This window comes from Antedon mediterranea, chromosome 4, assembly GCF_964355755.1.
Source record: "Antedon mediterranea chromosome 4, ecAntMedi1.1, whole genome shotgun sequence".
NCBI lineage: Eukaryota > Metazoa > Echinodermata > Crinoidea > Comatulida > Antedonidae > Antedon > Antedon mediterranea.
The window spans coordinates 26,675,648-26,946,119 of record NC_092673.1 but is presented as its reverse complement, the minus strand read 5'-3'; the positions used below and the strand labels follow the sequence as shown (position 1 = coordinate 26,946,119).

Below are 270,472 nucleotides of genomic sequence, written 5' to 3'. Positions count from 1 at the left end.
TCCTCCTACCACGTCTTACGCCTAGCCTGGTAGGGCCAACTCGTAGTGGTAGTAGGCCTCTATAGATAGACTATCGTTTCCCACTCCAAACAGAATAAAAAATAACATCGCAAAAATGGCATCTTCTTCCATAGTGTATAGATGAAACAATGAAACCCTTAAAATAACTTTTATTAATTTAAATGAACCGAGAACAAAATAAACAACAATGCAAACGTGAACGAATACAATAATGAAAATGGTAAAAACCGCGCGAATACATCGGACAGCGAGGAGGCGACGATGATTTGTTGACAACAACCCAGCCAACAATTCAATTCAAGCGATCAACGATTTGACCTTTTATCCTAGCATGCACTGCGTGTTGATGAAACTTCCGGTACAACACGGTATCGTGATTTCTAGTATAACAGCAAACGTTAAGGTGGGTTGACCTCGGTCCGAACAACACGCTAAAAATTTAAGCCGTGTTCAAATTTAGGGTGTTGTATAAACACGACCTATTTTTAATCTATTTTAAAATAACCGGTTAAATTGCGTTATGCAGCAGAAACAGACCCATAGCAAATAAATCAGTTCAAAAGCAAATAAGGCTCAAACAAACCCAAAAGTACTAGCTATGGCAAATAAATCAGTTGAAAAAGCAAATAAAGCTCAAATAAAAATACAAAGAGCCAGCAAAGAAAGCAGTTAAAGCAAATGAAGCTCAAGAAAAGTCACAAAGTAGACAGCAAAGAAAGCAGTTAAAGTAAACGAGGCTCAAGTAAAGTCACAAAGTAGCCATCATATAGAAATCAGTTTAAAAGCAAAAAGTAATAGAGTAGAAGAAAAGTCACAAAGTATAGCCAGCAAAAAAAGCAGTTAAAGCAAATGAGGCTAAGTAAAGTCACAAAGTAGCCAGCAAAGAAAGCAGTTAAAGTAAATGAGGCTAAGTAAAGTCACAAAGTAGCCAGCAAAGAAAGCAGTTAAAGTAAATGAGGCTAAGTAAAGTCACAAAGTAGCCAGCAAAGAAAGCAGTTAAAGTAAATGAGGCTCAAGTAAAGTCACAAAGTAGCCAGCAAAGAAAGCAGTTAAAGTAAATGAGGCTAAGTAAAGTCACAAAGTAGCCAGCAAAGAAAGCAGTTAAAGTAAATGAGGCTAAGTAAAGTCACAAAGTAGCCAGCACAGAAAGCAGTTAAAGTAAATGAGGCTCAAGTAAAGTCACAAAGTAGCCAGCAAAGAAAGCAGTTAAAGCAAATGAAGCTCAAGAAAAGTCACAAAGTAGACAGCAAAGAAAGCAGTTAAAGTAAACGAGGCTCAAGTAAAGTCACAAAGTAGCCATCATATAGAAATCAGTTTAAAAGCAAAAAGTAATAGAGTAGAAGAAAAGTCACAAAGTATAGCCAGCAAAAAAAGCAGTTAAAGCAAATGAGGCTAAGTAAAGTCACAAAGTAGCCAGCAAAGAAAGCAGTTAAAGTAAATGAGGCTAAGTAAAGTCACAAAGTAGCCAGCAAAGAAAGCAGTTAAAGTAAATGAGGCTAAGTAAAGTCACAAAGTAGCCAGCAAAGAAAGCAGTTAAAGTAAATGAGGCTCAAGTAAAGTCACAAAGTAGCCAGCAAAGAAAGCAGTTAAAGTAAATGAGGCTAAGTAAAGTCACAAAGTAGCCAGCAAAGAAAGCAGTTAAAGTAAATGAGGCTAAGTAAAGTCACAAAGTAGCCAGCACAGAAAGCAGTTAAAGTAAATGAGGCTCAAGTAAAGTCACAAAGTAGCCAGCAAAGAAAGCAGTTAAAGTAAATGAGGCTAAGAAAAGTCACAAAGTAGCCAGCAAAGAAAGCAGTTAAAGTAAATGAGGCTAAGTAAAGTCACAAAGTAGCCAGCAAAGAAAGCAGTTAAAGTAAATGAGGCTCAAGTAAAGTCACAAAGTAACCAGCAAAGAAAGCAGTTAAAGTAAATGAGGCTCAAGTAAAGTCACAAAGTAGCCAGCAAAGAAAGCAGTTAAAGTAAATGAGGCTCAAGTAAAGTCACAAAGTAGCCAGCAAAGAAAGCAGTTAAAGTAAATGAGGCTGAGTAAAGTCACAAAGTAGCCAGCAAAGAAAGCAGTTAAAGTAAATGAGGCTAAGTAAAGTCACAAAGTAGCCAGCAAAGAAAGCAGTTAAAGTAAATGAGGCTCAAGTAAAGCCACAAAGTAGCCAGCAAAGAAAGCAGTTAAAGTAAATGAGGCTCAAGTAAAGTCACAAAGTAACCAGCAAAGAAAACAGTTAAAGTAAATGAGGCTGAGTAAAGTAACAAAGAAGATAGCAAAGAAAGCAGTTAAAGTAAATGAGGCTCAAGTAAAGTCACAAAGTAGCCATCGTATAGAAATCAGTTTAAACGCAAAAAGTAATAATAATAATAACGACTGGGAAATTGGAATTTTTTTTACAGGAATGTCGGGGTATGTAGAGGCATTATGGAGTAACGCCTCTACCCCAGTGTGTACAGTATACTATAGTTAACAACAATGTTACGTCATAAAGTCGAGCGGCGTTTTTTGTAAGAAATATATCTTGTTTATACAAATATATTTCTGCTTGTCAGTGTATTAGCTAAACATAAGAATAGTGTGTTGGGAGAACAATTCAGAGAGACTTGCAAAATATTTTCTTTGGAATTTAGCCTATATGCTACATGAGTGATTTAACAGGCGACTTACTCTTGAACAAACCAATGATTTAAACGAATCTATATACATTGGACAATGCAAGGTGCTTTGGTCAAAAGTATAGTACAGCAATATCATTATATCTATATACGGGGCACCGCTTAGGACATTGCTAATTTAGAACATGAACATATTGTAGTCCGAATAGAATGATTTTCTGTGTCATGAATGGCTCCCCGTACATAAACACATACAAATACATGAACAAATACTATGGATATATTGTTTCCCTGGATAGAAGTGTCCTAAGGTTATATACTGTATTACTATTAGGGCCTATACTATTAACTATAAAACACTAGTTTAAAGCAAAAAGTAATAGAGTAAAAGAAAAGTCACAAAGTATAGCCAGCAAAGAAAGCAGTTAAAGTAAATGAGGCTAAGTAAAGTCACAAAATAGCCATCATAAAGAAATCAGTTTCAAAGCAAAAAGTAATAGAGTAAAAGAAAAGTCACAAAGTATAGCCAGCAAAGAAAGCAGTTAAAGTAAATGAGGCTAAGTAAAGTCACAAAGTACCAATCATAAAGAAATCAGTTAAAGTAAATGAGGCTAAGTGAAGTCACAAAATAGCCATCATAAAGAAATCAGTTTCAAAGCAAAAAGTAATAGAGTAAAAGAAAAGTCACAAAGTAAAGCCAGCAAAGAAAGCAGTTAAAGTAAATGAATCTAAGGGAAGTCACAAAGTAGCCAGCAAAGAAAGCAGTTAAAGTAAATGAGGCTAAGTGAAGTCACAAAGTAGACAGCAAAGAAAGCAGTTAAAGTAAATGAATCTAAGGGAAGTCACAAAGTAGCCAGCAAAGAAAGCAGTTAAAGTAAATGAATCTAAGGGAAGTCACAAAGTAGCCATCATAAAGAAAGCAGTTAAAGTAAATGAATCTAAGGGAAGTCACAAAGTAGCCAGCAAAGAAAGCAGTTAAAGTAAATGAATCTAAGGGAAGTCACAAAGTAGCCAGCAAAGAAAGCAGTTAAAGTAAATGAATCTAAGGGAAGTCACAAAGTAGCCATCATAAAGAAAGCAGTTAAAGTAAATGAATCTAAGGGAAGTCACAAAGTAGCCAGCAAAGAAAGCAGTTAAAGTAAATGAATCTAAGGGAAGTCACAAAGTAGCCAGCAAAGAAAGCAGTTAAAGTAAATGAATCTAAGGGAAGTCACAAAGTAGCCAGCAAAGAAAGCAGTTAAAGTAAATGAGGCTCAAGTAAAGTCACAAAGTAACCAGCAAAGAAAGCAGTTAAAGTAAATGAGGCTCAAGTAAAGTCACAAAGTAGCCAGCAAAGAAAGCAGTTAAAGTAAATGAGGCTCAAGTAAAGTCACAAAGTAGCCAGCAAAGAAAGCAGTTAAAGTAAATGAGGCTGAGTAAAGTCACAAAGTAGCCAGCAAAGAAAGCAGTTAAAGTAAATGAGGCTAAGTAAAGTCACAAAGTAGCCAGCAAAGAAAGCAGTTAAAGTAAATGAGGCTCAAGTAAAGTCACAAAGTAGCCAGCAAAGAAAGCAGTTAAAGTAAATGAGGCTCAAGTAAAGTCACAAAGTAACCAGCAAAGAAAACAGTTAAAGTAAATGAGGCTGAGTAAAGTAACAAAGAAGATAGCAAAGAAAGCAGTTAAAGTAAATGAGGCTCAAGTAAAGTCACAAAGTAGCCATCGTATAGAAATCAGTTTAAACGCAAAAAGTAATAATAATAATAACGACTAGGAAATTGGAATTTTTTTTTACAGGAATGTCGGGGTATGTAGAGGCATTATGGAGTAACGCCTCTACCCCAGTGTGTACAGTATACTATAGTTAACAACAATGTTACGTCATAAAGTCGAGCGGCGTTTTTTGTAAGAAATATATCTTGTTTATACAAATATATTTCTGCTTGTCAGTGTATTAGCTAAACATAAGAATAGTGTGTTGGGAGAACAATTCAGAGAGACTTGCAAAATATTTTCTTTGGAATTTAGCCTATATGCTACATGAGTGATTTAACAGGCGACTTACTCTTGAACAAACCAATGATTTAAACGAATCTATATACATTGGACAATGCAAGGTGCTTTGGTCAAAAGTATAGTACAGCAATATCATTATATCTATATACGGGGCACCGCTTAGGACATTGCTAATTTAGAACATGAACATATTGTAGTCCGAATAGAATGATTTTCTGTGTCATGAATGGCTCCCCGTACATAAACACATACAAATACATGAACAAATACTATGGATATATTGTTTCCCTGGATAGAAGTGTCCTAAGGTTATATACTGTATTACTATTAGGGCCTATACTATTAACTATAAAACACTAGTTTAAAGCAAAAAGTAATAGAGTAAAAGAAAAGTCACAAAGTATAGCCAGCAAAGAAAGCAGTTAAAGTAAATGAGGCTAAGTAAAGTCACAAAATAGCCATCATAAAGAAATCAGTTTCAAAGCAAAAAGTAATAGAGTAAAAGAAAAGTCACAAAGTATAGCCAGCAAAGAAAGCAGTTAAAGTAAATGAGGCTAAGTAAAGTCACAAAGTACCAATCATAAAGAAATCAGTTAAAGTAAATGAGGCTAAGTGAAGTCACAAAATAGCCATCATAAAGAAATCAGTTTCAAAGCAAAAAGTAATAGAGTAAAAGAAAAGTCACAAAGTAAAGCCAGCAAAGAAAGCAGTTAAAGTAAATGAATCTAAGGGAAGTCACAAAGTAGCCAGCAAAGAAAGCAGTTAAAGTAAATGAGGCTAAGTGAAGTCACAAAGTAGACAGCAAAGAAAGCAGTTAAAGTAAATGAATCTAAGGGAAGTCACAAAGTAGCCAGCAAAGAAAGCAGTTAAAGTAAATGAATCTAAGGGAAGTCACAAAGTAGCCATCATAAAGAAAGCAGTTAAAGTAAATGAATCTAAGGGAAGTCACAAAGTAGCCAGCAAAGAAAGCAGTTAAAGTAAATGAATCTAAGGGAAGTCACAAAGTAGCCAGCAAAGAAAGCAGTTAAAGTAAATGAATCTAAGGGAAGTCACAAAGTAGCCATCATAAAGAAAGCAGTTAAAGTAAATGAATCTAAGGGAAGTCACAAAGTAGCCAGCAAAGAAAGCAGTTAAAGTAAATGAATCTAAGGGAAGTCACAAAGTAGCCAGCAAAGAAAGCAGTTAAAGTAAATGAATCTAAGGGAAGTCACAAAGTAGCCAGCAAAGAAATTAAATCAAAAGAAACGTTTTCATTTCGAATAGCACATAGACTATTGCCTCATTGATTTGTGTAACAATATTCCCAATTCTGTTCTCGAGTCACCTTCCTTCAATAGAAGTTTTATCCATTTTAAAAAGACACCTTTACTTCTTTGTAATCCAGTCGGATATATCTACTTTTTGTATTTCTAAACGTTTGGCACAATCTTCTGATTGTTAGAAGTGCTATAAATCAAAATTAACACTGTTTTATCGACCAATGTGTTGATATCTTCTGATATTTTACTTTACGGTTAATCTTTAATATAACGACAGCGTGTGTCATATTGTTTTATTTTTTAAATATTATGTGACCCGATGATAATTCTATAGACAACTGGTACTTCAATCAGAGCCCGCCCAGGGATTTAACTAATGTAGGACACTTTAAAAAAATGAATGTAAAATAATATGCAATTACGCTTATACAAGTGTCGAATTAAAAAAAAAATATAGCGATAATCTGTTAATTTAATCTTTAAACTGTCATAAAATCTACATTATCAACACATCCATCCGATGTGACATCCAGAATGATGCCCATCACAACTCCTTTGGGGATAATATGTGGACATGTCGTGCGAAAGAAAGTCGTATGTTTACACTTTTAACATCCCTGGAAAATGTTGTAAAAACTGTATGAAAAATAATGTTCATCTTAAACATTGACAATCATGCCATTATATTTCCATATTTGCATTGTCGTAAAATACTGACGTTTATTTTTTAATCTATTTCCCTCATTGGCACTCACTACGCACGAAGCGGTATTAATGTTACGCGCACAGTATCTGCGCGAACGTACCGACCAATTTGCGTTGGAAGAGATTTATTAACATGCTTAGTAAACATTATAGGCCTGTTATTGTGTTTTAAGCCAATGATTTGGCTTAAGTGAGTTTTCTAAATTACGGTAACTAAGCAAAGTTTAACGTATTGTTTTTCTAAGTATTATAACAAAGTCAGATTATATACAAATTTGATAACAAAGTCTAAAGTTAATTGTATTTTTTTATTTAAGCACTTAACTCAACCAAAGCTTCAACACGTTTTGTGAGCATTATGCATGACAAAAATGTCCGTAATGCTTGGTTCCCATTAGATACGTATGTGATTTGACCAATCACAAGTGATTGATTATTCGAATTATTGGTTGTCATTGGTCAATTCGCTTGCGTTGCTTCTCTCAACAAAGAGATTAACGTAATCAAAGTTTATTGAAAACAGAAGAAAAACAGTGTTAAGTGATAATGGGCAGTTTGTACTAAAATGTCAAGGAAATTAAATTATGACATTAACTTCCATTGACCCAAAACAAATAAAACTGACACTAACAATATCAACATGTTAGTTGACAAAATTACAACAAAATGTGACGTCAACAACATGTTTTTCTGAATTTGTTATATTAAAGTCGTCACCAGTTGCTAAATTACGTTGAGCAACATCCATTTAAATTGCTGTCTACACTATCAAACTTTATATGACAACAAAATATATAAATAGAAATGATGATGTCATATCACTACCATATTTGGGCATATCAATAATTTTTTGTCAATCTAGTTTGATAGTGTAGAAAGAGCTTTTACACTCGAGCGAAAACTTCAGAACCAAAATGTAAATTTTCCAAAAATATATTTCTAACACAAGTTGACAATGAAAACAATTTTAACGATATGCAAACATTTACATTTGATCTTATTTCTTCATTCAATTTTTTAACTTTAATTTTTAAATTCATTTTCAAGAATCTTTGAAAGAAAACATTGAATTGACTTTCCAAAATTTCCAAACCATGTACAAAGCATGCCTGGCTTGATATGCTATGCTATGCTGCATTTAAGATTTCCTTAAAATTTGAAATTGGGGTATTCGCAGAAGCTATCACGACGAAGATGTATATGTTAATGTGAATTTTAAATTAAATAATACTACAATATTACATTAAATGCAAAGTAAAAATAAACATTTTAACTAATAAAGACAATCATACAAGTGGGTCGAACCTAAAAAAAAAGGAATAGTGCTTGAAAGTCGCGTAAAACAATTAAAAATAATTTCGATTTGTGACGACGCAAATAGCATGTGACGAACTAACATGCAAAGTTATAATATAAATAGTCATTTGATAATAGAAATTAACAAAAGTTTCACTTGACACCTGAACAGAAATACAATGAATCATAATACACAAGTTGACATAAAATGAAAGCTGTTCCAGTTCAAAGTTTTTCCAGACTTGATTTTCTAATATTTAGATTAATCTACTATAATACTACCTGGGAAAGTATCAACATTTGGCAGCATTTCAAAACATTTAAATTCGAAACAACTTTCCTTTTAATTGGTCAGATGTTTTGCCCTACTCTCTGAAGTAAATTGTACTTTATACTAAGTACAAGTGAGATGATCACTATATAGGCCTAAGCCTGTCGTGCATATCTAGTCCATTGAGTTTGCGCTGATGAAAGGTTACATTTGAGACCACAGAACTATCTTCATTTATTTATTTATTTTCAACCATACCCGGAGCTACCATTGTTAACAGGCTTTGGGTAGCTTACTAAATTTAATTTATAAACGACTAGAATTTCACGAACAACACCAAATAAACAAACAAAAAATAGGAACCATAAAATGTTTCTTTAAATGTTTACTGCATTAGGCCGTGTTTCTGTTCTGTTCAATTTCTTTAATTCTCAAGAGAACATAAAATAATAATAATTTTTAAAAAAATAAAATAAAACAGCAATTTATGTCACTTTTACGTCCTGGCGTTGTGACCAAGTGGGAGCCAAGCTCAAGGACTAAACGAATTCATAACCAATGGGGAATTCTTACATCAAAATGTGTTGGTAAAAGATAGAAAACTTGTGAAAGATTTAACTTACAATTTTATTAACGTGAATTATCTGGAGGGAATGAGATATCAAAACAATGTGTCATGGATGCTCATCTCTACAAATCGCAAAATCAGTTCATAACTACCAGAAAACATCCTATTCGTTTACGCTAAATTGTTTAATTAAAAGTTCTAATTTAATCTCACCTGCCTTATCATTTTTTTTAGTCACATGACATTTTAAACTATATTTAAACTACATTTATATTAAACTTATTTGCTATCTTTATTTTATAGAATAAAAATCTATTTTACTTTTCAGTAAAAGAACAGTTTAATAAGTTTTATATTTCCGAGCTGTGTTAACGATCGATATCTGGACTTTTAAATTATATACTTCTTTCTTATCAGCAAACAACAAATAGTAAACATTTTAAAATGTGTGTTTGCCTAACCATACACGGATGTGGGTTCAAATCACATAGGCCCGTTACAGTAAGAGATTTTTTTTCATGACTATAAGTATCATGATAGACAACTGGTGCAGAAAGAAAGTTTCCAGAAAACGTCAGTTTAGTACGCATGCGTATTCATGCTTCCATTTTCCAAATCACAAATATGCGTATTAGCTGGCGCTTTCGATTCGGGAAAAAAAATCGCCTAGTTGGAAAATCGGCTTTACATTATACAGAAAACAGGAAAATTAGTATAAACAAGTATTAATGTTAAACTTCGTAATTATATCTGTCAAGGTCGTAAAGATCGGAAACAATTACTAATTAGCAGAACATCCTATCACATAATTATGTATAATTATTATAAATTAAAGCAAAGAGGGACGGGTCGAAGAGGAGCGCTAACTAGCTTGACAGCTAAAATGAAATATGAATATCCGACAGAAAACAAAATCTGGATCCGCCTCTGAGTAAACGCCAACAATTTATGACCATGAAATAATAATGCGGATTTTTATTGTTTAAACATCAAAGACAGACACTGTAATTCTCACGTTTTCATAGACATCATAGTAAAAAGAAATTCTTCACAGGTTCTTGAAAGACATAATATGTATTAATATTGAACTGTTGACATTTACGACAGAAGAACTCGAGACTATACCGCAATATAACCTCGTATCATATACCAGTACACAAGTTGTAAAAGCTAAAGAGTGACAAATTCTTTACACGAATTTAAAAGAAACGGAAATCCTAACCTAGACACCACGATTCTTACATCAAATTATATTGATTTTCTGCCTTACCGAAGAATAAAAGTTCGTTTAAAATTCAGGCTGCAAAAACCGATTAAACGCGAGAAACAGAGGGCGCTTTCGATTTTATAATTGTTCATGATCAATCACATAACTGTCGCGTCATCTCAGGCAACCCACATTACCAGACTCTACAGAGTTGGTCGGTTGGTCGGTAGGTCAGTTGATCGGTAAACACTAACGCGACTGTAGCCATGTATATGACCTTGTTTACAACAAATCTGAGCGTCATCGTCAACACGTACCTTATGACGAGTTGACATGCAATAAGCATAATTATAATATAATATTTAATCTACGGTTTAAACGATAATTTTGTTGAGTAGCCATGTACAACTATACATATACATATAATTTGATTATAAGTAACCGGTTTTCAACGAAAATCTTCTTTAACAACGTTTAAAAGACGATAGATTATCAGTGACGGAAAACCCACCGAAATAGGTCACAATATTACACGTTTCATGTAATAAAATAATATGCAATGAAGCAGAAAGGGATTTTAGTAATGCACTTCTCGCGTGCATTTTTATGTCAAATTCGTTGCTTGTTAAACTATAAAATCAAAATTATTCCGGATTCTCCTAAAATTAATTAACTTAATTTTTACAAGTCAGGTGCCTACACTCGATTCCGTCATGCAAGGTGGTCTAGTCTACACTAGCACACTTTAGCGAATATTTCCAAACTCTAAGAGACTGTTTGGGGAAGAACGTTGGTGTTCTAGAGACGTCTATTTTATTTATTTTATTTATTCATCCCGATGAGAACTTGAGCAAACTCTTTGACAAGAAAAGTATTTGTATTCGTAGAAGTATAAGCCTTGGGGTTTGTCGTTGAAAAAAAAGATTGCTGGTGTTGACCAGTTGACAAAAATCGGCATTATAACAGAAACAAGTTTGCATAAGTCTTAGCTCTGTCTACACTATCAAACTGTATGTGAGAATGTGCCCATTTGTGCCCATATATGGACATGATGATGCCATATCACTACCATGTTTGGGCACATAAAACTTTGTTGTCACATAAAGTTTGATAGTGTAGACATAGCTTTACACTGGCCAACTCAGACTCAGAGTTAGCAAACACGGTTTGGTTAATAGGCTCACATCTTGTATGGAGATTTTTTTTTTTAATTATGCTATACTGCAAAACCATTTTTACATACAAATAAATAAATAACCTGATGAGTAATGGAAAACTAAATGTTTAAACGCCCACATACACCCATAAATCTAACCGACATAACAATGCCTGTAGGGGAAAATCGATATGTGTTTTGGTCATGAGAAACGGTGACCCGAAAAATTAGCCAATACTTAGCACCACGTTCAAGTGTACTATGAATCAATCCAACTGTAAAATGATTCGATTCAAATTAAAGATGTCTTCATCCACCACCACCAGGCATGAATGTCAGATACAATATTTGGTCAAATTACCATAAAACAGAACAGAAATCACCGTAAAAACGTGAATATCTGTTAAAATGGTCAGATGCTATTATAGGTCAATGCTTGGTTTTGACGCGGCTACGCGCATATCTTGTGGAATTAAATTTGCAAATTTCCGAATTAAAGCACATAATACACATTTAGCAGAATCATTTACTGTAGGCCTATACTATAGTAGACCTGTTAAGTCTTCGTAACATTTTTTACAAGGAAAACTGTAGATATACACAGGATGTTCACAAGGAGGAAGAAATAGAGAGAACTATATAGAGAAACTCCCGGAGGAGGATGTACTATACAGTAGGTCAATGTGACCTCAATGTATCTTGATTCAGATTCAGAAATCTTACGACGTTTCTTCAAAGTTCATATACGGTACGGTACTACACATTGAAAGCACGTAGGTTTACTCTTGAGAGCATTGAAATCAAATTAAATAGTTCCACAAAAACATAACATTAAATAATTCATGGTCACAATTAGTATGATGTCGTAAGATGCAAACTGTCATTACTAAATGGAAAAGATCATCAATCAAATCAGACATAATTCCAATTATGATACAAATGAAAGAATGAATAAAAGGTCAATGACATATCAGATTTGTAAATTTTAAATAAACAAAACGATTAAAATTAAATAAGCATCTGAAAATAATCAACAAATTATGAAATCAGTGTGCATAAATGTTTTTTTGGGCTGAATGCATTATCACGCAACAACCTTATTTAATTGTATTATGATAGTTACGCAATACTTCCGATTCTGGCTAAAGTGTGGATTTTCTATATTGCTTGCTGTTTATATAAAATAGGGTATTACGATAGGTGCATGAGTACAATAATAACCAAGAGAAATGTTCAATGATTCAAGAAAGTTCGCTATCGATGTAGCAGGTACTAAATTAAGATCAAATCCAGCGTGAAGTAACTATATATGCTTAAAAAAGCCAGAGAGATTTTTAGAGATAATGGCGCAGCCTGTTTACTACTAGCAAACAACTGTATTAGGAATATGAATCTTGAAAGCCGCAATAAGACGCAGCGTGATGACGTAAACACAACAAATTTGACCAATCACGATTGATCCAAAATGTTGCTTGTATTGCGTTGCGTTTCGCCTCTCTAGAGGAACCAAGCTTTACCAATTTACGCGCGCAAAGACAATTATTGGAAGGGCATTTTGTAACGTTGCGTTACGTTGTCAGTGGGAACCACGCTTAACCTCTGACGCAACGTGTGAAATTACTCTTCTATCAATTTAACATCCCTCTAGCCTACATTATAATCGACTCATTTGCTGAATTTGTTGGTTTGGCTTTTCCACGATCGCCATTAGATCACGATGTTGCATTTTCAGTTATGTCGATAATGTGCCGTAACATTGACACCTGCTAATCTCGGTAAGTGTACAGGGTCCCGCAATTTGCCTAATTGAATAAACATAATGTCACGAATGTTTCTTATCGAAATGGATGTTTGTGGAGTAGCATATTGAGAAGACATCAATTGCCTTAAAACCAGCGTTGGTTCCTTGGTAAAAGGAATATATCAACATGACACTAAACTAACGTGACACATGTACATTAAAAACATGTTTTTAAAGCTAAGAGACACGAGATTAAAGGAGGTTAATTAATCAGTCACATACATTTATCCATTGATTTAATTAACTTTCTATATAGTGCTGTAATTGGTTGGTATCCGACTGGGTGTGTCTATCGGTTATATAATTAAGGATCTAATGACATATGAAACTCGCAATTCCTTCATTTCCTAAGAACGACAAGTTAAACAACGAAATATCATGCGTGCTTTCAATTTATCATTCGATAAGCCAAAGTAACATAGCAGTTGTCCTACATTAATGTTGCTACCATGCTACTTGCTTGGTATGTGATCATGCCTGCAAAAATGACATAATTAGATTATTTTGAAATGAGTGATGCATGTGAAACACCGCGACAATAACAATGTTTTCAAGAGGTATAATGTTGATTGCTAAGCCTACATTATTTGGCTGGTTCTGTCTGAGATAACATGAATTAATTATTATTAATGTACGGTACTTTACATAAAGTACTGAATGATACTGCAATTAATGACTTACGGTAGTGGCGAAAATTGACGGAAAATAATCACCTGGTGTACGGTTACCAATCGAAAAGTTGCTTTGCATTTGAATAACGTTTACAATACAATAAACGTTGTTGAGAGTTTTTAAATGATTTCATTCGATCTAGTATATGTTTTAGTAGACCGAAATTACTAAAAAGTATATATTGGCACATATGGCGTTTCATACGTATAATACATCAGCCCGTATTTTCAGATAATAAAAACGCAAACTGGTGGACTAAAACAAAAAAGACAATAATACAGACTTGCGGCGAGTTTACTGCTATTCTGGTATGTGATCAGTTTGTGTAACCGGCCTCCTACTGCAAAAATGTTTAACATAACATTCGATTGTATAGTGGCCTATTTCGAAATGAGTGATGGTAACACCAGGGAGTTGTAAAATAATTATTTACAACTCCCTGGTAACACGTCGGTCATAAGATTAGAAAGTAGGCCTTAGGCTGGCCTAAATCCACTGTAAATCATTTAATAATATGCAACCCTTGTTGCGTGTTCATATAATACGCTTATAATTCATAGCCTTATAATTTCAGATGAGGTCAAGTTCAAATAATTTTACATACTTTCCCCCAAGGTCATGTTCATTATACAGATATATTTTCATATTAATATAATATTGTGATAACAACTCATACTATAGAGGTTATTATCCAGTAACCTTTTGTTATGGTACCATGTGGCCTAGATAAAAGCCCCAGACAAAGTTAACGGTAATTTTGTCTCAATTTTTGAAAAAGGCTAATTTATCAAACTACTTGGAACTACTTGGACTGGAAGAAACTAGTAAAAGAGATTTACGGAGCAGCCCAAGCGGAAATGTCGGCAGACTTTTCAGCGGAAAGGCAGTAATAATAATATATATACTTGGAATATTGTTGGCCAATCAGAAGCCAGGGTGGGTTTTTTAAATAGTTAAAGATATATTTAAAGAAATATGCTTTTACTTTAACTTTACTGCATTTTTGATGTTCATCTTTGTCTGATAACTTTATATATTAAACCGCTCGGACGTTTCTCCAATCTGACTACATAATTAAACCGCTCGGACTCATGCGAAGCCCAACAAATATAATTGCCCAAACGCCTGTGTCTAAAATGCAAAATGAAACATCGGTTTATTTCATGAAATTTGATACAGTGTGTACAGAATGTGTATATTTCGAAGGAAGTTCAAGTATTCCGATATAACGTTGTTATATCGGAATATGTATATTTCGAAGAAAGCACAAGTATTCCGATATTACAACGTTATATCGGAATATGTTTATTTCGAAGGAAGTTCAAGTATTCCGTTATTGATTTTTAAAGTTTGTTTATATAATCAAAATAAGCATATAACTTTACATTCAGCACGTCGTCGCAATTATAGCCGTGATAGAGATTATAAGATAAGATATTTATTACTCTAACATGTACTATGATTAACATTCATAAGGATTTCCTGCCGCGGGTGATGAAAGACGAACACCATATTTAAAACAAGAAATATTTCTTACAAAAAACGCCGCGTAACTTTTTGACTGGACAGTTGTAAGAACAGTCTTCATTAATCTAATATAATAGGTCGGCCAATCAAAACGCAAGTGAACAATTGGGACTTTACTTGTGATTTATGTCATTGGCCTGTCAGCACAGTCGTTTCTTTCTAGAATTAAACGCACGAACTTGTATTGGGAATAATTTATGTTTATGTGGTTATTACTATCGCATTTAGGTATTGATAATAATAATAATATGGTATTTGAATATATAATTACTGTCTGTAGAATAACATTTATACATTTTCGGTTCGCGATGAAAAGTTATATGAATGGATTTGTAATATGTATTTATAATAATAGTATATGGGTTGTATTATTGCTAAGCTATTACCAAATCGCGTTATACCATTATTTCTCAGGGTTTTTTGCACCATTGATCAATACCAAACGCTTATCGGTATTATAGTTTTTAATTAATCATTACATTAATAAAAATACCCAATTAAATCAATCGCGTCAGTCCAATTCCGACTTATGTTTCAATCACATAGTTCTGTGTCTACACTGTCCCAACTAGTTTAACAAAAAAAGTGTGATGTGCCCAAATATGGTAGTGATATGCCCGAATATCGTAGTGGACATCGTCATGTCTATATAATATGGGCACATCATATTTAGTTTGATAGTATATAGACAGAGCTTAAGGATTATATTTAAAAAATTTTTTCTTACATTTTAAAAAAAAGTATTTATTTGTTTATAAGCCCAATTTTCCAGTCTTAATTTTACATTTTGAAAAAAAAAAAGTATTTTTTTTGTTGATAAGCCCAATTGTGCAGTCTTATTTTACATTTTGAACGAAAGTATTTATTTGTTGATAAGCCCAATTTTGCAGTCTTATTTTACATTTTAAACGAAAGTATTTATTTGTTGATAAGCCGAATTTCCAGTTTAATAATAATGACCCCTTCCACAGTGCTTATACCATATAAATTTTACATGATATTGACCGTGGGTTCTTTACGCCTCTGATGCATTTGTTTTTATTGTACCTTTTTAATAAATTATTATATGTTTAGGCCTAATCACACCCAATTTAATGAAACGGTCAGATTCCGATTTCAATTGAACGAAAGTAGTACTGTATTTATTATTCATTGATAAGCCAAGGGTCCCATGGCGTTAGCCGATATCTTGAGCATTTGACTCATGTGTCAACCTGTAACACAAATCATTCTTCAAAATCTAAAGAAAGAACCTCACACGTCTTTTTTGTGAGTGATACACTATGGATATGCCCACGGAAATAATATGTGAACATTGCAAACAATCATAGGCCTACAGTAACAAACATAACATGGCTAATAAGCATAACATTCAGACTTGTTTGTTTTCTAGTGGACTACTACTACTTTAGCATGTAGAATAAAACTAGTAACAGTGGCTATATTAATAATTATACTGATTATCCTTGATGTTATCGCGTCTAATAATAAAATATTTTGTTGTTGATAAGCCCAATTTTTCCGCCTTGATTTTACATTTTGAACGAAAGTATTTATTTGTTGATAAGCCCAATTTTGCAGTCTTAATAATGACCCTTCCACAGTGCATTTTACATGATATTGACCGAGGGTTTTTACGCCTCTATAGCCACTGATCAATACCACAATTAATGTACTTTTTTAAATGAATATTGAAATGTTTCAACATACCCAATTAAAAAAAAACGGTCCGTTTTCGAGTTCAATCTTTTGATTAGAGAGGTTGGAGTTTCATTTTGAACGAAAGTATTTATTTGATTGATAAGCCAAATTTCTAGTCCTAATGATTTGAGATTCAACGGGTTTTGCTTTCAATTGTATAATAATATAATTATATATATATAAATATAATATTAAGTATAATTATGAATTCACCAACACTTTCAGGCCCAATAACAATGATCCCGGGCCCGAGTTTTTGTAGACCGGACTTCCATGCACAGCCACATGTTAAGGAATATGAATCTCTTTATGATTTTAATATGGTTCGAAATGATATTACATAACAACGATTAGACAGCAACTGTGCAAGAGTCCAACTAATAAAATCGGAATGATCAATTAATTGAACATTTACAACATAAGGCCCATACACTAGGACGATAACGATCGACGATAAATAGACAAATGTGCATTTTTAATACATAAACCAAAAGAAATATAAACAATTCCTTTGATGAAAATTATATTTTCACACGTCCAATCAAATGACGTCATGATTAGTAAGACCAATAATATCGTGACAATACAGCGATTTTATTGTTTTTATTTATCATGACATCATTTGATTGGAATTTGAAAAACATTATTTTTATCAAAGACAGCATAAATGATTATCCTATAGGTCTAGAACGAAAACCTTTCTAATTTCTTTTGGTTTATGTAAAAAAAATGCATGCTATATATTTATCGTCCGTCGTTATCGTCATAGTGTAATTGGGCCTTTATACAAAAAAAAAATTGATTACGAAGTTACATGTCATTTTCACCTATCACCAAAAAACTAACCTTTTCAACACTAATTAATTGTTACGAAGCCAATTTATATTATATATTTCATTAAAACTGAACTTTACGGTAAATGAAGAGTAAGTATCAGTTAATTTGAATAATATAACTAGTAGGTCTATGAACTTGCGTCCAGACACAGAACTGTGACATTACTATCATAAATGTTGAAACCACTTATAAAACCTTTTTTTAAAGAAAATATAATTGTGTTAGCCTTAGGAGAAGGCTAATAAACAAATAGATAATGTACAAACCTTTTTCTGGATTAATTAATGGAGCAGGCGTTCCTAATAATCTGCTGCTGCTACCTAGACTGATTGTTCACCTTCTGACGATAATTGATTGGGCCCCCCACGGCATCTGATAACCAAAACAAAATTTACCATGGACTGTTTCAATGATTTAATATCTGACGGCGTATTATTATAACATTGGCCTAGATTGAAAGTCAAAAGAAAGTCATTGTAAATACCTCCCTTTATGTTGACAGAGCCAAAATAAAGTTTTGACCATTATCGAATGATTGTTTGACAGTGACTTATTATAATACCGTCTACATCTCAATAATACTGTATTATCAGCAAAGGCTTTCATATAGACTCTCTTCTCCCAGACGTTTTTTGGGTCCAGCAGCTACCTATAAATTATAGTTGAGTTTCCAAATTCACAAAACTGTCAGCCTTAGATACTAAAGCTATCGCTTTGAAACAGCTTATTAATGAATGTGTCCTCCTGGGACATAGCTGGCTAGAGCCGCGGCGCGAAAAAACACTACATGAAACCAGACAAATTAAATTTTCAGATACCTCTTAAGAGTGCTTGTCACCAAAAATCAGACATATTCGTAATTTAGCGGCAAGGGTCAAAATTTCGAATTGGCTCATATTTTGCACATTGGTAGACCTTGATGTAAGTAAACCTGATGTGTAGTTTGTTTGGTAAAATATCGCTTAGTTTTCGAGAAAATCGAAAAATAACGATTTCGGCCAATTTTGTTAATTTTTGGTGTATAATTTACATTAAGTTTAACAGCCTCTGGAAGCCAAATTTTGCAACCTAGCGTTTTAATATTTTACACTTACGTTAACTAGCATCTTGACAATAATTTAGTAAAGTTTCAAAAAATTTAATGAAATTCTAATATTTTTACTAATTAATTACTAATTAGCATATATAAAACTCTTAAAAAGTAGGGTAAAAACAAACGCGTTTTTTTTTCATGTGCGACGAATTTTTTTTTAATAAAAAAATCGTCAATCTACTGTTAAGATACTAATATTTATGAATCAAGTAAAAACAATTTGGGGAAACTATTTTCCGCTCCGCGCCAGAGCCACAAAGTTGTAAGAAATTCAAAGATTTTATCTGTCGGCAAGATCAATCAGATGTACCTATTGTTCTCTATTTACAGATTTAAGGTAAATTTTACTACGAGAAACAAACTTTAAAGGTAAACTGAAAGGTCCTGAATAATTTGGAATTACGTTTTAATATAAAAACATCTAAAAATAAATTTCTAGTCAAATTTAAACGACTGACCCATGGAATTAAGCAATTACTACAGTATCTGAGCTCAATATTATAACTCGCTTAGCTTCATCCCCTGTTATATTTTCCACTAGGTGAATTTATTCTTATTATTATTATAATATAATAATAATAATAATATTATTATTTTTTGCACTATACGCGCGCATGCGCAGTTTATTTTTTATCAACAAAGTGTTCCCTTTGACGTGCGCGTATACGCGAAAATGTTTGATTTGCGCGAATAATTTTGCCTAGTGGAAAACAGGCTATATAACATAATGTTTTTATCTTCTCATATAGGGAGTATTCGCACAAGCACGTTAACGCTATTTTCCAAGCTCCGCCCACTTTGTAAACAACTTGCTGTGCGTGCGCAAGCATTACGAAAAACTTTAGTTACGTGCGTCGAGAACCTTATCTTTTAAAAATAGCGTAAATGAAAACGTTAGCCAAAACATGATTAAACATGCCTGGCTAGGCTTAGTCTCTATAAACCCAAGGTATTCCATGATTTGTTTTAATACGTGTGGCGTATGTTGCGTGCGCTACACATGCGTTGCGTTCTACACTTCCCGTCGAAGCGCGAAATCAAAACGAGCAAGTACGTTAACGCAAATGTTCACTGAACTCTGTTGTTATGCAAATGAGTAGAATGGTGACATCCGATAACGTTCATGTGCTCGTGCGAAATTTCATAATAATTCGTAGCCTAAACAATAAATTGTTTGTAAACTTGTAAACCATTTTTTCATCCCTTCGCTTTATTAACAATTTACAGAATCGTCCCACATATTAAATTGTTATTTTAAAGAATTCTTAGACATAGTTTTACCTTCATTGCTACCTTAATCACTCGAGCAACTGCACATGGAAACCATCTTTCCCAGCAAATCAATGTATGGCTTCTTGCGCTTTATGGTTATATCTGTGGTATCAAGTTCAAGAGAAGTACACATTTCTTGCAACATTGGCAAAGAGAATCTGGAGAGTTTTCCTTGAGCTTTCAGTTCACAAATATTATGCATTCAAACATTATTGGATGCTGCAAGCCTATTGTGTCCAGTACGGTTTGCGACAAAAGTTGAATTTTTCCTTTTCCGTTTTTGAATCGTCTCCATTTTCTTCAACTTCGTCACCATCTTCATTACTATCGTAATCATCATCTTCGTCATCATCATCATCATGAACGGCTGCATCTGTCCTCCTTTTTTAGCCAAGTGTGAGAAAAAACTTGCAATCTGCTGTTAAAAATTCAGTCTTGCTACTAAATAGATGTGAACCATCGCTGTGCCTGGCCGATCTCATCTCTCGTGAGACATCACATGGATCAGCTTCCTATCCCGTCTGCTCTCCAGCGTCAAAAACATCAATAAGGTAGGTTTTCTGTGGTACAGAAAATCGGGGTTTTTTTGCAGAGGACTTTAACGCCCAGCCCATTTGCAGTTTGGGGCCAATGTCAAACCGTAGCAAATCGTTGGTTCTTGTTGGTTCTGGATTTTTAGAAGTACCCTCTTCTAGTTGTGTTGATTAATTGCATTGCCCTGTCATAAAGTGTTTCATGTTCTAGTGCGTTCTTGTGATTTTCATAATCTAAGTGTTTCTCTAGGGAAGAGTACCTGATATGACCTAATGCAACCTTGTTCGCGACAAAAGAACAGTTTGCTGAGGGTGCCAGGACTTTCTTCTCTTTCTATTTGTTCTTCGTCATTTATATCAGCTTGTTCTTCATGAGATGTCTTGGCTTGTATTCTTGCTTTTACTGCAATAGATGATTTGATTTATTTTAATCAGACGTTGTATCTTGGCTATGAATTAAATTGGGTAGCTTCGAAGGCACACAGAATTTACTCAAAAGTAGATTTTGTCCTGCACCAACGCCATACGCCATCCACACCTTCATGGACCTGCTTCCATACTCTATGTTGTTGATGTGACTCGCGCCTTTTATTTCCATTTCCCTGCTGCACAAATAGTACCACTCACTATCGATGCCCGTAAATGTATCTGTGTGCAGCGATTTCCTTCTGGCATGCTTGTAAAGGTAGGACTTCAGTGCTCTGTTTGCGGTCTTTTCTATCGCATCCACAAGCTCCGCCGACAACCGATTTAAAAGAACATGAAATCTCCATTTTGTTTGAACTTAAAGCCATCAGACAATAATTATATATAAGAATTATTTTCAACACGTCTTTACATTGTAAAACATAAACTAAAATGGATAACAAATCTGTTCCGTTGTCAACGTCAATGAAGATATCGTTATCTATCGAATATACGCAGTAAAGTGTTTTGACTACTGTGGTTAATGTTTTGAAACATTCTCGTTGAGTAAGTTCGACCAGGTTCGACAAACAGGAAAACGATAACAAGTTAAAACAAATTTGTTTTTCAGTTTTATCCTATAAACTATGGGCCTGTTTCTGCTGCAACTGCTCAAAATACGGTATAAAAATACGGTATAAAATACGGTATTTTTTATACCGTATTTTTTAGTACCCCGTTTCTGCTAACAATACTTCTTGGGTGGTCGTGTTAAATTTCATCTTTTTTACCCAAATTGCCATTCATTTATTTGATCGATAATTAAAAGTCGCAATAAAGGAAGTTTTACGTCTCACTTTCAACAGCCTAGCCCTAGTGATAGAGATGTTGAGAGCACAGAAAACATCGTAATGGGGACAATTAATTCGTTCCCTCCCCGAGTTATTGTATTTTGCAATGTTGTACTGCTTTCGCAGGCTCTTCAGCTTTGAGTTTACTTGCTTTGGAGACAAGTTTATTCCATACTCCTGCTTTATTTTTTTAGAAATGTCTTTATAAATGTGGTTGTCCCTTTTATTACCTTTTAGTTGGTCAGACATTTTAGCTTCCCCACACACATTTATTTAGTAAAACTGTGACGTATTCGCTCCACATTTTCGCCGAATATATCTATACATGTGTGTAAAGCAGCTAACAGCGACAGAAAATAAAAACACGAATGGTGACCTTTTGTCATGTAAAAAAAAAATACGGTATTTTTTATTGGCAGCAGAAACGGGTACAAAAAATACGGTATAAATTTGTAAATACCGTATTTTATCCACAAATTTTGTGGGGAAAATACGGTATACAAAATACGGTATATTTTTTATGAGCGCAGTTTCTGCTGCCAAAAATATACCGTATATATACGGTATTAAAAAAATACCGTATAATATACGGTATTTAGTTGGCAGCAGAAACAGGGCCTATGAGAGGATGGAATAATTTATAATAATGTGGTTTGACAAAGAATAAGCGAGTGATTTTTAGTTAATTGCTTAATTTCGTATATTGGTTAGTAATTGAAATTTTACCAGAAACGTATTTTTACTTTGTGTTTAAATTGCAACTTAATTCAAAATTTATCTTTCAAGTTGGTTTCTCGTAATAAAAGTTTGGCTTAATTCGACTTAGATTGCTAAATAGAGAACAATAGGTACATCTGATTGATCTTGCCGACAGATAAAATCTTTGAATTTCTTACAACTTTGTGGCTCTGGCGCGGAGCGCAAAATAGTTTCCCCAAATTTGTTTTACTTGATTCATAAATATTAGTGTCTAAACTTTAGATTGATGACTTTTTTATTTTACAAAAATTCGTCGCACATGAAAAAAAAAACGTTTGTTTTTACCCTACTTTTTAAGAGTTTTATATATGCTAATTAGTAATTAATTAGTCAAAATCTTAAAATTTCATCAAATTTTTTGAAACTTTACTAACTTATTGTCAAGATGCTAGTTAACGTAATTGTAAAATATTAAAACGCTAGGTTGCTACGTTTGGCTTCCAGAGGCTGTTAAACTTAATGTAAATTATATACCAAAAAGTAACAAAATTGGCCGAAAATCGTTATTTTTCGATTTTCTCGAAAACTAAGCAATATTTTACCAAACAATCTACACATCAGGTTTACTTACATCAAGGTCTACCAATGTGCAAAATATGAGCCAATTCGAAATTTTGACCCTTGCCACCTAATGTTTGATTTTTAGTGACTGGCTCTCTTAAACTCTTGGCAAACTTGAATGTTGTTGTTGCTAACTGTGTCTTGGCTACTTAGTTTTGGTCATCCATCTTGATCACAAAAATGACATTTTTCCTTTAGATATGAAAAGAAGTATAGTTTTGATTATCTTTCCGTTGTAATAACGGTAGCGTCTCTGGGGCGTTTCGTCCCACCAAACATGCCGGGCCGAATCGTCAAGGGCCGAATCGTCAACGAACCGAATCGTCACCTGTCCGAATCATCACCAGGCCACATCGTCGGAATGACGTAAACCCATTAGTATTTACCTTTATGCTTGGTTCCCGCTTGAAACGCAAGACAAGGACGTAACGCAACGTAAGTGAGTTGACCAATCACAAGCGATGGATTATTGGAACGGTCATTGGTCAACACGTTTGCGTCTTTGCGTTACGTCCTAGTGAGAACCAGGCTTTTAAAAATAAGTTATACTATAATAAAATATATTGAATAAAAAAAATATTAATATTGAGATTTTCTAGACACAAAAACGGCACTAATTACGAAATAAGGATGATCTCATAGATGATCTCATTGTAAACGGAAATCGAATGTGCCTGCACTAGGCCTACATAAAACACATGTCTATGGGCATTGAGTGTTGGCGTGATAACTATTAAATGAGATTGTACAGTATCAGTATTCATTGCAATTAATGTATATAACAACTATTTAAATACAAGTACAAACAAAGAGTGGCAAAAGCCAACAGCCAATTGGGCGCGTCACCCGAGCAAAAACAAAACATACAGCATATGTTTATACAGTTCTTTAGACCTAAGATAAGATAAGATAAGATAATTTTTGTTTAATATCTTTAATTATCCGACTGATTTGTTTTATTTAAGTAATAAGACAGCTCATGGAAAATAAAACAAATTAGATCATCCACGGTGAATTGAATAAATGGTGCTATTTATACGCTCGATTTGTAGCCCCCTCTACACTTATAAAGAAACAACACAGCAGAATTGAGTAAATTTACTCAAAACATAGTTTGCTTAGAATTACATGCAGAAATATTCAACTCTCTTTTCCCTTCTATCTTAAACTTGTGTGTTACCCTTTTAACTTTAGAACCAAAAGTTTGGATAACACTGATCACAAATCAAGGACGCGCTGTACAATATGTGTTTAACCAGTCAATTCATTAAAAAAAATAACTAGCCCCTTTTATCCCCCTACTTTGAAAACCCCTCCTTGATAGAACACCCCCTCCTTTTGAAAACTCTTTCTGTAGAACACCCCTCTTTGGGAAATTTCTTCTGTAAACACCCCTCATTTTGGAAACTCCTTCTGTAGAACACCTCTCCTTTTGCAAACTCCTTCTGAACACCTCCTCCTTTTGCAAACTCCTTCTGTAGAACACCTCTTCTTTTGTAAACTCCTTCTGTAGAACACCCTCCTTTTGTAGAACACCGATCTTTTGCAAACTCCTTCTGTAGAACACCGCTCCTTGTGCAAACTCCTTCTCTAGAACACCTCTCCTTTTGCAAACTCCTTCTCTAGAACACCTCTCCTTTTGCAAACTCCTTCTGTAGAACACCCTCTCCTTTTGCAAACTCCTTCTGTAGAACACCTCTTCTTTTGCAAACTCCTTCTCTAGAACACCTCTTCTTTTGCAAACTCCTTCTGTAGAACACCTTTTCTTTTGCAAACTCCTTCTGTAGAACACCTCTTCTTTTGCAAACTCCTTCTGTAGAACACCTCTTCTTTTGCAAACTCCTTCTGTAGAACACCTCTTCTTTTGCAAACTCCTTCTGTAGAACACACCTCCTGTGGGAATCCCTCCTTTAGCGCATTAGTTAATGAATTGAATATGTTTTCAGTATTGCAATGTAGGCCTTCATTGGTGTAAATGATCATTACAGAACATCCGATTTAAATCTAATAAACTTCATATATAATTAAATTTACAAAGCAAGTTTGACAAATATTGAATAATATTAATACCGTACAAGTATATAAATTATTGGATGGATAATTCATGCCGTTGGTGTCAGTGGAATGACCGGCGAACCATAGCTAAATGACAGGCTTAACACATCCTAAAAGCAGCTGCAGGCTGGCAGGATTTAATATTTGTTAAAATAAGAATCACATACGTGCAGTATGTCTTCATTAACAGATGTGAGTCACTTACATACCACATGCTTGCGGCTTCCGCGTTTCTTGGCCAAGTCCACGCTATACACTGTACTCTATTCATTGACAAAATGGCGATACGTCTTTTACGTTACGTAATAGAATATAAACGTAGTACCGCCACCACGCATCTATGACGTCAATAAACATTCTATTCGTGATGACGTATCAAACTATTTCAAATCAGTGGTTGATTACCGGTACCTAAAAGACAGATCGAAATCTTTCGAATGTGACCATGTTACGGGCTTCGCATGAGTCCGAGCGGTTTGCTTATATAGTCATATAGGAGAAACGTCCGAGCGGTTTAATATTTAAAGTTATCAGACAAGGATGAACATCAAAAATGCAGTAAAGTTAAAGTTAAAGTAAAAGTATATTTCTTTAATGAACAGGCGCTCTTGCTGGCCTGTGTCTGTTCACCTTCATACCAAAACTAAAACTAAACTTAAAACATATCATCTTAACTATTTAAAAAACCCACTCTGACTTCTGATTGGCCAACAATATTCCAAGTAGTTTGATAAGTTAGCCTTTTTCAAAAATTTAGACAAAATTACCGTTAACTTTGTCTGGGGCTTTTTTTCTAGGCCACATGGTACCCTATGATATGTGTAACTGTAAGAGGAGTAACTAAAGGTTACTGGATAATAACCTCTTTAGCATGAGTTATTATCACACCCCCCTACTGAATAAAAGAGTGTGTCACTCTTCTAAAAATAGTATGTCTTTAACTACAGTACTGCGATGTACCGTATGTTCCCTGAATTACTAACATCGACGTGACAAACTGTCAGCATTGGTGTTTGTTATACCTTTGCGGTATTGTATATCAAAAGTAAATTGTTGTAGAGTCATTGACCATCTCATTAGTCTATTATTTGAATGGCGGGTATTGTCAAGCCATTTCAACGCCTTGTGGTCAGTTATAACTGTAAATTTGTGCCCTTGTAAGTAATATCGTAACTTGTTAATTGACCATACTATGCTAAACATTCTTGTTCAGCAACTGAATAATTTAACTCATTGGGCAACATCCTTCTACTAAGGTAAACAATAGGATGTTCATTACAATCAGTATCTAACTGGCTTAAAACAGCTCCAATTCCTGCTTTCGATGCATCAGTTTGTAGTAAAAATGGTTTATCAAAGTTTGGTGCTCTTAAAATGGGGTGGGCAATAAGCTGAGATTTTAAATCTCTGAAATGCTTTATCACACTCAGGCGTCCAATTTACTCTCTTAGGTTCGGCTTTTTTAGTCAAGTTTATCAAGGGTCTTGCTATGTCATCATAGTGTAGAATAAACTTCCTATAATACCCTGTCAATCCCAAAAATTACATTACATTTTTCTTAGTTTGAGGGGTAGGGAATTTCTCTACCGACTCTATGTTATCTAACATATGCTTTATTTGGCCATCCCCTATGGTATGTCCAAGGTAGTTTACAGTGCTGTTAGCAAATTTAGATTTAGATGGCTTAATAGTAAGACCAGCTTCTGAAATTTTACTTAATACAATGTCTAAGTGATTTAAATGATCTTGCCACGTATTAGAGAAAATCGCAATATCGTCAATATATTGTCTGCAAAATGCGGAACATCCTATCAACACAGTATCAACTAGCTTTTGAAATGTCGCACTAGAATTCATCATACCGAACGGCATGACCCTATATGCAAACTGCCCCCGAAACTGCCCAAAAGGTGTCACAAATGCTGATTTTGCTTTAGCTTGCGGATCTAGAGGTACCTGATAAAATCCCTTAGTCAAATCTAGGGTTGAGATATATTTAGCTTTAGCTACTTCATCAAGTATCTGATCTATCCTAGGAATAGGATAAGGATCAAATTCAGTTATCTTGTTCAATGCACGGTAATCAGTGCACACGCGAATATCACCGTTAGGTTTTGGTACAACGACAATAGGAGATGCATATGCACTAGTTGACCTCTCAATGACCCCTAGACTCAACATACTGTCCACCTCTTCTTTGACTTTTGTCATCATTGAATGTGGTGTCCTGTAAGCACGTTGTCTGATTGGTGTTTCATGAGTAGTTTTTACTGTATGTGTAAGTACATTAGTTTTTCCAGGCACATCAGAAAATGCCTTAGTATGTTTCTTAAGTGTATTGGTTAGTTCCCGTTTTTGTTTTGTAGAAATGGAGTCTGCAATTTTTACATCTTTCCATGTTTGTGTTTGTTTATAGGATGGACCTATACTGTCATCAAGAAATTGTGTTTCGAGATCATAATCAACAGGCTGAACAAGTGACTCATTGCCTATTTCTTGAATTACCCCAGTTACACAGTAACATTGAGATATTTGCCGAGCGTCTTCTTGTGTGTACCATTTTTTGATTAAGTTAGCATGTATAATTCTATGAGATTTACGTTTATCAGGCATATGTATTTCATAATCCACCTCACCAACCTTTTTAGTGATTTTATATGGACCTTGCCATTTCGAATCCAACTTTCCCGCGCCTTCTGGGAGGAAAATTAAGACCTCTTCACCGACTTTATAGTGTATATCTTTTGCAGATCTGTCGTAATAAGATTTCATTTTCTGTTGCTTTTTCTGTTTAGTGTGATTTGCACTAGCCATCCATTTAGTTAAGTTGTGAGCTATCCCTAACAAGTGTGAAGGTATGTCTGTTTGAGTGTTCTCGCCAAGAAATCCTTGCTTAAATAAGCTTAAGGGACCCCTTATTTCTCTACCATATAGTAAGTGAAATGGTGAATATCCTGTGAATTCACACGGTACTTCTCTATAAGAGAATAACAGCAATGGAATATACCTATCCCAGTTTTCTCGTTGGACATGAGACAGCGAATTTATCATAAGTTTCAGTGTACCTATAAAACGCTCCGTAAGTCCGTTAGTCTGTTGGTGATAAGGCGTAGTAGGAATTTTCTCAATTCCCAATTTTTTGCATAGTTCTACGATAATTTGAGACATGAAGTTGGTACCTTGGTCATGAATAATTTGACTAGGTAAACCCACTCTCGAAAATACAGTGATTAAACTCTGTGCTACAGTTACCGCGGTTTGATCGGGTATTGCAATGGCTTCTGGATATCTAGTTGCATAGTCGCACAATACTAAAAGATATCTATTTCCATCTTCTGTAACACAAAATGGACCTGCAATATCTATTCCAATTCTTTTAAACGGAATATCAATGATTGGTAATGGTCGCAATAGTTGTTTTTGTTTCTTTGTTTTTGTCAAATACTGACATTGAGGACATGTTTTACAATGTTCTCTAACTTGATAGTTTATTCCAGGCCAATAAAAATGTTGGGTTATCCTATCCTGTGTCTTTTGGACACCTAGATGTCCAGTTTTATCATGAGCTATATTTATAATGTGTTCTCTGTACTCCTGTGGTACAACTATTTGGTCATCGATTTGTTTGCGGAAACGTGTCTGTGGTTGGCATTTTCTCATTATAATCCCATTTTCTTTATAAAAACAGACATCTTGATCTTTTGTGCATGATTTATCTTTTACCTCACTTCGAATGAATTTCAATGTTTCATCTTTTTCTTGCAGTTTTATCAAGTCTTTAATGTCGCTGTGCAACAAGGATTTTGCCTCTGGTGTGTTTGGCAAATTGTAATCAAGTGATTCTTTGAAATTAAGTGCCACATTTTCTGATGTTGTTTGATTTTGTTCAAGATATTGTCTAATACAATCCTGAGCTTTTATTTCGGGCAATACACGAGTTTGTGCTCTAGTAACTACTAGTACATCTTTTGGTTTGTCCCATTTATGTTCTGGGTCTAGATCATTGCCCAATAGACCATCACTACCAAGGCCTTCTATTACACCAACGATAAATTTGGTAGTAGGTATTTTTTCTGTGGTAATATGTACCTCAGTGGTAGGAATTTCTATGTTAGTGCGGCCTATGCCTCGGACTAAGGTATACGAACCTGTGAGACTCTTTTGGGGATCGAATAAACTGTTTATCAATCAATGTAATTGACGATCCTGTGTCTCTCAAAAATGTTATGGCTTTACCCTCAAGTATACCATTAATTAAGAAAGCTTTGTTCAAAGGCTCAGTCTTTGATGAGCCACTATGCACCGTGATGCACTTTAAGGAATCGTGCGGTCGTTGATTTTTTTGTCTTTGATTTTGATTTTGCCGACCTTGTGTGTTGCTAAATCGGGGAGGTTGTTGAGGAATAAATGGCCTGTTTAATGAATTCAGATCTTGCTGATAGCTAGCATTAAAGTTTGGTCTGAATTGATGCTGACTTTGTGGATTTGTAGCCGGCCTGTTAAATGCACTGTGATTTGGTGCAGAAGGAGGCGGGTTAAACCTTGGCCTGTTGTAAGTCGGTCTGTCAAACCTTGGTGGTTTGCTATTGTAGGGCTGCGGTCTGTAATGACTATTTGTGCCTATTTGCTTATTATTTAGCTTATGGCGTTGCCAATAATTAGGTATTATGCTGGCAAACTCCTCCGCCTCTCTGGCAAAGTCAGCTGTATTTAATACTTTCTTTTGAAGTAAATGCTGGCGCATATCATTGGGAATGTTCTCTAAAACCTGTTCGCGTATTATTAATTGCGAAATACCTGCCGCATCATCAGCCGCAATGCCAGAGTATCTCACCCAACAATCAAAATTATGCCCAACCTTTGTAATGTAGGAACGTATGCTTTCATTGTCATTTCGCTTTAAGTTTCTAAATTTTTGTCTGTAATGTTCTGGGGTCAGTTGAAACACTTCCAGTATCGTACATTTTAGGGTTTCGTAATCAAAATTTACGTCCATGATGGTATTCATGGCGTCTCGAGCCTTTCCCTCAATGCATTGGGAGATGCGTCGAACCCAAGTGGATTCCTCCCATTGTTCCCTTTTAGCATAACTTTCGAATGCCGTAAAATAAGCGTCAGCATCGATATTATTAGTTAGTTTTTGTTTATATCGATCTATTTTTGTGGAGGCATATGAACTTGTGGTGCTATGACCATCATTACTCTCTCATTGTATTTGAGCTCTTATAGTTTCAACATTTTCGTCTCGTGCTAATGTCTTATTTGCAATCTCTCTATCATATTCAATCTTTTTCCGTTCTAATTCTAACTTTTCTTTTTCCATTTCGATTTTTTGATAGGCCAACCAATCATGCATGTGCATCAAAATCATTTGACCCCCAATTTCTACAGAAATTTTATCAAGTACCATATCCGGAATGTCGGTCTCGTTACCAGTATTTTGAGTGGTTTCGGGTATATCTGGTACAACAGTACTATTTTGAGAAGCAGTCTGAGAAGTTTGTGCTTCATCGGTATTCATTATGGAACTTTGTTGAGATCTTAAGATCCTACTTGACCTATGTTTAGGCATTAATGTACTTATACAATATATAATGACTATGACTTAAGACGTAGTAAGATATATATAACAAAACTTAAACTATAGGGCATCACAAACTTTTACCACAAAATGAAAAATGTACCTTTAACTTGGAACTCATTGATGATATTGACAGAAAGTTTTCCTTCCCTTTGTGTTTCTGGCATGAAAACAATGTCATCCACAATGTTGGTAAAGTCTTGTTTCAGATCAAAATTCAAGTCAAACAATCCATCAAAAAAAATTGTGAAGTGGTCCACCACAGCACAGTTCGTCTAATGTTAATAGTAACGGGTTAAAAACGTTTCCAGCACCGCTGCCACCATGTTACGGGCTTCGCATGAGTCCGAGCGGTTTGCTTATATAGTCATATAGGAGAAACGTCCGAGCGGTTTAATATTTAAAGTTATCAGACAAGGATGAACATCAAAAATGCAGTAAAGTTAAAGTAAAAGTAAAAGTATATTTCTTTAATGAACAGGCGCTCTTGCTGGCCTGTGTCTGTTCACCTTCATACCAAAACTAAACTTAAAACATATCATCTTAACTATTTAAAAAACCCACTCTGACTTCTGATTGGCCAACAATATTCCAAGTAGTTTGATAAGTTAGCCTTTTTCAAAAATTGAGACAAAATTACCGTTAACTTTGTCTGGGGCTTTTTTCTAGGCCACATGGTACCATATGATATGTGTAACTGTAAGAGGAGTAACTAAAGGTTACTGGATAATAACCTCTTTAGCATGAGTTATTATCACAGACCAGTTGCTGCCGATTTGTCGAAAAGGGCATGGGCACATTTTCACCAATGTAACGTATAAATGCTAACATGGCCTAAACAACCCTATTCGTTCATAGAATGGTTGCAAAATGCTGTAGGCCTACATAACTGATCCCTACACTCAGATTTTCAACTGTAGGCTAATATTATTATTATTATTACTTTTCTTCAATTAACTTTAATGCCAATGTAAATGTTGTCGTTGTTGATGTTTTTGTAACATATTGTAAGTCACAGTATTAAATTGTGAAAACGCAGTGCAATTAATAGTGAAAACATTTTCTTCTGGCTTCTATTAGTATATTGATATGATATCACTTTTATTTTACCTTACGTTTCAAGACGTCATAACGCATAGTAACTGAAGAAGTCACAGCTAGACGGAACTGTCTTGAAACGTCGTAAGGTAAAATAAAAGTATTGGTTTACACTAAATGAACCATCATATCAATCAGTGCAGTTAATATAAAATGTTCAATTAACCTGAACCATCCAGCCTATTCTCGCAATGTAACTCTCAAATAGTAACCCTCTAAATAATCTCTGAATATGAAAAAAAAAAACGAACACGCTTTGATTCGACGGGCTCTGCATTGATAGACCTAGGAGACGCTTAGCATGTCATACAGGATGAAGATTGCTGTCGGGGAAGACGCGATACTGAATTGATGTCCATGACCGCTTGTGTATAGTAAAGCATCTTGAGTTTTTCGTTTCGTTTTGATATGTTGCCGATGCTTCTGTGTATATTCTAGTATCATTTCTTGTAAAGGCTCTTGTGGCCAGTGTTTGATGTTAGCAGTGGCTTCCTGCTCCCAGGCCTCACTTGTCCAAACGGGACAGGTGGTGCTTGAGAAAATTATGAATCACACTTATATAAGGCCTACACATAGGCCTACATCAATGATAAAATAACAGTTGATATTTAAATTTATCCTCTGAGTTAATTTCGACATATAGTACATCAATCATAACAGTTGATATTTAGATTTTGCCTCTAAGTAAGTTAATTTGATTCATAAATGTAATTTTTTTCTACGGCTGCTCATGTTTCCTTTATTTTCTTTGGCTAAAATGTGTGTTCAGCTCTGTTTCATAAACTTGGCAGTAATACACCCTTAACCTTAAACGATAACAGGTTCGTGGCCCTTTAATTCGGTTTATTAATCCACGTATGGCACGCTGGCACACGCTACAGCATGACAAAATACGATGTGATGATTGATAGTGAGCCCGACACGATCATGTCCATTAAAAAAAATCATTGTGATCCGTTCGTTTTACACTCACGACGCGTCACGCTTTAGAGTCGAAAAGTTATTCTAAGCAACTATTAGACACAGTCGTCTAAAAACGAAAGGGCACTAATAATACGAAATAAAAACCAATTTAAACTAGACTAAAGCGTCTGTCAAAGTCCGACCTGGTCCGGCGGTAGTTGTGAAAGGCCCGTATGTTTATTACTTAATTCACGTATAAAGAACAACGAGAGAAATTGAGAAGTTGAATAAACAAAGTTTTCAAAAATCCATATTCAATAAAAACAGGGATATTGAAAAACATACAACAATATCAACATAGGTGGGATGTGGGATTCCCATAGATTTGCCCGTGCATACTATCGTAGTACGTGATTCGAGACACAACTCAAAACACAGGCCTAACTAAACAGGTATACAAAATGTGCGTGGAAATCTAAAGTGGCAAACCACGTGATCGGCCGACACATATTCCGTTTAAATGTGGCCAAATCTAAATACACATCTATTAGGCGCAATTTATACGGACCAAAAGTTCTACTGGCAAATTAAGAGAAATTGCATGCTACCATCAAAGTGGAAAAATAGTGTAATTTGACTCTTTCCTGATGCTACTGTGCGTAACATAACTCGCATATTAATATAATTATTATGAAATAAACTGGATGTATAGGGGCTGACAGTTTAGAAAGAGCATGCCATATTGAATTTCAATCAAAGACAATTATAAGAATTATGGTTTACTTTACTTACATTTACTATTCAATTTGGTTCCATTATAGTGAAATACAATTGAATAGAAAAGCAACTCTACAAAAGTGTTTCAATTTTTCACATAATCATGATCTAATACTGTAGTTATTTGCATCAAATTGTGCTACAATCAATTATAGAAAACTTAAACTTTAAGAAAAAAACAATTTATTTAATTTATTATATATAGTCAATAAATAATATTAATAGTATTAAGTTTTTAATAACTATACATACAACAAATGCAGATGAATATTATGACCCTTAGAACTGACAGGTCATTTGGTTCGAATCCATTTACTTCAATTATAATAATCATCAAGTATTAATATAATGATGATGAGAAATAATTTTTACAATGTTCTTTTATTCCATTTTTCAACCATAACCAGTGATGTGCGCATATATGGACACAATGACACATCCCACTTTTGTTGTCAAACTAGTTTGATAGTGTAAACAGAGCTTTACCTCTCATAAAATAACATCAATATGCTATATTGATTATATTTTATTTCTTTCTTTCTTTCATTTATTTGGCATCTCAATACATAACATTAAAAATACATCAATAATATATATTATAATCACCTTAAATATTAAAATACATCAAAAAAGCGAATAAAAATGGCGGGATTATTATTATAACTATAACGAATAACAATTTGATATCAGGTGTAGTGATTATTTTAGTTGGTTCCGAGCTTTCTCAGGCGTATATATATAACTCCACGCGACGTACACTGTCACTGAATGATAACTCATACAAAAATATATTTAACTCAACTAGAACTTTTATTCCTTGTAATTCGATTAATACATCTTTCTACCACTACCAGTCAAGCCTTAATATTTTCTTTATCATCTTTCCGTTTATCTACTCTGATCTTATTCTCTCTTCTTTTTAATATCTATTACATTCCACTTTTATACTGGACATGCGCAAATTTTAGGCTTCAGAGGAGGATAACATTTTCCCTCCAAAAATTATACGATTTTGATTGGCTAATAATATAAGGCGGACCTGGTCTAAAGCATCCTTCTCTAAACACAGAGAATCTCAACATAAATAATATGACATTCCCCTTTTTGGGAAAAAGATTGTGTCAATCTTTCCAAAAATTTAACATTTAAAACCATTTTACTATAAACTATCTACAAATAACACCTCTATAATATTATTATGCACGGCTTAATCCATCTGCATTTCCATTTAATGATCCTTTCTTGTAAATAACTTTAAATTTATATCCTTGTAAAAACAGAGCCCATCTCATAAGTCTAACATTGGCACCCTTCATTGAGTCCATCCATCTCAATGCCTGGTGGTCAGTATGAACTTGAAATTCACAACCATACAGATAATACTTAAATTTATTGATAGCCCAAACAATAGAGAGGCACTCTTTTTCTGGCACAGAATATCTCTGCTCATGTACAGATAACTTTCTACTTAAGTACACAATGGGATAATCATTACCCTCACCATCTATTTGGCTCAGCACTGCACCTATGCCATAATTTGAGGCATCGGTTTGCAATAAAAACATCTTATCAAAATTTGGGGCTTTTAATACATTATCATCAGTAAGTCGTTTCTTTAAAGTTACAAAGGCATTTTCACATTGTTCATTCCACTTAACGGTATTACTTTTACTCTTTAAAGTTAAATCAATCAATGGCTTAGCAATATCGGCATAGTTCTGTACAAATTTTCTGTAATAGCCCGTTAATCCGAGAAATGATCGGACTTGTTTCTTAGACAAAGGTCTGGGGAACTTTTCCACAGCCTCAACCTTATCAATCATGGGTCTAATTTCTCCATTACCAATCTTATGCCCCAGAAATTCTACCTGTGCATAGGCAATTTTACATTTCAAAGGCTTTGCTGTCAATCCAGCACTACTTAATCTTTCTAATACATCATTCAAATGAAAAATATGATCTTTCCAAGTTTGACTATAAATACATATGTCATCTATATATGCCTTAGCATATCCCTCAGTACCTTGTAATACCTTATCCATTAATCTTTGGAAAGTACTAGAGCTATTTTGCATACCAAATGGAAGTACATTGTAACAATACTGTCCAAATTGTGTAATAAATGCTGATTTGTCTTTGGTCTTAGGATCCAGAGGCACCTGGTAAAATCCTTTAGTTAGATCTAACGTAGTTATGTATATTGCGGATGATACCTCATCCAACATTTCGTCTATGCGAGGCATAACATAAGGGTCAAATTGTGTAGTCTTATTTAGTGATCTAAAATCTGTCACCATTCTAATTTGATTCTGGCCTTTCTTCAGGGCAATAATAGGTGCAGCATAGGCACTAACTGTAGGTTCTATTATACCCATAGCCAACATACTATCTAATTCCTCTTTCAATTTACCCTTTAATGCTTGGGGCGTTCTATATGCCCTATGCCTTATAGGCATTTCACCATTAGTCTTAATTTCATGTGTCACTAAGTGAGTTCTACCTGGTACATCCGAGAATACATTCTGTTGGTACTTTAACAATTCTGTTAATTGTTTAGTTTGTTTATCATTTAAATTACTACTAACGTTAACATCTCTCCATGTTTGTGATTGATGATAAGACAATCCTATGTCTATTTCACTATCTAACTCATTGTCATGGACTGTTTCATTTAAGTCTACTTCTTCTATCGACTGAACATTTGTTACTACATAATAACCATCTTTACTTATTTCTACTTTATCATACCATCTCTTTAACATATTAACATGTAGAATTTGTTTTTCTTTTCTTCTACCTCCTATGTATATTTCATAATTTACATCATTGACCTTTTTTGTAACAGTGAAGGGGCCTTGCCATTTACTGTCTAACTTACTATTTCCTACTGGAAGGAATATCAACACTTTGTCCCCTTCTACAAATTCTCTATCAATAGCATTCTTGTTATAATTGTGGGACATAATTTCTTGTTGTTCAAGTTTGTTTACATTAGCATCTTTCATTAATTTCTCCATTTTTTCTTTTATGTCTAACATGTATTTAATAACATCAGTAGATGTTTCTTCATCTTCTACACAATTACTTTTGAGTAAACTCAAGGGTCCCCTCACCTCTCTACCACAAAGCAATTTAAAAGGTGAATGGCCCGTCGCTTTACTAGGAACTTCTCTGTATGCAAACAGAAAGGGGGGTATGTAGTTATCCCAATTTTTTCTTTGCTTAACTGTAAGTGTCCTTATCATATTTTTCAATGTACCGTGAAATCTTTCAACAAGCCCATTGCTTTGGGGGTGGTACACTGTAGTCCTTAATTGATTAATCCCCAACATACTACATATAGATTGCATAATTGAAGACATGAAATTAGTTCCTTGATCATGTACAATCTCTTCGGGTAATCCTACTCTAGTAAAGACTTCTATAAGAGCCCTGGCTACTGTTTCAGCTCTAACATTGGGTAACGGGATAGCATCCGGATATCTCGTAGCATAGTCAATTATAGTAAGCATATATTTGTTATTACGGCTTGTTCTAGATAAGGGTCCAACAATGTCTATCGCTATACGTTTAAATGGTGTACTTATAATCGGTAATGGTATCAAAGTATGTTTTCTTTTACTTTTACCCTTATCTACTTTTTGGCATTCCTTACAGACTTTACAATAGACTACCACATCTTTAAATATACCTGGCCAATAGAATTGGTTCAGGACCCTACTTTTAGTTTTCTCAACACCCATGTGACCTGCAAATGGCACATTATGACCTAAGTGTAATACACCCTGTCTACACTGAGTGGGTAATACAATCTGTTTCACTTGGTTATTCTTATCTTTAATAATACTACTCCAATTTCTCATCAATATACCTTGTCTCATAAAGAAACATACCCTATGCTGACCTATTTCTTCTATAGGGACTACCCTGTCAAACACTCCTTTGAGTGAGTCATCCTTAGTTTGCAATTTGATCAGTTCTTGTTTAGTTAGGTTCAGCTTGTGCTGTTGTTCATAAGTTTTACGTTTGACTGTTTTATCTTTAGCTTTATCCTCATTTTCGTCAAACAAATTATTCATTTCTGTTCCATTATCATCTAAACACTTAATTTTATTTACTTTGCTGTCATTTACTACTGTTTTCAACAATTGTACATTAGTTTCTTTAGGCGGCTCTTCTATCGGCTTAAAGTTACTATCTTTCCCTAACAATATCATTTCGTCTTGTATTCTAACATCATTTTCTATTCTGGCTTGCTCCCTAGTTAGGACGAACATTTCTTTAGCCATTGTTTCCTCACAATTCTGGTCCAAATCATGACCCAATAACATGTCCCTCTGTAATCCTTCGATTACGGCTACAAGAACTTTTCCTGTCACTATCTTACTTTCTATAGCTACCTCAGCTAAGGGGACGGTAATATCGCCTCCTATACCTCTTAACGTAACCCATTTTCCTGGCAAGTAACATTTGTTAGGCACTAGACTTTCCTTAACAGCTAACTGGGTACATCCCGAGTCTCTAAGCATAGTTATATCCTGTCCTTCTAATTTTCCTGGTATTGTACACTTCTCCATTTTATTTTCTACACTATCCATAACTACTTGGGGTCTATCTGATTTTATTTCTTCACATCTTAAGCCATCTTTCACATTCGGGCCCTTCTTAGTGTCACTAGTCTTTCCTTTTGCTACCATCTTAGGACAATCCCCTATTTTATGTCCCTTCTCCTTACAATTAAAGCATAGGCCATTATTCCATTCATTTGAAGGTTCTCTCTGTTGGAAATTTCTACCATAGTTATGGAATTTGCCTCCCCTTCCGCGATACCTATTGTATCCTTGCTGCCTAGCTCCAGGGTTATTCTGAGTCGTACTATTCTTAGGTTTACTATTTTCTTGGCCCTTATAATACGTAGGCTTATTTTCAGAATTTACGGCATTCCAATAGCCACGGCCACCTCTATTAGCTATATAATCATCGGCTATCATAGCCATATCATAGGTCTTATTTACTTGTTTATCTCTAAGATAAAGCCTCAGATCTTCAGGCATTTTATCAAGTGCCTGTTCCATTATAATCATTTCAATAATGCCTGCAGCATCATCTTCTTTTACATTAGCACATTTCATCCAACATTTTAAATAATGGGAGAGCTCATTCAGCCATTCCCTGATGGACATATCTTTAACTCTGTTTGAATTTCTAAATTTAAATCTGTAAGTCTCTGCGGACACATCATACTTTTCTAAGATTGCCTTCTTTAAGGTATCATAATCTACACATTCTTTTACGGTTAAGGATGCATATGCTGTCCTAGCTTTACCAGACAGTTCAGGTGCTAACCCAGCGGACCACGTATTCTTATAACAACCTGTGGCTTCTGCCAAGTGTTCAAATGTTCTAAAATATATATCAATATCATCTGATTCCTTCAAAGTAGGAACCTTTACCTTCATTTCATCTACTATATTCCTAGCATTATTGTAGCTAGACCTATTTTCTAATTCCATCATTTTCACTCTTTCTTGTGATTCAATTTTTCTTTGCTCTATATCTGCTTCTAATCTTAACTTATTGTTTTCGGCCTCGAACTTCATTCGAAAATATTCGAGCATCATATCTTTAGGCATACCGCCGGGTATTTCGGGCAAATCAATATCCCTATCCATTTTATCATATATTTCATTGACTTGGTCAACCTCTTCTTGGTCAACCATATCTTCCCTAGTATCTTTGTCTGACATAGTCTTATCTATATTTTTACCCGATCTTAAAGTTGTCATGCTAATAACAATTTTACTAATGAAATATGTAAACTTATGTATACAAAATATGTTATAAAAGTATTTGTATTACCTTGATTCCATTCAGATATGTAAAAATATGAAATCCACATAAATTTTTAAATGCAATACAATATAAGACATTAATTTACTTCAAAGTCACAAACAAAGTTCCAAGTTCGCTCCGTACAAAAATTTACTTTCGAAATAAAAAATAGTTTACAAAGTCAGCTTTGCAAATCTTCTCAAAATTTACTGGGCTTCCTTCTGTTACTTCAGACTTCAGTTTTCTTCTTTCAGATCTCGGTGAATATATATCTCCGATGAATATCCAGCAGCCTTGAGCTCAACAGTACTTCTTCTTCGTTGTAATATCCAAACAACGCACGGTATAAAAACTGTCAGGAATCCAGATCTTCGTAACCATTTAACTTTTTGGTTACTGATTTAACAGGCCCGTAGAGTAGGCACTGTCACTTCTTCTTCTTCTTCTTGATACTTAAATCATGTATCTTAAACAAAAATTTTCACCGCTGCCACCATGTAGTGAATATATTTTAGTTGGTTCCGAGCTTTCTCAGGCGTATATATTTCCACGCGACGTACACAGCTGTCACTGAATGATAACTCATACAAAAAGTATATTTAACTCAACTAGAACTTTTATTCCTTGTAATTCGATTAATACATCTTTCTACCACAACCAGTCAAGCCTTAATATTTTCTTTATCATCTTTCCGTTTATCTACTCTGATCTTATTCTCTCTTCTTTTTAATATCTATTACATTCCACTTTTATACTGGACATGCGCAAATTTTAGGCTTCAGAGGAGGATAACATTTTCCCTCCAAAAATTATACGATTTTGATTGGCTAATAATATAAGGCGGACCTGGTCTAAAGCATCCTTCTCTAAACACAGAGAATCTCAACATAAATAATATGACATCAGGCTATAGTAAAAATAAAATAGATTTAAGTTGTACAATTGTTATCGATAAAGTCACTATGTTTTGGTGGTCAATATAATTGTATTCGATTGGACATCCGGGGCATTATATATTACTCACGTGCAACTGCATGTTCCAGTGCACACTATTAATTGAAGATTATCACAAATACCTAGACATAGGTCCTTAGCGAGTCAACCATAAAATCGGCACAGATTAGGTTCTAATACTATTTACGGGTGCAGAAACTTCTTCTCGGATTATGGACTTTATACGGTTCCCTCCTTAGTGACCCTATGGAAGAAGATGATGAGTGATATTGGTAGACTCATTGGGGGGGGGAGAGGGTTAAGGTGGCGTTGAGGGTTAAGGTGGCGTTATGTAAGCGGCGTACATATTTTTGTGTCTGAACCAGGCAGCGGATTAGCGTTAGGGCGCTGTTACGTCACGCTAGTGGCGTTAATAACCCTAGCAGGAGAGGGATAACGCTAATCCACGATTAATTTAGCAGACAGCAACTACAGGCCCGTAGCCAGGGGGGGTTTTTATGGTTCGGGCGAACCCCCCCTTTACAGCGAACCCCCCTTAACCAACTGCGAACCCCCATCCCCGACATGCCCAATACCTCACCCTCATCTCTAAAAATCCTCCAAATACGTGCCCCACAGTACAAAAAGTTGTTTGTAAATTGAAAAATTCGTAAACTTGTTCGTGAACCTTCTTCTCTATATGAGCGTCAACTAGTGATACGTGTCTGTAAATTTCTAAAAGCTGCAAATGAATTGCCGATTTTAACCTGAAAAATAAATGTTTGGTCCCTGCATGTAACATGATATTGACGCGTCTCATAGCGAGCTGGCGTACGAACGATTCGTACAAAGGACACCGCCAGACAACTGCGTACCTATAATTGTTTAGATCACTGGCAGTCAGGCAGCATGCATAAAGTATATGGGTGTCACGAAACCTAAGACCACGAAAGCTAAGACCCCCTGAGACCTAAGATCACGAAAGCTAAGACCCAACACTAAGATTACAAATATTTATCTTTCGCACCTGCCTTGTATTTTAACTCCAAACATTTATTCTGAATACCACACCTTAGAATTGGCACTTTCATGAAAAAGAATCACATAAAAAGTAACAAATACATTTTTAAATTGATGATTTTACAGACGTTTTTCTCGCACACAAAATGACTAGCCTACCTTACAGGGTGGACCCAGTACAGTAGGCCTACCCCATGTTCAATGTTTTTGTTTCTATGGAACGTCAAAAGAGCAAACATTATATAGAGGGCTGAAAACTCTGTGGAGTCCATCTACAGTGTGGATGGAACAATGTAAAATTAAAATTGTAATGATAATAGTATAATCATGCAAGTACGAAGAAATAAATACTGGCAAATAAATTTTAATTTAAAAATCATGATAAGTTTTTTTGTTTTGTTTTCTTTCTGTTTTTATACTTGTACTATTATTGTTGCTCTTTTGGCGTTCCATAGAAACAAAAACATTGAGCATGGAGCTCGAGGAGTTACATTACAGTATACAAAGAAACACATCTGTAAAATCATCAATTTAAAGGATTTATTTATTTGTTATTATGTGTTTCTCCTTCTGAAAGTACTTATAAGTCCTAATTTTAAAGTGTGGTGTTCAGGATAAAGTTAGTCAACAAATTTGGAGTCAAAATACAAGAAAGGCAGGTGCGTAAGAAAAACATCCTCTGAACCAACACAATGGAGTAAATATATACCAACAAACAACCCGTCAAGTTTGTTTGTTGTAAAGAAAAAATATACATTTACTCAACGGGCGAAAATAATGTGAGTTTATCTATGTTTTGCGGTAGTATTAAATTATATTTATGGTAATAAATTAAACCTACTGTGTTTAAAATTATGTATGGATAAACAAGTATTATTTTTAAGCTGTAGTATATCTTAGTATTTGTAATCGATCTCAGGTGTTGGGTCTTAGCTTTCGTGATCTTAGGTCTTAGGGGGTCTGAGCTTTCGTGTTCTTAGGTTTCGTGACACCCTAAAGTATATAGCCTTCGACGTACATCAGTATTTATGTGTGACTATGAAGTATAATGTATCATAGAGGATTATAGTGAATATTAATATTTTACACTATAATATCTATGGTATCAAGTACTGACGTAGTTCACATTATGGCATCCGATTATTTTTTTCTAGACCACCAGCCGATACGTACTAAAATGTATCAATATCACCTATTTACATATTTATATTCCTCAACAAATTGCTGTAAATAAATATTATAGATAGAGCTAGCAAATAGCATTTGCCTTCACCCAGTGTGCTTTTTTCGGGGCTGCTCCTAGATATACGTTCGCATTGAACTTGAACGCAAAACAAAATACGGAGTAAATGATCAAACAATCGGCGGTTCCGCACAGAGCACGCGCATCTAACATACGGCAACAAATAGTTATCGTCATTTAAATTATCGACGTGTTTGAGGAGGAGGAAAAAAGTATGATCTTTTTGCTCATTGGTTATATAGCATGCTGCACGAGAGTGTCTTTTCCGGCCATCTAGGGTGTCATTTAAGAAAATTCGCTTCGCATCAGGCTGGGTGAGGGGGGGGGGGGGGGGGTTGACCCAAAAAAACTCCCCCTTGACAGATCCTGGCTACGGCCCTGAACTACATACCTGTATACCCTAGTATACGACAGTGAAATAGCTATGTCAAATGTATTTTCAGGTTTTCAATTTTAAAGAACAGTAAAGTAATCCGCTGTGCTTTGAGACGACCATTTTATGTATATAGATATTTATAGTTAAGTTTAGTTGATATGTTGTCATTTCAATAGGGCCACGGGAAATCAACTGGCCCGCGGGTTCAGATGGAATGGTTACCCTCTCTTTAAAATATAGTTATATAATAATGGAAAATAAATAATAAAATAAAAATTGAATTAAAAATAATTGAAGTTGTTGGCGTCAACAAAATTAACCGATGTGCCAAACTTATCCATGATCACTCATTTCCAAGGCAGGATGGCGGGTTGACAAAATATTGCAATATTATTATGATTGGCATACTTACGTGGAAGTGGCATTGGTTCACTGTACTGTAGCCTTCTTCATAGTAAGACGATCACAGGAAGCATCACGGATAATACAGATTATATGGTTTTTTTAAACGGTCAATTACTATAAATAAATCGCTTCTCACGATATGGTCTCTGTCCCCAACCACTAACCAGGGAGTTGTAAAATAATTTATATTACAACTCCCTGCACTAACCATGCATGCCTACACAGAAATTGCAATGTTCTTCTGTAAGTAACGCTTCAGTGCACTTGAAACGGCTATTTGGAAGAAGCCATGGGTGATTAATATCAGTACTTATGATAATACAAAATTATAATAATAATAATCCTTATTTATTCTGGTATGGTTTTAAAACATAACAAATTCAGAACATACAATTCATATGACTGAAATTATTAGTAAAAACGGTAATATACAAACGCATATATAGGCCTACAAACACCAAAATTCAATTTTAATTTCTTATAAATAATTGTATTTTAAAGACTTTTAAACACTTATTTTTAATTGTCACAAATGTACTTACAGTATATGTATATAATATATTCACCAATGAGAATTTAAATAAACGTGAGATGCACTCACACAAGACAAAAAAAAATGTATTTTCTGTTGGCACTTTCAGCACAAGCTTTGCTTTTTGAATTATGTGCCTCCTTCATATTTTATATTAATGTTTGTTATGAATGAAGGAAATAAATTATTATTGATTGATTGAGTGATTGATTCGTATCATGTATAAGAAAATAAATTATATAATTTAAAAATTATATTTACATAGGCCTACATCATTTATTATGTAAACACATTAATGTGAGTCTAGAATCTATAATAAACATCACATCTTATCTTCAAGAGTACATTTCCTGCAACTTAAGAGGCCTCGCCTAGAGATCGGTATTTGACGAAAACGACAGCCTTCGTCCTGTCCTGTCCTATTTTATTTGTACTTTTTTGAGTTTCCTTCTGTCAGTCACATACTCACGACTCATCAAATGTATATAATGATCACCACACACTGTTTACTATTAGTAGAGCAGTTAAGGCCATAAAAATAGCCAAGTTGTGCACTTTATTACCAAAGCACGAAACTTGCCACAAAGTTTCTTTGATGTATATAGATTCAAAATATCGGGGGGTGCCAAGTGTCCAACGTCCGGTATGGCGGCCATCTTGATTTCAAAATGGCCACCATAAAACAAAAAGTGTTCATATCTTGGCAACTATAAACAGTAGAGACTTGATTCTGGTGTTAAATTGTTCACAAACCATATATTTCTATTTGCTCTAATGAAAAGTTTCGTCAAAAAATGACCGGAAATGACGTTTCTTCCAGTTTTACCTTTGACCTCTTATCTGTATATCTCAGTAACTACTGATCATTTTCAATCGATTTTGGTGTCATTTTGTTCAGAATAGAGACATTTATATTTGTAGTAATGAAACATTTTCACATAAAATGACTGGAAATACAATTTATAACCTTTGACATATATAATTATGTGAACATACTGTATGTGGTTTACATTGGTATACATGCACCTAATTTGTTTTACCGAAATAAATGACACTTAATGCAAAAATGACCAGGAATTTATTATTCTGAATTTTTGACTTTTGATGTGATAGGATAGGCGTAAAGTATGACAGATCACTGAGAAACAGCAATCACTGAGCTCATGCCGACTTGTTTGCTAAACTGTGATGTGTCAATCGTTATATAAAAGTTTTGGTCCTCTCTCCTTCATCTTTTCTTTTTTTTTTGTAATGTATTATACCATATGGACAATTGTCTGAAATAAAAGTTGAATTGAATTGTTAGATGCCATTTGGAAATATTTTTGATGTAAAGTAGCATTCTTTCGTTCGGAAAGTTCTCATTTTCATGAGTTAACTAACTACTAGAGGCCGCGGTTAGAGACAGTGTCCCAGTGGTGATACGCAAGAAATCCAAGAACAAACCATGGATTACGATCGACATCTTACGGCTAGCCAACAAGAAACGAGCTATGTTTAGAAAGTTTGTGAAGACTCAATCAATGGACATTTGGACTAAATATAAACAAATTAGAAATGATTTAAAATACAAGACCAAAAGAGCGTATTATAATTATGTAAATAAGTTGTTTTCATCTCCTGACAACAAACGTAGATTCTGGGGACATGTCAGAATGAAACGTAAATCTTCTTGTGCTAGTGTTTTCATGCTTGATGGAACACAAATTAAAAAGCCGGAAGATATCGCTCAGTGCTTTCAAAATGTCTTTTCGTCCGTTTTTAATTATTCTGAGAATATTCCAGATACTCCTTTACCTTGTTTATATCCACTACCAACCTTATCTAATGTTTATTTTTCTGTTTCACAAATCACTAGCATGTTGCAGAAACTTAAAACAAACAAGGCTGCAGGCCCAGACAACTTGTCTCCCAAGCTTCTCCAGCTCTGTGCCCCGACATTTGCCCCAGTTCTTTACGAGTTGTTTAAAATTTCTATTTCATCAGGTTGTGTGCCAGAAGGTTGGAAGAGGGCATATGTCACCCCTATCTTTAAGAAAGGAGTGACTGCCGATTTTAACAACTACCGCCCGGTGGCTTTAACATCTGTTGTCGGTAAATTGCTGGAGAGGCTTGTGGTGCAAGCACTTCTAAAACATGCTACTGAAAATTGCTTGTTTATCGAAAACCAACATGGGTTTTTACCTAATAAATCATGTGCCACGCAACTTGCAACTATTATCCATGACTGGTCCCAGGGCCGTAGCCAGGATCTGTCAAAGGGGGGTTCGCACACTAAGGGCCTGAGGCGAAGCAAATTTTGTTAAATTACACCCCTAGATGGCCGGAAAAGACACTCTCATGCAGCATGCTACCAATGAGCAAAACGATCGTACTTGGACTTGTGGACTATTTAAACGATAACATTTGTTGCCGTATGTTAGATGCGCGTGCTCTGTGCGGAACCGCCGATTGTTTGATCATTTACTCGATATTTTGTTTTGCGTTCAAGTTCAATGCGAACGTACGTCTAGGAGGAGAAGCCTCGAAAAAAGCACACTGGGTGAAGGCAAATGCAATTCTTATTATAGCTCTATCTATAATATTTATTTACAGCAATTTGTTGAGGAAATTAAATATGTCAATGTAAATAGGTGATATTGATACATTTGAGTACGTATCGGCTGGTGGTCTAGAAAAAAATAATCGGATGCCATAATGTGAACTACAGTACATGATACCATAGATATTATAGTGTAAAATATTAATATTCACTATAATCCTCTATGATACATTATACTTCATAGCCACACATAAATACTGATGTATGTCGGAAGGCTATATACTTTATGCATGCTGCCTGACTGCAAGTGATCTAAACAATTGGTACGCAGTTGTCTGGCGGTGTCCTTTGTACGAATCGTTCGTCCCCTAGCTCGCTGTGAGACGCGTCAATATCATGTTACATGCAGGGACCAAACATTTATTTTTCAGGTTAAAATCGGCAATTCATTTGCAACTCTTTACAGACTATATATCGCTCGAAGTACGCTCATACAGGGAAGAAGGTACTGTATGAGTTATTCCGAACGAGTTTACGAATTTTTAAATTTACGAACAACTTTTTGTACTGTGGGGCACGTATTTGGACGATTTTCGGAGATGAGGGTGAGGTATTGGGCATGTCGGTGATGGGGGTTCGCAGTCGGCTTTGAAACCTTTGTCTCTTGCGCTTTATAAATGTTATTTATTATTATTATTATTAAAGGGGGGGTTCGCTCAAACCATAACCCCCCCCCCCCCCTGGCTACGGGCCTGGGTCCTCTATTTTAGATAAAAGATCTCCACCCCATATTGATGCCATTTTTTTAGATATCTCGAAGGCCTTTGACCGGATGCCTCATGACATTCTCCTCAATAAGCTTTGCCAGCAATTTAACATTACTGGTGATATATGGTACTGGTTAAAGTCTTTTTTAATTGAAAGATACCAAAAGGTTCAATTTAAAGGGTCTTCATCTAACTGGGTGGAGGTAACCAGTGGGGTACCTCAAGTTAGTGTACTTGGTCCCATTCTTTTTAACTTTTTTATTAACGATATTATTTGTTCACTTAAATGTAAAACTGCTATTTTTGCTGACGATACTCTTATTTATAATGCAATTAACTCTCCTCAGGATTCTCTAAACCTTCAAGCTGATCTTGACCGACTTGGTCTGTGGAGCCAAGCAAATCGCATGCCTTTCAATGTTATGAAGACGAATATCCTGCATGTCACACGTTCGCGTAACAGACAGTTGTCTAAATACCTTTTGTTTGGCTCTCATATTAGTCCGGTGACATCTTTTAAATATCTTGGTGTTACTTTTAACTCAAAATTGACCTGGGATGACCATGTGCATGTCATTGTTTCCAAAGCTAAACGTATGTTGGGCTTTGTTTGGAGTGTGACTGGACATGCTTCGACCAGTGCATTTTTGTCTTTGTACAAAAGTCTTGTTTTGCCCGGTCTAGAGTATGCGCAACCTGCTTGGTTTCCATGGACGAAGTCTTTGTCAGATCAGCTTGAGGGGGTCCATAGGAGAGCAACTCGTCTTGCTCTCAAACAGCATCGTGGACAGATGTGCTATGAGGAGAGGTTAAATTTGCTTTCAGTTTCATCTTTGTCTGTTAGAAGAGATAAATTTCTTATTATATTTGTTTTAAGGTTCTGGTGGGGTTTCTGGACTGCAGCACAGTTCATGACTGTATTTTAATAAATACTCGCCACAATGATCGCTTGTGCTTCAGACATCAAGCATCAAGGACACAGGCTTTTTTTTTTCATTCTATAGCAATCAGGTTACCCCGTGTCTGGGACCAGCTTCCCAGACCGTTGACAGATGCTGCAGTCCTAGAAAGCCCTTCATTAGAAAAGTTTATATTCATTTTGATTCGCTGTAACTGTTTTTTGTCTTTGTGTCTTTTATGTGTAAACTGACTTTGGGGTTGGGTCAACCGGCTCAGCTACAGTGATTAAGTTCACTTAGGTTGACCCTGGTCTCCCCAATTTCAGTTTTTTTTGTTTTGTATATAGTTAAATAGACCAAATAAATAATGAAATGAAATGAAATGAAAGTTAAGAGAACACCGTCTTTCAAAGTACTTACTACAGTAGACCTACTTTCATTAGTCAGAAACTCAGATAATTCTTGATCATTTTCGTTGCATCTAAACAAATGTACTCAATTTTTATGGTAATGAGCCTTTGCGTGAAACCATCTGAATCCTTTTCCTCGATTTTCTCTAGTCATTGATTTTTTAGCAAAATCCGAACCAATTCAATTCGTAAAAGACATCTCAATATAATTATTCAAGTAATCCTCAAATTAGTGACATGGACCTACAATATACTGTTCTGTACAAGACCTTTTTAGGCATCCACCTGTGGATTTTCACTTTGAAAGTCTTGGTCTCTTAATCATACAAGAAACAATGTCTGATTTAATCAATCAAAGTAGTGGGTCCAGACCATCCACAGACAAAGAAGGGGGTATAAGACCATCCACAGACAAAGAAGGGGGTATAAGACCATCCACAGACAAAGAAGGGGGTTAAAGACCATCCACAGACAAAGAAGGGGGTGTAAGACCATCCACACACAAAGAATGGGGTATAAGACCATCCACAGACAAAGAAAGGGGAAGGCCATCTACAGACAAAGAAGGGGGTGTAGGACCATCCACAGACAAAGAAGGGGGTGTAAGACCATCCACAGACAAAGAAGGGGGTGTAAGACCATCCACAGACAAAGAAGGGGGCGTAGGACCCTCCACAGACAAAGAAGGGGGTGTAAGACCATCCACTGACAAAGAAGGGGGTATAGGACCACTTACAGACAAAGAAGGGGGTATAAGACCATCCACAGACAAAGAAGGGGGTATAAGACCATCCACAGACAAAGAAGAAGGTATAAGACCATCCACAGACAAAGAAGGGGGTGTAAGACCATCCACACACAAAGAAGGGGGTATAAGACCATCCACAGACAAAGAAAGGGGAAGGCCATCTACAGACAAAGAAGGGGGTGTAGGACCATCCACAGACAAAAAAGGGGGTGTAAGACCATCCACAGACAAAGAAGGGGGTGTAAGAACATCCACAGACAAAGAAGGGGGCGTAGGACCCTCCACAGACAAAGAAGGGGGTGTAAGACCATCCACTGACAAAGAAGGGGGTATAGGACCACTTACAGACAAAGAAGGGGGTATAAGACCATCCACAGACAAAGAAGGGGTGTTAAGACCATCCACAGACAAAGGGGGTGTAAGACCATCCACACACAAAGAAGGGGGTATAAGACCATCCACAGACAAAGAAAGGGGTGTAAGGCCATCTACAGACAAAGAAGGGGGTGTAGGACCCTCCACAGACAAAGAAGGGAGTGTAAGACCATCCACTGACAAAGAAGGGGGTATAGGACCACTTACAGACAAAGAAGGGGGTATAAGACCATCCACAGACAAAGAAGGGGGTGTAAGACCATCCACAGACAAAAAAGGGGGTGTAAGACCATCCACACACAAAGAAGGGGGTATAAGACCATCCACAGACAAAGAAGGGGTGTAAGACCATCCACAGACAAAGAAGGGGGAGTAGGACCCTCCACAGACAAAGAAGGGGGTGTAAGACCATTCACTGACAAAGAAGGGGGTATAGAACCACTTACAGACAAAGAAGGGGGCGTAGGACCCTCCACAGACAAAGAAGGGGTATAAGACCATCCACAGACAAAGAAGGTGGTGTAGGACCATCCACAGACAGTCTTACCCCTTCTTTGTCTGTAAGTGGTCCTATACCCCTTTCTTTGTCAGTGGTGGATGGTCTTACACCCCCTTCTTTGTCTGTGGACGGTTCTACACCCCCTTCTTTGTCTGCGAATGGTCTTACACCCCTTTATTTTTCTGTGGACGGTCTTATACCCCCTTCTGTGCCTGTGGGTGATCTTATACCCCCTTCTTTTTCTGTTGATGGTATTATACCCCTTTCTTTGTCCGTTGATGGTATTACACCCCTTTTTTGTATGTGGATGGTCTTATACACCCCCTTTCTTTGTGTATGGATGGTCTTGCACTCCTTTAATTTGTCTGTGGATGGTCTTACACCCCTTCTTTGTCTGTGGATGGTCTTATACCCCCTTCTTTGTCTGTGGATGGTCTTATATCCCCTTCTTTGTCTGTGGATTGTCTTCTCCCCTTCTTTGTCTGTGGATGGTCCTACACCCCCTTCTTTGTCTGTGGATGGTCCTACACCCCTTATTTGTCTGTGGATGGTTTTATACCCTCTTCTTTGTCTGTAAGTGGTCCTATACCCCTTTCTTTGTCAGTGGATGGTCTTGCATCCCCTTCTTTGTCTGTGGACGGTCCTACGCCCCTTCTTTGTCTGTGGATGGTCCTATACCCCTTTTTTTTTCAGTGGATGGTCTTATACCCCCTTCTTTGTCTGTGGACGGTCCTACATCCCCTTCTTTGTCTGTAGATGGCCTTACACCCCTTTCTTTGTCTGTGGATAGTCTTATACCTCCTTCTTTGTGTGTGGATGGTCTTACACCCCCTTCTTTGTCTGTGGATGGTCTTACACCCCTTCTTTGTCTGTGGGCGGTCTTATACCCTCTTCTTTGTCTGTGGATGGTCTTATATCCCCTTCTTTGTCTGTGGATTGTCTTCTCCCCTTCTTTGTCTGTGGATGGTCCTACACCCCCTTCTTTGTCTGTGGATGGTCCTACTACCCCTTATTTGTCTGTGGATGGTTTTATACCCTCTTCTTTGTCTGTAAGTGGTCCTATACCCCTTTCTTTGTCAGTGGATGATCTTGCACCCCCTCCTTTGTCTGTGGACGGTCCTACGCCCCCTTCTTTGTCTGTGGATGGTCCTATACCCCTTTTTTTGTCAGTGGATGGTCTTATACCCCCTTCTTTGTCTGTGGACGGTCCTACATCCCCTTCTTTGTCTGTAGATGGCCTTACACCCCTTTCTTTGTCTGTGGATGGTCTTATACCTCCTTCTTTGTGTGTGGATGGTCTTACACCCCCTTCTTTGTCTGTGGATGGTCTTACACCCCCTTTTTTGTCTGTGGGTGGTCTTATACCCTCTTCTTTGTATGTGGATGGTCTTATAACCCCTTCTTTGTCTGTGGATGGTCTTACGCCCCCTTCTTTGTCTGGACCCACTACTTTGATTGATTAAATTAGACATTGTTTCTTGTATGATTAGGAAACCAAGACCTTTAAAGTGAAAGTCCACAGGTGGATGCCTAAACAGGTCTTGTACAGAACAGTATATTGTAGGTCCATGTCACTAATTTGAGGATTACTTGAATAATTATATTGAGATGTCTTTTACGAATTGATTTAGTTCGGATTTTGTTAAAAAATCAATGACTAGAGAAAATCGAGGAAAAGGATTCAGATGAAAGGTTTACAGCAATAATTACCATAAAAATGGAGTACATTTTTTTAGATGCAACGAAAAACCGATTGACACATCACAGTTTAGCAAACATATCGGCATAGATGAGCTCAGTGATCTGTCATACTTTATGCCTATCCTATCACATCAAAAGTTAAAAATTCAGAATAACAATTCCGTGTCATTTATTTCGGTAAAAAAAGTAGGTGCATTTATACCAATTAAACCACATACAGTATGTTCACATAATTATATATGTCAAAGGTTATAAATTGTATTTCCAGTAATTTTATGTGAAAATGTTTCATTACTACAAATATAAATGTCTCTATTCTGAACAAAATGACACCAAAATCAATTGAAAATGATCAGTAGTTACTGAGATATACAGATAAGAGGTCAAAGGTCAAACTGGAAGAAACGTCATTTCCGGTCATTTTTGGACGAAACTTTCATTAGAGCAAATAGAAATATGTGGTTTGTGAACAATTTAACACCAGAATCAAGTCTCTACTGTTTATAGTTGCCAAGATATGAACACTTTTTGTTTTTATGAAATCAAGATGGCCGCCATACCGGACGTTGGACACTTGGCACCCCCCGATATTTTGAATCTATATACATCAAAGAAACTTTGTGGAAAGTTTCGTGCTTTGGTAATAAAGTGCACAACTTGGCTATTTTTATGGCGTTAACTGCTCTACTATAAGACCATCTACAGACAAAAGAAGGAGGGTTAGGACCATATTAACCGAGGAAGCATACAAAAATAAGATGCAATCAAAATAGGCCTACCACTTGGAAAACAATGAATTGTAGAATAACTGTGGCTTAATTGTTGAAATAGAAAGGGTTCTTTGTAAGGTCATTAATAATATATTGATATAAACACGATCATCATACTATTCATTTGACAATCAAATACAGTCTGTCTCGAAAAGAAGCTCATGCTATCACCTTTTCGAGGTTTTACGGTATTCAATAACATGTATGTTATCCTCTGTCAAACTATTAAAACTTTTAGCGAATCAGAAGGTGACAACATCATTGAACTAATGGTACCACCAAGCACAATGTTTACCAATTTTATGTACTATATACAATTTAAGTCCATTAATCATTTAATATAATTACGCCTATCAGGTTAAAGTTCAAAATTAGGTGCACTTTAGACCAACAAAAACCACCTACAGTATATTCACATAATTAAAAATCAATAAATTAATGTCAAAGGTCATAAATTGTATTTCCGGTCATTTTATGTGAAAATGTTTCATTACTACAAATATAAATGTATTTATTCTGAACAAAATGACACAAAAATCGATTGAAAATGACCAGTAGTTACAGAGATATACAAATACAAGGTCAAAGGTCAAACTGTAAGAAACGTCATTTCCAGTCATTTTTGGACGAAACTTTTCATTAGAGTAAATAGAAATATATAGTTTGTGAACAATTTGAGACCAGAATTAAGTCTCTAATGTGAATAGTTGCCAAGATATGAACATTTTTTGTTTTTATGGTGGCCATTTTGAAATCAAGATGGCCGCCATACCGGACTTTGGACACTTGGCACCCCCCGATATTTTGAATCTATATACATCAAAGAAACTTTGTGCCAAGTTTCATGCTTTGGTAATAAAATGCACAGCTTATGTCATTAACTGCTCTACTATTGGTATGATCTTCTCATCTTACCGTCCACTATGCCATCGCGATGTTTTTTCTAAGTCCAGCGCGCGGCGGCGGGAGAACATCTTTCACATCCGGGGCATCTTTGTGATTTGTGATTGGCTGGAACTTTTTTTATGACAAAAGAACTGTAACCTTCGGCTTCTTACAAAGTGCAATTCGATCTCGTAAGTATCGGTAATTTGGTTTTGACAGTTTCAATTAATGTTGTCTCAATGTGACTATGACTAGTAGGCCTACGTTGTTAATATACATTCCGATATGTTTTATTATCCTTCTCTAAGCTACTATTATTAGTATTACACCGTTGGTCAGTTTTTATGGGCACATGTCAAGTGTGAATGAAACTTTATATATCGGCGGATGGCATTTTTTCAACATTGTTAACAAAAACACAATTTAACCAGCAGATTATAATGGGTACTTAGACTTACATCTCCCACCGAGAGGTCAACTGAAAACAGTGAGAGAATAATTGTAAAGTATGTCAATAACAAGCTAGGTACATAAAATCATGTTCACTCTGGTCAAGTGCCTTAGTGCCCTATATTTATATTAAGTACATTTGAGAATACTTGTGAAAATAAATTGCAAGAAGTCACCGATAATTCTAGGGTGGTACTCGAACCCGACTACACCATCAAACTAGTTTGATAAACAAAAAAAAGTGTGATGTGCCCAAATATGGTAGTGATGTAATGTCGTCGTGTCCATATTTTATGGTCACATCACATTTTTTTCACATAAAGTTTGATAGTGTGGACAGAGCTTTAGGATTCAGAGCTCCTGGCGTTCATACCGAATCTAAGCTATGACTAGGGTTAGTTTTACCCGTGGACTTTACGTCGGGGAGCTAAGTGAGAGAAAACAAACAAACAACTGGCCATAACTCGCCAAACAATAATTAGGCCTACTGTAATTTGCATCTGTCCATTATTATTATAAGACCCTATATTTATAATTAAATATAAAGCAGGCATCATCATTTTGTGAATAATTGAATTTGATTGATTGATCTTAAATTGAATTAAATTATACCAGTATACATATAGGTTATGTGAACTAAACACAGCATAAATTCAGTATCAAACATAAAATGCACTGGTTTCTATCCTGTTGAAAGATAGCTAACCACCGCTAATTCCGATTTAATATTTAACTCATTAAAATGATAACATTATGTTGTAGAAAACGCCTGACAAAGGTGCCATTATGCTGTTATTGGCGGAATTCGTTTGCACGCTTGATGAACATGTTAATTAGATAAAGCTTGGCAAATTTGTGTATGCAAACTCTGGGTTTGTGTGTAGACCAATTATTGACAAACTTAGGCAAACTGCAGAAAACAAGTTTGAAGAAGTCTACATATAACATGTTTAGTAGACTTGCATCAATCAACACCAACACAATTGGACACACTTAATTAAATAATATTAATAATGATAAATAAATGTTCAATTTAGACGAATTCACTTAATTTACCAAACCAAGAGTAAGCTATTATATACCTGAACGATTCTAACTTTGACTTTGAACATTGTCTTACTCCTGAGGACGATCAAAGCATATTGATCGAAACGTCGTCGAGAAACTCAACAGTTCTTTTCAGAACTAATACAGGCCTACGTGGTGTACCGCAAACTTTATATCACGATTCTAAACTACCAAGGAATATCATCGTATCAACACATAATCTTTTAAAATCGAACATTAGGCCTACTGAATGTTCTGCAGCACTGTATTTCTCCGATGATAATAGCCTCGCTGAACATTAGTTCATTGTAGGCCTAATCTTGTAAACATATAAATAAAAAATTAAATAAAATATTGCCATTAATGTGCAATATTAAATCATTAATAATAAGTCATTATCTTTTATCAGACTAATGTGTTGTTTCTGTGTTGTTAGCATGCTATTCTGTGTTGATTTTGTGACAATTTTTTTGTGTATTTTTACTGTTTTATTTATATTTTTAAATGATTATATGCCAGTTTTTCAAAGCAAATTTCTGTTCATTTCAGTTTTAATGAACAAGTGATTATGACTACAAAATGCAATATAAAGGTATATAGAAATATGTTTAACTGTATCAGGAGAGCACTGACTGACTACCACTCTTTATATCCGAAAACAAAATAATTCCAAAATATATGATTATAGTTGCAACGAAAACGATTTAATTTCAACCACATGGGAAGGTAAAATTTAATTCGGAAAATTTGATAAATTGAAACAAAATAATTTGAATTCTATATCAAAATGTTCAGTTTGCCGACTTACAATTCTCAATCTCTCCCTACATTACCATCCGCTCAAAGTTAACGAAATCAGATTTAAAATGGAAAATAATGTGGTTTGTTTTGTTCGAGTATCAAAGTAGATACAGGGTTCATGTTAATTGATGCTACTCTGTACCGGTACTTTGTCAGCCGGAAAATATTCTGATTGGTTTTTTTTTGTACGCATAAAGCATGAAATAGACTAATCTATAACTATCGGTTATCGGATGGCTTGTCTCATTGTGTAACAACTTGTTTTCAAAGTTTTCCCAGCTAAAATTGTTTCTATTTAAAAAAAAATGTACAATTAATTTAAATTCTCATTTTATGGTGTTATGTTTTCTATTGGCAACGAATAAAATGCAAGGAATTGAACTCAGAACAGCGCCAACGTAAAAAACATTATAATAATAACGCGGTCCTTTTTTAAAGCAAACTTTTGTATTTCTGGGAGAACAACTTTAGCGCGTGGGAACAACGAATCACACTTGAACACATAAAAATAGCAATGGTGATAAAAACTGAATTAATACTATTCTTCATATTAACTTTTATTACTTTTTGTGAAAACTGTTTTATTCAAATTGTTCATACTTTCCCACCAGGCGAATTTTCGCGGAAATCAAAATATCTGAATGCGCATGCGTCATATTTGTGACGCCAAAAGCGCAATTATCTTCGATTCATACGATACAATTCACTGTGAAAAACAGTTTCAACAGTATGACGAAACAAATAAAATAAAAAATACTCTTAAGCCCCGTCTTAAGCTGTAAAATCTGTTTTTATGAATCTAAAATATTAACACTAAAACTGTCTACACTATATCAAACTATGTGAAAAAACGCCAATGTGCCCATATATGGACATTATGGCGTCATGTCACTACCATATTTGGGTACATCAACATCATATTTGGGCACATCACACTTTTTTTGTCAAACTTGATTGATAGTATCGTTTCGTCTATTTTCCACTCTCCAAATGAATTTAAACAGTTTTAACACACAAGCATACAGTGTAGATAAGGCTTTACGGCACGCAAATTTCACAACTACAATTCATAAATAATAATGAAATATAACCATCCTTTTGAAGTTTAAACAACATATTTTATTATAAAACTAGCAATTTTCGGTTACATGACTGTTCAGCGGCTGCAAATATTATAACCTAGAACGATGTGTTGAAGTGTAGGCTATTATATCTGATCACTTTTGTTCAAGTTCCAGGGGTGGGAAAATCCCTGGATATGCTAATGACTAATACTGAAAATGTAAAAAAAAACATTTCTATAAAATAAACCACATATTACTATATACTATATGTCACCCATTTATATACAATTCAAAATGTATTAATTTTCAAAATATATGTACACGAGATTTTAGTAAAATTACAAGGCGAACTTGTCAAAAATATATCTATAATATTAAATCCCGTACTGTATTAAAATCCACGTCGTAACGCCTTCAATAGACTTTTGGATTGAGATCGATTTTTGCCGAATTCAATTTATAGGTTTTATGACGATGTTATGTTTGAATTAAGAATTCAAAGATACTTGAACAAACAACTTGTCATCTTGAAAACTGACACCGTCATCAACGTACCACATTATCATATCGTTCCTATTACACAATACAAGTTCAAGGTGAATACAATTTTCGAATGAGAAAATCGATCCTATAAAGATTAGAACCCAGTCTTACTGCTTACGCCTTGCCATTGTACCATCACTGGTACGTTTTAATCCTATTGGATAGCAACTATGATAATAGTAAACTGAGATTTACACTTGTGCTAAAAACCGGGTTATTGTTATATAACCAAAACCAAGCAATGTTATAAATAGTATTTTTTTCTTCTTCTCTAGTCATTTTTTCGAGGTTAAATTTGTCAAGGCCTTTTATAAAATTTGACATATTATTTCTAAAAATTGTTAAATATTTTGGCAAGGTGGTCGATATTTTGGAATGTATCTTTTCATGTTTAATTATTTTATCGAACAGACTTAATAGAATAATTTGATGCATCATTATTTATGGAGAAATTTGACATTCTCAAGCTTCACTTTCAAAGTCCAATTCCATAGGGGAATCAAACTGAGGGGTGCGAGCTGATCTTTTTGATCGTTTTCCTGGCCATCTGCTTGTCTTTTCTTTTTTAGGAGGCTGTTGTTTTGATGGTGGTCTTTGCACCATGGGAGATGCATCGTAACCCATGTTAACTTGTTCTACTGAGCTTTGTCGCGATGAGACTGAAATGTTACGTGGCATGTAATCCAAGTTTACGTGATCTCGAGAACCGTTGAGGGAAGGATTTGCTGAACTGCGTACTGACGGGTAATTTTGGTTTAGAATGTCGCGAGAACCATGGCGCGACGGAGGTTTTGATCCTCTCTGTGAGGGGTAGTCCTGATTGAGAATATCACGCGAGCCACGGAGAGATGGATTGTTAGAGCCGTTACGAGATCCAGCGTACCCCTCATTGAGTACATCACGGGAGCCACGTAAAGATGGAACATTGGAACTACGCGGATAGACAGGTATTTCGTCATCATCATTTAACATATCACGTGACCCATGGTACGAAACAGGAGGTGGCGGGTAGGACGATTGTGGTTCCTCATTTAAAACATCTTTCGATCCGTGTCGAGAAGGTGGGCTGGTTCGACGCGGTGGTGGATACGCTGCAGGTGGATCCTTTGGAATGTAGTCCCTAGATCCATGGAATGGTGCGGAATTTAGAGGACGTCTGTGCGGCACAGAGTAGATGGCATTATTGTCTAAAGATCCTTGAATAGAGGGAGTTCTAGATCCACCATGGGTTGATGGATAATACGAGTCATCTAATACCTCTTTGGATCCATGAACTGATGATGACCTAGGACTCTGCCACGACCTCTCCTCATCGAATGATGGCGCACTGACCTCTGACCTTACCGGTTGAGCAACACGCAAATCAAGATCTTCCCTAGAGCCATCCAACACATCTTGAGATGCGTTGAAACGTTGAGGTTGGTACACCAAGTTAACAGATCCTTCTGTGTTACCGCCCCCATCGGTATTTGAGTATGTGTGATCATCGTCATCGTCGAACTGGATGTTGTTGAGACTTCCGTTTAATGCTGGATTGTCAGCAAGGGTATTCTTTCCTGTAGTGAATCTTGCGACCCACCCAGAGGCATCGGCGTACATCGGTCTGCCTTCAACAGAAAGGACTCCACCCATTGTTGTGCGGTGATTTTTGTGGACTTCCCAAGCCTCATCTCGGTGTTTTTGTAGAGCAGGACCCCAGTTAGGTCTTGGAGTTGACATTTGATGTAGTCGCTGTAAGATACAATACATGGCCATGAAATTAACATCTGTGTGTGGTTCCATGGAGATCATAAATGACTAAAGCAGCTAGATGTTGTAACACTGCAAAGTTATTTATTATTTGCAGTCACAATTACATAAAACGTTTGATTAAGCAATAATAAAACCAAAATGATTGATTGATAAAAGTTTCGCTTCTCAAAAAGTAGAAACTGTCCAAGCTACTATTTTCACTGACGTAAAAAAAAATCAATGAATTGGACTTTGTCAAAGAAAGAGAATTAGAAGATGAAAATAAACATATTTGTATAATACATATTCCTATAAGCGGTCACATTTGATTTGCGTGAACAAAATCACCTAGTGGAAACAGGGATAATGTGGCACCATACCTCTAATGCGCTTCCACTGCCACGGAAGAACTCATACACCCAGATGATAGGAATCCACATGATGGAGCTGATGATCATGCACCATCCAATACCGTTAGCCCAACGTGGGTATGGACCGTTGTATGTGGGCTCTGTCCAGCTCATCCAGTTGAAAAAGATGATAAACTATAATACAAAATACAATTTCAAAGGAATGTCTACTATTAGACAATAAATTATGAATGTTTCTTAAAGATGTATTGTTCCCCACAAACATGAACAATTAAGATTAATATAAAAAAGACTTTGAATAGACCATTTCACAGTTTTAATCAAGTTAATCATAGAAAAAAAAATGTTTTTAATTATAACAAGACAAAATAAACTGTTAAATTCAACCAAAAACCATTGACTTGATTGATTCATTGTAATTTAAATTTTTTAAATCGCATGCAACTCTTTAGATACTAGTTGGTGAATTTTTTTTAAATTCTCAATTTAAGCCTAACCATAGCTGCATTAGCTATAATATAGAAAATGAAACCCACAAACCTAATTTCTCAACAAAGTTCCACTTACCACTAAAAGAGCGGGTGTAATTGTGCACCAATTGATCCCCCACCAAATAAACAAGGGATGATCCACTATCCTGTCTCCAACCATCGTGCGTATATCATTCATAAACCGTCTCAAACCGTAAACCCAGCTGATGGCTATTGTCTCGAACACAGCGTATAAAAGAAGAGCAAAGCTAGCACCATACGAATCCATCATGGACACCCAGTAGGGTCCAGCCTACAAACAAATAACAACAATATTATTATAATTAATTATTATGAAAATTAATTTCTGAAATCAAGTTGATCAAATCAAATTATGACAATGTAATCCATGTAATGTAATTCAAAAACATTTGTAATATGCTTTACACAAGGGTATCGCCTCAACAGGTATATCTAAATCAGAAAATACTGTATTTCACCAAAAATAACAAAGTGAAAAAAACTGTTACTCTATAAACGAAAAGATCAAAGAAAAATCAGCTTCCAAAACAAATATGTCCACATATTTCATGGAACACATTTTAAAAGGAGAACACAATGAATATTTAGTTTTGGTTCTAGATGGTGATTAAACATAATAAAAAAAATAAATAAAAAACTTAGATAGTTAATAAGTTTGCTCCTATGGAATTTATATCTTACTTTTCCTTTCTACTGATATTCAACTAAAATCTGTTTGGCATTCTTTTGTTTTTTTTAAGAAAGCAATTATACGTTACCATGCACAATGTACTGTAATGTCTTTTGGAATCTCAGCCTTAAAGCCCTTTTTTGGCTTATTTGAGATTCCGCACATAAACAAAGATTTAACCAGGTTTTTTTGTCTTGATATTTTATTTATTTTATGTGGAACAATAAAATGAAATATTGGTAAAAATATTTCATACAAATAATACTTGAATAAAAATCAAAACGTCTACTGGGTGTGCTCGTAAAGGAATACTAACACCATAAAAAGAACTAGAGAATTCGGGCAATATATGTGTTACATAAACAATGTTAGCACATTTTAACGGTGAATGAAACAACATTTTACAGGTCAGTGTGTCAAAACTCCCTTGTCAATCTAAAAGGATTTTATTTTTTATTGGACTACTGAAAGTATTTTGATATTTAAATTAGTATAACTCTAAAGATTATGATGTCAATTGATATTGATGGCAAGGGACTCATTTTTGATCCAGAAAAAGAACATATACGTGATTTGGTTTTAGATGTTTGATATACTGTACTGTACTGTTAAGATAACATTATGAATGGTTTGTAATAGTAACAGTATATAGGCCTAGTAGCCAATCAATTATATGAAATACGTTTTGTATTGTCTAAAAAATCTATACACTCGCTGTATATTATATATATTTTCGCGCCGCGGCTCTAGCCAGCTATGTCCCAGGAGGACACATTCATTAATAAGCTGTTTCATAGCGGTAGCTTTAGTATCTAAGGCTGACAGTTTTGTGAATTTGGAAACTCGACTATAATTTATAGGTAGCTGCTGGACCCAAAAAACGTCTGGGAGAAGAGAGTCTATATGAAAGCCTTTGCTGATAATACAGTATTATTGAGATGTAGACGGAAATCTGTAAAATCTTGATCAATAAATAATAACTTCGTTTTTGCTGTCAACCAGGGCGGTATTATAATAAGTCACTGTCAAATAATTATTCGATAATGGTCAAAACTTTATTTTGGCTCTGTCAACATAAAGGGAGGTATTTACAATGACTTTCTTTGACTTTCAATCTAGGCCAATGTTATAATAATACGCCGTCAGATATTAAATCATTGAAACAGTCCTCGTAAATTTTTTGTTGGTTATCAGATGCCGTGGGGGGTCCAATCAATTATCGTCAGAAGGTGAACAATCAGTCTACAGAAGATTATTAGGAACGCCTGCTCCATTAATTAATCCAGAAAAAGGTTTGAACATTATCTATTTGTTGAAAGAATTTCATTTAGCTTCGATTTTGTATAGATGACAAATTTCGTTTTTGTAAAAGCACAAGTTAACGGAGTACTTACTCGAACGTTTCGATCTCTATCAGAGATCCTTCTCAACTGACTGCGGAGTGTTAATGCAGCTTGGTCATTCTTGACGTCATCTGTTGATGACGTTGTACGCCTCCGGTTGTAGGTTGGAGGTTGTGCGGGGCTCGGCCAGGTGATGTGTCTATCAAATCATTGTACAAATGCGAGAGTTCGTGGGCTCCAGTGTCCCGGTTCATGGTCTTCTCTTTATTTCTCCTTATATGTAATGATTCTCTAATCTGTCTGTCTTTGCGTTTAGGCTCTTTGGTTAAGATGGTAGCCTCCCAGTTCGGTACATGATTGTGTTTTATGACATGTTCTGTAATGGCAGATTTGTGTATGATCGAAGATGTGGATGTTCTGGAGGCCCTAGTCATTACTCCCCCCGTGTTTGTTGTAACATCTTTTTTGTGATCATTAATTCGTGTTTGTAATGCCCTCCCTGTTTCCCCAATGTAAACTTGTGGACAGTTGCGGCAGGTGACTTCGTAGATTACTCCACATGTATCCATCTTCTCGATTTTATCTTTTGGGTGGACGAGGCTATTCTTGATTTTATTTTGGGGTAGGAAATAGGTTCCGACATTGTGATAGGAGAGAGTGCGTCGTATTCTTTCTGCCATTCCTTTTACATAGGGGATTCCTATGCTACCTCGCATCTTGATCTTTTCCTTCTGTGGTTCGTGTCCTTTGTTCTTTTTCCTTTTTCGGTTTTCCATAACTCTCTGGAAGGACCACTCTGGATACTGGCAGTTGTGTAACGCTTTCTTGATGTTATCCATCTCAACTTTCCTCAAATCCATATCTCCCACTACCTTCTCAGCTCTGTCCACAAGCGTGTTTATAAGCCCCAGTTTGTGTTTGAGTGGATGATGTGAGTTGAAATGTAAATATTGGTCTGTGTGAGTGGGCTTCCGATAGACTGAGGTGGTAACTGTTCCATTGTCATTGAGTGTGATGAGCATGTCCAGGAAAGGTATTGTGTTGTTTGTCATCGATTCTGTGGTGAACTTGATATTGTCAGTTATATCGATGTTATTAAGATGTGTGTTAAATGTATGTACTGTACCTATGGGGATGATAGCTAATACATCATCAACGTATCGTTTCCAATACACAGGCTTGATGTTAGTGGGTGCCGTGTTTATGGCTTGATGTTCGAGCCACTCTAGATACACTGGACACTGGAGCCCACGAACTCTCGCATTTGTACAATGATTTGATAGACACATCACCTGGCCGAGCCCCGCACAACCTCCAACCTACAACCGGAGGCGTACAACGTCATCAACAGATGACGTCAAGAATGACCAAGCTGCATTAACACTCCGCAGTCAGTTGAGAAGGATCTCTGATAGAGATCGAAACGTTCGAGTAAGTACTCCGTTAACTTGTGCTTTTACAAAAACGAAATTTGTCATCTATTATCTATTTGTTTATTAGTCTTCTCCTAACACAATTATATTTTCTTTAAAAAAAAGGTTTTATAAGTGGTTTCAACATTTATGATAGTAATGTCACAGTTCTGTGTCTGGACGCAAGTTCATAGACCTACTAGTTATATTATTCATATTAACTGATACTTACTCTTCATTTACCGTAAAGTTCAGTTTTAATGAAATATATAATATAAATTGGCTTCGTAACAATTAATTAGTTTTGAAAAGGTTAGTTTTTTGGTGATAGGTGAAAATGACATGTAACTTCGTAATCAATTTATTTTTTTTGTATAAAGGCCCAATTACACTATGACGATAACGACAGACGATAAATATATAGCATGCATTTTTTTTACATAAACCAACAGAAATTAGAAAGGTTTTCGTTCTAGACCTATAGGATAATCATTTATGCTGTCTTTGATAAAAATAATGTTTTTCAAATTCCAATCAAATGACGTCATGATAAATAAAAACAATAAAATCGCTGTATTGTCACGATATTATTGGTCTTACTAATCATGACGTCATTTGATTGGACGTGTGAAAATATAATTTTCATCAAAGGAATTGTTTATATTTCTTTTGGTTTATGTATTAAAAATGCACATTTGTCTATTTATCGTCGATAGTTATCGTCCTAGTGTATGGGCCTTATGCTGTAAATGTTCAATTAATTGATCATTCCGATTTTATTAGTTTGACTCTTGCACAGTTGCTGTCTAATCGTTGTTGTGTAATATCATTTCGAACCATATTAAAATCATAAAGAGATTCATATTCCTTAACATGTGGCTGTGCATGGAAGTCTGGTCTACAACTCGGCCCCGGGCCTGAAAGTGTTGGTGAATTCATAATTATACTTAATATTATATATATAAACACAACAGGCATAGAAATAAATTCCAAACCGCCCGGTGATACACTGAAAATTATTTAATTAATTTTTGAAACGATAAAGATGAGGAAATCTGGGAGTGTTGAAACATTTCAATATTCATTTAAAAAAGTACATTAATTATGGTATTGATCAGTGCCTATAGAGGCGTAAAAACCCTCGGTCAATATCATGTAAAATGCACTGTGGAAGGGTCATTATTAAGACTGCAAAATTGGGCTTATCAACAAATAAATACTTTCGTTCAAAATGTAAAATCAAGGCTGAAAAATTGGGCTTATCAACAACAAAATATTTTATTATTAGACGCGATAACATCAAGGATAATCAGTATAATTATTAATATAGCCACTGTTACTAGTTTTATTCTACATGCTAAAGTAAATAAAAATCCACTAGAAAACAAGCAAGTCTGAATGTTATGCTTATTAGCCATGTTATGTTTGTTACTGTAGGCCTATGATTGTTTGCAATGTCCACATATTATTTCCGTGGGCATATCCATAGTGTATCACTCACAAAAAAGACGTGTGAGGTTCTTTCTTTAGATTTTGAAGAATGATTTGTGTTACAAGAGTCAAATGCTCAAGATATCGGCTAACGCCATGGGACCCTTGGCTTATCAATGAATAATAAATACAGTACTACTTTCGTTCAATTGAAATCGGAATCTGACCGTTTCATTAAATTGGGTGTGATTAGGCCTAAACATATAATAATTTATTAAAAAGGTACAATAAAAACAAATGCATCAGAGGCGTAAAGAACCCACGGTCAATATCATGTAAAATGTATATGGTATAAGCACTGTGGAAGGGGTCATTATTATTAAACTGGAAAATTCGGCTTATCAACAAATAAATACTTTCGTTTAAAATGTAAAATAAGACTTCAAAATTGGGCTTATCAACAAATAAATACTTTCGTTCAAAATGTAAAATAAGACTGCACAGTTGGGCTTATCAACAAATAAAATACTTTTTTTTCAAAATGTAAAATTAAGACTGGAAAATTGGGCTTATAAACAAATAAATACTTTTTTTCAAAATGTAAAATTAAGACTGGAAAATTGGGCTTATAAACAAATAAATACTTCCGTTCAAAATGTAAGAAAACATTTTTTTAATATAATCCTTAAGCTCTGTCTATACTATCAAACTAAATAAAATATGATGTGCCCATATTATATAGACATGACGATGTCATATCACTACGATAATCGGGCATATCACTACCATATTTGGGCACATCACACTTTTTTTGTTAAACTAGTTGGGACAGTGTAGACACAGAACTATGTGATCGAAACATAAGTCGGAATTGGACTGACGCGATTGATTTAATTGGGTATTTTTATTAATGTAATGATTCATTAAAAACTATAATACCGATACGCGTTTGGTATTGATCAATGGTGCAAAAAACCCTGAGAAATAATGTTATAACGCGATTTGGTGATAGCTTAGCAATAATACAACCCATATACTATTATTATAAATACCTATTACAAATCCATTCATATAACTTTTCATCGCGAACCGAAAATGTATAAATGTTATTCTACAGACAGTAATTATATATTCAAAAGCCATATTATTATTATTATCAATACCTAAATGCGATAGTAATAACCACATACATTATTCCCAATACAAATTTGTGCGTTTAATTCTAGAAAGAAACGACTGTGCTGACAGGCCAATGACATAAATCACAAGTAAAGTCCCAATTGTTCACTTGCGTTTTGATTGGCCGACCTATTATATTAGATTAATGAAGACTGTTCTTACAACTGTCCAGTCAAAAAGTTACGCGGCGTTTTTTGTAAGAAATATTTCTTGTTATCTGTATCTCTGTCTGACTGACAACCTCCTCCTCTAGGCGTGACCATCCTACTCTAATAGGCCTACCCCTTTCACACTGCAAAAATTGTTAACATGTTTTGCTCTCAAAATTGATTACACGTTTTCTTTAATATAAAAACCGTACAAAATTGTGAAAGAAAGTATTGTTGTTGTGAAGTTGGGGGCGCTATTTGATTATTAGTGTAATGAACCATGATTAAACAGTCAGGTAATACCATACACAGCTGGTCCTAAACTACTTGGAACATTTCTGAAGAAGAAACAAGCCTCTCGCTGGTCCCCTGTGAAATCTCAGATCAGATTTTCCACATTTCTTTCACACTACGCAAAACCGAATTACAAGTTGTTACTGGTTGCAAAAGTATAATTGTTCCAAGTAATATACCAACCATGGCTTAAAAGTATTCACCTGGTGTGATCATAATTGTCATAGTTTCAAATAAGTACATATGAATGAGGATTTCCATGCACCTGGTGGGACCACCCCACTCCATTAATTCCCTATGCATGCCTAAACACTGGATAAACAACAATCCTAATGATACACATACCCAAAATTATAAAAATTATAAATTAAATAAATTTTCTAAAGTGCTAGGACTAATTTACTTACCTCTGTTATACACGAAAATCCAAGGATATAGCCCACGATACAAGCTGTTCCCAACACCCAAGTCTTCTTCTTATGGAGGTGTGGTATCTCATCACAGATAGCTGTTACTATGGTTTCCATAATAGCAAACTGGTAAGATGGAAGGAACCGTAATGAATATATTTGAAACATTTTAATATTATTTGGTTTTATTCTAATTTTAATTTTAGTCTATGGAAGCAGCTATGAGGTTTTTTGATATGTTTGAGTAAGTTTAAATTGTATATACATATACATTATATGAAATTCAAATATGACTAATGTTGATTCTACAATTTATATAAACAGCCGCCAAATTCGACTGGACTATTTTGAGCAAATAATTATCAGGTATAGCTCTTCAAACTCTGTTTATGCGAGGAGTGGATCACTGCGAGAGTGACCTGTCAAATACGCCTATCAAAAACTTTCTACCAATATGAGTTAGGTGATCTAACATAAGATAAATGTTAAAGCATTAGTTAATGGATACTTATTATTATTATTTAATTATAATATGTGGCACATGCAAGCAAAATCAGACATAAGTTATACATTTTTTTATAATGACAGTTGAAACAGTGGTTTTTAATACAAATTTTGCATAATAATAGAACAATAGTTAATGAACGAAGGTACACAGTTTCATTGAAATACAACAATTAGAATACCCTTTTTCTAAGGCATAAACTTAAACGCCCTGTTTATTTTTTCGTAAGTCTGAACATAAACTTAATGTACATTCTTACCTGACTATCAAGTCCAAGTGTCAACAACATAAAAAAGAAAAGGATTGCCCAAAAAGGGGCGCCTGGAAGACTTGCCACGGCTTCTGGGTAAGCTATGAACGCTAGACCAAATCCTACAAAACATGTTTGTAACAAGATTACCTAACATGAATAATGGATGGCAATTAAAGCTCCCTTAACTATAAAACTATATGTGACACTAAAATGTGATCTGCCCATATATGGACATGATAATGTCATAGCACTATTTAGGAATATCACTACCATATTTGGGCACATCACACTTTTTTTGTCAAACTAGTTTGATAATGTAGACAGAGCTTAAGAAAAAAATATTTAGTTGGGCCTTGTTGTAATCTGTAATTTTCCAAATTTCCTGAACAACATGCATATCGCCAATTACATGATGGATACACATATTAAACAGTTCATTTCACAGGAGAAATAAGATCTTAGATAATAATAGAATAGATAATTTTTAATACTGGTACATAAGATTCCCAACCTTGATCAATGACCTCTTCGACAGGCTTTCCTAGTTGGTGGGCCATGTAACCAATGATAGAGAAGATGACAAAACCAGCAAATATACTTGTACAACAATTGGCTATTGCCACAAACATAGAATCACTGTTAATTTGGAAAAAAAAACACAGGGTTGTTAAAAATAGTTTTTGAAGAGTATCTAAATAAAATAAAATTTCTCCATTTTCCCTTCTGAAACAAGCTTCCAAGCTGAACATTTGTTCATTTTTAGGGCTGGCATTTACTAATATTTTTTCTTAAGTAAAGATTGTTTAGAACTTGAAGTGCTAAAGTGAAAAAGTATTTTTTTATCAAACCAAATCTTTTTATCTCATGTAATGGACTTTTTCAAGATTTGAGAACCATAAATCTGATCCAGTATAAATAAAAAAGTGTTATAACTTACAAAAAACAATTATTATGGAACTTATTGTAGGAGGCTAACGTAAGTAGACCTCCCCAAGCAGCACTCAATGAGTAGAATATCTGGACAGCAGCATCTAACCACACCTATTTAAAAAAACATAACTTAATAAGAGTTCAAAGTTTAAGTTACAGTAGCACGGGCCTTTTGATTTGACTTATATTAATTTATTGTGCACATGTGTTTTCATAAATCTCTACACTATCAAACTAGTTTGACAAAAAAACTGTGATGTGACCAAATATGGTAGTGATATGACATCATCATGTCTGTATATGGGCACATTTTTTTTGTCACATAAAGTTTGACAGTGTAGACAGAGCTTTAGATTTGTCAATTTTTGCCATTGTTTTACCTGTGGGTCACTCAGACGGTCAAATTTAGGAACTATAAAAAACTTGATGCCCTCTTGATGGCCAGGTAGAGTTACTCCTCTGATGAGTAGGATAAACAACACCACATATGGGAACGTGGCAGTGAAGTACACAACCTGAAAAACAAATTAAAACTACATGATTGGTTCATTCAAACAACTACATGATTATGATTGGTTCATTCAAATCAACAACTGTACATGATTGGTTCATTCAAACAACTACATGATTATGATTGGTTCATTCAAATCAACAACTGTACATGATTAGTTTATTCAAACAACTACATGATTATGATTGGTTCATTCAAACCAACAACTGTACATGATTGGTTCATTCAAACAACCACATGATTATGATTGGTTCATTCAAACCAGCAACTGTACATGATTGGTTCATTCAAACTAATTTGACTGGAACCATCCAGTTTGTTTTTAAATAGTAAATGTTGGGCTGTTTCTGTGTCTTAGTGTTTTTGGAAAGTTACAAAAACATTAAAATTTGAATACTAATGTTAAAAACATTTTTACGCTATTTATATTGTATCATTACTATATTTCATTCTGTACTTTTACAACTGTTAGATGAAAAGTTTGAAATAAAAAAAAAAAAAGGAATTGAAGTCAAGCCAAGATGATGTATGATTTAATTGGTTGTGTTGGCAAACATAACTTTTTAGCAATTTCGTCGGAATATGATAAGCCCAAATTTTGTTTAGCATATAGTAATGATAAATAAATAATGTTAACATTAAGGTTTCCAATATTGTTTTAATAAATTGATTATCAAATTTAATTTTATCAGTACACAAATGAAAGTTGAGAACTTGAGAGAAATTGATTTTATCTGAAAGTTTCAAGCAATCATTCCCAAAAGGGAAACGTTTATTTAGGAAATTATAAGAATTACAATTACCTTCCCAGATGATTTGATACCGCGGACAAGGCAGAAGAAAACAATAAGCCACGCTAGGAGTAAACAAAGAGCGAGTTCCCATACGACACGGCCTGGTTCGTTCATGCTGTCCGCCTCACTCAACACTCTTTCCCTATGGAACAAAATACAATGTGTTTTTAATTCAATATGTTAATCATATAGCTCTTTTCATTTTTATAATCAATATAATATTACATTAATCATTTCCGATAAAAAAAAAAAAACTGTAAAAAAATATGTGATCTACTGCATGCACTCTATCATAATTTCACACTGATTAGAATCTAAGGGTAAATAAAAGGTATGATTGGCTAAATGATCAATCTGTGATAATCAATTCCACACAAATGTAATTCTGCACTTATTAAACCATATATTTTGTGATAACAGAAGGGATTTGTTAAATACATAATATGACTCACAGTCAACTTCAAGAACTGGACTGAACAACTTGTACTCCAATGTCCTATTCACAGTGACACATAAAGGATTACCTTGGTACGAATGTATCCAAGTGTCAATGTAAATCGTGAAGGAAACTTACTGAGAGATCCATACAATGTGCTGTATGTGTAAATCAATTTGATAAAGCTATTTGTCCACAACTCATTGACATTGCAAATGCATTCTGTATACCAACCAATTTGGTGTTCAGAATTAGTAAAGTTAAGTATTAAGCTCTGTCTACACTATCAAACTCGTTTGAAAAAAAAAGTATGATGTGCCCAAATATAGTCGTCATATGCACAAATATGGTATTGATATGACATCATCATGTCCAAATATATACACATCACATTTTTTGTCATAAAGTTTGATAGTGTAGACAGCGCTTTTAGAAAATAATTTTCGCAATCAAAGACTTACTTCCAAAATTCCTCAGTCGGGCGTTTCCTCATTCCCGCAAATGGATCAGTGTAACGACTTAGATCATACGTTTCAAACGTCGGCGTAACGTTATAGAACGCTAATTCTGAATCGGTCATACTATCAAGCAGACCGCAGCTTGCATTTACAAGAATTATACCTTTCTCGTTTATACAATCCGTGTATTTCTCGCTACAATAGTCTGTGTTCCATGAATGATCACAACCAATCCACGGAAGGGTTTTGCGGAATGACGAGAACATAAAGAAGATGGCGTACATTATGATGACATTGTAGTATATTGCCACATATGCGGACACAACCATCATTCCATAACCAATACCTACATAAATTAAATATAAAGTTAATTTGGCAACTTCACAAAAAAAATGGAAAAAGGTGATGTACAGTACTGTGTGCAAGTATTAATCTGGACAATTTTATAGTCTTTTTTTTTAACAAATTAATATATATAATAAAATGTGTTTTGTGATGGTTTTTTGCAGTTGTTTTTGGAAATCATTTTTGAAAATAAAAAAAAAGGATAAAATATATATATTTTATTTAAAACTTTTTCACATGCATGCATTTTCCATTGTTTTGCTTTGCATTTCTATCTAGCCACAGCTATCTCAGTATACTGTTACGTACCCCTAAATGCAGGACACGCCCTCCAAGCTGTGATTGGCCCTTGGCTGCAGTACTGACCAAAACTGACCTCCAAGAAGAACAATGGAAGCCCAGCAAACGCTAACATGATTATGTAAGGTATAAGAAACGCTCCTGTGAAATAAGAAGGAAGATACAGATTTAATGAAGTGTCAACAATACATAACTTTTTTTTAATACCTCAATAAACTAATGTACTATAAAACAGAAAGAGTACCTAAATGATTATCAGATGACAATGCTGTTGATTGGGTTGGAATTTGATGATATAAATATATGGATGCATCTACACTAATACTTCAGGGGATAGATGAGCAAGAGTAAAATATAGTGTCATTTATAGGTATTTATTTATTTTATTATTAATTATAATGGGTAGCCTCTTCAGTCAAAGACTGGTCTCCTAGAGGGCCCAGTGTTATAATCAGTGGCTGTGAGTAACCACCTACTGTACTCGTCTCAAAACATGTACTAGGTTCTTTAAAGTGCACATGGGTTACACTGGACCTATGGTTTATAGTCCTTATCTGAGAAGACTCGTTCGTGACCACCAGAACCATAAAGCAAGTGAACATTGAACTCTTGCCGATGTTGGCTACGTAATTACGGTTCTACTGTCTTAACAGCTCTGACATTCACTCGCTCATTTAGTGGAGATAAATCGTCTCCCAGTGACTGTCATTTCCTCAGTAACTCCCCTGCGCTTCAGTATGTATACTTACCCCCACCATTTCTATAACATAGATAAGGAAACCTCCATACATTTCCCAAGCCAACTGCATATCCTAGACAAGACAGAAGAAAGTCCATCTTGTTGGACCAGTTCCCACGTTGGAGGTTTTCATCCCCGGACACGAGTTCTGCTTTCTAAATAAAGACAATATAAAACCAATTATAATTTTTCAGTCACTGTATCTATCTTTGTCCTAAAGTATTTACAGATCCATTCTGAATTTGGTCAAATTTTAAACTTCTTCCAATCTAACAAGTTTGCCTTGTTTTGATAGAGCTTCTTTGGGTACTGTAAAGGACATATGCAGAGTTGCACTACCATATTCTTTTTATAATTAACAGTCTAATTTGAGGTAAATGAATTTAATGTTAATAACAAAACCATCAATCTAGGCTTCAATTAAGTAGTCATTGACTTTATACTAGTTTGGCATGGAGAAAAGGGGTGTTTGTGTGTGTGTGAGGGGGGGGGGGGGGTTGGGTTGTGATTGAGGGTACCATTACCTGGCAAATAAAGGTTAAAAAATAACCACCAGAGTCAATGCTCAGTAAAAGTGTATCTTTGACCTTTTCTGCTTATTGTTATGGAATACAATGAAAGAATACAGGTCTAGATTTAATAATCAATGCATCAGTGATTAAGAATAGGAAAAGAAAGAAAACCTAAGAATTGAATTCTACAGTATGGTACAGTTAGTCTAATAATGTGAGGTATACAGTTACTAAGATCTTTATGTGACATTGTGGGCTATATATCATTTTATTCATTATCATAGACTATATCCACATAGTACCTTACAAAAATTAGGTTAATTTTTTGTTAGGTTCGTAGCGTTGGGGGAGATACATATAGAATTCTATAATAATATTTTTTGTCTGTGACGTGAGATCATATCATCTATTAAAAACTCATTAAATTATGTGCAATCACATTAATGTATACAATCAATCATTGCCAACATTAACATCATAAGGAAACAACACTAATAATACTAAAAGGATACATGGATATTAAATCACTCTTTTTTTGTTGTCAATGCGGGATACAGCAAATTAATATAAAATTGCATATGTTTTTAAAGCAATACATCAGTAGTCTACTAAAGATTATATAACATATAAATTACTATCTTGTACAAATACACTCTCACAGATTTCCTCATGTTTACTATTATTAGTAAATATTATGATTTACTTTATAATTTTATTATTCAGTAATTATTCTTCTACTTTGATTTGATAGTATGTAGTAATAGAAGCCGTATTTTACGTGTTTGCTTTTGCCCGATTGAAAATCAATAATGGCTGTTAAAACCAACCATACTGTAGCATGACTTCTTTTAATATTAATTTCTCATCATATTTAAGCTTATTAATGGTGTTTTGAATTACCATGGCAACAGAAAAATTAATGCATTTTATCAATAAAAATATCACTCTGTGTTGACGTGATTGTGGTCTTAAAATATTTATTTTTTGTAATGAACGCCAAGGTAATCTCTGCTTTCTACTCTCCTAATTATTTTTGATAAACCAGATCCCAATAAAATCTACAAAATGAATATGCAACCTCTATACTAAAACATTCTCAACCTCTGTGGGGGTGGGGGGTTTCTATGGGAAGGAAGAGGTTTTATTTATAAAAAAAATAGATTCACGGATAGATGGATGCATAAAAGATGTGGTGAAATGAATGATGAGCCTATGAAGGATCATGGCTTGGTCCAATCCTGTTTGTTGCCTTCATTGATGACCTCCAGGTCGATCTGCCGCTTATGAAATATATGGACGATACCACCTTTTACCAAAGATATAATAAGAACTCCGAGTGCAAAATTCAAGATAGTATGATCAGTATATTTAAATGGTGCGAAGAAAATGATATGAAACTGAATGAGAAAAAAATCGGTTGAACTGCGCATTACATGTAAGAGAACACCAACTGAGTTTGACCCAATCACTGTGAATGGATCTGAAGTCAAGTGTGTTGAGCATGCAAAGTTACTAGGTGTCAATCTTGACCGTAAATTGTCGTGGCAGACGCATGTTGACTGTTTAACCAAGCGTGTTGTACCAAGGTTGTTTTTTCTTAAGCAACTCAAGAGGTCTGGCCTAGATAGACTGGAACTGCTCCGATACTATCAAGCAGTGATACGACCAGTTCTCGAATATGCCTGTGCTGTTTGGTCCCCGAGTTTATCCAAAGCACAATCTGACCAAATCGAACATGTCCAAAGAAGAGCGTGTAACATAATATGCCCCGATGGTACCTCGTATGCTGATACCCGCAGATACCTTAACATCATCACTCTATCTGAACGCCGCGAGAAGTTGTCAAGAAAATTCTTTGATAAAATGAAAAAAGAAGATCATATATTACACTCTCTCTTACCTAAACCTCCCACACACAACCATTAGCTCCGACGCGTTAGATCGTTCACCCTCCCCAAAGTCCGGACACAACGTACAAAAAACTTCATTACTTTCCACGGAGTTTTCAATGATTGGTGAATGATCAGTAACTGAGTTATGATAAGCAAATTGTGAACCTCTATTGGTTTGTGTTACTGGATGTACTATGATGGCCATTGAAAGACTGATTTGTGGACTATGATATATTTTAGTATTACTTGTTTGGACTGTGTTATACTATGTGTTTACATATTTACTATTATATTTATGTCAACTTCATCACTGCTTACTTGATGCAATAAAGGAAATAAATAAATAATAAATGAAGGGAAGGCATACTCAGAAATGGATAAAATCTATAATAACTACTCTTAGTATAATAAAATTCATAAATACAAAATATCTTTCATTTACAGTATAAAAAACCTGGTTACAGACTGGTTGACACATATATCATTAAACTCGATTGATCCATTGACGTATACGATTATACCCCCATGACTGATCAGTCGGGTATTTCACACTTTTAATCAATTTTGAAATTATTCACAATTATTCATAAATAAAATATAACAAAAGAATAAATCCGAGAATGACATGGATTATCAAAGATCACAATAATTAAAATTTACATTATTTTACGTCAAATAATTATTATGCAAGGTGTCAATGATACATCAATCTATCAATCTTAGGCCTAAGGAATGAGCAATAATATATGCAAGCACCATCTTGCAGTGCGGCTCTCGGGGGAGTAAGTGACTGGTGGTAGGTAGCAGTGCACTTATTCACTAAACATGAAAACACTACTTACCGCAGACGACATTCTCTAACCGTTTCTCCTCTATTTTTCCTAACTATCGCAAAATGAAAATTACACAGTCATTAATAAACTATAATTCTAGCATTTGCTGGCTTTTATTAGACAAGAAACCCAGTTAAATAAATTAATTTTAGCCTGTGGCACGCGTTTGACGGAAGAGCAATGAAAAGAGACGCTACCGTTTGAAATGCACAATCGTCTGTTGTTATGCAGATGAGCTCGTTCGATTGTATAATTTTGTATTGTTGGATAAAAGCTGACTCACTTTTCTATATTTATGTATGGTATAATATATTAGTTGAGCATGCAGAAATTAGTTTGAAAATAATTCCTTCGTAAATTTAGATAACATTCATTGCCATCGATAGATATATATTTTTAATGTAGAGGCATATACTATAGCCTACCCTATTAAAATGGAGCAATCGTTTTCGTATCGTGTTTTGGGGATAAATAATTGTTGATGTACTGTACTAGTATTTGTTTAGACGAATGGTTGACGAAGTAAATTAGCTTATCATGGCTAATTACGGTATTTCTTATATCACTCTATTAACATACAATATTAATATAACAATTAAGTGTAGATAATTTAAAACGAAAGGCATGATGAAGGACGTTCAGCTCCACGAGGACCGGACCGGCGCGTACTATATTAATAACTTTCGGCCAATCAGGTCCTCCCAATCGTATGGCTTACTAAAGTTTCCTTACGCGTGTAATGTAAAACAGTATGTTATTATGTAGATCCCGAATTAAAGTTCTACATTATTTAATGTTAATTACACTTGGCAATAGATTATTTCTGACTCTGTCTACTGGGAAATCTTTTTCCCCTGCAAATTAATATCTTTATTATATTTGATATTTATTATCATAAATTGTTCCTTTATTATGATAAAAGTGAAACTTTGTCAATATCGTATTTCATCCAATTACACTAAAAATCATCAAAACAAACACATGATTGGTTATCGTTCTTACACACTTAAGAGCCCGTCAACATAATTTAATATAATGTGTCTGTTCAGTTTCATCAGAGGATCAAATCATTTCATCTGGGAACAGGTTTGGGACTGACTGTCACAACATCTGATCATCGTGAAAAGTTCACGATGATCAGATGTTGGTTTATATTAATGATAAATGAATCATGTATAATTTAAAAAACGATGTAGTAAATATCTGTTTGTAACTTTAGACATTAGACTACTTCTCAACGTAATATAAACTTACTATACATAATAACGAACAAACTGTGTGTGGTATTTTTAGCGCGCCACCAACGTCCAGAAGTTCAATCCGACACGTAACGAGCCGCGTAATTCCAGAAGCTACTCAGACTTCCGTCCAATCAGGTCATTCGATCGTTTCTAAGGGTACAACGTTATCAAATTTCATTCTATAAAATTGAATTTGCTTGGAATGTAACGTATAATTAAACTATTGATAAAAATGTCTATATTAATAAATTATAAATAAATATAAACTAACGAAAATATTTCATAAGAAATTTAAAGTGTCAAGTTCCCAAACATGCATGGTTGCCTCTGAACATGCTGCTGATTTTTGCTTTGTGGCGTAATGCAGAGGCCCCTGGTGTAGGGATGATGCTAAGTGGACCTCAAACGCTGCGCTGGGGAGTCCTTGTGCATTTTTAGTCCTTTTTTGACTTGTTTTAATGCTTTTTTATTCCTCTCCAAGCCCTGCCTTGGGGCCCCTGGGTTTAGCCAGTGAGCACTCATAGCCATTCGCCACTGTGCTTGGGATTCTTCTCAGATAGACTTAATAATATTAAATATATTAGTATTAGATTATTATTAATTATAGCTATTGAGGGTTATTTTTCTGAATACCAGCCAAGTTAATTTTTTTTAAATGCACAAAGTAATATTCACCATGTTAATTAGTCTGGGTTCCAGACGGAGTTTTGATATTATTAGTGAAAAGATAAATATTTTGGCACATATTGAGCTTCTTCAGACAAAATAAAAAAAAAAGATGAAGAAAAAGAAATAATAATATTAATAATATATACGTAATTTGTAAAGCGCCAATTCCAGCAACAATTAGTGATCAAAGGCACTGTGGACTTAGATTTTACATCTTTTCAACAAAGAAATAAAGGTCACATTGTGTCATCGGCAGCCAACTACGGCGCCATTACGTCTGTCCACGACAGTGTGTATGTATGAACTAGTACACAGGGGTAACCTACTACTCGTTTCGAAAGATGTACTAGGTTCTTTAAAGTGCACATAAGCCAGATGTACACTGGACCTACGGTTTATAGTCCTTATCCGAGAAGACTTGTTCTACGCTCAGAACCATGGAGCGAGTGAGCCTCGAACCCTTGCCGATGTTATGGCCATGGATTACGGTTCCACTGTCTTAACCGCTCGGCCACACTCACTTGGGGCAAGTGTACAGATTAATGAACTGGGTTACTATACTGTTGACAGAAAAAAAAATTATCATTGGCACATCATGTCTAGCTATAAATCGTTTAATAATTAACACACATTCCTAAATATAGCAACATTTTGGGGCAGTGTGACTCATAATAGCAAACTGACCTAAAAAAAACACATAAAGTTCAAATGCATGCAATGTTCAATTTGGTTTCAATGTGGAGCAAAGCAAAAAATAGGCTGTACTCTACACAAATGTGGTTATACTGCTTTACTATTTATTAAATAATCCAGTATCACTGGAATAAATTAACATTGTTTGTGCTTAACATATGTAAAAGTGATCTTAAAATAATCATTTTGTACAGGTTTTGACTATTACTTCTAGGCATAAGTATTAACAGTTCTTACTTAAAGATATATTGTCCCTCTGAAAAAAAATTATTTATAATTTTTTTGGTTGAATATGCCATTTTAAAAATTTGCGGTAATTTAAAGCAATAAAATTGTCAAATTGGGATTTTGGTTAAACCTTTTATTTTGTCTTTAATGAAGTGAAATTTGTTGGTTTTTTTTCTACAGAAGTGAATAAATTATTATAACTGCAAAATGGTTTTGATTTTATTTATCTTCATTTTTCAGAGGGACAATATTCCTTTAAGATTTTTGATAATTTTACAACTGCAATTATTCTTTCACCATTTACTCTGAGTGCAATGATAAGGTATGCCAATAATCATTACTATTTATTGAACAAGAGCCAAATATAACAACTAAAAATTCCCAATATATCACAGATGTAAAATGTCTCATCTAAAAGCACAAAAATCTGTCATTTGTTGAATTCTATTATCCCGTATTAAATTGAAAAATTGCAAAGCAGGCGTCAGTTTGCCCGCCTTGGGTGCTTCTTTTAAAATGCTTTTTTTTTTACCAGTACTAAACAAAGTTGCTAAAAACATAATAGCTATGTTTACTTACAAAGACTACATTCATATTTTAAGTCGGATAAAAACCGATTATGAGCGATTCCTGATTTATTATTCATCTTTAGGATAAGGAATGTATAATGTATAATGATGTATTCTATGTCCTGTGGTTTGTTTTATCTATCATGTCTAAATTAAATACCTGAATATCCAAGTACTTTTGTAAATGCATACAGAATATAAATAACAAATTATTTAAAATTGGTTTTGATTAAAACTATTACCAAATTTTTTAAATCAAATATTTGATTGTATTGTGAAGAAAAAACTTAAAATATACAAAATTACTAGAAAAACAAAATTTAATTTACATAATATACAGTTATAAAGAAATCGAGTTCAACCTCTTAACCATCTATTCTTCGGTATAAAGTTAAACAGATGGAACAGCTTACCCATCATCCCCCTCCCTCCCCTACTCCACACTAACCACTCCTTTCTCTACAGAAAACAACAATACACATTGATCATTCTTTCCCCCACTCAACCTACTCTTTTCTGTAAGAAGTTTAAAGACAAAATCTGTCCCCTTGCCCCAACCCCTTTCTGTACAACACAGTTACCCGAAGAACCTCATTTCCCTAAACACCACTTTCTATACAAAACAACCCCGGCCTAGGTTTACCACAAGTTTTTGTAACATAGAGGTCTAAGGCCCCTGGATTTGAACAGTAAGTGGCCCTTCAACGCTGGAGCCTTATATATATAAACTTTATTTAGACACGAGACTGATGTGCAGTACAACTCGTTCAATCAATATTGATTGTTTTTACACAAGTTCGTGATACTGTATTACAAAAAAAAATAAACACCATATAAATATGACAGAAACGAAAAAATTGAAATTGAAAAGAAACAAAATTACAGCAGAATCCCCTTCATCAGACACCTCTATTTAGGGTACACCATACCGGTACTTCCCGTGTAAACGGAAACCCTTATCGAAGTGTATAATTTATGGGGATTCTACTGTAATACATAATAAATCTTTTTGATTTCATTTACCTTAAAATAAATTAGTGATAAAACATACATTTTATATAGTATTAGCCATTTTAAAAGTTGGATGTACACCATCGTAGATTACCATACCATTATGTTTTACAATGCATTTTTCAGATACGCTTTAAACAACTTAACTGAATTTGGAAGGGTATCAACATTGAGACTATTCCATATAATTGTTCCACGATAAGACAGACTTCGTTTTTTAAAATCGGTTTTTGGCTTCGGGATGAATAGATGTGTATCACTGTGCCTTAGATTATAATTTATATCATTGTATGTAAATACTTGGGCATTTTTAGCTTTTTTTCGAGGGCTTATAGCCGTTACGCCACTGTCACAAATATTGTGTTTAATCTTACTTTCAATATTGCAAAATAAATATTAAAGAGAAATGTTTTCGATTTATTTCTGATATACTGTTGTTTAAGATCAGCTTACTTACAGTACAAACCAACTACAATGTTTAATATTTCACTATCTACAATAGCTTAACTGGCAAGTATGACACAAGTACTGATACATATTGATACACTGAATGTTTGTTCACTAAAGCTATTATATAACATCATGATACGCAGCATTTGTACTATCATATAATATATAAATGTACCAGTAAGTCTCAGGAATAAGCCCACTCAACTTATATTTGGGGTACGGGTGTAGGTTACACCTATGTACTAAAATGTAGTGGGACAGAAAACTAAAGTATACAGTATCATGGAGGGAATATTATATATAGAGTATATTTTTTTTCTCCCTGAGTATATGAGGGTCAGGTTATACTCCAGGGTGGGCATGTATGTGTAGGTTATGTGTTTACTTTAGCAGGGAATAAGTCACACGATAGAACTACAATCCTTAATTTACACATTATATAGTAATTAAATATAAAGTATAAATATGCTTTCTTTACATATTAAAATCTGAATACAATTGCATTGTCACTATCTAATAACAGTTGAGAGATGAGCAGCATTTGTATTATGATAAACCATACCCTGAAACAGCCAGACATTGCATACTTATTTTAATAAACACCAATTTGATCAAATCCAGATTAACCTACAGTATCTTGTAAACAGGCCATTTGTTTGTACCCTCTCACTATTCCATATTTTATTTGACCTTTTAGGTGTATTTGGAGTTGTACAGGTAATACAGTTTGCCCTCACAAAACCAGACTTGAGGTCCAAGCCAGACACATTAGGCCAGTCTTTCTAGTATTGGGATAGTTGACTGTACATTCAATGAAGCTATAATCTTTCCAACATTACTGAACCTAATTTTAGTACAGTATGAATAAAACCACTAACTCCACAGACAGGTTGAATAGTGTGTGAATGTATATTAACTTTATCAGATTTATCAAGTCTCTCTAAAGCTCTGTCTACACTATCAACCTATATGACAAAAAAAATGTACCAATATATGGACATATACCATATTTAAACATATCACTACCATATTCGGGCACACCACACTTTTTTTGTCGAACTAGTTTGATAGTGTGACAGAGCTTTAGTTTTAGTTTTGTTATAGCTTCCAATAAATTCACACAGACTCCGATTTTGGTTGTCGATTTGGATGCAGTGCGAACACACCTTTACTTATGCATCCTGAAGTGGAACCTTCTGTTCTTCAGTGACCACAAAGTCGTCGTTGATAGCGTGACGTTGAGTTATGATGCCACCCATGCTGGTGCCACGATTTCTGTGAACCTCATCCGCTTCCAATCTGTGTTTATGCAAAGCTGGTCCCCATTTAGGTGCTGGTTGTAGCATTTGTAATACTCGCTAAAAGATATAATATAATCAAAAGAATGGCAATTAGTGTATTTGATTATAATATAAAATATTTCAACACACTAATACATTAAATGGACAGGGAATATGTTGATTGTTGTTTTTCTTGCCACTTACCTCCTGAAATGTTCCTTTTGATGTCGCAATTTCAAAAATCCAGATAGCTGGAACCCAAAGAATAATGCTACTAACGATAAGCCAACCAATAGCCACGCCCCAAGCTGGGAACGGCATTTCACTGTAAGTAGGCTCTTTCCAGTTGATCCAATTAAATAAAAGAACAAACTAAAAACACAACAATATTAGTGGTAACAAAAATAGAGCATTACTGCAGTAAAAATATGACAAATATTTTTGTAACATGGAATATTTTGCATTATTTGTTTACTTGATTCCCAGGCAAACTGAATCAGTATTCCCTGGTATATAGGCCAAGCTTCTAGCTAATAGGCCCTTAATGAATTGAATGTTGATTTAAAGCCACATTTAGATGTAACAAAAACTATGCTTAAGCTCTGTCTACACTATCAAACTAGTATTGATGTGGCCAAATATGGTAGTGGTATGTTTAAAATATGGTAGTGATACGACATCATCATGTCCATGGGTAATCACATTTGTTTATCACATAAAGTTTGATAGTGTAAACAGAGTATTAGTGAACAGAAGAATTTTAAATACTTTGACTGAACAATAAAACAAATAAATTAAAAAATTCAGAACTTAAACTTCTAAAATATGAATGTTTTAAAGTGACTAATTTTTTATAAATCTCGGTCAAACTTTCCTTATAGCAGTAACATCCTTTTAAACTATTTCAACAAATTTTACTGGCCCGCCCACAAAAAAAGAAATGCGGACAGTAGGTCAACATTTGTCTGTTGTGTTTTTGTCAGAACTTTAAAATCATGTGTTCAAAGTTTTACATTTTTAATTGAGCTTGAAAGAAGCAGTTTATAGTAAAGAAGTCTTTTAAAAGTCAGGAAATAAGGTCTGCATGGTTGAGCTTAAGTACATCGTCTCAACTAGCTTGAGGTGAATCACCAACAGTTAGTACATTTAACTGGTAAAGCATGTTCACACTCACGCACATAACATTTAACCTTGCAATGAGCAATCAATACCAAATATGTTTTCTTAATCTCTGTCTACACTATAAAACTTTATGCGACAACAAAATGTGATGTGCTCGTATATGGACCTGATGGTGTCATAGCACTACCATATTTGGGCACACCACACTTTTTTGTCAAACTAGTTTGATACTGGAGCTTAAATCACTTATTAATCACATTTACAACCAAAAAATTAAATATGTAATAATAGATTTGAGGAGGAGAAAGAGGAGTAGTTTTTAGGCGGAAAAAAATAATCAAACAAACTAAAAACACAACAATATTAAAGTGGTAACAAAAATAGAGCATTACTGCAGTAAAAATATGACAAATATTTTTGTAACATGGAATATTTTGCATTATTTGTTTACTTGATTCCCAGGCAAACTGAATCAGTATTCCCTGGTATATAGGCCAAGCTTCTAGCTAATAGGCCCTTAATGAATTGAATGTTGATTTAAAGTCACATTTAGATGTAACAAAAACTATGCTTAATTCAAACTAGTGCTAAACTAGTACAAAAACTATGCTAATTCAAACTAGTATTGATGTGGCCAAATATGGTAGTGGTATGTTTAAATATGGTAGTGATACGACATCATCATGTCCATGGGTAATCACATTTGTTTATCACATAAAGTTTGATAGTGTAAACAGAGTATTAGTGAACAGAAGAATTTTAAATACTTTGACCGAACAATAAAACAAATAAATTAAAAAATTCCGAACTTAAACTTCTAAAATATGAATGTTTTAAAGTGACTAATTTTTTATAAATCTCGGTCAAACTTTTCTTATAGCAGTAACATCATTTTAAACTATTTCAACAAATTTTACTGGCCCGCCCACAAAAAAAGAAATGCGGACAGTAGGTCAACATTTGTCTGTTGTGTTTTTGTCAGAACTTTAAAATCATGTGTTCAATTCAAAGTTTTACATTTTTAATTGAGATTGAAAGAAGCAGTTTATAGTAAAGAAGTGTTTTAAAAGTCAGGAAATAAGGTCTGCATGGTTGAGCTTTAAAGTACATCGTCTCAGCTAGCTTGAGGTGAATCACCAACAGTTAGTACATTTAACCGGTAAAGCATGTTCACACTCACGCACATAACATTTAACCTTGCAATGAGCAATCAATACCAAATATGTTTTCTTAATCTCTGTCTACACTATAAAACTTTATGCGACAACAAAATGTGATGTGCTCGTATATGGACCTGATGGTGTCATAGCACTACCATATTTGGGCACATCACACTTTTTTGTCAAACTAGTTTGATACTGGAGATAGAGCTTAAATCACTTATTAATCACATTTACAACCAAAAATTTAATATGTAATAATAGATTTGAGGAGGAGAAAGAGGAGTAGTTTTTAGGCGGAAAAAAATAATCAAGCAAGCAATAGTGTAGACAGGGCTTAAGAATTCAACAGAGAAGAATGTTTAGCAGATTAATCATGATAAACATGATTAATTTGTATTCATGTTCTCAATCAGTCATAGAAGTCTGAGGTGACGATAGGATGGATGTGAGATAAGATATTGGGCTATGGTCAACTAGCATTCATGTTATCAACCAGTCATAGAAGTACATATAAAGAAAGTCTGTCTGGGGTGACAATAGGATGGATGTGAGATAAGATATTGGGCTATGGTCAACTAGCATTCATGTTATCAACCAGTCATAGAGGTACATATAAAGAAAGTCTGTCTGGGGTGACAATAGGATGGATGTGAGATAAGATATTGGACTATGGTCAACTAGCATTCATGTTATCAACCAGTCATAGAGGTACAGATAAAGAAAGTCTGTCTGAAGTGACAATAGGATGGATGTGAGATCAGATATTGGGCTATGGTCAACTAGCATTCATACTGACATACAGTCATCCAATTTATAGATGGAGAAAGCAGCAACATTATGAAAGTATGTTTCCATGTTTCAGCCAAAATGATTGGGTTAATAATGTAAAGCCATTAGAGGCTTTGAGCTTATAAGAGCTATATAAGAACAACATTATTATTAAAAATAGAAAACACACTTTACACTTACAGCCAACATAAAAGGAGTTATGATAACCCAGAAAAGGTGCCACACTTTAAATATATTCGTATCAACATGTTTGTCACCAATCATGGTTGCTATGTCACTTGTGAATCTCTTAAATCCATAGATCCATCCAATAGCAACACATTCCAAAAGACCAAATATAACGAGTACAAATCCAGCGCCATAGCTGTCCAGGAGTGACACCCACCACGGTCCAGCCTTAAAAAGAAAATAAGTGTCTGTCATATCTGTAAATGCTTATTAAAAATCCATTTTTATGTGCATGTACTTACCATGTTTTTTCGAATAAACGCCTGCTTTGAATGAACGCCCCCATGGCCTTTATTTATTTCCTCAAATAAACCGCCCGCCACATGCATACACACAACATATTGTATTACTACACTTTTCTATTTGTAGTAGAATTCATTGATTGACATGATTTACAATTTTCCAATAATTTTGATACAATAACAATACTGTATTTATCACTTTTATTTTTTCATATCTAATATTTATTTGATTATACATGTTACCATATTACACCCAAAAAAACATCTCCCTCGAATAAACGCAAGATTGGTGGTCTAGAAGTATGGTGGAAGTTATAGGTTTAAGTCATACCCAAGAATTATTATTACCAATAACTGTATGCTTGTTGATTTTTCTTGGAGTGACTGTTTCAAATAAATGAATAAATGTCAATGAATGAATGAATTACTTGTACATTATTTTTGCAAAGGGTTCTCAATGCACTAATTACATCAGAGTAGGAAAAAAACTTGTAGTACAGTAGTTTTAATTATATAACAATAATGTAGGTATTCACTGCACAATGTCAAAAAGGAAAGAAGAAATGAAATGTCCTCGAGTCGGATACAAGATAACTTAAATTACTTATTATTCGTCATAACAATTTGTTGCCAGCCAATTGATGTCCTCGAAAACATTGTGGAAAGTGTAGCTATTTTGGACTCTCACAGTTATATTTGTCAATTCAAATTTACAGTCATTTGTTTGTTATTTTCAACAGCCGCGTGATGTCAAAACCTTTATAAAATCAATGTCGGCAACAAAGTGACTTAAATACTTACTTCCGTTATACAAGTCAGTCCAAGCAAGAAGCCACAAATTGACGTGGCAAGCATCACATATGTCTTTCGATCTCTCAGTTGTTTGGGAAAGTGATCGCTGAGGGCAGTACAGATTGTTTCTAATATCGTAAACTAAAAAAAAAAATTTAATAACTCTGTCAGTAGACATCACTATCAATATTAGTGAAATCTGTTGCTAACTCCCTCTCTTCCTCTATCTTGTGTAAACGTTTATTTCATTGATTTAAAAAAAAGCATGCTATAGTATAAAAAATGTTTTATTTCAGCTAGATAGAAATAAGAGGTAATCCTTAAGGCTCTGTCTACACTATCACATTTTATGTGTCAAAAAAATGTGTGTCCATATATGGATATTATGATGTCATATCACTGCCATATTTAGGAATATCACTACCATATTTAGGCACACTTTTTACGTCAAACCAGTTCGATAGTGTAGATTGAGCTTAAGCTATTTTAAACTGCCCTATTGTGTCAGTAGATATGTTTTTTTACTGATCCAAATTCATCAATATTGATAGATTGAAGATGGCATCTCATGACATCAGCTGAACTTAAGAGTTTTACATGCCTGTCATGGTTTTTACTGGCCACTGCAGACCTGTACTAATTTGAACGCTGAAAATACAAAAAAAACTTACTTGTGTGTCTAACCCCAAAGTTAGCAACATGACAAAGAATAGAATGGACCACGCAGGGGCACCTGGCAGGCTAGCCACTACCTCGGGGTAAGCTATAAATGCCAAACCAAAGCCTGCAAAAAAGAAATCAGTAAAATATACAAGGAGGCATTTGACTACATGATCAATTTATCTATATAAATTATCTATATAAATAATTTACTATATCTGTTTTATCTGTGCAGTGTGAATGGAGTTTAAAGCTTCACAGTGTGAATGGAGTTTAAAGCTGCACAGTGTGAATGGAGCTTAAAACTGCTATACCTTGATCTGCCACATCTTCTACTTTTCTGTTAGACTCATGAGCCATGAAACCCAAGATGGAAAAGATAACAAATCCAGCAAAGATACTTGTACTGCAGTTGATAATAGGTATCAAGATGGCGTCACTGAAAAACAGTAAAATACTGATTGTTAGCTTGCGATATTATAGCAACGAAATGGTCTAGGCAAGTTAAAGTAAAGCTCTGTATACAATATCAAACTAGTTTGATAAAAAAAAAGTGTGATGTGCCCAAATACGATAGTGATATGACATCATCATGTTTATATATAGGCACATCACATGTCACATAAACTTTGATAGTGTAGACAGAGCTTAAGAAATATTATGAATCTCAATCCCTTTCTAATAAATACAGAGACCATAGATAACTTGTATGAAAAAGTCCCTGTACAGCATGTCAGTTATTATATCATATTCATTTTTATTTCAAATTTTATACGCATCCAACAGTGACCACAAACTCGTCAATTACAGGATGGATAAACTATTTCATAATTTATTTGGGGCTTAGGAATTGGAGTTGAAAGAGTTAAAACCCTGGAACTATGTTGAACCATGGACCTAAAAATTGGAAGGAAAGCATATTAACCACCAAGCTACAGCTCCACTAATAACTTATTATTTTTTAAACTGCTTACAAGTAACAGTTGTTATGAAACCGATTGTATGATGAAAGTGTGATAAGTCCACCCCATGCAACACTTAATGAGAAGAATATCTGAGATGCTGCATCCAGCCAAACCTATGGAATATAAAAACATTAAAGATGATTAAAAGAGACTACATTATGTGATAATGTTATGGCGTCGGGGACTATGCATCCAACCAAAAATATAGTAAAAAAACATTAAAGATGATTAAAAGAGACTATTTAATGTTTTAATGTTATGGCATCAGAGATTATGCATCCAACCAAAAATATAGTAAAAAACATTAAAGATGATTAAAAGAGACTACATTATGTGATAATGTTATGGCGTCGGAGAGTATGCATCCAACCAAACCTATAACAACAAAAAAAACATTAAAGATGATTAAAAGAGACTATTTAATGTGATAATGTTATGGCATCAGAGATTATGCATCCAACCAAAAATATAGTAAAAAACATTAAAGATGATTAAAAGAGACTACATTATGTGATAATGTTATGGCGTCGGAGAGTATGCATCCAACCAAACCTATAACAACAAAAAAAACATTAAAGATGATTAAAAGAGACTATTTAATGTGATAACATTATGGCATCAGAGATTATGCATCCAACCAAAAATATAGTAAAAAACATTAAAGATGATTAAAAGAGACTACATTATGTGATAATGTTATGGCGTTGGAGAGTATGCATCCAACCAAACCTATAACAACAAAAAAAACATTAAAGATGATTAAAAGAGACTATTTAATGTGATAATGTTATGGCATCAGAGATTATGCATCCAACCAAAAATATAGTAAAAAACATTAAAGATGATTAAAAGAGACTACATTATGTGATAATATTATGGCGTCGGGGATTATGCATCCAATAAAATAGATATCAAAACAAGATTTGAAAGAAACAATACTATTAAGACTATAACTATAACCTAAGGCTCCAAGAGAAGAGAAAAAACCACAAACATAAGGACACAATTAGACACTCAAAACCAATGATTTAGTAACTTACTGTCGGGTCTGCCAGCTTCTCCCATCTTGGCGTGATGAAAAATAAAATGCCGTCTGTCGATCCCGGTAGTGTGAGACCACGAATGAGCAAGATAAAAAGTACAAGGTACGGGAAAGTTGCTGTGAAGTAAACAACCTGAAACAAACAAAAATTTCAAGATATATTTGTAGTTTTGATGTTTTGTTTATTTATTTTTATTCCTTAAAAAAAAAAGATTCTTTGGAACACTTTGGAAGGTCAAAGGTCAAAGGTAGAAAAACCACTATCACCAAGAAATGTTTGACCCTCGAACCAGGCGACTTTAATAAGTAGTAACCCAATTTAGATTTCATATATTAATGTTTGTTTGCAAAAATGATTAACAATCACCACTTTGCAAAAAAAAAATGTTTTTTTGGTGAATCTATCAATAGATTGAACCTGAGCAAACTAGACACATAAAGACATTAACAGAGACTGAAAATAAAAAATTCTCCTTCATCCTGTAATGATCAAAATATATTGATACTGTACCTTTCCTGATGACTTGACGCCCCGTATAAGACAGAAGAATACAATAGTCCAGGCCAGCATCAAACACAACGCCAGACGCCAATCTATAGAGCCAAAGTCACCAAGGCTCTCAGACTCGCGTAAAACATGAAATCTGAAATTAAATTGTAAAAAGTAAAAAATAAATATCAGTAGAAGGTACACAGTGTACTACTTTTTAAAGTGAGATACTTGGTGAAAACACAGCTGTAATTGGTTGTGAGTGTGACTTGAAAACGCAGACTGCTGAGAGGGATGGTGCCTAGGTAATTTTATGTTTAAATATGATTATGGAGTATTTATCAAATGAAAAATGTGCGGAGAGAGAGAGAGAGAGAGTTTAGTGTATGGTATGAAAATGGTTACTAATTACAGAAGAGGTTATTTGAACACAACAAACAACACAAAAGATGGTAGAATGTCAATTTATGAAGCACAGATGAAAGTACAAGTCCACAACAACAAACAAAATATTAATATATTGAACACATATAATCTTTATATTCATAGGGAACTGATTGTTATGAAGTTCACCCCAAACTCTCTTAACCCCTCCCTGACCCCCCATCATTTTTATTATTTTCATCCAAAGGTTTCCCCTGTCCCTTACGATGGCATGAATAGTCTCTTTTATCGCAGATTTTCATACCTGTCAACTTTAAGAGGAATACCAGATATAGAGGGCTCACTTCTGTTTTATTCTGGTTTGAAATATGGCATAATTTGTAACTGTGATCAACACCATTAAACTAATAATTGTCAGCTTTAGCCCTTAATAGTTGACAGGCATGCAGATACTCAAGATGATTACCCTGTTATTACAAGGATTAGAATTTCACCAGTGTGAATGGGGTTTACCAACTTCAGATCTGTCATGTTAGCTGCCTTTCAGACAGGTGTTTGTCCGCCTACTGACGATAGAAAATATTCTGCAGAAAAGACAAACATTTTTAAAGTTCACAAGAAAGAGCTACGTCCAACCTTCAAGATGTTCTTTTGAATTTTACTTTTTCCAAACTAAAATGTTTAGACCAACAAATTGTCAAAAAATCAAACTTTTTATTAAATTTAGCAATTTTTTCCAGAACATCAAGAAATATTGGACGAAACTCAGAAATACTAAATCATGAACTTTTTAAATTGATTTGTCCAAATAATTTTTCTTTGAAAATGTTTTCCAGAATAAAAAAAATTTATTAAATTTATTTGCAATATTAATGCGGAGATAATTCCTTCTTTACCATAACTTTCCTGAATAAAAAGAATTGTTTTCAAAATCTTCTTTTCTTTGGTACGTCAATATACAAAATATAACTGCTTGTTTTGTTGGAAGATATGTAATATCAATCTATATATTTGAAAATATTGAATAAATTAAATTTGTTTGTAATATTATTATGGAGATAATTAATTGTTTACCATAATTTTCCTGAATTAAAATAATATTTTTTTCAACTTTTTATTTTGTTTGGTATGTCAATATACAAAATATAACTACTTGTTTGAACATAATGACGTTTGTAATATTGTAATATGTGATTGAGTAAATTAAAATAAATTCTCCTATACATTTTGATACATTGTTTTCTGATGATTTAACTTTAAATTCATGCAAAATTGTTAATTATCATGTCACACAAAAAACAGAAGCATATCATTATCATTAATTCAAGATAGTTCATTTTATAAATGAAAACAACAAATTATCACTGATGGATTTGAGATTTCATGGAAATACTAAGAACCTGTACAGTGTTTACAAAACAATGTATTGTCTCTTGTGTAACTACACCAATTTTAAAAAATGACGTAGATGGGGAACCAAGGCAAGTAATGGTTTTAAACAACGTACAATGTTTATGCTTTCATATTTCATAGATATTGGTATAATTTCTCAGGAAAAAAGGTTTTAATAGAAATATATGACAAATTAGAAAAAAAAAATCTAAAATTCATTTATAAGAATAACGATTACACATTATCAATCTATTAATAAAAAATAGTTATTCTATAAAAATCAGGTATTATATTATCATTGTTAATGTTAAATGTTATTTCAGATCTATTGAAGCCTTGTGTTCTATTCTTTAAAGTGCATTCTGAGGTCTAGACTGGCTGGAAGTCCAATATTGTGGGTAACCACAATATAGTTTTGGGATATTGGGTGAATTAATTTAAACTGACTCACAGAAATTCTGTTAAAATATATAAAATCATGCAGAATACAAAAACTTACTTCCAATATTCTTCGCTCGCACGTCTACGAGATTCGGCAAACGGATCGGAGTAATTACTGATATCGAAAACACCATTTTCTTCAGTAATGTTGTACAAGTCCAAGTCTAGGTCGCTGAGAGAGGTCAAGTTAACGCATGCGTTGGAAAAATTCATAATGCCCTGGCTGCTGATGCATTCGTCAAAGACCTCGTTGCAGTAGTCCGTGTTCCACTCGTGCCGACAACCTGCCCATGGCAGTACTTTGGTGAAAGACGCGAAGATGTAGTAGATTGCGTACATGATGATCACGTTGTAGTACACGCCAACGTAAATTGACACCATCACCATACCGTATCCTATGCCTAAAAAGATATTTAATGCTTACTTTTTACATTCAGTATTATCACCTCGGGTAAGGCTCAGTTCCCACCAGGACACACCACAAGATATTTAATGTTTACTTTTTACATTCAGTATTATCACCTCGGGTAAGGCTCAGTTCCCACCAGGACACAATGCAAGATATTTAATGTTTACTTTTTACAATCAGTATTATCCCCTCTGCTAAGGCTCGGTTTCCACCAGGACACACCGCAACAATGTAGGCACAACGGAATTGAGTTGACCAATCACATGATTAGTCAAATTACTTATGGGTGGTGGGATCCCTCTATTTATCAACAAGAGACCAGGGAGGTAAGGAGCAGTATAGAGTGGTGACTATGTGAGGGGAATCCCCTTTCCGTTCAAGTCTAAAATACGGCAGTCTCCCAGCCAGAACGATATCAATGGAAATACAAACAAAACAAGAAAAAAGCTATAATCAATACAATAAATGAAACAGTCAGAAATAAAGTGCCAAGCATTAACAATTACAACTTACACATTTTATCTCTAAATATTTCTTTATGTTCTTTTGGTTCAAGGAAACTTTACTGCAGTAGTAACAATAAAATAAATTTCCATAATTAAAAAGTAGACATAGGCGACCTTTAACTGGGATTTCTTTATTGCTATGGTACTTGACCTAAGGGTGTGAAAGGTCAACGTTAATACAGAGGCCCAGTTACCAACACCTTTCACTGTCTGGGAAAAAGGAAATAAACAAGGTCTCTTGAATTATATATTCTCATAAACAACTGTTTTACTCATTTGTATAAAATAGCATTGGGTTTACAATAACTTGATATTAGAGGACATCTAGAGCTGTAGCTTGGTGGTTAATAATGCTTGCCTTGCAATCCCATGGTCCAGGGTTCAATCTTGACCTAGTGCCAGGGTTACAACTCACGACTCTTTTAACCCCAGTCCCTAGCCTCAAATGAGACTTAATTTTAAATTATAAAACAATTTCCATCCTGTAGTTGGAAAGTTACTGTTGGATTTTTAGTCCAAAAATGATTCCAAATAATAATTCACAGAAGGTTTCATTTTTTGTTTACATTACAATTGCTGTCTCTCCATATATGGCATTATTAGCTGATCAACCTTTTAATATTGTTCTCATTTGATCCAGCCATCCAAGGCTTTCCTAAATCGCCATCCCATCCTACAGTATTTCAAAATCCTCGATTGGTCACTGGATTATGTTTTAGGCATCTGCTTTATCGTTTCAAAATACTTTTTATAATGTATTAGTAGAAACATTATAACTTGATTCAACATAGGTAAGTACGCATTACAATGATATAATATCCTTCTTATAAACTTGGGATAACGATAAATTACACTTACCTCTGAGAAGGGGTACTGACCGCCAGCATGTGATTGGTCCTTGGCTACTGTATTGACCGATTGACACTTCCAAGAAAAAGATTGGTAGACCAGTAAAGGCTAACATAATGAGATATGGTATAAGGAATGCACCTAAAAAAAAATTGTTAAAAATCTTTAAACTTACTGGTGATTATTAATTATATTACCATTACACCCTTAGTCTTAATTAAAAACACAAACGCATATAATTCTGCATTAATATCAAGTTCAGATAAGGGAGTGGCAATGAATTAGCAGGTACATCCGTGGCCAAAATCAATTTCACTCATTTCACACAATTTATACATCTACTATTAATAGTATATTAGCAGCATGGTTGGAATCCCTTTTATCGTATTAGTTTATGTACAGCGCTTAGAGGCTTCACAACATTAGGCGCTATATAAATCCAGGATATATTAATATTATTGTAAGCCTAAAATGAGTATAATTTTAACAGTTTTATATAATGTCGGTTAATTAAGTTAGTCCCCAGCTTCTTATTCAAATTCATTTATATCAGGGACAGTTGCAACCTTTTTTTTAAATATAACAAAATATATATCTAATGCAATGTTAGTCAAAAACTATGCAGGTATTAGCTGAACGCATTTTGACCTTGACCTACTGTACTGATTTGCTTGTATGTCATCTATACTAAACTCTATGCAATGTTCATAGAATATCTATCAGCTGATCTTAACAATATTTAATAACTTGGGTATTTTATTGAGAACACTATTGAATACCCTTCTGATTTGAATAGTAATGTCCCACCCATGCATGGATGTAATGTAGTTTTGTTTTTCTAGTTGTTCTGAATGTATTCTAATATCATAGTGTGAGAGAACCATGCTCTGACATCACAGCATGCCTCGGGATAGGTCATCTTTACCTCATAGAAATCTGACGAGACGGGACGAGATGGGTAGGTAGTCGTTGAAACTAACCCCAGCAGGTGGGTTATTTCAGTATACGATACAGGCAACTAATTATGTAATTACGTCACTATGAACAACTACTTTCTCGGCTATTTTGTAGGTATGTATTTGATCACAGTACAGCAGTGAAAAAATGTAGGGCTGTGCCATGACATAGCCTATAAACTATAACATTCATCTGATGGACTTAATTCATTGTGTTGCACTGAAATTGATGATCAGTGTGGATCCAGGATTTTGAAATCAAGAGGGCTGGGGGCATAAAAAATGCTGAACTGAATGTTCTTTCTTTTACATTTCAATATTCAAAATTTAGATGGGAAGGTGTGTATGCCGAGCTAGTCCTTGGATCCCCATCATGATGATAAAAAGCTATATTTTATTTTAAAATAGCTACACTTATTACTGTAATATTAAGGCTGCAGACACAGTTCATGACCTCAAAATTAAAAACAGTAGCCTAGTCAGGAATTTACAAAAAAAAGATTTATTTTATATAATAAAAGTTGACATTTCTCATTCTGTAGGATGATGCAACAGCTGTTCAGTCAACAGAGGGATGTGTTCATTTAATACAACAGCCAATTTACTATTACTTAAACAAACTATACCTGAACAAACAAAATATACAAACACTTTATTAATAGTATAATAATAAAGACAATTTAAATGACACTGTGACAGAATAACTGGTTGATTAATGTGAATAATATAGAAAGAAAATGCATTGAATTTGAAATAAAGGAGAAGAAATTATGAACGAAAATAAAGATCTGAGATTTAAGATTAAATAAATGGATGAATATGAGAAAATAAAGAAATGAAAATTAGGAAAATACAGTATAACCTCTGGTGGTTTGGGATACCTCAATTCAGGGGACATCCATATTATGGTGACACTTTCTTGTGAACTAAATAAGGGGAACACTACAACCAACCCCAGCCCAACACTTTGTTGGGTCCTGAAAGTGTCCCATTAATAGGAATAAATAAGAGCGTCGAAATATACTGTACCTCCTCCATTTTTGTAGCAGAGATATGGAAAGCGCCAAACATTTCCAAGGCCTACAGCATAGCCAGTGCATGAGAGTATAAAGTCTAGTTTATTGGACCAGTTTCCCCTCTCCTGGTTCTCATCCCCTGTCTCATTTAGAAAGTCCTCTGCTTCTCCTGGGGACATCTTCTTCTGTAAAAAAAAAACCACACAAATATTATTATCATTTTATTAAAATAATCCAGAACACTGGTATTTGTGATTGATAATAATTACCATACCCCTTTACGCTACAGTATGGGTTGTATGCAGCATTTAGTAAAAGAATTCTCTATACACAAATCCCTTACTTTCAGCAGACACTCTGAGTGCATTTCCATTGGTTTGTAAGCTATATAAAGAATCTTGCAACAACAATTTTCTTAATTTCTTTCAAAAAAATAAAATTCTTTACTTCTCAGAAGATTCTGGGATAACACATCAAATTGTCCTACTACACAGTAGAAGAACACCTATTATTATTACACCTTTGGTTCTAATGAATCTGGGGTTGGTCAGAATGTTACAATCATTGCTTCTTCCTCACTTCATTTCAAAATAGAAAAGTGTCCCTTTTAATTGGGGTTCAATGAGGGATTTTACTGTACAGAAACTGTGAGTTTGATACTGTACAGTGAGTAGGCCAATTGTTGTAGTAGTTACTTACAGCAAAATTGGATGCGATATTGTTGCCAACTAGTGTAAACTTAATTAACAAAACGATACTGCTTCATAACATAGCAATTAAACGCAATTAATCACCTGTATCGATTAAAGCCTTTATGTTAAAGGGGGGTTCCGGGTTTAAAATGAATAGTAAAAAATGTAAAATATATTTGTTTGTCTCTTGAACGGTAAAAGTTTCAATTTATATAAGCGCCCAGTGAGGCAGAACGAAGGCTGTGAAATCAGGCCAGATTACAAGTGCAGCTACGGCAAAATCCCACTGTGGTTACAAAATAGGAAATTCGTGAAATGGTCCATCTTCCGACGACTCGTTATCATAAACCATATCAATTACTTTTGTAAAATTATACTTATCTGATGTAATTTTAGTCGGTCTTCCCATTTTATAAAGTCAATTTTTTATGAAAATTCATCAAAACAGTGAAAAATTAGATATGTTTGCACTTTACGTTTGCCGATTTTCGCACCGACTTAGGGAAAAATCAAAATCAATGAAGCGTAACGTATACTGTACATTCCTGCTGAGGATCGAGCGAGACGACGATACACGTGCTCTCTCTGCTGCCCCATGCCTGGCATCGTCACGTGATAAGCAGATACAACAATACCAAACTGGTCGGGTCGAGTATACCCCGTCTATAATCACAACATGAACGATGTACAGTATTTGATTGAAGGTCGACTTGACCTACCGGAATGGTATAGATAATATAGCTCGAATGAGAGAGTTGGAATATTTGTGTAGTGCAGCCTATAGTAAAAGGCCTGGTAGTATCAATTCGCATAGGGTCTACTACACTAGCTAGCTCAATTTTTAACTGGGCCGGATCGGCTAGGTCTCCTTCCTACTACCTGGTCTACTTGCTTGATGCACGAGTATCCGCTTTTTTGGAGAGTAAACTAAGCCTATTTTATTTTAGGCCTACTTAGACGATCGGGACACCATAATACGTGTGGACGGCGATCGGACCTTGTTTTGCTTCAATATTTACAGCCGATTTTGTAGAACGTTTTAGGTTTAGATTGTTTAGGAGTTTGGTTGATAGGATTAGGATGGGTATTGTTATTTATGGGCCAATCGTCTAGTAGTAGGCTAGCTAGGCCCATGGGCCCCATTGTTTTAACGTAGCCATCGTGGCATGGAATCCCTAGTCAGAATGGCTCTCGCCCATATTATTATTAGGCTAGGCCTAGAGTAGTATTGTACGTGAAGCCGATAATAATACGATCTGTACTATAGAGGTATAAAAATAGTATAAGTATAATTTATGACTCCGTATCTGTACTAAATTTTGTATTTCATTAAATGTCAAATAAATATATGCTACTACTGTTATTATTACACTTTAGGCCTAGCTTAGAAAATCTACAAAAAATGTATTTCACAATGATCGGGTGGTCGTCGTTTGACAGGGGAGAGAGATGTAAATTAGTTGACAAACACAACGTACATGACGTCGCGAGTTTGGAATCCACTGGTGACGTGATTTTGTGAATATCTCATGAATATTAATGAGCTTCCCTAAGCTGCTGAAAAACAGACTTTCCATGAATTACCCTAAAATGTATATGAAATTTAATTTTTTTAATTTCTCGTTATTACTTCTTCATTCTGACATGTCTATATTGTTATAATATTTTTTATTTAATAAATAAACGATATTTAAAAGCAATTTTAAACCCAGAATCCCCCTTTAATTGCATAAAAAAAAATATTCCGATACTGATACTGATATTATTTTATTGTCCATAGTAATATAAATGGAAATCCATTTAAAACTGGCATGAAAAATATTAAAAAAACAAAGATATACTATACAAATTCAACTAATACACAAATATACATTAAAAGCTAGGTAAAAGTATAAAAACATACAGATTAAAGGCTTTTATCATAAAATTATAAAAACATTAAAAATACAATACTAAAAAGGAAGAATTGAACAATGATACGTTAACACTACAGTTTCCTATCTTTTTTTATCAAATGTATGACGTTGGCTATAAAGGCGTAACAGGATCGGTTTGTTCTTGTCTTAGGGACACAAAGCCTACCACTTCGGGATCGAATAAACTGATCATTTAGGGGATGACTGACATCACCCATTATACGCAAAGCAGCCTGTATTGATCTGTCATTATATAATTCATCCAGGCAGATTGGCATATCGCCTATAAGTTTACTAGCTCTTTTCACAACTTGATTTAGCCTTTTTTTATCTTTCTTAAATAAATTACAATAGTTACAAATCAGACAGTAAGATATACACTTTGGATCGTCGTCATATAAAACAACTTCATGATAGTGATATCACTATTGAGCGTTTTCATTTTTTTCTAAGCTCTTACATCTTAATCGTTCAATCAATAAATCATGACGTATTTAGTGTTTATCAAAAATATGTTTATTTTTTGCATTCAAATTGTACGGGAACATGTGACGTTATGTTCTTAGTGGGAGCGTGGTTGCTTGTGCGCCAGTATCAACTTTTAATTGTAAGTTATGCGTGCCTGGTCTGTCGTCAAGTTATACTTTGAGATTTGCGAAAGCTTCATCTCGGGGTTTCGGTCTGTCTTGGAAACAGAAACTGGATACTTGTATAGAGGAGAAAGAAAATGATTCAATTGCGTACTCATGCAATCAATATCGTTATCATCTGTACAGAAACTGTGAGTTTGATACTGTACAGTGAGTAGGCCAATTGTTGTAGTAGTTTACTTACAGCAAAATTGGATGCAATATTGTTGCCAACTAGTGTAAACTTAATTAACAAAACGATACTGCGTCATAACATAGCAATTAAACGCAATTAATCACCTGTATCGATTAAAGCCTTTATGTTAATTGCTTAATTGCTTAATTGGAAAAATATTCTAAGCTCTTACATCTTAATTGTTCAATCAATAAATCATGACGTATTTGGTGTTCATCAAAAATACGTTATTACTACGAATGACAAGAACATAAACAAAAACATTCTGGTTACCCTCGTAGAATAAGCATCAACAAAAAACTGATGCGTATCAATTTGACACAATCTAATTAATAGGTTCCGCTTTAACGAGTTTTCCAATTTGACGATTTAATTATGGGAATACAAGTCTGCTAAATACGACAAGTTGGATTTACGCTGATCAGATTACATTGTCTCAATTATTCTGATTTACGCCTTATTAGGAAAGTTGAGCGGTTTCAATGAAAGTGGTTAGGACTCTAGGAGCAATGATGCGCGTGTCTTCTTGCTTATGTAGTTGCGTTGTGACGATTTTAATAGTTGGACTTGGCAACATTCCAATATACAGAAGTTTAATAATCAATATCAATTATTATCAAATATAAGATACTTCTTTATTAAATATAATAATATTAATATAGCGGATAAGCAAGCCCACACGTATGGAAACATATCCCATAATGCAGCTAGTAATCAGCGCAAAGTTGTGTCTTGATCTAACCGGGTACCCATTTATACACCTGGGTGGAGAGAAGCAAACGTAAGTAAAGTATCTTGCCTAAGGATAAAAGCAATGAGGTGAGAGTTGGATTCGACCTCGATCTCAACATCAGTAGTCGAACGTCCAACATACTGCGCCACACGCCCTCACAATATATATCACCACGAAGAGGGTAAACTCCAACCCCTGCCCTATTTCAAGTAGTTAAAAACATGTCCAGTATTTTGATATCCTTTTCTAACCCTCCTTTTCTATCCTTTCTTTTCTACCTTTTTTATGAATTTTTAAGAAAATCGATATGGCCTCTAATGTGTAGAATTAATTAGCGAATAAGTGAAAATGTTTTAGTCTCAAGACAACATCTTAGTCACAAATGCTCTCCAGTTGGAATGTTATCCTGAGATGAGTGTAGTAATTAGTACAGTCTAATTGTTTATTAATTTACATCAGGATTTATATGCAATTTTACTTTCTATGGACCAGAGATTCCAAAATAAAAGATTAGCTACTTGAGCTAATTATTTCGATTAAATAATTCCATAAAAGATTATTAGAGAATCTTGTTATAGACTGGTGTGGGTACGGTACCATTCATTGTTCAGTAAGAGAAATAGGTGATGGAAATTTCCACAGCTCAGCAGTCAATGATAATTGAATCAGAGGAAAGCAGAGTAGAGACTGCAGGAGCTTTAGTCTCGAAATTTAAAATGGTTCTATTCTGTCAAAATTAAACTAATAATATAACATAATTCCAGACTTTTCTCTTTCTACACCAACAAACTTTATGTGAAAAAAACATGCGATGTGCCAATATCGACATTATGATGTCGTACAGTATCTCTACTATATTTGGGCACATCACACTTTTTTGTCAAACTAGTTTGATAGTGGAGACAGAGCTTCAACTCGCTCAAAACCAGATTTCTTAAAAGATAAAAAATTCCAAGAAAATGTTGGTAAAGTTCAAAAGGGTTTCAATTTACTTCTTTTTTTTCAAAAGTTCAAACGCCTCCTTTGGGATACCCTTATTCAGGGGACAAAATGAATGATAAGAAATATGTTTAACACTAAAGCCAGCCCCTATTCGGGGGACACTTTTTTTTGTTTTTGCCCTAATGGTGAAGGATTCTTCTATTTTAATTATTATTAATATTACTAAATGAATGTAAACACAACTACTTCAGGCATAACCATAAAAATAAATTAATTTATTTATATTACTCATCCATTAAGTAGTATGCAATTTCTTATTAAGCAATTACTTAAGTAGTAATTATCAATTTAAATAATCAAATAATAAAATCAATTCTTGTCAAATAATAATAGTAATATAGATATTCGTCAGAAATCCACACAATTCCCCAGATAATACAAACAGCTAACAGTGGCTTCTGTTAGCTGCAAGGCTCTAGCTAGACATGCACTACTGTATTCATTGATTGTTACATGGACAAAATCAATGTTCTTCTTCTTCTTAAGGCCAACTTGAAATCTGAAGGCGCTAAATCCAACAGCGGACGAAGCTTTACCTTGCCGATTTGCTCGTTGGGAATAAATGTTTACTTTTTAAAAATTAATGTACAAATATTAAATGACAACATGATGTGTAAATACACTAAAAGGTCATTCATTGTTATTACTAATTATTTTTAATTACTATCAAACTGACTATATTTCGTCAATTATTAAAAATTTTAAAAGATTAGATAAATTTAAACAGGGGGAACACAAGCCTAGATAAATAAATTTACACAGGGGAGTACAAGCCTATAGATAATGTATTAATTTTAATCAGGGGAGAACAAGCCTAGATACCGTATATTTCGGTGTATAAGTCGCACCTGTGTATAAGACGCACCCCCTAACTGAGAGTAAAATATCGGTATTTTTTATATCGTCGGTGTATAAGACGCACCTTATATTTCATCAAAACAATGTTTTTTTAAATTGTAATCAATATTATTGTAATAATATATTTTGTTATATCTGCAACGGCGTCCTTTATTTAGGTTTTTTCTTACCTAGGCTCGGCCGCGCCCAGCCTCAACAGCCGCAACATCGAGTGCATGACCATGTGTGTATACACGTACATGTGTGCTAGCCTCGCTCGATCATTTCGAGAGGGCGGACGTTTTCACGGACAATCGTATTCGATTAGTATCCATGTATCTAAGAAGTGTATACGCTAGGTCCATGCTATAATCACCTGGAGAATATACTAGTCGAATACCGTACACCATGTGGCCGCCAAGAAGGGCTTGCGCTGGGGGTACGGCGATCGTGCGTATAACTACTGTATAAATAAATACTATTCCAATCGTACGTAAACGTTTACAAATTAAATTTTATCGCCATAATGAACAAATCTTTTCATCATATTTTTAGTATAACATCATGCTAAAATGCCTTGAAAACTAGGCAGAAGCAGGTTGCCGTTACGTTAGTTAGTTACTTTAGCTAGGCCTAGCCTACTCAGGCCTAGCAAACGAGGTGACGATAGGCCTAGGCTAGGCCTATGTACAATCTGTGTGGTGAGGCATTTATGTTCGGTGTATAAGACGCACCCTTAATTTAGAGGTCAAATTTGCGTGTCAAAAGTGCGACTTATACACCGAAATATACGGTACATATATTTAATCAGGGAAGCACAAGCCTAGATAAATTAATTTATTCAGGGAAGCACAAGCCTAGATAAATAATGTAACTCACTACACAGGTGTGTTCTGCACAATTCATCACAATTTAATATAACAATACAAACAATAAATTGTTTTAGGGTTCATAAAATATAGGGCAAACTTTAACCTTTTCAAGGTTATTATACAATACTAGCGAATTTTTGCATAACAGTCAGAAAAAAGTCTTTATATTTGATTGATTTCTGTATAATTCTTGTTTTGTAAATTGTAATTAATTTACCTGTTATGTTATATTTTTATAGCATAAATTTATTATAGTTTACTATATTTTTATTCAAGCAATGAATTTACTTAAGGATGGATCAATAAAGCTCTGTCTATCAAACTTTATGTGACAAAAAAATGTGATGTGCCCATATGAACATGATGATGTCATATCACTACCATATTTGGGCATATCACTACCATATTTGGATAGATTGATAGTGTAGTGTTTATATACCTTAGTTAATTTTAAGTAAAACCTGAATTTCTGTTCTGTCGGACAGTTGCGGTAATTGAAATAAAGTTTTATTTTGGGTTCTACTGATAGAAAGATGTGCTGTGCCAAAAAAAGTCAAATAACTCTCACCCAGACTTTCACCCAAATTGATGGATTTATGGTGACCTCAACAAAATGTAGGTAACTTATTTCCCTATTATTCTTAACCAGTTATTTCCTAGTACAGTAAAAAGGTCGTAGTACTAACTGCACCTACCAAATGTAATCTGGTTTTAAATAATGTAACTCTTCACAAGGGATTAAAAAACTATTATAACAGAACTAGGCCTATACATATCTAGTGGCTTTCCTGTCAAGACATAGTGTAGTCCTAATCCTACACTTTCTAAGATCCAGCTGTTGTCCATCAGCATGTTATTACGTGGCTGATGTATTTTGTGGATTTGGAAAACAATAATAAATTGTGTTTTCTTAAATTTAACATTCTTCATTAAATAAAAATGTATTATTATTATTAATATTATGGCCTACTAGTACTACTACTCTACAGTTTAGATGATTGTTTTTATAATTACATATATAGATAATTGATAAATTAATTTTTTTTTACAGCAAGCATTGACAAATTTAAAAAAGATGAAGAAAAAATATTATTTGGTCTGTCAAAAAAAGTTTTCCTTAAAAATTTTTATTGGTATCAAATTTTTTTTTTTAAAATGTTTTTTATTTTAAAAACAGGTTTAAAAAAATAGCCTACCTAGACTAGGGTAGGGAGGGTAGTTTTTCTACAAACGTGATTAACTTTATCTGCCTTCTCTCACAAGAAGTCACAGCATTATTTGATGCTCATCGGCTCGCCTGGCCTTCTTGAGGTGGAGGCCAGGCTCACACAGTGAGGTGAAAAATATATAGGCCTACTACTAGGCTATATACACACCTGTCACAAGTTAGCCGGCCACACAGCAGCCAGGGACAGGGATCAGTCGGCCCAGGAAAGAAGACAAATTTTATTCTCAATATTTTACATCCCACCCATAAAATAGATAACGAATATAGTGCTTACCATTGGAATTGTTGTAGAATGATTCTCGTTCGACATTTTTATAGCACACGTGACGTTTTAAAGATGCATATAACTTTACAAACTTATTGTTTTCGGAGCTCTACAAATATCTTCTTTTTATACATACACGACGAAGATTGGAGCAGGCAGCATGCAAAGTGTACGTGGTGTACACGTCTCACGTTATCACCTTTTGCATAGTTTTTATCAATGGAATGGCCTACATTTAGAATCGTCGATTTCTAAAAACAGGGGAGTATAGTGTAAAGGTATAATATTCATCCCATAAAATAATTTGGGTTATAAGGATTTTGAATAGATAATACGTTAAATAATTTTAGAATAAACTAAACGTATGTTAGAGTTATTAGAAAAGATATTCGTTGTGTAATTAGAATGTAATTACAAGGAGATGACATCACCAAAATGAATTATTCCAAAAATTGATATCAGACGAACTTTTTATCTCTATTTACTTATAGAGTAGGCTAATAATAATAGTTTTTTTGTTTGTAAAATAAAAGTAAAACAAAAGATTAATTTACGATAAAGTATTAATATGAATTATTATTTTTCATTTTACACACGCCTTAATATTAGTTTAGTTACTTATCTGTTGCACCGTGCATTGTGTGCTGAGCACATGATGGAAAGTTTTCAACGGTCTAAAACGGTCAGCAACTCGCTGGGGAAACACCACACAAATCAATTGATGAAAATAATCTCCGGTATAGTAGTAGGCCCATTTACACCCAGGACGATAACGATCGACGAAAAAAACATATTTTTTTCTTTTATATAGGATAACAACCATCTATGCTGCGCTTCTTTGATGAAAATAATATTTTCCCGCGTCCAATCAAATGACGTCATGAATAGAAGCAATAATCGTGACAATACATTGTTTATTGATCATGACGTCATTTTTAAACAACATAAGTTTTTAATAGAAAATTATAAATTAATTTACAAAAGAAATATTTCCCAATTTTCTTTTCAGATTTTTATGTTTCACAACTGACCACACATGGCGCGAGTTTTTTAGTTTTATTGAGGGCGCTGTATCACAAATTAGAATTGGTTGGGGATTGGGGAAATTCCCTTCTATCTATCAGCTTTGTTTACAAAATCGCCGCGCGTGTGTGCGAAGAAATTATGATCTGAGATTAAAAATACCGTAAAAGAAAAGGCGTTCTATATCGCTTCTATGAAATCTAATAATGAAGGTAACATTTTCTTTGTTTTTTAAGGGTACGTCCCGTTATTTATACCATCTAACTAGGCCCTACTTAGTCTTATATTTGAATATATAGCTTATTTATATACAGTATATGCGGGAGTATATGGCTTATTAGTAGTACTACTAGGCTGTGACAGACGTGAAGTCTGTCCAACAAAAAGGCCTGTCTGGCATACCACAACCCCGGCCTAATAACCGGCCTATCTATAGCAACAGGCCTAGCTAGAATACGATGCCACTAAATTAAATAACCAAGGACTGCCCGGAAAACAGATTATATTATAAATTTATGATTCACAAATGCAAATTTTTAATATCAATCGCCTTCTAAAAATGTAGGCCATGCAGTGTTTTATTATTTACTAAACAATATATAATAATAAACTGTATTTTATTATTTCTATTTTCAGAAATTAGAAGACTTTGCCATTATTATTATACTAGTATTTATGTTATTCATTTTTAATCATTCCAAAACTTGTACATTTGCTGGCAAGGACACGTCGTCAGAAGAAGTTAAATTTGATTTAGAAGATTTCAGGCAAAATATAACACGTCTACGATTAAAGTTCCCAACGCAAACACCATATTTGTGGAGATTGATCGGCTCAGCTTCAATTGATTTCTTTAAACATGATGATCCTAAAAGACCATCAGTGATCCTTCTTGCGGCTGGTCCAGATGCACATTCAACATTAGATGCATTAGCTTCTGACCTTTCAACCTCTTACACGTCAGGTGACCTAGTTACTAAAATTGACGGTAGCGAGTACAATATGTCTGATGCGGACATCGCGAAATATGAAATTGATAAAACGCTTGATAGTGGTTTTAATTCTGGCAAGAAAGTCGCCGTTATTCATCACTTGGAGAGCATTCCAGCTAAAGCGTCCATGATATTTCATTCCTACTGTGAAACTGACAATGCTCCTTTCAAGAAAGTCGTCATTATTTTTACGGTACATGTTACAGATGAACTAAATCCAAACGATCATCCAAAAACGAATGAAAAAAAAGTGGAGAAACATTTGATACAAACATGGAAGGATTCCGTGGATAAGGACCATATTAACGCCATGTTCAGTCGAGTTGCAACTGCAGTTGCATTTGTAACTTAACAGAGATCTTTCATTTATTTATGGACACAATATCATTAGTACTTGATTTGGAATTTGGCATGAGGAAGTAATGGGAAGCTATCACAACTCTGATTGTTTTGTGAGCATGTGCAGATGATCATGACGCTTTCTCTCCTTGTCATTGATGTTGCATCATGCACCCAAAATGTCAAAGGTTATCATGAAAATACCTTTAAAAAATAAAGTACAAATAATATTAACATTTGATCTGAGTGACATTTTAAAGGGTATTTTTGTTTTACACACATTAATAATATTTCTAACAATTTAGTAGAAAGTCAAACTATTTTTACTCAACTATTTTTATAAACAATAGGCCTACATGCCTAATAAGTATTTTAAGGTTATATTATGGTAATAATAATTTTAGATTGATAATATAAAATTGTAAGGAAAATATTACCGAGTTATATTAAAGCTTTGATAATATAATTGCTGAAAGAAATAAATTAATTTTTAATTTAGAAAATTCTTTTAACTTGTTAATGTTCTTTTGTGTTCTACTACAATTTGGCATTAGAATCTTAACGGTACATACTGTGTTTACAATTAATAATACAATACTGCATTATACGGTAAAATGCCTATTTAATTTATGTAGCACATTGTGGTAGTACTTTCTTCTTATTATAGAGGGCGGTAGCAAACATTTTGTACTTTTTTTATAATGCGCGCGCCTAAAAAACCAGTTGGAATTTCCAGTTTCCTGATAGCCTAGGCATATTGTTCAAAGAAGGGTTTTAATTGTTAAAATTTCACCTTTATTTTCATGTAAGTTGATAATATATGTAATGTCTAATGATACAGTATTACTATACTTTACTAGGCCTCTTAGTTAGGCCTATAATTGGTTTCTCTTTCCTGAATGGTACTACTAGCATAGGCCTAGCTAGAGGCCGGATGCCGCATAGGTCTACAGTAGTACGATCAGCAGGCAGGGAGATGTTTATATATGCAGCCTACATATCCCTTACTAGGCTGTCCTCTAGGCCTGGACTAGACTAAAAGGCTAGGCCTAGAGATAGTAGACTTCTCTGAAAGAAGGCCTCTCTAACTAGATCTAGCTAGGCCTAGTAATAGTTATCTACATTATTAATCTAGACTACTACAGTATTCATACAGGACTACTACTACTACACGGCGGGTGTCACGAAACCTAAGATCACGAAAGCTCCGACCCCCTAAGACCTAAGATCACGAAAGCTAAGACCCAACACCTAAGATTACAAATACTAAGATATACTACAGCTTAAAAACAATACTTGTTTATCCATACATAATTTTAAACACAGTAGGTTTCATTTATTACCATAAATATAATTTAATATTACCGCAAAACATAGATAAACTCACATTATTTTCGCCCGTTGAGTAAATGTATATTTTTTCTTTACAACAAACAAACTTGACGGGTTGTTTGTTGGTATATATTTACTCCATTGTGTTGGTTCAGAGGATGTTTTTCTTACGCACCTGCCTTTCTTGTATTTTGACTCCAAATTTGTTGACTAACTTTATCCTGAACACCACACTTTAAAATTAGGACTTATAAGTACTTTCAGAAGGAGAAACACATAATAACAAATAAATAAATCCTTTAAATTGATGATTTTACAGATGTGTTTCTTTGTATACTGTAATGTAACTCCTCAAGCTCCCCATGCTCAATATTTTTGTTTCTATGGAGCGCCAAAAGAGCAACAATAATAGTACAAGTATAAAAACAGAAAGAAAACGAAACAAAAAAACTTATCGTGATTTTTAAATTAAAATTTATTTGCCAGTATTTATTTCTTCGTACTTGCATGATTATACTATTATCATTACAATTTTAATTTTACATTGTTCCATCCACACTGTAGATGGACTCCACAGAGTTTTCAGCCCTCTATATAATTTTTGCTCTTTTGACGTTCCATAGAAACAAAAACATTGAACATGGCCCATGGGGTAGGCCTACTGTACTGTAGGCTAGTCATTTTGTGTGCGAGAAAAACGTTTGTAAAATCATCAATTTAAAAATGTATTTGTTACTTTTTATGTGATTCTTTTTCATGAAAGTGCCAATTCTAAGGTGTGGTATTCAGAATAAATGTTGGGAGTTAAAATACAAGGCAGGTGCGAAAGATAAATATTTGTAATCTTAGGTCTTGGGTCTTAGCTTTCGTAATCTTAGGTCTTAGGGGGTCTTCGCTTTCGTGGTCTTAGGTTTCGTGACACCCACTACACGGCATAATGTTTACCCAAAATTTTGCATAAAATTCTTACTAAATGATTTTTTTAAAGCATAACCTATGTAACAATAGCATTGTTTAAAATCGTTGAATTTTAATTGTATAAAAAGATTTATTGTGAACATAATAAGTTGAAATACTTTTTCGACAACAAATATTAAATATCTTTAGTTAATGTACTTTAAACTTTTGTTTTTCAGAATCAAAATCTTAACAATGGTTGTAAGTACACGCAGTAAAGACACACTTAACAGAGCCTTTGTATTTGATGATAAAGAAAATGAGAACAAGGAAAATATGAAGGATAAAGAACAACATAAACAAGATGAAGAAGAAAAAGAAAAGAAACAAGAGAAGAAAAAAATAAAAGAAAAAACAAAAGAAAAAACAAGAAAGGCAGCAAAAGACCAACATGAACTTGGACATGAAGTTCGACACAGGTCATCTCATTTGCAAGATAACACAAACAAATTAAAAATACATGAAACTACAAGTACCAGAAATAGGCCTGTTAAAAAACAAATTAAAACCAGAAAAAGAAATATTGTAATTGCAGTAATTATCTTAATTGCAGTAATTATCTTAATTGCAGTAATTGTAGTATGTCTACTTCCATCTATCTTTTTGAGGTCCACTGCTGATGATGACACAGGAGGCACTTTAAGAAAGTACACTGGGTTAAACTTAGGAGAACTTAAATCAACATTCCCAACGCAAACACCATATTTGTGGAGATTGATCGGCTCAGCTTCAATTGATTTCTTTAAACATGATGATCCTAAAAGACCATCAGTGATCCTTCTTGCGGCTGGTCCTGATGCACATTCAACATTAGATGCATTAGCTTCTGACCTTTCAACCTCTTACACGTCAGGTGACCTAGTTACTAAAATTGACGGTAGCGAGTACAATATGTCTGATGCGGACATCGCGAAATATGAAATTGATAAAACGCTTGATAGTGGTTTTAATTCTGGCAAGAAAGTCGCCGTTATTCATCACTTAGAGAGCATTCCAGCTAAAGCGTCCATGATATTTCATTCCTACTGTGAAACTGACAATGCTCCTTTCAAGAAAGTCGTCATTATTTTTACGGTGCACGTTACAGATGAACTAAATCCAAAAGATAATCTAAAAACGAATGAAAAAATAGTGGAGAAACATTTGATACAAAAATGGAAGGATTCCGTGGATAAGGACCATATTGACGCCATGTTCAGTCGGGTTGCAACTGCAGTTGCATTTGTAACCCCTTAATCATTAATTAAATAGTATAAAGGCCAATTTACACAACGTAGCTTGTCCCGCGTATTCTATGATTTTGTTTTCCGCTTTCATATACCGTTACAGCTCGTCTGTGTAAATTGGATTAAATTTTTATGTAGTATTAATCCAAGCTCACAAATGTCAGGCCTGGGAATTTTAGTTGAAACCTATTTAATTCAATAGTACAAAATAAATAGGCCGATTTATAAACATAAAAAAATAAACGTAAAATCTGTATTCTATATTTTTGTTTCAGTATTAATCCAATTAATTAATCCACAAATGTATGGCCTGGAATTTGTACAATGTTTCAATTAAATGTTGTGTTCTTGGTTTGTAATGTGTTAATCCTTTGTTTAAACAGAATTTTAACTTGTCAAGTTTAGATTCAAGTAATAGTAAAATTAGTTTTGCTAAAAAAAACTCAGAAGTTGTAATATAAGACTAAATCCATAGTTAGATTATTTCCCCCCAAAAATTGCACTCAATATCTTTATTAAATATAGTTCATTATTAATATCTTACTGTATATATTTAAAAAGTTCAAACTTTTATTTGATAAAGAAAAGGTACTTACTGTATTAGTTTACAATTGTTTTCCATAAAAAAAACAATGATAAAATAATATTTTGAAATGAGAATTAAAATGAAACACCAGAAAAATGATTACTTCTTTTATATGTATTTCCTTCACATCGTACATTTATAAAATATATTTAGACAGTCAATACAATCTCTTTGAACCATAATTTAACTAAAGTTGATCCCAAAACCAAAAATAACATTTCTGCACATTGTGAATGCCTTTTTTTTATGGTAAAGCTCTGTCTACACTATCAAACTAGTTTGACAAAAAAGGGGTGCCCAAATATGGTAGTGATATAGTGGCACATCACATAAACTTTGATAGTGCAGAACTGTATCTTCTTGTATACAGTAGGTCCATTACAATTGCCAATGACTGATGACCTAGGTAGGTGCTGAGAAGCACGGAAGCATGTTCCAATTTCCCCGAAATACACACAATGAATTGACACAACTGTGCAATATTTAGTCCACCTACTGTATGCTTGAGACAATCTTGTTTAACTTTATGCAAGGTGCTCAATAACATTTACTCTAGCCAGTACAGTACCTTACATTTATACATTACAGACATAACACTGGCAGTACAATAACAAGATTCATGCAATCATCTCAATCACATTATGGTTCTTTAGGTTTATACTGTACATAGGCAGATCCAGGGGTGCTTTGGCCACTCCCTCTCACTTTCCCTGCCCCTCTCTCTTATCTTCCCTGCCCCTTCCCTACCCCTCCCTCTTACCTTCCCTACCTCTCCTTCTTACATTCCCTGCCCCTCTCTCACCCTCCCCACCCTACTTCCCTATTTAAAAAACCTGGATCCTTCACTGCGGTTAGTATAGTTAAAATCCATTTAAACAAAATTATTATTTTTTTTTATTCTTAAAATCCAGCTCATTGGCTGAATAAGTTTAGACTCAAATTTGATACAGTACTAATATACATTTCATATTTAGAAAGCAGAGCAGAATAATACATTAAAAATAATCATTGATGATAAAAGAAAAGCTAGGTTATCTAAACAGACTATTATATAAGATTGATTTATGATTTTTTAAAGAATACCAATCTATTTAGAAGACAGCATTAGAAAATTGTATTTCTGTGGGAGAACTAGATATTACACATAAAACTAGCTAGACTACTGACTACTACTACATTACTACTACAGTACTAACCTAGGCCTAAAAAACTACAGAAAACTGGTCTATGTTGCCTTTTCTATCGGTGTATTATATTAGTGACTATAAATAATATATAATCTCTTATGCAAAATGTACTGTAATTCCCTCAGAGGATCTCAAATGTTATAATGCACCTCTAAGCAGGCAATATCTGTATAATACAGTAGTTACTTAATAACATCATTAAATACAATTTTTAAAAAGAATTATTAGATGACCATTTGAAAGATTTCTCTTGAATCTAACGCTTATATTGTTATAAACTATCACTAAAATGTATACCCATAGAAATCAACAGGGATGTACTGTTCAGTTTAAACACTATGCATGGTATACTATATCCAACATACAGCATACTATATGCATGGTATGTGCATGATACTATATGCATGGGATGTGCATGATACTATATGCATGGTATGTGCATGATACTATATGCATGGGATGTGCATGATACTATATGCATGGTATGTGCATGATACTATATGCATGAGATGTGCATGATACTATATGCATGGGATGTGCATGATACTATATGCATGGGATGTGCATGATACTATATGCATGGGATGTGCATGATACTATATGCATGGGATGTGCATGATACTATATGCATGGGATGTGCATGATACTATATGCATGGTATGTGCATGATACTATATGCATGAGATGTGCATGATACTATATGCATGGGATGTGCATGATACTATATGCATGGGATGTGCATGATACTATATGCATGGTATGTATATTACTATGTATACTGTATAGAATTATACTACGTGCTACAGTATATATATGGTTTACTATGCACATGATACAGTATAGTATGATGGTATAAGAGAACATGATTGGTCAGAATGGCATCACATGACTACTGTTGTGAGGATCAAAAAATGTTCTGTTTCAGCTTTTAAGCTCTGTCTACACTATCAAACTAGTTTGACAAAAAAAGTGTGATTTCCTGAAATATGGTAGTGATATGCCCAAATATGGTAGTAATATGACATCATCGCTGGATCGGGTCCACATAAAGGCACATCACATTTTTCTGTCACATAAAGTTTGATAGTGTAGACAGAGCTTGGAGATGCAGCCACTTCGTCAAAAGAAATATAATCTTAATTATTACTTAATACTTTAAATGTTACAATACCTATAACATATAAATTGCCTAAAATAAACCTTCAAGTTATATTGCACTATATCTAATGAATACTTATTAATATATTAGCACTAACTCACACTTTAGTTTCCCTTTGTAATGTTAACTTTTTCAAAACACAGAATTGGATCTCTGATGGTCTCGACAAATCTACTTTATAAATATAAGATTTCGTTTTCAGTTATGCTTGATTAATTAAATAAAATATCACCAATTTTTACATTAATTAGCATACAACTGTACCTTTACAAAACATTTATAGCACGGAAGGTATTTTAATTTTTGCACATTTAATTAGTTAAATTTAACCTCATTTTAAAACGTCAATAAAATGTCTATGCCTACCTTTTACACTACTGTAACACTATAATAATAAAATTCTTTAAAATCTATCTTATTGTAGTTTAAAAATATAATAAATATTCTATTAAAATAATCCCTAAACTGTTTAATAAATAACTATTGTTGGAGATTCATTGTTGTAAACTAAATGTATGATTACCAAGCGTTGTGATAGCTTTTGCAACTACCACAAATTCAGAAATTTGAATTTTCATTTAAAAGATTTTGAAATAATCCACCATAAAAAAACTAAATTTAGTTTACAAAGCATTAGTACAACAATTATACCCAAAATATAAAATGTCTTATAATATTTACATCTTGTTGAACCGCTAACTTGGGACACTCCTATTAAGGGAATACTGTACCTGCCTGTAAAGAACACTGTGAAATATGTGAGGGGCAAAATATGCCACTTCAGCCAACTCCTATGGAGGATACACACCCCTATTAAGGGGACACACCTCAATTAAGGAAACAGTTTGTTGGGTTCCAAAGGTGTCCCTTTAATGGGAGTTCTACTATGTCCTATTTCTGCTAAACTTATCTTGTCCATAATGTCAAGCAAACTTTAAAAGCACTTAAAACTAACATTGTAATTTTCCTGAAATTTCAACTACCTTATCTTAATACTAAAGAAGATTTATTGTTGTTTATTGAAGAAGTTGCTGTATCAAAAGTGAATTGTTTTGTTATTTTGTTGTTGTTTACTTCATAATAAACGCATGCCAAATCTATCAAGTGTGTATTGACAAGATATAGAACATCTTGTATCAACCAAGTGGATGGTATCGTGAATTTTCTGTTGTAACTTTATTATAAACTCGCACCGAATCCATCAAGTAAGCGTCGTCAAGGTACAGAACATCTCGTATCAACCAAGTGGATGGTATCGTGAATTTTCTGTTGTAACTTTGTTATAAACTCGCGCCGAATCCATCAAGTAAGCGTCGTCAAGGTACAGAACATCTTGATCAATGGTTTGTAAGTCGTTAAACAACGTATCATCTTCGTCGCGGCGTAACTCGATCGTCCAAAGCGGGCTACGGAAAATACGCCTTCTTGGTTTAACCCAAAAGTTGTAGACAATTAAGGCTACAATGGTGACAAATACAATTGATAGGGTTAGCGTAACGCCAACGACAACTCCTACGCTACCCTTAGACGAGCTTTTAGTAGGCAAAATCCGTGACTGCTCCGTTACCGACTCTGTACTACCGACAACAGTCTCTACGGGATGTGTACTCGTCAAAGGTCCGTTTGATGGTTCGGTATTTGGATCCGACGACATTGTTGTTTTTATAGGTGAATGAACATGTTCTGTTGTTTCAAAATTTATACTTGTGCTGCGCCTCTTTGTGATTGGAGTATTTGAATCATGTGACATTGGTAGTGTGTCGCTGGTAATTGGTTGTACTGTTGATACATCTGAAAATTTAAAAATAGGAACAGATAAGAATGGAAGGCAGGAAAAACAGAGATTCCTAGCATGGCAGTACTTATTTATTGATTGTTTTTTCACAAAACTAAAATTCGCTTTTTTACTCCCTCATCTATTTTTTATTTAAGACAGGATCAGAATGTAAAATAGGTTAATTAGATTAGGTTAGATTTGTCAAATAATTTTATACACAAGTGAGAAACAAAGAGACTGATTATAGATTCAAACCTCTGCTTTTGTGGTAAAAAACTACAGTACCCTCTGTAGCAAACTTTCATGTGTCCTTAAAGTTATTAAGACACATTTTGGTTCCGTTTGTAATTGTTAAGGACCAAATTAAAATTGACAGTTTACTTCCCAGTTTTCAGGAAGTGCGCATTTGATTGGAGTGCAGCTGGAATATTGAATTGGGAGTAATTCGTTGAACTTGAGTCAGAGGAAATAATAAACTTTGTATTGATGGAACTAATAACATACAACCACCAGAAATAAATGAATTAGCAACTACAGTAGTAATACTGCAGTTTATTTTTACGAAAGTAATCCCTCTCCTTTGGGCTGGTAAAAAGGAAGTTTTGTTTTTCAAATTTTTTAATAGAACTATTATTTTTTACCTTTGTGTGGTTTTGTCTCAATTATATAGAGTTAGCCTGATATGCTCTGAAATATTGTTTACATTTAAACTATAGCTACCTCTGATATCTGTTAAATATTTATTATGAGAGCATTTGTGTGGCTGTATTCGTTCCAATTTGCTATTGCGAGCATCCATACACATGGGGTATCAAAATGATGGCAATGTACTAGGACAGATTTAGGGTATGTTCAGACCTACGGAGTTATGCTTTCGTATCACAGCCAAGGTCATATTTTAATGAGTGTCTTAAGAGCAAAGTGTTCAGATTCAGTGCAACGAAGTTGCGTTACAAACGGATATGATGTCACTCGCTGGCGATTAACCAAACTCTAACGCACACATAGACCTACCTTCGTTGTTATTAAAAGTAGTAGTGGTTGGTTTAGGAGTTACAGGCCTAGACCGAACACTTGGGCTCGGCATTTATCGATTGGTTGTCAGGCATACCAACCAGCCGATCGTTTTGGGGTTGGGGTTTATATTTGGTCTATGACCTAAAATATTTATGGCAGAAAAATGTTCGAATCCCGTACTTGCACCGGCTTCAGATTTATTTACTCGGTCTTTCGCCGCTTTATACGACGACCCCTTCAATTTCGTTTGGATATTAAATCCTTCTTTATGAGGATGGCCCATCTGCTAACGTGTCCGCCATCTCGTTGAACACAGACATCTTGTTGCCGGTGCTTTTACGCCAGTTTTTCACTTCCAACCGATCTCTGAACTCAGGGCTTCCCCTCAATGAAATAAGGTATTTTACTTCGGTTTCTCGCCAATGCGCACGCTTCGATGACATTTTAAATTAATTAATATAATAATATTAATAATTATAATACTGTATAGTGTAACAACAAAAGGTATGATTTTTTCGCACGTTCACCGATCACAACAAATGGATCAGCTTGGCTATACGATGAGGAGCACATGTCACGATGTGATGTGGCGAATATTGTAATTTGATTGGCTAGATATCTAACCTAGGTCATATTCATCGATGCGTGACTTTCGTATTGTAAGCGACGTCCACTAAACTCATACCTTGAGCTTTCGTAGCGTACGAAATATCAGTGTCGTACGAGGTGGATTTCACTAATCTTTTCCTGGTTCAGACCTATGGACTTGTACGCCGCGTACAATACGAAAGCATAACTCCGTAGGTCTGAACAGGCCCTTAAACTCTGTAGTATATATTGAAAACCACTTGGGAGAGTGGGAGAGGCTGCTGGGAGTAGGAAAGAATTTGCAGGGCAAGATGAATTTATTTTAGTTTCTAAACAAAGAAGTACAATGGGATAAAAATAAGTACAGTATATGCCTACATTTTGGTAATTGATAATTCCACTTTTAAAAATAATCTGTAAAAGATCTTAAAATGTCTATTGACAGAAAACCACAGAACTTCTGAACTACACAAAATAAGTAAATAACATCAAATGATGAGCAATAATATAAACACATTATTAAATTACTGTACATACCAGCGCATAAGGAACTTGGGGACGACGTGTTACAAAGTGTACAAAGGTCATTGACCTTGTAATATCCTGGTAAACATGACTCACAGCGATCACCAACTGTTGGCTCTTGACAAATACAAACACCTATGAAATAGGAATAGAGAGATACATTGTTATAGATATATATAACTATATATAAAGTTAATATTATTACACAATCAGATAACAGTAATCAATGCAATCACTGACATCATTGTGTAATGTTTGTTCAATGTGTTCAATCTCATATTCTAACAATGGAAATTGAATGTAAAGCTCTGTCTACACTATCAAACTATTTTTACAAAAAAATGTGTTTTTAATAATAAATAGAATTTGGGATTTGTTAGAATTTAAAAAAAGTCTGGTTTTGGGAGTTTCTTGTTTTTAGACGCTGGTATTGGGGAGAGTCAACTGTAATTTTATCAAAAACAAACTTATTAATAAATTAACTTATTTTACTATAAACGAAAACCACAATAATATAATATTACAATACAATCAAACCAAATCAAACGATTGCATATCCACTGATCAAAATGAATTTGATGAAAATATATCATTTAAAAAACCAACAAATCATCAGAAAATCGATATTAAAATAAACAAATTTATGAAATTTGACCTCAAATATTAGCAAATCACTGAAGCACAAAGGTCAACTTCCACACACTTTCTACTGTACATTCGTCTCTTTTCCTATTTCTAATTGTGACCAAGGAAATTACTAATTATAAGTTTCATGACAAATTTAAGATGTCATTTTCACTTTCTCAATTTCTCAAGTATTATATTGTACTTGAATTGTAAATGTGATTTATTATTTATTCAGAACAGAACATTAGGCCCAATTCATTCATCATCATCATATTAGGATAGTCTTATGTCAAGATAGTCTTATAGCCGCTGTTCAAAAAAGCTTTACTGTACAGCATGTCGCTTATAAATAGAGGTTTCAGCCTCTCGCTCTTTAGTACCAGTTGGTGTCGCTTATAGAGGTTTCAGCCTCTCGCTCTTTAGTACCAGTTGGTGTACCTTATATTATAAGAAATATTTCTTACAATAAACGCAGCTTGATTTTTGACGTAACATTTTTAATTATTGTTCTTTCTTGCTTTTTTTTAATAATAATAAGAAATAATAATTTTTTATCAATATTTTTTGTTAATATTAATCAGTAGTAAACATTTTATAATGCACATAGTTTGAAATGCTCTAGTTAAAAATTATAAAGTAGGGCCTATCAGGTATTAAATGCATAAATGTTTTGTAGATTAGATTCAGTTTTCTTTCTGTAGTGATTAGTTTCTCTACATAATCATGGTAGCCATATAGATATGCATGGCTTATTTTTATACTTCAATTATCCTATGCCTAGTTTATCACATGTGATCCTGGTACCCTGATAATCTAGTATTATTAGTACCAGTATGATTTTAATAATAAATGATAATGTTTGTGTATCTTATGTTATTTTATTCAGCTTCTTAATATTTTGAGCCTTTGTACCTACTGTATTTAAAATGAACTAGATATAAATTTGATTTGAGGGTTTTTTCTGCCAAGAAATAAATAGGAACATTAAATAGTGAATTGGAATCAATTTTCTTTTGTCAGCAGAAACAGGACAAATTAAAAATGTTCATTAAATGGGATTGTTAAATAGCCTGAAGCAAGTAAGGTAATAATACATACGAGCGGTAATGGTAATAAAAACAAAGAATCTACATATTATTCCTTATGACCGTTTACACACAACGCGGAGTGGGCTCTGGATAGATACGGATTCTATGTGGAACAAGCGATGTAGGTTTTCCGCTAATACCGTTACCGCTCTTCTGTGTAAATTGGTCTTTAAATGAGAAGCAGAAATGAATTCTATTGTTTACATACACCATGTAACCAGGGATGTTACGTATAATAGCCTGAAATATCTAGGGTGGAGGGTGGAGAAAAAGTTACTGTAGGGTTGGTGGGAAAGTACCGAGATATGTCTTGGGTTGGGGATAAGGTGTTGAAATGGACGGAAGGTCTTAAAAAGAGAGATATATTCCAAGAAAAATTAGGTACAGTATTTCTAAAGAAATTGTGTATTACAAACTGCAATTTTAAAATAAAGTCAACATGAATTGTTTGTGTAGCTGGCTTACCTAATATGACATGTTTTCCTTTATGCAAGTCATCATATTATGTTTGTTAGAACAATTATAAAAGCTTGTTTGTTTTAATAAGATCTGAAGTAGATTAGCAAACATTAGCTATGTTGTAATTGTAGACAAGCAGTAAACTAAAGGTCTGTTTGGTCGTGTTTATACAACACCCTAAATTTGAACACGGCTTAAATTTTTAGCGTGTTGTTCGGACCGAGGTCAACCCACCTTAACGTTTGCTGTTATACTAGAAATCACGATACCGTGTTGTACCGGAAGTTTCATCAACACGCAGTGCATGCTAGGATAAAAGGTCAAATCGTTGATCGCTTGAATTGGCGGAGCTGTTGTCAACAATCATCGTCGCCTTCTCGCTGTCCGACGATGTATTCGCGCGGTTTTTACCATTTTCATTATTGTATTCGTTCACGTTTGCATTGTGTTTATTTTGTTCTCGGTTCATTTAAATTAATAAAAGTTATTTTAAGGGCTTCATTGTTTCATCTATACACTATGGAAGAAGATGCCATTTTTGCGATGTTATTTTTTATTCTGTTTGGAGAGAGAAATGATAGAGGCCTACTGTACTACCACTACGAGTTGGCCCCACTAGGCTAGGCGTAAGACGTGGTAGGAGGATGATTGCTGGCAGCGAAGCAGCAATAAATGGGCCCAACCAATCTTGTTAGCAACGTCGCATGACATGATTGATATTACGACCTGTTTTAACGAGAGGTCAAAATATACCCTGAGGACACTTCCAACACGGTAACGGCGACCGGGAATCCACCAAATTTAGTAGCCTTTTTTGCAATTAAAATCTCATTACACGGAATCTCTTTGTTGTTATACAACACACTTCTCGTAGGCGTGTAGAATATGCGTGTAATAGCGTGTTGTATAAACGCGCCCTTAGATCTATTGTGAAATCATAACCATGTTTTAACATGGTGTGAAAATAAAATGAACTAACTCAATTTGTAATGAAAGAAGGTATTTTGTTCTGTAATTCTAATCTACAGAGCATGTCCTTAATTGGGGTGTCCTCCGAGTACAAGTTCTCGCATATATTGTCGCTTGTTCAACTCTCGGAAAAAGCGTATTGTCTCCTTTTAGTATGAATTATTACCCTTTGTTAACTTAAAGATGTATTGTCCCCCAAAAACATGAAAAATAAAGATGGATAAAATCAGAATTGATAGGCCATTTTGTAGTTTTAATAAAGTCAAGAAAAAAAATTTAATTATTTCACTTATAAAAAGACAAACGAAACAGTTAATTTTAACCAAAAAACCATTTGTCTCACAGACAATTTAAGTATTTTTTGCTTTAAATTACATTTTTTCAAATAAATTTTTCCGATCCAGTTTTTGGTCAAAGTGAATAACTATTTACGTGACATTAAAATGGCACACTGTACTATTTAAACAAAACAAAATGTTTTAGGGGGACAATACATTTCAAGTATCCTGTGAATAGGGATGCCAAACTACATACAACAATAATATCTAGGCCTAATTGTTAAACATTACTTAATCAGGCTTACTTACAGTATAATATCAATGGTTTGAATGCACTGTGTAAGTCTCTCATGAAAATGAAACAACATTTTAAAGCTATTAAACAACTTTATGATTGAAAGGATTTAAAAACACGTTTAGGACGTCAATCTTTCTAAAAATAGCTGATTAATGACTTGTAATTACTCAGCAGTAGATTGTTTTTTTTAAATCTCATAAATCTTTCTTCCAATATTATCATTATTACTTCAACAATATTTTCTTTACTTCAACTAAATTGACACGAATGGTTTATTTCTGGAGTGGCGAAATCATCACGATCTTCACAACAGAAACCATAAAGAACAGAACTTATTTCACTCTTAACTGGTTAATTATAATGTTATTTGTTTGACCAAAAATGTCTACAATTTCAAGATAGGGATACCATAAACCTTATAATTCAATGTTTCTACTCAGAGATTCAGGATTTTTCATTGTTGTTCTTGACTTTTTATACAGATTTTTTTCAATATATTTTTTGTTTTTTTATATGAATTGTAAATATCCAATACTATATTTTTTTATATATTGATTGAAATAAAGATGATTTTGATTTGATTGATTTGATACACAAAATAGGAAACATAATAGTTGAATATAACATTTATTATTACTAATGATGTGTATAATGTTTATGCAAAAATGTCCTTGATACTATCCACTTTATATTCAAATCACATTGTACAGTATGTTCAATAAATGATACATTTTATGGTGTTTTAGGAATTCACACACTAGTTTCTCATTATGTATTAAAGATGTATTGTCCCCCTAAAAAAATAATTCTTAAAACAATTTTGGTTGAATATTCCATTTTAAAGCAACATAATAGTTATCCACTTTGACCAAAAATTGGATCGAAAAAATATGTACAGTATTTACCTGAAAAATTTTAATTGAAGGCAAAAAATGGTCAAATTGGCTGCCAGCCAATGCATTTTTGGTTGAATTTAACCATTTATTTTATCATTTTACTAGTGAAAACATAATTTTTGTTTGTTTTTTTTTTCTATGGAAGTGATTAACTTTATTAAAACTACAACATAACATATTCAAAGTCTGATTTAATTAATCTTCATTTTTCATGTTTTGGGGGGACAATACATCTTTAAACCTTGTCTACACTATCATTATCAAACATTATGTGACAAAAAATGTGATGTGCCCATATATTGACATGATGATGCCATATCACTACCATGTTTGGGCCCATCACACTTTTTTTTGTCAAACTACAGTTTGACAGTGTAGACAGAGCTTTAAACATATTCCATGTATTGAAATTACGGTATATGTATAGCAGCATTTACTACATTTAAGTTACATTTACCCTAAACAGTTACTAAGAATACACTATGTAAAAAATTAAATCTCAAAGGGTGTTGGCAACAGATTTTGACAATAGTAGATTAAAATTGTCATGGAGATGTTATAAGTTGTTAGATTGGCTGACAAAAAAACAATACGTATGTAACAGATTGCTACAGGTATGTTATTCCAAAATGTCATGGTTTTGTATTCAAAAAGAAAACATTCTTAGCAATAATTTACAATTATATCCTTACCCAAAGCTCAGATATTTATTACAAATATTGGAACTTGTTTTTTATATTTTTTATTTGGGTGCGGGGAGAAGGGGTTGTATTTCAATAATAGCAATCATCCTTAAAATATATTCCCATCATTCTTCTTTGTAATATTATTGTTTTAAAATTTTATCATGTGTTTATAAAGTGTGAAGCATGTTATGTTATCATTTATGATATGCTTTTCCCTCCCATATTGATCAAATCAAATCTTTATTTGTTCCATACAGTATATAAAAATGTGTACATGGAAACATTGTTTCCTCAACAGAAAATATGGTAAAAACATTCACAAATACATCATACATAGAACAAATTCAAATTAAAACATTCATTAAAACATTCATCAATCCCACATAAAATGTATATTTAGGTTTAAAAAAAAACTCTGACACTGACAAGACAGTACTATTACTCCTCCCTGCCTATTTAAAAAAAAATGTTTTAATCAATGTTACATTTTATAACCAAATGATTGCCTTGTTTTAGGGGTTGCGGACATAGTTGTTGTTAAACATAGTTGCTGTGGTACGGCGGAGCAACACAAATTTAATGAATGTTAAAATTAACATTACAGTACAAACCTGTTGTTTTATTGCACGCCTGACCACTACACTGACATTCTACACAAGTGTCGTTCAAATAATAATATCCATCAACACACGCGTCACACTTATTGCCAATCCAGTTACCATGACAACTGCAAACACCATCGCTAAATATAAATATATAAACAAAAAATGAAATTACACCAACAGAAAAGGAGAGGGGTTATACAAATGTAATTTTATTTTATGGATAAAATTACTGAACTTTAGATAATTGATGATACATCAATCCGTTCTGTTGTAAAACCCTATTCGGGGACACCTCTATTAAGGTGGGACACCTCTATTAAGGTGGCACACCTCTATTAATTAAGGGCACACTTTTCCATGAAACAAAGCAATTTACAGTACTATTAATGTGTGTCACAACACTACCGCAACCTCTATTAAGGGGACACTCCTGCTTAAGGAGTAGGGGGGTCCTGGGGGTGTTCCTATATCGATTAAACCTACTGTCCTTACCTATCGCATGTGTTGTTCACTACTCCGTTGGCATGGCAATCACATGGTTGGCAAGCCTCCGAAGAGTTTACCTGGAAGAAGTCGCTATCACATAGATGACAGAACTCTCCGCTATACCCATGAACGCATGCGCATACTACGGTTTCGTTCGTACAATTAGCGACGTTTATTGTTCCAAGCGAATCACAAATACAACCTGAAAAATTAACATTTTAAAAGGTGAACCTGTATGCTTAAATATGGTAGTGATATGACATCATCATGTCCATATATGGGCACATCACATTTTGTTAGCCTAATTCATAAATTATTGTACTAATACTGTACTGTATGTTGATATTAGCATGTGTGTAATCAGGTTAATCGTCTTACCATTCTAAATCTGAATTAATTATGCATTTAAAACCAAATTAGACTAGAATTTAATTCGTCACTTTGACGAATTATAGGTGATCATTTTTATCATTTTAATGAAATTAAATTTTTTAAAACATGCACGTACGTTAACATACAATCGTAAAAAGTTGATGTACGCCATCCTATGACATGATGCATACGCTTCTAGTGCTGAGTTGTGCCTATTATATGCCATATACAATATGTACAGTATATATACTGTATATCTATATACAGTGTAGCATAGGTGAAATTACGGGACCCACATCATGTTCTAATTTTTTGGTATGATGCAATTATCATAATAAACTCGAAGATGGCAATTTCGAAAGATAATGAATTGAGCAAATAAATATAAGGATTGGAAGAGAATTTGACACGTAGAAGCGCAATGCGCGCTCTTTGAAATTTGTATAAATTTGACGAAAGAGAGAAAAAAACTACCTTTTAACTTAAACTGACCATTTCATAATGTCACAACATCCGATAGGCCTAATTTTTATACGAATTCATATCTACGTTTCATCAGCTTTTATAATAAATTATAATCTTCAAGGTCACCTTTAATTCTGAAGAGCTGTAAGATATTCAAATGTATGGTGTAGCTGAAATTACACGACCTAGGTTATTCAAGTTTTTACGCGTGATGAAGTAATCAAAATAAAAATGTTGACAACTCATTAGAAAGATAATTAATTGAGCAAGCACATACTAAAATTTGTGCGAAAATCGGGCTCAAATAACGGAGATGCGCTCTATTGAATGTGATAACCCACACAAATCGATAAAAATTCCTAATTTCTAAATTCAAGTGGCCATTTGATGACGTCATACCATTTTGTACGTCTAATGTGTATATACATTTGTATCTACAACTTATTGGCTTCCATAATAAGTTAAAAAAATTGGGGGTCACCTGCCATTCTGAAGAGTTATATTCATTTTAAAAAGTCCTTATTTTTTACCATTTTTAGCACTTTTGTACAATTAATGTGCGCATTTTGTCATTTTTAACGTGCTCGTATAGCGTTATTTTAAGTCGGAATGGACTCAAAGTCGGAGAATGTACTAAGGATTATGAGTAGAATATGATGTATACATCAAATTTTATTTTTTACCCTTTTTAAAAATCGCGTGCGCAAAAATGTGTTTTTGCGCAGTAATTTTTTTAAACACACAAATGGCCTATTTCATGCTCTAAATTGATAAAAACTAAATTTAGAGCTTTTTAAAATTTCAACGCGCGATTTCACGCGCATGACCTTGAAACGCCCGAGTTTTTATTTGCTAATATTTTTTACCTTGACCTCAAGTTTACGTGTAGTGATTTTCATTAATATGTGATAATGAATTATGGAGATATGATTGATAATGTGATTTCACAAAATGGCGTATACGTGACGTCACGGATGAGTGATCACGCTGAAAAGCTTATTAGGACTAAGTTAACGTATTTGAAAGACATTGTGAAATTTTGGTAATCATTAACATTAAACTTTTTGAGATATTTGTTACACAAAATCTGTACAGAGAGAAATAAATAACTAGACATGAAACTCGTCACTTTGACGAGTTTGGTTATCCGCCGCGCAAGTGGTGCAACATTAACATTAAGGGGATAGGTTGAGGACAAAAGGAAGTGTTCACGTTGGCATTATGACCTGAACTGAAGAATATGATCTGTTGTTATTGCTGAATTTTATTATTTAAATTCATATATAGTATACACAGTATAATCTGTATCCATATCACATACAGTGTAGAATAGGTGAAATTACGGGACCCACTATTTATTGCAATTTTTAACATGTTGATGGTTTTAAAATGAAAAGCGAAGTTAGCAGTTCCGAAAGCAAATTATCTCAGCAACAACGTATTAGCGTGTAGAAGAAATTTGAATACGTTAAATATTGATGCGCGCTCTTTTAAATGTAATGAATTATGACGAAAAAGATGAAAATACGACCTTTTTTATTTAACTGGCCATATGATGACGTCACAACATCCGATTGGCAACATTTTTACATAATTTCATATCTACAATCCAATAGCTTCCAGAAAAAGTTTTAATCGTGATTATCACATTTTATTCTTACGAGCTATAACAGATTAAAATTTACTGTAAAGATGAAATTGATGCCACACGTGATTTAAATTTTTAGGCATGATGACGTCAAAAAAATTAAAATATTTTTAACTCATGCGAAAGATAGTTGATTGACCTAGACAATATCAAAATCGGGGTGAAAATGGAAAACGGATAAGTGGAGATGCGCTCTATTCAATGTGATGAGCTATGACGAAAGATATAAAAATACTAAATTTTATATTCGCGTGGCCATACGATGACGTCACAATGTCCGGTTAGCCATATTAATACCTGATCCGATATCTACAACTCATCTACTTCCAGAATATGTCATCCACAAAAATTTGACCGTCTAGTTTAGAAATTACGACTGTTTAAAAAAAGGCATATTTTAAACGAATTTTTTAACCTTTTTATAAAAAACGCGCGCAAATTGTCCAATTCGACGTGCTCGTATGACGTATCTTTAAGTCGAAATTGTTTAAAATTTGGTAAAATTACTAGAAAAGGCTGGAAAAACATAAATCACGAGAAAAAAATACGTTTTCAATGCTACGTGCGCATCGCACACGTAGAAATGTGCGCACGCGTGGGAATTTTTGACATGCTTAAAACGACATGAAACGCGTAGAAAGTTGATTATAAATTAATTTTGCGCATTTTGAAATTTTAAATGTGCGTGCGCGCGTAACTTTGTGTAAAACACGCAATTTTTTTTCAACAGAAATTTAGCGCATGATATAAATTAAACTTTTGAAAAGTTTCACTTTAAAATGTTATTTGGTTTTCGACATATGTTAAATACGATAAAATCGTTAAATCGCGCGTACGTCACGTTGCGCAATTGTAAACATCATGAAAAGCTTCGCTTGACGACGTTACATAAATGTCAAAATGTTAACATAGTTAACAAAATGTTATGTTTGCGAGTTTTAGAGAAAAGCGTTACACAAAAATCATACAGAAAGAAAGAAGAAGAACTAGACATGAAACTCGTCACTTTGACGAGTTAGTTATCCGCACGACAAACGCCACGTGCACGCCATACGTTGCAATATTGCACACGGAAAAAGATTATGGCATTGTGACCTGAACCGAAGACTATGATATGTTGTTATTGCTGAATTCTATTATTTTGATTCATATATAGTATACACAGTGTAATCTGTATACATATCACATACAGTGTAGAATAGGGGAAATTACGGGACCCGCTATTTATTGCAATTTTTAACATGTTGATGGTTTTAAAATGAAACGCGAAGGTAGCAATTTTGGAAGGAAATTATCTCAGCAACAACATATTAACGTGTAGAAGAAATTTAAATAGGTGAAATATTAATGCGCGCTCTTTTAAATGTAATGAACTATGACGCAAAATATGAAAATACAACTTTTTTTATTTAACTGGCCATATGATGACGTCACCACATCCGATTGGCAAAATGTTCACATGATTTTGTATCTACAATCCAATAGCTTCAAGAAAACGTTTTAATCGTGATTATCACATTTTATTCTTACGAGCTATAACAGATTGAAATTTACTGTAAAGATGAAATTAATGCCACACGTAATTTAAATTTTTAGGCATGATGACGTCATAAAAATTAAAATATTTTTAACTCATGCTAAAGATAGTTGATTGACCTAGACAATATCAAAATCGGGGTGAAAATGGAAAACGGATAAGTGGAGATGCGCTCTATTAAATGTGAGGAGTTATGACGAAAGATACAAAAATCCTAAATTTCATATTCGCGTGGCCATACGATGATGTCACAATGTCCGGTTAGCCATATTAATGCATGATCTGATATCTACAACTCATCAACTTCCAGAATATGTAATAAAAATAAATTTTACCGTTTAGTTTAGAAACTACGATTGTTTAAAAAAAGGCTTAATTTTGACGAATTTTTGAAGTTTTTCATCAAAAAAGCGCGCAAATTATCATATTCTACGTGCTCGTATGACGTAATTTGAAGTCGAAATTGTTTAAAAGTTGGTAAAATTACTAGAAAAGGCTGGAAAAACATAAATCACTCGAAAAAATGACGTTTTTAACGCTACGTGTGCACCACGCGCGTAAATATTTGCGCACGTGTGGGAATTTTTGACATGCTCAAAATGACATGAAACGCGTAGAAAGTTGATTAGAAATTGATTTTTCGCATTGTAAAATTTTAAACGCGCGTGCGCGCGTAACTTCGTGTAAAACATGCCATTTTTAGTGCACAAAAAGTTAGCGCACGATATAAATTAGACTTTTGCTAAGTTTCAATTTAAATTGTTATATGGTTTTCGATCTATGTTAAATACGCGAAATTCATAAAAACGCGCGTAAGTCATGTTGCGCAACTCTGACGTCATTCAATTATAGGAAAGCACAACTTCACGTGATTGCCCATATCTTGACAAAGTTATAAAATGTTAACTTTACACGTTTTAGAGATACGCTCTGCACAAAAATGACAGAAAGAAAGAAGAATAATACAGAAAAAAAAAAAGATGATGAAACAGGACAGTTACAAGGAGTTATCCGCCATAGTGCGGATAACTAATAAAAAGTTGATGATGATGATGATGATGATTTCGTACAATCACAAGAGGTTATCCTGCAACTTCGTTGCGGATAACCAACTAGACATGTAACTCGTCACTTTGACGAGTTTGGTTATCCGCAGCGCAAGTGGTGCAACATTAACTTAAGGGGATAGGTTGAGGACAAAAGGAAGTGTTCACTATGGCATTATGACCTGAACTGAAGAATATGATATGTTGTTATTGCTGAATTTTATTATTTATATTCATATATAGTATACACAGTATAACCTGTATCCATATCACATACAGTGTAGAATAGGTGAAATTACGGGACCCGCTATTTATTGCAATTTTTAACATGTTGACGGTTTTAAAATGAAACGCGAAGGTAGCAATTCCGAAAGGAAATTATCTCAGCAACAACGTATTAGCGTGTAGAAGAAATTTGAATACGTGAAATATTGATGCGCGCTCTTTTAAATGTAATGAATTATGACGCAAAAGATGAAAATACGACCTTTTTCATTTAACTGGCCATATGATGACGTCACAACATCCGATTGGCAACATTTTTACATAATTTCGTATCTACAATCCAATAGCTTACAGAAAAAGTTTTAATCGTGATTATCACATTTTATTCTTACGAGCTATAACAGATTAAAATTTTCTGTAAAGATGAAATTGATGCCACACGTGATTTAAATTTTTAGGCATGATGACGTCAAAAAAATTAAAATATTTTTAACTCATGCGAAAGATAGTTGATTGACCTAGACAATATCAAAATCGGGGTGAAAATGGAAAACGGATAAGTGGAAATGCGCTCTATTCAATGTGATGAGCTATGACGAAAGATACAAAAATACTAAATTTTATATTCGCGTGGCCATACGATGACGTCACAATGTCCGGTTAGCCATATTAATACCTGATCCGATATCTACAACTCATCTACTTCCAGAATATGTCATCCACAAAAATTTGACCGTCTAGTTTAGAAATTACGACTGTTTAAAAAAAGGCATATTTTAAACGAATTTTTTAACCTTTTCATAAAAAACGCGCGCAAATTGTCCAATTCGACGTGCTCGTATGACGTATCTTTAAGTCGAAATTGTTTAAAATTTGGTAAAATTACTAGAAAAGGCTGGAAAAACATAAATCACGCGAAAAAAATACGTTTTCAATGCTACGTGCGCACCGCACACGTAGAAATGTGCGCACGCGTGGGAATTTTTGACATGCTTAAAACGACATGAAACGCGTAGAAAGTTGATTATAAATAAATTTTGCGCATTTTGAAATTTTAAATGTGCGTGCGCGCGTAACTTTGTGTAAAACACGCAATTTTTTTTCAACAGAAATTTAGCGCATGATATAAATTAAACTTTTTCAAAGTTTCACTTTAAAATGTTATTTGGTTTTCGACATATGTTAAATACGATAAAATCGTTAAATCGCGCGTACGTCACGTTGCGCAATTGTAAACATCATGAAAAGCTTCGCTTGACGACGTTACATAAATGTCAAAATGTTAACATAGTTAACAAAATGTTATGTTTGCGAGTTTTAGAGAAAAGCGTTACACAAAAATCATACAGAAAGAAAGAAGAAGAACTAGACATGTAACTCGTCACTTTGACGAGTTTGGTTATCCGCCGCGCAAGTGGTGCAACATTAACATTAAGGGGATAGGTTGAGGACAAAAGGAAGTGTTCACGTTGGCATTATGACCTGAACTGAAGAATATGATCTGTTGTTATTGCTGAATTTTATTATTTAAATTCATATATAGTATACACAGTATAATCTGTATCCATATCACATACAGTGTAGAATAGGTGAAATTACGGGACCCGCTATTTATTGCAATTTTTAACATGTTGATGGTTTTAAAATGAAACGCGAAGTTAGCAATTCCGAAAGCAAATTATCTCAGCAACAACGTATTAGCGTGTAGAAGAAATTTGAATACGTTAAATATTGATGCGCGCTCTTTTAAATGTAATGAATTATGACGAAAAAGATGAAAATACGACCTTTTTTATTTAACTGGCCATATGATGACGTCACAACATCCGATTGGCAACATTTTTACATAATTTCATATCTACAATCCAATAGCTTCCAGAAAAAGTTTTAATCGTGATTATCACATTTTATTCTTACGAGCTATAACAGATTAAAATTTACTGTAAAGATGAAATTGATGCCACACGTGATTTAAATTTTTAGGCATGATGACGTCAAAAAAATTAAAATATTTTTAACTCATGCGAAAGATAGTTGATTGACCTAGACAATATCAAAATCGGGGTGAAAATGGAAAACGGATAAGTGGAGATGCGCTCTATTCAATGTGATGAGCTATGACGAAAGATACAAAAATACTAAATTTTATATTCGCGTGGCCATACGATGACGTCACAATGTCCGGTTAGCCATATTAATACCTGATCCGATATCTACAACTCATCTACTTCCAGAATATGTCATCCACAAAAATTTGACCGTCTAGTTTAGAAATTACGACTGTTTAAAAAAAGACATATTTTAAACGAATTTTTTAACCTTTTCATAAAAAACGCGCGCAAATTGTCCAATTCGACGTGCTCGTATGACGTATCTTTAAGTCGAAATTGTTTAAAATTTGGTAAAATTACTAGAAAAGGCTGGAAAAACATAAATCACGCGAAAAAAATACGTTTTTAATGCTACGTGCGCACCGCACACGTAGAAATGTGCGCACGCGTGGGAATTTTTGACATGCTTAAAACGACATGAAACGCGTAGAAAGTTGATTATAAATTAATTTTGCGCATTTTGAAATTTTAAATGTGCGTGCGCGCGTAACTTTGTGTAAAACACGCAATTTTTTTTCAACAGAAATTTAGCGCATGATATAAATTAAACTTTTGCAAAGTTTCACTTTAAAATGTTATTTGGTTTTCGACATATGTTAAATACGATAAAATCGTTAAATCGCGCGTACGTCACGTTGCGCAATTGTAAACATCATGAAAAGCTTCGCTTGACGACGTTACATAAATGTCAAAATGTTAACATAGTTAACAAAATGTTATGTTTGCGAGTTTTAGAGAAAAGCGTTACACAAAAATCATACAGAAAGAAAGAAGAAGAATAAAAAGTTGATGATGATGATGATGATGATTTCGTACAATCACAAGAGGTTATCCTGCAACTTCGTTGCGGATAACCAATAAAAAGTTGATGATGATGATGATGATGATGATGATTTCGTACAATCACAAGAGGTTATCCTGCAACTTCGTTGCGGATAACCAATAAGAATAAGAATAAAGATTTCATACAATAACAATAGGTGATCATTTTATTCTAAATGATCACCTAAATATTCAGATCACTGTATATTATTGTTGTTTTCCCAAGGTCAGTACAGTACAGTAATTCTTTACGATAATACAGTACTACAGTGTGATCATCAGACCATGCAAATTATTTGTTAATTATCAGAATATTCAAATATTAAGAATTTCGGCCCAACTTATGAACGGAAATGAAGATAATAGGGGCTTTTTACTGAAAAACACAAAAGGCTATCCTATGAATGATACTAGGGCCTAGATGGCTATGCCAAATTATAATTTGACTTTAAATTTTGGAAATCTGTGATGCCAAAACGGAATATGAAAAAAAATTGATAACTAATCATCTTAATCATCTTAAGCCTATTTTCCATAAAGGATTGAACTGTAGAAGACATACCTTCTCGCAACGAGTAATAAACCATTGGAACAGTTTACCAGCTGACGTTGTTAATTCTGGGACAACTAACACCTTCAAGAATCGCATCGACACAATGTAGTTGATATGGGGTTAAAAAGGCATTCGCCTAAACTTTCCCATTATAACTAAACTAAACCAATAAATGTTTAATAGGCTAGGCCTATATTAATATAAAATATACAATTATTAGCTTAAAATATGGATAATTTATTAATAGGCCTAGGCCTATAGGTAGGCCTACCCTAGCTAGGCTAGCTAGCTAGGCTCACATTTATTTAACCATCAATCAATCATGACATTATGAAATGTTTATTAAAATTTAAAAAATAATGAATGAAATGATAATCTGCAGAATTAGCATATTATAAAGGTCCTAGGCCTATCAATTATAAACTAACAAATACTAGGCCTATTAGCCTAGGTATAAAGCACTAGGCCTAGCTAGGTTAAAAGGCCTCGAAGAAGAGCAGCCTAGGCCTACCCCTCGCTAGTCGAAAAATACCTACCCTGATAGTCCTGACATTTGACATCGATAAATGCTACCAAAATATAACAAATCCACAATGAAAATCGCATTATTGTTTATCAACCATGTGCATGTGCCGAAATTCTCAAACTAAATGTCTAAACGGAAATAATTTGATGACATAAAACGATGACTAACAAAAATCACGTTCTTTAAAAACTTCGACAGCCAAAGGAGAAGAAGAATTCAGTCTCTCCCTCTCGTTTTTCTTCTCATTATAAACACCAAACAATAGGCGGCGCACCCGTAAAAACCGAAATGATCATGAAACAACGAAACTTACAAAATGTTGTGAATGAAAGTGGCAATAATAATTTATAATAATTAATTAATAATAATAATAATAATAATAAAATAGATGTGAATCCAGTAAGAATAGTGAATTTATAAAAAATAAATTATCACTGGTCTAAAAACTATTTAGGCTCACTTTTAATATTTATACATTTTTGGGTGAACATTGGGGTGAACATTTTGCCATTTTCTTTTATTTAGTAGTAAACTATGACAATGATTTTAAATTAATCACAAATTAAGGTACATGCTGAGAGCAGTTTTGCGTAGTTGACACCACTTCTGTGTTCTAAACAATTAGAATTATACTGAACAAAATACATAGGAGCAGATGCACATGTACAGAGCACCATTGGGAAGAACGCCATCAACACACTAATTATGTTTTAAAAATTGAATTTTATTTTTTATTTTATTCAATTAAAACCAACAGCGATAATTACCGCCACTAAGAGGTTTGAAACATAAAACAATACAACATCAAAAACAGTAAATTACTGTTGATTTATTTTTTATTTCATATTCGATTTTTTGACAGTGAGATCACCCTGTTCAAAATAATTACACAGATACTTTAAATTAAAAAATTATTATGAGCGTTAAAATACAACATTTTGTAAAGATTACAACTCCATATTGGGCTGCGTGATAGTAGAGTAAGGTATATCCTGAGGCCCCTGGTTTAGGAACGCTTAATTGGCCCTCTAACAGTGGAGTCATAGGGCGTTTTTAGCCTTTATATACATATTTTAATGCACTTTTTTTTTCTCTGGGCCCTGCCCAGGGACCTCTTGGTTTAGCCAGTGAGCCCTCATGCTGTTACACCACTGCTGATAGCATACTGTATATGCTGTATGTTGAGATTGTATAGAACTTGGATCAGATGATGATCCTCTTGATTTATAGAACATAAATTTGAAGACATGAAATACAGATATCAGAATTCAAACAGGAGTGCACATAAGTACACAGAGGCAGATATAAATTATATCTTGAAACTTAAAACAATTTCTTAATCAATACATTGAAGCTGTTTAATTGATCAGTTAATTTGATTTCATTAAATAAATCCATTAAATTCAATTTATATTTGCCAAAGTTAGCCTATCATGTGAGCTTTGCTCTTCTGGTTTCCATTTTGTAATTTCTTCTTTCTAAAAGAATACTTATTCAATTATAAAACTTAATGAAGATAAAATGAACTTCAATATCACGATTTAGCAATTCCATCATAAAAAAAGAAAGAAAGAATGAAAGCTGTTTTATGTTTATAGTTGATAAGTAACAGGTTGTATGTTCTAAAGCTTTGTCATCACTATCAAATTAGACAAAAAAAGTGCACTGTGCCCAAATATGGTAGTGATATGACATCATCATCCATATATGGGCACATCATATTTGTTGTCACATAAAGTTTGATAATGTAGATAGCTTTACAGTACATAAAACTTTGATCTTTCCACAAAACATGATGGATTAGGACACACCAATATTCTTATCTCTGTTTTCAAAGTGACGATGATTAATAACCCCCTCTAAAACCACCCCTTCTGCCACCTCGGAAACCAGGGAACCCTTGAAAGTTACCGCCACCACCTCGTCCTCCACGAAAACCCCCACCACCTCCTCCCCCTCGATAACCCCCTCTTCCTCTATATCCATCTCCATCTCTACTGAAGTTTCCACCTCCATAGGATCCGCCACCTCGTCCTCGGCCAAAGCCTCCTCTAAATCCACCCCCTCTAAAGCCTCTTGACGATTCGTAACCTGGGGGTGAAGAAAAACGGGGTCTTTGCTGTGGGGGCCCTCTGAAGTCATCCCTCCTGTGAATAACAAAAAGAAATTGGGTACATTTAACTAATTGATTGTTGAAATATGCTTTTTGATACAAGAACGTTAAATCTCACCAAAGACACATTTTTATACATTGCAACTTGGGTATATTTATTTATTTCAATATTACTCACGGTTTTTCTGATCTTTCTGCTCCATTTGTGAACACGCCAGCATTAAATCCAGACATCGCTTGCAGTACATTTATGAGTAGATCATCTTTGAGGCTTGGTGTTAGTATCTCCTCAGGATTACCAGATATACGGAATAAGAGAGATTCAATTACTGGATGCAGAGCAACCACCTTGGCTGCCTGATGGAAAGGTATTTGAAGCTGAACCCTAAATTAAGGAAAGATAACATAAGAACGGGTAAAATATATTTGCCGCTGTACCCTACATTAAGACAACATAATTCAAGGTAAAATCTATTTAAAACTGGACCCTAAATTAAAAGACAAGATATTTCAGCCTAGGTATTTGAAGCTGTACCCTACATTTATACAAGATAATTAAGACCAGATAAACGGTATTTGAAGCTGTACCCTAAATTAAGACAACATAATTCATCCAGGCAAAAGGTATTTAAAGCTGTACCCTAAGTTTCTTGCATTTTTTTATTTTTGATGTTATTTTGACAGGCATTTTGTAAAAAGCGCCATATAAATGAAATAAAATTCACCCAGGCAAAGGTCTTTGAAGCTGTACCCTAAATAAAAACATAATAATTTAGCCCAGGTAAAAGGAATTTGAAGCTGAACCCTTAAGGCAAGATAATTCAGCCCAGGCAAAGGTATTTGAAGCTGTACCCTAAATTAAAAAATACAGAAACATAGTAAACAAAGCACAAGTTTATCTCTATGTAGTGTTTACATACCAGTCATCAAGTTTGATTATACTGCCATCACTGTCCACTTGACGAGCACCGAACATCAACAATTGCAGAGGTGTCACCATTGTCATTGTTTTGGCTGAGACAGCTCTTGTTCTGATCTATAAACAAATCACATTTTTTATTTGTTTAACCATTACAAATTTACCACCAGGAATATATACACAAAGTGTCATAACCATATCAATATATCCACCAATAATTCGAATACAATGCAATTCAATAGAGTAATACAAATTATTATTAGGGCCTAGATTAACAACAAATACTGAATATTCATTATTGGTTCAACCAATCAAAGCATAGCATGCCTAAATATGGTATTAGAATGAATTAATTCTAATTTGCAAGGGAGTTACTGTGCTATGAAAATTTCTCTTAAATTACTTTCTCGCCAAATATGAAAAATGGCAACGGGAATGATTGCTCGATCTTGCTGAAGTTGACGGACGACTTGTGTATGAGGGCAGACTTGTTTTCAGTTGTCAACAGCTTTCGTTTTTCCTTGTGGTAACAGACGTTTGGATATAGTGCCATGACCAACAATGATACAACCACATCTAGATTGTTGTCTGGTCCAGAGTAGTCAAAATGGTTAGGCATCAAACATTCTAAATGAAAATTGAATTAAGAAATAAGATAATATTATGGGATCTATCAAAAAATTGATATCAAAGTGATAGTGATTCAAGTAATTCTTCTCCCGGTTACTTGGTGATTGTTGCCTGCTTGACTGAATTTAAAAACCATTCTAAAAAAAATGTTGTTACCTTCTGGAAATCCTTCCATTAAGAGAATATCTTTTAATTGATTCTGAAAAAAATGAAATACTCTAATTCAGTCCTTCTATTTCTGGTAGATAATTATAATTTTTCAATTACTTTTGTTAAATATTAATATTGCATAGCATATGTTGCTACCCACATGTTGTTTACATCCACACCACATGTTGTACATCATCACCACTATTCTCTTTGATCACAAACAATTTCATAGCTTAATACCATTTCCATCCAAACCACGACCACCACCACTTTCCTTTCAATTCAATCACCCATTCACTATTTCCATTTCATTCACAATCAATACTACAGCTAATAAATTTAACAAATTCTGGGGTTTTCCATCAAAAATTGAGTCCATCCCCCCTCAAAAAAAGGTGGAGGGGATATGTCCCCACAGGATCTGCACCATTGATCATCACTCCATCACCTACCCTGGCTTCATAAGTCATTCTTAGTGAGGTCATCTGTAGACTCTTTCTGTCACTGTATTCCATAGCTGCATTTTCACCACCTTGCATTCTAAAATATACAAAATGTATTTTAGTTACATAAATTGGTTGATAGATTTTACTTATTATGCACAGTTTAGAAAACATACAGTAATGTATACTTACAGGGCATTCTCCCACTCCTGGAAGGCAGCAAGCATTGCGATATGGTCACTGTGCCGCATTCCGCAGTAGCGTTTGTGGAATGGTGCCACTCTCCCAGCGATGGTCACAAATGGTTCAGTGAAGCAACTGGCAGCTGCAATTAGACACATGGCATCGCCAAGTCTGTTTCAGAGAGAAATTTAAAAAAAATAATGTTGTTATAGCTTCCCTTTTCTGTGACTACCCCAAAGTCTGGCGACATGATGAGAAACTGTCACACTAGTTGTAATCCTGTGCTGCTTTCTGGTCACATGATAAAAAGTTCCAAATGAGAAATTTAGAGAAGATCTATGATAGGCTATGTATAATTAAATAGAAAAATTAATAGTTTATATAATTAATTATTATTAATGGTAATCAGCCTTACTTCATTATGCAACCCATGATGATCATCTTGCCCAAGCGAGGTTCAATGGGCATTTTAGCAAGTACTCGTCCCAATGGTGTCAACTCTTCAGCTTCATCAAGGGCATGCATATCTATTAAAAAAACATTTGATGTAAAACAGCTTAATCAAGTTGTACAGGAGTTTATTTTTAAGACTACATTAACATAGTCTGTCTAGTCACAGTTTACATCTGGACATACTGTAGGATTATGTATGTGGACTATATTACAGTAGACCAAATACCATTCGGAATAAACGTTTTACTCAACAAACCTTTGAGGGCAGCGACTGCTTCCATGACAGAATCCAGGGGTGGTGGTTCAATAGCGTTGCCAAGAAATTCCTTAATTATGCCCAATCTGAGTAATTTAATGGTCAATGCTAGTTCATGCAGAGGCGTTCTGAAGATTTCTGGTGTGGTGTGTTCTTCAAGTTTCTCGTATCTGGCTCTGCTAATCAAATGAAATGCAAATCCTGGCCTCACACGTCCAGCACGACCTTTGCGTTGTTCCAAGTTAGTCTTTGAGGCCCAGACAACAGCGTAGTTTGTCATGTTATTGTGAGATGTAAACAATTTCATTTTGGCTCTAAAGGAGAAATATTTAAAAAAAGTTGAAGCAGTGTTTGAGCTGGAGAGCATACATGGTTTTTATAATTTTTTTCTTACAGCTGGAATGTTACATTTATCTAAGAGGGGTGTTTGCACCAGATAATTTGAGAAATAAAACACTCACTTGCAAATATCTATGACATAAACAACATCATTAATTGTAACACTGGTCTCTGCTATATTTGTTGACAATACAATCTGAAAATTACAATTTAATTATATAAATATAATAATTCTAGAATTATATATCCCAGATGATCAATGGTATTTCCGAAAACAAAACTGTTTCTACGCAAACACCTTACCAATACCAAAAGGGTATTCATGGTATTTTCAACACTCTTCACCAACATTAATATATTTGTGTTTAATTTAAATGTAGAGACAATGTTATGTTACCTTGGTTACACCCTCTGGTACCGGCTCAAACACACGATGCTGCTCTTCTCGTGGGATCTGGGAATGAAGCGGTAGGATTAAAAATCCTGGTCCACCTTTAACAACAAATTTTATAAATGTTAGAATCAGTGAGAATGAATGGTGTTAAAAAAAAATTAACAGATTTTTTTTCCCTTACCAAACCTTGGGCTTTCCTGTAAATGTCGCATAATTGCAAATATCCAATTCCAACCAGGCAGAAACACTAGGACAGCACCCTTTACACCTAGTCCACATATGTAGCCTAGCAACGCATCAATAAGTTCAAAGTTCATCTCTTTTTCACTCATCATATTCATAGCAGCTTTTGTCTTGTGTGTGTAATCTCCTTTTATTTCTCTATTCATATTTTCCTATAAAACAATTGTTATGGAAAATAAACACACACTGACATTTCAAATGTGCATATCTTATATCATAATGCCTAGGCAGGCAACCAGTACGGTTGGTAAGGTTTCAACCTGACCACTTTTTCACAGAGGCTTAAACACAGATTGTTCCCTTTTCTTGCGAAAACCGGACCATTTCTTGTGGCTACATCACTGCTAGAACTTGATATTTCTTTTCTTTCTCCAAGTACTCTCATTAGTGTTTTCGAAAAGCTTGGTTTCGAATTAAAAATCATTTTAATATTTTATATCATAACCATCATTCTTCAGTATAGTAACTTACATCTCCTTCTACTTCCTCATCACTGTCGTCATTTCTTCGCTTCTTTCTGGAAGTTAGTGTTGGAACAAAACCCAACATCTGAACTATATCCTCCAGAAAGTATTCTGCAAATATGAAAATATTCTTGTATTAATTTTTACCAGTAAATTGTTTAGAGAAGTAAAGAAGCATTATATTATTTTTAAGTAATTTATATTAATTATTTGTATTTCTGTTTAGTTGATTTAGTATGCAAAATTTGCAAAATTGATGACGTAAAAAATATGGTTAAAGTGTTGTTTAAAGACATTACCTTGTACTGGATGTGCTCGACCTTTGACCTCAAGTACCGGACTATCTCCAAAGTAGTTACTGAAAAGCCTAATGTCAATAGTGGCCGACATAAGAATGATACGTAGGTCTGGATTTGCTCGTGACATTTCTCGCAAAACAACCAATAAGAAGTCAGTCTACAAAGCAAACAATACAAAGACTATTTTATATAAAACTATCTTCTGTGGTATAGGGATAAGACACTCACCTGTAAACGATAGGTGACTGGTTCAAATCATTTAACTATTATTATTATTGGTTAAAGTCAAAAGAAATTTACGTTTAGATCACGCTCATGAATTTCATCAACAATAACGTGTGAAACACCACGAAGTCCAGCTTCCAACTTACGCAGCAGTGTACCTAAAAATGAGGGAAAAAAAATATGTATTTGTTTCAATAATCTCTCCAAATTATAATACTGTATATTAAATAACGTAAAGTATATTAATTATTAAAATTGTGTGTAAAACTCAAGTGTACTTACCAACAGTGAGAAAAAGAATTGATCCCATAGGCCTAGGTTTGATGGAATCGAACCTGACGGAGTAGCCAGTACTAAAGCCTAGCTCCTCAGCCCGCTCGGATGCAACACGTTCAGCCACTGACACAGCGCTGATACGCCGGGGCTAGAAACAAAAATAAAACTATTTTAAATTATTCTCAACAGGGATTATTACATGCTTTAATACTGCGTATTTTTCAAAAAAGTGCTGTTACACATAAACATAAATACAGCCAAAAAAATAGACTACCAACGAATAAATGTTTACATGTTGTGGCCAACTATCCTAACCAATTGGATCAACAATTAAGCACGTGAGTGACAATCAAGGAATATAGAGCATTAGACCATTCATGGTATATTTATCATTATATCATTACATGAATGTGGCTTACCTGTGTGACCACAACGTTGCAGAAGGCACCTTTACCACATTTGATATAGTCATCCAAAATAAACTGAGGCACCTGTGTAGTCTTACCACACCCAGTGGCACCTCTAATTATAACAACTGGATTGCGCTGTATCTCGTCCAAAATCATTCCCTGGGCGTGAAAGATTGGGAGGCCCTGACGACTTTCCATGCTCTGGAAGATAAATTTAAAATTTAGTTTTTTTCATTTTTATTGGGAAAAGAGAAAATTTGATACCAATGTAGGATGTCTGTCTCTCGCTGAGGTCATAAGGGATCGTCGTCATGCTTTTTGTAAAATTCCTTTGCGTAACTAGAGTTAGAGTTCCTTCACCAACTAATTCTAAATGAGACCTATACCAGACTGAGATTGTAATCTGTGTGTGGTAGCCAACAAGACATAAGTATAAACTTACCCGTATGTACTCTGGTTTCTGACTAGTCATATTAGCATTATTTAGAAGATCCTGGCTAACTTGCTCTAGAGACATCTATCAAAAAAATACAATTTTATAAATTTAATTTAATAATGTTTCATTGTAAGCCTATTTAACGTGATTAGGCCTCTATTTCAGTAATAATAAATGCATTTTTTATACAAATTCAATTAAGAAAATGGAAGACAAACTTAATGTTTTATTAATGATTAAAATATTTTATGATTGAATTCAATGATATCAATTATTGATTGCATTCAAGGAAATTTGTATTGAACTTTTGTAGTTTTTTATGTCATGGTTTTATTAATTGCTCTGAGTGGGATGAATAAATTAACAATAATGTGATTCCCACATCATTCATTCATTCAACTTTATTAGGAAAACTTTGTTGATCTTATCAAACTGTATACATATAAGATATAATAAGGAATATAATATTTAGAAAAAAATGATTTAACAGACAATATCTCAAAATTAAAATTACAATATCTACATAAAAAACAATTACTGTTCAAAATTTATTAACTTTGATGTTTCATATCACAATACATGACAAACAATCTCAGTTTACACACCGTATATAGATACAAAGTTATATACTGTCTGTATGTGACTGCAGAACAATACTTACATAGGCTAGTGGGCCTTCATCAATGTTGCAATTTGACCACGGGTTCCAATTAGCCTGGGGAGGGGACCATGACACACCCCAGCAGCCCCTTGGCCCTTCTGGATTTTCAAAGTCATTCTGGTTCAGTGCAGTTTTTAGTGATTGCGGCTCCTGTATAAAAATTGAAAAAACAAAGTAAAAACTAGAAACAAAATACACACAAAGAATGAAATAAAAGAAACATGTAATAAATAAATAATGTATTATAACTAACCTGCTGCGATGACTGTTGAACAGGTTGAATGTTGAGGGCGCTAAGAGTAGAGTCTATGATCTCCTCAACGTCAGGCACGATTTCTACAATGTATGGATCCAGCTGGAAATTAACATTATAAAACTAGTTATTTTTTATTATTATTTTATTGTAATTATGTACTGTGTTAATATTATTATTACTTCAAATTCTTGATATTGTACGCGAGTTATTGTTTTTGTAATTTATAACATTATTTTATATTAAAGTCGGTATAAATGCAATCTGTGCAAACTAACTAGACATAACATTTTGTATATTTATGTACCGATGCGATCCCTTATACTAATTTTGAGTATTAAGAGACTTTTTAATAAGCTTGTACAAATGTTTTAGGCATACTTGTATTTTTGTATTTCAATGTTTTTTAAGGGGCAACTGACTCTTTGAGTTATAGTTATTGTTTTGCTTTAGTTGCCCCTGACCATTGTGCTTTGTTTATGTTCTGTATCTGTTTATTGGTTGAATTACATAAATGAAATGAAATAAGAAATGTTTTTGAAAACTTGAGACTAGGCTTATCTAAATGAGTACTATACAAAAACATAAAGTAATAAGGCATACAGTATATTTACTTAGGAAGGAAAACGACCATGATGTTCTTTTAATGGTGCTATAAATTCTATTTTATAATATAATTGTAAAATACTTGTAGCTTCAAAGGAATAAAAAACGTACCGACATGGTTGTTATAAACAAGTAAATACAAATTTTTATCTAAAATGAGGTCACATAAACATAAAGTAATAAGCACTAATGTTCTTTTATTGCTATTATCATTTAGATAACACTCAAAATTCAAAACTCTATGCCATGGCTGTTAAAAAGAGTAAATAAATATAGTTGTAAAATAATCAATAATTACTTAAGTGCCCACAATTTATATCTGTTGAGATTATTTTTATTGCAGTAAAAACAATCCCAATTTTGATTTTGTATCAAGTCAGCAATTACCACGTACAGATTATCTCCAATGCAAGATTGATCAAGGTAAAGATTTCATATTTTATTATTTTTTTTTACAATAAGAAATAAGTATTTCCAGAAAACTGTGTGAAATGTGAAAATACTAAAGTGCCCTAGTAATTTCAATAGTCATTTTATGTGACTTATTCCTTGATTTAAATCTCAATCCTAATCATTATCTTTCTTATACAGTACATGCCCTCTATCTAACTTAATTTGTGCTACTTAGTTTTGTTATTTTTGTATTTTATAAGTAATGATAGAGTAACAGCAGTTTTCTGTTTGGGCTTATGCCTATTATTACTTGCTCCTGGCAAGATGAATTGTGAAATGTACTTTAATGAACTTTTGCCGAATAAATATTATTATTATTATTAACCAATAAATGATCTCACATGGTGTAAAATCTTGATTTCCAACACTTCGAAGTAAATTATTGTCATTTGATTGGAGGAGGTCAAATGATATTTAATAACTACTTCATTGAAATCTACACCATCAACTTTGCAATTTCGGTATATGCAAGTGTAATTTAGTTTTTTGTTTGTTTTTTAGGTGATCATTTAGAATAAAATGATCACCTATTGTTATTGTATAAAATTGGTTATCCGCAACGAAGTTGCAGGATAACCTCTTGTGATTGTACGAAATCATCATCATCATCTTTTTTGTCATCTTCTTTCTTTCTGTATGGTTTTTGTGTAACGCTTTTCTCTAAAACTTGCAAACATAACATTTTGTTAACTATGTTAACATTTTGACATTTATGTAACGTCGTCAAGCGAAGCTTTTCATGATGTTTACAATTGCGCAACGTGACGTACGCGCGATTTAACGATTTTCTCGTATTTAACATATGTCGAAAACCAAATAACATTTTAAAGTGAAACTTTGCAAAAGTTTAATTTATATCATGCGCTAACTTTCTGTTGAAAAAAAATTTCGTGTTTTACACAAAGTTACGCGCGCACGCGCATTTAAAATTTCATAATGCGCAAAATTAATTTCTAATCAACTTTCTACGCGTTTCATGTCATTTTAAGCATGTCAAAAATTCCCACACATGCGCAAATGTTTACGTGTGCGCACGTAGCATGTAAAACATTATTTTTTCGCGTGATTGATGTTTTTCCAGCCTCTTCTAGTAATTTTACCAACTTTTAAACAATTTCGACTTAAAGTTACGTCATACGAGCACGTCGAATTGGACAATTTGGGCGCGTTTTTGATGAAAAAGTTCAAAAATTCGTCAAAATTATGCCTTTTTTTAAACAGTCGTAATTTCTAAACTGCACGGTCAACTTTTTGTGGATGACATTTTCTGGAAGTTGATGAGTTGTAGATATCGGATCATGTATTAATATGGCTAACCGGACATTGTGGCATCATCGTGTGGCCACGCGAATATACAATTTAGGATTTTTGTATATTTTGTCATAGCTCATCACATTTAATAGAGCGCATCTCCACTTATTCGTTTTCCATTTTCACCCCGATTTTTATATTGTCTAGTTCAATCAACTATCTTTCGCATGAGTTAAAAATATTTTAATTTTTATGACGTCATCATGCCTAAAAATTGAAATTACGTGTGGCATTAATTTCATCTTTACAGTAAATTTTAAACTGTTATAGCTCGCAAGAATAAAATGTGACAATCACGATTAAAACGTTTTCCGGAAGCTATTGGACTGTAGATACGAAATCATGTAAACATTTTGCCAATCGGATGTTGCGACGTCATCATATGGCTGCAGTTAAATGAGAAAAGTCGTATTTTCATCTTTTGCATTATAATTCAATACATTTAAAAGAGCGTGCATCAATATTTCACGTATTCAAATTTCTTCTACACACTAATATGTTGTTGCTGAGATAATATCCTTCCGAAATTGCTATCTTTGTATTTCATTTTGATGCCGTCGCCATGTTAAAATTTGGAATAAATTGCGGCTCCCTTAATTTCACCTAATCTACACTGTATGTAATATGTAAACAGATTTTACTGTTTATACCGACTGTAATGAAATAGCCCAAATCGTTTATTTCCTACCTATTTCTATAATGTAGCAGGCCAAATAAGACGTTATTTTTACAGGATAGAGGGCGGCAAACAATGTTTTTCTCGTATCAGAGCCGTTCATCGTTGTTAGGAGATATGTGATTTCTATTACATTTTCTGGTTTGCTAGTCAGTTGCTTGTCCGGCCTGTAGGTCAAAACGCCAACGTGAACACTTCCTTTTGGCCTCAACCTATCCCCTTAATGTAAAAAGATACGTCGTTAAACGTCCATGTTAACGAAATTCACTACATGTAAACTTCAGGTCAAGGGTAAAAATATTAGCAAATAAAAACGCACGCGCACGTAGGGTCATGCGCGTGAAATCGGGTGTTAAAAATTTAAAAAGCTCAAAATTAAGTTTTGATCAAATTAAGCATGAATTGGGCCATTTGGGTGTTTCAAAAAATTACTGCGCAAAAACACGTTTTTGCGTGCGCGATACTTAAAAAGAGTAAAAATTCGTACAAATCGCATTCTACTCACCATCCTTAGTACATTCACCAAATTTGAGTCAGTTCCGACTTAAAATAACGCTATACGAGCAGGTTAAAAATGACAAAATGCGCAAATTAATTGCATCAAAGTGCTGAAAAATGGTGAAAAATAAGGCATTTTTAAAATGAAAATATTTCTTCAGAATGCACGATGACCCCCAAATGTTTTAACTTATTCTGGAAGCCATTGAGTTGTAGATATGAATTCATGTACATATTTTATGTACAAAATGTTGTTACGTCATCAAATGGCCACTTGAATTTAAAATTAAGTTTTTTTTCTTTTTAGTAATATTTTATCACATTCAATAGAACGCATCTCTGTTATTTTGTGCCCGATTTTCGCTCAAATTTTAGTATGTGATTGCTCTATTAATTAAATTTCTCAGGACTTGCCACTATTTTTATTTTGACGACGTCATCATGCGTAAAAACTTGAATAACGTAGGTCGTGTAATTTCACCTTCGCCGTAAATTTGAATATCTTACAGCTCTTCAGAATTGAAGGTTACCTTGATGATTATAATTTATTATGAAAGCTGATGAAATGTAGATATGAATTCATATACAAATCAAGCCTATTGGATGTTGTGACGTTAACATATGGCCAGTTGAAGTTAAAAAGTAGTTTTTTCATCTTTTTCGTCAAAGTTATACAAATATCAAAGAGCGCGCACAGCGCTTCTACGTGCCAAATTCTCTTCCAATTCTTATATTTATTTGCTCAATTCATTAACTTTCGAAATTGTCATCTTCAAGTTTATTTTGATAATTCCATCATACCAAAAAATTAGAACATGATGTGTGTCCCGTAATTTCACCTATGTTACACTGTATATAGATATATTATATACTGTACATATTGTATATGGCATATAATAGGCACAACTCAGCACTATGTAAGCACATAATAGGATGGCATACATCAACATTTTCTGATCGTATGTTAACATACGTGCATGTAAAATAAAAAATTAATTTCAGTAAAATGATCACCTATAATTCGTCAAAGTGACGAATTAAATTCTAGTGCTATTATTGTTTCTGGGCACTATTTTGTGTAACAAATATCTAAAAAAGTTTAATGTCAATGATTACCAAAATTTCACAATGTCTTTCAAATACTGTAACTTAGTCCTAATAAGCTTTTCAGCGTGATCACTCATCCGTGACGTCACGTATACGCCATTTTGTGAAATCACATTATCAATCATATCTCCATAATTCATTATCACATATTAATGAAATTCACTATACATAAACTTCAGGTCAAGGGTAAAAATATTAGCAAATAAAAACGCACGTGCACGTAGGGTCATGCGCGTGAAATCGCGTCATTAAAAATTTAAAAAGCTCAAAATTAAGTTTTGATCAATTTAGAGTATGAATTAGGCCATTTGCGTGTTTCAAAAAATTACTGCGCAAAAACACGTTTTTGCGTACGCGATTCTTAGAAGGCGTAAAAAATGAAATTTGATGTATAAATCACATTCTACTCACAATTCTTAGTACATTCACCGATCTTGAGTCCATTCCGACTTAAAATAACGGTATACGAGCACGTTAAAAATGACAAAATGCGCACATTAATTTCACAAAAGTTCTGAAAATGGTGAAAAATATGTCTTTTTAAAAATGAAAATAACTATTCAGAATGCACGATGACCCCTAAGTTTTTTAACTTATTCGGGAAGCCATTGAGTTGTAGATATAAATGTATATACACATTAGACGTACAAAATGGTATTACGTCATCAAATGGCCACTTGAATTAAAAAATTAGGATTTTTTTCCGTTTTGTGTAGTTTATCACATTCAATAGAGCGCATCTCCGCTATTTGAGCTCGATTTTCGCACAAATTTCAGTGTGTGCTTGCTTAATTATTTATCTTTCTCATAAGTTGTCAGTGTTTTCATTTTGATGACATCATCATGCGTAAAAACTTGAATAACGTAGGTCGTGTAATTTCACCTTCGCCGTAAATTTGAATATCTGACAGCTCTTCAGAATTGAAGGTTACCTTGATGATTATAATTTATTATGAAAGCTGATGAAATGTAGATATGAATTCATATAAAAACCAAGCCTATCAGATGTTGTGACGTTAACATATGGCCAGATGAAGTTAAAAAGTATTTTATTCATCTTTTTCGTCAAAGTTATACAAATTTCAAAGAGCGCGCACAGCGCTTCTACGTGCCAGATTCTCTTCCAATTCTTATATTTAGTTGCTCAATTCATTATCTTTCGAAATTGTCACCTTTGAGTTTATTTTGATAATTCCATCATACCATAAAATTAGAACATGATGTGTGTCCCGTAATTTCACCTATGCTACACTGTATATAGATATACAGTATATACTGTACATATTGTATATGGCATATAATAGGCACAACTCAGCACTATAAGCGTATGCATCATGTCATAGGATGTCGTACATCAACTTTTTACGATCGTATGTTAACGTACATGCATGTTTAAAAAGTGTTAATTTCATTAAAATTATAAAAATGATCACCTATAATTCGTCAAAGTGACGAATTAAATTCTAGTTTTTTTTATTATTGCACATTTCAATCAATCAATCAATAAATTTATTTCTCAAATAAAAACAAAATACAGTTACATTTTCTAGAAATAATAGATAATAAATGAGAAAAAGGGTACCCCACTGGAAGCTTAAGCTTTAAAATGTGGGGTCCAGGCAACATATTTAAAAATAAGGTAAGGTAAAGAAATATATATAATTATATGATAATGAACAAAAAAGACATTTAACTTAACAAATGCAGTTATAATTTAACTTAAGACAAATAATATATTAACTTAAACAATAATAGTAGAAACAAGGTATTCATATAATTTGAACTTAAATGAAGATATAAAATTAATAATTTTGAGTTCTTCAGGTAAAGAATTCCATATTTTTGGTCCTTGAAAAGTTATATCATGCTTGCCAACCTCAGTATTAAAACAATCATACGCATAAATCTAATTTATTTCTGGTATTATAATTATGAACTGAACTAAAAGTTTGAAAATAAGTATAAAAAATTCTGGGCAGTTGATTATGTTTGAATTTTAAACATAAATAAAGCAACATTTTTTGTAAGTAAGTCGTAAATATTAAGTGTATTTGATAAAAGAGGAGCAGAATGGTGGAGGTAATGTACATTAAAAACTGATCTTAAAAGCTCTTTTTTGCAAAATATAAATACGATTTAAATAAATTTTTGAAGTAAAACCCCAAACAGTTATACCATAAATTAAATGTGGCAAAAAAGTGATTTATAAATTAATAGTAATACGGAAGAAGGCAAGGCATGTTTAAGTTTATTGAGGACACCGACCACTCTTGATAGTTTTAATGAAATTGTATTAATATGAGAACTAAAAGATAAGTATTCGTCAATAAAAATGCCAAGAAATGTTGTTGCTTTTGTTCTTTCAATTTCGCTGATGGCGTAATATAATTTAGGAATGTTGGGGGGGGGGGGGGAGGGATTAGTTTATTTACTGAACGAAAAATAATAAATTAGTTTTTTTTAATATTTAACGAAAGCTTATTAGATTTTAACCAGTTTGCAATTTTAGTAAGTTCACGATTCATTAAAATAATAGCTTGGTAGATGTCCTTATGATTAATAAATAAACTCGTATCATCTGCGAACATAACAATTTCAGCACAATCACTAATATAATTTAAATCATTAATAAATAACAGAAATAAAAGCGGACCAAGGATGGATCCCTGTGGAACACCACACGAAACTGGCCGCAGCTCAGAGCAATATCATTGATTGATATATATTGATGTCTGTTACTTAAATAATTTTCGAACCACTGAAGTGGTATACCTCTTATACCATAGAAACGACGTGTAGCTTATTAATTAAAATATCATGAGAAATACAATCAAAAGCCTTTGACAGGTCAATAAAACTCCTACAGTAAATTGTTTATTATCAATAGCAGACAAAATATTATGGATTGAATGATGGACGGCATTTATTGTAGAATGTTGGGAACGAAAACCAAACTGGGAATTGCTGAGGATGTTAAACTTTGTAAGAAATGAAATAGTTTGATCATAAACTATTCTTTCAAGTAGTTTTGAAATAGTTGGCAAGATGGAGATGGGCCTATAGTTATTGATATTTGAGACCTCACCACCTTTATGGATGGGTACAACTTTAGCAATTTTCATTGCATTTGGAACCACACCCTTTACTAAATACATGTTCATTATGAATGTTAGTGGTATAGCCAATGCCAATGGACATATCTTTAGTATATATGGACCAATGTTATCAAAACCAGGAGCTGTTGATTTTAAATTATTTATGTATGTTACTAATTCTTGTTCACATACAGGTTTGAAAAATAATGATGAAGGAAAATTACCCTGAAGGAAATCATTGTAAGGTTGAACATTGCCACTGAATGGAGTATTCGAAAAAGAATTTGCAATATTTGAGAAAATTGAATTAAAAGCTTCGGCTTTTTCTTTGTCATTTGTATATTCACATTGACCATTTATTAGTTTAGCTGGGAATGAATTTTTGATTTCGCACCATGTACTTTTCATATCACCTTCACATTTACCAAATACTTTGTTATATTGCTCTTGTTTACTGTATCTAAATATACTATTTAGTTTGTTTCTATAACAATATTTTTTCCAATGTGAAGGTGATGACGTAGCTTTATATCTAGCATACAGCTTTTGCCTGGTTTTGATTGACTTGGCTATACCTTCAGTTATCCAAGGTGATTTGAGCTTGTTTGCTCGAGTACGAATATTTTGCAGTGGAAAATGTATGTTTGTACAATCATTAAGTATGTTATTAAAAATAGAAAGAGCTATATTAACATCACTTTGTTCAAGTACTTCATTCCAGCTTATGTTATGTAAATTTTCAATGAATTCTTGCTTAGATCTATCATTGTAAATACGTTTTTTAATAAATTTAGGTGGCTTTTTTTTAATATGGAAGGACGGAGTTAATACAAAATGTGGGAAATGAATCGACAGTAAATATTCCGGATGTGAAAGAGGGATATACGGATTCAATATTACAGTAGATATTATCAATAATAGTAGAGCTATGCAAGGTAATTCTGGTTGGATTAGTAATAACAGGCTGAAATGAATGACTGAAAATATTATCAATGTGATCCTGGACATATCGATCTGTACTTAGAAGGTTGATGTTAAAATCACCAGCTAAGTATGCCATTTTTTTATCTTCATTAATAATTTTCATGACTGATGATAGGTCCATATTTAAGGTGTTAGCGTTGGTGTCAGGTGGACGGTATATAATTCCAGCAATAATGTTTTTACCAGAGTCATTCTCAATTTCAATAAAAATTGATTCAACTGACGTAATTAGGCTTGAGAGATCATATCTCCTTTTAAAGGCAACATGAGTTGAAACGTATAGTGCAACGCCACCACCTTTTTTATTATCCCTGTTATTTAAAATAAGGTTGTAATTTGGAATGCTTAGAAGATTGGTGTCGGTAGAAACTTAATCCAAGTTTCAGTTAGGGCAAGTAGAGTAAAACTATGATTTAAGGACTGAATAAAGTTACAAAATTTATCAAACTTATTATTTAAACTTCTACAATTTAGGTTTAATATTGAAAAGTTAGATGACGTTTCTGAACTATATATAGTATTAAACAAATCTATATCATAATAACTTGAGCAATGATTGCAATCACCATTGACATTATTTTGCATTGGAGTAAGTTAAAGAGAAAAATAAAATTTAAAAAGAACAAACAATAAATACCGTAAAACTATAAGTATCAAAGCAAATCGACTTATACTAAGTAAGACGTACACGTATAATTGCCTAATTGGTAACTATGTGTGACAGCCGTCGCTCCATCAATAACAGCTAATGTACAGTACCGGTAAAGCCTTGCATCCAACTACTTGCATAATTTGCCGTTTATGAACAGACTACCTTTGCGAAAGACCAGTTTATTTCCTTCCTTCCTTCCATGCCCTATGCATTACGTCACGGAGAGCTCTCTTCTTAGCTATATCAACAGCTGGTAAATCTTCCAGAACAAACACATTCCCACCTTCCTTTGTTGTTGATTTTGCCTTTTTTAGAACAAGATGGCGCTCAGGTCGGTAAACAAACTTGGCGATGATGTGTCTGGGCTTATCATTCACAGACTTAGGGTGTTTCCCTGTGCGATGTGCTAGTTCGATATTAATATCAGGTAGGTCCAGCTTATTTGTTATGTACTCTTTTAAGATGTCATGCACATTTTCACCTTTACTTTCAGGAAAACCTCCAAAACGCAGGTTAAAACTTCGGGAATAGCGTTCTAAGTTAATAATCTCCGTTTCAAGTCTCTCGATAATCGGTTTCATGTTAGTAGATATTTCAGTAGTCAAATGTAATACTTTGGTGGTAAGATCCATGTTTTTCTCTTCCAGTTCACTGATCAGTTTTGATGTATATGTAACCGATTTCTCCATATCTATTTGGCGAACTTCCATCGCTACCACTCGTTCAATCAACTTATCCTGCTTACAAGCAAGGTATGCAGCCGTCCACTCAGTTTGTTAGTTAGAGTAATGATATCCTGTCTCAGAAGGTCAAGCCCTGTGCTAAGATCCAGTTGTTGCTGAGGTATTTCAGCCTCGGTGGTCGGCCCAGGATTGTTTTTATTTTTACGAAGATTTGGGCGATTTGATGGTGTCGACATTATAAATAATACGTTTAAGTGATATAATTTCAATAGAATACGAATAAATCAGTAGTATGGAGATAACTGAAAGAGTGAAAAGTTAGGTAATTTCGGAGCTACGGTTTTCTACTGCTTACCTTACCATTACGGCCTCTAATCATTTTGTTATGAAGTTCATTCTTGTTACACAACACAACAACCACGTGTGACACAAGGCTTAGCTATTGTTAAGCATGTTCGAAAAGTAGTGTGCGCAATCTATAAATTTTGTACTTCAAGTCAAAAATTGGAGTGCTGCCTTCTGGAATGGTTTAGCCTCTGTTTAAAAGTAGGTGTGTTTTAAAAGAAATTGAGTGTTATGTTTGTGCAATAGTACAAAAATCTTATTCGGTGAAAGTTGAAATATTCTATATTCACTTGGCTTTTCTTTCTTCTTTCACCACATGAAATTATTTTTACTGTACTCATAAACATTCATTATTTTTAAACATTGTTATTGTAGGATGGCAAAAAGTAAAGATATAGATGAGAAGCAAAATATGGATCTTAAGACAGTTGAGATGAAATGTATCTGTGAAACTAAAGAACCGGTAGAACACTACTGCCAGGAATGTGAACATTACTTGTGCCACACCTGTAGCAACCACCATAAACTACTTCCAATAACCAAAAAACATACTCTACTCTCAGCAGACGAAGTGCAGTCAATTACACCACAGCAATTTGCATTATTAAAACCAGCCATTTGTTTTACTCATAATAAGCCACTAGAGATGTACTGTACAACATGTAAAGTGCCAATATGTAATATTTGTTCAGTAAAAGATCACAAGGGAACGGATCATGACACAATTGATATTGCAGATGCATTCCAAACATTTAAGGAAACTGCAGTAAAGTTACAGAAAACTGCTGATAAATACAGAGATAAATTATATCATGGTATAGAATCATGTATCAGGATTGCCAACAAACTCACAGAAAGTAAAGAAACAAGTTTAAAAGATATTGAGAACCAAGTTCAGGAAATGGAAAATATAATTAGGAAAAATCAAGATAAACTGAACGATAAAGTTGCAGAGCTTCATGAAAAATATACAGCTATAAATGTTGACCACATAAAGAAACTAAGAGAAATTGATTCCGATTTAAATGAAAATGAGGTATTTCTTAATCAGTTAGTAAATAGTGAGCCAGCAACTGCTATGACATCAAGTGAAAGTGCATTAAAAGCACTGAAAGATCAAATTAAGTATCCTATTGAAACCAAGCCACAAAACAATGGAAAAATTTCGTTCTTTGAAAACAGAAATCAAATTGATTTGCTAAAACAAGACAACATTGGAAGTGTAGTTATAGAATATTTAAAAGTTACAGCATCAGAAGCAGTGACCCAATCAAATCAACTGAAAGCAACATGGACACTACCTTTAGGAGAAACCAACAATGCTCTTGTTGAAGATGATAACAATGACAATTATGTTATAAGAGGAGTATGTACAACTGAAGGAATCTGTACATTAAATGTACACATCAATGAATTCATTCCTAGAGGACTGGTCAAATGTGATGATGGTGATTTGCTGGTTTCCTGTAGGACAAATGAAATTTACAAATACAAACAATCAGGAAAATATGTAAACAAGATAATACTACCAAAAGGTGTTAAAGTTAAAGGTGGGAGCCAATAATTACATTTCTAACATTGTATCACCTTGTCAACTATTGTTGATGAAGGGGAAAATAAATGCTCAAAGTAAAATTTACCAATATTACCTGATTAAAAAAAAAAATAGAATACTTTGATAATTTGTCCTGATTCAAGGTTAAAACCTTTTTTCAGTGGTTAGGGAATTTCTATGGATCTCATTAATATTATATGCTAAAGATGGGGGAACAGATGATCGGGAACACGGACGATCGGGCCCATTGTAAGACGATCGGGCCAAACACGGTTTTAAGACAATTGGACCCAAACAATCGGGCACATTTTTTAAAGTCGCAATTAAACCAACTTTTGGAATTTTTTATTGCGCGCGCCACTCTAGCTATGCAATTTTTATCATATCGGTCATGTTTTTTAAATCGATCGAGTGTTTCCTAGAAACATTTGATTTTGTATCAGTCAAGTCAGCAATTAACACAGAAGATCTTCAATGCAAGATTGATCAAGGTAAAATTTCATATTTCAATTTTTTTACACAAGAGTTTTCTGTACAAATATTTCCAGAAAACTGTGTGAAATCTTAGCAAAACACTATATTACCCTGATAATGATATAGTGTTATTTAGTATCTTTACTTTACAAAATGAAAAGATTAATTTTTCTATAAAAACAATAAATACAAATATTTATTTCCTTATTTCATATTTAAAATTTGATCCATTGTGTTCTTCACATTTTATATGTATTTTCTCTTCTATATCATTTTATGTGACTTAATCACGTAATCAAGTAATTTTGTTATCCTGTTGAATTTTATGTTATGAAGTTCATTTTTGTTACACAATGAGCAAAATAATGGGTGACACAAGGTATAGCTGTTGTTGGGCACGTTAAAAAATCAACCTGTAGTGTGCGCTGTCTATAATTGTTCTACTCCATGTCCAAAATTAGTGTGCTGCCTTCTTGAATGAGTATTTATTGTGCTATTTATATATTTCCTTTAATTTATTACAGGTGAGGAGGAGAGGATGTGCTTTTCAAAATTACCGTTATTGTAAAATATGATTGTTTATAATTTGAATTATACTAATTAATTAAATGTTAACATTGTGTAAATGTAATCATTTTAATATAATGAACGTCAATGGTCGGATAAATTTGCTAGGAGATGAAACAAGTAAACCTTCCTGTGCGCCTGTGATTTTGTTGACCGTGACACAATCCGGGGATCCTCTTAAAATAAAACGTAGCGTGTTACGGACTAAACATCAAAGTGGTAATACTAATAGTTGCCTACCAAAAGTGGAAACAGTTTGATTTTATGATACTTATTAAAATGTTCTCTGTCATTATAATTGCAGTAAAATAAAAAGCAAATTTTGTGGGTAAATCTCTCACACATGAGACGATCGGGCCCAACGCTGAAGACGATCGGGACTACATTTTCTGGGCCCGATCGTCTTGGGCCCGATCGTCCGTGGTCTCGATCGTCTGACAACCTAAACGTGCACTGGCCTTGGCTAGGCTTAACTTGGCTTAGGCTAAGCCTGACTAGGACGAGCATCCTACCTTTGCTCAAATTATATCTATTTCTTCTCAGTAGCCTTTTATAAACATTCCCTGTCATTTACCTCCGCCAAGGAGGTATTACGCCTTTGTTTGTCTGTTTGTTTGTTAGCAGGATTACTCAAAAAGTAATTACAAGATCTTTACCAAAATGAAAATACAGATATATATGTGGTCACGGACCATTCCATTAAATTTGGGACCACGGTCCCAATTCTGGACCACTTTTTAGTATAATTTTCAGACCTGCTAGTGTTAAAAGATAGGACAGAATTTTTCAAAAGCCGGCGAGCAGTCTTAAAGTAACAAGTAAACTGAAATTGCATTTTCTCGAGAACTACTGTACTTGTCCAAAAAACTTTCTTTTTGGACAAGAGGCAAGAGTTATAATTTGTGATTTGTAATTTTAAAACATAATTTGATTTAATTTACAGGTTACGACGTGTATTTAAAAAAAAAAAATTTCTTTCACCCGTTTGTTTTTGCCGTTACCTTGAATTACCTTGAAATTAAGGCTAAAGACTATTGTTAGTCAACAGAATCTATTGTTAGTTGAAAGGCTGGTTACATAACCATTACACCAAATTTGTATACACATGCTTGTAGTGAAATTAGCCTAAATCACAAACAGCATTAAGACACACACAGCAGCGGGGGTGCCAGGCTACATTCCTTGACGAGGGGGCTATGCGAGCATCACTAGGCTGGGGGCCGCCAAGGGCCCCCTTGAAGAGACGTGTTCTAGCGTCATTTGAGGCCATTTTAATCAGATTTAGGGTAGCCACTTTTCCCTTTTTTATAATGCATAAATAAAATACTGCGTGCAAAAAAACGATGCGCGATGATTCTATCCATATTTTTCAATTTAAAATCAAATATATTTATAGGGTAAATTGTAGCATAGAAAAATTAATATACGCGAACGTAAAACGAAGAGGTAGGCCTATATTGTTTATCGCAGAGGCGTAGACTGGTTGCTATCTGGGGGTGCAAAAATTGTAAATGCGTGCCTTGGGCTGATCTGTAAGAAAATTTGGTAAAATAGAGCTGCTAGGTCCCCGCAAGCATAGACCCTTTTCAGTCTGAGAAATAAGTTTATTCCTCCCAAGTGTATGCGTGCGTACCATCTGAACTTCCGAGTGGTGAGAAGTTCATGACATACAGGACATTGAAAATGTAATAACTTAGCTATAATATAAGTTGGCTAAGCGAAAATAGCATGTTTTTTTTTTATTAGTAATGTATGAAATATTTATTTTAGGTGCCCCACGGTACAGAAGGTTATTTGTATTGTATAGGAACAATTAACATAATTCGTTTTTTCTGTAGTGGCGTAGCGTATCTCGACACATAGTACACACGTAACCGCCGGTAAACTTCGCCTGGAAAGTAACTTTTTGGTCCCTGGATGGAACATGATATCACACATCTGGACCAACGTTGAACGATTCGTACTAAGGGATACCGCCAGACAAGTGCGTACCTAGCTATTTAGTAGTTAGATCGCTGGCAATAATGAATGCATATAAAGTGCATAATAGCCCTCTGACGTACTCATGGTCAATGGAACGTCGCGGTTTCTAGGCGCTGAAGCTACGAAGTGAACGCGAACGATTTTTACAGTATATTATATTCCCCGACAAAAAGTACCCAGGTTCCCCGACAGGAAGGCTAGGCTCTCCGACGACGACGAGGGGGATAGAGCCCCCGTAGCCAACCCCAACCCCCCCCCCCCGCTGACACACAAATATATATTCCCGCCCCAGAGAAATCTTATGTAGGAGGATTTTACAGTAGGCGGAGGTATGCACTTTCGGAGTGGCTTTCTTGTTTCAACATTTGTTATACTGGACAATTATCACAAAATTTAATAATATCATTGTGTTTTTTTATGGTTGGACAATGTTTATTCCATGGAGGTCTGCCTGGTTTTCTCTCTATTTTTATGAGCTAGGTCAAATTGAAAAGATAGAAAACAAACTCCCTAGCTCCCGGGGGGAGTCACTCTTAAATATTTCCATACGGGGAGGTGCCGCATTTACGGGTATATTTTCGAGGGCCTGGTAGCACAAGTGTGGGAAAATATGAAGAGTTGGTAGCACAAGTGTGGGAAATGACAGGGTGAAATTAGTAGTTTAAGCCCCTAGCCCGCCCACCCGTGTAAAAATGTCACGATTTATCGCCAAATTTTGCAGGTATTTTAGCATACTGGATGTTATAAGCCCATCGCGGGGCCTATCACTAAATACCTTTGAATAGGCCTAGAGTTTTCGCATCAGCAGAAGAACACGAAACATCCAGCCTAGGACAAAATCATTCAACTGTGACCACTCTTGATATCGTCGTCATGCACCCCGTGTGAATGCGCGATAAACTTTCAAAATACGTTCGTGATTTTTCCATGAACGGTATCTTTGGCCATGCGCAGATCATGCTGGGAACCAGTACAAATATTGCGCCCTCTCTGGCGAGGCCTTGTTTCTGCCGTCTTTTTAGAAAACACTGGATTTTGGTAAATGGTAGTTCAAGTCCGTAGTATTTTTCAGTAAAACAGGTAGCGCAAGTGCCTCATGTCTTGAAGTGGCTGCTGCACCCCCCCGTTTGGTTTATATACAAGTGACCCCCCCGGGCCCTAGCTACTGTTTTTGATTTGGACTCATTTAAACAAACTCAATTTGTGTTTTGTATATAACATTAGAGTGGAGGGATGGGAAAGAAGATGGGTACAAAGAGGAACAATTTTTAAATATATTTTTTATCCACTCATGTTTTCCTGTTTTATAGATAATATACCACTAAATAAAGTAATGCATTTGTGATTTAATACTATGTTAAAACTGTCATGGTCATAGTCGATTGAAATAGTAAAATACATGGTACATGTAACGATACACCACTACAACGTTTATATCAAAGAGAAACAATTTTTAAACATATTCTTTTATCCACTTAGTATTGAAATATTTGTTTTCATGTTTTATAAATAATATACCACTAATAAAACATTTGCGATTTAATACTTTGTTGAAACTGTCACTGTCATAGTCGATATAATAAATAAATAGTAAAGTACATGTGTAACGATACACCACTAGAACGTTTATATCTTTTTGTAATTATTAATTAATACAAACGTTGAGAAGCAATATAATTATAGATATAGATATAGATTATATAGAACGCATTATCTATGACAGACTATCATTTCTTCTCTGCCCATAACATTCTCCAAAACAACCAGTATGGCTTCCGCTTCAACACTCCACTGATCTCGCACTTCTTGACATCCAAAATTAAATTTCTGTCGCACTATAAAAAAAATCACCATTGGCCTATTCCTCGACCTATCTAAAGCTTTTGACACTATTGACCATTCAATCCTCCTATCTAAACTTAACCACTATGGCATCCGTGGAATTCCATTATCCCTAATTACTAACTACCTTCAAGACAGAATGCAATTCACTTCTTTTAATTCTCACTCCTCTGACATCCTTCCTGTTAAATGTTGCGTTCCTCAAGGTTCTATCCTTGGTCCCCTTCTCTTTCTAATCTACATATGATCTGATATATGCCTCAAACTATTTCTCTTATGTTCTATTTGAAGATGACACTAATATCTTTCTCTCTGGCCCAGATCCTAACACTTTAATTCAAACTTTCAACCGAGAAATCCAAAACGTTTCAAACTGGTTTAAAATCAACAAGCTTTCACTAAATATCAGCAAAACAAATTACATTCACTTTTCCGGAAATAAAAACAATAATAATGCTACAAATACAAATATTTATATCGATAATATACCCATCAAACCAGTCGACCACACCCATTTTCTTGGTGTGATTATTGATAATAAACTGAACTGGAATCTCCATATTAATAACATATCAAACAAAATTTCAAGAACTATTGGCATACTAAAACAACTTAAATTCACTCTTCCGTCTAACATTCTTTTTTCTTTATACAATACTCTAATACTTCCACATCTCTCTTACTGCAACATTGCATGGGCAGCCACTGACTCAAAACATCGAACTCTCTGTCCATGGACCAGCACGGAAACAACCAAAATAGACAAGCAATTCAAACTCCAAAAAAAGGCCCTTCGCATTTGCACTCTCTCAAACTACCTCTCTCACTCTAAACCTCTTTTTCACACCCTAAATACCCTAAACATGTTTGACATTAATAAATTGCAAACTGCCCTCTTCATGTATAGGTACTTAAATATCAAACTTCCAATCATTTTCAACGGTTTCTTCACTAAAAATAACAAACTACACACATATAACACTAGGAACGCAAACAACTGCATTTCTATAACAGTAAGCTAATACTAAACTCTATACTACATACCGGTCCCCTACTCTGGAACTCTCTTAATCCGTCAATAACTAATAGCAAAACAAATAATACTCTAAAAATAAACTACAAATCTTATCTAATATCAAAATATAAAGTAAATTAATTATTTCGATCATATTAATACTAAAATTAAATTTAATTAAGCAAATCATATAAATACCGTTTGTCCTTCCTATCGTCGTACATGTCCGTCCCTGTCTGTCAGTAGCTAACCTTCACCTTATGCTTATTATTATTATTTTTAACTCTACTTTATTCTTTCTGGTGGATCCAGGCTTAAAGCCCCTTGGGGTTTAAATGGTATTCTCCAGGCATAATGCAACTATTATTTACTTAATTTCCAACCATTAGTATCTATTATATTTTTGTATATGTTTGCATTATGTGAATAAATTTGAACTTGAACTTGAACTGTCAGTAATAAAGTTTATTTGTATTTGTGTTTATCGACATGAACATTGAAGTCACCGGTGAGTAAAAGACGGGAAGAACCAAAGCTAAGTGATTCAAGGAGCGAAGAAAGTTCGTCAAGAAAAGATCAGATGAAAGTTTGTTTTTAATATTTGGAGGAATTCTATAGATGACGATAAGCTGGAATGAATTTGCATAAAATGACATAGTAACGTCCATGCATTCCATGGACTGAAACTGGACTGATTTGTTAATATGAACCTTGATTCCATCACGTACGATGATTGCAATTCCACCACCTCTTCCATGGGTCCGTGGCAAGTGAAAGAAGCTATAATTCGGAAGAGTCGTTTTGATGTCTGCGATGACATGGTCGTCTATATCTAAAGGTTTTAAGTTTATCCCCTAAGGGCCCATAAATTTACCTACTTATATGTTATACCAAATGATTATACTGGGAAACTGAGACTTGGAATGTTCCATTCATTGCCAAGCAATTCTTTTGAATAAACGTATTATTAAATCTATAAAAATAGTATTTTTTAAGAAAATCGGCTTGTCTTCAATATTATGATGCTGTACTCGAGCTGTTGACCGGTTTTCAGCTATTAAAAAATAATTATCGCAGGAGATAGGTAAATGCGAAGCATCCTTGTATTATTGTGTACGGGTACTTTTCAAGATGGACATCCATTAGACAGTGTATACCATGATCAGAAATCACCCCTATTTGGGGAAAATCGTTGCACCTAAATTTGTTTTAATCGTCAATAACTAATTATCTACTCAACCTAATTAGTAAACAGGGTTACGTTAGGTGGTTGAAGTTAAAGTACGAACCAACCCTATATACCATCAAGTAAAAATTCTAGAAGTAATTGAAATTGAGTTGAAATAAAAGAATTTGGGGAAAGGGACAATTGTGTAATGAAGGCAATTGTGGCAATGGCTATTTATCAAATACCAATAAAGTAATTAAAGTAATATCTTACAGTAGATTTTTATTTTGCAGATCAAATTATGGAGGTAATTGTGGGTTCTACTGGTGGAACGCTTCATCTTAAGGATGAAGACATAAAGATGGAGATACATTCTGAAGCAATTGAAGGGGAGAATGTTAAAGTATCACTAGCAAATTGTTCCGAGGAAACAGGCATGCCTCCTGTATCTCATCCTCATGAATCATTAATATCACCTATTGTTAAATGTGGACCAGAAGGCACCATCTTTAAAAAGCCCTGTTTACTGTCATTTCCACACGATGCTGTAAATGAAGAGAATTGGGAATTCACTCTACTTGTTAAAAATCGCATTCAAGATGAATGGAAACAAATAACATTGAAAAATGATGGAAAGGATGTACATTTTACTTTAAGCAAAGGTCGATGTTGTATAACGTTAAATCATTTCAGTTTCTATGCACTAATGGGTCGTCTAATAAATTTCTTTGGTAAGAAAAAAATGGTATTAGGAGTTTTTGGAAAGATGCTTGCATATGATGAATATCAACTTCAAACAAGACTTTATAAGCCGTCTGATGCAAAGGTAATTACCGTTTGTTGTTAAACTGTATTTGAATAATGTAATTATTATTTTAACTGTTTAAAATCTAGAAATTAATTAATCAATACATAGTTGCTTTGTCACAATTTCTTCTACAAAGGATTGATAATCATGTTAGCAATAGAGCAAACATTGAATTAAATTGGCATAATACTAACTACTGTTATTTTTATTTATTTTAAAATCTTACAGAAATGTGAAAGACCAAGAGAAAATAAATGCATTGTGATACACCCAACTAATTAAAACATATATTACGTATTGATTAATATTGAAGACAGAAAATAGTATATTAGCATTACAATTTTAAAATTTGCTTCTGTCACAGAACAAAATTATAAAAAAACAATTATGTAGTAACCATGTACTGTACGTAATTAATTACACTGTCAAGATGTAAACATGATTGCATTGCCTGGCTTGCTTTTCCTTCAGGTAATTAAGAAACAATGTACCCAATAAATAACATATTAAATGCGTTGTTTGTACAGTGTTACATATATATTTCAGGCAATAGAAAACGACCATGAACAAAGCGGTGAGCAGAGGTTAAGACCACCTATAGAAATACTCTCAATGTATAAGAACATGGAAATTACCGTTGAAGTATCAGACCAGCAATGGAAAATTCAGGAGGGCTATAAAAAACCACAGGTAAAAACATTTGTTGAATACAAATGTAATAAATACTGTATATATTGTATACAAATTACAGCTGTGGTACGTTGAAATATAATTATATTGTTTGAAGGTTTGCATGGCAAAATCAAATGTTGATATAAAGTTTGAGGTACACCACGTGTATTAGTTCTCACTCCTAAGGACGATCAAAGCATATTGATCGAAACGTCGAGTAACTCAACAGTTCTTTTCAGAACTAATACATGCGGTGTACCGCAAACTTTATATCAATATAATTATATTAAATCTAAATTGTTATCCAAAGTACACACCTAAGTGTTTATTTTTGTATCAGATGCTGTGTATTATTTTGAATGTTAATCACATAAAGTATGTGAAATCCTGTCATCTGAAAGGATTTAAACCTAGGGCTCTAGGATCGGCAGCCGAGTATCTTAATTAACAAACTACAACTCCACTCAAATAATTTTTATATATGATCAGATTATGGCTTTTTTCTTAGATTGTCACTGCTGAATGCCTATGGCGTACAAGATCATCAAAGACATTTCTTTTAATAAGAGGTAATTCATTATTAAAGGCAAGAGTGTTACTGTCACAGGAGTCAAATAATATTGATCCAGTACATGTGAATTGTAAGTATAAAGTGATAACGGTAAAAAAATTGAGTCTACATTTATGACGTAGGAAGTATACATAAGGAAGAAAAAGAATTTTTTATTGAAATGATTATTTTATTTGTTATAGGTGTTGTTAATACATCAAAACAAATCTTGGGTATGTTATACTATATTTATTCTCCACGTACTAATCTATACATTGTTATAATGTTCCATTCCATAGCCCAGAAAACTGGCATTCTAAATGACAAAAATGTACCCAAGTTATTTAGTGAACCTATTAATATGAAAATCCATGTCTTACTTAAAATCTCATTTTATCATTTTTAGGCAGTAGTAAAAATGAAGGAGCATCATTGAGTAACCAATGCCATCCAAGGGAAGGTAAGTTACTAGTATACAAATAATGAATGTTTATGAGTGCAATGGTACAAATAATGGCACGAGGTGAATGATGAAAGGTTATATCAACGAGGCAAAGCCGAGTTGATATAACCTTTCATCATTCACCAAGTGCCATTATTTGTACCATTACACGAATACAAAACATTCATTATTTGTTTTATATAACATCTAAATAACAAACAAAAATGTTTCAAAAAGTACTATTTAACGATCGTTGAATAGTGCGTACTATTGCACGCCATGTGACCCACATTCGTCCAATCAAATGACAGGAATTTATATAGGTGTTATATAATAGATAATATTATACTGTAATATGGTTATGATAAACAATTTATAATACTGTAATGATAATAATTGTCAAGTTTATTCACAATTACAATTTACAATTTCAATTTTTTACAATTTACAATTTCACATCCAACAGCACACCAAAAAGAAGGGAGTGCTTGTCAGTTTGGTGACTATTATTTAAATGCATGTACATACATATAACATACAATAATTATGTACATAAAAAAAAGTAAAAAAACATTGGTCGCCCCACGACCGGTGAGCACCTCAGGTGTGGCACTCCCCTGTGGGGATACGGGGACAATTTCCTTCTACTTTGGTAGTGAACACCACCATTCAAAGTAACCACCACAGGTGAGGTATAAAATGACAAAAAACAGGATGAACCCTGTTTGTCCCCCGGAAGCACTATGCCAATTGTGAAAATGATGATGACTAGAATATTTCTAACAATACCAAAGATTTGAATTCGGTTCTTTTGATCTTCAATTTTCCTTTTGGTGAATTCATCGTTATGCAAATTACTGTTTTCGCCCCGAGAATGCATCATGAAAATCATAGAAGATCTACTAGGCATACCTGCTAGTAGTGTAATTTATGTAACCGCTGACTAAGCTCTATAATTTCATTAAAAGTACTATACTTTATTGATGAATTTTATAGTATAATTTTTTTGTAATTAATATAAGATTTATCATGATTATTTTGGGTTATTGTACTGTTTTTCAATAGTTGTCGCCAATACTTGTTTGTGACAAATTTAGAACACCATAGATCTATTGTATTATGATATTTTATCACTTACATAAATTGTGTTGAAATGTATTTATCTTTTATTTAAAAAAGAAATACATATTTACTAAATACAGTACATCTACCTTATCATGGAGGAAATATATAATATATATTTTCTCCATGACCTTAGTGTAAACCTTCTTTGGAGTCACTCATGGCCAATGAGCTTAAGGTCATTCCATCATTGCAATTACATAACAAAGAGATAAACAACGTCAAAACTATCTGCAAGTGCAACTCAAAGGGAATCATAGCTGTTGCCAATCTCTGATATTGTTGTCTCAGCTAAATGTAAGATCATGTTATAAGCAAAGAATAGAGAAAAAAAACAAATGTAATATAACAAAAATGTAACAAATTCATTTTGATTGGAATCAGTGGAAACAATAATAATTATTGTCAAATTATTGATCAGTAATTTTATTTGCAGACAACAACACAATGGCAGATTATAATTTCCAAAGTCTAAAAGCTGATCTTAGTAGATGCTTTGACGGGGAAAGATACCATTGGCTAAGATTCCTATTATTTGATCTATTGAATGTCAGTGAAATTACAAATACACATTTCGATGTAATTGTAAATGACTTGCTCAATGAACTTGAAGACAAATGTTTAATTTCACCGACCAATGTTAACGTGTTGTTAGAGATTACAAAGCTATCAGAAATCAAGAGAGCTGAAGATCTTGTTTCAAAATATATGAGAGACAACAATGTTCAGTCTAGACATACTGGTAAAACTGAGTTGTCGTTCTACAGAAAGAGACTGTTTAAGACTCTGAAAAATGTTCACCCAAATGCATCCAGTAATGTTATGTCTTTCTACAAGTTAAGAAACTATAACTTCTCCAATTTGTGGGATGCAGTTCTCCATCTGGAGATTGAGGAAGAATTAGCAGATGATCCAGACAAAATAAAAAGGTTTGCAGATTGTCTTGGAACAAGAGCAAAAAACACATTACTTGATAAGGGTATTTAATCTTCTTAATTCAAACTATTCAGAAATTAATTGTAATGTAATTATTCATATCTTTCATTTAAAATTTTACATGATGGTAATTTAATTTAAATGATACAATTGATTTATAATTTCAATCATTGTTTATATACTATACAAGTTGATAATGTATTGATTATTTATTAACTCTCAATAGTGGGAAGGACAACATAGAGATTACATCATCAAGAAGTCAACAATGTGAACGAAGTGAAGGTAAATTATTCATAAAATATTATAGAATGGGTAGGGAGAGAAAAACAGAAGAAAGTGTAAAAAGAAAGATTATATGATTTAATTGTGATGATGATTTACAAGATGATAATGACAAGGAAGTGATGGATAATATGATATGATGGTATTTATTGTCATTATAATTACAAAAAGTAAAAATTAAATTTGATTAGTTAAATTTAACAAGAAATTAGACATATGAAAACAATCAAAGAATATATATCAGAAGAATGAGCAATCCGTAATTTTTGCATTGGAAATTTTGTAGCACTTATAACAGCATACTGTACATGCCTGCCCTCACATGAGTATACAGACAAAAGAAGACTTGATTTAAATAGATTATACTAATATTTCTTATTTTCAATTATATAACTTTCATAGAAAATATTTAAAACAAAGTAGTGTACATTCACTTTTCCATTCAAAATAATTACACCACCATGCTAAATTAGTTCACAAAGAAAGGCATAACATACTGTAAACAACAAAAATTAACTATATTTTTGCCATTGCCGCATATTGATCTACGCCCGGTAAATCAAGTACATAATGTTTTTATGATAAATTACTATAAAATACATGTTATTAATAGGCTACAATGTTAAATTTAATTAATCTTTATATTTTCTACAAGAAACAAGTTAAATATCGTAATATTAATAGACTATCCTTCATGAACACATGTTAACAACAATTAGGCTCCGGTAGTTGATGTGAACTGTCTATTTTGCAGTTTTTTATTTATTTCATTTCCCAACCGACAGTGAACTCATGGTACACCACTTACAACTACATACTAAACAAATTGCATAAAACGAAAAATTAAATATCCAAATGGCATTAAATGTGATGTTAGCATGTAGTTGATAACATTTGTTATAAAAACCCTTCTGGTTGTCCAGGTTTAGATTACTGGTAGCATAAATAATTGCAAGTTATTATTTTTGCTATCTATGACATTAACAAAGTAAGTAACAAAGGCATATATTTACTTAGGAAGGAAAAAGACCCTTTTAAGGCTCTTTTATAGGTATATTAATTTTATCTTTATTTTATAATAATTTTTTTAATAATTGTAGCTTCAAAGGAATCAAAATTGGCCGGCATAATTGTTACAAACAAGTATATAAAAATTCTATCTAAAATGAGGCCATAAATTAAACATAAAGTATCTCAAGCACTGATGTTCTTTTATTGCTATTCATTCTATCACATATTTGGAGAACACTCAAAATTCATGTGTCATGGCTGTTATAAAAAGTAAATAGGTATAGTTGTAAAATAATCAATAATTACTTTAGTACCCACAATTTATATCTGTTGAGATTATTTTTATTGTCAGTAAAATGACAGTGTTTCTTAAAAACCTCCCATTTTTTATTTTGTATCAGTCAAGTCAGCAATTAACAGAAGATCTTCAATGCAAGATTGATCAAGGTAAAGATATTTAATTTTTACAATAGGAATTTAGAGTTTTCGGTACAAGCATTATCAGAAAAAACACAAAAATCTCATTTGGTGAAAGATGAAATATTCTATTTTCACTTGGCTTTACCTCTTTCACCCCATGAAATTATTTTTACCACACTCATAAACATTCATTATTGTATAATTTATTATATATTAATTGTTATTGTAGGATGGCTACAAGTAAAGATATAGATAAGAAAAATATGGACCTTAAGAAAATTGAGATGAAATGTATTTGTAAAACTAAAGAAGAGGTTGAACATTACTGCCAGGAATGTGAACTTTACTTGTGCCACACCTGTAGCAACCATCATAAACTACTTCCAATAACCAAAAAACATACTCTACTCTCAGCAGACGAAGTGCAGTCAATTACACCACAGCAATTTGCATTATTAAAAACAGCCATTTGTTTTACTCATAATAAGCCACTAGAGATGTACTGTACAACATGTAAAGTGCCAATATGTAATATTTGTTCAGTAAAAGATCACAAGGGAACGGATCATGACTCAATTGATATTGCAGATGCATTCCAAACATTTAAGGAAACTGCAGTAAAGTTACAGAAAACTGCTGATAAAGACAGAGATAAATTATATCATGGTATAGAATCATGTATCAGGATTGCCAACAAACTCACAGAAAGTAAAGAAACAAGTTTAAAAGATATTGAGAACCAAGTTCAGGAAATGGAAAAAATAATTAGGAAAAATAAAGATAAACTGAACAATAAAGTTGAAGAGCTTCATGAAAAATATACAGCTATAAATGATGACCACATAAAGAAACTAAGAGAAATTGAATCCGATTTAAATGAAAATGAGGAATTTCTTAATCAGTTAGTAAAGAGTGAGCCAGCAACTGCTATGACATTAAGTGAAAGTGCATTAAAAGCACTGAAAGATCAAATTAATAATTTTATAGAAATTGAGCCGCATGATAATGGACATATTTCATTCTTTGAAAACAGAAATCAAATTGATTTGCTGAAACAAGACAACATAGGAAATATATTTCTAGACAATATAACAATTTCAGGACCAGTAGCAGTCACTGAAGGTCAACAAATTGTTATAAAAATCTGCAAACCACAAACATGTATTCTACCAAATCAACTGAAAGCAACATGGACACTACCTTCAGGAGAAACAAACAATGCTCTTGTTGAAGATGATAACAATGACAATTATGTTATAAGAGGAGTATGTACAACTGAAGGAATCTGTACATTAAATGTATGCATCAACGGTACACCAATCAGCCAATCACCAATTAATATCAAAGTTAAGGAAGAAGGACTTGTAAAAATGGAAAATGAAATTAAACTTGAGTGCTGTCCTTCAGGAATAATAGAGTGTGATGATGGTGATTTGCTGGTTTCCTGTCAGACAAATGAAATTTACAAATACAAACAATCGGGAAATTATGTAAACAAGATAATACTATCAGAAGGTGTGAGAGTTAACAGAATGTACAAAATGAAGAATGACAAAATAGCATTCAGTGATGCTGGTAATAAATGCATTCAAGTTTTTGATTTGAATGGTGAAGTGATCAAATCAATTGGCAATGGTAAATTGAAAACACCCAATGGTATTCATGTAGATGAGGTAGAACAGGTTGTGTATGTAGCAGATGACAAAGCTGGATATGGTCTGTTTAAATTTGACATTGCTACTGGTAAAGAGTTGATGATAGGACAACAAGGTCAAGTTGGATACAATGATGTTACACTTACAAGAACTGGTGAAGTGCTTCTACTAAATTTGATAACTGATCAAGCATTAATATATAAGGAGAACAATTCAACTAAAGTATTAATAGATAAAGGATATGAAGATGGTAAGGTGATGGAGCCATATGCAGTTGTAGTTGATGATGATGATAATATCATTGTATCAAGTGAACACAAACTACAACTATTTAGTAGTGATGGACAATTCATCGAAAAAATAAGTGGAACTATTAATGCATATCAGTTGTGCATCATTTCAAGTCACCCACGCAGGATTGCCATATCAGATTTATATGATAATACAGTCAAACTGTTTAATTATTAATATTCAGATTCGTTAATTTCCACAATTATAGAGAAAAGAATAAATAACAAGCAGTATCAATGACCCTGAAACAACCTAAAATGAAGTATAAATGAAGCACAATTTTATCACAAAAAAAAGGTTACCCAAAAGACAAGTTAATTTTAGGTTACAGTATTTTAGATACTTTTGTAGATACTTTTACTACAATATTGTATCACTTGAAATAAATTCATTTGGATCCTACTTTATCTACGAGTAAATAATAAGAGTCTATTTGAAAAAACAAACAGAATATTTTCTTGATAACAGTTTTAAGCTCATATTGCTGTGAACCGAATTGATATTGCAGTGAGAATTTATAAATGCATTTTAAAAGTTTATATTTGCCGTGAAACAAATTTATATTTTATTTTAAAATAAATTGATATATGATATGTAGACCACTGTAGGTTTAAGAGACAACAAGTACTTAGGGTTTTTATAGCATATTAATAATCTAATACTTTCTCAAAAAGATTAGTAGTACTGAAAAATTGCAAAATATTTTGTTCAGCACTTTTTAAATTTATTTTTTATAAAATTAATTAAACTTGAGTTGTAAAAAACAATAATCAAGCAACTGAAATTGATAAATAGTACATTCAGGATATTGCTTCGACACTATCGTAATAAACTATTTGATGGTAGAATGTAGTTTGTTGTGTAATTTAGTACTGTATATCTTTGTATAACATTATGATTATGCTACACTTGTAGAGATAATAAAAAATAATACAGTTTTAAGCATTAAAATGCTTTGGACTATGCTTATTTAGTGGGTGTGACAAAGGTGAAAAATAACTAATCTATACATTTGTTACATGAGGGCAAATTAGTGGCCTGACAATTATGTGGCGCTGTTCATTTACAGCATATTGTAAATGCTTCAAAAGATTAAAAACAAGCAAGATAGCATAGACATGGCTGTTTGGTTAAAGTAAATAAATCCAGCGATAAAATCTTAGTATCCACACTTTGAGATTACTCTTTATTGACTAACTACAGTAAATGATTTAACTACTGTACCTTACAGTAATAAGAATATTCAACTTTTGATTTCAAAGGCCCGTCAGCATGTAACACAAAACCTCAGGAGTACAAGATTGTAAAGGTAAATTTATAATACTCATTTTGTACAATATAGGATTACCATATAACAAGTTCTATAAATCAAGTTGCAGAAGTGATTATAATTTGAGAATAAGAGTTATGATCGGTTTATAAAGTTGGTAAATTTCTACTTCAATCTATAAGGGTCAAATTAAAATACTATACAAAAGGAATCAATGAATATTTTTACTTCTTTATTCGCATTGTTCTTTCCATTGGGTTTGTACTACCATCTTCCTTTTGTTCACAATCAACGTCATCACGTTATCAGCCGATCTATACTAAGTTATCTTCCAACTTTGCCAAATCCCATCAAAGACATGGTCAGTGTTAATAACATCATTACACTCACTCCTAAAACTACAACCAAATGTTAAACAACAAGCAAAAAATAATAATTATACTGATTATTATTGCAGGATGGCGACAGAGACAGATATAGGCGAGAAGGAACATATTATGGATCTTAGTTAGACATCCAGAAATTGAAAATAAAGTCACAATAAAATGTATTTGTGAAACTAAAGAACAGGTAGAACACTATAACTGCCAGGAATGTGAACATTACTTGTGTCGCACCTGTAGCAACAATCATAAAATGTTTCCCATGAATGAAAAACATACTCTACTCTCAGCAGAAGAAATGCAGTTAATGACGCCACAAAATAAGATTGGAAATGTAGAATATCTGAAAGTTACAGCACCAGAAGCAGTGAATCAAGGTCAACCAATTTTTGTCAAAATCAGCAAACCACAAACATGTATTCTACCAAATCAACTGAAAGCAACATGGACACTACCTTCAGGAGAAACAAACAATCCTCTTGTTGAGGATGATAACAATGGCAATTATGTTATAAGAGGAGTATGTCTAACTAAAGGAATCTGTACATTAAATGTACACATCAATGATACACAAATCAGCCAATCACCAATTAATATCAAAGTAGAGAAGGAAGGATTGGTAAATGAAATTCAACTTGAGGTCAAACCTAGAGGACTGGTCAAGTGTGATGATGGTGATTTGCTGATTTCCTGTTGGACAAATGAAATTCACAAATACAAACAATCAGGAAAATATGTAAACAAGATAATACTACCAAAAGGTGTGAGAGTTTACAGAATGTACAAAATGAAGAATGACAAAATAGCATTTATTGATTGGGGTAATAAATGTATTCAAGTATGTGATATGAATGGTAAAATGATCAAATCAATTGGCAAAGGTAAATTGACAGATCCACTTGGTATCCATGTAGATGAGGAAACAAATGTTGTGTATGTGGCAGACTCAACTGAATGTTGCATTTTCATATTTGACATTAATAGTGGTGAGGAGTTAATGAAGATAGAACAACAAAATAGAGGTAAATATGAATACTCTGATGTTACACTTACAAAAACTGGAAAAGCTCTTCTGCTAGATTTGGTGAATAATCGAATATTTGTATACGATAAGGAGAACAATTCATTTAAAGTACTAATGGATACAGGATATAAAGATGGTGAGGTGTTCTGGCCACGTTCAATAGTAGTTGATGATGAGGATAACATCATTGTATCAAGTAACAACCAACTACAACTATTTAATAGTGATGGACAATTCATCAAGAGAATCAGTAGATCTGATCCACTACATCTATGTGTCATATCAAGTCACCCACGCAGGATTGCCATTTCTGATGTATATGATAAGAATATCAAAATAGTAAATTATTAAATAATTTTACAAATTATTAAATTCACAAATTCATCTTGAAATAAATCTAATATAAATCACTAGGAAAGCCTAAAAATAAGTAAAACTACATTTTCAGCATAATAATTGCAAAACATTGTTTAAAGCAGAAATTGCTAGAACATGTTTACATAAGAAGACAAGCTACAATTTACTTCATGCAACATGTTAAAACAATTGTGGATCAAGTTTTAAGTATAAATAATTAATGATTTGCAGTTTTAAGCTTTCTTCAACTGAGTGATGTAATGAACTCCTGTATAACTTACTTTTTAAGTAAATTTCAATTTATAATATAACTTTTTAATGAAGTGTAAAAAAAACAATGTAATCAGTGAAAAATACACAAATAAAATAAATATCACTTTTGTTTATATTTAAACATTTTTAAAGAACTATTTGATTGTAAAATGTATGGTAAGTTGACAAATGTTGGGCAATAAAAAATTTTGGACAGCAATGACATTTGTTCGTGATAGGAGTCAATCCTCGATTAGTGAAAGCTATTTTTTTGCTCCTTTTTTACATATTGTACTGTTTGTATGATGTGAATAAAGTTAAAAATTAGTTATGAAAATATAGAAGATTATCTAACTTGACTCGCATTAAAAATATCTACAGTACACTGACTTTTAGTAGATGCTTTGGACTTGAGACTATGCTATCTAAATGACTGACAAAGCATAAATTATCAAAGCTGACATACATTTGCTTGCATGAGGGAATAAAACCCTGATGATGTTCATTTTACCATATTTGTAAAACAGTTGAGCTCAAAAAGAATAAAAACCAGCAAGATAGTGTGCCATGGTTGTTATATAAAAGTAAATAAATGTAGTGATCACATTTTTTAACAATCTTTAGTATCCAGGCTTTTATCTTTTGACATTGTTCTTTATTTGACATACAGTAAATGATTTACCCATACTAACTACTTCCCATGACGCGATTAAAGAATACCTCACTTTTGATTTTGAAACGGCCACATCAGCACGTAACACAAAAGCTCTGCAGTACCAGATTTTTCCAGGTAAATTTTAACACTAATTTTTATACAATAGGAATTAATGGACACGATATTATAACAATTACTGATAATCACAATCCAGTATAGAAGATTAGTATCAGCATTAAAAATATAATCACCAAATAAAACAAAAATTATATTTTACTAATTACAGGATGGCGACAGCTAACAATCCAGAATTGGCAAAGAAACCAGAAGTGAAATGTATTTGTGAAACTAAAGAGGTTGAACATTACTGCCAGGAATGTGAACATTACTTGTGCCACAACTGTAGCAACCATCACAAAATGCTGAAAATTTTAAAAAAACATACTCTACTCTCAGCAGAAGAAGTGCAGTCAATGACGCCACAGCAATTTGCATTATTAAAACCAGCCATTTGCTCTACTCATGATAAGCCACTAGAGATGTACTGTACAACATGTAAAGTGCCAATATGCATAAATTGTTCAATAACAGAGCACCAGGCAACAGCAGACCATAAACCAATTGATATTGTAAAAGCATTCAATATATTTAAAGAGACGGCAAAAGAGTTACAAAGAGCTGCTGATAAATACACAAACAAACTAAACTATGGAATACAATCTGGTAACATGATTGCTGAGAAACTTAAAGAAAGTAAAGAAACAAGTTTAAAAGGTATTAGACACGAAGTTCGGGAAATGATGAACATAATCAAGAAAAATGGAGATAAAATGGAAAAAAAGGTTCAAGCGATTTATGAAAATTATACAGCTGTAAATGACGGACACATGAAGAAATTACGGGAAATTAAATCTGAATTAAAAGAAAATGAGGAATTTCTTGATGAGTTAGTAAAGATTGAACCAGCAACTGCTATGACATTAAGTGAAAGTGCATTAACAACACTGAAAGATCAAATTGATAATTCTATAGAAACCAAGCCACAAGACAATGGAAAGATTTCGTTCTTTGAAAACAGAAATCAAATTGATTTGCTGAAACAAGACAACATAGGAAATGTAACACAAGTTATAGACTATTTGACATTTAAAGCACCAGAAGCAGTGACGCAAGGTCAACCAATTAAAATCAGAAAACCACAAACATGTATTCTACCAAATCAACTGAAAGCAACATGGACACTACCTTCAGGAGAAACCAACAAGGCTCTTGTTGAAGATGATAACAATGACAATTATGTTATAAGAGGAGTATGTACAACTGAAGGAATCTGTACATTAAATGTACACATTAATGATACACCAATCAACCAATCCCCAATTAGTATCAGAGTAGAGAAGGAAGGATTGGTAAATGAAATTAACCTTGATGTTAGACCTACAGGACTGGTCAAATGTGATGATGGTGATTTGCTGATTTCCTGTTGGACAAATGAAATTTACAAATACAAACAATCAGGAAAATATGTAAACAAAATAATACTACCAGAAGGTGTTGAAGTTTACAGAATGTACAAAATGAAGAATGACAAAATAGCATTCAGTGATCATGGGATTGGTACATGCATTCAAGTATGTGATATGAATGGTAAAATGATCAAATCAATCGGCAAAGGTAAATTGAAATACCCATTTGGTATCCATGTAGATGAGGAAACAAATGTTGTGTATGTAGCAGATTGGACAACTGAATGTTGCATTTTAACATTTGACATTAATAGTGGTGAGGAGTTAATGAAAATAGGACAACAACAAACATACAGTGATGTTACACTTACCAAAACTGGTCAAGTGCTTCTACTAGATTATGAAAATGATCAAGTACTATTATATGATAAGGACAACAAGTCAATGAAAGTACTAATAGATGAAGAAGAAGATGATTTTCCTGGGTGGTACTCATCATGGTTATTTGTAGTTGATGATGATGATAACATCTTTGTAGTATGTAATGGCAAAGTAAAACTATTTAGTAGTGATGGAAAATTCATCAAAATAATCAGTGAAAACAAAGAATTTTATCAGTTATGTGTCATTTCAAGTCACCCACGCAGGATTGCCATATCAGAATGGGGAGAAAACAAAATTGAAATATTTAATTATTAAATTGTGTACAGATACAGTAATTAAATATCTCAAATATATATTATGATGAAATTAATCTAATGTTATATGAATGAAATCATAGAATAATATAGTATCTGTTTGATGAAATGGACTAAATAAAATATTAAGTAAAATCACATTTTCAGCAATAATTGATTGTTGAACGTGAATACCCTGAATACTTTCTTGAAGCATTTTAAGTTTTTCATTCATTTGATATACTAAATAATATTTTAAAATTTTGAATTCAATGATATTTTCTTGCATTCATTTGGTGTACATGTGATATTTTCTTTATAACAGTTTTAAGTTTTGCATTTATTTTGTCTCAATGTGATATACAGTTTTAAGTTTTGCATTTATTTTGTGTAAATTGTATATTTTCTTGATAACTAAACTTAATATTTATTTAGTTTATTGTGATATTTTTCCATTTTTTATAAATAAGTTAGAAATTATTGCAAGTGTAAAAAATGTAACAAATGTTAATCACATAACTGAAGTTGAATAAACAGTAATAATAATACAACAGTATTGTTATTATGGGACACTATTAGTAATAAACTATTTGATGGTGAGATCTAGTTTTCTTGTGTATTTGATTATGCAGTCTTTTTATAACATTCTTTTCACCATGGTAAATCAGCTATATATGGGGCAACAGTGCATCTTACCAGAACTCATTATGTGAAGATGCTGAGGGCCAACCAAGTTCTTGAAGAAAGCAATGCATTATGCAGGGGTCCCAAGTCTACCGCTACTCGCGGTAGTCTACCGCTTTTAGTACCCATCTACCGCGCTACCGCTATCTCGACGTTTTCTACCGCATTTTGATTTTTTTACCGCATTTTCAAATTTCCCCATATTTTTGGCCAAATTTATTTACGGTTACACCCAGGCTCAGCCCAGGTCAACAATAGTCAATACAAAAGTGAGGCAGGATGTTGAAACAATGTCTATTCATGCAGTCTCCGTGGTCTATTATTGTATTTTTATTTGTATGCACTGCCTTTGTTAAACCGTAACAATAATATAAACATGCACGGTACTACACGCCGGACGTAGAAAAAACAAGAAGCGTGCAACCAACCGTGAATCAATCACGTGGTAACCGGAATACGCGATTATCAATTTTGGGAAGATTCAAGTTTTAACTAAATAAACGCTTTGATTACACAGTGGTTGAGACACGTTTTTAATAGTTACTACATTTTGAAACACCCTCATAATTAATGGACTCTACCAATGTTGATCCGCTGCAAAGAACAACAGATCGCACATCGCACGAGGTTGTTGAGGCGGTGTTTTATTTGGTTTTACTGTACGATCCGATAATACGAACATGTTAAAATGATTTAAAAGGCATATGGATTCGCCAAGCAAGTAGGCCTACGTTTAATAAAAATTTACCTAAGATTGTCGTAAGCTCTTTTGTTCAAACTTGTTATTTATATTGCAATAATCCACCCGTTCCGGCATGCACGCTAGGCCTCTATTCTATTCTAGCCTAGGCCTACTCCTCGATCGATCGATGTCGATGGTGGGGAATTTCCCAGCGATAAGAAATCGGCGAAATAGCTCATAAACGGCCTACATTTTAATGTTATATTTTTAATGCCAGTGTAATTACGTATGGATAAAACAATATAAAACTCAATGTTTTTCATCTGAAATAATATGTTAACTCGCGTAATGTAGCATAAGACGGATTCGGAATAGTTTATTTCGATTGTTTTTGGGTTTTAAAATGGTACTAGCTAGCTAGGTAGGGCCTAGTAGAAGCCCTATGCTAGGCCTGTGCCTAAAAAAAATGAGTAAATTCTATTTGGCAATACTATCATGTGTAAATATTGTACATTATGTAATTAAGTTACTGAATTTTAGTTAAAATACAGTATATATTTTTTTAATTCTTTGTACTGAGGATGTGTCCATAAAAAAAATAAGAATGTAAAAATAATGATGGATAAACCTATGTAAAAATTTAACCAACTTATGTGTAAATATTGTATATACTGTATATGTAACATATTTAGTTAATTAGGAGACGTAAACGACACGCGTGTTGATTTTCGATTCCCCGCGCGTTGACTTTCGACGCCCCGACGAATTGAATGTGGTTCACGACAAAATCTCCTGCGAATGGACTTTCCCAAGTTGGGACCTCTGCATTATGGGAAAATAAATATGTGCTTGATGGCAACAATGTTTAACATCCTGGTCACTGTAGGGTAAGGGCAATTCAATTTATATACAGTAGAACCAGCCTTTGGGATACTCCTATTAAGGGGACACTTTTACTTGGGAGAGAATCAGGAGAAATATGTTTTAACAACATAGCCAACCCCTAACCAGGGTACCCCTCTATTACACATTGCTGGGTCCTGATATGAACAACCCCTATTTAGGTTACATCTCTATTACACTTTGTTGGGTTCTGATATGGCCAACCCTATCTAGGGTACCTCTATCAAGTGGACACTTTCTTTCACTTTTTCTTGAATCTGCGGAAATATGTTTTAACATTATGGCCTACTCCTATTCGGGCTACACCTCTATTACACTTTGTTGGGTCCTGATATGGCCAACTCCTATTTAGGCTACACCTCTATTACACTTTGTTTGGTCCTGATATGGCCAACCCCTATCCAGGGTACCCTTCTACATTTTGACACGGGTGGGCGGGCCAGGGACTTAAACTACTAATTTCACCCTGTCATTTCCCACACTTGTGCTACCAACTCTCCATATTTTCCCACACTTGTACTACCCGTAAATGCGACACCTCACCATATGGAAATATTTAAAAGTAACCCCACAGGGCCTCTATTACACTTGTTGGGTCATGATATGGCCAACTCCTATTTAGGCTACACCCTTATTACACTTTGGTCCCAAAGGTGTCCTATTAATAGGGTTTTACTGTACTTACCGTTTCCGCCTTCTTGGGTTTCTTTTCACCGGTATAGCCCTCAATCTGTTTAAGATGATACAGCTGTCTTACTAACGATAAAGCACAAGCAATTGAAGCCGTCTTCTTGTTGGAACCGTTTTCTCGTGCATGGATTGCTAACATTGACAAAAATTTGTGTTGAAAATTGTTTTTGAACTTGAGTTAGTGAGGAGGGCATATCCCCATATTTTGGTTTGTGTTCTGGCATGAACATCCACTTTCTTCCTTCCTTTCCTTGATCTTGTTTCACAGACTTTTGGGCCTTACAAATCCATAACAATTTATTTTTGTTCAAGAATCAATAAACTGAAGTGGACGCCAATGTGATTTGAGGATTGAAATGAAGAATGTGACTTACTTTTTCTCAGTGGTTTGATGAATATCGACAACTCGGCAACGAAGCTCCTAAGCAAACAGTGAAAAAAACATTCAATCAATTCATGTTCAAACAAATAACAAACACACAATTAATTAACCATAATCTTTCTTTTGTCTCATTTGATTCCCACTTCTAATAAATTTAATGTAGAATTGTATGCTCTCTTTAGGCCCTAATATTATGCATGTTCACCAGTATAGGCTCACCCCTGTTAATTTCAGAACTTGGGTTTTAGGCCTGAAATGTGAGGATTAAACTGGTGAAATCGGTAGGCCTAAAGCTCTGTCTACACTATCAAATTAATTTGACCAAAAAAGTATGATGTGCCCAAATATGGTAGTGATATTGACCAATTATGGTAGTGATATGACATCATGTCAATATATGGGCAGATCGTTGGATAGTGTAGGCAGAGCTTAAACCCACAAGTTTAATTTTGCATGCACATTATGCTAAATTTGGGGGTTGATTCAAATCTAGCTTGGCTCAGTAATAAACATGTATCCACAAAATACTTAATAAATCAAAGTTGTATCTATACAGAATGAATATACTGATTAGTAGTAGCATTATGCATTTTAATTACAACCAACCTGATTGGTGGAACGATGACAGCTACAGTCACCATGGTAACCTTGCAAGGCAACATTGTTGGCAACTAACAAGTAGAATGCAGAAAAGATGACACAGATAATAATTATGCGACTCTAATAGCCAATGAATGAAGCCATCTGGGATCACATGATAGCAACAGTCGTTGTCGTTGAGAGCTTTATATATGCATTATCTGTATCAAATTTCCTTATTTCTTTTTACATATTCAATAGAAATCTTTAGAATGTTTCAAACTATAGACTTCTAAGTCTAATTTAATAGCAATTTAATTATTTATGATTCCTCATGAATATTCATGATTTCTTTGCTCATGAATATTGATGAAATATCTACAAGTACTATAAATATTCACAATAGTCATGAACATAATTAGCAAATATTATAATAATATCCATGACTGATTATATGCACAATTCATAATAAGTCATACATATTCATGAGTAATACATTTCATAAGTAATACAGCCAAATGTGTATATGATATATGAATATTCAAGAGATTATTGATAATCCTCATAAATATTCAACAATTACAATAATTTTGCCTTGCAAGGTTACCTTGGTAAAAACATAGGTTATACAGATGTAAAAAATAATTGGGAAAAATACAAGTAAAATAAAAAAAATTATATAAATCAGTAGTGCACATGCCCTATCAACATTTACAAAATGTATAAGGATTTGGTAAAAGTTTAAATTATTGTAAAAATAACAGATTCAACTCATGCATAATTCATTAATATTCTGAGGATATCTTAAGTTTAATGAATATTCATAAGAAGACCTATAGACCTGAGATATTCTCAACCCATATTATGAGTCATACGTATCATAAAGATGGCCTTTCCATGAGTATATTAAGCAATTAAAATAGCCTTTTCAAGGAAATAATGGACAAAAGGTCCCCACCTATTTACAGTAGAACCTCTATTATGGGGACATATTCGGGACACAACATACATCCTAAATATGGGTGTACTAAAGGAAGGGTTTACTGTAGTAGTAATAATAGCACCCTTTGTTTAGTAAGCAGTATAAGACCTTGTAGGCGTGAGTACCTGTTGTGATCAGGACCAATCATACTATACTTATAATCTGCTGGTAGTCTATTCATTTGTAGATACTGATGAAGACGAGATTTAGCATTCACCAACGTCCAGTTACCATGGATACCGGCATTCACATCAATGCTTTCAGACTAAAATAAAGGGGAAAAGTTAAAATATAGTGCTGTTTAGGGTCACCCTCTATAAATAAGGTTGAATAAATACAAAAGTAGGACTATTTTTGGTGACAAAAACCATCCTAATACTGTGACTGGGCCAGGATTTGAACCCAAGCACTTAGAAATGGTATGCAAGCATGTTCACCAGCAAATCGCTTTGCATATTCATTACTGATAAAACCTTTCTTACTTCCTCTAATCTTCTTTTTTCTCCTTGTCTATCAAAGAAGTTAAGTTGGTAGCCTGGAACACCTCCTCCACCACCACCACCACCACCACCACCACCAGGGGGTCCAGGTGGGCCGGGTGCCATGTCATAACCCATCTGAAGGTTGCTCTTCATTCCACTTGTGGACATACCTACATAATAATAATAATAATATTTATTCGGCAAAAAAGTTTATAAAAGTACATTTCACAATTCATCTTGCCAGGAGCAAGTAATAGGCATAAGCCCAAACAGAAAACTGCTCTTACTCCATCAAAACTGCTCTTACTCCAGAAGGAAAAATAGTGACACAATTTAAATTTGAATTGCAGTTAAGCCTAAAATTGTCTAAATAGATTTGATAGAGTGCTAATTTTGGTGGGTAACATTGCTTTCAAATACTGCTGGTTTCTTGGGTGTATTTAATTTACTATTGGTAATCCTTGGCCACATGCGACCATTTGCTTAATTTCTCTTCCGTAGTTTATTTTTTGTGTCGTCATTTACTTCTTGCACATTTAAAGCCAAGTTGTAACAAGGTAAACTTACCCATCTCTGCAGCTAGTGCTACATGGGGTGCAGGAGCAGCGCCCTCTGGTAGGTCTGCAGGACCAGAGCCACTATCATGCCCTCCAAGGTCTGTCTCTTCCAAGCCACCGGTTAACTAAATTACAGATACCAATTTATATATATATAATAAGAAAATTGATAATATTGAGATGATTGAGGCAACAATTACAGTTTATATTTATAGATGAAATTTATAGATATGTTTCTGATGGTACAGTAGTGATTGTCCACTTAAGCTTGGTTCCCACTAGAACGTAACGCAAGGACGTAAACGCAACGCAAGCGTTTTAACCAATGACAAGCGAAGTTATAGACAGTTAGCAATCACAAGCGAATAAGCCATCGCTTGTGATTGGTCAATTCACTTACGTTGCGTTACGTCCTTGTGTTGCGTCGCTAATGGGAACCACGCTTTACTATGATGATAACATTGACAACTTACTAGGTATAGTTGTTTAGATGTTTATATTAGTTTCTTCTTTTTTTTTTATGTTATTTATTTGTTATGGATATGTTATGAGCACTTTTACCAAAATAAAAGATTAATGAAATGAATGATGTAATAATAATGATAATTAGACCATGGAGCTATAAGTTAAATTACATCTCCATGATTAGACTGTGATATAAATTTGACAACATTGTAATTTAAAGATCATATTGATACTAAAATAAGAATGTACTAACTTGGTGATGGTGAAATAGGACTAAAATGATGGTATTCTGAAACGCTACTAAAAAGTGGTAAAGTACTTTATCTGTACCTGTAAAGATGGAACTTCTGATTGTGGCAGAACACCTGTACGGACTAGATACTGTAAGAAGTCTTTGGCAGCATTCGTTTGTGAATCTTTCTTGGATGTAGAGTTCCCGCAACCTGTGTAGCTGTGTCCAGTTACACGAACCTATAAAAACATTACAAATACATACTCATATTATTCAAAATCAAGTTAAAACTGTCTCAATATCAATGTATTAATATGGCATGTTTCAGCTTTTTAAGGAGTGTGTTTATAACTATGCCTTTTGTTTGTTGGCATCTTTGATTGGCTGATTTGTTTTATTATGTAATTTTGTATTATTGAGTATCTAAATACTGTACACTGTTATCTATATTACTGAAATTTGGCCTATATAAGGGATATTCCCTAATTCTCACCTCGCACATAAAGCGCTGCCGATGTTTTGGTCCAGAGGGCCGCACATCATACTGGGGAACTACTTTCTGTTTAGCGCACCATTGGTATAAGTAATTCTTCATCATAGCCGACATGTTTAAATGTTCCTGAAAAACATACAATTTTACTAATACGTTAAGAGAAAAAATATATATATTTTTCTTGCCACTTTTATTAAAATTTATCACCAAAATTTTGTACGGACTGTAGGGATATGCCCAAGTTGCCATATTTGGCCTGGGATGTGTAGGGATAGGCCCAAGTTGCCTTATTTGGCCAGGGATGTGTAGGGATAGGCCCAAGTTGCCTTATTTGGCCAGGGATGTGTAGGGATAGGCCCAAGTTACCTTATTTGGCCTGGGATGTGTAGGGATAGGCCGAAGTTGCCCTAAAGAATCAATTTATTGTTATTAATATACAACTTCAGGGGTGGATGTAGTTCAATTTTGAGGTGTGCCTTGTTTGTGAGAAAACCGTTTTTGATGTTGTATTGTTTTATGTTTCAAACCTGTTAGTGGCGGTATTTATCGCTGTTGGTTTTGATTGAATAAAATAAAATAAATAAAAATAAAATAAATAAATAAAATAAAACTAGTCTTCTGGAAGCTGTGGTTTTCTATTGTAATTCACACTATATTTGAACAATACAAATTGAGTTTCCAAAATGTATCTTTGGGCCCCAGGTCTATCTTGTTCTTCGTCAGCATTTTATTTTATTTTATCATCCAGTAAAATTATTTATAATACAAATAAAAATTATTGAACTTTATAATTATACAGTAGGCCTACACATGTTACATCCTACCCATTAATTTATGGACTTCGAAACACGATTGAATAGGCCGAAACGGCACTGGTCGAAACGGCCCTGGTCGAAACGTCCCTGAGTGGGCAGAATCTTTCTGCTACCTGGCTGCCTAGATTACAATCTTAGACTAGGCTAGGCCTAGAGCGGGGCCGAGTAGAGTAGGCTGGAGGCCTAGCCTCTCTGTCCTCTATTCTAGCTAGCTAGATACAATTAAGGCGTGCCGAAAATAAGTGGCGGAAATAGCGACAAACACTATTTATTATAATAGGTTAATTATTATATTTATTTTAAAAGATAAACAAGCAATTCTTACTACTCCTCCCCACACACTCTACTAAACATAAAACACGCGAAAACAATTCAACACAACAAACCAATTTGAAATAGCGCCACCAACGACTGAGATAATTTCGAAATTATTTTGGGGTAAAAAAATTAACTTTTTTTTTTTATGAAATATTATTCCTCAATACATTTTATACTTTTAAAAGTCTTTATCATAAATTTTACATTATTTTTTTGACAAAATTGTCAAGTCTCACTTTACAAATATGTAATTGGCTGAATGACATTTTAAAATGATTATTGTTGATTTTATATTAATTTGCACATGCACAAGTAGAAAGAAACTGAAAAAAAAAAAAGAAAAAGAAGACAAATTGGAAGACCGGGATAGTATTAGAAAATCAGTGAATCAAGCACCATGCAGGATCATAAACATGCATCACCTAAAAAGCTGCCACAACACTGACGTGTGACAAAAGTAGCGTTATTGATAGTTTTAGCCTACTAGTAGGGCCTATTTCATCAAAGAAATTAATGCTGCGAAAGGTAAAATGTAACCGATAATTTTATCTAATTTTAACAATTTTTAGCCTCTTAACTTTTTGTGTGTGTTTTTGTAAATTGTATTTTATATTTTTGTATTTTGCCAGTTTTCAAATCACATTTCTGTTTTTAAATGGACAATAAAGTATATATGACTATGAACACGGTTTTGTAGATATGAATAAATGTGGCAATTGATTATTCCAAGCAGTTTACAGCATCATGAAACATAATTAATATCATTTCATTTATCTGATTTCGGCAACCCTAGAAAACCATGGCGGCCCGGAGTTGTCAAAGGCGTTGAGATGATTTGAGACTTCCTTACAAATATTCATAATATATAAATTAAATTCAGGGTAGAATGTAATTAAGTACAATAAAACCAATAACCCATTAATTATCTATGTTGAAAAAAAAAAATTATTATTGCAAAAAACGTTCAGGCATAAAAGTGTCAGGTGATTTTATATAAATCGCGTTTTTGTTCTGACCGCATTACAATTTTATAAGCTGATTAACATTTGTAATTCTGTCTATATAATAATAATTAATAGTTTCTTAATTATGTGTCGTACTTTGATATAAATCTTTTCGCCCTGGGAAGGAATGTCTGGAATCTCGGTTGAGAAGACATTCCCACAATTCGCAGATAGCTGCTTCGTTACGCTTCGCTGAGTTTGATTGCACCAAACAAAGTGCACTTAATTTTCTTTGGAAGGATCTAAATCTCCCTACTCCAATCCAGGAGATCTTCTACGCATGTGTAGATATTTACTACGTCATCATATATGTATCGTATTTTACTTGCGGTCCGGCCATGCAGTATTTACTCACACGTCGCTTATTTTATACCGTATTACAGTACTTAAATATAATGTATATCGCTTTCCCAGACATCCCACAGCTATATAGGTTAATATACATGGAATTAAAGTGTAGGCCTACCAAACATTTTTGAAAAAGATATTTATATTAGATATCATAATCGGGTTATGTTTATGCTGTAGGAAAAAGGAGAATCAACGTAAACGAATACTTAATCTATGCCTACTATGATTCCGGTAAATCCACTGTACATAGCCGTATACCTGCCCTGACGTATGACAAATAAGACATTTATTATTTGTCATCCTTCAGGGCAGGTATTGTATGATTCCACTGTACATAGCCGTATACCTGCCCTGACGTATGACAAATAAGACATTTATTATTTTTCATCCTTCAGGACAGGTATTGTATGATTCCACTGTACATAGTCGTAGGCCTATACCTGCCCTGACGTATGACAAATAAGATATTTATTATTTGTCATCCTTCAGGGCAGGTATTGTATGATTCCACTGTACATAGCCGTATACCTGCCCTGACGTCTGACAAATAAGACATTTATTATTTGTCATCCTTCAGGGCATGTATTGTATGATTCCACTGTACATAGCCGTATACCTGCCCTGACGTATGACAAATAAGACATTTATTATTTGTCATCCTTCAGGGCAGGTATTGTATGATTCCACTGTACATAGCCGTATACCTGCCCTGACGTATGACAAATAAAACATTTATTATTTGTCATCCTTCAGGGCAGGTATTGTATGGTTCCACTGTACATAGCCGTTTCCTACAGGCCCACACAATGCACACCTGGTTGGTGAAAAAAAAAGTAATGTTTTTTCAATACTATTATGCCTCAAAATACATAGGCCTAATATAGACATTGTAGGCCTACAATGGAATTGTATATTGAACGTGAATGAAGTAAAAAGTGAAACAAATTGCAATCTGGTACTTTCCCCGCTGTTTGTAAATATGAGGCCTGCTGCAGTAAAGCATTCGTACGTATTTATATATATATTTTTCCAGTACCATAGACTGTTTGTCTATATATATATATTAATGGCAATCTTGTATTGACTATACTATGTAGGCACTATAGATTAGTAAAAACGTAAGTTTTACGACGATTTGATTCAAATATATTGGATCATTAAAAAGAAATTCTTATTTTTCAACATTAGATTGAATATTTTTACTTTCTTTTATTTACAGTTTTGTATTTTAAAAATAAAATGTATGTAATAATACATTCATTTAGAACATCACATTTTCTGTTTGGCTGATTCTTCATTTAGGTAGGCCTACATGGTATTAGACCGGGCGCCCGGAAGATTTATTCATGTGAAAAGATACAAAAGGTTTGATGATGTAGTAAGGTGCGTATTATGGCGAGATGCAATATTCGACATTGCTGCCGGGTCACAGCCTGTACATTGGGCCTGTGGGGATCATAACATAGGGGGGTAAAAATGCATTTATTCATGTGAAGCAATACAAGGATAAACTTTGTTGGATATCATTCGTAGTGGGCTACTAATGATTACATCACCAATGACAGCAACTTTATCCTGTACGGGGCGCCAAACAGCAACATTTTAGGGCCACGCCCAAATGGGTTTATTCATGTGAAGCGATACAAGGTTGAATCTTTTTTTAATGGCAGCAGTACATATTGGGGATGACAAAAACACCAATGACAGCAACTTTATCCTGTACATAAGCTCAGACAGCAGCCCTAAAGGTCCGCAGTTTCCCCCTATTCGGCTATATACTCGGCGCGTCGTCCTATGGCGTTCAGCTGAGTTAGAAATACGTACTCGGACTGACAATAAATACACAGTAGAATGCTAAAACAATAAATAAAGAGAGCAGTTGTTTCCTGTACCAAATCATCAAACATCAAACTCTTAGGAACTCGCCCAAAATGGGTTTATCCATGAAGTATGTAATCATTTTTGAAAAAAAATGGTTTTTTTTCTTCACTTTATTCGGTACCGTACCCAACAGCTCATATACCCGAGGCTCCATTCGTGATCAACAATGTTGATAATACAAACACATTCACGATAACGAGTGACTTTTATTTTATAATTGAAATAATATATCTTTATTTTAGAATAATAAATAAAACACTTAAAATAACCAACAGCAGATTTGTATTTTAGGGTAACATTTTGAACAATCAATATTATATCAAAATCATTATTTCGATCAAAATAATATAATTTAAGAATATTTTTCAGATAAACTAAATAATTACACTCATAGTGATCGACACCGGTACCGATTATTGTACATAATTATTATAACTCGATTTAAATATTGTTTTAATTACACACGAGACACTAGTGATGTATATATGAAAAAAGGCAACAAAATCTAAATTTGCAACATTTTTTAACATAACATAACATAACATAATAGTAAAGTAAATAATAGTTCGAATTCAACATAATCACTTAGAGAATTGGTAAGGTATAGATTAGACTATCGATATCTTATTTGTCATACGTCAGGGCAGGTATACGACTATGTACAGTGGAATCATACAATCAACCTGCCCTGAAGGATGACAAATAATAAATATCTTATTTGTCATACGTCAGGGCAGGTATACGACTATGTACAGTGGAATCATACAATACCTGCCCTGAAGGATGACAAATAATCAATATCTTATTTGTCATACGTCAGGGCAGGTATACGACTATGTACAGTGGAATCATACAATACCTGCCCTGAAGGATGACAAATAATAAATATCTTATTTGTCATACGTCAGGGCAGGTATACGACTATGTACAGTGGAATCATATACAATACCTGCCCTGAAGGATGACAAATAATAAATGTCTTATTTGTCATACGTCAGGGCAGGTATACGACTATGTACAGTGGAATCATACAATACCTGCCCTGAAGGATGACAAATAATAAATGTCTTATTTGTCATACGTCAGGGCAGGTATACGGCTATGTACAGTGGAATCATACAATACCTGCCCTGAAGGCTGACAAATAATAAATGTCTTATTTGTCATACGTCAGGGCAGGTATACGACTATGTACAGTGGAATCATACAATACCTGCCCTGAAGGATGACAAATAATAAATGTCTTATTTGTCATACGTCAGGGCAGGTATACGGCTATGTACAGTGGAATCATACAATACCTGTCCTGAAGGATGACAAATAATAAATGTCTTATTTGTCATACGTCAGGGCAGGTATACGACTATGTACAGTGGAACAATACCATACCTGCCCTGAAGGATGACAAATAATCAATATCTTATTTGTCATACGTCAGGGCAGGTATACGGCTATGTACAGTGGAATCATACAATACCTGCCCTGAAGGATGACAAATAATAAATGTCTTATTTGTCATACGTCAGGGCAGTTATACGGCTATGTACAGTGGAATCATACAATACCTGCCCTGAAGGATGACAAATAATAAATATCTTATTTGTCATACGTCAGGGCAGGTATACGACTATGTACAGTGGAATCATATACAATACCTGCCCTGAAGGATGACAAATAATAAATGTCTTATTTGTCATACGTCAGGGCAGGTATACGACTATGTACAGTGGAATCATACGTACCTGCCCTGAAGGATGACAAATAATAAATGTCTTATTTGTCATACGTCAGGGCAGGTATACGGCTATGTACAGTGGAATCATACAATACCTGCCCTGAAGGCTGACAAATAATAAATGTCTTATTTGTCATACGTCAGGGCAGGTATACGACTATGTACAGTGGAATCATACAATAACCTGCCCTGAAGGATGACAAATAATAAATGTCTTATTTGTCATACGTCAGGGCAGGTATACGGCTATGTACAGTGGAATCATACAATACCTGTCCTGAAGGATGACAAATATTAAATGTCTTATTTGTCATACGTCAGGGCAGGTATACGACTATGTACAGTGGAACCATACCATACCTGCCCTGAAGGATGACAAATAATCAATATATTATTTGTCATTACTCCATGGTACAGTGGAATCATACAATCCTGCCCTGAAGGATGACAAATAATAAAATAATGTTGTCTTATTTGTCATACGTCAGGGCAGGTATACGGCTATGTACAGTGGAATCATACAATACCTGCCCTGAAGGATGACAAATAATAAATGTCATGTAATTTCATAATTTCATGTGTATTAGCCTATATAGCTGAGGAGGATGGTCTGGGAAAGCGATATACATTTAAGTAATACGGTAGAAAATAGCGAAGTACGAGTAAAATACTACATGGCCGGACCGCAAGTAAAATACGATATATATATGATGACGTACTAGATATCTACACATGCGTAGAAGAACTCCTGGATTGGAGTAGGGAGATTTAGATCCTTCCATTTTCTTTAGGTACTTTTGATTGCTTTTGTAGGCTGGTAGTAGTGTGTGACGGTAGATAGAGAACCATGGCGGGTGTTGGGGATTTGTTGAACATAAGACTAACCAGCTACAAATCGGCCATTTTTTGTCTAATTCTAACCAGTTTATTTACAAGGAGTATATCACAAGCTCTCGATGCTGGGGATGAAACGGGCATGAGTAAATGTTACGATTCTTTTGGTGATGCTCAGAGGTGTGTTCCTCCATTTATGAACGCGGCGTTTGAACTACCCGTGGTGGCTGGAAATACGTGTGGGCAACGCCAAAACCCGACTAAATACTGCCTACAAACTGGAGTAACTGGTGTAACAAAATCATGTCATCTTTGTAATTCTACACATCCAACAGCCTCACATCCTTCCAAATATTTGACGGATTTTCACGATGAAGATGCAATTACGTGGTGGCAAAGTGAGACGATGTTGGAGGAAGTACAATTTCCAAATTCTGTCAACCTCACCCTCAACTTAGGTAAGAATGGACGATATCAAATCATCCATGAGCATCACTAACATTTACTTATTTCTTATGTACGCAGGATTTGTCAATAAAGAGTTGTCTTGTTTAAACTTTTATTGCAGATTCAATCTTTTTTCAATTACAAAAAGTTTTTTTTTAAAGTTTTGATACAGTATTCTTAAATTGTGTCTACTTTTTTTTTCTATCTAACAAATAATTTTTTAAATTCTTTTTTTTTTAATTATTAAATTCAATATTAATATTACTTGTGTTGTGAAAATAAATATTTATTATGAAATAAACTCTTTGATTCGCAGATTTTCTCAGATCTTCCTATATAATAATAATGCATTCCTTTTTTCTGTTAAAAAGGAAAATATAAGGAGTAGCCTGAATAAGTAAGACCCAACGATCGACCTTATCATCGACTGTACTTACCGATATCACCCCGACATTAAGATATTAATATAAAGCCATTATGAAAATATGAATTCATGCACAATGCTATGCCTCCTTTGTTTGACATTTGTTCTTTGTATGGAAGCTATTAATTTTAATGAGGACTATTATGTTAGTGGGATCATATTACACAGGATAAATGATTTACCATTTAGATTAGATCAGTGTGCTTTTTTTAACAATAAATAATAAGCTCCTTTGGTTCTAATTCGTAAAACTATGCTAATTTAAAAAAAATTCATCCATACAGTTTTATACAATATGATAATAAAATAAGGTAACACATCGGAACGGGAAGAGTAGCAGTGGCATACTAGCTATGAGTGCTCACTGGCCCTTAAGCTTAAGGGGTAGGCCCTAGAGTATGAGCAGCCCATTAATGCAATTACCTACTGTAGGGTTAGAGCCAGTGTTAAACCTGAGGGGCCATTTCCCTGTGCATTATACCACTGAAGAGTAGAAATGCCACTAAAATAGCGGTAAAATAATAATAGCGGTAATTGATCTTGCCATCCATAATTAATTTACCAGTAAATCATATAGATACAGCATTAAAATGAAGGCAGATAGTACAGTATATAAACATTTTTTGTTTCTTTACTCATCAACAAAGATGATTAAACATTTGTTAATAACAAAAGTACCGTATACTATATTTCTACTTTATATACAGTATCTGATAGTTTATTTTGTATTTTCTGTTTGTTTTGTTTGAGGGTCCCTAATGATCAGCTGATGCTGGATGGACCACCCTCATAAAATATTGTTGAAATAAAATAAAATAAAAATAAATGCTATTATACTTCAATAGTGTTTGTTTGTATCACTGTACTTTTTACTTCACACAATTTGATGATACAGTGTTATTTCCATTGTTTTTGTGATTTTAAAGTCAGTTTTTAAACTAAATATAACAAAAGCAAAGTTTTATGAAAGCCAAGATCAAGTCAAGGTCAAACATTAATAATACCATTTTAATAGGCTGTTGTTACCAGACAAGTTTACAGTGGGAAAATTGACAAAAGACCCATTTTTGTTTTATTGGATACGGTTGATGCCCAAAATGAAGGTGGAAAAGGAACCATTGAAATCCGCTACCATTCAATTAATAATAATTACCTTTTCCTGAGTTAATATAAATCTACTGTTAAACTACAATGCAGAGAAAGATAACGCATTGGAAAAAATATGTTACATGAAAGGAATCCATTTTGATGAAATTGATTTATTTCCAACCAAAAGCAATCTTAAACTGACGATAGTTTACCAATATGATAAATTACTTTTATCTTTATACCCACATAATTTGAAAGGAAAATTAGTTTACAAGTTTAGAAATTTATCAAATTCTTTTATTGGTCTACAGTAATTCTAAAATAAAAATAAAAATCTTTCTTTATATACTACAGTTTAAAATACATAAAAAAGATTAAAATCAATAGAAAAGTCCAGACAATATTTAAAAGTTATACAAAATAATTCAACAACATTTTCTACCAATTACATATATATATGCTTACATATAATGCATGAATTACTGTATAGTGAAAAGGGATTTGAAACTGGCCTTTATGTTATTATTAATATTATTAAACTGTTTACAGTTTTATCACCAGCCACTTGGTATGTGTAATATTAGCCTGTGTTTTGCTAGGCCTGATGATTTCTGATGCTGAATATAGCCACATACAGTAGGTTTATGGTGTCTTTTAAATGCCTTTAGGCCTCTACCATGAACTCTCTAAAACAAGATTGCCCTACATCCACAGTACAGGCCTTCATGTTACTGTACTATACTACATGTAGTGGATGGATGTATAGTTGAAATGTTTTAAACCACTTTTCGCTTCTGTTAGGGCTTCTCTTCCAACCACATATTCCTTTCTTGCATGCATGTAATGCCTGTATCTCTTGTTTTATAAGGCTTGTTAATGTTAAATAATTGAAACCTAAATTTATTCTACAATAACTAGTTTACATACATACTGTATGTACAGGAGTATCTAGGAAAACTTTAAATTGAATGTTAAAATGTTTTTATTAACTCCCAATATAATGTATCAATAGATACAAAGTACAGTATTACAGTAACGCAATACAGTACTGTAGACATGCGATGTACAGTACTATGATAACTAATGTCCACTGGAAATTAAATAGTAAAGTACTGTAAGGATAACTTTTAACATGTAATATTTCTCTCAACATAAGACCTGGTCCACAGATGTTGTAATGTTGAGTAACACAGTACACATGCAAAGTAATGGACATAGCAGCTTTATTGTAGCCTAGCCTCTGCCATGCTTCATAACTAATGTCCACCATGCAGTGCAGGCCAGTTTTGAGGTCATCTGGAATTTAAAGTTTGAATTATCTCCTGCTGGTTGGAAATTGGGAAATGTCTCCTTAAATAGTCCCTGTTCAACCCCAACTGGGGTTAAACTGACTTTGGTTAAGTTTTTATAATGTTCGTGTCTGTAAGCAGAAGATCTATATTTTTTATTTATCTATTCAATAACGATGCATTTGTCCTCCAAAAACATAGAAACCTATTTTTTTTAAATTAAATTTTTGGTAAAAGTGAATAACTTTGTGCAAAAAATTGTTTAGAATTAATCTTTTAGCAGGACAATATGCCTTTAATCCAAGATTATTTTCCAATAAATTGTGAATTTTATATTGAAATTTAATGATAAAATATCAAACACATTTTTTGTAAATGTGTAACACTTTATTCACTGATTTTGGCGATGGTTATATTGGTGTTATTATTGGACGTATTAAATGAATACCACAGGTATATGATAATCTGTAGCCACATTTGGATGTTTTAAAGTGATGATGTATATTTTTTTTTTGTTTATCAATAAATGTTACCCGGTTAAAGTTCACTAAATGTAATTATTTTCATGTTTTAGCTTGTTCCTCCAAGAAGAATTATTAAAAAGAAGTATTTCAATGTTTATCTTAATAGCATGCTTCATAGACTACGGTTTGAGTTGACGGTTTCGTTTGATACGTTGTAGTTTTACACTATTGGCCTAACCTTGCCCTTACTCAATATTATTCATAAAACTCTTGTGCTTGGGTTCTGTAGACTTAATTTGATCAGTTTAATGAGTTTACCAATCCTACTAGTATGTCCTTACAAGTTTACTCAAATGAGATTGTGCACAGTATAAGAAGATGATGATGATAAAGAGTACTAGGAATTGCACAGAAAAATTGTAGTCTAGGGCCGTGTTCGTACGGTGGTTAAAATAAGCGCTTAATTTCACCCATGCCTCGGGTTATAAATTGAGCGTCGTTCGTACTTGAAATATTTAACCGCTTAAATGCTTAATCGACGAATCACAAACCGGAAATTACGTTTTAAGGTCAGTTGTCTTTACAACCTACGACCCCATTTTCGCGCGCTAGTTTCATGTTGTATATTTTTTACTCGCGATCTTTCTTACAATAACAATTACTTGCTACCTTTTACACTGCTTATCCTTGCGACAAACCTTATGCCTCTTAACGCAGATAATCCTGCCAAAATATGCCTTCTCCTGACGACCATTATTTTACTCCTTGACGAAGAATTTGAGCCCAATGTTACACGAAACACCACCGACCAGCTAGGCCTACTAAGCGGTCTACACCAACAAGGACAGCACCAGCTGACGATCGCTCTCGAAGCGTGTATGGAAGAGCTTCGTAGGAGAAATGACGGGCCTAGGCAGCGAACGTTTGTCAAAATTTGACGCAACGCCTCTATCGGAGATTTATTATCCTCGAAGGCCGAGTATAATTGGATTATCGCTGAAATAACCTGCAAATTTGGTGAACATTTTGCCTCGAATTTTTTGTAGCCTGAGGCAAAAGTTAATTGGGTCACGCGAACGGAAATTGGGAATAAGCTGGTATTTTCCACCCCTACGAACAGGCCCTACTGTAGTATCAGGCACACTGTAGGTAACTTGCTAAGAATTTAAATATTCTAACTCAACCCAAGGTAATTTTACTGACAAGAACTGGGCATCCACCCAGCCTAAAAAGTAAAACCGCATACATTCCAAGAATCGTGTACGGTATTTATAATTTAGACTTGTCTCCTGGTTTTCCATGTTTCCTTCCGGATTACAAAGATAACTGAATGTTGATGTACTGTATATTTTTTTTCCAAATATAACAAAATGCTTATGATTTTTTTTCTTAATGGATTCCTCTCACATAGCCGCCATGCGATTCCTCTTGTGTACTTAGATATAGGGCGCTGTTGACCTAAAAAAAATATCACCTCCCAAACTTCAGATGTTGGCATGTATCAAACCATATCTAAACCTAACGCCACCCCCACATTCTCCAAATGAGCACTTACAATGACTATCGATACAGCATCAGCTGAACCCCACCCCCACAGTCTCCAAATGTGCACTTACAATGACTATCTATACAGCATCAGCTGTTTGTGTTTTTATTGGATTTTGATGCGTAATTTGATTGATGATTGCTATGTTATGTGATATGAAATCATTCTGTAATTGACTCAAATTAAATTAGGCTTTTAAGAGGTCTTCACTGAGAGTTCATAGAATGTATTTTTAAGGAGAGAAGTGCAGTGTGGACAGATATAGTGAAGGTTTATATCTAGCTCTTTTATTGTAAAAGCTGATTAAAACCTTCTACAGTACCTTGTCTTAAAATACATATTTGTATGTGCAGTAGGCCAATGGCCAATCATAGCTACAGATAAGAGGTACTGTATGTACTGTAGCCCAAAGTCATCATAATTGGCAAGGTTAAAGGCACTCCTCAGCTAAATACTGTAGCTATAGTTTTAGTGATTTGGGTTTTTTTCGCGCAAAAACAAAATAAGAAAAAAGATTGAAATACATAAAGTATAAAAATAAAGATATTTTAGGAAGAAACTGAACAAAATTGTTTGTATGTGAAAAGTAAACTGTACAAAGTAAAAAGTAAGGGTGTGTTCAGACTTAGTTATTTACCCGGTTAAGTTGGTGATAATTGGTCAATAGCCATCTTACCCGGGTAAATAATAGGCCCTAAATATATAAATCCAAAGGCAAATTACTGAAAAAATGACAATGCTGTGGGTATCAGTGAAAAGCGTAAAGCTAAATCAAAACAATAAAGTAAAACAGCCAGAAAAGTTAGCAGAGCTTGCGGGCAACACTACAGTAGCCCTTCATCAGTGCAAGACCCTAAATATATATTTAAGTTACATTAGTTCTCAACCTGAGTGGCAGGAATATTCCTCTTTGGATAATACTATATACTATGGAGTAACAGGTAAACATTATATAGTGCTTTACTTGAATATGAGACAATGGTTGTCCATGATCATGGATGAATAAATGCAGTAATTGTAGTTATTATGACAAGAGGCGCCAAATGATTATGTAAACTAGAGATTAGTTCAAAGTCATATCCCTCCTGTGTAAACACTTGACTCTTTGTATGTTGGCAAGAACATGTACAATACTACCAAACTTTACTTTTATTTAGACGTTTGTTGTCACAGACAAAGGTCATAGTAAGGTCAAGTATTTATCTGTGTTCCTTTGGGACAGATCAGAATTGCTATACCTCTAATTAGATTTGTCCAAGCAGATAAAATAGTGGAACCCTCAAGCTGAAATAGTTTTTTAAAATAAAGAAAAAATATGTAGCGACTATGATAAATTTTAGAGTACCGACCATAAATATCGCCCAATTTTGGGATGCGTCCGACGCATCATGAATTCGATGAGATTTCGTCAATGGCGTCTATACAAGACCTATTTCATCCTAACATTGTTATTTCGACACATTCACATTCCTCGTTATTGTTTACAAATATTCGTTCGTGTCGAAATAACAAACTCTATTTTTGTGCCTACTGTAGCTGGTAATAATATATTGATAACTTTTATTACCATTTTGCCTACCAAAGATGAAGTGTAAAATAGAAACTTTCCAACAATGGTACAGTCCATGTTGCGCTTAAGCTAACGCATCCTTACCAATTCTGTTTAACATCACATCCTGCTTCTCATGTGGACTGTTACCACAATTATTGATGTTGCATCTTCATTAAACCTTAACAAAATAAACATTGAAAGATATGTTGATTGTTTGTTAGTGGACATGTTAGTCACAGATCATCCTCAAATGGAACGAAAAAAGAAAAATGCTACGATATCTTTAACTTAAACACTGAATTATTTATCTTATAGCTAAACAGTGATAATGAATAGAACATTGCAATGGAATACAATTTACAAAGGTTTTGTTTGTGTTTGTAATTTAGTAACCAACCATTTGGTCCTTGGATTTCTAGTTTTAGTATGTAGTTTGTTGGTATTTTTGATCAAAGCAATTTGCTCAACTCGTTTAAGATAACAAACATGTTGGCACTTAAAACTAATGTGGTGGTCTCTTTACAACTTTTATTTGAAACAGTGGTTTGTCTACTAAAGACTTTATTTCAATCAATTAGTTTCATAGAAATGTGCGCTATTATTAAGTGTTAATATTAATATTACAGTTTATAACTAACAATATGTGAAATTTCTGGAAATAATAAAAATAAACTAAATAAAAGATAATCCAAACTATCATGTATTGTAACCCAAAAAAATGAAAAACAAGATTAATAAAATCACTTTAAATAGGCCATTTTGCAGTTTTAATAAAGTTATTTACTTCTGTAAAAAAAAAAAAATTTCACTTACAATAAAAAGACAAGACAATTTTAACCAAAAACCATTGTCTGTCAGACAATTTAAGTATTTTTTGCTTTAAAAATTAAATTACATTTTTTCAGGTAAATAATTGTTTTCCTTTTTTTCACTAAAAGAAAAAAAGAATTATATTTTCAGTGTTCTCCCCAGGATTCACATCAAGCGTCACGCTTCGGCCCCCCCCCCCCCGGGGGGGGGGGGGGGCATTACGACACTAAGTACACAGGCCCACCATGGTTGGGGCTGTGACGAAGCGATGTTTGGTAATTTACACCCTAGATGGCCGGAAATGGTACTCTCGCACATAACATTTATGTTGAATGACGCCTCTGGTTTGGCTGGAAATAACACTTATAGCGCGCTAGCAAACAACAAAACGATCGTAGCCAACTTTTTCCGCCGGTAAACATACGCGAAGAAACATTTTTTGCGTTCATTACGAACGTCAGGGGGAAGACCCAATGAAAAAAATAGGCCTAATCCATTAGCCTACTCATCAGTAGGACAACTCTAGTTGGCCGGAAACGAACTTTATAGCGCACTAGCAAACAGTAAAACCATCGTAGCATACTTTTTCCGCCAGTAAACATACGCGATAAAAAAATGTTTTTGCGTTCAATACGAACGTCAAGGGGAATTCCCCGATGAAATAAAACTAGGCCTACTCATGAGTAGGACAACTCGGTAGTTGGCCGGAAAGACACTTCATAGCGCGCTAGCAAACCGCACGATCGTAGCCTGCTTTTTCCGCCGGTAAACATACGCGATAAGAAACATTTTTTTGCGTTCATTACGAACGTCAAGGGGAATTCCCTGATGAAATAAAAAAAATGCCTACTCATCAGTAGGACAACTCTGTAGTTGGCCGGAAAGGACACTTCATAGCGCGCTAGCAAACAGCCCGATTGAGCCTACTTTTCCGCAGATAAACATACTGTACGCGATATATGAAAAAAAAAATATGCCTACTCATCATCAGTAGGCAACTGTAGTTAGCCGGAAACGACACCTTATAGCGCGTTAGCGAACATTAAAACGATCGTAGCCTACTTTTTTTTCGTCGGCGGGTAAACATATGCGATAAAAAACATTTTTTGCGTTCAAATATACAAACATCGGGGGCAAGTCCCGATGAAATAAAACTAGGCCTACTCATTAGTAAGACACCTCTAGTTGCCCGGAAATAAGACTTCATAGCGCACTAGGAAATAGGAAAACGATTCGAAAGAGAGACATGGCAGTAACAAAACACGTGCTTACATCTCTCGGCGGCGGCCGGTGAAAGCACCATGTGACATACAGTATCGCAGTACTGATACTGTATCACAATACCATGTGACATCCCTTGTCACTCGACTTTCTCACGAAGTAGGGCTTAAAACATTCTAGCACCGATGTACAAATACACTTAACTAAGGTACATTAAATGTACCTTAAGTTAATAAGGTACATTAAATGTACCTTAAGTTAAGGGAAATTAGACTTTAGCGCACTAGCAAATAGGAAAACGATCGTAGCCTTCTTGAATGTATTATACGATCAAAGCAGCTAGCATTGAATTGCGCCTAGAAATCATTTGATGACGTGCGTATGTTACCGACGAAAGAGTAAATCCCACCGATAGAGTCGATTAATTCAGTGTGATATTGAAAATAATAATATCATCGAGATTTATTTTTAATACACATAACATTTTTACAAGAAAAACAATACAATCAATCATTTACAATATACAAGTTACTACATTTTAGACAACAGCCAAATACTAGAGATCGAAAGAGAGACATGGCAGTAACAAAACACGTGTTTACATCTCTCGGCGGCGGCCGGTGAAAGCGAGTCTCAGTTGTTTAACACTTTGTTACCCAGTCTTTTGTTTTTCGTCTAGTGGTCATGTCACGTGTCTCGTATGCATTAGGCTCTTTATGCATGCCGCGCCTCAGCTCTAGAGAAAGTACCGTACCTGCCTGTTAATCTATTTTTAGATTGTTGTGGTTGATATTTTTAAGCGTCACGGATAAGGTTTTAAGCGTCACGGCCGACCGTAAAGCGTCACGGTAGAGAACCCAAGCGTCACGGTACCGTGACGCTTCAAAGGCCTGGGGAGAACACTGATTTTTAGGGGGACAATATCTTTAACTATGACAATGTGTGATCATTATTTAATTAAAAATTGTGGAAGTGAACATTCTCAACCCCACCCCCTTATTTTCACCAATATAACAAATTTCCTGTACTGTATATATATAAATGTTTGAATCGCCAAAGTGGAAAGAAGGAAAAACATCCACCCTAAAACAAACACCTTATTCAAGGTTGGGTAAAATCCAATGTTAATGCCTGTAAGAATAACTTGCTACGGAAACTGCTAAGACAAAATAGTAATATTCATTAGTCTTTGATGCATGAAGGCAACAGTATGAAATGCTAGATTAAAGATAATAATTGAACCTATTGTTAAAAGGGATTGACTCTTGTACGGTACTCATTTGAAAATACATAGTAAATGCATGATTGATTAAAACTGACAAATTTAGATTATAAACGATAGGATAGAAAGTAAACATTAAGCATATAGTGCTTTTACTGTATATGATTGATAACATGACTGTACATTATTTGATAAAAGGTAAATTCAAATTTGTAACAATATTATTACATATCAATTTGTTCAATTGGACAAGAATGAAAATATGCTAAAAACTATAAAAATTGAATAACTTTGTACCAAATCAAACTGTTGTACGTTACTAAAAATATATTTTAATATAATGAATTTATTCATATACTTTTAAAACATGATGCCTTTTATTCATACTAAAATTAAATAAATATTGGAATTCCTATACAATGAATTAAATAAAGTGTGACTGTTTAATCTTTTCTTTGTATCGGCACTAGGTGCAACAAATGCTGAAATATAGAACTTTTTTTCCAAAAAGTCTGTAAAAGCCACTGGCATATTGTCGGTTGTGAATTGATAATTAGAGCAATGTGTTGTGCGGTCGAAACATGTTGATCTGGCCGATGATTCAACCAAGTTTCATGCTGGTTTCATGGTGCGCCCTCTGTAACTGGCTTTCTGCAGGCAGTTTGTTCTAAGGCTGCATTCCACACGCATGCAATCGGTCTCACACTGCTTTCCCTGCTTCTACCAGCGACCTAAATGTTTTGACACTGACACTGTTCAGACTGGTTTACAATAGGTTTGATTTACCACTGTCAGACATTTGTGGTAGAAACAATATATAAGACTAAAAAAAGAAATAATTTTCATTCAGATTTCTTGTTGAAAAAATGACAATATCATTTTCACAGAATCTGTAAATTTTTCTTCACCCTCTGTTGTTTACTTATTTATTTTGTTTGGCAATTTGGGCCTCAAAATATATTCTTTTTTTGGCAATTTGAGCCTCAAATTTTTTTTTGTCCGCAATTTCATCCTAAAAAATTATTCATTTTATCTGCTTGTTTTTTAGTATGAAGGTGGCGTTTTCTGAAAACAATGACAATTTTAACCCCGAGTTGGCCTTTGAAATTCTGTATGTACAGAACTTGGAAGCTTATTATAAGCTTAGGCATTACACCTTGCTAATGGAATTTTAGGTGTATTAATATCAGCATATCTGTACTGTTATCTCAGCCTATTATTTACCAGATTCTAGTTTCAGTCTGTGGTAACTTAAGATTGATTACGTCATTAGTCAATTCTGTGTGTTAATGCAAAATTCAATAATACATTTGTTCATGAAAAAAATTGGTATCAAACTTGAAAAATTTAACATTGAAAGCAGAAAAACATTCAAGATAAAAAATGTATATTTATAAATAGTTTAAAAAGATTTATACAGCATACAAAAATGTCTGGATTCTACAATTAGGAATTTAGCTATTATAAAACCCACAAACTACATTAACTGTACGTTTGATTATTAGACTGTCTACTAAAATAAACCCATCCACTCCAATTAAATTTCCCTCCATTCAAATAATCATTCAAATAAAATAAAAGATCTCCAAACCCTTATAATGTTTCAATAAAAGACCAACTAAAAATCTATTTTCTACACAACAGACACATGAAAACTAGAAAAATTGTTTATTGTTTATACAGTTTGACCTACTTTCCTGCAAGTGCCCCACCTACCCCACCTGGGAATTATCACCTGGAATTGGGTCAAGTATGTAATAAATAGTCTGATAACATATTTGAGCGGTTTGGTATTTTCATTGAAGAAAATATTTTCTTTTTATGCTGAAAATATTGTTTCCAAATTATATGATACTTTCAGATTTTTTCTTTATAATTTACACTCTTGATTTCTCTATTTTTCAGGAAAATCTTTTGATATTACATTTGTTAGACTGAAATTCCACACAAGTCGACCGGAGTCGTTTGCCATCTACAAGCGTACAACTTCCGATTCCGATTGGACACCTTACCAGTATTATAGTGGCGACTGTCTGACAATGTATAACCTACCATTAAAGGAGTATATTACATATGAAATGGAGGATAAGGCTATATGTACTGATGAGTATAGTAACATCTCGCCACTCACTGGAGGTAATGTGGCGTTCAGTACGCTGCAAGGTAGACCTAGCAGAACCGCTTTTGACCAAAGTCCAGTATTACAGGTATAGTAATTAACTTCACAGAAAATAAAATACAGCCTTATACCCGATGAATTACATATAGCAATTTGTAACATTGACGCGAACAGCACAAAATGTAAAGTTATCAAGTCATTACTTAGGAGGGGCCTTTATCCTACAATGGGTTGAAAATAACTATCAATGTTGACAACAACGATATGACTAAACTTGCGATTAGTTAAAGCAATTATGACACCCAGTTGCACACATTAGCAGTACTTGTGTTATCATGGTGTAAGTTCAAAATCACAACTTTGCACATCTGTATAACAGATGAGGATTTTCGTATCACATTTGGAACGTTTTGCACCTTGGGCTTATTTTATAATTGTATGAATACATTACCCCAAGATTTTTAAATGTCTGTTTATTCGTCTACCACGCATTGATAAGTGATTATTTGGGAGTACAAACTTAGCAGAAATGCGGTTGATTCTTAAATAAATTGGTGTTAATTGCCGTTGTGCAGCAGAAACAGGCCCATAGAAAAATAATGTTTGCAAGTATGGTTTCCTGAAGTCTCTTTAAACGTTCACCCACATGGACACCTACTGTTGACACCCACTCACAGGATTATGTAGGTAGTATCAATATACAAAATGGATTGATGATGGTCCAGGCTATGATACTAACAATAACAATGATTGTGATCATGTAGTTTATAAAAATACAATTAAACAATGTTCTTCTTGGGGGTTCTAGTAAATTAATAAAAAAAATAGTACAATTTACAGTACAGGTACCTTTGGGAAATAATTGTGCACATATTCAATGTATGTATTGGACCAACAGCTGTATGTCCTATTTGAAGGATGAGAAAACGTAATATTGTCACAGGATAGCACACACAGGACTCGAACCCATGCCTCTCACATGTTTGTACAATTCTGTATCTCCTACTGTACTATTTTTCATACTCTCCATAATTACTATAATTGTGCATAAAGAGTAGGGACACATTCAGGACAGGACAGGAAATAAGTGTCCCCTGAAAAAGTGTTGGCTGCATTAAAACACACTTTCTGTTGTTCACGGGAAAGTATCCCTTTTAAAAGGAATGTCCCCTGAATTGGTGTGTCCCCATGAAATAAGTTGTAATGTATTATGTTATGGGTACTGTACAATATCTCTGGGTTTAAAATGACTTGTTTATAACATAAAACATTTGCAACCGGCCCTAATGACAATAACCCCCTTTATTTTTCTTTTATATAGGAATGGGTGACAGCCACTGACATTAGAATAACTCTGAACCGACTCAACACATTCGGAGATGAAGTGTTTAATGCGCCAAATGTGCTAAGATCTTACTATTATGCCATCTCTGACTTTTCCGTTGGTGCAAGGTTTGTTCAGCATTTCTGTCTTGTTTTTATCAAATTCCAGGTCCACCTAAAACGTACTGGCAATTTGATTTGTTTCCTACTGACTACATTAACGTCTTGTAGGATTCTCTCAAATGTTTCCTGCTTATGCTTTGTAGTGTTAGATCTACGGTAATTGCTATGAGCTCTCACTGGCTAAACCCATTTGCACCAAAGGGCTCCATTCTAGCGTGAACGCCCCTAATGCACAGTGATGTACTTTAGCCACAGGAAATAAAGTGGTGCGGTTCTCGCAAGAAAAGGGGCAATCTCTTTCCAAGCCACTAGGCCTCTGTGAAAATGGTCAGGTTTGAAACCTTCCCAACCGTACTGTTGGAGGGCCCTTAGAAGTGCTAAACCAGGGGTCTTTTCCTTGTGCGTTTATACAGCTAAGTCTTGTTAGAAAGTTAAACCAATCACTTATAATGTGATTGTAAAAACTGTAAAGATCAGAAAAATGTCAGCACTTGAATAAAAATTGATGTCATTAGACTGTTACTTTTTACCATATGGTTATTTTTATCAACATTTCATCATCATGGGCGTGACCATTTCATTTGAATAATAATTTTATCATCATGGACGTAGTTATGGCAGAACATTAACAGAAGTTCTCAATTGTACACAGCCACAGCAGAGATCAAATTGATATGGTTTTTGAAGATAATTGAAGCTTTCAATTATATATAAAAAATGGTATGATTTTTGTTTTAGATGTAAATGTAATGGCCATGCGAATCAATGCAAGATGAGCACTGCCGAGAATGGTGATGAGAGGATGGTATGCGTGTGTAGTCACAACACCGCTGGTGCTGACTGTGAACAGTGTAAACCCTTCTACAACAATAAGCCTTGGGGGCCGGCTACTGCAGCTGATGCACACGAGTGTGAAAGTAAGTAAACTATATTCAACAGCCTGATCATTTTGGCTGTTGTATTAATTCTTCTCCCTCCCTCTCTCAAATCTCTAGGCAATGGTGAGTAAAGACGATTGTAAATAAAGCTTCTGACCTAACCCTTGTCCCCAATAAAGGTGATGTACATTATACAAATTGATGAATTTAGGCTTCTTTAAATTGAAATGAAATGATCATACATTGATTACCAATTGCATGATGTATTGATGTCTCCTCCTATGCTGTTTGGTTTACGTTTATTGGTGCATTAGCGATGGGAACAATACAATTCTTTGGGTAGCTAGGATTTAAACCCAGGACCTCAATTTTGTAAGGAGCTATCGCCCACTAAGCTACATTGCCACTGGCGATGAGTTACTGTAGATCTTTGATTCAAATAGTATTTTGTTTTTGGAGACTATCCATGACTAAAAGTGTCCAACAGACAAACCATGTAGTGAATAAAAACTTTGGTGTAAACAAATTTTTTCATCCTCAATCTTAATAATTACTTTGAGGTTTTAGTGGTTGCATGTAAACAATTATATATCTTAGTAGATTAGTTAAAAATGAAAATACCAAATATTCTGCTAACTAGTGTTTAGTCTGGTGCAAAAATTATTTTTAATGAAGTAGCAATTATTTTGTTTTCTGTTGGTATTAGATGCCACAATTTAGATATTAAGTGTCACTGTTGTTGTCTCATCATATAGATGCTGTCATTTAGGAAACCAACTTTTTGTCTAGACACATTTCAGTATAAACATTCTGTGTATATTTTGTTTATCTTTATTTGTTTATCTTTTCCACTGGGAGTCTGGGGATAAAGTTGATTAAACTCTCCTTAAGAACAATACACTAATAGTAAGACATACTTGTATAATACAAAATACTAATTGAATTTTCTGTTCAATTTGTTGACGTTAAATCTGTTTTATTAAAATTATGTGGTAAATGATGATGAGCAGGCTCTCTGTTATAATTGTTATGTTTGTGAATTTATTAATTTGGTAATGCCCATTCTCAATTGCCGTAGCATCCCTAATTTCGCCCTGATTAGATCCCATATAATGGCCCTTTGACATTCTGTAGTACTCTACAGTAAATAAATAGTGAACATTGTGTAAGTTAAAATCTTTTCAATGTGACCTCCGTATGAACTTTTGGCTATTTAAGCATTGTACAATATTTGCATTGTTTATCTATAGTGTATTGTAAATATAAACTTTTCTAAACATGTCACTGTGAACGTTAAGTAGAAAGGGTTTATAAATTAATTTATTCACTTACTATTCACCTAGGTCTCGTACCTTATAGGGTATTAGACAGTAAGATATCTACGTAAATTATGAGACTTGCACCAATAGACAGGGAACCAATCCATTGTGCCCAGTTAAGTAGAAAGGGTTTATAAATTAATATATTCACTTACTATTCACCTAGGTCTCGTACCTTATAGGGTATTAGACAGTAAGGTATCTATACTAAAGTATGAGACTTGTACCAATAGACAGGGAACCAATCCATTGTGCCCAGTTAAGTAGAAAGGGTTTATAAATTAATATATTCACTTACTATTCACCTAGGTCTCGTACCTTATAGGGTATTAGACAGTAAGGTATCTATATTAAATTATGAGACTTGTACCAATAGACAGGGAACCAATCCATTACTCCCATTTTAATGTTTATCCATTATTACTTCTTGGGTTACAGTTTCCTTCCTCAGCCCTAGTAAAGTAGACAGTGGGTTCAGTCAATTGAAAAGAAAGGTGAACATTGTCATTTACAACAGGAAGTGATTTGATCAGATAGGTTTTTTTTTTAGTAACAATAATATTTTCCCAAGGATTATGATTTCAAGTTTCTCAACAAAAGTTTGTTTTAATCACAACTGAGCTTTTTTAGAATTGTGGACTTTTTTTGAGATAGCACAGTTTAATTTTCAGTTTAAACCGCTTTCACATTTAATAACAATCATTCAAGCTCTGTCTATACTATCACACTAGTTTGACAAAGTGTGACTTAACCCAAATATGGTAGTGATAGATGTTTAAATATGGTAGTGATATTACATCATTATGTCCATACATTGATTGAATGGCCACATCACATTTTTTTTGTCACATAAAGTTTGATAGACACAGCTTTAGTACTACCGCATGGTTAGTTTTTCTGATATTTGAATAGTCAAACACAGTCTGAATTGGGCTTCCTGAGGAAGTTGGTGGTCTCAACAAACCATTTTTCATAGCAGAATTGTGATGCACAGTATTTTCTTAATTTGCTGCCCTCTATGAGCTTCTTTGCAGACTGTGAAGTCATATTACCAGTGGGTTCACTAGGGTGATAAATCAACTGGTTGTAAACACTATCATCACCTTTAATGTGTTAATCCATGGCTAGGCACTGCATTCCAAGCAGCTTAGCTCATAAGTAACATTTTAAACTTTGTACATCAAAGTTACCACATTATGTTTTCAAAAAACAAGAGGTATGGCGGTAATGGCCTATGACCTATATAATATTATTTTTTTAAACAAATTTTAATATATAAATCATTTTGCCAAAGGCATGTTTAATTTTTGGTACAGTATCATTTATTCCCATAGTAAACTATTTCTTAAAATATTATTAAAGCCAAAGGCTAACGCTGATCTGTATAAAAGCATGGATCACATTGTACAGAATCTACTAAAAATAATAAATAACAACAAAACTGTATTCTAGTATCAACATCTGAATTTATGAAGTGTTATATTAATTCATAAAAACCAGGTAAATTTTTACATTGTTTACATTATTTCTGTTTTGTGTATTTAGTTACCATTTGGTTGCTAGGTACAGACACAAGATTCTAATTGACCATTTGACCATTAGGTACCCTGATGAGACTATAATGAGTGACTGATAAGGCATCTTACTTAGCTTGTACCTCCATACTAGCTAAGTTTCGGATGCATTTGAAGAAAGCGTTGGAGACGCTTAACAGCATACAAGTGTATTATACCAGTTTTAGACTTTACTAGATTTGTGAACATTTTCATTGAAAAAAGTGGAAAACTGCTTTAACTTTCTTATCCAGTAATTTCTTCAAGATTTGTTGATGCTATTGAGATTAAATTTAATGGTTGGAATTAAAACTAAGAATGCTGTAATTACAATAATCTTCAGCAAGAACATTTCTATAATCTTACAACAAGAACATATTCTACATCAATGTTGAGAAAACTGCATTAACTTTGCAGCTGTGAAAGTTGCATGCTGTCTAAATTTGTTGGATTTTGGTTACTTGCTTTCTACAGTATTTAAAAAATTGGATGTTTTAACAAGGAAAGTTTCATATTAGACTTGGAAACAGGCTAACTATTATATTTGCTAAGTCATTTGTTTCAGATATTGATGTATTGTATTGGATTCTGTCTAGATTTTTCCTTTCTCATTGAATAATAAATTACTACTTGCCAAGTTTGAAATGTTATTAAATTTCCAATTAAAAAGGGAGTAATTTAAGTATTTGAAGGAAACCTAATTATAAGGAACTTTGTATTATATTTCAAATATTGCTTGATTTAAATTTTGGTAACACACATTTTTAACCTGGAGTACTTGCATTTCTGTTTTGATATTTCATTTTATTAGCCGAGCATTGAAGACATTCACATTCAGATTACAGAGGAAAATAATTTGGATTATTCGTAAAAAAAAATTGGATAAACTTTCGTTACGGTTTTGATTGGAAAAATAAAGATATTGCTGTACTTCACTGTGTAAATTTCTCAATACTGTATTTTGTTCTGAAACTGTTCTGACTATCTGTTATTTTTACATTTTCTTTTCATTTGAATCAAGAAGCTATATCTAGTTTGATTTTTAGTTTTTTTCCAGAGAATACCAAATAGTAGTGGAACGTTTTTCAAGAGATATCGCAGTTTATAATACTTCATTCGGAAGTAATCTTTTGTATAACAGGATTGTAATAGTTGCATAAAGTATCTCCATCGCATAGATTGATAGAAGATTTACTTCAACGATTTGTGGACTTTGTAATAAGGAGCATTCACAATAAGACATGGCTCCATTTACTTATATAAAAACTAAGTCTTTAATCGTCTTGTTGCTTGTTTCTGTTGCCAACGGTTACTGGTATTGGCATAACGAGCGCTGGAATTGTAAGTTACGTTGAAAATTGTCAAGACCTCAGCTCATTTAAATAATTTACCAAAAACCAAAAGATATACAGACTGATAAAACTTTGTCTTGATTGCTGTAAAAGGAAAACTGTATGGATGATGCTTGCCAATTTAATATGAAAATAAACTTGTTGTATTTTCTTATTAAAATTTACTGTTTTATTTCAGTATGCGACTGTAATGGTTTCTCGAACCGTTGTATGTTCAATCAAGATTTGTATGACAGAACCGGTTACGGAGGATTTTGCGTCGACTGCACACAGAATACAGCTGGACCTAAATGCGACAGATGTAGGGAAAATTATTACCGATCGTCGCTTTCAGAGCCGTGCAGACTGTGCGACTGTAATCTTGTGGGTAAGGGATAATTTAAAGTATATCATTATATTTTATCTGTGTTTTACCAAATTGTAACCTTTTTAACTCTATTATTATGTGAATTTTTAATGAAAATAATTTCAAGCTATGTTCTATATGTTACTGTTTGACCATGAATAAATAAAATAAAATTGTATTGTCCCTAAAAAACATGAACAATGAAGATTTTAATAAAATCAGACTTTAAATGTGCTATTTTGTAGTTTTAACAAAGTTAATCATTTCCGTAGAAAAAAACCTGACAAAATAATGTTTTCAGTTATAAACTTTAAACAAAAAAAATATTACAGTATTTTCAGGTAAATAATAAATTTTTCTTTATCTAATTTTTGGTTAAAAAAACTATAATATGATATCAAGATGGCATATTCAACAAAAAATTTACAAATTAAGCAAAGCATTGTTACTGATTGGTTCTTATGGATTATGTTGATCTTGGTAAAGGTGCGATAGAAACGATAATATTAATGATGATGGACAGTGACAATTCATATTGAATGTGTGCCATTGGTTAAAGTGAAATGTTAACCAGAGTGAATTGTAGTATTATTAGGCCCGTTCATATCGAACTTAGGGCGAGATAAATTTACTAGATTAACGAGATGATGTCGCCATAACTTTGATGTGAACGAATTATTAGGGCGAGATGAAGGAATTTCCTCGACTACGGTCAGTCAAGGCCATCGCCTCGACTGAATAGTAAATCCACTGGTAAAGCTAGAAAACGATTAAGGTAATTAACACAGCATGAGGCATTCAGAATTTGAGGTCACCAATACACCAATCAGATTAAAGCAAATTTCAACTTTGACATATAAACAACAAATTAGCTTTATTTCTGAACCACATGTTAACCGAGAGCGACGATCTGTCATATTACTATTTTAAAACTTATTTCAATACATCTGTACCGCATTCATCATGTCCGAAAAAGTAAAAGCGAAGACAAAAAATGTTACATCTAGGCTTGTATGTAAAAGAAACATGATCTCCCCAAGTTCGCGCTGTTCCTCGGCATATCGTAGGTATCTGAGCCGTCGTTGTTGTCGCATCATTCGCTGGGATTCCATGCAGCTAGAAACGAACTCAACTAACGCAAACAGCAGCAAAGCAGTACCTTCATCTAGTTCAGTGTCGTGTCATCATTAATCATTTGTAAAAATATAGGTAAAAACCCCGATAATAATAATAACTGAGGAAGCATTGTGTCGACGGATCGTTAAGCAGTACTCGAAAAAGAAGAAGGTGGTAGAATGGGTGCGTATACACACAAGGAATAGCCCACAATAAAGTGCCCTAACCTGTTCAACTGTACTTCCTGTTTGTGTCGGCGGGGTCGCGAGCATGTGATGCTTAAGTTATCTCGCCCTAACATGAGCCGTCGAACGCAATTTAATGAATTTAATTGAATTACCGCTCTCGTAAAATTTAACTAGATCAGTACTTATCTCGCCCTAAGTTCGATATGAACCCAACTGTAGTGAATTGTAGTATTATTATCATTTGGCTAAGGTTGTTTATTTATATTATCTGTTCTTTATAGGGTCACTCAATTTACAATGTTCATCTAATGGTCAGTGTGTATGTAAACCTGGTGTGGGTGGTCTTAGGTGTGACCAGTGCTTGCCTAATTACTATGACTTTGGAATCACAGGATGCAGGTATCAATAGTTGATAATATCAACAATATAATTAATTCTACAATCATCCTTTAATGGTGTATTGTCCCCAAGAAACATGAAAAAAGAAAATTTTATCAGACTTAGGTTATTTTGTAGTGTTAATAAAGTTTATCACTTGCATAGAAAAAAAAACAAAATGCATTTCTACTTATAAAATAAATGGTTAAATTCAACCAAAAACCCATTGGCTGGCAGCCAATTTGACTATTTGTTGCTTTTATTATTTATTTATTCTATTATGTGACATTGAAATGGCATACTCAACAAAAATTATTTTTTCAGAGGGCAAATATATTATCTTTAATTAATACTTTTCATAAAGAAATATTTTTGGCTTGCTTTTTACAGTACTCTGATATATCAAACTTCATTGGAACTTTATATGGTTTATATAAATAATCAAGATTCAACAATGACGAAGATAGTTTTTTTTGCAATTCAATTATTTGTTTATTTTCATTGCCATTGTTTACAGGGCTTGTAATTGTTATGGAGATGGTAGCCTGGGCAACCAGGAAGATTGTAATTCTAATTCAGGTGACTGCTCCTGTAAGCAGAATGTCGAAGGTCGCAACTGTGACAGGTGAGGTTTACTAGGTCAGAGTTCACTACAGCTATAAATTCAAGAAGTGGTAACAGTAACACATTAAAACATGTACTTTATGCAAACCCAGAAAGTACTGTAGTTTCAGATGACACTTATAAAACAAAAGTAAAGTTAAAGTAATAATTCTTCTAACTGAATGAAAACAATGTAAACTGATGATTTTATAGTTGTGGATGGTTGTTAAATGGCAATAGTGTTAATGTTTCTTCATGTATGTAATTAAAACTACATTCCCACAGAACGGAAGATGTCTATTTTTTATTATTTAATGAACGATGCAGTCTGCCATTCCATGAGACAGAAAAATGTGAATGTAGTTCAAGAAATCAAAACCACTGAAAAGAAGTATCAAATGGAACCATAATCCTACGCCTTAGTGAGTCTGGGACACTAGTAGTTTATACCAAAAACAATTTAGACAAATTTCACTGATATCGTTAAATGTTTTTTTAGGTGCAAGCCAGGATTCTTCAACCTACAAGGCTCTGATGAGTTTGGATGTCTAGCCTGCTTCTGTCATGGCCATTCCTCTGACTGTACATCTATACCAGGCTATGAAAACTCTAAAATAGAAAGTAGATTCACTTTAGGTAAGGAATTTGCCTTGGACAAAAAATGATATTTTAACACTCCACAGATCATTGACCTGATGTAATCAATGTAAATTAAAGGATTAGGAGAATATTTGAGAATGATGGTCGCCATGTTTGTCTTGCTTAGACAGCAGCACAAGTTATTCTGCTTGCATTTACACATGCATAGTTTTCTAAAATAGTGACTTTATTCTCATTTATATTAAATCTTCTAGATCGCGCTGGTTGGACAGGAGTTGACCGAGGTGGAAATGAGCAACCAATCAATTTCAACTCTATCCGTGGAAATATTGGACTATACGCAGACACCAATAACTTTTACTACTTTCAAGCTCCATGTAAGTAAAGGTTTCTGTAAACATTACTGTTTTGTTGAGACAACCAAAAATATCACCACCAATTTGTGTATGTACTATATAGTTTTTAATATTATTATTATTCTCTGATAATTTTGAAATGTCTTAAGAATATTTGTGCTTAAAATACGATAAAGTCCATAATTATAGGCGAAAACTTCAGAACCCAACAATCTGTTCCAAGAATAGGGGTGTTCTGGTAAAACTTTTTATTATTATTATGTCTTTTTCATGGGAAAGTGTCCTGAATTGGGATACCACAAAGAAGCCTTTCTACTGTATAAGATATTATTTTTTATGTCCCCTGTATAGAAGTGTGTGTTAAAACATATGTTTCTCCTTCTTCTCCTTTTTCATGAGAAAAGTACCCCCTTGATAGGGGTGTCTCCTGAATAGGAATATCACAAAGGAGTAGCTTTAATGTGTATTCTTTAGAACAAATACAATTTTTTTAAATCATGCTTCTATTTTTATTCTTATTTAGTTGAGTTTCTTGGAGACCAAATATTTTCGTATGGTCAATATTTGACCTTTGACCTCCGTGTTGATCAAGATGATGTTCGTCTATCTTCTGAGGATCTTGTGATTGAAGGAGCTGGTTATAGAGTCACTGCACCAATGAGAACTGAAGATTATGCTGAACCTTCTCAGCGTTCAACTACCTTCAGCTTCAGGTTAGTGGGGTGGATGAGCATCTGGTGGAATGGGAGCTGAAAGTATAAGGGAGGAGGAGCATGTGGTGGAATGGCAGCTGAAAGTAGTGGGGAGGAGCATGTGGTGGAATGGCAGCTAAAAGTAGTGGGGAGGAGCATGTGGGGGAATGGCAGCTAAAAGAATTTTCATGAACTTTGTGCTGTTTACTTCTTCCTTAAGAATACATTTAGCCAGCTTTCATTTCCAAATGTAAAGCTGTCTACACTGTGATGTGCCCAAATATGGTAGCATTTTTGCCACATAGTGTAGACAGAGCTCTAGAAAAAAGGGACAGTAATTAAACAGACCCTGGTGGTTGTGGAACATAGACAAAATCCACTTGTCATGGTCCATCCAGAAGCGAACAATTTCTTTTGTATATATACCTATTCAGCCCTTTCAAAGCTGAAATGTCTTGTATATGGTAACCCATATCTTTTCTCTTGTACTAAAGTGGCTTAAGTGACACATGTCTTTGTCAGAAGATTTCTGGCACAGATACTGTAGCAGCCTAAGACCTTTTCTTTCAGGTTGCACGAGAGCCCATCATATGGATGGACATCTACCTTGGACACCTTCCGATTCCAGCGCATGATGTCTAACCTGACAAGCATCCGAATTCGTGCGACATACGGCACTCAAGGTTGGTTAAATGTTTATCCTGTATTGCTGGTTATATGCATTTTATATATCACCATGCACAGCCACAGTTTTGCTAAGCAATGTGAAGTGTATTACTGTAGTTTATGATTTCTTAGAGCTCCCTAATGCTTCAACATTTGAGTGTTTTAAAACCATGTAAAGGATACAATTTAATGTGGACAGATTAAAAAATTGTTTATGTATAGTATATTGCATTGTAACTGTATTTTGTTTTGTTTTTTGTTTTTGTTTTTATATATTGCCAAGGGTAACCATAAGCATCATAACAACCAAACCACAACTCCACTCCACTGTTCACATCATTGAAATTCTCTGATTTTTTTTTCTTAGATAATTCTGGTACATTGGACAATGTCAAGCTTGACACTGTCCGTCGATCCGTCCTCACTACTAGAGATGCAGCAAATCAGGTTGAGGTTTGTACCTGCCCACAAGGTTATGTTGGTCAGTCTTGTGAATCCTGTACTGTTGGCTACTTCAGAGACCCACCTTATGGTGATCCTTTTGCCAGATGTGTTCCATGCGAGTGCAACAACCACGCCACTGTATGTAGTCCTGATTCAGGTATGATAATTTTGTTATTTTTTTTCATACATAAGTTTGGAACCCCTCATGAAACATAACAAAATAAACATGAATATTCATTAGTTATATCCATAAGGTGTGACATAAGAATACAATACAATTCACTAATGCAAGAGCTTTCTGTAGTCAAATGGATAGACTATGGACTTTGCATGTTGATGTATGGGGTTTGAATCACATGAGCAATTTTTGTTTTACTTTATAGTGAGAGAGAGATTATTTATAGAGTTACGCTAAGTTATATTAGGAAGTGGTTATGGCTTTCACATAAGGAGTCCCCAACTGATGTACGAAAAGAAAACTTCTGTTTGGGACATGCCTATTCAGGGTGCATTTTGTTGAATCTTGAAGATGTCCCTTTAATACTATAAATATGAAGAAATGAAACTAATAAACACAAACTTCGTATAACCATAAATACAGACAAACATTCCAGGCTACCTTTTTTCAAATTTACGACTCGTACTTTTAATGAAAGTAGTTTAGCGTTGCTTGTATTGTATAGATTAGACATCTACTTTTAAAACTAAAATATTTCATTAAATATCTATTCAGGTATTTGTCGCTGCGAAGATAACACTGAAGGAGACAATTGCCAGAGATGTTCCAAGGGCTACTATGGGGTTGCTACACGTGGTAATCGTGAAGATTGTCTACCGTGTCCATGCCCCGACCAATCAGAATGCATGCAAGATTCGCTTGGAGAGGTGATCTGTATCCGGTGTCCTGAAGGATATATTGGTAAAGATAATAATTATTAAATAATTATTTTTAAGATAACATTTAAATGTAATTGTAAATGTATTTTTAATGTTTATTATTTAAATTACAGGTAACAGATGTGATGTTTGCGCTGATGGTTACTATGGTGATCCAGCCGGCCATAACGGCCCTGCGTCCCGTTGTAATAGGTGTACATGTGGTGGTAATATTGATTCTAATGCGGTTGGAAATTGCGATAGGTAAATACAATTGATGTACTGTACTAATAATTATCATTTGACTGTTATTTGGTTTGAACAAACTCCCTTTTTACCCGAGGTGCCTATTTCAACTAGAGACTAGTAGTAGAAGTAATGTTTAATAGGCCTAACTAGCCTAGCTTGTAAGGATGTTTTTTCTTTTTGTTGAAAAATGTCCTTCCCCCCACCCCTGTAAATATATTTAAAAGGTTTTTTCTTTTGCAAACTTTAAATCGTTATTAAATAACTTTTTTTGTTAGTACCACTGGGGAATGTTTAAAGTGCATCTACAACACAGCTGGATTTTTCTGTGAATACTGTGCAGATGGTTACTATGGTGATGCCATGGCTGATCCCAAAGGACAATGTCAACGTAAGTGACATTTTTTCCAGCCAGAAAAATAGAATTTATTACTTACTGCAATAAATATTTTATTTAAAAAAAAAATTCTATTACAAATTGCTATTTTGTAGCTTGTGAATGCAATGTTCACGGTTCTGGATACCTTACCTGTGATCGTAATGGAGTCTGCCATTGCCAAGAGAACGTCTTAGGTGATAAATGTGACGAGTGTTATGACGGCTACTTTAACATCGCAAGTGGTAACGGATGCGAGGCGTGCGGTTGTTCACCAACAGGTTCTACTAGGTACAGTTGCGATCAGATATCGGGACAGTGTGATTGTCGTCAAGGAGTCGATGGCCGACAGTGTCAGTCTTGTTTGTATGACCATTACAGTTTCTCAACAGCAGGATGTGATGGTAAAATATAGTTCTTATATTACTTTACTTTATATTCTTAATATATTACATCTCACTTTCCTTTCAAATTCAAAATTTCCATTCTTTTGTTTTGTAATGATTGTTTATGTATGTTTATGATTTTTTGAATGGAAATAAAGAAACAAACAAACAAAAATATTTTGAAAGTAAGTGACCTAACGATTAGGACAGTGGAACCATAATACATAGCCATAAGGTCGGCAAGGGTTCAAGGTTCACTCGCTCCATGGTTCTGGTGGTAGAATGAGTATTCTCTTATAATTATGACTATAAACCGTAGGTCTAGTGTACGCAAAATGTTTATGTGATCTTGGTACACCTTTCGCGATGAGTTCAAACAGCCACTGTGGATAACAGCTACAATAATCTAGTTATATTCGTTCGGTGTTTATTTCTTTGTTAAATCTTTATTTCTATGCATTGATTAATAATGTAAAATCTTAAATGATATGGATCTTTTTTTATCCTCCAGCTTGTAGCTGTGACCCCCTAGGTTCGTTGTATCTGAATTGTACTGAACAGGGCAGCTGTACATGTAGGGAAGGAGTACTTGGAGTAAAATGCGATAGTTGCGAGATTAACAAATATGATATCTCACAAGGCTGCATTGGTAAGTATTTGTTAGATACTATCATGTGTTATCTTTACTTTTATTATCGAATTAAAATAACTATAGTGAGACATTTAATGAATAGGCAAACTTCTTTAAAATGTTACATGTTTCGAGAAACTATTCTCATCATCAGAACAGGTTGTATGTAAATAAGGAAGTAATTAGCATGATAAAACAACAAGGAACGTTGGCAACAAACAATCATATGGCAAGCGTGACGCCTAAGTTATAGATTTGTTTTTTCAAGGAAGGTTTACTCCACGTGATGTGGAGGGCTTTCTTGACCTTAAGTTTGAAAGCAGAATTCGCAGAATCCAGAACGGTGAAGCATTCCGCATTAGCGAGGGCCTTTACACTTTTATTATTAAAATTATCATCATAAATACCAAATCATTCTATAATATACAGGACTGGTATTTACCAACAATTTTGCTTAAGTCGAGGTAGTTAAGAAGCACTTAAGTGAAAAACCAAGAGAAAATATGATTTAAAGTACAACTGGATTTTATCAACAGATACTGTACTACAAGTAAATTTAACCCCTGACCTAGTACTGACTATCCCATCATCCTATCTTTCTGAAAAGTCAATGAAAATTACTCTCAAAACACAGTAGTATTCTTGGTAACTTTCATTAATCAATAATATTTCTGGGTTTCTAAATATAGATTGTCCAGAGTGTTACAACTTGGTTGCTGATAAGGTCAAAGAACATGAAGAGGCCATGGAAACGCTGCGAAAACTGATTAGCACAGTTGACCCTACAGAGGTCAATGATAAAGAATTTGAAAGGAGGTTAAAGGAATTAGACGAAGAAGTGAAGAAAGTCTTGGCAGATGCCAGACAACTGGAAGCCCCAGGTAATATCCAGGTGTTGTCGTTCAAATTTGGCCTAACATAATCGTAAAGTTGAATTTAGATTTCATTTAAGTCATCTACAGTGAGGTAAATAACACCACGCCGTATATGTTGCCTGTTCCATACTATTTCATTTTCTGCTGAGTCTCAGAAACCGAAACATCGGTATATTTCAAAATGATGGCCATATGTGATTTTTTACTTTTATGTTGATCTAATTTTAAAGTTTTCAATGGGTATTATGGTATAATAAATTGGTTCAATTTCATTCGTGACAAGTGATAACACAGATGATTGAATTATTTATAGTTGATATTTCTGGGATAGAAGAGGCCATTGCGCAGCTTAGAGAGCAACTTGAACGTATTGAAGGAAACAAAAACCAGGCTGATGAGGATACCAACAGTGCTCAGGGAGGTAAGAAGAGAATAATAATATATACCCAATTGTTTTCTAGCCAATTTTTAAAATTTGTACCCTATGGGTCATACAAAAATTAAAATGATTCCAATATTGTGACGTGGAGAAGTTTTTAGAGAATACATTCGAAAACAACCCCTCTTTCTGGAGCTGGCAAATCAAATGAACGTCAATGTTTTGTTTTCATGCGGCTTCATGAATATTGATTGGCGCATAGCCATGTGGAGTGTCATGAAAATGAAACATTGACGTTTGATTTTGTTTGCCGGCGCCGGACTGGAACCATGCTGGAACAGGTGTGAAAGAACCCTTAAACAAGTTGTTATCTCATTGATTTATCTTTAAACGCCTTATGAAGAATTTATTAATGGGTCATTTCGTGTCAAATAAACTAGAGCTCCCCACCTGACTCTGATTTTGACGAAATTCCACAAATATGATCCACTATGTCAAAAAAACCCACAAAGAAAATTAGTCTCATAAGATATGTAGTTTCCAAGATAGTGATGCCGGGCTATGGTTCTTAGAAATTTGTATATGCAATTTAATCAAAATTTGAGTCGGACAGGTGGGAACTTTATTTTACTGATAAGGGGACTTGACTTAAAGTTCAAGGAACTTACTGTGACCTCCTTCCACACATATATTATACACTGTATATGTATGTTTGTTTAAATGCATTTAAATGAGTGAAAAATAAACAAAATGAAACAAAGCTTTTTCCTAATATATAATTTATTAATGTTTTGCTTTTTACAGCAATCTCACAAACAATAGGCATCCTAAATCGGGCACAAGCAACATTGAACGCTGCAAAGGATTACTTGAAAACCGAAGGTGACAAGGAAATTGAAAAGCTGCGTCAAGCCAACGAGAACAGTACAGCGCAACAACGTGAAATGAAGGAACTCACTTTCAGAGCCACTGCTGCTGCTGATCGGTATGATTTCTCAATTAATAATCCAGTGAATTAGATTTATCTCTTTCTAAACATAATACCATTTTGATGAATATACATATCCGTATGATTAATCTTGTCTAAGCTTGAGTCCCACTAGGACGTAACGCAAGGATGTAAACGCAACATAAGCAAGTTGACCAATGACAACCGATTGAATAATCCATCGCTTGTGATTGGTTAAATCACTATTAGTGACAGAGCATTTCAAGTTATTGTAAATTAATCATAATCACAAATTAATCGTAATCACAATTTATACTTGAATAGCTAGAAGTTTAGGATCAAATTTGTTTAAAGTGTAATTTTGTTCCTAGCAGGCCCCTCTGAGGGGAGAGAACAGAAAAAACACCCTTCCAAGATATTAGACACTGTTTTATATCATAGCTTTGTTTGTTTCATTATAGGTTAGAAAATAGTGCAGATGCAATCGCAATAACGGCAGATGAAGCCCTTAAAACGTCAAATGATGCTTTGGATGTGGTGAACGGAATTGAAGATCTTGACTACATTGAACCAAAAGTCAACGACTTAGAAACCAGGTAGCCATTTTGTTTTATTTGGTGTATATGACAATAATAGAAAAGATACCGGCTCCAACCCAACACCCTTCTTCTCCCTACACACTAATTAGTGTTGATAGCTACCATTTCTACTCCAATTATTATAGTTTGAATGTTTTGGTAAATATATGACAATACAGATATATTGTCGGTGACGCCACAGAGTAATACTAACGTGGCTAGACATTACGTTATGAATTGGATTTTGCATTTTCACACAAGACAATATTATTAGCCTTAACATACTAGTTCATTTATTAACAAGATTACAATAAATTTACACCTTTAGCTTAATTGTCTAGCTTTACAGGCATATAAAACTCTCTACTAAACCACATTTTTTCTCCCCAAAGCACTTGTTTATATCAAACAGCTGCATGGTTAGTGTCTCTTCGTGGTGTTGCTGACGATATGTGTATATATGCATGCCCATTGTACAGAGCTTTTACTTTTTGATCTATCTTCTCAACCAAAATCATTTGTTTTTCAGGTATACTGATGTTGAATCGTTAGCTGACGAGGCAGAACGCGTTGCTTCTGAAGCATTGATGAGTGCCCAGGATGCTCACGACGAGAGCACTAACCTGCTTAACGAAGCTCAGAAACCACTTCCATCCTTTGACACTGACGCCATGTCGAAAAATGCTACAGACATCATTACAGAGGTATTTAATCAACCAGAGCTGCATTCATACTTGTTATGTTTCGCCCCTTTGAATTCTTTAATATGATTTTCCATTATTATATTCAACAAAATGCTGCTGTCTTCCACAAATGTGAATGTACCTTTGCCAGGAATGGTAAAGACATTTTTTCAGCCTTAGTACTATAGCTTCGGTATGATACAAGTTTCCTAATGCTTCAATCCACTTAAATATAACTGCCTAAAAGCACGGTGCAAAAAATTTCCCTCCTTGAATTTTACATTCATAAATTGTATTTTTTGTAGGCCAAAAGAATACAAGATGAAGCTAATGCATTGATTAACGATAACCAGATGTTGTTGACTGATGTAGAAGAAAAATCAAAAGAAGGAAGAGGTCTATTGGATGAAAAGAGACGACTACAACAGGTTTTTAAATTTTGTTTTAGTATATTGATAACATGTTTTATATATTTGAGACCAGAAAGGAATGCACACCCAGTGTCCATGTTATGCATGTTCTCAGAGGCTGAGTGGGTGGGCAGAGGGGCACTCAGCCAAAACACTGTTAATAGAAATTAAAATGGACCATAGCAATAAAATATTTATATAACATAGTATTCATTTCATTACAGGAAACAGATAGACTCTTGGCCACTGTTGATAGCCACAAAGCTGATGCAGAACAAGCGAAGAAAGATGCGGATAAGGCCCTAGAAGATGCTGAACAGACAAGAGATACCCTGAAAGGTTGGTAATACTGAAAAAATCATACATAATTCTGCTTAGCGCAAAAAGTAGTAGTAGTTTTGTATTACAATAAGACCCCTCCTTTGGAACACCCCTATTTATGAAATGCTGCAGCCCTATTCAGGGACCAACTTACTTACAAAAACAAGGGGATATAGATGTTTGATGACTATCCATGCAATTTGACCAATCACGATGTGATACATAATCGGTCGTTTGTGGTTGGTCAACTCACATGCATTGAGCCTACTTCATTGTCCTGTTTGAGTGGCAACCAAACAGTTCTACAGTACGTTGTAATGCTTAATATAAAAATAAATGAGATTGATTGAAGTAAGTGTTGTTTTAAAGTTTTTGATGACCAAGTTGAAGCCAGTAAGAAAGACGCAGAAGTTGCTCTACGTGAGTTACCAGACATTGAGCAAACCATCAGCGAAGCAAACAATACCGCAAATGATGCCAAGGCAGCTGTTGATGCTGCAAAAGAAGATGCCATTAATGCAAGAAAGATCGCGGATGAAGCACTCGATATTGCCACAATGGCTTCAGAAGTATGTACCATTGTTTGTTTTCCATTTTTAATAATCAGCAATGTTTAATTTTAGCACATTAATCTGTATTTGAATATTTTTATTTGTGATATTATGTATTGTCCCCCAAAATGAACAATGAAGATAAAAAAACCATTGAATATGCTATTTTGCAGTTTTAATCCGTAAAAAAAAACCAAAAAATAATGTCTTCACTTATAAAATGAAAAAAAATAAATGGCTTATTAAACAAAAAAATTAAAACAATTAATTTTTTCAGGATGAAAATATATCTTTAAAAATATTACTGTTATTTATACTTGTATCATGTGGTGTATTATCTGACCTCCCTTTACACTCTTAGAACTATATATTGTAATGTATGGGGTTTCATATAGAAGTCGGGTCAATGTGTGTCAGGTCAGGTCATCTATTCAACTTATGTATATTTTTTGCAATAGGAGGCAAAGAAAATAAAAGATGAGGCAAACCAAACGTTTTACGAAGCATTAGATCTTCAAGGTACGGCAGTACGACTAGAGGGAGAAGTACAAGAGGTCAAAGATCAATTAAAGGCACTGGAAGATCAAGCAGATTCTGACGAACAACTAGCTGCTGAAGTAAGTTTCAATGATGCATTTTATTTTATTTTAGGCACAAATGGATTACCAATAGTAAATTAATTACAGATAGGTGGTAATCTCCCTGATACAGGGGCTATTTTGTGAACCAGTTCACCAGGGTAACCCTCTATTCATCTCGAATGATGAACTGGGTTCTTTAAAGTGCACACTGGTAAATTGTGTACACTGGACATACGTTTTATAATTCTTAAACGAGAAGACTTGTTTTACCACCAGAACTAGGATCTAGTCGGCCTCGAACCCATGCCAATATTTTTGGCTCTTTAGGTATGGTAAACGCCTCTGCCTTAACCACTTGACCATTTTAACTCGCCAATGACAACCGTCATCTATCGTAAATTATAAAATTTAATTAGATGAGTAACCACTGGTAATAATCTTTGTAATGGTCAATTAATTTAAATAGGGAATTTACTTTTTAATCTATTTTATTATTTGAATTCTATTCAATGATTTGTATGCCTATTTTGCCTTTTCTTTAAACCTTTTAAAACCTATTTTAGCCTCCTTATGCACACTTTTTTTCGTTTTTTTTAATATTAAATTTTGTCTTATGTTATTTTCTTAAAATTCTACGTCAGTTTTTATTTTACCTAGACCAATTTAATTTGAAACATTGTAAGTTCCTTAAATTCTAAAAAGTAGTGGTTCATTGGAACTAAAACAAATACAAATTTCTAGTCATTATGTTATGGTAGTGTGACACCAGGCATTATGAATTCCATCATTTATGACACACGGAAAGTACTTTAATGTAATTTTTGCATTTTCACAGGCCCTTGCTAAAGCTAACAGTGCAGAGGCGACTACCAAGATGGCAAAGTCCAGTCTAGAGGACGCTCAAGAACTTCTAGCGGCACTACTTGAAAATATTGGTACGTATCTCAAATTTCAAACTTTAACGTGCCTTTGTGAGAGTACTGGTATCTGTTCTAAATAAATATTATGCAAATTTGATGAAAGATAACCAGATATTTTGACTAATTACAGGCCAGCTTGGTGATCTAGACTTCAGACGTTTGGAGGAGTTAGAGCAAGAACTAATCGGTCTGAATAGAACGCTTCTACTTGACCTTCAACTGGACACTAAGATCAATACGCTAGAAGCCCGCAACGTGGAGCAAAAAAAATGGCTTAATGAGTACGAAATAGATATAACGCAACTAGAGGCAGATGTTCGAAATATTGAGGATATCAGAGATTCTCTTCCGAGTAATTGCTACAATAAAGTTCGTATTGAAGTTGAACCAATCCCTTAATAATAGTTATTTGCATTTCTGATATTCAAATGCGTTGCAATTTCATGTGACATAATGTCGCTCGAAAATATCTTTTGAAAATTAGTTGATTGTAGTGCAGCTCATTATATGGTTATTTATTGCCAAATTTTAAAGAAATAAAACACAATTGTCTTTTATATTATTTATCATTGTTAGGCCAGAGTTAGGCTTTAGTTTCATATTTTATATTGTTTTAAAATTCCCAATGCTTGTCTCGTTTTTTATCGGCATTGGTGTAAATAGTTGAAATTAAGTTCTTATGAGTTTGAAGCATTTTAACGTTTTGCCAAATACACAACAAAAAGCTTTGGTTGTTGGTAGTTATTATGGTATAATATTTTTTAAGTTAATGAGTTATAATCAAAATTATTTAACAGGTTTTTCTTTCAAAATATTAATATCGCACAATGGATTTATGGTGTTTATGTGAGTAATCAACCAGCTACCAAAGTTTTTCTTACAATTTCGCTATTTTCCGACATTTATCACAAGTTGTCATCATGTTGATATGCTTAAAGTGAAGGAGTATTGTTACAAAAGTGCTGCATTTTCAATAAACATTTTTATTGTCCATTATACAATCACTTTTTATAAATTTAGATAAGTAAGTTATAAATAAACACTTATAGTGAAATATAATGTTGGTAATTTAGAGGATCTGTAAATGATAGTGGTGCTAATTTTATAAGTAAAAAAAATTCTTTCTACCAGATACATATAGCCTTTTCACATCGCTTTGGAGACTCCGGAGTTTAACACAGAGGTGTGGACATATGCGTTCGTTATGGTGTGTGCCCCGATGTGTTTAAACTTTGATATGTGATGTGAAAGAGATATTAAAGTAAACTTAGATTATTGGTTGGGAATTTAGGGATGGTTCTATCTTGGTGCTAATATATATCATCATTCACTGTATTTATCTTTCTGCTGTATAGTTTCATGTTTCCTTATAAATTCTGTCCCCATCAGTTATGCATTATTACGAGCGTTGCACTCAAGGCGCAAATGCTTACAAACTTCCTTTAAGCATTGTACTACTCTATGCTTAATAATGTTAACTTATGATGTAGAGTACCTGAATAAAGGCAACAGGATTCATCTACTTCTGTTGACACACTAAACTGTGTCGTAATCAACAGATTGATTATGTCCAAAATAACGCCAAATTCTTAAACCTGGTAATATCCTGGAAGAATTTGTGATTACAAAATTTGAAGATGGTTGAAACGCTCTATTGCAATTCAAAAGTCCAGAATACCAACTATTATACCTAATTTTCGAGTCTAATATACCAACTAGCCTTCTCACTTGGTGGCATGCATTAGTATGTTACCGAATTTCCGTAACCAGCGACTGTATTGAATGTTTTAGTTTTATCAAGTAGTGTTTTAGAAGTAAGTTTATATTCCATTGTAGCTATTGTATTTTTATACCTCTCCCTATGTACAGTTGTTAATGTTTTCATTTGCATAGATTTGCATATTATTGACTTTCATAAAGATTATTTGTTAATTGTGGTTTTTCCACAGTATCATGCGCTTTTTATATAGCATTTTATTTAGCCATTAAAGATGATACGCTCAATTGATTTTGTCAATGGGTTCATATTTTAATTTGAGTAATTTGCATAGATTTTCCAGATGTATTTTAATAATACAGTATTCAAATTTATTTGATGATATATTATTTCAGAAATAGTATAGATATTATCTTTTACTTCCAATAGGTTTTTTTTAATATATGCAAATTTACATTTTGTTTTTAATAATTGTACCATATTTAATAAACAATCACCTCACAATATGTTTTTTTTTTTTTTTAATTTGTTGTTTGTTCGCGATCTAGTACACAAATAAAACAGCTAAAGTTCTGCTAAAAGTTTTAGAAAGTCTGGTGGCGCCCTTCAGTTTTGCATTTAAAAAAAAAGAGAGAAAACAGACAGTCGATCGAGAAAGAAAGTGTTTTGGGTGGCTGCTAGCTCTGACGACTAACAGTTTTTGTTCTTTATTCAAATCAATGAAGAAATTCATTTCCTGTTTTAACCATTGTAACTGTAAGTATATAAGGGAGGAGACGTTGCAGTAGTAGCCCATGAAGAGTCTCTTCAGTCCGCCTCTAGAGACTAGGCGTAGCCCAGCAGAGAGAGGGGAGGGGCTAAAGCCTAGGTACTACTGTAGGGCAAGCAAGATAGTTTAGGACCTACTAGCTAGAGGAATAGGCTACTACTAGGCCTAAGCCTAGGCCTAGTACTAGTAGTACTAGTAGGTAACAGGGCCGTAGCCAGGATCTGTCAATGGGGGTTCGCACACTAAGTGTTTGGGTCACCCCACCCCCATACCTACCCCCCCCCCCCCCCGCCTGAGGCGAAGCAAATTTTGTTAAATGACACCCCTAGATGGCCGGAAAAGACACTCTCATGCAGCATGCTACCAATGAGCAAAACGATCGTACTTGGACTCGTGGACTATTTAAACGATAACATTTGTTGCCGTATGTTAGATGCGCGTGCTCTGTGCGGAACCGCCGATTGTTTGACCGTTTACTCGATATTTTGTTTTGCATTCAAGTTCAATGCGAACGTACGTCTAGGAGAAGCCCCGAAAAAAGCACACTGGGTGAAGGCAAATGCAATTCTTATTATAGCTCTATCTATAATATTTATTTACAGGAATTTGTTGAGGAAATTAAATATGCCAATGTAAATAGGTGATATTGATACATTGGAGTACGTATCGGCTGGTGGTCTAGAAAAAAATAATCGGATGCCATAATGTGAACTACAGTACATGATACCATAGATATTATAGTGTAAAATATTAATATTCACTATAATCCTCTATGATACATTATACTTCATAGCCACACATAAATACTGATGTATGCCGGAAGGCTATATACTTTATGCATGCTGCCTGACTGCCAGTGATCTAAACAATTGGTACGCAGTTGTCTGGCGGTGTCCTTTGTACGAATCGTTCGTCCCCCAGCTCGCTGTGAGACGCGTCAATATCATGTTACATGCAGGGACCAAACATTTATTTTTCAGGTTAAAATCGGCAATTCATTTGCAACTCTTTACAGACTATATCGCTCGAAGTACGCTCATACAGGGAAGAAGGTACTGTATGAGTTATTCCGAACGAGTTTACGAATTTTTTAATTTACGAACAACTTTTTGTACTGTGGGGCACGTATTTGGACGATTTTCGGAGATGAAAGTGAGGTATTGGGCATGTCGGGGATGGGGGTTCGCAGTCGGTTAAAGGGGGTTCACTGTAAAGGGGGGGTTCGCCCGAACCATAAAAACCCCCCTGGCTACGGGCCTGAGGTAGCCTATAGTTTTTTCACTTGAAATCAATCAAATTGACATTAAAACAATACATTTAGCCAGCCATATCAGGTTTTCCTATTGATGTTTGTTGAACAGTATCTGTCTGTGTGCAGTTATAATATTCTCATTATAATTAATTAGCACATTTTCTGTTTAATCGTTTTTCTAGAAATAAAATGGTTAAGCTTGTCTTTAATATTGAAGCTGATGTTGACCTAGGTCAAGTTGTGGTGTTGACTGGTAACTGTAAAGAACTTGGCAACTGGCTATGCAACGGGGTGAAACCACTGCAAAAATCAAAAGACACAAAGTATATATAACAGTAGTCGTACTACAATCCCTTCCACAAACATAGCAAAACTCTGAAGTCTAAACACCTGCAGTTTTGTATGGTGTGCTCTGAGTGTTCATGATTATTATAACTCATTTACTTATTTTTTGTTTAAATCTTTTCATTTCTTTGGACATGTCATCATCATGTCAATATATGTGCATATCACATTTTTTTGTTACGTAAAGTTTGTAGACAGAGCTTTAGAAAAAATATTTTTATTATAATGAAAAATAAATGATGTAATATTAATGATTAATTTGACAGATGGAAGTTGGAAATAGATATAAACTGTGTTGCTATTGGATCTGCAATAGAGTACCGGTATGCCGTGTGCAGTTTTCTAACAGGAGCTGATGGGCAAGTCAACACAATCATTCACAAATGGGAAACGCATAAGCAACCCAGGAACATATTGTTGTCAGGTAATGTACAGTGTGTATAGTATACAACTTATGGATATTTTATTCTCATAACATTTTTGTCCAAACAATGATTTGTTGTCCAATCAATCCTTTTTTATATTATATTATGTATAATTATTTGGTTCTCTCATATCAATGTTAACAACAAAAGTCAAATTCATTGTAAAAGGCTGGCAGAATTATCAGTGTTGAAGTGAAATCTCTAGATAATATGTTTTAAACTTAAGAAAATTAACTCAATTAATCAAGACTATTATCAGATCAAGAAGGGCTAGACTGAGACAGAACATTTTTTCCACAAACCGTTTCAGATTTTCAACACTGTACATGGCATGCAATGTATTTAATCAAAACTTTAAAATATAGTAACTTGTATTATAATATATTTAAATATTTATCACTTTGTATCTTAGTAGAATCATGAAAATAATACAAATATCTCAAAATTATAATATAAGATTTTGACAATAAAGGTATACCTTGTAATAGGTTTTACTAAACCATGCAATTAATTTCCCTGATAATGTACACAAACTTTTTTGATTGAGTGAAAAGAGATTATTGTTTTCATTTAACTCTTCTGGTGATGATGTGTGATGTTTAAAATAACTCATTGCACATTCTAACTTTAGCCAGTTTGTTATCATTGAAATGTATTGTATATGTGTGGTAATTCATGTGGTATTTCTAATTCATTCATATTAATTCTCATTCACTGTTGACGATATTTCTATACCATTTAGGTCCAAGTGTGGTTTCAAATGATGGTTGTTTTGGGGTCAAAGGTAAGTACTTATTTTTTGATATGATTTTAATTGTTCTAATGAATTAAAATACATTACACTTATATGTAGATACCTTTATTTTAAAAATCAATACAACAGTTTAATTTTTATAAATGATATTTTATATTATAATTAACCTTGTGCTTATTTATTAATAATATCAGAAGGCACACATGTACAAAATAAAATGTATAAACTTTTAAAAATATAATAAAATAAACTACTTGTAATTAAACATAATCTAGCATTCTCCATCTATTTTTCTAATTGTTCCAAGATGGAATAAAATGTGTGAGAGATGGCTGGTTAACTGACCAATCAGAAGTAAGGTTTATGTTGCATAGCAACCCTTTGGAGTTTACTAATATCAAGGAGCCTTCTAATGTTGGTTTTCGTGTAACAGCAAATCATATTCGACAAACAACTAATAACAGCTTGCCAATTCAAGTTAAGGTAATGTCAATGAATATGTAAATGTGTTGGGTATATAATAAAATTTTATAAAGCACTATTTACTGATGTAAACTAAAAATAACCTAACTAACTAACCTACCATGATACAGACATCACAACATGATAAACAGAGGAGATGCTGTATTACACAGAATTTTCCTATGAAACTGGAAAAAGTAATGTATGTCATGTGAAGATTCTGGTGGTTTAAGAGACAAATTCCACTTTAAGTTAATAATTAATAACATTAATGTTTTAATGAAGTATCTACAATGAACATTGTCTTTGCAGGCGTTCAATGAAGATGAGTATTTTGCAAAAACTCAATCAAAATCTGGCAAAATTTACAGAAATAACGAGTTTGTGGTGTTCTCCTCACAAGTATTGGACGTAAAAAACACAGTTAGTATTTCAATTTAAATAGCAACCTTAAAGGTTCTTTCACACCTGTTCTGGCATGGTTCTGATCCGGCGTTGGCAAATCAAATCGAACATCAATGTTTCGTTTTCACGATTTTCCACACGGCTATGCACAAATTGATAAACATCAACGTTTGATTTGCCGCCGCCGGACCACAACCATGCCAGAAGGACCCTTAATACTGTACACACTGCTACACGCAAGATAGGCATGCATTATAAACACAGACACAATATACTCTCAGGAATAACATAACCAACCAAGTATGGCTGTGTAATCTTATATCTTATCTAATATATGTATCATAAACATGGCAATGTTAAAAATAAAAATGAAATTTTAATTAAGCAACATTTATGTCGGTAAATGAAGCCTCGTGTAACTATTTGATGAAAACATTTAATGTCTTTCAATTTTTTTTAGGTGTTCAAAATTGAAGTGCTGTCATCTGAGGATCATGAGCATGTTCATATATGTGGACATGCAACTGTGTTTGGTACAAATCTAACAAAAACTAGAGATTGTGTACCATGTCCTGTAACCAATTCAAATGGAGATGCAATAGGCATCCTAAGAGGTAGGAATGTATAGTACAGTATAATCCCACCTTTTTGAAGGGGACACTTTCCTTTGAAACAAATGTGGGGGAATATATATACACTACCGCCAACCCCCATTCAAAGGACATCTCTATTAACTGGACACTTTGTATAGTCCTGAAGGTGTCCCCTTAAGCGTGGTTCCCACTAGCGACGCAACGCAAGGACGTAACGCAACGCAAGTGAATTGACCAATCACAAGCGATGGCTTATTCGCTTTTGATTGCTAACTGTCTATAACTTCGCTTGTCATTTGTTAAAACGCTTGCGTTGCGTTTACGTCCTTGCGTTACGTTTTAGTGGGAACCAAGCTTGAATAAGTGTTCTACAATACTAATTATACTAATATCTACTATACCATTGATTTCAAAGTTTTGGATCTCCATCAGTGCACAAAGTTAAGGCTTTTCATGCATAATGTATGTATTCACAATGAGTTTGTCTGTCAATTATAATTAATTATTAATAAGTAATTTAAAAAAATGCTAAATCTACAGATAATTTTTATTTGTGCTTTTAGTTTAAACACATAATTCGCGGCGCTTGTTTAAATTTTTTAATAACATTTTATTAATACTTTATATGTTTTAATTTTTTTTAAAATTAACTTGTATTGTTTGTTATTTATTAATTGTTATTTTAATATTGTGAATTCAACAATGTTTACTTTGTTGCAATCAAAAATTTGAATTATTTATTTAATAATAATAATGTTCTTATCTTTTTTTCTACAGTGCAATATGTTGTAATAAAGCCGCTACCCAACTGTAGTTCTTTGTGTACATTTGAAAAGCCTTATCAGTGGTCTAGTACAGGCTGTCTAAGTATTGGACATCGAGGCATGGGCAGGTCATTCAAAGATACCGGATTATTAGTGGAGTGAGTTTATTTATAGCAACAGTAGAACCTCTATTAAGGGGACACCTTCATGGACCAAACACAATGCCTATTATATACAATGTTTAAGCATTAAATAGCCAGAACAAATGCTCCATGACTTTTTATATAGTTGATCCTCACTTTTTGAATTTGAATGAAATTTGATACCTCTGTAATAATAATGATATAATAATATTTATTGGTTACTCTCCTTTAAAACGGAGGAACAGTTTTGAGTGAGTTTTGACTCATACAAAATGGTTACAAAAATAGAGATTTTTAAATATTGCTATATCAAATTCTATAAAAAAAATTGATAGATGTAATTAAGTAATATTAATTTAATATTAATTCTAATTTTTTTTATCATGATTTTTTTCAAGAGACAAAAAGGTATTTAAAATTAAATTATACCCAAATTATCCTTATTTTAAACAGAATTGGTATAGCAAAATCTGCAGAAAAGTATATAGAAAACACAATAGGTGCATTTAAAGGTGCTACAGAAGCTGTAAGTAGAACCTAATCCACTGGGAATAACTATTGACAATTTGTATTATGGCAATTTCAGTGCTAACTGTCTAAGCCTGTTATAAAGTGGATTAAATCAGGGCAAAACAGGATGTTAGTGTGGCTATTTTGCGTCACTACCTAAGGATAATAAGACTTAATTAATCTCTGTCTACACTATCAAACTTTATCTAAATATGAAGTGCCCATATTTGGACATGATGATGTCACATCATTACTATATGGCATATTACTACCATCACTCTTTTTTGTCAAACTAGTAGATAGTGTAGACAGAGCTTTATAGAAAGGGGGAATTAGTTTTTATTATGTAATTATTATTATTACTATTAGGTGATAATAGGTAAAATAGTATTTTTCAGACATATTTTGTGAATTTTCAAAAGTCTTTGTTTAATATAAAATATTTAATATTTGCATCTACAGCCAGTATTAATACAGTAGAATAAGAAAGGACATCCCTGAGACCCAACAGAGTGTCCCCCTAGGGGTGCTCCCTATTCTCCCCACTCCCATTTAAAAAAATTAACATTTCTGCAAAATGCAGAACAAACATATAAATAGCACGGAAAGACCAAACAGGATACTGTCCCCTTAATAGTAGTGTCTTCTGAATAGAGTGCCATAAGGGATAGATTCTACTATAGTGGCACTTCCTAATTATTTTTGTAGGGTGCTCATATGGTAGAATTTGACGTCCACATCTGCAAAGATCGCATACCGATAGTGTACCATGATTATGATGTGCCTGTACGTTTACAGAAGGTATGATATCTTTGTAAACAATTTTGTTATGGCCAAGAGGCTTATTTTGTTTTCGTGCCTCAATGTATACACTGTCTTGAAACAGATATTTGTTTGTGCTTACAAACGCTTTTTAATATTAATAATTTTATTGTATACATACATAAATAAGTTTCACAAATTATGAGATAGAAAGTATGTATGTAGTTTAGCTTTTTTTTGTTTACGCTTCTATGTTTTGTAGGCTGATGACCCAGATAAACACTTTGAACATAAGATACTATTGTCAGATTTAACATGTGACCAACTGCAACAAGTACAGGTACGTACTAGGAGAACTAGGAGGAAATGTAGTTGAATACAATACTCTCAAAAGTGGGAACCATATTCATCTATCCATACTTTATGTTGAGTCGAGTGGCTGAGCGGTTAAGGCAGGCATGCCGCAAACCATTGTAATACAATTGTCACAGGTTTAAGACACCACCATTGTTCTGGTGGTAGAACAAGTCTTCTCAGATAAGGACTTAAAACTGGAGGTCTAGTTTACACATCTGGCTCGTGTGCACTTTAAAAAACCCAGTGCACATTTCGAAAGAGTAGGGATTACCCCTGTGTATTCGTCCAATCAGCCCCTGTCGTGGTTAATAGGCGACCGGGTGCCATTTGGTGGCAGCATTCGACACGAAGGGACCCTAGGGGAGTAGAAGTTGTGGTATGTGTTGTGCGCACTCCAGCCCAGTACGCTGCAGGTCACAGGTTATTCCTCCACATTTACCTATTCATCCATCTTATTTGATTGGTCATACAGTTCTGTTGTGTAACCAATGTATTTTTTTTAAATTTCAGACAACACATACACCAGTAAACGCAGGTAATATTTCTACAATATTAATTAATAAATTTGGTTAATTTGAGTGAATATAATTCCATATTTTTTGGGAGTTTTGTAATAGTGATGATAATAATCTTGTCTACAGATTTGAAAAATGACGATAGATTGTTTCCACCACTCGCCAAAGTTCTGAATGAGACGCCAATTCACCTTGCATTTAATGTTGAGATCAAATATCCAATGGAACAAGTGGTAAGAGATCCTCACCCCCACCCCCACCCAAAAAAAGACCCCAACCACACACAAGCACATCGCCAGGATTCTTACTTTTTTTTCAAAAAAAGGAACTTCTTTCTACAAAAGGGGCAAAAATCTGTTTTTGTTAGATAGCATGTCATCACTTTTCCTACTGGGCCTTTGAACTTGTCTTTACTGGCTTGACAGACACACACACACACACACATAACTATTAAATATTCTTACCAAAGAACTTATAACACAAGAATCTCCTGTTCTTCAATTTGCATTCAAAACACAGTATCGGAAATACAGGGTTAAAAGGTCAAACTGGGTATAGCTTTAGACGAACAGGAGATTCTTGTGTTATAAGTTCTTTGTTCTTACTAATTAAGTTACTTAAGTAGACTCTCTGCACCCCTTTTCTTTTTTTGCATACTGTAATGTATAACATTATGGAGTCCTATTCAAATAGCCTTTTTATTTACTCATTATTTTGTTATTACAATTTGTACAGAATGGAATAAGTGAATGTCCAGATTATGCGACTGACATGTCTGACCTTGTTGACAATACATTACAAGTACTCATTGAGCATGCTCAGAACCGAAAGATTGTCATATCCAGTTTTGATACTGACGTCTGCGCTCTGTGAGTACAGTACAATATCAATTAACTTTATTTTGTTTTTTTTTTATTTTTTATTTCAGAAATATTTTCCATATCACTATCAACACAATTGAAAAATAGCACACAAACATTAATTTACTGAAATGTCTATTAAGAATGAAATTATTATTAAAAAACGTATTGTTATAAACTTTAGGTTGCGTCTGAAACAGAACCGCTTCCCTGTCATGTTGATACACTGTGGTCCAACAGAAAAGTATATTGCGTACTCAGACCCTCGTATAACTACCGTGCAGTCAGCAATGTATTGGATCAAGGGAGAACAACTTGCTGTAAGTTTAAAAACATTTAAACATGTAAATTATTGTGTATTTCTCTTATACATTTTTTGTGACATGCAAATTATCTAATTTAAATATTTTGTTCATAGGGTATGGTTGGACATGTGGATGACTACAGAAATGATGATTCTGTTATACCATTGTTGAGTAAATCTAATATTCACCTCTTTCTATGGGGAGAAGACAACAAAAACCCTGTCATTGTTCAAGATATGATGAGCAAAGGGGTTGAAGGCATCCTCACAGATGAGTAAGTTAAGATCAGAGGTGTCTAGTGGGTTGTACCATTATTATATGAGGGCTATATTAAAGTTGATGGTTTTTATAAATCTAGAAAACTAAGATATTTTTTAATAGCGGGTTGTACCATTATTATATAAGGGATATAAGTTGATTGATTTTTTTTAGAGCTATAACACTAAGATATATTAAAGCTCTGTCTACACTATATCAAACTTTATGTAAAAAAAATGTGATGTGCCCATATATGGACATGATGATGTCATATCACTACCATATTTGTTTTGTGTCAAAGAAGTACTTATAATGTAATAATTATGTTTTATTGTTGTTTCTTTACAGTGTAACAACTCTTCCACAGTTGACTTGATGACTGACTGTATACATTGGTCACAGGTTACATTTTTAAGATTTAATAAAGCCAGATAAAAAATGTTTGTAAGTGCAAATGATGCTGTGTGTTGGGGTGGTGTGGTGTGCTGATAGGGTGGCACGTTGATGAGATTCCGCTGTGAGTGTGTGGTGGTGGTGGTGGTGGTGGTGGTGGTGGTGGTGGTGGTGGTACCTAGTGATGTTATGGCAGTTTGTTTGGTGATAGAGTAATATGCTGAATAACCTGCACATTATGTAATATTATCACCTTATAATAAAAATTCACAATTAACTTCACTGCCATCAAATTGAAATTAATATACTTAATTAACTGTATTTATTAATCAGCATTGTTAACAATTTTGTTGTTGAGAGTTTAAGTTCATTTCAATAAATGAAATATTATTCATTTTTCAGGAATAGTATTAGTTGTAATTAGAAGTAAAATAATACAGTAGTAGTAATATATAATATATTTAGAAATGTTATTTTATTTTCAATCAAATATTAATTAAAATATTAATATATAATAGATAATAATATTATAATATTTTCAAGATATAGTGATAAATAAGATGTTTATGTTGATTGGTTCACAATTTTAAGAAGATATAATATTTTTAATAGTTTTTTATAATTTGAATATGAATTATATTTAATATAATAAATTTAATATATTATTAAATTTACTCAATATTAAAAATATATAAAGATACTGATAAATTAGATATTTACATTGACTAGTTGATATTAGGAATATATAATATATTTAATAGTATAGTTGTTTATAATTTGTTAATTTTCAATCAAATTAGATTTAATATAATAATAGATTTAATATTTTATTAAATATACTTGTGTGTGCAGGTTTGAATTGTATTTGTAATACTTGATATTATTACATTTCAGAATTAAAATTGAAAAAAAATGTTTGCCTCTTATTGCAATAAAGAAAAATCTTCTCTTTAGTTTGCTAAATTTGTTGTTTCTGGTTAAACTTTTTTTTACCCACATAAGATTGTCCTAAATCAATTTAGTTTTTATTTTGGACTCGCATCCATTTTAAAACTACTATAAGCCATTATATACAATCAGCCAAAAAACAGCTGCATAGCAAAATACATTAAAAAAACAGGAGACAAAAAGTTTGTAAAATATAAATGTAATATATTTGTTCTATATTTTAACTACAAATGCATTTGTGATAAGCATATTTGATGTTTCTATTTTCAAAAAGTTATTTTATTTCACAGTAAATGATTTATTTCATTTTTTATGTATCTTTACAACATTTATGTAATTTTTATAAATTGATATTTTATTGTTTCCAAAGTGTTAATGACATAAAATAATGATTGTGAGTAAAAATTGTAGTCTGATCTCATTTCATATAAATTATAGTAAAAAATATGAAATTACAGTGCTGATTGTTGCTTTGAAAGTGGAAATATCTACAATTTCTTCAAAAATGAATAGAAACTACAAATCTTAATAAAAATCCCAACCAAAAAAAGAAAATAAAATGCACTAACCACTCACTGTAATTATCATCACTTCCATCAACTTTACAGTATGCTTAATTGTGCAGTACTTTTACTGTATGCTTAATTGTGCAGTACTTATACTGTATGCTTAATCGTGCAGTACTTTTACTGTATGCTTAATTGTGCAGTACTTTTACTGTATGCCTAATCGTGCAGTACTTTTACTGTATGCTTAATCGTGCAGTACTTTACTGTATGCTTAATCAAGCAGTACTTTTATTGTATGTTTAATCAAGCAGTACTTTTATTGTATGTTTAATCGTGCAGTACTTTTACTGTATGCTTAATCATGCAGTACTTTTACTGTATGCCTAACCGTGCAGTACCTACTTTTACAGTATGCTTAATCGTGCAGTACTTTTACTGTTTGCCTAACCGTGCAGTACTTACTTTTACAGTATGCTTAATCGTGCAGTACTTTTACTGAATGCTTAATTGTGCAGTACTTTTACAGTATGCTTAATCGTGCAGTACTTTTACTCGATGCCTACCGTCCAGTAATTTTACTCTATGCCTACCGTCCAGTACTTTTCCTCTATGCCTACTGTTCAGTACTCTTCCTCTATGCCTACTGTTCAGTACTTTTCCTCTATGCCTACTGTTCAGTACTTTTCCTCTATGCCTACTGTTCAGTACTTTTACTCTATGCCTACCGTGCAGTACTTTTCCTCTATGCCTACTGTTCAGTACTTTTCCTCTATGCCTACCGTGCAGTACTTTTCCTCTATGCCTACCGTGCAGTACTTTTCCTCTATGCCTACTGTTCAGTACTTTTCTTCTATGCCTACCGTGCAGTACTTTTCCTCTATGCCTACCGTGCAGTACTTTTCCTCTATGCCTACTGTTCAGTACTTTTCCTCTATGCCTACTGTTCAGTACTTTTCCTCTATGCCTACTGTTCAGTACTCTTCCTCTATGCCTACTGTTCAGTACTTTTCCTCTATGCCTACTGTTCAGTACTTTTCCTCTATGCCTACCGTGCAGTACTTTTCCTCTATGCCTACTGTTCAGTACTTTTCCTCTATACCTACTGTTCAGTACTTTTCCTCTATGCCTACTGTTCAGTACTTTTCCTCTATGCCTACTGTTCAGTACTCTTCCTCTATGCCTACCGTGCAGTACTTTTCCTCTATGCCTACTGTTCAGTACTTTTCCTCTATGCCTACTGTTCAGTACTTTTCCTCTATGCCTACTGTTCAGTACTTTTCCTCTATGCCTACTGTTCAGTACTCTTCCTCTATGCCTACTGTTCAGTACTTTTCCTCTATGCCTATAACTGTTCAGTACTTTTCCTCTATGCCTACTGTTCAGTACTTTTACTCTATGCCTACCGTGCAGTACTTTTCCTCTATGCCTACCGTGCAGTACTTTTCCTCTATGCCTACTGTTCAGTACTTTTCCTCTATGCCTACTGTTCAGTACTCTTCCTCTATGCCTACTGTTCAGTACTTTTCCTCTATGCCTACTGTTCAGTACTTTTACTCTGTGCCTACTGTTCAGTACTTTTACTCTATGCCTACTGTTCAGTACTTTTCCTCTATGCCTACTGTTCAGTACTTTTACTCTATGCCTACTGTCAGTACTTTTACTGTATGCCTACTGTTCAGTACTTTTACTCTATGCCTACTGTTCAGTACTTTTACTCTATGCCTACTGTTCAGTACTTTTACTGTATGCCTACTGTTCAGTACTTTTACTCTATGCCTACTGTTCAGTACTTTTACTGTATGCCTACTGTTCAGTACTTTTACTCTATGCCTACTGTTCAGTACTTTTACTGTATGCCTACTGTTCAGTACTTTTACTCTATGCCTACCGTGCAGTACTTTTCCTCTATGCCTACTGTTCAGTACTTTTACTGTATGCCTACTGTTCAGTACTTTTACTCTATGCCTACCGTGCAGTACTTTTCCTCTATGGCTACTGTTCAGTACTTTTACTCTATGCCTACTGTTCAGTACTTTTAGTTTACTGTATGCCTACTGTTCAGTATTTTTACTGTATGCCTACTGTTCAGTACTTTTACTGTATGCCTACTGTTCAGTATTTTTACTGTATGCCTACTGTTCAGTACTTTTACTGTATGCCTACTGTTCAGTATTTTTACTGTATGCCTACTGTTCAGTATTTTTACTGTATGCCTACTGTTCAGTACTTTTCCTCTATGCCTACTGTTCAGTACTTTTCCTCTATGGCTACTGTTCAGTACTTTATCTCTATGCCTACTGTTCAGTATTTTTACTGTATGCCTACTGTTCAGTACTTTTCCTCTATGCCTACTGTTCAGTATGCCTACTGTTCAGTACTTTATTACTGTATTGTTTTCATAATTATTCTCATTGTTGTTCTTCCTTCATCTTGTCTACATTAATCGTCAATAATTATTATAACAATTCTAAATAATTATCATCATAAGTCTTAATTGTCATCAACCTACAGTTTTTGTTATAATATCTTGGATGGATGTTTGATAAATGGTGATGATGATATGAGGAGGAGTTTCAACTCCTAAAAAGATGAGGATAGTGTCGCCCTCTATAGTTAAAATTAACATCATTATTATTCACGCTAAATCAAACAGTATATTATAAATTGATTTATATCGCTTACATCTGATACGCTCTGATGATTTTGTGACTGACAACATGCAAACACATATCTACACATGAATCTATGTAGTATTTTAAGCCCATGCATGTTAAGTGAATTTGTAGCGAGGTTGATCAGACCAGAGATAGATAGCCTGCTGACAGTTTTCCCAACACTAGTAGCTTCATCCTATACCGTTGCTGTCTGATGTTAATTCATTGCTAAGTCGGCGCGTGCCAACGTCGTCTGGTGCTAAATTCTCAGTAATACTAATTTAAGCATTGACTGTGGTGAGTATCGTATTTTTATCTAATTATACATCATCTATATATACTGTATATATATATATATATATATATATGTTTAAGTTTGTCGAATGCGTCTTTATTTTGATCATACATCTGCTGTCGATGCAGGGGAACCAGTGTGTTTAAGAAGGTTCATATTTCTCTAGCCTATGGTGAGTACACTTGACTGGTGGAGGTCCCTGGAGACAGGATGCCCTTCTTATTTCTCTGACAGGGGGCTTAACGGGTTACAATTTACCTAAACAATAATACGTGTCAGAAAGAGATAGATAGCGTGGTGTTTTAGAAAGGTATACATTAATTATTTTAGGCTTTTTGTGATATCATATCACAAATGTCTTGCATATAAAGCATAGGTCTACTGTTCGATTATTTTGTTTATATGTAAATGTAATTAAATTGTGTTTAGTTTCTGAATAAACTTGGAATTTCACCGCAACAAAATTGGATACAAATTTTATCGTACTTTATGTGAAATACTACTACTACTTTTTTACTGAATTTTCATAATTTTTGTTTTCAATTTTTCTTAATAAATAATGCTCATTGTTATTTGGAATGTTACTATAGATACGTATTTGTTTTTTATTCATTTTATTAACATTTTCATTCATAACAACTTGAATATTAATCAATAATTTTTATTTAATAATATTTATTGTGTAGTGGTATTATGCTATAAATGTATATAAATTCTATAAAGGTATTTTGAGGATGGTTTATGATAAAGTTTACTGTAAATTTCTAGAAAAATATGTTTTATTTATTTAAAAAAAATTCATTTAATCATAGTTTACGATATTTTACTACTGTACATTGTCACAAACTGTCAAAATGATTGATAAATTGTGGTACTAAAGTATTGAATAAGTGGAATTCCAAAACATAACATTAAAAAAAGAAAATACAAATTTTAAACTACATTTTTATTTTAATATATAAGATAAAAATTTGATAAAATTATAAAGCATAGAAAATTAAATAAATGGAATTCCATATCATAACGTCAAATATATTTAAGAAAATATTATTTTTAAAAGCTACATTTTTATTAATAAATTATATTTCATTTCATTTATATTCAACAATTACGAGTTTGCCTTTTAATATATCATTGCATTAAAATGACATTGTAAGGGTTTAGGATACAGGTAATAAACCATTAAAAATGATAATGCTATGCTCCCTTTACGATGATTTTGAACACCGCGACAAGCAAGAAAAAAAAACTCCGCGCTAATGTACTAATAATAAATTATGTTTATATGAAATATATGTTTTATATTGCACAGTTGAAATAAATATATAATATAATAAAATACCTTTGGATTAACGATGATAAAATATATTTAGCAGATTATAAATTACAAATTTTCTAGTTTTTATTGATTTATTCAAGCAATTTACAGTGGACATTACAATCATTCTTAAGCTTTGATAAAGCCTATACTATAGTAGCGTTATATTATGCATCATTTATTGTACAAGAGTAGGAGAAGCAGATCTATAATTGAAAATGAGGCCATATATACAGTATTTAAAAATACACTATTTATACACTGTTTTAACTGGATTAACACTTGATTCATCAGTGTCCACTCATTGGTCCCCCTTAAATCCCCTCTAGTTAACATTGAATCCTCTCTGGGTTACCTTAAATAATCTCTAAGGTTCCTTAATATCCTCTCTGGATTTATTTCTTAAATCACCTCTAAATTCCTTTAAATCCTCTTTTGTACACTGTAAAACTCCTCTGGGTTTCCTTAAATCCCCTATGGGTTCTTTAAATAACTTCTAAATTACCTTGAATCCCCTCTGGCACACTTTTGTTTCTCCTCCTACTTCCCACTGGACCATCTTCAATTTCCCTTAAACATCCAAGTTATTTCTTAAATAATTATCATCTAAATTCCCTTAAATCCCCTATGGGTTACCTTGAATAACCTCTAAATTACTTTGAATCCCCTCTGGCACACCCTCTAAATTCCCTTTAAATCCCCCCAGACACACTCTTTAATCTCCTTCTCCCCTTACATCTATTTCCCTTATCCCCACTGCATTACATTGAATCATCCCTGGGTTACCTTAAATAATCTCTAAGGTCCCTAATCTTCTCTGGATTTATTTCTTAAATCACCTCTAAATTCCCTTTAATCCCCTCATACCAACTCTTTAATCTCTCCTCTCTCCTCCCTCCTCCCCCTACACCTTTTTTTCCATTTCCCTCTAACCACTTTACCTTGAATCTCTTTTTCCAACAAACAAAACATGAAATACTTTAAAGACAGCTTTTGTAATCTTGTTTTACAATGTAATTGACAATTTACGTTTTCACGTTCCTGTACCATTAAGGTTGAGACAATAAATATCATTGGATAAAATACTTTACAAGATTAAATATTGGATTCCCAGAATGATGTAAAGGTTATAACAATTATCTTTGTAGTCGTGTTTATAGATGTTGACATTTTCCTAGAAACTTAAATCGGCAATAATTTTTGTGCAATATTTAATTAAATACATTTCAAAAGTTTTTCCTATAATTTGAAAGGTTAACTAAAGCAAACTATCTTTTATGTTTTTATTTTATAAATGTAATTATAGATTATGTAGATTGTGGAAAAAAACAGTTTAAATATACAACTGTATAATATTTGATTTTATACAGACTTTTATATATATATCCATTATCATTTTTGAGACAAATAAAGAATCCCAAATAAAAACATTTTTATGAAGATGAAGATCAGAGCGCTGTAGATTTAGATGTTACACGTCTTTTCAACAACATTCTTTTCCCCTAAGGGTCACATCGTGTCATCGGCAGCCAACAACGGCGCCATTACATCTGTCTACGACAGTGTGTGTGTAAACTAGTACACCGGGGTAACCCCCTACTCATCTCAAAAGATGTACTAGGTTCTTTTAAAGTGCACACGAGCAATATGCATACACTGGACCTACTGTTTTTAGTCCTTATCCGAGAAGACTTGTTGTACCACCAGAACCATGAAGCGAGTGAGCCTCGAACCCTTGCCGATGTTATGGCTATGGATTACGGTTCCACTGTCTTAACCGCTCGGCCATTGCTGTGCAACTTTTAGTTTCAACACAAAATAACGGCTATTTGATTGACTTAGCTGGCCTTGTGTTAACTACACTGTAGTAACGTTTTAATTGACCGCCAGAGCAAAATTTTTTGACGATCACCAACTGATTTAAACGGTTCACCGAAAACGCAGTCATAAAAATTATATTTTAAATCTATTTTTTAAATAAGCGGTAATAATTTGGTGCTATGCAGCAGAAACAGACCCCAAGGTAAAAAGAAAAAAATGTATGTGATTAATGTGAATAATTTAGAGTTAAATTCATGTAATAATATAGTTGATGAAGATTGAATACCAATATACACTTTATAATGTATTATAATAGATTGTTTTTCTTTTAACACCAATACTACCACAATCACTCAACGATGTTATTACTGCAAATTAATTAAATAAATTGACTCACATTCACCAACAACACGGGGTATTAACACACATGAATAAGAAACGCTTAAAATTAGATCAGGGACGTTCGCAGAATCTTATTTATTGGGAACGTGAGTCCAGGACCGCTTAATTCCATGAAAGCAACGTATGCTTGGGAACACAATATGATTTTATCGTGTAATTATAATTATTATCTTATATAAAATCATCTTTATTTCAAATATGAAAAACAAGAAAAATAATAACAAACATCCCAGGTCAAAGCTTGGAGGAACAAGTATATGCAGGACAAAACAACAAAATACAACTGGACTGGACGTGACCGGACGCTAACAAAATAATGATAGATAATTTACACTTTTTCCTACATTACAACAAAATTAGGCAAGTATTTATATTACTATAGAATAACCATTTATACTATCATATTTCTTTCTACAAGTCCATCAAATGACATCAATAAAAACACTAACATTGTTGAAACATTTCTATTTTTTTTTTGTGCAAAAATTTTTCTGTTAGGTCTTTTGATTTGTATTATTTATATAGATATTATAGTAGTAAGTATTTAATTATTATATATATTAGAAGAAATTATACTTTACTATATACTTTATTAATTAAATAATCTTGAATCGATAAAGATGAGGAAATCTGCGATAATGAGAAAAAGCAATCTAAACGGATATTTGAACTTCTAACATTCTGCTTTATATGCAGATGTTCTAACCAGACACCAACACATTGTCATGGTTCTCTTATGTACGCCTATAATTATGAGAAATTTAAACAATAGGTTCAATAATTTCTCTACCTGCTGCTGTGTTACGTGCTATTTCATGTTGGTTTATTTGCTATTAAAAGTAATTGAAGTATATTTATTGGCGATTATGACAAGTGACGCAAAATGGAATATATGATCCTAAAACTTAAAATAACTAATGGTAGTTCACATACTCCTGTTCCTTTAGACCTTGTAAAGCCAATTAATACAGACTAGCGGTAAAGGTAATAACAATTTGGAATCTTATGTTATTCCTTATCACCATTTACACAACATGGAGTGAACAGGGAGTTTCTGCTCAGGATAGATACATATTCTACTTGGGACAAGCTCCGCGATTTTCGGCTTACCGTTTCCGCTTGTCTGTGTAAATTGGCCTTAATGGTGAAGCATATACACTAAATGTATTGAATTTTAATCATTACACATGAAATACTTATTAACTTAATGCAGTGATGGATCCCGGGGGAGTAGGTATATAAAATGAAAATAGGTATAAAAATATGTATGTAAATTTGTTATATTACTTGTGTAATGTAATAATATACTGCTTAACATGTGAAATTGAATACATTGGATGAAAAGGTAATCAAATACATTCATTACAGTATATCATTGTAAAGGTCTCTCTACACTATCACACTAGTTTGAAAAAAAGTGTGATGTACCCAAATATGGTAGTGATATGCCAAAATATGGTAGTGATAATAATATAATAATAATATATACAAAAATGTAAAGCGGCAATTCCAGCAACAAGTGATCAAATCAAAGGTGCTGGGGACTAGATGTTACACCTTTTCAACAACACTCTTCTCCCCTAAGGGTCACATCGTGTCATCGGCAGCCAACTACGACCCCATTACGTCTGTCCACGACAGTGTGTGTGTATGAACTAGTACACTGGGGTAACCCCCTACTCGTCTCGAAAGATGTACTAGGTTCTTTAAAGTGCACATGAGCCAGATGTACACTGGACCTACAGTTTATAGTCCTTATCCGAGAAGACTTGTTCTACCACCAGAACCATGGAGCGAGTGAGCCTTGAACCCTTGCCGATGTTATGGCTATGGATTACGGTTCCACTGTCTTAACTGCTCGGCCACACTTACTCTATAAATATGGTAGTGAATAAATCAATCAATCAATCGTTTGATTTATATAGCACCATTCCAACAGTTATTGCTCATGGCATATATATATATATATAAATATCAGAAAATGTGAGTTTTGAGTAGTGACTTCTTAAAAGGGCTCAATAATGATATTTGTTTGAAATAACAAATTTCAGATGTTAGTTCTAGTTGGATATTTGGCGGAGTAGGGGGGTGTGTTATGTGGGTGTAAGCTGTATAAAGCTCTGTCTACACTATCAAACTTTATGTGAGAAAAAAATGTAGTGTGTCCATATGGACATGATGACATCACTACCATATTTGGGAATATCACTACCATATTTGGGAATATCACTACCATATTTGGGCATATCTTGTTGCAAATAATGCATTTCACAAACATTTACAAAGTAAAGTATTTTTGCAATAAGTAGGCCTATGTCAGTAAAAATCAAAGTTTCAACATAAGACAGACAAACTTTACTGCTAAACAATGTTTATTATATTTCCCAAAAGGATCTCAAACTGGTTTATCAAGAATCTTAACTGTCGTTTTTCCAACGGCTGAAATCTCTCCAGTATCATTCCGTACGTAATGGAAGCCATTATTATACATTGATCTTAATTAAGATTCATTTTTTCATTCTTTCGCAACAACAATATGATTCTAAACTCGTGACAATGCATCGCAATTTGTTTGGTATCGCCTTCGATTAGACGTTTTCAAACGTTGAAATTAATCTTGTTCAATTGTTGTTTGACCTAGAATTAGAAGTTTCGTGACTTGGCATACTTAATAAATAATGTTTACTCATCCTCAGAATGATGTATTGTAGTAGTCAGACATAAAGTATTCATTCATTTTTTTTTATTGAAGTGTCTAGTCTAAAGTTTTTCATTCATTCATTCATTCAATCTTTTATTTCGGAATCTCTGGTCCATAGAAAATAAAATTACGTATAAATTAACTTAAGATATGATGTTATGTTTTATTATATAGAATCAAACTTATTTTAAACATTGTTTATTAAAGAAAAGACATGACCCATCTAAAATCCCTCCATCCCCCCAACACTCCTAACCCTAAGCGCCTTGAGCACCTTTGGTGGCAAAGTGTGCTCTAGAAATCTTTATTATTATTATTATTATTAGTGTTATTATTATTATTATTATTATTATTAGAATTATTTATTTTTATTATTATTATATCCATATCTAGACATAAACAGGGTCCTCATTTAGAGTCATCTGCTTTTTTTTTAACTCCAAGCAAGCAAGTATTGTACAGTGTAAGTATAGGCTGATGAGATGTTTCAGTATAGAGACCAAACCACACTGACTAAAATGTATAGTGGTCCATCTCAACCCCTTTCAGTATGGACAACAGACAAATGTATGTTATTTGGTAGTAACCTTAGGGAAGATGAAAGTAGTTTTTGTTCAGTATTTATTAAACATGAACATGAAAAATAGAAAGTAACAATACAATACTATAAATCGATCTGTACTTTAAAGAAGACTGTTTCTCCCATGCAGAAAATACATATTTTTTACACAAATGTGCTGTCCACACTTGTGCACAATTCCGTTCAATTAAGCTACGAAAGTTGACTTGTGCTTAGAAATACAGTACTGGCCGGAAACTGAGTTGAAAAGTCCATAGAAAACGTGACTTGCTAAAATGTCTTACGTCACTTAGAAGGTGATATAACATCATTTTCTCAACTTTATAATCAAAAACAACAAAATTGGTGACAAAACATACATTTAGATCATTTTGATTATCTGACTGTAATTATCGTTTTGAACTATGGAATATGAACTATAGCATCAAATCAAACTAGAATTGTTTAGATTTTTTTTTAAAACATCGCTGGACATAGTAAATTTCCACAATGATTGTAAAATCTACTGGCATACCTGCAGTTAACTGCCATTCCTGGCGGTCAACTAGCCATCGATCATTAGAAGTTCAGTTGAAGAAGAATTATTGTTTTTTTATTAGATTTTATTCTAATTCTGTATGAACATATGTTTTTGACAAATAAATAAATCAAATATAACAATATTACTTTTAAAAGATAAATATAAAACAAATGTATTCCTAAGTCAGGATTATTTAATTAATTTATTGATATCATGAATGACGCATATTAAATATGAATTTATTTAATTAAATTACTAAAATTGATCATAATCAAATCTATCATTATAGGTATTGACTTATTGGTGATTCAGAAGAAATTTGCCACAGTTCATCGAAGACATAACGACTACGATGTCGTCATACATTATCACGTTCTGCATTGTTATTTGCGTCAGTTTTTTTGCTTTCACTCCCCGAGGTCAAGAAGGTGATGAAGTTGTGATTAACATTGGTGGGATATTCCCGATGAATGGCGGAACGTGGGACGGAGGACAAGGATGCCTTCCAGCAGCCTTGATGGCGCTAGACGATGTCAATAATAGATCTGATATTTTACCAGGATACTATCTAAAAATGTTCTGGAATGACAGTATGGTAGGTGCAAATATATTTTTATGCTTTTTGGTTCATACCAGTAAACAAATATATTTTTATGGTTCATACCAGTTAACAAATATATTTTTATGATTTTTGGTTCCTATACCAGTAAACAAATATATATTTTATAATTTTTGGGTCCTACCAGTAAACATATATTTTTATAATTTTTGGTTCCTACCAGTAAACATATATATTTTTATGACTTTTGGTTCCTACCAGTAAACATATATTTATATGATTTTTGGTTCCCACCAGTAAAGAAATATATTTTTATGATTTTTAGTTCCTACCAGTAAACAAATATATTTCTATTATTTTTGGTTCCTCTGCTCTCAAGCAGGTGTGTGTAATCTGTATATACGTATGTGTGTTTGCTTTTTAATTAAGGAGTATTGTTAATTGACCCATCACGTGACAGGTGAAATACATTTAACAATTGTGTGAGTAATAGACATTTTGGTTATTTTTCTTAAGAGAAATTTAATAAATACATCAGACAAAAAATCTAGACCTTTTTACACCTGGTCATGCCATGCTCGATCTTGCAATGATATAGATTTGGGGGAAATGTAATAGAATATAAACTTAAACCAGCTCACTATTAATACAGAGAACGCATGAAACTAATTAAACTTCACACCAATAGAAACCTCGGTCCCCACAGGGGTCTGGTTTTCAAGAATAATAATGAAAATTTCAACATTAAAATAGAAAAAAAAAGAAATTACTCGTTTCAATTCTCAAAAATGTAATAAAACATTTTTCATTTTTATTTTTAATCAGCACTTATACTTATTACACAATGAAAATGATTGTTTAAATTGTTGTTCCTTTTTACAATTTTATTGTAAATCTATATTTGCCAAAGTGGGCGGAGCTTAGCGTGAAATTCCGTTGTCTTAACTTTTTCCATTTTCCCGTTTACGGGGAACGACTAAAAATAAATATTTATAACCTTAAATACTGTATACAGTTCAAATTACACTTAAACGTGGAATTTTCAAAACTCTAAATAACATTTGAACTTTCAATTTAATTGTTTAATGAAATAACATTTTGATTGGGTTAAAATTGCTATGTTAAAAGCGGCAATTGAATACGAGGCCCCTTGCTAAGAAGGCTAGGCCTATGCTGTATCACCAGAGCCAGCGATTCAGAAGGCCTAGGCTTATATCTTGATCTAACTAATTTGAAGACCATTTATAATAGTTACTATGGGCATTAAGTTGATCTTTGTTGAACACAAACATAAGCCCACTGGGCTTATTTATATTAAATGGATTATTTGTTTTCTAATAACATTAAGCCAAAATGTTTAAAATAATATTAGTATCATTAGACGTAATTCTGAATAACATTTCTGTTATAAAAAAAGGAAAGAATCTTTGTGAATCTCAGGAAGTATAAATATTTGTACAAATAATAATTTGCCAGGTTCACGGCCATCATATCATTACCTTTTGCGTTAATGATCAGTGTCCATTAAAGGCAATTATTATACGTTTCCTTCTTAAGTGTCAAAGTCCATAGATTAAGAAATTGTACATCACTTAAGTCATATCTCAAGTTTTTTTTATGGATTCCAACTACAATAGTGGAGAAAGTTCTTTTCTTCGTGTGGAGATCTCTTGCGAAATGTTGATTGTATTTATTTGCATCTCATTAAGAAGAAAATAACATACAATACAAAAGCAATTAAATGTAATTTTGAAAAACTGTATATATAATTAAAATAACGAATCAAAAATAGCAAAAAAACGCATTAAATTCTATAAAGTATAATAAGCTGAATAAGAGACAAAGAAATGCAGGATAAACTATGAGTCTTGATGTGCAACTTATTTTCAATGTGGTCCTCTAACGGAAGCAAAATAAACTACAAGTAAACACACGTTAACAATATTTTAAATATCCTGTCAATTCAAGGATAAAAAAATATAAATTTAAAATAAATAAAATCTGGTATGCAGATTAAAATTATGTGACAATTGATTTAATGTTCCATATTTTGATTTAAAAGCTAGTGACCTATTTACCTGATTCAAATTACTATACAACACATGTAAAAAAATCTCTCCTGGGATAAATTTACCTAGTTACAGTGGTGTTTACACGCAGGTTTGTCATGGTGTAACGTAACGTAATCTCTGTGTAAAAACTTGTTTGGATAGATAATAGTGCGTATGCGAAAGGTACAGTACTGTTTTGTGCTGGTGTTCTGAGATTTTACATCACTCTAAAGCCTTGTTTACACTATTAAACTTTATTTAACAAAAAAATGTGATGTGCTCATATATGGACATGATGTCATATCACTATATTTGGGAATATCACTATATATTTGGGCACATCACACTTTTTTGTCAAACTAATTTGATAGTGAAGACAGGGCTTTACACAGAAGCACTTTCACATGTTCATACCAAGAAAACAATGTTTTACAATGCAGTATGGTATATTTAGTTATGTTTTGAAAGTGTTTTTGTTTGTGTGAATAGAGTAATTGCTATTCATAGATTCCAACGTAGCATAGTTACTTTCTTATTTAAATTTACAAAAAAAAAGATGTAAAAAAATACATTATAAATGTGCTAATTACCAATTTTAAATTTAGTAATTTGAAACTGTGATAGAAAATAGTTGTTTTAAAACACAGAATGATTTTTTTAGTGGTTTTTCAGCGTTTTTGCGGTCAAACATAGACCTATATTTATAAGACATTTTATTAACTTTAGTATTGACAAACTTTAGTATAATACTCCATCATGAGTTGAATAAATGAGCTAAAGTTTATTTTCTTTTGATGTTTCACCATAAAGAGAATAATGTCATCTACAAACTGATCATTTATGAGTAAACCATGTATTATTAAAATCGCTTATTTAATGTTGGAATTTTGATTGCAACAAAGAGAAATACAATATGTGTACTTTCACATGTTTTGAGGTCAAACGAAGACCTATATATACAAATCAATTTTTTTTTTTTTTCTTTTGTTATTTTGATATATTGAATATTTAGAAGACCACTTGGGCAGATATTGTGAAATATTTATTGTTTACACTATCTGCTTGCATTTTAGATTTAATATTCGGTTAAATATGAATAAAAATATGTAACAGAAATCGTAAAATGGTTAAATACAGAATTTGGCAAAAACTCTTGCTATAAAATTCTGCCACACCTTTTTCAGTAGCTTAAGTAGTTCAACCTAATGTCGGTGATTCCCCAGAAAATGGAGCAAAAAATGTTTGGGGTAGGTGGTGACTAATTGTTAATATAATCATGGAAATAAAAATGTATATTTTGAATTAAAAAAATGATAAAATTAAAAATATCTATAGAATGATCCGATAGAATCTTTTTGCATGCTGTTGATTTTTCATAATTTGTTTAAAATGCCTCTCTATTCACTGTGCTCAAAGAATAGAGATTTTACTAGATAAATTGAACTATTTCCTCCCCCCCCCCCCTCCCATCCTGATAAGAAAGTGCTCTTGAAAAACAATTGTGTTTAAACACAAAAAAATGCCCAAAATGTTCCAAATGACTGCTTAATTTGAAAATTATTAAACATAGGGAAAAAAAGAGATTAATAATTATTGAAAAGTATAATCAGTGAAAATTGTTGACATGCACCTGGCCTATCTCATGTTTTTATGCATCTTTTAAATTAATTTAGATCTGTTTAAAAGCACCCACCCCATTATAGTGAATATAGGCTGCGTTTCATATTGTATTAGAATTCTAATGAAGTAGGCAGTAAAAATAGTCATTGCATCGTTTAGATTTGAAATTGACATAGTTCATATAAACCTATTTATCTTTATGACGGATAGATTGTATATGAAAATGAAATAGAAAAATTATTGAAAGTGATTTACAAATGAATTGTGAAGGTACAATATGACTCTCCAAATTGACTGAGCAATCTAAACGTAATAAAGTATTAATATGATAACTTTAAGATATTCCGAGAATAAGTACTGGAAGATATTGCTTTTGTAAATTCTCCTAAACTTGATAATAAACGATGCAAGCCTGTAGCCAGGGGGTTCAGTCCTATACCTAGCCAATAGACAAATTACTGTACTTTCACCTATAGAGTAGCCTAAATTTATTTTATAATACGGTTGCACAAAAGAACCCTCCTGTAAAAATCCTGAGTACGGGCTTCCAATTAATTTTTTATTCTTCCATAAGGATCATCCAACAATTTATTTTCATTCTTCCATGACAATCAACATTTTTTTTAGCAGCAATGGTACGGAACTGTTCGGTAACAAAATAATCAACTTAGTGATTAGTTTTACCATTCTTATAAATATTTTTTTGATAAACAATGTAAAGTCCCAGTTGCGTTAGATTATATTTTGAACTTATATGAATAACTTTGGTAACGCCAGTTTTCCTGAGTGGTTAGTTCTTAGTTAGTTAGTTTTACCAAACTCCAGTGTGGACAGTGTGCTCTGCCTGAACTTAACTCAGTCACTGATGTAGAGCGTGAACAGGTGACAACTCAAGCATTTTACGGCTGCTCTCAGGAAACTAAACTAGACAAAAATCCCAAGTGGGAATTGTTTGAAAATGTTACCATCATAAAACTTTAAGCGAGCTTGGTAAATTCTTCTCATTTTCTAGAGCATTTTGTAATATATAATATTTCTTCTTTTTCCATTACCTTTATAGTTTATTCTGATGTATTTTTGTTCACTTTAGTAAAGTTCTTGTGATTTCCAAACTTAACACTAACACAATACTCTTACCGTAATAATCATACCTAGGCACATTTTAAACCTTTGAGAATTCCTCTATTCTATACCTATTTCTTTTTTCAGCTAATTATTATGGAAGTGATAATGCTGTACAATAATACACTTTTATGTAGTAAACAGACTGTGTGGTATTCAAGGATTCTACTTATGCTACAGCTTGTGTTAATTACAATATTATGTGTCTGCTCACAGTGATGATGGTTCTCTATACAATGCTTCACACTGACTTCAATGATAGCAATAATAATATTAATTAAATATTTTTTTTCCAATTATTAATTAGATATTGTATTTTTCCTTAATCCATCTTTTTTCTTAATCCACCTTTTTTCTTTTAAATCTATATTTTGTTCTCCAAAGATTTACCAGAATGTAAAAATACTTTCTTCTTTCAGTTTTCCTAACCGTAGTTCCTTAATCCATCTCTTCTCTTAATCCATCTCTTCTCTTAATCCACCTTTTTTCTTAATTCATATTTTGTTCTTCAAAGATGTACCACAATGTAAAAATACTTTTTTCTTTCAGTTTTCCTCCCCCGAGTCCTTAATCCATCTCTTCTCTTAATCCACCTTTTTTCTTAGTCCATATTTTGTTCTTCAAAGATTTACCAGAAAAATACTTTCTTCTTCAGTTTCCCTTCCCCGAGTCCTTAATCCATCTGTTCTCTTAATCCACCTTTTTTCTTAGTCCATATTTTGTTCTTCAAAGATTTACCACAATATAAAAACACTTTCTTCTTCAGTTTCCCTTCCCCCGAGTCCTTAATCCATCTGTTCTCTTAACCCTTTCACTGCGTATACCCGGTACTACCGGGTATAAACAAACGTCGTTGAAGTGCGTATACCCGATAATACCGGGTATGGGCAAAACAATGATTTAATCGTATTTGCCTATAATATATAGCACCCTCTATATTTGTTCGATGAACTTGAATATTTTTGCATGTCATTAAAAAATTTTTCCAGCAAAAAAAACGGCCCTCTATAGCTGTATTATTGTCTTTAAAATCATGCGCCCTCTATAGTTATATTATATATAGTATAGTTTATATAATAGTATTCTATCTTGGAAAGTTGTTTTGAGTAGCGTAATAGCGGCCATTTTGAAAGTAACCAAAATTTACCAGCCCCAATAGGGCAACATTGTGTTTATCACAACACGCAAAAAAAAAAAAAATTCTGAAACAATAGTTAGTTTTGTACTATAGTGAATTTTTGGAAAATGTCATTATTTTCACGATTTTGCCCCAAAACTTTGATTTGTGCATAATTTTTATAAAACAATAAAAATAATTCAATTTTTTTAAATATTTTTATTTGTTATACGTATCTTTATCAATATCCAGTTGGAAAAACGTATTCCATAAGAATTTCTTATAGAAAATATAGTTTTTATTATTGATTCGATAAAAAACACGAAATCCAAAATACCTGTAATGACGTCATCAATATGGAAATTACATTTTTTTTTATACCTAACTGTAGACTAACCCTTTGCCCATCACACACCACAAAAATAATTACACAATTATCTCAATTAGTATTTTTTGCAATTTATTAAAATACCATATGTTTTTCTTAAATATACATTACGCACAAAGGGTTAATCCACCTTTTTTCTTAATCCATATTTTGTTCATCAAAGATTTACCACAATGTAAAAATATTTTTTCTTTCAGTTTCCCTCCCTTGAGTCCTTAATCCATCTTTTTTTAATCCACCTCTTTTCTTAATCCCTATTTTGTTCATGAAAGATGTACCATTAACTATAATATGTGTAAAAACACTTTCTTCTTTTAGTTTTCTTCCCTTGAGTCCTTTTTCTTAATCCATCTATTATTCATCAAAGATGTTTGTATTCAATTCCGTACAAAACTGTGAACATATTTTTGCGACGTGTTTGAGGTCAATGAACTTTGACTGAAATCGATCACATCTTTTTATGGAAAATTTCTCATTTAATATGGCCATTATTACCTCAATTGTATTTCAACAAGCTGAGAACCTTCTGTAAAGGCTTAAAATACAACTGCTTTTTGCTAATAATAAGGATTGGGTTGCACTTGACGTGAATGCGTCTAATTTTAGTATGCTATAACTATGAAATTTCCTATCATTGGCATCATTAAACCTAACCTGCATAGAAATATAACTGATGACAGATGCTGTTTGATACTGTTTTCTAAAATGTCAGAGAAGCAATACAAAACCAAGTCAATATTAATAAATCTGTTATTTAAGTGTGAAATATGTTTTAAAGAATTCACATTTCTTTTCATTTTATGAATGGAGAATAAAACTCTGTCTACACTATCAAACTAATTTTACAAAAAAAGTGGGATGTGCCCATATATGGTAGTGATGTGCCCAATTATAGAAGTGATATGACATCACATTATTTTGACACATAAAGTTTAAAGTGTAGACAGAGCTTTTATTTATGCACATCCTACTGAGTTTACAAAGTTACTTGTTGGAATTTCACGTTCTGCTGTCTGATTATTGCAAACAAATAATGTAAGATAGCTATTATGTTACCAAATGTAGATATTGTACTGATTGTACTGTAACTCTCTACCCTGAATATGTACATGTAGGTTTTATATAATAGATCAGTTGGTATATATCTGATTTGTATTTTTGTGATACAACAAAGGTGTCCTTCATTCTCCAAATACAGTATCTACATTAGTAACATAGCTATGTTTTTACATTTAATATGAAATAGTTAAAATTTAATCTGTTATAGCTCACACATCCCACTATAACGCTAGAATTGGCAGCACTGACATGGCATGACCCTTTAGGGAAGAAGCATGTAGTTGAAAAGTGTAACGTCTTAAGTCCTGAAAGTATATTATTATTATAAGACTGAGGTCTCCTGCGTCCTCTAACTTCCAGGATATCTTTCATCTTTATGGAAAAATATCATGGTTTGTGATAGTACCAGAGGTAAATTTGGAAAAAAATACATCAGGAAAAATACACAATCCAGGCTGCCAGTATTGTTTGTGGCTTCAGCATGAAATGGGCCTCACCTACACAATGCTTGATCACTGAATGTGGTATTATGAAATGGCTTTGTTTCTGCTATATGTATGTTCTTTTATTGCAAAAAGAAAATCCTGTACCCTACTGGATTATCCCAATACACATTTGGGCTGTCCATGTCTGGTTTTCAGGCTTTTGGTCCCTAAAAAAAGTCTGGTATTGGAAGAGTTTCTCATTTTCAGAGAGCCTGTTATTGGAAGAGTTGACTGTATAACCATTAGCCTGAATATGCACACATTGTTATTATTATAGATCAGTTGAAATAAGTGGCTCTCTTTCTGCTGCAGGTATGTTCCTATAGATCGCTTGTTGTTTGTATCTTCAATATGCTTTTAAGCTGTTATACTTTTCTAATGTATTCTTGTACTGTACATGATAGATTCCTAATACTTGACCCCATTACGAGTAAGTTCAATTTGAGCTAAGTGTCTAATTATATTATGAGCAAATCATAGTGGTCTACTATACACAGAGTTGTGTAATAGCAGAACGGAAGTAAGACAAATATATTCAATTAGATATACATTCTGTTAAAAGTGGAGAAGACGAGTTTGAGAAAATAAGAAAGATGATTTAAAGATTGTACACAGTGTTTTTAGAAGACTATAATGAAATATTTATCAATAATTGTTTGTTGTATTGTTTATTTGACCATATAAATCCAAATGAAAAAATGTCAATGCTGTGGGTATCAGTGGCTGGATCTCAATTGAGATACAAAATGTCAATACTGTGGGTATCAGTGGCTGGATCTCAATTGAGATACAAAATGTCAATGCTGTGGGTATCAGTGGCTGGATCTCAATGGAGACACAAAATGTCAATGCTGTGGGTATCAGTGGCTGGATCTCAATTGAGATACAAAATGTCAATGCTGTGGGTATCAGTGGCTGGATCTCAATGGAGATACAAAATGTCAATACTGTGGGTATCAGTGGCTGGATCTCAATGGAGATACAAATAAAATAAGCACTGAAAAAATGACAATGCTGTGGGTATCAGTGGCTGGATCTCAATGGATTGATACAAATAGAATAAGCACTGAAAAAAATAAAATGGCTGGATCTCAATGGAGATAAGCAAAAAGCTAAATCGAAACGATAAAGTAAAACAGCCAGAAAAACTATTTTATTGGCACGTTTTGGAAGTATGGTTTAACCACTGTTTAAAAGAAGAAACTTACAGTACATGAAGTATTAATGAAAAGAATGTTTATATCACAGATAGTTATTGGTGCGCTTTAATTGTTTTTAATATTTCTATTTACTAGGCTACATTATAAATGAAAGAATTGTAAACTGCCAGAATCATTGATTCCTAGTGCGCTATGTATTTTGATTAAATGTTGTGTATAGACATCGTCTTGTCGTCGTTTAGGTAACATCTTATCGTTTTCAAGTACCGCGTAGAAATCGTAATTATTTAGAAAAGAGCTTTATTAATTTTATCATTATAATAAATTGTTCATAACATAAACCTACTTAATAAGTAAGAGGCTGAAGTAGAACATTAATTAAATGCATAAACCTATTAAAGATCGTAGCAGTGACCTTTTAACCCAACTGGGATATGAAGGAATATATATTGATTCGGTGCGTACTGCGTACGGATACAATGAAAACCCACACGCTTCACTAAACCACCATCTTCTCTAATGATTTTACCGATCTATGTTTGATAACACATTAAATTGGGTTACCAAGTATATTACAAACAAACCTATATTTAATGTGTTTAATCGATCTATAATAAATATGCATTGATATTCAATTCAATTGCAACTAGAACATTACATTAATTTCAAATATATGTAAATTAAGTTTATCATCCTTAACTATGTACAGGTATCAACCTATTATGAATAGAATATGAGAAATGAGGAGGAAGACAATATTATGGTTTCTTGAAGGTCAATAATGCATTGAACAAATGCTCGCTTCCATATTAGATATGACTGTACTAGTTTGGATATAAAGTTTTATGAGTAGCTTTAATAGGTATAGATAGATAGAATATTGTGTATTTAGTTACCATGGATTGATTGTTTTTGCATAACATTTAATTATAATAAGTTTTGCATGAATATATTTGCCTAATGGAAGACAAGATATGGATTAAATAATCTTGGTAATAAAATTTGTTATATTATTTGATGAACAATGAAACGATAATTAAATGATATACTTTTTGAGTTTCTCTAGCACTGTGTCCAGGAAAGTACAGCATTACCACCAAAAGTACATCACTATATGAAAGCCAATCAACTATAATATATTAGTTTAATATATATGTTTAATCGATCTATAATAAATATGCATTGATATTCAATTCAATTGCAACTAGAACATTACATTAATTTCAAATATATGTAAATTAAGTTTATCATCCTTAACTATGTACAGGTATCAACCTATTATGAATAGAATATGAAAAATGAGGAGGAAGACAATATTATGGTTTCTTGAAGGTCAATAATGCATTGAACAAATGCTCGCTTCCATAATAGATATGACTGTACTAGTTTGGATATAAAGTTTTATGAGTAGCTTTAATAGGTATAGATAGATAGAATATTGTGTATTTAGTTACCATGGATTGATTGTTTTTGCATAACATTTAATTATAATAAGTTTTACATGAATATATTTGCCTAATGGAAGACAATATATGGATTAAATAATCTTGGTAATAAAATTTGTTATATTATTTGATGAACAATGAAACGATAATTAAATGATACTTTTTGAGTTTCTCTAGCACTGTGTCCAGGAAAGTACAGCATTACCACCAAAAGTACATCACTATATGAAAGCCAATCAACTATAATATATTAATTTCCTTTAGACTAATGTAGATCTGACTACATAGAGCATGTTATGGTTAACTCACAACGCATGAGAACCTTTGACTCCATAGAGAATCTGGTTTACAATTGTGTACTCTCTGTTGAGTACTTAACATCCAACTTAATAACATCGTTTGACCCGACCTAATTATGGAAATCTAATTTTACTAGATAAGTGATAGAAGCTTTCGAAACTGTCATGTAGGCAATTTTGACACCCTTGTTGGTACTCATGTACTCGATTGTCTGTTTGCAATACATGCATGTTTGGTATAATTGTTGTGAATAAGCGCCGTTTTTGTGGCAGCTCGTCCAAAAAAGGACCCATAGTGAACTTGATGAAAATTGTGTTTTAGTTTAAAACATATAATTGGGCTGATATCGTTTGGGAATGTACTTGTCATTTTTGCCATACTCCTCTACGTCTATCTTCAAGAATGTGTTAGTTAATTGTCTGACACTATGAAGATAATAGGTAAAATTAGAAAAGTTTATTTATGAGGCTTGAAATTTGGGAATGTGTAGACTGAGATTTAATTTATGTTTAAATTAAATTAGATTAAAGTATTTACATGGTGAGAGACATTGATAATCCAATCAGATGATTGCGGATAAAATTGAATAGCGGAATGAATATGGATTGTTATTTAAATTGGAATGGAACCAGAAGAAAAGTTTTGTATATTGGTTTTGACATATGAAATTATCTTTGCTTTTGATATTAAAGCTTTACTGTGATCGTATTAGTAATAATGAAGTAATGATGAAGTATAGCAGAAGCTCATATATATAATTTATAAAGGAAAATTGACAATGATATGGGTCATAATTATTATTTAATGTTTAATCACCTGGCCTATATAAAATTACTTATAATCTATTGGAAAAATTACGTTTTTGCTTATATAACGCTTTTATTGAAAAGCTTTTTATTAGATACAAATTTGGATATGCTTTATATATATAAAGCGCAGAAGATATCTTATACCGCAACTTTGGCATCTTCCCTCGAGGAACCTTTGTCAAGCTGCCACCAACGACACTCTTAGTCCACAGCAGGAGAAAAGATGGACCAGTACATCAGTACCACCTACTAGGCATTACCACACACCAGGTCTCTCTTAGAAAATCAGTGATTGTACATAATGTTTAAAATAAAAAACGCTCATTCCTTTTGTGTGTGAACATATATAATATAGCTTCTAAATTTCATGACATTATTTTATTTCAACTTAGGTGAGAAATTGATAATATTTTGAAATTAATATCGTAAGTGGCTTCTTGTGTGTGATTTCATAATTGAAACTTGAAATCAGTTCACGGACAAACAAAAACAGCGCGGCCGTATAATTACTCCATCTAGTTGGTAGAACGCAACCCAATTTCCTTAGAAATTCTAAATTTAGATTATCCGTATCCAAGCCATTGTTGTGTAATTGTGGCATTGAATTCATTTTAAAATATTAATACAGTATGAAATTGGTACTATACTTAGGAATTGATGTAGCGGTGAGGCACAATAGTGTACGGTGACCGATTGATTTAATTCTCGACTAGCGTTGAATTTCAATATGATTCTAGCTCGTATCATTTCATTTTAATAGAACAGACTTTACTTAGCCATTATTGATTGCAAACTGAAACCCATGTTTCTCTCACATTGACTATGCATATGTGTAGTTTCAGTTTTCCTAGATTATCTTGTAAGGTAATTTGAATGCATTTTTTTTAAGTATTTACTTAACTATTAAGACATTATTTTATGTACATGTTAGGTAGGATGACTAATATCATATTCACTAACTTAGCTTTATGTCTATGTAAAATGGAAGAGTAATAGAGAGACAAAACATATCAAAAACATACATTCAATGTAGAATAACAAACAACCTTCCCCCTACCTACAGTATATAGAAATAATTATGATGAACATTTTATGTGTTTTGTTTATTCACCCCTTAGGATGCAGATGTTCTTCACATGTGTACAAATATGTTTAGTGCTAATAATTGTCCCTTATGAACCCTGGTTAAAACTCTGGGAGGGGAGCCCTTATTTGAACAGTGTACTGAGTTTTTAAATCATGCACATACAGTACTACATCATATGCCAGCTTTACTGTACCCAGTTGAAGGACAAGGCAATGAGAGAAATATATCAACAAATCTCGAAACAATGCTCCTCACATGCTTTTCAGATATTCCTTATCATGATGTTATTCTCTGAGATGGGTACCTGCAACTTTTCCTTTGTTTTACAGTACTATCTGAAAACTAAAACGTGCATGTTATAGGCCCATTTAAACTAGAACGATAACGATAAATAGACAAATATGCATTTTTCATACATAAAACAAAAGAAATATAAAACCTTTCATTCTAGAACTATAGAATAATGATCTGTGCTTCCTTTGATGAATATGATATTTTCACACGTCCAATCAAATGACACCATGATTAGTAAGAACAATAACATCGTGATAATACAACAATTATCATTATTTTATTTATCATGACATCATTTGATTGGAACTGGAAAGTTTTATCAAAGACAGCATAAATGATTATTATATAGTTATAGAACGAAACCTTTCTTATTTCTTTTGTTTTATGTAAAAAAATGCATGCTTATATATTTATCGTCGATCGTTATCGTCCTAGTGTAAATGGGCCTTATATCTAGATGTTTTTTTATCTTTTCATTTCAATGTTTTCTTATTCTTAATATGGTATTATCATAGATAAATGCTATTTCTCATTAGTCAAACATTCAGTTGTTATAGCATGTCTGTAGTACTTGTCTTGTCTGTTTGTACTACTCATATTAAGTACATTTGCCTTCTTAAGTGACTGTTCTGGCTAATTAATGATACATAGTCGCTTGTAAAATGTAAAATCCTTCGTTCAAGCGCCTTCGATTAAGCGCCCAAGCAAATGCTATGCTAAGAAGATGTATGTATGGCTGAAATTCATAGTATAAAAAAAAAATGTTTATAATTTTATCGTTTCTCATTAAAAACAAGTAGGGAAATAGTTGACAGAATTTATAATATGATATCGATTAAAATCCAAAGCTTGATATGAGAATGCGTATTAAAATACTGTATTTCACCTGCTGAATGCGAGTAGCCTTAGTAAGTACTTAAAGTAAGTATGCATATTAATAATAAATTGTTGACTAAACAACAAGGGAACAGTATATATGTAGATAGCAATTATTGTACAATAGTGTAGTTTACTCAATTCTAAAGCAAAATGAGGAATTCTAAGAATTTCAATATTAAATCATTATAACTACAAAGAGTGAAATCACCATTAAGAGATTTGAACCCGGAACCTACAATTTGTTTTCTCAGATTTACTCATCTTTTATACCATTTTACAATGAATGTATATGTTTTAATTGATATTACAGGTTTAGCCATATTTAGAAATAGCAACAGATCCAGAACTCTGAATTCCAAATAAAGTATCCATCATGCCTTATGTTTTGAGGCACGAGAATGTGATCATTCACATCAAACACAGCTACTGAAATTTCCAGTTTGATAAAAAGTGTGATGTGCCCAATTGTAGTGATATGACATCATCATGCCTAAATATCGGCACATCACATTTTCTTGTCACATAAAGTTTGATAGTGTAGACAGAGCTTTATAGTATAGTCACGCTGACACATGTGTGGTATGAGTGCTCATGAATAATCGGTTGTTTTGAACAGGCCCACTGTTTACTATTCAAGTTGCGTCCACTGGTTGAGCCACTGCAGCAGACTCCATTAATGTTGTTATTAAAATATGATTGTTCAACAACTGTGTTATGTCATCGAGCTGCCATTTAGATTTATAGCCATCTTGGGAATAGAAAATTTCACATAGGAGTCGTAGTGATTATCATTGGTGTACAAATGCATGGTAGGCACTTGACATCACTTATGTTTCGCAGTGATGTCCAAGAATCTAAAGTAGATGTCATTTTGAAATGTTGGTTGTGAGGGGGATGGGGGGTAAGGGGAGAGAAAAAATGTTGTAGTCATTCTCGGACAGAATGGGTTAACATTGCCAAACATATCTAACCTAAATTAATATCATTTGATTTTTTTTGCAAAAAAATTATGAACAACATGTAAGAAAAATGAAGCATTTCCTAAAATAACAGTTGATATGCTCTTCACAAATCCGTGGCCACTTTTAACAGGATACTGCTCTCAGCCCTTATACACAGAGATAGACTAAGCTCTCGGCAGCAATGTCCCCTCCTTCATTGGTGTAGGAATATTTTTAGATATAGGCCTTGAAATGGAAGTTATATTTTATATTGATATTGTATTACTGAAATTTAAAAGAGGAAATTGTTCCCTTGCTGTTTGCCACACTCACACTGCTACATTAACTGACATACCAGGAAGATTGATTAAATGCTGAAATATATTACATAAAAACGAAAATACTTTAAATTTTGTTCTGAGTGAGTTGAAGATACAAGTCAATCATCTTGACATATCTACACAAGTTGATCATTACTTTTGTCTGAAATGCAAAAAATGACCTAAAAAACATGATACTAATGTTCTCATCTTCTGTCTTAATTTTGTAAGTATCAAATCAATCATGCATGATTGGCTGAAAATATCTAAAAGCATAATTATACTGATTGATATATTGTGAAACATTTAAAATAAAATGCCACAGGATAGTAGAAACGATGTAGATATACCAAAAATAAATATATAAAATTAAGCATTAAACATACATGAGGCTAGATGTCTGCCATGGACATCATAAAACAATCTCACTGGAAATTAAATGCCATAAATCCAAGTATAGTTTATGCCAGTCTCCTCTATACCTGCTTGTGAAGGTCTACCTAAAGAAACTCTACTTCTCCACTCTCTCCCCCACACCACCCATTTACAACCTAACATTGATGATGTGCATGGGATGGCCTACATAAAAGATTTTCTAACCAATTTGACTATGAGGGATATTAGGTGGAAAGGAGCTGCCGAACCCACAAACACACCACGCCCAAATGCTGTCCAAACCCTGAATGTTTGTAGCTAAACCAATCACAACAAAATCGTTAAATCGTTCTGAGTAACTTGACCCGGGTAAAGTTGTTTCCATAATCAATTACTGTACAGCAAACTATGGTGGACAGGTCACAGGTCACCAACTTACCCGGATAAATTACAGAGCCTGAATAGGCCCTTAATGTTTTATTTATGATGGCAATTATTACATAACAGTAGTTCCTTGCGTCTAAATATCAAAGGTTAACCTGTAAGTAGCAGGTATATCTTTCTCCTTTTTGTTTGTAGCTCTGTCTACACTATCAAACTAGTTTGATAAAAAAGGTGTGATGTGTGCCCAAATATGGTAGTGATGTGCCCAAATATGTTAGTGATATGACATCATTATGTCCATACAGTATATGGGCACATCACATTTTTTTGTCACATAAAGTTTGATAGTGTAAACAGAGCTTTAAAATGAAAATTTGATGTACCCAATACAATGTGAGTAATGTGATTTTTTTGGGGCCATGGGAACAACCAGCCAATACAATATCAAGATTAATTTTGCTTTTATCTTATTGGGTCATTAAACTATTAATTACCCTTATCTTATTTTTTATAATTTGACAGTGAATTTGAAGCGTTATTAAATCCCAAAAATTTGCATTTAATATCGATAAAACATTTGAAGTAGAGGAAAGTTAATTGACGTATTGATGCTAACTACCCCATAAAACAATTTTATGAATAATTTATCTGATTGTACAATATATATCCCATTTATTTAATTCAAAAATAATGGATTTCGTATCGAAAAATGAATACATTTTACAGTATTTTATATTGTTATTTTAATGTTGAATTGATTAAAAAAAGTGACAATTTTACTTTTTAATTGTTTGTAACACCAGTTCATTACTACAAATCATTTGTTTTAGTTAAATGTCCGTAAAGTAAATAAGAAATATCAGTAGATTTTATGTTTTACGTATTCAGCGATTCTGTGTATGCGCACATGTTTCTGAGCATATGTTTCTGAGCATGTGCAGAATGTTTTTCTGACTTAGTTGCTTCGTCCGTTATGAAAACTGCTGTATTTTGACACTTGCACGGCCAAATCATAATTATGCCATAGTTTGTATTTATCTCCATTTTTGGGGTTTGGAGTTGAGGTGAATTTCTGTAGTAATTACAGACGTTTCGTAGCTGTATTTGAGAACAATGCACGTCACATTTTTTTGTCACATTAAGTTTGATGGTGTAGGCAGGGCTTTAGCCTTTATAGTGACATAGAGCATGCTCAGATAATAGAGTTTCTAATTTGTTATATATTTTTTTTCGAGGAAAAACATTATTTTATTATTGTGTGAATTAGGCTAAAAATATTTAAGGCAAAAACCGAACTTAATCGTGATTGATTGTGTTATTTCTTTTCATTTGAAAATATTTTATATTATTTTTTATAAATTAAATTATTTTCTTATGTGTGTGTGCTGAATATTGAATTATGCTGAAAAGATTTAAGGCAAAACCAAACTAAATCTTGATTGATAGATTGAAATATCGATAGAATGAAAAATCTACTAGCAAATACTACGCGATTGCTAGAATTGATTTACGAGAAAGATGTAATCGTGAAAAATTACAAACAGTGAAAATAATCTTGACCCAATTCTTAGTCGAGTGGATAATTAGCAACATATATTTTGATTGCTTAACGGTGCACAAATGAGGCAGGCTAACATAATAATGAGCGCTCTTTAATGAGAGACAGTTTGTTGAATTTAATATACGCAGTAATACACAATATCATATGCATAATGCGTGGTACTACTTTTATAAGATTCTAAGACAATTGAGGGTGTCTCAGTTGGATCCAAGGGAGCCCAGCATGTTCGGTAATGAAAGATGGTTTGTTGAATTTAATATACGCAGTATAATACACAATAATATACATAAACAGTCAAGTTCAATAACAGGATGATTCAAAGACACAATATAAATATATATTTAAAAAAACACACAGAAATGGAAAACCAGAGTGGACTTTTTTTAAAGTAAAGCTAGGGTAAAGAGAGGCATTACACACCCTGCTGTATTCACCATTGTCTCTATAGCATGTAAAAGGATGACTATCAGACTATTATGACTTGAGGTGCTGATGTGGTAAATCATACTACCCTAATGGATTTAATATTTATATTAACTTAAATACTACTTTAGCATATGATATAGCCACAAGAAATATTCTCTAAGAATGGTTTGACTGGATAGATTGCAGTATTTAACATTGCAAGAATACACTGTACAGTTACACATATAGCTATGTCATCGTTTATGTAGGTCAGTCATCAAAGCTTTTCTTATACTATCTTCTAATATTTTCATGAAGAATAATGATATTGAAACATAAATGTTTGATGTGTTCTTGTTTCGTGTATTAAGGTTTAAAGTAATATTATAGGGACAGTGATTAGAATATACATTGACTATGTTGATGTCTTTATGATTTCATGATATTTATATAGTTTTATATTACATAGTGTAATATATGAAAACGTGATTGGTTGAAATTGCATCAGCTGTCTAACTACCGATCCTAGGATAAAACATGTTATAATGCCCTATCGGTCTACTATTATGATACGATGATATTTGTATATATTTTATATTTAATACATAGCTTAATAAGTAAATAAGAGAACGTGATTGGTTGAAATAGCACCATATGACTAGCTGATCTTAGGATCATAAATGTTATAATGCCCTATCAGTCTTTACTATATAACAGATTTTTTGTGATTTATTTATCATTAGAATATTATTAATTGTTTTATTTGTTTTAAAACTGTATTTTTTTTAATTCATAAACATTCATATTATTGTATAACAATATTTTTCATGTTTTTTTATTTACACAAATTTTATTAAGTATATTTCTATTTTTTAAATCATCAAATATTTTTAAACACTACTGAAAATAAAATTATATATTATGATAAGCACCATTTTATTATGATTTTTATTGATTATATTTTGTGAGATTGTAGATATCTGCTTACGTCGAAACGTTTTTTTAGATCGATAAGTTACCAGCTTATTGAGTTGAGACTAAGCCGGAATAAAATCAAAAGAATTTATTTTGAAATTTAAAGGGAAAGATTTGCAATCTGACTGCCTATAAATTTCTGTAAAATTCTCAATAAGATTCAATGTACTGTGTTTTTCTCCATTGCCTATAAAGCTACATGCATGCCTTAGCTTTGTTTTACAAATTGCGTATGATATGGTTTCATTAGGAATTTGTGACGATGTGTGTAACAGTTAATGGAACAATTGGGAATGAGTCCTAATTCAAGTTTAAAGCAACATAGTTAATTTCTATATTATGTATACATTGATGCATATTACAATACTACAACTACTTTAGATAAATGAAACGAGGTACACTCCAAATAAAGAGATGGAACAATATTATTGAGAGTTTTGATCTGTAAAGGTCTGTCTACACTATCAAACTTTATGTGACAAATAGTAGTGATGCCCAAATATGGTAGTGATATCAGTAGATTTTATGTTGTACTTATTCAGCTGTTCTGTGTATGCGCACATGTTTCTGAGCATGTGCAGAATGTTTTTCCGACTTAGTAGTTGCTTCGTTATGAAACTGCTGTGTTTTGACACTGGCACGGTCAAATCACAGTTTGTATGTATTTCCATAGTATTTATCTTCATTTTTGGGGTTTGGAGTTGAGGTGAATTTCTGTAGTAATTACAGACGTTTAGTAGCTTTATTTGAGACAATGCACGTCACATTTTTTTGTAATATAAAGTTTGATAGTGTAGACATAGCTTCAGCTTAGATTATTATCTTTGAATAGAGATTTCTTGAAGGCTTAACAAACAAGAACCTAATTTGGTAACCTACGAAAAAAAAGAAGATTATCTATAAGTTAAATGTCCATTTTAGGAAAAATATGATTTTATTATATTATTTTTTTTTGTTTTAGAATTATATATTCAATCGATATGTCTGTATAGCAGGTGTTTTATGTGTTTGTTTTTTGGTTATCCGCAACGAAGTTGCAGGATAACCTCTTGTGATTGTACGAAATCATCATCATCAACTTTTTGGTTATCCGCAACGAAGTTGCAGGATAACCTCTTGTGATTGTACGAAATCATCAACATCAACTTTTTATTTTTCTTCTTTCTTTCTGTATGATTTTTGTGTAACGCTTTTCTCTGAAACTTGCAAACATAACATTTTGTTAACTATGTTAACATTTTGACATTTATGTAACGTCGTCAAGCGAAGCTTTTCATGATGTTTACAATTGCGCAATGTGACGTACGCGCGATTTAACGATTTTCTCGTATTTAACATATGTCGAAAACCAAATAACATTTTAAAGTGAAACTTTGCAAAAGTTTAATTTATATCATGCGCTAACTTTCTGTTGAAAAAAAATTGCGTGTTTTACACAAAGTTACGCGCGCACGCGCATTTAAAATTTCAAAATGCGCAAAATTAATTTATAATCAACTTTCTACGTGTTTCATGTCGTTTTAAGCATGTCAAAAATTCCCACGCGTGCGCACATTTTTACGTGTGCGGTGCGCACGTAGCATTGAAAACGTATTTTTTTCGCGTGATTTATGTTTTTCCAGCCTTTTCATGTAATTTTACCAAATTTCTAACAATTTCGACTTAAAGATACGTCATACGAGCACGTCGAATTGGACAATTTGCGCGCGTTTTTTATGAAAAGGTTAAAAAATTCGTTTAAAATATGCCTTTTTTTAAACAGTCGTAATTTCTAAACTAGAAGGTCAACTTTTTGTGGATGGCATATTCTGGAAGTAGATGAGTTGTAGATATCGGATCAGGTATTAATATGGCTAACCGGACATTGTGACGTCATCGTATGGCCACGCGAATATAAAATTTAGGATTTTTGTATCTTTCGTCATAGCTCATCACATTGAATAGAGCGCATCTCCTTTTATCCGTTTTCCATTTTCACCCCGATTTTGATATTGTCTAGGTCAATCAACTATCTTTCGCATGAGTGAAAAATATTTTAATTTTTATGACGTCATCATGCCTAAAAATTGAAATCACGTGTGGCATCAATTTCATCTTTACAGTAAATTTTAATCTGTTATAGCTCGTAAGAATAAAATGTGATAATCACGATTAAAACTTTTTCTGGAAGCTATTGGATTGTAGATACGAAATTATGTTAAAATGTTGCCAATCGGATGTTGTGACGTCATCATATGGCCAGTTAAATAAAAAAGGTCGTATTTTCATCTTTTGCGTCATAATTCATTACATTTAAAAGAGCGCACATCAATATTTCACGTATTCAAATTTCTTCTACACGCTAATACGTTGTTGCTGAGATAATTTCCTTTCGGAATTGCTACCTTCGCGTTTCATTTTAAAACCGTCAACATGTTAAAAATTGCAATAAATAGCGGGTCCCGTAATTTCACCTATTCTACACTGTATGTGATATGGATACAGATTATACTGTGTATACTATATATGAATTTAAATAATAAAATTCAGCAATAACAACATATCATATTCTTCAGTTCAGGTCATAATGCCAACGTGAACACTTCCTTTTGTCCTCAACCTATCCCCTTAATGTTAATGTTGCACCACTTGCGCTGCGGATAACCAAACTCGTCAAAGTGACGAGTTACATGTCTAGTTATTCTTCTTCTTTCTTTCTGTATGATTTTTGTGTAACGCTTTTCTCTAAAACTCGCAAACATAACATTTTGTTAACTATGTTAACATTTTGACATTTATGTAACGTCGTCAAGCGAAGCTTTTCATGATGTTTACAATTGCGCAACGTGACGTACGCGCGATTTAACGATTTTATCGTATTTAACATATGTCGAAAACCAAATAACATTTTAAAGTGAAACTTTGCAAAAGTTTAATTTATATCATGCGCTAAATTTCTGTTGAAAAAAAATTGCGTGTTTTACACAAAGTTACGCGCGCACGCACATTTAAAATTTCAAAATGCGCAAAATTAATTTATAATCAACTTTCTACGCGTTTCATGTCGTTTTAAGCATGTCAAAAATTCCCACGCGTGCGCACATTTCTACGTGTGCGGTGCGCACGTAGCATTGAAAACGTACTTTTTTTGCGTGATTTATGTTTTTCCAGCCTTTTCTAGTAATTTTACCAAATTTTAAACAATTTCGACTTAAAGATACGTCATACGAGCACGTCGAATTGGACAATTTGCGCGCGTTTTTTATGAAAAGGTTAAAAAATTCGTTTAAAATATGCCTTTTTTTAAACAGTCGTAATTTCTAAACTAGACGGTCAAATTTTTGTGGATGACATATTCTGGAAGTAGATGAGTTGTAGATATCGGATCAGGTATTAATATGGCTAACCGGACATTGTGACGTCATCGTATGGCCACGCGAATATAAAATTTAGTATTTTTGTATCTTTCGTCATAGCTCATCACATTGAATAGAGCGCATCTCCACTTATCCGTTTTCCATTTTCACCCCGATTTTGATATTGTCTAGGTCAATCAACTATCTTTCGCATGAGTTAAAAATATTTTAATTTTTTTGACGTCATCATGCCTAAAAATTTAAATCACGTGTGGCATCAATTTCATCTTTACAGTAAATTTTAATCTGTTATAGCTCGTAAGAATAAAATGTGATAATCACGATTAAAACTTTTTCTGGAAGCTATTAGATTGTAGATATGAAATTATGAAAAAATGTTGCCAATCGGATGTTGTGACGTCATCATATGGCCAGTTAAATAAAAAAGGTCGTATTTTCATCTTTTTCGTCATAATTCATTACATTTAAAAGAGCGCGCATCAATATTTAACGTATTCAAATTTCTTCTACACGCTAATACGTTGTTGCTGAGATAATTTGCTTTCGGAATTGCTAACTTCGCGTTTCATTTTAAAACCATCAACATGTTAAAAATTGCAATAAATAGCGGGTCCCGTAATTTCACCTATTCTACACTGTATGTGATATGGATACAGATTATACTGTGTATACTATATATGAATTTAAATAATAAAATTCAGCAATAACAACAGATCATATTCTTCAGTTCAGGTCATAATGCCAACGTGAACACTTCCTTTTGTCCTCAACCTATCCCCTTAATGTTAATGTTGCACCACTTGCGCGGCGGATAACCAAACTCGTCAAAGTGACGAGTTACATGTCTAGTTTTAACATTTAATTTGATTTTATCAGGTAAATGTCGAACACGGATGAACAAATTATATTATTACTGGCTAAAGAGCTATAATTTAAAAAGATACCAGAGCACTTATGATTAGTGTATATGCTTTCTGGAACGTTTTGATAAATACGCCATTTGAGACAATTATACATAGAGAGTATAAAATCGCTGGAAATTAATTTATTCATTTTAAGTGGTTGGAAATCTGTGAGAATGAGGAAAAGCTACCCCCATCTTAGATTTGAACCCAGAGTCGTCTGCTTCATCTTCAGACATCCTACCATTAGACCATGGTATGGTTCAAATTTGATATTTGATTATTTGAAATTCAATTTTGTTGACAAATTTTGAGAGTTTGTGAAAAGCGGTAGGCTTGTGAATGGAAAACCACCCTTTCATATCTACATTTGTTAAAATATAATTAGTTATGGGAAGAATTTAATCTAATAAAAAAAATCTTGTATCTTCTGTTTGAGATCTTATGTTCCCAGAGGCCAATAAATATCCTCATGGGATTAGGCCTCTTCTGGTAAAAGTCAGAATACATAAATCCGTTCATGAAAAATGTCAAACGAAATAGATTTCGTCATTGTGTAACATTACGTAGTAATAGAATATGCCGGGAGGAGGATTAGCGAGTGAATTATTTCATAACGTCAGGAATGGTACCTTAATATTTATTGATAGGCTATTGTTGCATGTAAATTCCTAAGAGTACAATTTATTAAAGAGTAATAGGGCCTTTGAGGAGAATACCTTTGCTTGATGAAAAGGATAATTTCTCAGTTATTTATGTCAAGTTGTGACTCGAAACAAAAACTTTCTTTTTACATTTGCCCTCTTAGCGTGTGAATAAATTACCGCAATTTATTTGCCATAATATTTATACCAGAGGATATTCATTTTCATTCATTCAATCTTTTATTTCAAAATCTCTGGTCCCTATTATAAAGAAAATTAGTATTAACTAGATGGTACGCTCGCTTCGCTCGCGTACCATCTAGGTCGTGCCCACAGATGGTTCGCGAATACACAGTAATTTCAGCGTCACAAAACTGGCGATTTCAAATGTACGTAGGCCTACCGCAGGACTATAATACATTGTCGTTTACAGAAACGAATAAATAGACACGATGATTTATGTAGTCAACTAAAATTAGCACCCTGGGAATTACTTCCGAAGGAGAAACTTATCACAAAATGAGTCCAAATTTTTGATTTGGACTCATTTAAAGAAACACAATTTGTGTTTTGTATGGGTTTTTTTTTATATTAGGGTTGAGGGATGGGAAAGCGGATAGGTACAAAGAGGAACAATTTTTAAATATATTCTTTATCCACTCAGTAACGAAATATTGTTTTCGTGTTTTATAGGCCTATAAATAATATACCTCTAAATACAGTAAAACATTTGCGATTTAATACTTTGTTAAAACTGTCACTGTCATAATCGATTGAAATATTAAAGTACATGTCACGATACACCACTACAACGTTTATTTTATTGGTAATTATTAATTAATACAAACGTTGAGAAGGAACTGTCAGTATAAAGTTTATTTGTATATAATAATGTGTTTATATATCTAACAGTAGATCCTATCCACAATCTCAGTAATAAAGTTTATCTGTATATATTTTTACAGTACGAACATTCACAGTAAGAAATGTTTGATTCAAATGAGGACTAAAAATAGTTACAGTATTGTCAAAGTATTGCAAGTTTATTCTCAAAGGGCCCATATATTTACCTACCGTATGTGTTAAATCAAGGGCTCATAAATGTACCTGCTTGTGTTAAACCAAACTCTGGCAGACTGAGAGATTGGGATGTTCCATTCATCGCAAATCAATACATTTGTATAATCATATATTAAATCTATCAAAATAGTATTTTTTTAAAGAAAATCGGCCTGTCTTCAACATTATGATGGTGTACTTTAGCTGTTCAACCGGTTTTCAGCTATTAAAAACAATTATCGTAGGAGGAGATAGGAAAATGCGAAGCCTCCTCGCATTTTTGTGGCGGGTATTTTTTAAGATGGACATCCATTAGACAGTGTATACCACGATCGGAAAAAACCCCTATTTGGGGCAAATCGTTGAACCTAAATTCGTTTTAATCGTCAATAACTAATTATCTAACTTAATTTAATTAGTAAACAGGGTTACATCAGGTGGTTAAAATCAGTACCGAATGTGCGAACCAACTTTATATACCATCGAGTAAAAATTCTAGAAGTAAGGCCCGATTTACCGAATTTTGCCCTTACGTAAATTTATATATAGATAATGAACTAGACTAATTAATACTATTCATCTCAGGATGGCATTTCACCTGGACAGCATCTTTGACTTATATAAGACTTTGTCTATAATCTTTTAGAGACTAAAACATTTTCACTTGAATTTGAATACGTTAATGATATTTGTACTGGTTATCAATGTGCAAGTTTTAGCTGTCAAACAGGCACTAG

The 270,472-nt window shown here is 33.5% G+C and overlaps 10 protein-coding genes across 11 annotated transcripts in view; 5 read left to right on the top strand and 5 right to left on the bottom strand.

Moving 5' to 3' along the window:
* Positions 1-26,330: 26,330 nt before the first annotated feature.
* On the bottom strand, positions 26,331-30,148 carry LOC140047744 (uncharacterized). Its single transcript, XM_072092778.1, has 3 exons — positions 29,377-30,148; positions 26,687-29,213; positions 26,331-26,508 (listed from the first exon to the last, which is right to left on the bottom strand). The coding sequence occupies exons 1-3, from the start codon at positions 30,146-30,148 to the stop codon at positions 26,331-26,333; spliced, it is 3,477 nt and encodes a 1,158-aa protein (XP_071948879.1).
* A 26,682-nt stretch (positions 30,149-56,830) lies between these two features.
* Positions 56,831-75,538, bottom strand: LOC140047085 (sodium- and chloride-dependent neutral and basic amino acid transporter B(0+)-like). The gene is made up of 13 exons (XM_072091896.1): positions 75,361-75,538; positions 72,125-72,269; positions 71,385-71,516; positions 70,734-71,076; positions 69,846-69,978; positions 68,912-69,046; positions 68,539-68,642; positions 68,113-68,237; positions 67,608-67,720; positions 66,841-66,969; positions 60,011-60,226; positions 59,453-59,617; positions 56,831-59,072 (listed from the first exon to the last, which is right to left on the bottom strand). Exons 1-13 carry the CDS (start codon positions 75,370-75,372, stop codon positions 57,804-57,806), a joined length of 3,021 nt encoding a protein of 1,006 aa, XP_071947997.1. The 5' UTR covers positions 75,373-75,538; the 3' UTR covers positions 56,831-57,803.
* Positions 75,539-77,738: 2,200 nt separating this feature from the next.
* Positions 77,739-103,458, bottom strand: LOC140047084 (sodium- and chloride-dependent glycine transporter 2-like). Of its 2 annotated transcripts, XM_072091895.1 has the most exons (14): positions 103,318-103,458; positions 94,952-95,123; positions 92,976-93,107; positions 91,261-91,603; positions 89,007-89,139; positions 88,494-88,628; positions 87,463-87,566; positions 86,803-86,927; positions 86,500-86,612; positions 85,838-85,969; positions 84,747-84,962; positions 81,697-81,864; positions 81,379-81,570; positions 77,739-77,821 (listed from the first exon to the last, which is right to left on the bottom strand). In XM_072091895.1, the coding sequence occupies exons 1-13, from the start codon at positions 103,351-103,353 to the stop codon at positions 81,385-81,387; spliced, it is 1,995 nt and encodes a 664-aa protein (XP_071947996.1). In that variant the 5' UTR covers positions 103,354-103,458; the 3' UTR covers positions 77,739-77,821; positions 81,379-81,384. The 2 variants fall into 2 exon arrangements, with proteins under 2 accessions (XP_071947996.1, XP_071947995.1); XM_072091894.1 differs by lacking the exon at positions 77,739-77,821 and having other exon boundaries at positions 77,871-81,570.
* Positions 103,459-104,448: 990 nt separating this feature from the next.
* On the top strand, positions 104,449-106,032 carry LOC140047083 (torsin-1A-interacting protein 2-like). Its single transcript, XM_072091893.1, has 2 exons — positions 104,449-104,543; positions 104,968-106,032. The coding sequence occupies exons 1-2, from the start codon at positions 104,538-104,540 to the stop codon at positions 105,673-105,675; spliced, it is 714 nt and encodes a 237-aa protein (XP_071947994.1). The 5' UTR covers positions 104,449-104,537; the 3' UTR covers positions 105,676-106,032.
* A 292-nt stretch (positions 106,033-106,324) lies between these two features.
* On the top strand, positions 106,325-109,797 carry LOC140047081 (torsin-1A-interacting protein 2-like). Its single transcript, XM_072091892.1, has 2 exons — positions 106,325-106,467; positions 108,131-109,797. Exon 2 carries the CDS (start codon positions 108,147-108,149, stop codon positions 109,185-109,187), a length of 1,041 nt encoding a protein of 346 aa, XP_071947993.1. The 5' UTR covers positions 106,325-106,467; positions 108,131-108,146; the 3' UTR covers positions 109,188-109,797.
* A 65-nt stretch (positions 109,798-109,862) lies between these two features.
* Positions 109,863-131,909, bottom strand: LOC140047080 (uncharacterized). Its single transcript, XM_072091891.1, has 5 exons — positions 131,724-131,909; positions 122,415-122,610; positions 121,929-122,059; positions 116,029-116,151; positions 109,863-113,900 (listed from the first exon to the last, which is right to left on the bottom strand). Exons 1-5 carry the CDS (start codon positions 131,791-131,793, stop codon positions 113,347-113,349), a joined length of 1,074 nt encoding a protein of 357 aa, XP_071947992.1. The 5' UTR covers positions 131,794-131,909; the 3' UTR covers positions 109,863-113,346.
* Positions 131,910-132,531: 622 nt separating this feature from the next.
* LOC140047079 (ATP-dependent RNA helicase A-like) lies at positions 132,532-182,826 on the bottom strand. Its single transcript, XM_072091890.1, has 28 exons — positions 182,422-182,826; positions 181,282-181,407; positions 180,887-181,027; positions 180,102-180,216; positions 179,535-179,704; positions 179,178-179,317; positions 177,484-177,530; positions 177,105-177,241; positions 140,861-140,962; positions 140,608-140,757; positions 139,953-140,027; positions 139,520-139,711; positions 139,107-139,248; positions 138,900-138,982; positions 138,600-138,756; positions 138,308-138,411; positions 137,775-137,988; positions 137,597-137,691; positions 137,322-137,395; positions 136,861-137,174; positions 136,567-136,678; positions 136,161-136,322; positions 135,978-136,065; positions 135,532-135,574; positions 135,149-135,372; positions 134,747-134,862; positions 134,005-134,211; positions 132,532-133,860 (listed from the first exon to the last, which is right to left on the bottom strand). The coding sequence occupies exons 2-28, from the start codon at positions 181,393-181,395 to the stop codon at positions 133,560-133,562; spliced, it is 3,819 nt and encodes a 1,272-aa protein (XP_071947991.1). The 5' UTR covers positions 181,396-181,407; positions 182,422-182,826; the 3' UTR covers positions 132,532-133,559.
* A 5,387-nt stretch (positions 182,827-188,213) lies between these two features.
* On the top strand, positions 188,214-223,309 carry LOC140047077 (laminin subunit gamma-1-like). The gene is made up of 28 exons (XM_072091888.1): positions 188,214-188,677; positions 200,189-200,490; positions 201,724-201,854; positions 202,587-202,765; positions 207,129-207,317; positions 208,882-208,999; positions 209,496-209,603; positions 210,081-210,217; positions 210,436-210,558; positions 211,061-211,250; positions 211,800-211,912; positions 212,263-212,496; positions 213,073-213,258; positions 213,350-213,479; positions 213,740-213,852; positions 213,954-214,241; positions 214,735-214,872; positions 215,544-215,735; positions 216,043-216,150; positions 216,913-217,093; positions 217,519-217,653; positions 218,165-218,339; positions 218,624-218,746; positions 218,953-219,067; positions 219,419-219,618; positions 220,059-220,217; positions 221,017-221,116; positions 221,232-223,309. The coding sequence occupies exons 1-28, from the start codon at positions 188,233-188,235 to the stop codon at positions 221,498-221,500; spliced, it is 4,881 nt and encodes a 1,626-aa protein (XP_071947989.1). The 5' UTR covers positions 188,214-188,232; the 3' UTR covers positions 221,501-223,309.
* A 200-nt stretch (positions 223,310-223,509) lies between these two features.
* On the top strand, positions 223,510-232,816 carry LOC140047078 (glycerophosphocholine phosphodiesterase GPCPD1-like). Its single transcript, XM_072091889.1, has 17 exons — positions 223,510-223,574; positions 225,022-225,162; positions 225,451-225,608; positions 226,352-226,393; positions 226,671-226,846; positions 227,138-227,248; positions 227,691-227,844; positions 228,601-228,745; positions 229,184-229,256; positions 229,949-230,041; positions 230,265-230,342; positions 230,870-230,894; positions 231,001-231,107; positions 231,610-231,743; positions 231,919-232,054; positions 232,153-232,313; positions 232,646-232,816. Exons 2-17 carry the CDS (start codon positions 225,029-225,031, stop codon positions 232,671-232,673), a joined length of 1,755 nt encoding a protein of 584 aa, XP_071947990.1. The 5' UTR covers positions 223,510-223,574; positions 225,022-225,028; the 3' UTR covers positions 232,674-232,816.
* Positions 232,817-236,787: 3,971 nt separating this feature from the next.
* LOC140047076 (gamma-aminobutyric acid type B receptor subunit 1-like) overlaps positions 236,788-270,472 on the top strand; it is a 98,522-nt gene continuing 64,837 nt past the window's right edge. Inside the window, exons 1-2 of the mRNA XM_072091887.1 lie at positions 236,788-237,098; positions 244,728-245,033. Of these exons, the coding sequence (XP_071947988.1) occupies positions 244,791-245,033 (243 nt within the window). The 5' untranslated portion in view covers positions 236,788-237,098; positions 244,728-244,790. The remainder of the gene's footprint in view (positions 237,099-244,727; positions 245,034-270,472) is intronic.

Bases quoted from the DNA above. Each gene is read 5' to 3' on its own strand.
- LOC140047744 (XM_072092778.1), bottom strand. From the start codon at position 30,148: ATGAATACCATCATGGACGTAAATTTTGATTACGAAACCCTAAAATGT. The intron at 29,214-29,376 runs GTAAAGCCATAA...ATATTACCACAG, and splicing joins AATTAATGGTATACTTGAGG to AAAAAATACCTACTACCAAA. The intron at 26,509-26,686 runs GTAATTTTTGGG...CCCCATTTTAAG, and splicing joins CAAACTAAGAAAAATGTAAT to AGCACCAAACTTTGATAAAC.
- LOC140047085 (XM_072091896.1), bottom strand. The intron at 71,077-71,384 runs GTACGTAACAGT...TAATTTATGTAG, and splicing joins GGCGTGTCCTGCATTTAGGG to GTATTGGTTATGGAATGATG. The intron at 66,970-67,607 runs GTAAGAATGTAC...CCATCTTACCAG, and splicing joins CACTTGGACTTGATAGTCAG to TTTGCTATTATGGAAACCAT.
- LOC140047084 (XM_072091895.1), bottom strand. From the start codon at position 103,353: ATGTCGAACGAGAATCATTCTACAACAATTCCAATG. The intron at 91,604-92,975 runs GTAAGTGTAATT...ATATCTTTTTAG, and splicing joins GTCAGTACCCCTTCTCAGAG to GCATAGGATACGGTATGGTG. The intron at 88,629-89,006 runs GTACAGTATCAA...TGTTTGTTTCAG, and splicing joins GCGTCAAGTCATCAGGAAAG to GTTGTTTACTTCACAGCAAC.
- LOC140047081 (XM_072091892.1), top strand. From the start codon at position 108,147: ATGGTTGTAAGTACACGCAGTAAAGACACACTTAACAGAGCCTTTGTA.
- LOC140047080 (XM_072091891.1), bottom strand. From the start codon at position 131,793: ATGCGATTTTCATTGTGGATTTGTTATATTTTGGTAGCATTTATCGAT. The intron at 122,611-131,723 runs GTAGGTATTTTT...TTAATTTTTCAG, and splicing joins CAAATGTCAGGACTATCAGG to GTTGTATTTGTGATTCGCTT. The intron at 113,901-116,028 runs GTATGTACAGTA...TTAAATTTTCAG, and splicing joins CCCAAGTTCCTTATGCGCTG to ATGTATCAACAGTACAACCA.
- LOC140047079 (XM_072091890.1), bottom strand. From the start codon at position 181,395: ATGTCGGCTATGATGAAGAATTACTTATACCAATGGTGCGCTAAACAG. The intron at 139,712-139,952 runs GTAAGTTTATAC...TTTATCTTCCAG, and splicing joins AGAAACCAGAGTACATACGG to AGCATGGAAAGTCGTCAGGG. The intron at 135,575-135,977 runs GTAGGTGATGGA...CATTTTTTTCAG, and splicing joins GAATGACTTATGAAGCCAGG to AATCAATTAAAAGATATTCT.
- LOC140047077 (XM_072091888.1), top strand. From the start codon at position 188,233: ATGGCGGGTGTTGGGGATTTGTTGAACATAAGACTAACCAGCTACAAA. The intron at 209,000-209,495 runs GTATCAATAGTT...CATTGTTTACAG, and splicing joins TTTGGAATCACAGGATGCAG to GGCTTGTAATTGTTATGGAG. The intron at 217,094-217,518 runs GTATGATTTCTC...GTTTCATTATAG, and splicing joins GCCACTGCTGCTGCTGATCG to GTTAGAAAATAGTGCAGATG.
- LOC140047078 (XM_072091889.1), top strand. From the start codon at position 225,029: ATGGTTAAGCTTGTCTTTAATATTGAAGCTGATGTTGACCTAGGTCAA. The intron at 229,257-229,948 runs GTAAGTAGAACC...TTATTTTTGTAG, and splicing joins TTAAAGGTGCTACAGAAGCT to GGTGCTCATATGGTAGAATT. The intron at 232,055-232,152 runs GTAAGTTTAAAA...TTTTGTTCATAG, and splicing joins TCAAGGGAGAACAACTTGCT to GGTATGGTTGGACATGTGGA.